At 52.8% G+C, this 246,779-nt stretch overlaps 67 protein-coding genes and 1 non-coding gene across 68 annotated transcripts; 33 read left to right on the top strand and 35 right to left on the bottom strand.

The window, feature by feature from the left end:
* Window positions 1–7,634: 7,634 nt before the first annotated feature.
* On the top strand, window positions 7,635–9,267 carry GLRG_10571 (uncharacterized protein; the record flags this gene model as incomplete). Its single annotated transcript, XM_008101256.1, has 3 exons — window positions 7,635–8,593; window positions 8,647–9,166; window positions 9,220–9,267. The coding sequence occupies 3 exons, from the start codon at window positions 7,635–7,637 to the stop codon at window positions 9,265–9,267; spliced, it is 1,527 nt and encodes a 508-aa protein (XP_008099447.1).
* Window positions 9,268–9,737: 470 nt separating this feature from the next.
* On the top strand, window positions 9,738–11,953 carry GLRG_10570 (copper amine oxidase; the record flags this gene model as incomplete). The annotated part of the gene is made up of 4 exons (XM_008101255.1): window positions 9,738–9,965; window positions 10,023–10,230; window positions 10,285–10,650; window positions 10,707–11,953. The coding sequence occupies 4 exons, from the start codon at window positions 9,738–9,740 to the stop codon at window positions 11,951–11,953; spliced, it is 2,049 nt and encodes a 682-aa protein (XP_008099446.1).
* A 5,701-nt stretch (window positions 11,954–17,654) lies between these two features.
* Window positions 17,655–18,082, bottom strand: GLRG_10569 (uncharacterized protein; the record flags this gene model as incomplete). Its single annotated transcript, XM_008101254.1, has 2 exons — window positions 17,655–17,824; window positions 17,956–18,082. The coding sequence occupies 2 exons, from the start codon at window positions 18,080–18,082 to the stop codon at window positions 17,655–17,657; spliced, it is 297 nt and encodes a 98-aa protein (XP_008099445.1).
* A 3,087-nt stretch (window positions 18,083–21,169) lies between these two features.
* GLRG_10568 (uncharacterized protein) lies at window positions 21,170–23,701 on the bottom strand (the record flags this gene model as incomplete). The annotated part of the gene is made up of 2 exons (XM_008101253.1): window positions 21,170–21,245; window positions 21,300–23,701. 2 exons carry the CDS (start codon window positions 23,699–23,701, stop codon window positions 21,170–21,172), a joined length of 2,478 nt encoding a protein of 825 aa, XP_008099444.1.
* A 4,182-nt stretch (window positions 23,702–27,883) lies between these two features.
* GLRG_10567 (chitin synthase export chaperone) lies at window positions 27,884–29,020 on the bottom strand (the record flags this gene model as incomplete). Its single annotated transcript, XM_008101252.1, has 3 exons — window positions 27,884–28,081; window positions 28,135–28,706; window positions 28,780–29,020. 3 exons carry the CDS (start codon window positions 29,018–29,020, stop codon window positions 27,884–27,886), a joined length of 1,011 nt encoding a protein of 336 aa, XP_008099443.1.
* Window positions 29,021–31,180: 2,160 nt separating this feature from the next.
* Window positions 31,181–32,362, bottom strand: GLRG_10566 (uncharacterized protein; the record flags this gene model as incomplete). Its single annotated transcript, XM_008101251.1, has 1 exon — window positions 31,181–32,362. The coding sequence occupies one exon, from the start codon at window positions 32,360–32,362 to the stop codon at window positions 31,181–31,183; it is 1,182 nt and encodes a 393-aa protein (XP_008099442.1).
* Window positions 32,363–34,044: 1,682 nt separating this feature from the next.
* Window positions 34,045–35,985, bottom strand: GLRG_10565 (cyclin; the record flags this gene model as incomplete). Its single annotated transcript, XM_008101250.1, has 3 exons — window positions 34,045–35,204; window positions 35,256–35,544; window positions 35,599–35,985. The coding sequence occupies 3 exons, from the start codon at window positions 35,983–35,985 to the stop codon at window positions 34,045–34,047; spliced, it is 1,836 nt and encodes a 611-aa protein (XP_008099441.1).
* A 21,338-nt stretch (window positions 35,986–57,323) lies between these two features.
* Window positions 57,324–58,554, bottom strand: GLRG_10564 (uncharacterized protein; the record flags this gene model as incomplete). The annotated part of the gene is made up of 2 exons (XM_008101249.1): window positions 57,324–58,196; window positions 58,300–58,554. The coding sequence occupies 2 exons, from the start codon at window positions 58,552–58,554 to the stop codon at window positions 57,324–57,326; spliced, it is 1,128 nt and encodes a 375-aa protein (XP_008099440.1).
* Window positions 58,555–61,164: 2,610 nt separating this feature from the next.
* On the top strand, window positions 61,165–61,953 carry GLRG_10563 (uncharacterized protein; the record flags this gene model as incomplete). The annotated part of the gene is made up of 1 exon (XM_008101248.1): window positions 61,165–61,953. The coding sequence occupies one exon, from the start codon at window positions 61,165–61,167 to the stop codon at window positions 61,951–61,953; it is 789 nt and encodes a 262-aa protein (XP_008099439.1).
* A 214-nt stretch (window positions 61,954–62,167) lies between these two features.
* On the bottom strand, window positions 62,168–65,879 carry GLRG_10562 (ATPase; the record flags this gene model as incomplete). Its single annotated transcript, XM_008101247.1, has 2 exons — window positions 62,168–62,914; window positions 62,967–65,879. 2 exons carry the CDS (start codon window positions 65,877–65,879, stop codon window positions 62,168–62,170), a joined length of 3,660 nt encoding a protein of 1,219 aa, XP_008099438.1.
* Window positions 65,880–66,773: 894 nt separating this feature from the next.
* GLRG_10561 (uncharacterized protein) lies at window positions 66,774–69,495 on the top strand (the record flags this gene model as incomplete). Its single annotated transcript, XM_008101246.1, has 2 exons — window positions 66,774–66,953; window positions 67,006–69,495. 2 exons carry the CDS (start codon window positions 66,774–66,776, stop codon window positions 69,493–69,495), a joined length of 2,670 nt encoding a protein of 889 aa, XP_008099437.1.
* A 5,355-nt stretch (window positions 69,496–74,850) lies between these two features.
* Window positions 74,851–76,971, top strand: GLRG_10560 (uncharacterized protein; the record flags this gene model as incomplete). Its single annotated transcript, XM_008101245.1, has 2 exons — window positions 74,851–75,441; window positions 75,502–76,971. The coding sequence occupies 2 exons, from the start codon at window positions 74,851–74,853 to the stop codon at window positions 76,969–76,971; spliced, it is 2,061 nt and encodes a 686-aa protein (XP_008099436.1).
* Window positions 76,972–77,730: 759 nt separating this feature from the next.
* GLRG_10559 (BRCA1 C Terminus domain-containing protein) lies at window positions 77,731–80,434 on the bottom strand (the record flags this gene model as incomplete). The annotated part of the gene is made up of 3 exons (XM_008101244.1): window positions 77,731–79,847; window positions 79,898–80,225; window positions 80,330–80,434. 3 exons carry the CDS (start codon window positions 80,432–80,434, stop codon window positions 77,731–77,733), a joined length of 2,550 nt encoding a protein of 849 aa, XP_008099435.1.
* A 3,138-nt stretch (window positions 80,435–83,572) lies between these two features.
* GLRG_10558 (uncharacterized protein) lies at window positions 83,573–84,304 on the top strand (the record flags this gene model as incomplete). Its single annotated transcript, XM_008101243.1, has 3 exons — window positions 83,573–83,591; window positions 83,641–83,815; window positions 83,872–84,304. The coding sequence occupies 3 exons, from the start codon at window positions 83,573–83,575 to the stop codon at window positions 84,302–84,304; spliced, it is 627 nt and encodes a 208-aa protein (XP_008099434.1).
* A 624-nt stretch (window positions 84,305–84,928) lies between these two features.
* On the bottom strand, window positions 84,929–85,456 carry GLRG_10557 (ribosomal protein S6; the record flags this gene model as incomplete). The annotated part of the gene is made up of 3 exons (XM_008101242.1): window positions 84,929–85,214; window positions 85,331–85,362; window positions 85,433–85,456. 3 exons carry the CDS (start codon window positions 85,454–85,456, stop codon window positions 84,929–84,931), a joined length of 342 nt encoding a protein of 113 aa, XP_008099433.1.
* Window positions 85,457–85,898: 442 nt separating this feature from the next.
* Window positions 85,899–87,065, bottom strand: GLRG_10556 (squalene/phytoene synthase; the record flags this gene model as incomplete). Its single annotated transcript, XM_008101241.1, has 2 exons — window positions 85,899–86,865; window positions 86,938–87,065. The coding sequence occupies 2 exons, from the start codon at window positions 87,063–87,065 to the stop codon at window positions 85,899–85,901; spliced, it is 1,095 nt and encodes a 364-aa protein (XP_008099432.1).
* Window positions 87,066–87,427: 362 nt separating this feature from the next.
* On the top strand, window positions 87,428–91,017 carry GLRG_10555 (SNF2 family domain-containing protein; the record flags this gene model as incomplete). The annotated part of the gene is made up of 3 exons (XM_008101240.1): window positions 87,428–89,740; window positions 89,806–90,866; window positions 90,939–91,017. The coding sequence occupies 3 exons, from the start codon at window positions 87,428–87,430 to the stop codon at window positions 91,015–91,017; spliced, it is 3,453 nt and encodes a 1,150-aa protein (XP_008099431.1).
* A 1,001-nt stretch (window positions 91,018–92,018) lies between these two features.
* GLRG_10554 (uncharacterized protein) lies at window positions 92,019–92,912 on the top strand (the record flags this gene model as incomplete). Its single annotated transcript, XM_008101239.1, has 1 exon — window positions 92,019–92,912. The coding sequence occupies one exon, from the start codon at window positions 92,019–92,021 to the stop codon at window positions 92,910–92,912; it is 894 nt and encodes a 297-aa protein (XP_008099430.1).
* A 1,265-nt stretch (window positions 92,913–94,177) lies between these two features.
* GLRG_10553 (uncharacterized protein) lies at window positions 94,178–94,528 on the top strand (the record flags this gene model as incomplete). Its single annotated transcript, XM_008101238.1, has 1 exon — window positions 94,178–94,528. One exon carries the CDS (start codon window positions 94,178–94,180, stop codon window positions 94,526–94,528), a length of 351 nt encoding a protein of 116 aa, XP_008099429.1.
* Window positions 94,529–94,974: 446 nt separating this feature from the next.
* Window positions 94,975–95,472, bottom strand: GLRG_10552 (uncharacterized protein; the record flags this gene model as incomplete). Its single annotated transcript, XM_008101237.1, has 1 exon — window positions 94,975–95,472. The coding sequence occupies one exon, from the start codon at window positions 95,470–95,472 to the stop codon at window positions 94,975–94,977; it is 498 nt and encodes a 165-aa protein (XP_008099428.1).
* Window positions 95,473–97,698: 2,226 nt separating this feature from the next.
* Window positions 97,699–99,324, top strand: GLRG_10551 (uncharacterized protein; the record flags this gene model as incomplete). The annotated part of the gene is made up of 1 exon (XM_008101236.1): window positions 97,699–99,324. One exon carries the CDS (start codon window positions 97,699–97,701, stop codon window positions 99,322–99,324), a length of 1,626 nt encoding a protein of 541 aa, XP_008099427.1.
* Window positions 99,325–100,263: 939 nt separating this feature from the next.
* On the top strand, window positions 100,264–101,100 carry GLRG_10550 (uncharacterized protein; the record flags this gene model as incomplete). Its single annotated transcript, XM_008101235.1, has 1 exon — window positions 100,264–101,100. The coding sequence occupies one exon, from the start codon at window positions 100,264–100,266 to the stop codon at window positions 101,098–101,100; it is 837 nt and encodes a 278-aa protein (XP_008099426.1).
* Window positions 101,101–101,674: 574 nt separating this feature from the next.
* GLRG_10549 (catabolic 3-dehydroquinase) lies at window positions 101,675–102,453 on the top strand (the record flags this gene model as incomplete). The annotated part of the gene is made up of 3 exons (XM_008101234.1): window positions 101,675–101,773; window positions 101,840–101,843; window positions 101,918–102,453. The coding sequence occupies 3 exons, from the start codon at window positions 101,675–101,677 to the stop codon at window positions 102,451–102,453; spliced, it is 639 nt and encodes a 212-aa protein (XP_008099425.1).
* Window positions 102,454–103,494: 1,041 nt separating this feature from the next.
* GLRG_10548 (DltD domain-containing protein) lies at window positions 103,495–104,542 on the bottom strand (the record flags this gene model as incomplete). Its single annotated transcript, XM_008101233.1, has 3 exons — window positions 103,495–104,132; window positions 104,205–104,361; window positions 104,426–104,542. 3 exons carry the CDS (start codon window positions 104,540–104,542, stop codon window positions 103,495–103,497), a joined length of 912 nt encoding a protein of 303 aa, XP_008099424.1.
* Window positions 104,543–104,932: 390 nt separating this feature from the next.
* GLRG_10547 (short chain dehydrogenase) lies at window positions 104,933–105,841 on the top strand (the record flags this gene model as incomplete). Its single annotated transcript, XM_008101232.1, has 1 exon — window positions 104,933–105,841. One exon carries the CDS (start codon window positions 104,933–104,935, stop codon window positions 105,839–105,841), a length of 909 nt encoding a protein of 302 aa, XP_008099423.1.
* A 349-nt stretch (window positions 105,842–106,190) lies between these two features.
* On the bottom strand, window positions 106,191–107,532 carry GLRG_10546 (tat pathway signal sequence; the record flags this gene model as incomplete). Its single annotated transcript, XM_008101231.1, has 2 exons — window positions 106,191–106,638; window positions 106,730–107,532. 2 exons carry the CDS (start codon window positions 107,530–107,532, stop codon window positions 106,191–106,193), a joined length of 1,251 nt encoding a protein of 416 aa, XP_008099422.1.
* A 615-nt stretch (window positions 107,533–108,147) lies between these two features.
* On the top strand, window positions 108,148–109,971 carry GLRG_10545 (FAD binding domain-containing protein; the record flags this gene model as incomplete). Its single annotated transcript, XM_008101230.1, has 2 exons — window positions 108,148–108,413; window positions 108,492–109,971. 2 exons carry the CDS (start codon window positions 108,148–108,150, stop codon window positions 109,969–109,971), a joined length of 1,746 nt encoding a protein of 581 aa, XP_008099421.1.
* A 181-nt stretch (window positions 109,972–110,152) lies between these two features.
* On the bottom strand, window positions 110,153–112,161 carry GLRG_10544 (GMC oxidoreductase; the record flags this gene model as incomplete). Its single annotated transcript, XM_008101229.1, has 2 exons — window positions 110,153–110,265; window positions 110,337–112,161. The coding sequence occupies 2 exons, from the start codon at window positions 112,159–112,161 to the stop codon at window positions 110,153–110,155; spliced, it is 1,938 nt and encodes a 645-aa protein (XP_008099420.1).
* Window positions 112,162–113,509: 1,348 nt separating this feature from the next.
* On the top strand, window positions 113,510–114,163 carry GLRG_10543 (methyltransferase domain-containing protein; the record flags this gene model as incomplete). The annotated part of the gene is made up of 1 exon (XM_008101228.1): window positions 113,510–114,163. One exon carries the CDS (start codon window positions 113,510–113,512, stop codon window positions 114,161–114,163), a length of 654 nt encoding a protein of 217 aa, XP_008099419.1.
* Window positions 114,164–114,814: 651 nt separating this feature from the next.
* Window positions 114,815–116,432, top strand: GLRG_10542 (uncharacterized protein; the record flags this gene model as incomplete). The annotated part of the gene is made up of 4 exons (XM_008101227.1): window positions 114,815–114,919; window positions 114,993–116,158; window positions 116,210–116,309; window positions 116,361–116,432. 4 exons carry the CDS (start codon window positions 114,815–114,817, stop codon window positions 116,430–116,432), a joined length of 1,443 nt encoding a protein of 480 aa, XP_008099418.1.
* Window positions 116,433–116,522: 90 nt separating this feature from the next.
* Window positions 116,523–117,077, bottom strand: GLRG_10541 (uncharacterized protein; the record flags this gene model as incomplete). Its single annotated transcript, XM_008101226.1, has 1 exon — window positions 116,523–117,077. The coding sequence occupies one exon, from the start codon at window positions 117,075–117,077 to the stop codon at window positions 116,523–116,525; it is 555 nt and encodes a 184-aa protein (XP_008099417.1).
* Window positions 117,078–119,756: 2,679 nt separating this feature from the next.
* GLRG_10540 (enoyl-CoA hydratase/isomerase) lies at window positions 119,757–120,596 on the bottom strand (the record flags this gene model as incomplete). The annotated part of the gene is made up of 1 exon (XM_008101225.1): window positions 119,757–120,596. The coding sequence occupies one exon, from the start codon at window positions 120,594–120,596 to the stop codon at window positions 119,757–119,759; it is 840 nt and encodes a 279-aa protein (XP_008099416.1).
* Window positions 120,597–120,728: 132 nt separating this feature from the next.
* On the bottom strand, window positions 120,729–122,144 carry GLRG_10539 (transferase; the record flags this gene model as incomplete). Its single annotated transcript, XM_008101224.1, has 1 exon — window positions 120,729–122,144. One exon carries the CDS (start codon window positions 122,142–122,144, stop codon window positions 120,729–120,731), a length of 1,416 nt encoding a protein of 471 aa, XP_008099415.1.
* A 685-nt stretch (window positions 122,145–122,829) lies between these two features.
* Window positions 122,830–124,979, top strand: GLRG_10538 (major facilitator superfamily transporter; the record flags this gene model as incomplete). Its single annotated transcript, XM_008101223.1, has 9 exons — window positions 122,830–123,081; window positions 123,137–123,213; window positions 123,271–123,322; window positions 123,380–123,554; window positions 123,615–123,638; window positions 123,713–123,784; window positions 123,843–124,349; window positions 124,403–124,563; window positions 124,629–124,979. 9 exons carry the CDS (start codon window positions 122,830–122,832, stop codon window positions 124,977–124,979), a joined length of 1,671 nt encoding a protein of 556 aa, XP_008099414.1.
* A 964-nt stretch (window positions 124,980–125,943) lies between these two features.
* GLRG_10537 (beta-ketoacyl synthase domain-containing protein) lies at window positions 125,944–133,425 on the top strand (the record flags this gene model as incomplete). Its single annotated transcript, XM_008101222.1, has 5 exons — window positions 125,944–127,123; window positions 127,190–131,475; window positions 131,542–131,957; window positions 132,020–132,500; window positions 132,568–133,425. The coding sequence occupies 5 exons, from the start codon at window positions 125,944–125,946 to the stop codon at window positions 133,423–133,425; spliced, it is 7,221 nt and encodes a 2,406-aa protein (XP_008099413.1).
* Window positions 133,426–133,970: 545 nt separating this feature from the next.
* GLRG_10536 (cytochrome P450 monooxygenase) lies at window positions 133,971–135,596 on the bottom strand (the record flags this gene model as incomplete). Its single annotated transcript, XM_008101221.1, has 2 exons — window positions 133,971–135,242; window positions 135,327–135,596. The coding sequence occupies 2 exons, from the start codon at window positions 135,594–135,596 to the stop codon at window positions 133,971–133,973; spliced, it is 1,542 nt and encodes a 513-aa protein (XP_008099412.1).
* A 504-nt stretch (window positions 135,597–136,100) lies between these two features.
* On the top strand, window positions 136,101–137,692 carry GLRG_10535 (hydroxymethylglutaryl-CoA synthase; the record flags this gene model as incomplete). Its single annotated transcript, XM_008101220.1, has 4 exons — window positions 136,101–136,157; window positions 136,224–136,326; window positions 136,400–137,496; window positions 137,555–137,692. The coding sequence occupies 4 exons, from the start codon at window positions 136,101–136,103 to the stop codon at window positions 137,690–137,692; spliced, it is 1,395 nt and encodes a 464-aa protein (XP_008099411.1).
* A 500-nt stretch (window positions 137,693–138,192) lies between these two features.
* Window positions 138,193–140,237, top strand: GLRG_10534 (cytochrome P450; the record flags this gene model as incomplete). The annotated part of the gene is made up of 8 exons (XM_008101219.1): window positions 138,193–138,280; window positions 138,357–138,401; window positions 138,465–138,551; window positions 138,613–138,715; window positions 138,910–139,234; window positions 139,298–139,466; window positions 139,563–139,962; window positions 140,039–140,237. The coding sequence occupies 8 exons, from the start codon at window positions 138,193–138,195 to the stop codon at window positions 140,235–140,237; spliced, it is 1,416 nt and encodes a 471-aa protein (XP_008099410.1).
* Window positions 140,238–140,651: 414 nt separating this feature from the next.
* Window positions 140,652–142,151, bottom strand: GLRG_10533 (2-nitropropane dioxygenase; the record flags this gene model as incomplete). Its single annotated transcript, XM_008101218.1, has 7 exons — window positions 140,652–140,784; window positions 140,855–141,076; window positions 141,130–141,333; window positions 141,438–141,685; window positions 141,742–141,822; window positions 141,905–141,975; window positions 142,040–142,151. The coding sequence occupies 7 exons, from the start codon at window positions 142,149–142,151 to the stop codon at window positions 140,652–140,654; spliced, it is 1,071 nt and encodes a 356-aa protein (XP_008099409.1).
* A 412-nt stretch (window positions 142,152–142,563) lies between these two features.
* GLRG_10532 (cytochrome P450 monooxygenase) lies at window positions 142,564–144,374 on the top strand (the record flags this gene model as incomplete). Its single annotated transcript, XM_008101217.1, has 2 exons — window positions 142,564–143,619; window positions 143,679–144,374. The coding sequence occupies 2 exons, from the start codon at window positions 142,564–142,566 to the stop codon at window positions 144,372–144,374; spliced, it is 1,752 nt and encodes a 583-aa protein (XP_008099408.1).
* A 265-nt stretch (window positions 144,375–144,639) lies between these two features.
* On the bottom strand, window positions 144,640–145,803 carry GLRG_10531 (uncharacterized protein; the record flags this gene model as incomplete). The annotated part of the gene is made up of 2 exons (XM_008101216.1): window positions 144,640–145,370; window positions 145,434–145,803. 2 exons carry the CDS (start codon window positions 145,801–145,803, stop codon window positions 144,640–144,642), a joined length of 1,101 nt encoding a protein of 366 aa, XP_008099407.1.
* A 696-nt stretch (window positions 145,804–146,499) lies between these two features.
* Window positions 146,500–147,636, top strand: GLRG_10530 (methyltransferase domain-containing protein; the record flags this gene model as incomplete). Its single annotated transcript, XM_008101215.1, has 1 exon — window positions 146,500–147,636. The coding sequence occupies one exon, from the start codon at window positions 146,500–146,502 to the stop codon at window positions 147,634–147,636; it is 1,137 nt and encodes a 378-aa protein (XP_008099406.1).
* A 1,092-nt stretch (window positions 147,637–148,728) lies between these two features.
* Window positions 148,729–150,009, top strand: GLRG_10529 (glucan 1,3-beta-glucosidase; the record flags this gene model as incomplete). Its single annotated transcript, XM_008101214.1, has 1 exon — window positions 148,729–150,009. One exon carries the CDS (start codon window positions 148,729–148,731, stop codon window positions 150,007–150,009), a length of 1,281 nt encoding a protein of 426 aa, XP_008099405.1.
* A 2,679-nt stretch (window positions 150,010–152,688) lies between these two features.
* On the top strand, window positions 152,689–152,787 carry GLRG_13265. The gene has a single exon. It is a non-coding gene; the product is annotated as a tRNA-Leu (tRNA).
* Window positions 152,788–153,947: 1,160 nt separating this feature from the next.
* GLRG_10528 (glycosyl hydrolase family 28) lies at window positions 153,948–155,302 on the bottom strand (the record flags this gene model as incomplete). Its single annotated transcript, XM_008101213.1, has 4 exons — window positions 153,948–154,692; window positions 154,779–154,924; window positions 154,999–155,151; window positions 155,228–155,302. The coding sequence occupies 4 exons, from the start codon at window positions 155,300–155,302 to the stop codon at window positions 153,948–153,950; spliced, it is 1,119 nt and encodes a 372-aa protein (XP_008099404.1).
* A 1,258-nt stretch (window positions 155,303–156,560) lies between these two features.
* Window positions 156,561–157,703, bottom strand: GLRG_10527 (ATPase; the record flags this gene model as incomplete). The annotated part of the gene is made up of 1 exon (XM_008101212.1): window positions 156,561–157,703. The coding sequence occupies one exon, from the start codon at window positions 157,701–157,703 to the stop codon at window positions 156,561–156,563; it is 1,143 nt and encodes a 380-aa protein (XP_008099403.1).
* Window positions 157,704–157,831: 128 nt separating this feature from the next.
* GLRG_10526 (uncharacterized protein) lies at window positions 157,832–158,378 on the bottom strand (the record flags this gene model as incomplete). Its single annotated transcript, XM_008101211.1, has 2 exons — window positions 157,832–158,196; window positions 158,294–158,378. 2 exons carry the CDS (start codon window positions 158,376–158,378, stop codon window positions 157,832–157,834), a joined length of 450 nt encoding a protein of 149 aa, XP_008099402.1.
* Window positions 158,379–160,232: 1,854 nt separating this feature from the next.
* Window positions 160,233–161,392, bottom strand: GLRG_10525 (zinc-binding dehydrogenase; the record flags this gene model as incomplete). Its single annotated transcript, XM_008101210.1, has 3 exons — window positions 160,233–161,150; window positions 161,197–161,216; window positions 161,269–161,392. 3 exons carry the CDS (start codon window positions 161,390–161,392, stop codon window positions 160,233–160,235), a joined length of 1,062 nt encoding a protein of 353 aa, XP_008099401.1.
* A 4,797-nt stretch (window positions 161,393–166,189) lies between these two features.
* Window positions 166,190–167,959, top strand: GLRG_10524 (eukaryotic aspartyl protease; the record flags this gene model as incomplete). The annotated part of the gene is made up of 3 exons (XM_008101209.1): window positions 166,190–166,574; window positions 166,648–167,556; window positions 167,616–167,959. The coding sequence occupies 3 exons, from the start codon at window positions 166,190–166,192 to the stop codon at window positions 167,957–167,959; spliced, it is 1,638 nt and encodes a 545-aa protein (XP_008099400.1).
* A 439-nt stretch (window positions 167,960–168,398) lies between these two features.
* Window positions 168,399–170,027, bottom strand: GLRG_10523 (heterokaryon incompatibility protein; the record flags this gene model as incomplete). Its single annotated transcript, XM_008101208.1, has 1 exon — window positions 168,399–170,027. One exon carries the CDS (start codon window positions 170,025–170,027, stop codon window positions 168,399–168,401), a length of 1,629 nt encoding a protein of 542 aa, XP_008099399.1.
* A 1,031-nt stretch (window positions 170,028–171,058) lies between these two features.
* On the bottom strand, window positions 171,059–174,729 carry GLRG_10522 (SNF2 family domain-containing protein; the record flags this gene model as incomplete). Its single annotated transcript, XM_008101207.1, has 10 exons — window positions 171,059–171,118; window positions 171,176–171,326; window positions 171,411–171,596; window positions 171,683–172,628; window positions 172,691–172,869; window positions 172,926–172,959; window positions 173,024–173,250; window positions 173,304–173,408; window positions 173,477–174,123; window positions 174,217–174,729. 10 exons carry the CDS (start codon window positions 174,727–174,729, stop codon window positions 171,059–171,061), a joined length of 3,048 nt encoding a protein of 1,015 aa, XP_008099398.1.
* A 2,408-nt stretch (window positions 174,730–177,137) lies between these two features.
* Window positions 177,138–180,956, top strand: GLRG_10521 (uncharacterized protein; the record flags this gene model as incomplete). The annotated part of the gene is made up of 7 exons (XM_008101206.1): window positions 177,138–177,467; window positions 177,577–177,775; window positions 177,860–178,505; window positions 178,578–179,059; window positions 179,143–179,254; window positions 179,421–179,696; window positions 179,858–180,956. 7 exons carry the CDS (start codon window positions 177,138–177,140, stop codon window positions 180,954–180,956), a joined length of 3,144 nt encoding a protein of 1,047 aa, XP_008099397.1.
* A 6,695-nt stretch (window positions 180,957–187,651) lies between these two features.
* Window positions 187,652–187,864, bottom strand: GLRG_10520 (uncharacterized protein; the record flags this gene model as incomplete). The annotated part of the gene is made up of 1 exon (XM_008101205.1): window positions 187,652–187,864. The coding sequence occupies one exon, from the start codon at window positions 187,862–187,864 to the stop codon at window positions 187,652–187,654; it is 213 nt and encodes a 70-aa protein (XP_008099396.1).
* Window positions 187,865–195,244: 7,380 nt separating this feature from the next.
* GLRG_10519 (uncharacterized protein) lies at window positions 195,245–199,159 on the top strand (the record flags this gene model as incomplete). The annotated part of the gene is made up of 3 exons (XM_008101204.1): window positions 195,245–195,371; window positions 195,669–199,013; window positions 199,074–199,159. 3 exons carry the CDS (start codon window positions 195,245–195,247, stop codon window positions 199,157–199,159), a joined length of 3,558 nt encoding a protein of 1,185 aa, XP_008099395.1.
* A 1,952-nt stretch (window positions 199,160–201,111) lies between these two features.
* GLRG_10518 (uncharacterized protein) lies at window positions 201,112–201,642 on the top strand (the record flags this gene model as incomplete). The annotated part of the gene is made up of 1 exon (XM_008101203.1): window positions 201,112–201,642. The coding sequence occupies one exon, from the start codon at window positions 201,112–201,114 to the stop codon at window positions 201,640–201,642; it is 531 nt and encodes a 176-aa protein (XP_008099394.1).
* Window positions 201,643–201,925: 283 nt separating this feature from the next.
* On the bottom strand, window positions 201,926–203,586 carry GLRG_10517 (amino acid permease; the record flags this gene model as incomplete). Its single annotated transcript, XM_008101202.1, has 2 exons — window positions 201,926–203,331; window positions 203,442–203,586. 2 exons carry the CDS (start codon window positions 203,584–203,586, stop codon window positions 201,926–201,928), a joined length of 1,551 nt encoding a protein of 516 aa, XP_008099393.1.
* A 2,930-nt stretch (window positions 203,587–206,516) lies between these two features.
* Window positions 206,517–206,714, top strand: GLRG_10516 (uncharacterized protein; the record flags this gene model as incomplete). Its single annotated transcript, XM_008101201.1, has 1 exon — window positions 206,517–206,714. The coding sequence occupies one exon, from the start codon at window positions 206,517–206,519 to the stop codon at window positions 206,712–206,714; it is 198 nt and encodes a 65-aa protein (XP_008099392.1).
* A 328-nt stretch (window positions 206,715–207,042) lies between these two features.
* GLRG_10515 (uncharacterized protein) lies at window positions 207,043–207,470 on the bottom strand (the record flags this gene model as incomplete). The annotated part of the gene is made up of 2 exons (XM_008101200.1): window positions 207,043–207,141; window positions 207,210–207,470. The coding sequence occupies 2 exons, from the start codon at window positions 207,468–207,470 to the stop codon at window positions 207,043–207,045; spliced, it is 360 nt and encodes a 119-aa protein (XP_008099391.1).
* Window positions 207,471–208,313: 843 nt separating this feature from the next.
* On the bottom strand, window positions 208,314–209,270 carry GLRG_10514 (uncharacterized protein; the record flags this gene model as incomplete). Its single annotated transcript, XM_008101199.1, has 4 exons — window positions 208,314–208,384; window positions 208,431–208,908; window positions 208,971–208,991; window positions 209,163–209,270. The coding sequence occupies 4 exons, from the start codon at window positions 209,268–209,270 to the stop codon at window positions 208,314–208,316; spliced, it is 678 nt and encodes a 225-aa protein (XP_008099390.1).
* Window positions 209,271–212,532: 3,262 nt separating this feature from the next.
* On the top strand, window positions 212,533–213,377 carry GLRG_10513 (uncharacterized protein; the record flags this gene model as incomplete). Its single annotated transcript, XM_008101198.1, has 2 exons — window positions 212,533–213,159; window positions 213,207–213,377. 2 exons carry the CDS (start codon window positions 212,533–212,535, stop codon window positions 213,375–213,377), a joined length of 798 nt encoding a protein of 265 aa, XP_008099389.1.
* Window positions 213,378–214,325: 948 nt separating this feature from the next.
* Window positions 214,326–215,108, top strand: GLRG_10512 (fungal chitosanase; the record flags this gene model as incomplete). Its single annotated transcript, XM_008101197.1, has 3 exons — window positions 214,326–214,329; window positions 214,365–214,696; window positions 214,761–215,108. The coding sequence occupies 3 exons, from the start codon at window positions 214,326–214,328 to the stop codon at window positions 215,106–215,108; spliced, it is 684 nt and encodes a 227-aa protein (XP_008099388.1).
* Window positions 215,109–218,054: 2,946 nt separating this feature from the next.
* GLRG_10511 (dienelactone hydrolase) lies at window positions 218,055–219,058 on the top strand (the record flags this gene model as incomplete). Its single annotated transcript, XM_008101196.1, has 4 exons — window positions 218,055–218,190; window positions 218,246–218,369; window positions 218,430–218,782; window positions 218,856–219,058. 4 exons carry the CDS (start codon window positions 218,055–218,057, stop codon window positions 219,056–219,058), a joined length of 816 nt encoding a protein of 271 aa, XP_008099387.1.
* A 926-nt stretch (window positions 219,059–219,984) lies between these two features.
* GLRG_10510 (uncharacterized protein) lies at window positions 219,985–220,314 on the bottom strand (the record flags this gene model as incomplete). Its single annotated transcript, XM_008101195.1, has 1 exon — window positions 219,985–220,314. The coding sequence occupies one exon, from the start codon at window positions 220,312–220,314 to the stop codon at window positions 219,985–219,987; it is 330 nt and encodes a 109-aa protein (XP_008099386.1).
* A 2,179-nt stretch (window positions 220,315–222,493) lies between these two features.
* GLRG_10509 (RbsD/FucU transporter) lies at window positions 222,494–223,014 on the bottom strand (the record flags this gene model as incomplete). The annotated part of the gene is made up of 2 exons (XM_008101194.1): window positions 222,494–222,780; window positions 222,864–223,014. 2 exons carry the CDS (start codon window positions 223,012–223,014, stop codon window positions 222,494–222,496), a joined length of 438 nt encoding a protein of 145 aa, XP_008099385.1.
* Window positions 223,015–223,625: 611 nt separating this feature from the next.
* On the bottom strand, window positions 223,626–224,928 carry GLRG_10508 (uncharacterized protein; the record flags this gene model as incomplete). Its single annotated transcript, XM_008101193.1, has 4 exons — window positions 223,626–223,653; window positions 223,833–224,114; window positions 224,173–224,669; window positions 224,728–224,928. 4 exons carry the CDS (start codon window positions 224,926–224,928, stop codon window positions 223,626–223,628), a joined length of 1,008 nt encoding a protein of 335 aa, XP_008099384.1.
* A 5,094-nt stretch (window positions 224,929–230,022) lies between these two features.
* Window positions 230,023–231,020, top strand: GLRG_10507 (uncharacterized protein; the record flags this gene model as incomplete). Its single annotated transcript, XM_008101192.1, has 2 exons — window positions 230,023–230,328; window positions 230,385–231,020. 2 exons carry the CDS (start codon window positions 230,023–230,025, stop codon window positions 231,018–231,020), a joined length of 942 nt encoding a protein of 313 aa, XP_008099383.1.
* A 1,303-nt stretch (window positions 231,021–232,323) lies between these two features.
* On the bottom strand, window positions 232,324–233,547 carry GLRG_10506 (glycosyl hydrolase family 10; the record flags this gene model as incomplete). Its single annotated transcript, XM_008101191.1, has 1 exon — window positions 232,324–233,547. One exon carries the CDS (start codon window positions 233,545–233,547, stop codon window positions 232,324–232,326), a length of 1,224 nt encoding a protein of 407 aa, XP_008099382.1.
* Window positions 233,548–235,383: 1,836 nt separating this feature from the next.
* GLRG_10505 (uncharacterized protein) lies at window positions 235,384–236,197 on the bottom strand (the record flags this gene model as incomplete). The annotated part of the gene is made up of 3 exons (XM_008101190.1): window positions 235,384–235,671; window positions 235,733–235,894; window positions 235,949–236,197. 3 exons carry the CDS (start codon window positions 236,195–236,197, stop codon window positions 235,384–235,386), a joined length of 699 nt encoding a protein of 232 aa, XP_008099381.1.
* Window positions 236,198–246,779: the final 10,582 nt, after the last annotated feature.

Raw genomic sequence — 246,779 nt, 5'->3', positions numbered from 1 at the left:
TTATAGTTATTAGGCTTATAGAGGAATTACTATAGTTATAATATAAGGTTATTATAAAACCTTATTAGCTATTAGTGTTAGGTCTAGTTACCTTATGCCTTAGTATACTTAAAGTAAGATTAAGTAAAAGTATAGATATTATACTACTTATTAATCTTATTAGTAGTAAAGTAATTTTTATAAAACTACTTTTTTACTTTAATAGGGGTTAGTTTAAAATAGTACTTAAATTACCTTAAGATTACTAACTAACCTTTTTACTTAAAGATATTTTACTTTACTTTAGTAAGTTAGAATTCTTACTAGTTTTATACTTATTTATAGAGGTACTAGTTAATTATTTAATAAAAACGCTATAAAAATAAAGGATTTTTATAAGTTACTTTAACTACTTAGATCTAAAGCTTTATATTATAATAATATATTATAAGGTAGTTATAAAAGATAAGGTTTAGTAAGTACTTCTTAGTATTAGTATTAGGCTAAAAGATTTTTATAGTAAATAGTGTTTATAGTTAGGCTAAGAAATAACCTAAGGTAGCTATAGTAGTTACTAGTGCTATTACTACTTATATTTAAGTAGTTATAGTATAAAAAAAAGCTACTATAAGCTTATTTATACTTAATATTAGTAGTAGTAGTATAGCTATAGTTAACTATAGGCTTCTTTACTATCTCTACTAGCTAGGGTTATTTTATAACTAAGCTATACTTATTAGGTCTTAGTATTCTTATAATTATCTTACTATTAACTTTAACTTTACTAATTAAGTAGCTATAGTTATAGCGCTAGCCTTTTTACTAAGGTACTAACTTAGGGGAATTATATTTTTTACTTAACCTTAGGCTAAAAGTAGTAAGTATTACGTCTGCCCTAAAGGTAAGTATATATCTTATTTTTATTAGCCTTAGGTATAGTAACTTATACTATCTAGGAATTAGCTTAGTATAGTAAAAAACTATAGTCTAGGTAAGCCTACTAATAAGATAGTGTTATAGCCTAGTAGGCCTATAATTTCTTATTTTTTACTTTTTAACTTAGACTATATTATTATAGTAGCTTTTACTTACTTTAAAGATAATAAGTCTAAAGAAATACTTCTTTTTTATTTAGGTATATTACTTATTATAATATTTTTATTTAAGGGTAGTTATTAAGGAAGCTCTTTTTAAGGAGTAAGTAGTATTTACTTAGTTAGGTTTTTTTTAGTATAACTAGGTTTTTAGATAACTAAAAGCTTTATAAGTTACTATAAGATAGTTAGATATTTTCTACCTTACTATATAGTTTTAATAAGAGTAGTAGGTTAATTCTTATATCTCTAATAATTCTTTTTACTATATAAAGGGTGCCTTTAATCTAAAAGGGGTTATTAGCCTAGCTAACGTCTAACTAGAAGCCTTATTACTAGTTATTACTAAAGTAGTATAGTATGTTTTTATTAAATTCTATAGTTATAAGGGATTATATATTATTATAAAGGCTTTAAGGTAGCTACTAAGTAACCTTATAGGTTAGGTTTTCTTAAAGCTATATATAGAATTACTTAAGTTTAGAGATTTATTTAGGTTAAAGCGTTCTTAGTATACTATATCTCTAAGCCTTTTACTCTTATTAAGGTGTATATATTTTTTTACTATATAGTAGTAAAAAAAAACTTAATAAAAATAATAAAAATAATAAAGATAATAAAAGTAATAAAATAGTATAAATTAAGATAGTTATACTACTACTTAATATAGCTTTTTTAGTAGCTATTATAGTTCTAATAGGATAAAGCTAGGCTATAGTAGTGTTATAAAGTAATATAGTATAAAAGTAAAGCGTAATAGTAAAGTAGTAAAGTAAGATAAATAATAATAAGGAGCTAAATAAGTAATATAAAATAAGATAAGTAATAGATAGTAGGTGTATTTATAGTTAACCCTCTTTCTTATAAAGGGTTACTTACTAAAGGGATATATACTTAGGGTATATATAACGTATTATATATATATTAGGTATTTAGTCCTTACTATCTATCTGTCTCCTAACTATAGGCACTTACCACCTTATCCTATAATAGTATAGGTCTTTAGGGTAGTATTAGGTTAACTAAAGGTAAAGTCCTTAAGAAAGTTAGTAAAAAAGAGGCTATAGTAGTAAGTAGCCTTATAATATATAAGTTTAAGCTTAAGTTACTTAAGAGTTAATTAGACTATATTAGTAAAGGTAGTACTAATATAATAAAGGCTCTTAATCTTATTAAGGAGATTACTAGCTATAAAGTTTTCTTAGTAGGTCGCTATAGGCTAAGGCGTTAGGGACTTAGGAGTTACCTTATTACTTAGTCTAATAGGTAAAAGAAAAAAAGTAAGGCGTTTTTATAGTAATTAAAGAGGTTACTATACTACGTTATAAGCGTTATAATTATTATTATTAGCGTTAACGTTAATATAGTTAAAGTAAGGGGGTAAGGAGTTAAAAATATCTAAAGAAATAGTAACAGACGCAAAAGCCCTAGCTAGCAGGCCTAGGGCTTCAGCCTCAGCCTCAGTAGCTAGGGCCATTTTTAGGGGAAGGTCGCCAGAAAAAGGGGGCTGTTAGTTATAACAGTACAATTATAGTGGCCTGCACTAACAGTGCGTGCCAAGAAAAAGTGTGTAGGAGGGAGGTTAGGGGCCAACCTGCTGACCGTCCCACAGAGACGAGAACGCGGCTCGGTTCTTAAATCGTGTAGCGTAGAGCCGAACCAATTGCCCAGGCAATTACGAGACTTTTAGCAGGGCTCCTCCGTGTTTGTTTGTCTCGACCCTTGCCTATATCTTGAGAAATCTCTACCGGATAGCGGCTGTATGCTTCAAGCCAGGTGAAAACCTTTTGAGGTTTGAATTTATAGTAGCTAACTCCCCTACCCTACATCTGAGACACCCCCACTTCTGAGATATTCAAAAATCTCGTATTTCTCCTCCTTTATTAACATCACTACCTTTTTTAAACTATTATAATATTTTATATATATAACTAAATAACGCTATTTTTTTAAGATACCTTTTTTAACTTATTATAAAGTAATATACTAAAGATAAGCTTTATTAGGCCCTTCTAGATATATAAAATAAGTATAGTATCTAGGCTGCTGCTTCTAAATGGGGCATACTATACTAGTTACTTTATTATTAATACTATAGGCAGTAAAGTAAGGATACTACCTTTACCTATATATAACACTTATCTTAGGCCTAAGAGGATAATCTAGCTGCCTATATATCCCTCTAAGCTTCCCTTAGTAAGTAGATTACTTATTAATAAGTAAAAGGCCTAGTAGAGTATATAATAGGTAATAGGTATCCTCTTATAGGAAGGAAATAGATAGCCTAATTTATATAGTAAAATCTATTTATTAGAACCCTTTAATCTAGAGTAATTAATACCTAGTAATAGGCAGCCTATTCCCCTAAGGTTATCTAGGATTTCTTTTATTACCTTAGTAGTATCCTTACTATTTAAGGTATCTATTTATTTAATAAATAAAATATAGATAAGACTAGTATTATAAGAGGTAAAGAAGTTAATAGGCTAGTATTAGGCTTTATAATATTATAATATATTTAGAAAAAGCAGCTAGGATCCTAGGTATAGGTATTTATTATTAAGTGTGTGTCTGTCTTCACGTGATGTGCGAGAACCGCTCTGGCTTGCTATCTTCAAACGCTAGGTGACAGCGGGGACCCCTTGGAGCGCGGCAACCCGTGTGTGAAGAGCGAGTAGATTACGTGGGCGGAGACTTACACCGTTAGCGACAATTAATTAACGGACCTGTCCGGACCCTCTCCTGTATTCCCACCCGCCACGAAAGCTCCAAGCGTTGCCAATTGTTCTGTACCGCATGCGGCTCTCCCACCCTTCTACGACGAAGGTAATTAGCTCATATCCTTTTATTAAATCCCCTCTACAAATACCGTCCTGTAAGGAGTGTCTCGTTTCATGCCCTATGCTGACTAGCGCGCGAGGCGTGGCACAGAGTAACGAGCCATATCTTGTGTACCAAGACGACGCAGAGCGCCCATTTAGGACTAGTGTATTGCTCCACAAAACCATAATAGTGACGGGTCGTATTTATAAGGTCCTTTCTCGCTCGGAATAGACGTGAACAACTCCCACTCCAGAAGGTCTTAAGCGATTACGTTACTATCCTCTAGCCTCTAGATATAGCTATCTTTAGCCTATTAAAGTAGGCTTATTACTAGAGGGTTAGATATCTAGATAACTAAGTAATAAATTTAACTATTACTAGTAAAAAGGTATTTTTAAAGTATTATTTTAAGGCCTATAAGGTATTTATTATAGATATTAATATTAAGAGTAGCTAAAGGGCTGCTAGGTTATAGCTAGTATCTAGAAGGCACCCTCTATTTAACCTACTAGTCACTAAGGCCTAGCAGGCTAGCTAGGCTAGCTAGGCTAGCTAGTAGTCTAGTAGCTAATAGTAAGATAAAGCTAAATCTATTATCTTATAGTTAACCCCTTATTAATCTACTAATCTATAGTATTAATTATATTAGTTAACCTAGCTAGGTAAGGATAAGTTAGATACCTATACTATCTATTACTTATCTAGAAAAGTATAAAAAGGATATAATAAGTAGGTATCTAGAGTAGCCCTTTTAAAAAGGTAAGTTAACTTATTATAGGCCTAGTTAGATAATATATAGTTATATAAGAGGAAAAAGGTCTGCCTATTACCTAATAGCACCTTTACTACTATAGAGGATATTATCTAGGCGCAGAGTCTAGATGCTAGTAATATAGATAGTCTGGATAAATCTAGGGTATCTAAATTGCCTAGCGAGGCCAAAAGTTGCATATAGGTGGGCGGCAGAGATGGTGAAATAAGTGGTGATAGTGGTGGTGATGATAGTGATGATAATGTCTCGGATGTGGGGGTGTCTCGCAAGTAGGGTGGGGGAGTTATTAGTAGTGTAGAAGATAATCAACCGAGCTAGGTCTGAGAGGTTGGCTTTCTCTGCCAAACGCTGATTGCGCATGCAAATTCAATTTACCTGATAGTATGCCTCCGCTAATAATACTCAGGGCCTGCAGCTGGCTGCTATACAAGTACCGTGTCGTGAAGCTGGGAATATCATCGTGTGGCTGGTACCAGTTGTGCCCGCCACAGATGTGGCTTACCACATGTACAGACCACTCAAGTATCTACGGTCTCTATATATGTGCCCCTCCGTATTGCACCTATTTACGGGAATGGCAATTCCTAGGCATGCCCAGGTCCCGAAACAAAGCAACAGCAATATCCAGGGCCGTAGCCGCAAATCCGCCGCCGTCCCTATTAAACCCCTGCGTGCTCGTCTGGAGTGCAGTCTCAACTGCGAGCCCCAGTGCGCGACCGACCTTATTGGAGCTCTGCAACAGCCCACTGCCCAAAACCTGATCGGCGGAGGGTAGCCTGGCTGCTATGAGCAAGCTAACGACGGCCTAGACGATTTCGATACTGAAGCATATACACATGGCGGGGAAGCCGTAGGCCCAGGACGTCATCTCGGGTGGAATGGTAGAGATGGCCGTGACGAAGGAGGATGCTACGCCGCAGACTAAGCCGAAATTATTGTGCCAGTCTTGCTCTAGATCAGAGTGAGATTCTTCCTTATATCTCCTCTAATCTCTGACTCTTGGCTTATGTAACCTGAAGAAACACTCCTGACTCTCTAGTATACCTCTAATCTATGCGCCTTACCCTACTCTACTACTTAAATAGCTAGAGGTCTTGTACGCTTCATGATAAGTAGCCATTCATAGTTGATATTGGATTATAGCTTACTAAGAGATTTATTAGATTTACTTAGCATATATAAGTAAAGATAATTAGATTTATGTTGCTTAGTACTAGTATGCACCATGATTAGGCCAGTTTATACATACAAAGCCGCGTACGTAACCAGTAATCACTGATGTTTTTGGATACTTCCACGTGTCGAGTCTCATGAACAAGGAGGTCGGCGCTCTTACCCCTTCCTGGCGGGATTCGCTGCGGGGCAGTTCCGCTGTGAACAACGAGGTCCTCCATGTCTCTATGATTCATTCCCGCCCTGATTTCGGAGAGCGAGAATGCCTGTAGCCGATTCAACGGTCGATACCGAATAGAATTGGCTCAGAACCGACGCAGCCGCGAATCCATGGTCACGGCGGGTTTGGCTGGTCGCAGCATGTCGCGCGGTGTTACGATGCCTGTAAACTTTTTTAACTTTTTTTTTTCTTCGAATGTGTTGGTCATCGAGGAGAAGAAAGACTTACAGACGTAAGTCATCTAGATGGAAAATTCCAAAATGATTGTAAAGCTGGTCATCCCCTCTTAGCGCGTCGGTCGTCATGTTGCGGTTCTAGCACGGGTTTGTCGTATCGTACCTAGTTCCACGGATACCCCTTCGAGCAACTTGAGATCAGAAAATATGCAGCGGAGAATACTAAACCACGAAAAACAGTAGCCCCAAGAGAGGATGCCTAGTTTACCTGAGGTATTGGATTGAGGAGTGTGGTACGATTGGGTGACTTTACAGCTTACCCCGTCCTTGTTGACTGATTCCGAGGACGAAATATGTCACGCAACAAAACGACGCTTTGAGTTACAGGCAGTAACTAGCGCCTTATATCTCGTGAGAAAACGTTACTGTACGCTGCCTCTTTGAGAGTATTGGTCAACTTGCAAAGGCAATTCGTGATTGCCAGAGGATTTTGAATTGCGATAGAAATAGAAACATCCCCGCGAATGTACCATTAACAGACATGTATCCTGAAGTTTGTAACTCTCGTCACTTACCTACTGTACGAAGTGCCAGCTTGGGTATGTGTCCGTTACAATGCGTCTCTTACTACAAGTTCTTCTTTTTATCGCAGCGGTTGGGTTTCGTGCGGTCTTCAAACAAACCAGAAACCCTGCTAAAGACTTTCCAGGCAGAGAGGCTACTGTTGACCTAGTTACCGACTCGGATGTGGAACGCACGACGAACCCCCAGCTCTTCAAGAAGCTCTATCACAAGTTGCAAACTCTCGTGAGAATGCCCCCCCCCCCCCCCCCCCCCCCCCCCCGAAGGTGCAGTAAAAGAGGCTCGAGAAGAACCATAGAGTAAGTCCGGTTAATTTTCGCCAAAATATATACTATCTATGGCGTCATCAATCCCAATGATAGCCGCGGTGTTTGTAGTTTTCACACCTTCGACTTTGAGCTGATGCTTATTGCCGTCTTTTACAGGGCTGACCAGTCTTGACTGCTTGGAATTGCACCGGTTTCTATCTCGGGCTTATATAATTAGGCATTTAATGATATTGATAATTATGTGATGGGATGAATCATAGTCTACAGTTTACAAAGTCATTTAGACTATTCGGCTTCTCCAGACTTCCGGATCTAGACGTGTAAGTAAAGGGTGGATCTGGGGTTGGGACCAGGGCCGCGCCTTGGCTTCCTAATATGGACTAGCGCGAATCGTACAAGATGCCGGGCCCCGATCCACCAGGCCAACTTTGGGTAAAAGACCCGCCGTCACCTTTCCACTCTGACAACTCTACAACTCGATCCAACTTCATGCAACCTCGGACGGCACGAAACACTTGCCGGCCAACCAAATATGTCCGGACAGCCATGCCTGACGTGTCTTACGCCTCCAAATCGTGCTGGACTTGCCGGCAGAAGCGGGCCAAGTGCGATAGACTCCTCCCAGCTTGTCTCCGCTGCTCCTCCCTGAAGCTGCGATGCCAAGGCTATGACCGGCCGAAGAAGCTCGTCTGGACCAATAGCATGGCCAGCAGGGGCAAAATGATGGGAAGAGCTACGTTCGGTACGAGCGAGTCGACAGATAAGGTTGCGCTTGCAAGGCCTACTCTCCCGGGGTCTGTGATGCTGAAACGCTTGGCGGAGACAATGCAAGATGCATGTCACTTCTCGGTTGAACTCTCAAGGCCGCTTACAGACCCCGATCTGCAGGACATGCCTGATGACTTCCGGAGTTACATACGCTACTGTAAGCCGCAGCCCGATTTCTCCATGTCCGAGGCGCTGACCCGAAGTGATGCGCCAGTCGACTTGGAAATGTCGAAGGAGTGCGTGGTCTACTATCAGACATCCAGCAACCCCTTCTTGGCTTTGATGCCACTCATGGCCAAGAGTCAGGCGCTGTCTCATGCAGTGGTTGCGATATCCGCCTTTCACTACTCCCATCGAATGCTTATCAATAAGGCGCAGCCCCCCTCAGGCGAACCCAGAGGTGCCGATATTGTCCCGCTGTATGCGTCGCATGACCACGACTGGCAGTTGACTCAATCATGTTTCTCTCCATCACTGCAGACAGCTCTGGCGCACAAGCAGAAGGCCTTGAAATATCTGAAGTCTGAGATAGGTAGCCAGGACGTGACCAACAACGATGCGGTGGTTGCAGCCATCGTTCTCTTCGTATGCATGGACGTAGTGGAGTTTGGTAGCCGGGGCTGGGAGTACCATCTGGGAGGCGCCGGGGAGATTCTTCAGACGCGCAGGAGGGCCCTGGCGAATGGGAACTACGAATCTTCCCCCTGGCTAGAGTATTTCGACACAGCCTACACGACGTGAGAACATCACATTTGGCTCCCCACCTTCCCAGTGCTGACCCTTGTGCTAGATTCGGAGTCCTGGGCGCAACGCTAGCACCGGCAGAGGGTTATCTTTTCCAACAGCTCGCTTCACTAGATCCATTTCTTATGCAAGCTTTGCGACAGTCCGAACACCAAACCTGGGTTGGTTGTCCTGCCGAGCTACTCTACTTGATTTCGGTTGTGAACTCGTTGCGTTCGGATTCTTCAACTGTCACTGGACGGCTGGCTGCTATTAGAGAGCTGCGCAACAGCTTACAGACCTTCTCGCCTCCAGTATGGGCCACAGACTTCTCGGATTCAAACTACCACGAATCGCGCGCCCATCTTGCATATGCCTATAAGGCGGCAGTTGAGGTTTATGCCTCTCAGGTTATCGGGGTCGCTCCCGAAGCTAACTATTTGTCGAGACAGTATCTTGATGAAAATGTCCCGTCTGCAATACTCCATATGCTGTCAATACCCGCTCAGGACTTCCACGTCAAGAGTCTGGTATGGCCGGCGTTCATTCTCGGAGCAGAAGCGCAGACCACCGAGCTCAGAGACATGGTCCGAGCACTCTATTGGGATGTTTGGATTTCCTCATGCTGTTACAATGTCAGAAACGCGATCGACGTGCTGGAACGGCTGTGGGCGCGGAGTGCGTCTGAAAGCGCGTCGAAATCGTGGTTACAGTACGTTTGGGATCTGGAAGACAGCTGGTTGTTTCTTTAGTTATGGGACTGGCTTTCATACAGGTAGACCATCAGATCTCGGGAACGATAGATAGACAAGGGTCATACTTGTTTGCAACGCTTACAGCCAAGAGGAGGCCGTGACGCGACTAAATGCTGCAGGACGCTTAACCCCGGACGGAAGAAGCGGGTCGGCCGCGCTGCCATCCCAAAACCGGAGCCCGTGCAGCCCCTCAAATGGAGATCCCATGCGCCGGAACTCACGTTGGAAAATCGGGGACTGATAAGAAGCAGAGTTTCTGTCGCAGTTTGAGGCCAGCAACCATATTAGGTCATCCACACCTGGTCTTATAAATATGCATGTTTTCCCTTCATCGTTCATTCTTTGATTTTCTTGTCATCGTTTCGAGTCATTGCGTTACTTCGGCCACTTAACAACTCACAAGATGTCTGCCCCGCATCCCCTCTGCCCCCTCTCGGGTGCGGAGATCCAAGCCGCTGCACAGTTAATCCAGACTTGTTGGCCACAGTCTGTCTCTCTTCAGTTCAAGGTGGTGACGCTCAGCGAACCAGCCAAGGCTGAACTGGCGCCTTACTTGGATGCGAGTGACAGAGGACAGTCTCCGCCCCAACCTGATCGTCGTGCTTTCCTGGCTTACTACGTTAGGGGGACGGTAAGAGAACCAGAATGCCTCATGAGGATCAACTGAATGCTCACTGACTCGAAATAGGACCTCTTCCATGAAGCCGTTGTCAATTTGACGACAGGGAAGGTTGAAAGCAACGTCAAGCTGGGAGCCAACGTCCACGGCAACGTCGACTATGACGAGGCAGAGATTGTGGAGAAGATTGCCCTCAAGGACCCCAAGGTCCTGGCCGAGATCAAGAAACTCGAACTTCCAGAGGGCGCCGTTGTCTGCGCTGATCCTTGGATTTACGGTAAGGACTCTGTTTGCCTGACGGCGACGGAAGGGGGAGGCTGACGTTCACGAGGGTCGGATGGCGTCAACGACGACGAGCGTCTCTATCAGGTTTTCCTCTACATGAGAGACCCGAACAACAGCGCCGAGCCTGACTCAAACCACTACGCGTTCCCGCTTCCTATCTTGCCCGTTGTCGAATGCAACGAGTACAGGATCATCCGCATCGACATCTTGCCGACCGGTGCGGACAACACCATCAAGCCTCTGAGCCCTTATAAGCCCAAACCCGGAAACGAGTACATCCCAGAATGTCAGAATCTCCGCAAAGATCTCAAGCCACTTCACGTCAGCCAGCCTGAGGGACCTAGTTTCACTGTCACCCCTGTCGGAGAGACCGGTAATGTTGTTAAATGGCAGAAATGGAGTTTCTTCGTTGGTATGTTGAGACTGTGTTGGCCTAGACATTCGCATAAGCGATTAACTCTCAAGTAGGATTCAACCAGCGTGAAGGTATGGTGCTTTACAACGTCAAGTATAATGGCCGTTCGCTGTTCTACAGGCTATCCCTCTCGGAGATGAGTGTGCCATACGGTGACCCTCGCCACCCTTTCCACAAGAAGGCCGCCTTCGACCTGGGTGACGCGGGTGCCGGCACCACCGCCAACAACCTCCAGCTGGGCTGTGACTGCCTTGGAAGCATCCAGTATCTCAGCGGCGTCGTCACCAATGACCGCGGCCAGCCGGAACCCAGGGAAAACTGCATCTGCATCCACGAGCAGGACGCCGGGATCTCCTGGAAGCACACCAACTACCGGACGGGACGGGCTGCCGTCGTCCGATCTCGGGAACTGGTTCTTCAGAGCATCATCACCGTCTCCAACTACGAGTACATCCTCATGTTCATCTTCAACCAGGCGGGCGAAGTGACCTACGAGGTCCGGGCCACAGGCATTCTCTCTACGCAGCCCATCGACCACGAACTAGACAAGGTAGGCACGTCGTTCGGCACCGTCGTCCATCCCGGCGTTCTTGCCTGCCACCATCAGCACATCTTCTCCCTGCGCGTCGACCCGATGATCGACGGCCACACCAACCAGCTGGTCTACTCGGAAGCTCACAAGATGCCGCGGGATCCCGAATGGAACCCCCACGGCACCGGGTACGAAGTCGTGGACAAGGTCGTAGAGAAGACGGCAGGCCTGGACCTCGACGTCGACTCGAATAGGACGTTCAAGATCACCAACCCGAACTCGTTGAACCCCGTCAACGGCAAGCCGGTGGCCTACAAGATTGTGGCCCCGCCCTTCCAGAAGCTCATGAGCGACAACGACAGCTTCAACTACAAGCGCGCCGAGTTCGCGGACCACAACATCTACGTCACGACCCACAGAGACCGGGAGCTCTACGCGGGTGGCTGGCACACGAACCAGTCCCGCGGAGGGACCGGCGTCCGAGGCTGGTCGCAGCGCAACGAGACCCTGACGCCCGAGTCGGACATTGTGGTCTGGGTGCAGTTCGGCATCAACCACGTGCCGAGAATCGAGGATTTCCCCGTGATGCCGGTCGAGATCTTGAAGGTGCACTTGAAGCCGGTCAACTTCTTTGACAAGAACCCCGCTCTGGACGTACCCCCGAGCCAGCAGAGTTTCAACAAGAGCACCTTGGTGGAATCGAGCAAGGATGTTGGCGGCGCAGGCAATGATGGTTGCGGCTGTGGGTCACCGTCATCAAAGCTCTGAAAATGGATAGACGGTTTGATACGAAACTTCTAGCGTAGACTTGTACACATTTTATATACAATGCCACATTGAGTGCCCAAGCTGTAAGCAAGCCCTATACAACCATGTTGGCAGATGAATCAGGAACCCAGACGCCTAGTCCTAGGCGAAGAGCAACGGGTCTCTCAACATACACTTTATATTTATTTTTACTTGAAATCCCGCCTCGACTTTCACACGTTATGTGTGGGAGCAAGCAGCAGCAGCAATAGTGCCTCTATTGGTGGTGGTGATCTAGGTGAAGCTGAAAGGTGGGCTGCTACTGATCAGTGTTGGTATCACAGATTGGGTCGACCAAGAGGCAGTAATAGGCTGTATTGCTTGTTCGATGCTGTGGATGTAGATAGATGATGATGTATAACTGCGCCAAACAGAGGTCTCTTCTCAACGGCACAAAGGCGGAAGGATTCTCAGTCTGCGAGGATGGCGGCGGCAGCAGCGTGATGGACGCCCTAAACAACAGCACGAGGCGGAGGTTGAAGTTGGAGTCGAAGGTGGGCTTGAGACAGACGATATTCTTGTTAGCACAGCGACAGGATGTGGTGAGCCGGAAGCTGTCTCTTCTGTCGATAGCCTCACTAATTTGTGATACAAGCTATCCCAACCCTGCCAATCCTGATTCGAAGATGGCGGTAGCCAAGGCGCATACTTACGGGTCGAATAGGCAGACTCGTCGGCCGGGCCATCGTACTGATCAACCCATTGCGCCCGCGTACAATTGTCGATCGTCATTTTCTTCGGGAGTTTGCTTCGCTGACGAAGTAGCTGGCGATGGCGTTGAGCAGCCTCCTGTCGGGCCGCCTCATTCGCTTCCCATTGATCGAGTTCCGCCTTGCTGAGTTTCGACTGTGCAGAGGCTGGCAAAGGGGAGAGGAGCGGTTGAGTAACGTGGCCCACCACACGTCTTTCTTTCGTTGCTTCTTCTCTTTCTTCTTCTTTCTCTTGTCTTTTTCACCGAGTTCAGTGGAACTGGAGCCACATTATCAGAATAGTGCAAGTAAACTGACTTTCAAGACCCAAAACCATCATCACCATCCCCATCTTCTCCCAAGACCCTTCAGCTTTGGGACGCGTGATGTGTGCTACCTGTGGACCCTGGCAGTACGCATTAACTAGTAACAGCTTTTGAAAGCCCCAGTGTCGTGCTTGCCGCGTATGAGGGTAAGCATTAGGTTCATGCCGGCGAGGTTGTCCGCTAAAGTGGTTTCGGTCCGCTTTATGCAAGCTTTCCAGGCGGTACGACGGGGACGTCGCGTCTGCCGCCGCACCATGTTGAAGAGCGCCTGGGCGAACTTGGACATCTTGCTGGGTAGTGCTGACCACAAAAGCGCTTGACCATATAATCGATAGAAGGTCCATTTGCGCTCCAATATAGTATCACCAGTGCCACAGAGACTTGATTGTGCCTTCTGTCGATCCCGGCCTCGATGGTGGCGTGGTCGTTCTTGGTCTTGGCAGGAAGGCAGAGGCTCTGTTCCTCAGTCGGCGTCCCAGCGTTCCCTCACCCTCCTTATCCTCCCTTACCACTGCTTTTGTCTTGGCCTTGTCACCTGGCTTTCCCACACGAGTGCGAACGAAGCCTCGTACGCTTATTCGGTCCCGTTGTGTACAAAAGACATTTCCGAGCCGTTTCCTGCCAGGAGGGTCGGGGTGACTTCAGCTGTCTGCCTCTCCCTTTTGAGTCTCACATGAAGGTGCACTGTCGGTTCTGCAGTGATATCCTGGGTGGGTATAATAGAGACGTCATTCGGGGCCGTTCTTCCTCTTCCTTTTCTTTCTTTTGCAGCCACTGTCTTCGTTGTTCGGATCCCCCACGTAGGCGGCCGTCGTCGTAATTGGCAGGGGTGCGGTTGTAAAGCGTAAGTGTTGGTATCACAGGGGATCGCGATCGTGAAGCAGCAATAGTGTCAATTAGACTATTGGTTGCTTGGTGTAGATGATGATAAAAGGAAGAGGAAGAGGTTGCTGCCGTGGATATTCGTGATGGTGTAAGTAAACCTCCGAGGTGAATCACGTGAAGTGGGTCACGTGATTTCGGATCGGCTCCACCATCCACCGGTTGAATATCCCGACAGTAAGATTCTTGTATTGCTAAGTATTGTCATGTGCAACGCTGTGGCGTATTGTGGCAATCGTCTCTAGAATGCGCCCCAAAGGTTAGCTTTCCAAGTACCCTGGCAACTGGCAAGAACCCCGGCCAAGCACCCAAGACAGGCTCCAAGCAAGGAACTCACCTAAGGAATCCTGCCGACCCTCGATGGGGGCAAAGGACTCTGAGGGGGGATATGAAATTGAAGTTATACTTCCTTGACTCCTCTCACGGCGACCCCTCTCGCTTCTGTATGCAAAGCCGCAAACGCCGGAGTGAAGAAGGCTGAAGCGTCGTATGTCTTTCGTCGCGCCGTGCTGGAAGGAAAGTACCAATCCAGTGCCAACGCCTTGGCCTTGGCCCTCTCGACGCGGCTGACCGTCTTTGATATCGCCCCTGGCCAGTGTCAAGGTCTTCTCTGATGTCTCCGACTGGATGGATGAATTTGTCTTCCTGAGCTGCTCGCTCATGTTCATCTTCTCCAAGGTCTTTCAGAACCGCTGGTGGTCCTCCTCCTCGGGGGAGGATTGAGGACGGCCCGGGTCGGTGAAGAGCTGATGTCTCGTCCGGTGATGGGATGAGAGATGAGAGGGAGACTGTCCAGCCCCGGCTGCGGTCGCTCGAGTCCATTCCGAAGCAAAGTGATGAGCGATCGTTGGCGGTGGTGAGACGTATGTGTAGCTATATATTGCGCTGACTGAGCTACCGAGATCCCCAACCCTAACAACAGTGCCAATGAGGCAGCGGCCCTCGGGACGCTTGGGGTTCTCTTGGATGTGTGTGCTACTCTGGTACGAATAGGAAGCTCCGAGTATGGGGCCTCGGGCATCAGATGTCGCGCTGGAGAACTTTTCTGGGGAGGTAGGCGGTTGGATCGGGGTGGTCAAGCTTGGAAGAGAGGTATGTCGTAGTCAGATAGGTGATCGCGACTGACGACGAAGACCTGTCCGTTATCGACTGGTCGACAGGTCTTTGCATTGAACTAAGATATGGGATGATGAAGCCCCTGCGGTGCTTCTTGTACGAGTCGTCACAGAAGATGCTGGTCTTTTTCAGCCAATGGAACCGTAGCATAGCCCGGTACTGCTCCTCGTAGCTTCGCCCCTGCAGGAGGGTCGAACTTGTGTTCGATACCTGAAAAGCAAAGTTAGAATAAATATCGCAGGATGGGGTCTGCATAGGGAACAGTGACACATGCCTGTCTAAGCATTTCATTCACCCATCTCTCTTCCGAGATGGTGATGACCTTTGGATCCGACATGCTGATGAGCCTTCTTCGACTTGGTCAGGTCTTAATCGGCTCGAATGCGAAGTATCCTCTCGTCCACCAGTCGTGGGGTTGGGGCTCAAGGCATACAATGTTTGCGACTGTGTCAATCATGTCGACGTTGTCGCTGCTAATTGCGACGGCCTCCTATTCACGTCGAATGTTCAGTCAGTCTCTATGGGAGAGCTGGAGGAACACGGCTGCTTTGTCGGTGATGGCGACGAGGAAGCGAGCCCCCCCCCCCCCCTTTTTGGCCAAGGACCATGAAAAGAATATATACGCCCTCTTTGACGGGGATCGCACAACTCTTCAAGTAACTTCTCTACTTGACTGATAGGCATTATCCACAGTGCAGCCCACGAAGAGGCTAGGGCCAACCCTTCATCACCCTGGGCCTCCAGGGCAGCTTGCACCTGACGAATGAGTGTCATTGTTCTGTCGTGCTCGTCAAGATATTCTGACGAGCCTGTGCGAGGCGGAGTTGGCAGTGAGAGGATATTACTCCATGCCGCCCTAGGGAGAGAGAACCGATCCGACACGCCTAGGCTTTGCCTTGGCCGCTGAACTGGCCTTCTGACGTGCATCATATGAGCAACCGGTTCAGCAGGGAGTTCGGAAAGCTTCAGAAAACAGCAGCTTTCAAGAACGCATCCCCTACAGCCCAGCAAGCCCAAACGGAAAAGCTTCGTCAACAGAATGAGGACTACTAGTAAGCTCCTCGCGGGAAGAAACAGAACCAGGAGCCAGGCCAGTAGTAAGGTCGATCGAAATGCCCGGCAAGGCCGAAGTCCGGGTCGCTAGGCAAAGGTTGAGAGTAGAAGTATCTCGGGGGTCTGCGATGCCGGAGAGTGGTCTGATCACTATCATGGCGCCATTTATATGGCAAGCTTGTGGGTTTCGGTGGGCAACAATGGTGCGGTTGAGGGGTGTGGCTGACAGGGCAATATGCTGATCTTATATCGCGAAGCCAGAGCTCATCGCAGTATGGATACGTGGAGGTCGATAGATGATCTCCAAGGGGCTCTCTGCCTCAGACCCTGCCCTAGCTGAAAGTCGTTTCTAAGTAGCAATAGCGAGGGACAAGCTGGGATAGAGATGGAGGGACTCCAGTCCGTCGGAAACACGGCGAGGTAGGTCTGGGGCGCGAGTTGTCGGCTGCGTCTGCGTACTGGCTGGGAGAGCCACCTCCAAAAGCCGGATTCGATGCCGCAAACGGGTTCAAGTATGTTGATCAGTTGGTGGTCGCTCAAGGTGTTTCGAAGCTTCCAGTTTCCAGCTCCAGCAAGCCGAATCATGAGGGCCATTCGGTAAGACACTTTCATGATGTCAATGCTTGGCAGAGGTAGACCTTGAGGGTTTTTGATCTTCATCAAGAAAAGATGCCCGTCTGGGACCCGCTCACCACTTTCGAAGTGGCGAGCATCGAGCTCATCCATGGCATGGCACGGCTGTGTCAGCTTCGACCCGGTGTTTTTTTTTTTTGAAAGCACTGATGAAATCATCGTTGGCGTATCTAATAGTAGGTAGAACAGCGCCAGTACACCACTTGCTGGCATTGTCCAGAGTGCGGCCCAGAAGACGCTTGCCCCAAGGCATAGTACGTGTAGGGAGTCATTAGACCAGGCAGGCGATTGGTGAAGTCGTTCTAGTCGGGTGACTTCTTCTAGGAGGTGTCTGATGGCCGATCGTGTGTTGCGATCTGAGCCGTGTTCCTCCGTAGGGGGAATGCGGGGTTCTGGTGCGTTTATCTGCACTTTTAGTGTCAGAGATTGACCAATGTTGGGCAACAAGTGCCTGATGTCCTTGGCGATGCTGGATGCTACAAGGTATCGACGGATGGTGCTATCGGCCAGGACACTACAATCTTTGTCCTGGTCGTTCCAAGCGGATGTTGGATCTCTGATGAAGAGACCTTTGAGGTCGTGTTGTTTGGGTTCAAGTGCAACAGCGGCGTCAAGCTTATACTCCTCGAAGAATGACATTTGCAGCGCGATGGTGTGAGTCTTGTTATCGTGGAAGGCTATGCGAGGTGCGTTTGGGACGAGAGGTCTTTCCTGATTAGCTTGAATGGTCTCCCAACCCATTCTTCAGGAACTAGGCAGTTTACTCCAGCATTTCGTGCTGCGAGTGCAGTCAGGGCGTGCCGGGTTGCCGATGTAATACTACACCTGCCCTGGGATGTCTTCGTTAGACCACTCGTCATTGCGCCAGGGTGGTCGGCACTGTGCCATCCAAGGCACGTCGATCGTCACATCGGTGAACGCGAAGTTGTATCTCGAGCCCTTCGAAGCTGTGCCCGACGAGGTCTACTCGTTGCATGTAGTGTAGGTGGACCCGGGAAATCCGCAAGGCGTGTTCTCTGTCACCTTGAGAACCTTTGGCTCGCGGCTTTTGGTCTTGGGAGCTGGTTTAGGCTTCTTAACAGTGGCCCATCGTGCCTCCCAGTCGGCGATGGTGGCAAGTTTGGTGTCTGCCACTGTACAATGATACTTGGGGCTCGGATCGGGTTGGGCGAGCCGCTACTTGAGCTCATCCAAAGCTCGTTGGTTCGGATAGACTGTTTCGTCTGTACGAGGCACTTTCTTGGTCGGACTGCCTCGGCGTTACCTCCGCCGAGATCGAGGTCCGCCTCTATGCACCACGCCACGCCCGGACGTAGCTGGCCCGCCCCGGCGTCCTCCTCCTTCCTCACCTTGACCTCTAGGTCGGGTGGCTCGGTGAACTCGGGCTTCATAGTGGCGTTGAGACGAGGCGCGTCGACAAGGGTTGTTGACAAAGGGTAATGTGGTTCTTGTTGTCTGTTGTTGTTGGACAGAGATGCCTCTCGAGGGCGAAAGGCAAAGAAGCAAGACAACGTCTTCTTGTTTTGCTGTCTGCTCTTGGTGGCAGTTAGGGGAAGAAGGGTAATGTGTTTTTGATTGTTTGTTGTCTGCCATAGGAGGTGCCTCCAAGTGGTAAATGATGATGGAAGAAGATGTATTCTAAGGTTGTCAAACTTGATCCCATGGCGATCCATATCTGCCAGGCAGAGCAAGAAAGGGGTGTTGGATGCCATCACGTGAATGGTCAAGATGCCAAACGGGGTTGGCACGCCGATGGCCCCTTTTGATTCGAAATTGCGTTTCATTGAAGGACTGCGGAGGCACCGGAAACGCCTAAACATTGTGTCGGCGAGGGTGATTCGCGATTTCGTGATCGACGTCTTCCCCCAACAGACCGGAGGATGGTGATCTGCTGAAGCAGGCTGTTGGTGCAGGCTGCTCCTCCGGCCGGTACACGACGGGGCCAAGTAAATGGGTCGCCGAGCCTGTTGCATGGTCGAATCCATTCGAATGTTTTGGTCGCTTGAGCTTCGACAAGCACTAGTGCGATCTCTCTATTAATGGAATGCTCAATAGATCTCGTAACGTCTAATTCGTTGCGGCGGAAAAGAATATTCGGGTCAAGCTTCGCCAGGATGGAGCCGTTTAGGCCATCGAACGAGTCTTAGTCATGAACTCGTCTGCCTGCGCAGTAGTAGGACGAGTAGCTAACAAACGAGGTTGTCTCAATGGTGGTTATTTTCTAGGGTAACCGCCGATCAGTGTTGTTGTAGCCCGGGTCACCTGACCCGAAAGGTGACGATGGGATGAGGGAGGGAGGGAAAAGGGAGCGAGTGAGGAGACTGAGAACAAAAGGGATGCAGTCTCGGTGATAGGCACATAGTGGTGATTGTTGCTGTTCAGCCCCTCACTGGATCTGTGGGTTCGGGTATATATCGGCATTATGTGTGGCGTTGTATCTGTCCCGACAGGTGGATAGACAAGAGGCAGTATGTGAAACAACAAAAGAAGGTAGTCGGAAGAACTGCCCTTTATCGAGCTTTCTGGCCCTGGTATGGAGATTTCCAGCCCTGTTGATCTGTGGTGAGCTTTTGACCACGCTAGTGAGGTCTTTCCGTATCGGCAACCTTACGGTGCTCGACTTCGTCGTCCGGTGCTGGTAGGAAAGATGAAGATGAGAAGGGGAGGTAGACTCAGTAAAGAGCCCAGCCCCTGATACGAAGAGACGTCTAGGAATGACAATACATGGGGTGCTGTTACCTGACCCCTAGGGCCCATGGCCGGATAAGATGGACGGACTGATGAACGACGGGGAGGGGGGGAAGGATTGATGACGGCGAGGAGAATCCCCGACTAAATATCGTCAAACTAGAACAGAGAGAGAGAGAGAGAGAGAGCTGCCGAGGATGGAATAGGCAATTCCAAATGGTGGCGCGGGTTTTTGCTGCCGGCTCCCGCGCCGCCAGAGTCTGAGGCTGGATTGCCAGAAGCAGGCAACGACAAGACGGCAACAAGCGGCATGCGGCAAGCGGCAGACCGGCATCCCCGCAGTCACAATGGCGGCCAATCGAAAGCATTTTTTTGAGCCGCGCGGCCCCATCCGAGATGCATCGCGACAAAGACAAGCCGGGGCGTGGTGGGGGGGATTGCGGGTTGCCGTTGGCCCCAGCGGCGCCGGAAAGACATGCACCCTTCCGATATATCCCTCCCCCTTTCCGTATCTTACCTACCTGTCTTGGCCCGAGAGACGGCATGAGTCCAACAAATGCACCAGGGCGTTGTGTCAGACCAAACATCTTGTCCGAGACCACCAAGATCCCTGCCCTGGCCCTCCTCCTCCTTCCCCCATCCTGCTTGGGCACAAACACCATCGTCGTCCTTTTCCACAGCCAGCAATCGCAGTCCACCAAGGAGACAAAACCCTCGAAACCGTCAGTGCACATCCACCGACCTACCTATCTTGAAGATGGTGTAAGCAAGAGAGGACGTGGTGCAAGAAGAGAGAAGGACGGGAGATCAGACACACGCAAACAAACACACAAACACACACACACACATACACGGGCTGCCAGGTTCCGTGGGGCCGTCTCCCGTACGACAGGCGTCCCCCCGGGACCGTCCCTCTTCACCGCTAGGGCACCCTGTCCCCCCTCACCTCCGGCCTGCGGAACCGTGCCATCCTGCACGTCCCTGCGTCCACTATCCCGCCGTTGACGGCCCCGCGGAAACCGGCAGTAGTGTGCCAACCGCAGCATCCAATTTCCAGGACCAACCCGGGCCACAAAGTCGGCAATAGCTCAGTACCGCGGTTTGCCGCATGGTGCTTCCCTGGCAAAATGAAGCGTCGCTTGGACCCTTGTGTTCCAAAGGCGCGGCTGTTTGAAGGAACCAACGCCATGATTACCGGCCCTTGACGGGATGCAAGTCATGTTTCGTGCGCATTCCATGATGGACCGCGGTCCGGACAGAACCTTGATTTGGTTGCTGCTCAAAATAACTCTTATCTACCATGCCCTCTGATTGAGAGGAACGGGGTTCTGTGAGAAACGATGCTCTTGTCTAGAACCCCTCGTACAACACCTGACGTAAAAAAGAAACAAGAAAGAAAAAGGGTGGGCGGGAACCAGACACAAGCCCAACCGGCGGACAGCCAAATAGGCCATCCTTTCCAAAGCAGCAAATCAATAAACTCCGCCACGCTCAAACTGTCCCGAGCGGCGCCGTCCAGCCAGGATGGCGAATAACCAAATATCGGCGACGACCATGCCTCACTCGCCGCTTGGGACGGAGCAGAGTCAGCCCGCATGGCATTACCCCCCCTCCCATTTGCGTCCCGTATCGCACACGCCCAAAACGCCCACGCGGCCGAGTTTGCTCTCGCACCGCGGAAACAAAAAATTCACCAACCCAAGGGGGTATCTCCACTGCTCATCACCCTCACTGCAACGACAAACGTCCCCTGCGCATCGACTTGCTTTGCACAGCAGCATTGGTGCCTCTTAATCAATCTCCGAATCCGGCATCGCCGGGACATCGGGGGATTCGTATTCGTCCCACGTCCTCTCAATGACGTCCCTGTCATGTTTGGTCAGCGACATTGATGCTTTGTAGGAGGAGGGGGTTGCTCACCGTTCAATCTTCTCCAACTGAATACCCTTCTTGCTGCAAAAGACCAAAAAGCGCCGCTTGGTACGTTCTCGCTTAAACTCGACCAAGAGGTTTCCTCGCGGCTCGCCGTCAGGCGAGATCACGACGCCCTGTTTGCACACCACAACCACCTTGAGCGTCCCAGTGGCCCAACGCATCTCCTGCACATGGCCCAACTCCAGATGGAAGTTGACGGGCTTCGCGTATATGCCCCAGGTGAACGTATCACCTTCGGCGAGTACTTGATGCTCAAAGATCTGTTCGCCATCGTCCGGAATCCAGTGCCAATACTGCGTCACACCGGTGCTAACGGTGTTCAGCCGCGACTTGATCCGGCTCAGCGCCCAGTCGTGCTTGCCAATGTGATCGCCGCTGTAATCGTCGGTATCAGTGAAGCCGTCGTATACGAGATCCGGGTCTTTGGCCTTTTTAGGGAACTGTGCCATCTTGAACTTCTTGAAGGGCCTAGCAAACTCGGGCGTCGGCGACGCGCTCCGCTGTGGCTCGTCTTGAAGAACTGGGGCTTGTGAAGGCAATGACGGTTGGGGCTGGAGCTGGGACTGGAACTGGGGCTGTAACTGGGGCTGGAGCTGGGGCTGGTGCGTCGGCGTTGGCGCAAGGGGACGCTGCGAGACGCCGGGGAACTCCTCGTTGATGAAAAGTTTACGCTTCTTCGTACTCGGGGTACCCCTACCTGAACCGGGGGAGTCTCGCGGGGTCATCTTCATGCCCGATGGCCGACCGATGCTCTTCTTGCCGTTGGCGAGTCTCAGGGCGACGTATTTCGAGTCGTGGTAGAAGTCGTGAATCGTCTTGGCGAGGTTGAAGTTGGGGCCTTCGGCAACAATAAGCTCCTGCAAACGCTGCCGCAACCATTCCAGGGGCGTGATGTCAAGTGTCTTGAAGCCTTCCAGGGTCCGCAGAGTGTCGGCCAACCGGAAAATGGTGTCGTACGAAACCAGGCGGCTCATCATGTACTTCTTCCCCACCAGCTGGTAAGGGCAAAAGTCGGCGTCTTCCAGAAACTTCAGAATGGTCTCTCCGCGATTCACCTGCCGGCCGAGCTGGAACTTCATGCTGTTCTGCCCCTTCTCGAGGGCGGCCTGCAGCTTGTCTCGCCATGTCTGCAGAGTCGGTTCAATCATCGGCGCGATCTCGGGCCAGGATGGATCCCAGTAAGGGTGGTTATGGTCAACCTTCTCGACCGGAACACCTTCCATGCATTCAGGGTGTGTAAAAACCTTCCCATCGTGCTTGAGGGTGAGAGTTGCCTTGGTGATTGGGGTCAGGTCCTCTTCTGTTTCGTCGGTGGCCGTTGAGCCCTCGGCGACGCTCTTATCCCGTGAGTTTGGCCGACTAAGGGATAAGGGAGTTGTCGTGCCGTTGAAAAAGCTGCCGTCACCGAGGCGGTCATGCTGGGTCTCTTGCGCAGTCGCATTGAAGGCCTTGAACTTTGTGATGGTTGGTGTTTGCTCTGCGGCCGGTGCTTCGCAGCAATTCGATCTCAGCCATACACAGTTCCCGCATGCCTGTAACTCGGTAGTATCGAGACTGATGCATTGTGCAAAGGGACCTTGGCCCCTGGCACACTGACTGCACTGCTGGGCTTGCTTGCGGACGAGACCAGTCGCCTGGATAACGGCTCCCATCCACTTCTCCTCTGCCTCTCCAAGCTGCTGCAGGTCATCATGCTTGAAAACGACGCCGTCGCGAAGATGGACCGGTCTTTTCTGGGGCAGTCCAGACAGGTATATGACGGACTTGTTGCTGGATGCAAGTCGATTCACGGGCCCAACTGGGCGGCCCAGCGCATCAACAATTACGGTGAGCGGCGGCTGGTCAGCTTTGGCTGGAGTTGGTATCGACGGATAAAGAGCGTTACGATGGTCCCCGTTAATGATCGCGGTGTTGGGCGTGGCGTTGGGTGCGGCGTTGTGCAGTCCGTTGACCGTCTTGTTGGCCTGCGCAGGGTCGGCGGGCGCGATATTGCGACGCGGCGAGGGTGCAGCAAGGGCGGCAACGGCAATCCTAGCACTCTCTTCGTTCTCCTTGCGGCGCTCCTCTGCGAACCAGGCGGCCACAGCCCTGTGATGGTTCTCTCGTTGGCGCAACAGGTCCTTCCTGGCCTCCTGGAAGTGGTTGGTGATGTCTTCCAAGCTTTTGTGCTCTCGGGTAATTGCGCGGTGGACCTCGAGCGCACGCCTCTCGAGATCCTGCTTCTGGAGGTTCAAGTCCGTTAGGCGGCTCATGTAGTACTTGGTGTTGGCCATGAACTCGCCCTCCAGTCTCTCGTCGTCTTCCTTTTGCAACAGTTGAATGGATTGCCAGTAGCTTTCCTCATCCTGGGCGGTCGGCCTCCTGCCGTCACCAGGGTCGAGATGCATAGCGGCGGGTAACCGATAAGGCGCTAGCTAGACAGTGCAAGGGTCTACAAATGTAGGTGAATGAGTCGGGCGATTCCAGGGAATGCGGTTCATATAAATTTAGAGATGCCTCGTAGCCGAGGAGAACCGGTCGAACAAACGATTGACCTCTACTCCAGCACGATGGTGCGACCGATCCAGAAAAAGCTGCGATTTCGCATTGAAGTTGACGGGAGGACTAGGGTGGAAACGAAGTCCGGCTTACGCGTCGGGGGTTCGCGCAGGGGGTTTTTGGATAAGTCAGAGATGCCGTGTGCGTCGATCAATCCGCTGCAACTCTCGAGTGTTTATGCCGGTCCTTTGCCTTGCCGGGTATGACAACAGCTCCAGGGTGTCGGAACAGGTAGAGTGAAGTAATGGGGAGGTGACCGACTGAGGTGAGGTGACGGTGGATGAGATGAGAGTAAGGTGAAGAGGGAAGAGGAGGGAAAGATGATGGTCAAGATAGGAAAACCCGAGTCCGACGGGGTGTGTGTGTGTGTGTGTGTGTGTGTATGTATGAGTGAGGATAAGTCGAGTGAGACGCCAGACAGCGTGGGTTTTAGGACAGCGCTGCTTAGTGTGCTAGAAGAGGTATTGTGTAAGAAAGGGGGGAAAAGAAAGAGAAAAAAATTGCCTAATAGTAGCGCGGATGGTGGTGGTGGTGGGGAGGAAGGAAACAGCCAAGACTACCTGCCTAGGTAATCTACTGTGTACCTAAGCGGTCGGTCGGGTTGGATGTCGTTCTTTTGCTAGTTGAGTGACCTCTCGAGCTATAGGTGAATTGAATGCGGTAGGATATAGCTGTAGCAGCTACACTACGTCGGGGGAGTGGGGGCCGAAAGCTGGTGAATGAGGGCAGGGGGTTTGGGTGTGTGGACAGAAAGAAACTTGGACGAGTGGCCGGATATTGACGAGAAACAAGGTTGACTGCGTTGAAAAAGCACACGCCGTTGAGTCGACGTGGATGTGTTGCTGATGGCTCTTGGCGTTATGGACTAGACCGGACTATGTGGGCCGCACGGTAATCAGAGTCGAATGACCAACAAGTGCGATTTGCGGATGCAGATGCGGCTGCAGGTTGGATGCAACAGAGATAGTATCGCGTGTTGGCACGTGATCTGGCGCAAGAAAACCGGCCCTATCTTCTGTTTGGCTTCTCTCTCTCTCTCTCGCTCCCTCTGTCTTTCTGCCCGCGCGTCTCGTCTCTTCGCCTGATGCCAAGCAAATCGAACGAAGAGAAGGGAGAAGAATAAGGGGGGGGCGGGAATGAAGATGAGGTTCAAAAAGGCCGGATATCGACCGATTGATGAGGGACGTCAGGCGTGTCCGTCCGAGAGACAAGGAAGCACTAATAGGTAAAAGAAGACTGGATGACTGAGTGGGGTACGAGGGTGGCCTTGACTAGGTACCTAAGGTAGGAGGGTTTGTTTGGGCAAGAGCTTGTGTCTAATTAAGAACATTAAGAACAAAAGACTATTTCGAGCTCCAGGCCGATGCAAGGCAAAAGGCAAGCAAAAGGTACATGGTACAATACATACAATAGGTAAAATGAGTAAGAGCAGGAATGCGGGAAGGAAGGCGCATCAAGTACCTAGATACCTCGGTACATAAGGGAAATGCTATGTACCTATGCTACCTACAGTACCTACCTATGCCAACCTAGGTGTGTAAATACACTTTTGGTATGTACTCCGTACTCTGGCAGGGCAGGGCAGGAGAGGAGGGAGAAAGGAAGGAGGGCCCAGAACCACGGAACCATGACACCAATAACGACACATATTTACCTCACTCGCCTCACCTCGTATGCAGTGTACACGGCGAAGTGAATAAGTTGTCAAACGAGAAGGAGTCATCTTGATGCTCGTCCGATACATTCTGCCGCACTTGCGCCAAAGCTAGACAACAGATAGTTGCTACGTATAGACACAGATTAGCATAGCCGCATAACCACATAACTTAGAAGGGGGCAGGGGTGTGTGTTTTCATTCGAAGCCACCCTTGTTCTACTTGGAGGGGGCGGCGCTGCCCATACCCTGTGGGATAGTATCAATAGTTGAGGCAGCCTAGAGAGATAGGCGTGCATATTCTATGCAGCTACGGATATGCAACTTGGGTTTCCTTGACTTGAATTGCCTGAACCTACGTGTGCGGTGTGCCTAGGTACACTGGCTACTCTTTTTTGTCTTTTTGTCACGCCCCCCCCCCAATTTGTTTCTCGCTCTCGCATTCTGCCTATACAGCCAAACGTGAGTAATCAACCCATGAGGCATTCGGCCTGCCTACGTTCCTACCTTTCTTTGGGTTTCGACTATGGTTCAGAGTATCATTTTGTGCCCGTGCGTGCGACCTTCAGAAAGGGGTCGTCTTGGAGGATACGTACCTCAGTTTCTATTTACCTTTGGATCACGTACCGTAGCAGGTAGATATTCGTAGGTCCGGAGAAGCTAGCTCGAGCCCGAGTTAAACCCCGGCTAGTTTCTAAGATTGGCTAACCTCCCTGACCAGATAAATATCGAGTGAAACGAATGGAGGTCCGCATTGCGGTTGAATGTCGACAGGCCACGTGATTGGACGCAAGTGCGCGAAATGCTCCTAGGCCTCCTCACTAGCGCAACCCGATAACAGCCTTCAGCGCATCCGATAACATCCCCTGACCTGGGTCCCCTTCCCACCCTCACTCCTATGCTCTGTCATTGCTGCTTTTCCGACCAAGAAGATGCTGTCCGACTTTCCCATCCCTTCCAATGGGCAATCGATACTCTAGCATTTGTTATTCCTGACACAGGAGAGAGAGAGAGAGAGAGAGAGAGAGAGAGAGAGTGTGTGTGTGTGTGTGTAGAGGTATACGATGTATGTCCGTTTCCCAATTCCTAACCCCGCTCCTCCCCCTATCTCCCCTATCCCCGTTATCCCCCCCCCCCCTAAACATATCACAATAACATCCTCAAACCCAAACTTTGATCAAGTGTGTCATCATGAGAGATATATGAAGAAAGAAGAAAAGAATCATGGATGCATGTAGTGGGTGCACTACGTACAGGTAGATAGTATTGGCATAGCATGATTACTACAAGGTGCAACACAGATCGTGAGAACCTTTTTCCCCGCCCCGTCCCCCCCCTCGACATCCCCGCACGGCTCAGGCATTACATTGCATTGCGGATGACTCTATAACACATCTGTACAATGGTAGATATCACCACCACTTTGTTCCCCCCACCCATCCACCAAGGTTTATCGTACGAGTTGCCAACTCGGCCTAGAGGTAATCTACTATGTCCCGCTAACGACACAAGACATATAATAAATACGTGTTTTGCCGTCGCCGAGTTCCCAACAGTTTACCCTAGGGCAAACAGTTATACCCTTTCTTCACAGCCTCCCACACTTCCGGCAATGCGGCATTGCCGGGACCTTGACAGCACTTTTTACTTTGCTTTATGCTACAAAACCTAACCGATCGCCTCACTCACGACAACACTGGTGATTAGAGGATATTATTACGGTTATACATTTCTGATAATTATATATTTGGCTTCTTGCCACATTACTATAACTTGACTCGCGGAGGTATAACTTCCGTAAGCTCTGAAGCTTATATACTGTCATCTATATCTGTGCACGGTACGGATACTACACAGCAGCCCCACGTCGTGACGACCTTATGAGTGAATCTTGATGCAAATGCACCCGGCTTAATCCTGACTGCATCACACCGGCATCCCTTCCCTGTCTTGGGATTTCAGCCTCGTCGGCGTATCAAGTTGCTTTAGGTATTGCGTCATAATCGAATTACCTATACACTGCCACGAGATACTTATACGGGTAAAAGTTATTATCCTCCTCCTCCTCCTCTCACATTCCGCCCACAACCAGCCCCTCTTCAGCTACCGACCGAGAATGAAACCTTAAACCAGGCGTGGCTCGGGATGAAGTGTATGCAGCCAGCCAGATGTGTAAAGACAGTTCGCCCATTCCCAAAACGCCAATCCCAATTCAATGATGCCTGTTTGTCGTCATCCTAGACGCAACCAACCCAGATGCAAGCCCTATACTGTGATCCGGTAAGACCGGACGCCTCTCATGAAAACCCGCTATCGAAGCAAACCACCTGCTCGGCGTGTAAAACGCGCACCGCTGTAAGCGAATATCCCTGACGCATCAGTAACGAGCAGAGTAACGCGCCGGGGCCGGCGATGGGGAGTACGAGTGGTCGTAGCCGCCAGCGTGACCGTAAGGGTCCTCGGCGTACATGGCCGTATGGCGGTCTTCCTCAGGCAACAGCTCCTTGACCTCCCAATTGTTCATCCTAGTACCAACAGAGAACTCGAGGTCCTCGCGAGTAATGGAATCCCAGTACTACACGGCAATGTCAGCGATGGCAACCAACCCGAACAGGCGAGACCACATACCTTGTACACCATCATGACGCCCAAGAGGTTGCAGATGGTGGCGAAGAAGAGGCCGTCAAGGTAGTGGCTGACGGCGGTGCAAATCTGGGTGCTGGCAGCATACAGAATGACCTGTCCGACAATGAAGAAGAAGAGACCAAAGGCGATGTCGCCCAGGGGCCAGCGGTCCTGCAGAGTCCTAACGACGAGAAGGATCTGCAGAGCGACATAGATGAAAAGCTCGATGGCGTTCAGCAAGTACAGGACGACGAAGAGGCCGACCGTGTTGGTAGGTCCCAGGCCGACCCACGACTTGAAAGTGGCCAGCGAAACCAGGAAGCATATGGCAAAGGCGGCCAAGGAGCAGACGCGCAGCAGCCAGACGGAGAGCAGAGTGCCGTCCTCGTACAGCTGGAACCCGACGAAGCCGTTGATTAGTAAGCAAGTGACCAAAGCCGATGTCAAGCCATTCTGCACGGAGACAAAGTAGGGATAGGGATCGGAACCCGGAGGGACGACACCGGCGTCGACGCAAAGGGAGATGAAGCTGAGAAGCATGTAGATGTAGAAGAACATGAGGATTTCCTTGCGGCCTGCGGATGTGTGTCAGTCTGTTTCTCTTGGGGGGGGGTGACATAGCGGCAGCGGGTCGGCGAGGCATCATACCAACAGCAGTGAACTTGCCGCGAATATGCAAGATCATGACGACGGTCATGAGGAGGGCAACGATATGCATGGCGCTAGCAGCACCCTCGAAGATGATGGTGTTTGCCAGCTCGATGTTACGCGCATAGCAGTCCGGCTCGATACCGACACCGCTGGTTACCTCGGTGGCAGGTCCGATGGATGCGCACAGTGGCAGTGGCACCATGTGGCAGATGTTGGTGAAGTCACCGAAGCCTGACATGATGGGCTACCGGCCGGCGTACGGCAGTGAGGCGGTCGACGGGGTCGGTTCTATCAGGTCGAATGTTCGACCGTATGCGGCGACGAGGTAAAGGCGATGAAAAAGGGTTCTATCGCGCTTCCCGGGCGGGGGGGGGGGGGGGATATGCTCGGCAAACGAGGTAACGAGTGAGCAGTACGAGCAAGAGGCCGCGTCGACGTGATGTGAGAGCGAAAGGGAATACTGGCGGGGTCCGAGTGGTGGTCGTCGTGAAGGGCACGATGGTGCGGGTAGAGGAGGAATGTATGTTTCGATGTGCGGCAAGGGAGGGTCGGGGGTAGCCGGGCGGGTATCGTGAAGTCGGTGTCTTCGGAGGCCCGGAGAGGTGATGCGGAATGGCGGCGGCGACAAAGGTCAAGGTCAAAAGCGATGACAATTACGGGGTCAAGAGACAGCAACGGGCAACGACGACGACGACGATGACGATGGTTATGGGAGCGAAGGTGGTTCAGGAACGAATGACTGGGCAACACACCGTTAGGACTCGGTGGTTGGTTTGGAAGCCTTGAGGGGTGAAGAGTGTTTGCGGGAGGCTGGATGGAGCGTTGCTGTCCGACGAGCAGAGAAGCTGACGGGGGCCCGGCAAGTGTTGCTGGGGAAAAAGGGAGGAAGGAGCCCACCCCACCCAATCAATGTCACTGCCACTCCACTGCAAGATGGAATGCGAGCGAGATGCTCCTTCCTGGTACCGGAACTGGAGGAAGTGGGGCGCGATTGCAAATCTCTGCAGTTGGTGCCGTGGCTCGTGGCTGGTGGCTTGAACGGTCTCCAATCAAAAGAGCAGAATGTTTTCCCCTGAGCAGCTTCTGACTGGTTGACTCGTGTTTTCTTCCCAGAGAGCCATCGGCACATTAACCAATTTAGCATCAATAGCGTGTGCGTGCTCGTAATGCACATTCGTACCTGTACCTACCTAATACGGAGCACCCCTTGTTGCCAGCGGGGCTTCAACAGGATCGCATTCTTCGCCGAGAAGCGCCAGCCTTTTGATTATATTTTTGTTTCTTCTCCTCTGTCCAGGACGCTTACGTAACAACTATCGCTTATCCCAGGCACCTGCCTACTCGTACACGTGTATCCGTACTTGTGGACAGTCGGTACTTATTTACCTAGGTACCTAGCAAGGTAGGGAGGCATCATTACCAGCCATCGTTCCATCGATTGGCGGCATGGCATGCATCAAATCCGACGAGCGAAAGAAACAAGGCGGAAAATCAATCGTCTCGAGGCTGCGTTGCGCCGTGCCCGTTACCCCTCCGAAACCATGCAAAACAAGCCTTGCAGAGAACAGCAAACTCCCGCTGTCAGTGAGTGACGTCGGATCGCACACTGTCTTTCTCTCTGCTTTGCCGCGTCGGCCAGTCAACCCGTCGCATCTTATGGCTTTTCCCGTCCCATCTCGCCCAAACTCTCTCTTCTCCGACGAATGACACGCCTGCACCACCCTCAACACTTCCTTCTCCTGGAACAAACGGCCAACTTCCGTGTCGGCCGCCCCAATCTTGGTCATAATAGAAGAGGGCGCCGCCTCTCGCGAAACTTGGTCATCTCCGTGTTTCTCCCGGCTCCCTTCACCACATTTGCGATTCCAGTTTGTCACTACGCCGAAACCGGCGTCTCAGCCTGGTTCGTTGAAACGGTACCCAACACCAAACAGACATTATCCGGACCTGTGACGCGAGTCTTGGCATCCAAACTGCCGTCCCGACCGCACAATCACCCATTTGCTATGCAAGTAGCTATGACTGCCTACGGGTCCACGCTACTTCTGATCTGAGCATCACGGATGCTATTGCCACCGCCGACCACTCATTGAACCTCACCAGGCTTATTTACTGCTCTGCTAACATGATGTGCTAGGCATTCCACAAGGTTTTCGTCCTATCAGTCCCGAGTGGGGATGAAGCTCTACATCTATAATCGTACGTACACACACTGACATCGGGTGACGTCCCGCCTTCCTTTCCGGATATCGGTGAATAGCGCCATGTCATGTTTTCCGATATTTGCTACACGTACAGTTGCAAACGGAAACGGCTGGCCCGCACTTCGGGCCGGCTACACAATCTCTCCCCCGCCAGGTCCTCGTCTCAAGGCGAAACACCCCTTTACCACCCCACATCACGGGCCGGCTCCGTCGACCGAATCCAAGACCACGAGCCTCAGGATGGGCACATGGCCGGCAACGTCGAAAGTCTTCACCCACGGCAGGGCCCTCAGCACCCGCAAGTGAACCGGGTGGATGACTTCCTGGCTCCTCGACTCCTTCCCCGCCCAGCGCGCCTCCTCCAGGTCGACCGCGCGCAGCGGCTGGTGCCTCAGGAACCTCATAAGCTTCTGATGCGTCCAGATGGCGAAGTCGGCCTCCTTGACGATCCTGACCGTGGTCGAGCTCTTGTCCATCCGCCCCCTCACTCCTTCCGCCTCGAAACAGTCCCAGTCCGTGGCGCCGAGGACGTCCAGCGCGGTCAGCCCGTCCCGAAGCACGTTCCGTTGCGAGCCCATGCTCCACGGCGCCAGCCTCCACCCCAGCATGCCGAGTAGGTTGGACTGGATGAAGTTTTCGCACCTCTGCCGGGTCGCCCGGCTCGCGGACCGGCCGACGGACTGCCGGAAGGCCTTCTCCATACATTGCGCGGCGTTGAGCGTGCGGTGGATGCGGTGCCACTCCGCCAGACCCAGGAGCTTGACGGCCTTGCCGTACGCCACGGGCATCGTCTCCTCCCTGCCGCCTCCCTGGTACTGCCGCTTCATCACCTCGACGAATCGGGCGGCGAATTCGACGAGCTCGCTCAGGGCCCCCACGGCCTTTTTCAGGTCGTCCGCGACCTCCCTCTCTGTCGGCCACGTCGCGCTACCGTCCGACTCCACCCTGTGCCACAGCATGCTGGCCATGCAGCCCGCGACCTTGTCGGCGGCGTACTGGCAGTCCGTCCTGAGCCTCGCGACGACACGCTTCTCGGCCATGGCACCGTGCCCAACGAAGCATCGACGGAACGGACTGGATGGATGAAAGTTGATGGTCAGGGTCCCGCAGTGGAAGGTGAAGCCCTTGCGTCGGTCCTTTCTTTTAACGCTCGACTGCACCCCACTGTCCTCGCTCAGGAAGCCGTTCTTTGTCACGAAGCCAATGTCCCCGCTGGCCAAGACCATCCAGAACTTGTCGCCGGCCGTGGGGCCCGCCGGGAGGAAGAAGGTGGAGTTCTCGACCTCGAAAGTCGAGCGGGGCGCGTCGATGGATTTCCAGACGGACGTCATAGTCACGCCGGTCTGCTCCTGCTCGACAGCCGGCGCGCAAGCCATGCTATTCGGGGGGTGACTGGTGTCTTTTAGTTTACTGTGTGAGTATGCGTGTGCGAGTGAATCATTTGCCTAAAGGGCCGAAGTGATGGTTTATGTCGAAAAGAAGTGTTCCATTCGTCCCCGGCAGCCGGCGGCCCTCCCTCGTTATCCGTTAGCTGCAGGGCCCATCTCCGATGCTCTCGCGGGAACCCCCCCCCCCCCTTGGCCAAGGTTCACGGCGTCGACGGACCTGAAGACGCTCGAACCGAGTTTTCCACGACGCGACAGACCACTGGGCTTGGTCTACCTATTTTCGATCCAACTATACGCACGCACTAGGTTAAGCAAGCCTTTGGTAGCAGAGATCTTACCTGGCCGGTTCGCGAAAAAGAAAAAAAAAAAGAAATAGGCGGACAACGAGAGCCAAACAGCGGCGCCGACCAGCAAACTTCAAGGCCACGGCGTCCCTCTCCATCACGAGTCGATTTGGCGGCTCCTGTTCCATTAGAGTCACTACCGCTGCACTCCAAGTGGCCGACTTCGACATTTCCCCTTCAAAGCCAAACTTACATGGCAATAGGGGGCATAGGCATCCGCTTACCGTTCGCTGCAGCAGATCCGAACCCACCGTCAGGTCACATCACGACTCCGTGGCATCTCGACTAGATTACCATCGTAGAAGTATACTCCGTTCGGGTGTTTACTGTTCATTTTTTTTTTGTTCTGCATCCCACAACGCTCTCCAACGTCTGTCTAACTGAACTGAACAGTGTCCTGTGCAACTTCTTTTGGCGCTTCGTTTCCATAACTCTCTACCCCACCCCATCTTTTTCGCGGAATTCTTGCCCCTTTCATACGGCACGAACGTCCTTTTTTCTCCTCGCCTGTCCCATGGCTTCCAATCAAACTCAATTGGGACGGGTAGACACCCTCTCCAACCTCTCTGGCCATCGTTTCCGGATCTAATGGGCGGCTACGATCGGTCGCCGCACAGTGCTATGTATGAATTTGAACCCCTAACACTGTGTTCCTGCCGTCACCAAGCGTCACCAAAAGCGCAATGTCACCGTCCGTCTCTGATTGGCCACCCTCGCAGAACTCAATTTCCAAGACTTCATATGAACGTTGCCAAGCTGCACACATACAACCCGTCATTTCCCATCGACTTCACCCAAAACACACGCAAGCGTACAAAAGACCCTTTGCTTTGCTGTTTTACCATTTGAATTCAGATTTGTCTGATTTGTTTGGTATTTCAACATCAGGCTGCTCGTCATTGCTGACGTTTTGCTTCTATCTACTCTTGAGAATCCTTCTCGTTGAGCCCCAGGGGTATGAGCTGTTTCCACTTCGAAACCTGAAAGTTCCACGAGCCTGGGCGGCCTTCATTCATTCTCCCTTCCGACCCTTGCTCCATGACACCAAAAGCCAAAGGTAAAAATGTCAACTCCGCCTGATGCAATTTTAACTGTTGATCCATGAGAGTCGTTTCTTCCCTCGCCCAAAACCCCGCAAGTTGACGAGTATACATCCTGGTATTTGCCCAGGTCAGTCGTGAGTAAACTAATGGCCCCTCATCCTGCGCCATAAATAATGCAATGCTAAACTGAAAAGAACAAGAGGCCTGAACGAAAATCTGTCTCGCTCGAGGCTGATGAGCCGAGGCAGTGCGGTGGTGGCAGAAGCACAAGTCTCCCAAACTTCTAGTTCGGGTATGGCCCCTGCGGCAGACCGTGTGGAATATGGGGCATTTGCGCGCTCATCCGATAGGGCGCGTGCATAAACTCGGGGACAACGCCGGTTCGCAGATCGTTCCGTCGTCCCAGAGGCTGGTAGTGCATCTGCGTTGTTGGCAGATGATATTCGTTTAGAGACGCCGACGGTGGGGGGTAAAGAAGCGTGTTGACGTGCCGAATAGGCTTGTACGGACTGGGCCGCTGCTGAAGGTATACGCTTGGAGAGTGCGAAATGGGCGTATGTGCAATCGGAGTATGCATAACCGACGTAGGAAACTGCTCGCCTAGCGGCGACGAGGCGTACACCGACAGACTTCCGGGGCTGTGTCTCTTGGTTGGCGTGCCGTATCCCATAACGCTGTGCATCGAGACGTTCGACGGTGTAAGCGATGTCTGGGGCATCGAAGTTGTAGTTGGCATGGGCAACTGGGGCATCGAGACTGTTGTGGCAGGAGGGTAAACAGTCGTCATGGCACGGACACCATTGCTCAAAGGCGGCAGTGAGACATGTTGCTGCGTGGGGTAGGCGGTCGTGGCAGGATACATCTGGGCCTGTGCGGGAGCCGGGTTGGTGTTCAGCGATAGGCTAGGAACAGGAAGGCGCATGGGTTGTTCGCTGACCACTTGCGGTCGGGTGACTGGAGGCATCGTGTTGGGCTGTCTGCTAAGTCGCTTCGCGGGGGGCTCCACAACATCGTCCTCCGGGCTTCTCTTACGGGTAATCATACCCGCAACGTGCTTACCAGAAAGCGGGGATATCGGGGCGTTATGGTAGGTCGAAGGCCATGTTTGGGTTGTGTTCGGGATGGCCGTGTTCGGTGAGAATACGTTCGCGGCGGAAGGCGTTGAAGGCGGGAACGAGGCGGCGGGCTGGATTGTAGCAGTGGGCGAGGACACTGGTGAAGTGAATGACTTGCTCAGTGGCGAGGTCGGTTGCTTCTGGGCCCTCTCGTAGTACTCTGAGAAACAGGACAGCTTTACGAGCCACTCCTCCCACTCCTCCTTTGTTGCCAGCAGGCTGTATCGCATGTTGCTGAGGAACTCGACCTCCATGACGTGGATTTCCTGCACGGTGATGCCAGACACTTCCGCCCAGGTCTTGTTGGTGTACGTGTTGTCATCCAAAACTGCACGCTTGTCAGCTCATCGTCTCCCTTCTCCTTGCCACCTTGACTTACACTTATTGCCCAGCATCAGGGCAACCGTCAAAAGACGATACTCGCTGCCCGAACGGCCCTTGACCGAAGGGTTCGTTGTCTTTAGACGGTACACGAATAGCAGGGCGAGCAGGATGACGTTTTGCGTTACTTGTGTTGTTGACAGGACGCTGTAGGCCCACTTCTTGAATTGAGAAAACGGAGTCGCATATTCGGTCAGGCGGGGCAACGTAGCCGTTGGTGGTCGGGATCGGATGTTCTCGGCCGCTCGCAACGTCTCTATTGACTCGAACCAGAAGAGGCATGTAATCTTCACCATCGTTAGCCAACAATCCTGAGATGGACGGACGGATCGTCATCCTACCTGAGCCGCAAAGTCTGCCAAGTTGCCGCCCTTAGGGTTGATGCAGCTCGGTATGGACAAGCTATGCAGAACGAGAGCTGAAGAGCCCTTTCGCGAGACAGAACCATCCGACTTGCCGATGGCGCCCGACGTCGGTGTTGACGGGCGAGTCGAGTGACGGGAGGTTGTAGAGTACTGGCTGGTACCGGAAGCAGGATTCGTCACCGGCTGTTGGGGCTGGGAGTATGAGTTGGTCGGTTGGGTGTAGCGAGGATATTGAGGGGCAGCCCTCGCGGCTTCGGCCATGACCGCCTTGGGACCTCGAGCTTGGGCAACGGCCGAGGGGTACGAGGGGAGAACATGACTATCGTAGGCAACGAGGTGAGGGGCATGGTAGGTAGCACTCATGGCTTCGGTTGGCGGCGTGTGAAGCCCGCCCTGGTAGAGAGCAGCTCTGGCTCCTTGATCGAACCTAGACTGCTTCTGGCCGTGAGCGGCTTGGTGTAAAGTGTGTTGGGAGGAGCTCTGTCTGCAAGTTGCTGGGAGCGCAGGAGACAGAGGGAGGTTGTAGTAGGGTAGAGGTGCTGCAGTCGAACACATCGGAACGGGGTGGTTTCGGTGAACGGCTCGTGGAGGGAGCTCGAGTCGGTCGGTAGTGGGCGACGGAGAGGTGGAAGTTGAATTGAGCTGCGGATGAAAGGAAGACGGGTCGAAGGGTGTAGGTGGGTGAAGGGAGGTCCAGGCCGCGGGCTGCTACATTTGGGGTTGAAGTAGGCAGAGGAGGGCTTAGGAGGACACTGCAGTCAAAGGAGATTTCCGGTGAAAGCTGTGCAGGAGGCAGAAAATAGTGACAGTTTCAGTCAAGCACAACGTCAAGCTGTGTTGTCTGTATAACCTCTCGTCGGGTGATTTCCCCTTTCTCGTTATCGTGGCGGCAAGTCGAGGGTCTTCTTGGGTGCGGTTGGTGGTGGTGAAGCTAGATTTATCGACGTCCTCTCATTGACTGGCCGGCCATGGCAGTAGGATGAAATTGCGAATAGCTCAGCCCAAACTGTGAGAGTGAATCGAGCTTTCGGAGAAAGGTGCGGGTGGCTAAGGTAGTAGTTGTCAATGGTGCAGGAGCAACCTTTGTGAGTGGGATATCGAGTTGAGCCCAGGTGAGTTCGGGAGCGGATTCGTCGGTTGGGTCCAGTCAGGTAGCTCGGAGGGGTGAATGGGGGGTTTATGGGTCGGTGGTGGTGTGGTTAGAGCAGGAACTCGGCGGAAGGCAGGTATAATAAGATGGAGAGAAGGGGACTGGTAAACCACCGAGGAGTGCTTCAGATCGTCCGTGTAAATGAAGGGCTCGTGTGCGAGTGAGTCCAATGGAGCGCTGTGATTCGGTGGGAGGCAAGAAAGGGTGCAGGGAGGATGTTGTGGTGTAATTGTATTGTAAGAGCGGGTTTGGTATTGTCGGAACAGGAACCGGAGCAACCATAACAAAAAAAGAAGAAGGCAAGCAGCAGCAGCAGCAGCAGCCGTGGAAGAAGAAGAAGCAAGGCAATGCAAGGTAAGGTCAAGACCAGGGTCAGTGTAAAAAGGGTACGAAGTGATAGACAGAAGCTGAAGCAGAATATGATAATAATAAAAAACCGGAGGTAGGTATTGGGCCTAGTGTTATGGTTGCGTCGTTCGTTGTCTGGACTCTGTCACTCTCTTTCCGAGCGGTGGTTCCTGCTCTCTTTCTCCGTTCGTCACTCACACACATACACACACACACACACCACGGCTCACACCTCACACCTCATACGTATTCCGGAGGAGTAAGTACCTCCCATCCTGGTGTACGGAGTACGTAGTGGCGTGTAGCGTCAAAAGTAGCGTATCCGCGCCTGGATGGGGCCGCTGGCCGCCTGGTGTGTGTTGCGAAAGCATGGGATTAGGATTGGGGTTCTTTTCTCGTATGGATTAGGATAGGACAGGATGGGATGGGATGGGGATGGGACGTGAGGTGGATGGGGGCGGGGGGGAGAAGGGGACCAAGGTACCTTGTTCCATGTACCCTTGCCTGTCTTTGGATCAACCCAAGTTGGGAAGAAAGGTACGATTGTTGGTACGTATGGGACCGGGAACGGGGTACAGTATGGGGGCTCCAGCAAATAAAACATTTGGCACCTAGCAGAAGGAGGAGGAGGAAGAGGAGGAGCTGGTACACAGGCGCAGGCCGGCAGCGGCAGGAGACAAATACAGACGTAGTCACAAGTCACGACTTCCTTCAGTCCTGGCTCTTTCTTGCAGGGAAGGCAAGGAAAGGGTACTTGCACAAAGTACCTCACCTCTCTCTTCCTTTTTTTTTATGGGGTGCGGGTTTCTGGATTGAATTCTCACTTATTTTGATTTTATTTTATCTTGGCTGGGTACCGATTCGCACCGGGCAGCCCCGGCCAACACTGACAGCAACCCAAAGCAAGTGGCTAGGTAGCGACAGCAGCAGCAGCAACAGCAGCAGAAGGAAGCAAGCACACAAAACGACGGGCAAGGCAAGCGCAAGCCAGGAAAGGAAGGGAAGGGAGAGAGGATGACCAATGTCGGTTTGGACAGGCACGCAACACGCAAGTGCCCCACACCTTTTGGACGACCAACCGGGTAACAAGTAGCGAGGCGGCGGCGGTGCGGCACTAGAAGATACTGCGTAGAGAGAAAGAGAAAGCCAAAGAGACGGGCGTGGAGTTCGGAAGGGAGGGAAGGGACGTAAATGAAAGTACCTCGTCGACCACCAACTACCTAAAAGGTACCTCGCGACGCCCCGTACAGATACACCACGGTCTCGCAATCTCGCACCTGACCTAGGGGGGAGCCACAACATACCCAAGACCAACATCAAAACCACGCACAGCTCCCGCTCCAGCTTCCAGCTCCGGCGCGCCTCTCCACCTCAAAAGGCAGTCAAGACAAACCCAACTGTGACCCAGACGCACCCCCTCGGACCAAGGCCCCAGCCAGCCTCCGTCGCGGCTTCCCTAACTTCCTAGCCCCACCTCGACAGTCAGGTACTGCGTATGGATACAACTACGATGTACGTACCGATTCCTCTCCTCCTTCGTCTTCCTCCACGACCAGCCAGGCTTGATTGAGTCCATGACCACCGACCTGACGACCATTCTTTTGCACCTCTGCTCCGGGACTAGGGCGCTAGAGAAGGGGGACTGGGGGCGCGGGCTAACGAGGGCGAGCGACCGGGCTTGTGAAGAGTGACTAGACGGAGGGAGTATAGCAGGAGACCAGCCAGCATCGGGCTCAGCATCCCATCCACCCATCCATCGGCAGCGGCAGAACACACCTGACTCTTGGCCTGAGGTTCCGCCAGTTACGTGTGGGAGTGGGAGTGGGAGTGGGAGTGGAAGGTGTGAGCGTCCAAGGGGGTGTATGTGGAACGAATGGTGGGGTACAAAACCAAAAGAGAAGGAGGGAAACAAGCCAAACTCTCTTTCTCCCTCTCTCTATCCAAAGTGCGTGCAAAGTAGGGATGAAGACCGGAAAGTGGACTACGCAAGGCGAGTTTGTGTCGTTCTTTCCGAGCCGGTGGGAGTGGCACCTGAGTTGTCCTTTTTTTTTTTTTTTTTTTCCTTCTCTTCGTTTTTGCTTTCCTTCTCTCTCTCCACTCTCCCTCTTCCTGAGAGAGAAAGACCCCACTCCACAAAAGCCCAGCCTGATCCACCAGTACCCTTCTGCCTTGGAGCCAGGCGGCTGGCTGGCTGGCTGGGTTTAGAATAAGAGGAGGAGCAAAAGGCCGGTGTACTGTACGAAGTATCCGTAGGGCCACCCACAATATTGTGAGCAGGGAAGGTGAAAGTTGGACGCGGACCAAGATAACCAAAGGGTCGCGGAAAGAGAAGGGGAAATGGAAGCGACAGGGACCGACAGGGACCGACAGGGACCAAGCTGGACAAGGGAGAGAATGCGAACTGTGTATCCGTATGTATCCGTACAGGTATAGATATCTACTATGTATCCGTATGATGGATTGATACAGTGTGAGAAGGACTTGGTTTGGACCAGCCACCAGTGCGTCAGCCCGACAGCCTCTCTGACGCACAGCGTCTAGCAGAGAGGAAGGACAGAAAGATTCAACATCCAGAGCCCGCAGGTACGTACCGTGGTGCTTGCCTCACCCTCACCGCGAGTTACTACATAGTATGTCTGCCCATCGGTCGGGCGCTTCAGTGCCTTTACCAATTTCACCCATAGGTAGGCTGTAAAAATGTCACAAACTCCTCAGCCAGCCCACCAGTGTGTGTGTGTGTGTGTGTGTGTGTGTGTGTTGACTGTCGGCTTGATGTGCTCACACCCCCTGATGCTTGGCCCCCCCCTTCCCCCCCACATTCTCATTCACCTGCCTTCTTTCCTTTCTTTCGGATATCCTCCTGCTCGCTTTCTCTTTCTTTCTTATCCCACCCCCCCTACCCTCTCCACGCCTCTGCCCCATTCTCCTGCGCCAACTCCGTCCTTGTCCCTTTTTTATACACTGTCATCTGCAGTGGTATTCGAGGATTCTAGGCTACGCCCCCCGAAAGGACCAAGACCTTGCTCCCCGGTGGAACTCGGTCATGTCCTGCTAAACCTGTATGTCACATAGTACGGATACGTATCCGTATTCCCCTCAGTTAGATAGCCTGCTGCAGCCTGTGGAGGAATGGACGGCGCAGGCCACACAGCAGGCAGGCAGGCAGGCAGGCAGGCAGGCGCATGGGCGACGCTCCGGTCTGGTGGCGGCATGGCATGGCAAGCAAGGCGTCGGTCGGCGCTCTGCAAGCATCATCCACCACCGCTAGCGGACAGGCGGGCAAGGGCAGAGCTGGACAGGGCCAGGCATGGTATGGCACGGTTATGGTAGGTATGGCAGGGAAGAAGCGGCATGCAAGCAAGGTAGGCCGGGGGGGGCGGTGGGCACTGTTGCAAAGCCTGTGACTGTGAATATAGTGTAGCTAGCTCGTGACGAGGAAAAGAATGAATCGACGTTGGAAGAAAGAAAAAAAAAAAAAAAAAAGGAGGGGGGGAGGGGGCATTCGTACTCGATACTTTCTAGACGTCGTGCTTGCGTAAGTCATCGTCGTCTTTCCAAGACGGTAAAGCGTACCTGGTACCCGCATCTCCTTTATCACCTGGTCCCGGAATTGGGCCATTTCCTCCACCTGTTGAGTGATTCTCTTGACAGGCTCGGCTTCAACAACCTGATCGCTCGTATAGCATGCTGGCTGGCTGGCTGGCTGGCTGGCTGGCTGGCTTGGAGCGTGCCGTGCAAGGGACTATGTTGTATTAAACGCCTCGTGGTGCCCCATACGGACCATACTATACCACCTGGGCAAGACTTTTTTTCCTCCTCCTTCGGGATACCCCGTCCGCCATTCATCATCATCATCATCATCATCATCACCACCCACAGAGCTTGCCCATATCGCTATCGCTGTTGCTGTCGCTGTCGCCAACGACTTGGTTAACCCACTTAATACCATACCGACGGCGGTACCAACCCCACACCAGACTCTCTCGGCCCTTGGCCGTTTTGGGTTTCTGCCAACCATTACGAAGGGCACTAATTGCTGCTACTGATACCCCATTGCCTCACTTGAGGTACGCTACCCATACAGTTAATGAATCAAGTTCTATGGGCCATGCCATGCTATGCTATGCCATGCGACACGAGGCGATACCGTACCATACAATGCCGCGCCGCCCTCCTATCGACGACTACTGCCTTGGACGATGGCTTTGCCAGGCACAGGCTGGCCTGGCCTACCCTGGCCTTTTTGATCGCAGGTCCGCCCTCAGCCTCCCTGGTTGGCTCGCCCATTGCCGACTAAACCCCCCCCCCCCCCCCCGTTCGCAAGTGGCGTTCCCTCCGGTCAATCGTAGTGTCCCATCCGCCGCCGACGACGCCCGGCATCTCGTCTTTCCATGTTCGGGATCGCAGGGTGCCATGTTCGCTTTCCGGTCATGTTCTTGCCACATTGTGTCCCCTCCCCCTTCGGGCCTTCGGGCCTTCGGGGCTCACAGCTCACCTGCTTGCTACAGTTCTGCTGCTGTATACCGAGGAACTGGACAGCTTTTGTTGTAAAACATGGTTGAGATTTGTGTCTGTCTCTGTCAGGTGCGCGCCCAAACGTGATCGGCATGCCAAACCTCGCAGGAACACTGTATTCCCGCTGTGAGGAGGCTGGTCCGTTGCGGACGGCACTTGCCGCCAGCAGCTCTACAATGCATATCGTAGGTACTTTGGTAGGTTGGCGAGCACCAATTTTCCGACCACTGAGCAGTGAGCACACCTTGATACCTACCTGCTCGGCCCCCCTCAAGGATACATGCACACACTTTGCGGCAATGTCTCGTTCTGGAGCAGTCGTCTGTCAATATTGTCCAGGTCCCCGGGTCCTGAAGACACCTTGCCAATCCCGTCTCGTCTCATCCGACAGCGACCACTGAGTCGCCCAGCCCGAGACGCAACTCATCAAAGACAGAGAGCGTATCTGTCTCCACGACAATTTACCTCGTGATACGGATACGTATCAAGGAGGTCTCGACAGGTCCGCAGCACCGAGGACGGAGCGGAGGCCCATAGCACGCACCTTTAGCGACCCTATCGTGTATCCGTACACCAGGTACCTCGGCCGGCCTAGGGCCGTAACAGCAGGGAAGAAACCCAGGAGGCATTGAAGAAGGGGCGGAGAGGGGGGGGGGGGGCGTACTATGTACATCGTACGTGCCTTGCCTCCGTTACGCACGCTTCCCTTGCCCAGCATCCGTAGTGTTCACAGGGAAGGGAATCCAGACTGAGGGGGGGGGGGGGGGGGGGGGGGGGTGCCTGGGGAAGAAGTGGTGCAGTGTACGGATAGGCAATTCCATATCGGTGCCCCCACTGTCATGGCACGAATGCAAAAACGAGGCAGGCATTTCGCATTGGATTTGCGGGTGAGTAGACGCCCGATCTGGTCCAAGCTGCCTTCCACACAACCCAATCTCCCAACCAGATGGCTGCCAACCGAGCAACACCGATCCGTCCAGAGAGGTACAGTGCGTCGTGACACCATGCAGCCTGCATCAGAAACACGGTTGCTGACCTGCCTGCCTGTCTTCCAGGGGGGGTGAAGTGGACAAGAGCCATCACCTGTCCCTTGCTTCGCTCCGTCCGGCCAGGACACACGCATTGCCGTGTGAGTACACCGTCGAATGTCCGTTACAAAGAGTGCCGTCCTGCATCGTAGAGGAGGGAGGCCTGGACGTCGTCAGGTGGGATGGGATGTGCCCATGTCGTTCGTTCCGTTCAGTGCTGCCGGCGCTGGCGCCTCCACCGCAAATCCTCCCCTCCTCTCGGACCGGCGCTGACACTAATCGGTTGCCTTAGGCAGTAGGTAGGATTGCGGTCAGTCCAAGGCACCTCCTCGCCTCATCCCAGGGAATGAGACAGCACACACGCTCGCTGCTAGGAAAGGAAAGGCATGGTAAGCCAAGGTTGAGTGGCGCAACATGTCCCTCCCCTTGGCCAGCCGACTCGATATTACCGCGGCGTCTGATCTTTCCTCGTACCCTACGGAGTACGTGCGGATCTATTCGCTCGCTCGTTATACCTGGGCCGCCGGGATGCCGTCGTCGTCGTCGTCGTCGTCGTCGTCGTCGTCGCCATCGTCAACTGTTGTTACGCGGCGGTCCCACCCACCTGCCGTCCATCTCGTGGGCTGACCCCCGTTGTGCAAAGGGAACAAAAGAAATGAAGCGTCAATAGGGAAATATCGCTCAAAGGATGTGAAATGTTGGCAAGACCGGGGAGTCTAGTCGCCGATGCAACAGGTATGCTCTGCTCTCTACTGGTCCTCCCCCCCATCACCCCCGAAATAGAATGGGGAATGATCCCAGGAGCCAGGAGCTCAGTGGTTTGCTCGGCCGGCGCATATGCTATTCTCGCCTTGCTTCGCCGCTGAATATACCCATTTGCAAATTAGCGACGCAATGCTACTACTACTCACACATACAGCCTTCGACCCCTCCCTCCCTCTGTCGGTGACCCAGGCTCGGTGCAAAAGCAAATCCTATCGGCTCTCCAATGCGGGGGGTGTCAATCTAGAAAGTGTCAAACAGTAAGAGAGACCGAGACGAGAGACTGGACCTTATTTTGCATCAAGCGCCTTGCCCAACCGAGCCCAATGGGCTTGCTTCGTCTGCCATGGACATACGGATACACAAGGCTGTATAAGCCGTGAAGCCCCCGGCGACTCTCACCAAGCGATGGATGTGTGGCTCGGGCGCTGGCATTCATTGCTTCCGCGTCAAACTCAGCCAATCGAGATGGGCTGGACTGTTCGAGCAGCGGGCACACGGCGCTACCATGGAGTGTGTGTGTGTGTTTGAGTTTCCACGGCCGATCCCCGTATCTCCGTCCAGACCATGCCATTTGCGTTTGTCTCCTCTTGGCCGATGAAACCGTGGTGGCTCTGGGAGGGGCTCGCCATGATGTCCTCTTGCGTAGGTATGTGATTGTGTGGGCGACGGGGATCTCGAGGGAGCAACCTCCGCCAAGGCACGTCATGCACTTGGGATTTGTCTTTGTCCATCATGATCAGTTCCAACTCTGTTTGGCTGCTCTCCGACCGCGTCCCACTGCGTTTTCGTATTAGTGGCCCAGACACCAGTCATGATCCTCGCTCGGCTGTGTGTGTGTGTGTCTGTGTGTGTGTGTGTGTGTGTGTGTGAGAGAGAGAGAGAGAGAGGGACCATCACGCTTGGAGGAATGGCCTGTATTCCTGACTGGCGATGAGGATGTGTGAGCGGCACGCCCGTTTCGACAAGGTCTCCGGCCGCGGTCGCGATACCAAAAGACAAGTCCCCAGTGGTAAAACCTGGAGTAATACGGCGTCATTGACTACGCCGGTTGTGTCGGCTGGATGGCTGGCCTTCGCGACGAGGCAGAGGGCGCAGGGACACTGCTGCTCCGTCCGCCTGCCTCGGGTCTGAAGCCTAGCCAGGTCATTAAAATCCTTGCAAAATTCCCAGGGCCCTTGCTTTGCGTGGACGCGGGCTTTGCTGCACCACAACCACCAATAACACGCGAATGGAGTTGTCTTGCCCGCGTCTCCCCTGCCGGGCCAACCAGGGCAACTTAGTGGATGCCCAGAATGGTTGCATTTCACCATAATTCGAAGTACATGAGCCCCAGACATGCATATTGGAAACGGAGTCAGTCAGCGTGACATGGAAGGCCACAACAATTCCGCAAACACTGCTGCCGGTCCGTCGTCCAGTCATCGGGCGGCGGGTGAGGGCGGCAGCAAGCATCGTGTCTGACTAGAGTCGACGCCAGCTGGCCGAGACACAATTCTGTTAATATTGCAAGCCGATCCGTGTCAAAGAGGCGATCGTAATGAGTGCGAGCGCCGCAATGAGCCGGCACAAGCACCATGTACACTATGGGTGAACAGCATGTTGAACGCTGGTGTGTGTGCCAGGGAGTGACTGCAACACTTGTGTGCACAGGGTTCGAAATGGGGCTCTCGAGACTTCCCAAGAAGCCTGTCGAAGCATGATTGGGTGCCCCCCCCCCCCCCCCCTTGCCAGGCGCTTCTCGTGCTCGCTCCCTGTCAAGCTCAACTTAGCGTTCAACTGCAGCGTAAGACCCAAAGACGCAAACTTGACCAGGCTTGCCCCGCCTCTGTGATGGCGCCGGCGCCGGCACACCGGCCTTGAGCGGCGGAAGCGCAAGCCGTAGGATGACGGATCGCTGAGCATGAGAACGGCAGTCTGCAACAACGTGCCGCCCCTACCAGGGAGCCTGAGCACAGGCTACTGTGCTCGAGGCCAAAGGAATGCGATAAGGAGTTGGTCCAGAGACTCGTTCACCCTTCGTTCACTACCATTGACGGCTGATGACCATTCCCTGTTCGGCCCAGTACAGCGTACTGCACTACACCCGTATTGCAAACGGGCTTTTTCGGTCTCGTTGCTTGTTCCTCTTTTTCTCGAGGCTGGGCAATATGCGGGCGGGTTCCTGAGTTTTGTGTCATCGGGGTCAACCCGCCATGGGCTGGCTGCCTGGCGGGCTACCTTGATTGAGCATACTACGGATACACACTTGAGAAAGGGTATGTAATTGATGAAATGTTCTGTTGCGTCACATCTGAGCTGGTTGAAGTACAGCCATAGATGGCCGTGAACAATAATACTTCGCGTTTGGTGTGGAACGACGTGCACATGGATAGATGATGTCCAATCCTGGGATGGAAGACTCATCCTGCCATAATCCAAGTCATCCCACTCGCATACAGACTAGTGTGAAGGATGGTCATGAAACCGGAGTTGCAGCATTGGTCTGCTTGGCCACTTCTCAATCGAGGACATGTCTTCCGGTTGCCCGTTGTCAAAACCCTTTGCTCAAAAATTGCAATTTTGCAGTTCGTCGTTGTTCTTCTCCCAGGGGGCGTGGTTGTAGTAGAGCTTCAACTTCCTTCTGCAACAGGGATGGGGACACACAAGGTACGTGGGAGAGAGATTCCCCATGTAATGCGACAGGCGGTGGCCCAAACCACACCTCCGGTTAGCGAGTGCAGCAACGACTCCACAGTTATATAAAATAAAATAAAATGGGTGTTAGCAGTCGGCCAAAGGGTCCGTAATCTTCCACACCGTCATTGTGGTTCTTGGTAATCAATAAGTGATTGACCATGAATCGAGGCTGGTCTGCTCGAGCATATCCGGGGGGCGATGATGGTTGTGGAATGAAGTTCGTATGGGCCCGCCCCGAAGCTGGCTGGTCGCTGTGGAGTGCTTCGTCCAACCAGCAAATGATGGGCGCTCCAGATTACTGAATCTCAACATAGCGTTACGCTGCCTGCAGTGGCCAGCCCTGTGGCTTATCATTCGGTCTAGGGTCCGTACGCAGGCGGTGCCCGGTCGGTTGCTCGACGGAAACAAGTGTGTAAGCGTGGTAGAACCACGCCTTGAGCGTGTTGGCAACGTCCTTCATTACCAGGTGAGAAGTTGCAAACGACATGTCAACTTCTCCACCCGACTAGCGAGGGTCACGGCGCGGATTAGGATTCCACGGCCAGCTCGCTCCATCTCGTATGTACCATTGATGCCCGGCTATGATGCGTCGTCAAGGTGATGAATGTAGCCGGCTTGCCATATACAGATTACAAGCTGTGCTTGACAGGTACTCTTGTACTTTGTATGGCATATGATGGAAATGAGACGTCGGTGTGTCACACGGGGACAATCGTGTCGATAAGCGGAAGGTTACTTGAGAGCATTGCATCTGGCGAGGGGCGGACCATTGACGTATACTACGTAGGGATCCTCCACGGCATTGACTGACGAAAGGCAGCGGCTCGGAAGCTAGACCGAACGAGGCTCAATGGACCCAATAGACCTTTGCCTCTTGCAGAGTTCATGAGTCGATTGGCTGAAACAAACCCCAGCCACGAGCTGGCGATGGAACTAACTATGATCAATTCGAAAACTTCCTACGAGCCCTGAACATGGCATAATGGGACGGTCATTCAGGGTGGTATAAGAAACGCCATTTCTTTGTCACACAAGTAACGTGAGCAAAGGCTGACAGATATAGATGGCATGACTGTCAGAGACTTACATCGTAGCCACTCTCTGCCTATTACAGCTGCTAACAGCCCTTCAACCTCATTGGGTTTAGTGCAGGGTTTCCTCCGCATTGCTGCTGTGCTCTGCTCTTGTCGATTTTCATGTGTGACTAGAGAGTCATGGAGCCCTCCGCAAGAGGGAACTTTGAGAAGACAAACTTCTTGCAAGGTAGCGTATGTACGCTAGTTTCGAAATTGAATGAGCGGCTCGGTGCCAAAAACACGCTGGGAGAGGTGAGTGGACGAGCACATGGCTTTCCGAGGCTGCGCAGATCTGCACGGCGATTGGTCCATGCGATAGAGCTAAGCGGACCTTGGAGTCTGTTAGAAAGGGGGCGTGGCTGGACACAGGTGACAGATATGAGATATCCCGATACACTCACAGGCTCCGTCTTGATTGCAGGGCCGTGGCCAATCAAACACAACCTTTTGACTTCATGCCCTTTGCAGTTGTGCGGCCCAACGGCGCGTGACACGCAAGGGAGCGATCAAGAACATTTGTTGTCGTCGTCCTTCTCCTCACCCTCCTCTCCGAAGGGTCGGCCAGGGATCTGGGACTGGCATCGGTCCTCCGTGCTGTCTGCCGTGATGGCTGAAGTATCCATCGGTTTGTGGCCGTCTCAGCTTCACCGTTCTGATCAACAATCGGGGCTGTGTCGGAGGCTAGGGTTTTATTTTATTTCATTTTTTTACAATAATTTTACGAGGCGAGGTATACTCGACGGCCGGGACGCAACCGCAAGACCAGGATGGAAGTATCGACGGCCCTTTCTTAGCACTGGGTATCGGGGCCTCTTGAGCCGGAGGTGTTACCGAACCGGCGGGCGGGAGATGAGCCCGAGTGAGGCTGGATGGTGCGTTGAGCAGACTCGTACACAGACAAAGCCCCAAGATCAGGACAGACTGGTGCATAGACTAATACTTTTTGCTAAAGCGCCTCGGTACCTCCAGAGTGTGGGAGGAAAAGAGGCTCGGTGAGGGGAGGGGTGAACAAGCTCGCTCGGGGATGCATATTGGGGGTGTGGTTAGTGATTTGTTCGTGGGTAAGCATTGGTTCAGGTCCGGTCCCCTTGCTCACCCACCCAGAGAGACAAGAGCTTGACAATTTGGTCCGGAAGCCATGCCGCCAAGGTCAGACGCCCGTGGCGCCCAGTGGCAATTCCGTGAGTGGTTGAAAATCATGTGTGCGAATGTGCACCCGGTGAAAGTACACTACCCAGCAGCCTGAGACTCGTGCGCTATATCCCGGATTGGCAGCAAAAAAAAAAAAAAAAATTTCGGCCAACGATGCATTCTCGACGTGCATCTGACAGAGGGCAGTGGTGCCGTAGCCGGGAGACGAGGGGGGGGGGGGGGCTTCACGGTGTGTGTTGAGCACGTTGCCACACGACCGAGAATAGCATTGCTACAGGTAACTTGTTCAATCAGCGAGTCAAGAAAGCCCTACCTAGATAAGTGTTGGCTGACTGTCGAGGAGTTCCAGTGACAGTCAGTCACAGTAGATATGATGGGTGGCGGCCCAGGGCAGACTGCACTTCGGGGAGGAGGGTTAGTTACGGATACAGTGCAAGACTGAGACCACGCCCAGCGATGACTGCAGTAGATATGGGTCGGCTTTGATGGTGAACCATTCATGGGGCCAATGCTGGTGCTGTAACAGCTTGATGCTTGCAGCCAAAGGCTCCCAAGCGGTTTGATTCCGGGGGTGATGGAAGTTGCTTCATGGGCAAAGGTTTTCGAATACATTGCCTCGGACGGTTAGGAATGCTGACTGATGGTGGCGCTGAAGGGAGGGGAGAGGTCGTTGTTGTCGATGGAGCGAACAATGAACTTGGACATAAGTGTTAATGATATTTGCGTCTGTCCAGAATTGGGTTCGGTAGGGGGTACGACCGGCAAGGCCGGCATGAGATGCCGAGAAAGAAAGGGTAAGAAAAACAATAAGAAAATGAGAAAAAGAGAGACAAAATAGAGGGCGAGAGTGCGGCAAAAAGACAACAGACGAATGATGCCGTATATCGATAGGCACGCGCATGCCTCCCTCCGTTGGCCGAAGCGTTCGTCGACACCGGCGATCCCTGACAGGGTCAAGTTTGCAGGATGATGCCTGGAAATGCAACGAAGCGAGTGATGGAGCACCTAGCGAGGAAGAGAGGGGAGGGAGGAGAATGATGATGATGCTAATGTGAGGAGTCTGTCTGTCTGTCTGTCTGTCTGTCTGTCTGTCTGTCTATCCTGCCTTTTCCTTCCATGCAGGAAGCTCTTGCCGTGGATGAAATTTGAGTCCTATTCGGGCGCCTTCCATGTTTGGTCCGGTGCTCGTATCTCGAGCAGGCAGGCAAGGAGGGTAGGCTCCAGCAACACTTGCCATTTGTTGGCAAGGGCAAGACAAGAGAGACCGACCCGACCCTGGAGAAGAGAAGGAGCAACTGGCAGCGTAGCGGGTGTGGATAACTCTTGCGCACGGACTCGCATGGCAAAGTCGGTCTTTTGCTGACGTAACGGGCACCTAAGATGGACAGTACTCGTACGGTACTCTGTACTGTGCGGTAGGGTACGGTACGTACCTAAGCAACAACGGCTGCTTGTCGACGGCTTCTCCAAGTACGGATACACTCACTGTTCTCTTGTCTCTACACACACTACTTGCATCTTCGCTTCTCAACTTGCTTCCCGTCGTCATGTATCCGTACACTACGGAGGTGCGTTTCAAATCACCATGCCAGAAATGCCAAGACCACCTTATGTTAGTTAACAAGGATAATTGCAGGGGTTACCACCTAAATAAATTGCTACTAATATTTTAACGATACCTGCCTAGAACTTCTGATTAATATCTACTAGTATAACGCCCCTCTTTATATTTATTACCACTATTAAGAGTAATAATAGCCTTAATATAGGCTAGCAGCCTCTCTATTTAGGCCTGGATTTACTCTTAAGGCAAGGCCTGCTAGTACTTATAAGGGGTTAGCCTGGTTACCCTTTATAAGGCTATATGTAGTGTATTTTAGGCACTTAGTGCCTAAACTAGTTAATCTTTTAGTAATACTAGAATAGTCTATTAACAGGCGTAGTATACTACCTATACCTTTATAATTGTTTAGGCACTAAGTAGGTCTTCTAGCTGTTAATAGGGGCTAGGTTTAAATCCTACCTGTTAAGACTCTCTTTAGTGTAGGCCTTAAGGGGCTAGAAGGTTATTAATTAGTAGATTAGTTAGCTAGGTATAAATAAGGGGCAGCTTACGTTAGGCTTAAAGGGACTAAGTGTAGGGAGGTAATGTCTAGTAGCTGCTACTAGACGCTAGGCTGCCTAGGGCCTTTAGGGTTAATATAACTTTATACTCTAGCGTACAGTTACTAGCGCTAGTGCATGTAGGCCTAAAGTAACTTAGGACGTGTTATATTAGAAGGGGGGTAATTATAAAGGGTTAGCCTAGTTACTTTTTATAAGGCTATATATAGTGTATTTTAGGCACTTAGTGCCTAAACTAGTTAATCTTTTAGTAATACTAAAATAGTCTATTAACAGGCGTAGCATACTACCTATACTTTTATAGTACTATTACTATACTTTTTTAGCTATAGCCTAGTTAACTAAGACACCTTTCCTTATTATAAATTACTTTATCTAAGGCTAGTAAGGCTTAATAAGGTTAAGATTAGGGCTATTACTATACTAGTAAAGCTTTTTAATATAATAAGTAGTATATATCTAGTAGATAAAGTAGTAATTATAAAAAAGTGCCTTATCCTTTTAAATAATAGTGCCTAGTAAGCACTCTTTAAGTATAAATAAGAAGAGCTTTAGTAAAAAAATCTCCTTTTAGTACTAGTACTAGTTAATTCCTCTCTTACTCTTATAAACTAACTTATTAGTATACTTATTTTAGTAAAAAGTTAGTTTATAGCTAGGGAGCTACTAAAGCTAAAGCCTGCTTATCCCTCTCTCTAACTCTTATTTAAGACGCTTAACTAGCTTTAGTATAGTATTTATCTTTATAACCTTAGTATTAGTAGTCTGCTATATTACTACTAACTTAAGTAACTAGTAGTAAGAAGGGCCTTTTTTATTATATATAAAGCAGCCTTAAAATATAAACTTAAAATATCCTTTTTATTAAGTATAAATATATAACTTTATATAGGCCTTATATACCTATTACTATAGATAGTAGCTACTATAGTAATAGCCTAAGACTACTAAGGTCTTATTAGACTAAATAACCTTCTTTTAATCTTTAAGTAACTAGTAGTAATATATAAGGCACTAAGAAAGCCTCTCTTACTTTATCTAAGCTATTAAGCTAGGCTTCTTTATTAGTTTAGATTTTCTAAAGCTAGCTTACTAAAGGATATAGTAAACTATTATAGCTAAGATATCTATATCTAGCTTACTTTAGAGCTTACTAGTAATATTAGTATATATCTTTTCCTTACTATATTAGTTATAGTAGACCTTCTTAATAATAAGCTTAGCTACTATAGGTATAGCCTTCTTTAGTTAGCTAGTCTAGGGGGTATTATTAATATATTTAGGTTATAAAGAGAAAGTAGGAGCAGTTAGATTAAAGCCTTACTTTTTTACTTATTAGAGTATATTATTAACTATACGCTTTAATAACCCTAGGCCTTAGGCTACTTTATTAGCTAATTTACCTCTAAGACAGCTCTAAAAAGTAAGAATAACTGCCTATAAAGAAGGGTTAACACGCGCTATAGTTATAATAGTTAAAGGGGAAAAAGTAGTGTTATTGTTATTGTTATTATTGTTATTGTTGTTGTTAAGGATTGCCTTGCTTTGGCCCCTTTTGGCCCCTATAGAGAGGAAAGTGGGTAGATTAATCTAGCCTTTCTGATTGGTTGGATATATATTAAGTGGGTCCTACTGGCCGGGGTTGCTCTGGGCAGTTGGGCATGGTTTTTTGAAATGCACCTCCGTACTACAACACGAATACCGTTCGGCAACCGACACACAACAGCCCCCATGCCATGCCATGCCATACCATGCATGCTATGCAACCAGCTCGCGCGAGTCCAAGCCCGTTTCGCATCCCGGCCCGGCCTAGCCAAACCGACATCCATCATATATCAGGTAACCTTGCCATCTGTCTGCATTCTTACTGCGTAGGTAACCTTGGATGCGAAACCATCCCTACGTATCCATCGCACTTTGGTTCCAACACCGTCTCGATGCTTCTTTCTTTCTTTCCTTCTTGTCCACCGCGCCATCTACTCGTACATGCAGATACAGGTCCGCGCACTTTCCGACAAGCAATTCGTCTTCTCGTCTTATCCTGACCAGTCCCGTCTCGTCCACCCTGCCGCTAACCTCAACCTGCCTGCCTGCCTGTCTGACTGACCTTCGCTCACATCCAGCTACTGCAGCGTCAGCCGCGCCCCCAACACATGCTTGCCCGCTCGCTTGCTCTCCGGTCGCCGTTCTGGCGAATTGACTCCCGCGTACGGACGACGTGTGTCTCGTGTCGTGTCCAAGACTTGTCTGTATCAATTAAAGTTGACCGTGGCCCCACGGTCTCGACCTTCTCCCCCTCATTTGCTTGGCTTTAGCTCTCTTGCCATCGCGTTGATTCATTTAGTTCACTCACTCACTCGCTCTCCCTCTCATCCACTCACCCACCAAGCAAACAAGCCTGTTGCTGGCACGCTGCTACCACAGGCGGCCTTCCCTTGTATGTAGCTATCTCGAGACTCTGCTATTTGGAGCGCCGCTAGGTCTGCTATTTGGACGACATGTCTCTTCTCGTTCACCCCCCCCCCCCCCCCCCCCTCCCCCCTTCTTATCATGAGCTTGGACACCTCTCAATGCTCGCCGTGTATTGATTCAGCCAACCAACGACGCTGGGTCGTTTCTCCTCGGCCCGCCAACCCCCTCCTCTGCTCTTATACCATCAGCTGCATGATACAGAGTCAGTCTCTTTCGCTTTGCTTTTCCACCCTCAGTCACCATCAGATCAGCGTCTCGCCTCCTTTCCTCCGTGGTTCCGCGTCTGCTGCCTTCTCGATCGCACCCATCATCAAGGTTTGCTTCCTTCATACATGATACAACCCCGGATGAAGAGCGGCAGAAGGCGCTCGCTGCACCTCAGTCAGAGTGTTAGGTACTTTGCCCCAAGCACTCGTACCTACGCAAGACATCCTTGACACAGCAACGGGGCACACGGCTTCTGGTAGCCCAATATCCGTACTCCGTATACGATCGATATCTACTGCATCTGGTGGAGACAAAACAGCAACGCCCAGTCACTAGCTTCATCGTCACATCAGACCAGGGCCGTCCTCTGGTAGACGTACGGTGCCGTTCACGTGCATCTGAATCCACGTTGGGGTCTTACGATATACCTGTACTACGGCGACCGCGCACATCACTCGGTCCTGCAACCCCTCCCCCCCCGGGGGGGCCCAGCTAGGTATCTCTGAACCACGCCATCGCCGACGTTACGCTGTATGGAGTACAGCCCACCGATATTTGTCGCCCCGGAAGCTGCAGCAACCATGTCAGGGAGCACGAGGCGGCGACGGTGTTTTAGCGTGGCGGTCAAAAGGAAAAGGGAAAAAAAATGCGCCTCACCTCTCCGTCGCCAATGTCGGCCGACAACCAAGCCAGACTGAGAACGCATCCACCCGCGGGCGCGCACCATTAACCTTCACAGCACAGCCCTTGACTCAGGGGCTTGGTGATTGTGGCCCGGCGTCTTGCCCTCCGTGAGATACCAGCCAGTATTGGGCAATGGCTGGGGCCATTGTCGCTCCTTTCAAGACGCTAGCCAACATAGTTGAATCAGCAGCCATGGTGCAGGCATTTTGTCCGGCTCTGAAATGCAATACAGAAAATGGACCACCGCGTCGTCGTCGGTCCGCAGCATGACATTGTCAACTTTAGCAAGCCAGGCGGCAGACTCGGGTGCAGTCAAAGCACAGGTTGGTTGTGCTTGCTTCATGCCGTCTGCCTACAATATGCCCGTCACAGATAGCCACCAAGTGGGACTGCCTGATGGGATATGTTGCAACACGTCCACTGGCCAGAATCCCACTCTCGAAATTCACATTCCAGCATCGTAAACCTAACGACTAGGCAGGCATAGTAAACATGTCGTAATCGGGCTGATGACCTAGGACAGCCTCGTCTCCTGCCACGCCATGAATTCTCATCCCACCTTTGAGTGGCGGCGCCGGAGGTCGATTCTGATCAGTCTGAAGCACCGAAGGAAGCACTGGCCGGTCCTTTCTGGCACTACCGCTGTGTCACCGGGCTGGATATGTGCATCGCTACAACATCCCTTTTGCGGCAAATCAGCTCTTTCGGGGCTCGACGCCCTCGGGCCAATTCGCCAACCGACGCCCATCCCGGGGTTGAGCAGGTTCGTGCCACATATCCGATGGTCGTCGGCTTTCGACGCTTTGCAGCTGTTGCTGCTACGCATGATGTCGGTACCCAGCGGTGCGTTCCAGTCACGAGTGTTTTGTTTGCTTGATACGCCCTTCCATGGGGCCGAGCAAACCGGTGCCGGAGCACGGAACTGGAGGCACCTGAAATACTAGGTCCATCCATCACGGCATGGCCAAAGTGACGACGAGAATAACCATGACCATCTTGCCCCCTCCTACGGAACAGAAGATTCCTTGGACCGCCCACCCTGCCGTAGTGCGCTCCTGGACCTGGCGCTGTAAAGGCTGACAGTAACGTAATGCGCATCGTCCACTGGCGACGCTACAGAGTACTCTGAGGTACCTGCTGCTGGTGCCATCTTGTTCGGATGGATCGTATGGTCTACCACCAAGGGTCGTTGGGAACCAGTATACCTACACCACTATACGCGCACACCGGGATGCCAAATGCCTTTTTCCCCCCAGCAGCAGCCCTCACTCAGGTTGTGCGTTCTGGATTGCCTTGGTGGGCGTCCACTGCCAGGGGAACGATCGGCAAGGGCCATCGCGAACACAGTGGTTCCGGACAAAGAGCTCTCTGGAGGTGATGTTGGCCGACCATGGATTACTGGCGTCAAACGAGGATTGACACCGATCATCATGCATCCACCTACCTTACCACATACACTACATACGAACGTAGTAATCGCCGTTATAGTGGCATAGCTGCTGCAGCTTTGGATGGCTTTGGCCTGTCAAAACCTGCGCAGCCCATTCATTCTTACGGCACAAACTTGACACTCTGCCCACATATTGATTGTCCCGCCATGACAAACACCGCCCCTGGGGAATAGGATGGGAGGGGTGAAGAGTCCCCGTTTTCACGAATTCGTCCCCTATCCTTGGTTAGCGACGAACCCCCTTTCCAACTGCGAGACTACTGTGTACCCTCCCTCCCATACGCAATTCCGGCCGCCAACGGCCCCTATTGGAGGCTCCCCCAACTAATAGCCCAGTGGTACTGATGAGAACACCCGCCGTATACCAAGATTGGCGCTGGCCGGCATTGCCACGGCATGGCATGGCACACGGCGCGGTGCCGCCTTTTCGGAGCTTGCCCCGCGCCCAGCCCAACCATTATCCTCACACCTTTTTTGGGGGGGGTGGACTTTCTGGCTTGGCGACTGTACATGTACCACAGGACGGGGCCCCAATCCGGCGGTGGAATGAATTCACCCATCCACGCTCTCCGGCCTGCCAGCCGTCCGGAAATCCCGGCGAGAATCTACTGGGCCGCGGTCGGAGGAAGGAGGAACATGGTGGTTTTGTTGGTCAGTTGAACTCGACTCGTCCCGATCGCGCTCTTCGGCGAAGGGGGGGCACAGGTAGCAGACGCCACTCGAACCACCTCGACTGCCTTGGAACTTATGCGGATGGCCTGATCTATAACTAAATGGTTGCGCAGTGGCAGTCCCCTTCGCCTCTGGGCCCGTTCGACTGCGCGCGCGCGGCTTGGGATGAGGCTTCGTGTATCCGATGACGAGCATGAGGCGCTGCGCCAAAGGGCGCAGTGGCTACGGTTTCTGACTGGCACAAGCGTATCTGACACCAACCTTTGGGGCTCTCGTATTTTTGTGTGGCTTCCTCGAGTCTCACTCAAGGATGAACATAGATAGACCGGCATCTCTCGCTGATCTGGCCATATCATGCCGGCCAGAGGAGCCACGACGGTTAGGTTGAACTGTGTCTTTTTCTTCTTGTAGGATTGTCTGCCATGGCTTCCACAGCTATCGGCTTTGCAGGAGATCATGGCCACAGGCCGGTGAGGATCGGGCAACCCTCTTGGAGCTTATCGCTGCGTCGTGGCGCGACGTATCGCACCACTACTAGGGTTCCAAGTATAGACAGGGGTTATAAAGTAGCAGTGTTATCATCAGTCAATATGGGTTTTACTTTGGCTATACCAAGGTTGAGGGGTTTAATATAGAGCTTCGCTTGCAGTTATAAGAGCTGACAGATAAGTACCTATAGGAGATGGTGTATAACTCTTTCTTGTTGCGGCTGTCACCCGACTCAGTAACCAAGGTACTAACACAAGGCGGTCGCACAGGTACACACGCAATATGTAACAATGAGATCCGGTTGTTGTCTATCGTCCGAGGTCTGGAAATATCAAGCCCGCCACCTTACTCCACTGATAGCGCGGGCTAATCCACGAGAGAGGATGCAGGGCTGAACAGCATGAAGAGAACAGGCATATACTCCCTGCCATTAGCATAGGCTACGAAAGCGCAAATCAACAGGCATCAAACGTGCCGCGTGAGGGGGTTGGTTTCAAAGCAGCAAGGTCACGAACGACGGTTTCTCTGTGTTTATTAGGCTCGAATGGGGCAGTTGGGTATCTTTTGGCCAATGCCTATTCGTGGCGGAGATTTGAGTATATTTCATGGGTTTTGGTATGTCACTGGCCATGTAGGCGTGGTATGTGAGCTTGAATTGTGGCAACTCACGTTGCTGGATAAACTATTGAACAAGAAATCCGATGCAAATCTCAGGAGGCCAAAAGACAACGCTTGTAAGTGAAGCCTATGGGGGTTACAAAGGCTTTTTTTTGTAACTCAATCAACTGCATCCATCAATACCCTGTCAAATGAATAAACCAGACCATGAATCCAAATCTGGAGAAACCCTCCCCAACGCCGTTCGACAATCATGAGAAACAAAGGGAGAAAAACTACACCAAATGAAACAGGAGAGCAATGAGGAAGATGAACCTGACGAACTCCACCCGCGCCCGCCTCACTCCCAATACCGCCTTCCCGAGGGGGCTTCTCTCCCAGATCTCCTTTTTCGCAGTCTGCACGGCATCTTTCATATCCTCCACGTCCTCCTCCAACTCCTTCCTCTCGACGGCGTGGTACCTCTGGCTCTGCATCTGCCGAAGTAGCCCCATCGCACTCGATCGCGCGAGGGGGTCCTCGTCGAGCATGTTGCTCAACAACTGCTGCAACCAGGTGTGGCTTGGGTCCTCGCAGCCCTTGGCTCTGAATGCCAGCGGCCTGATCCCCTTCATGGAAGCCCCCGACGTCGGCGCGAGGTCGGGCTGGACGAGGACCTCGGACTGCCAGCTGTTCCTCCGCCACGGCGGCGTCTCGGAGTCCCAGTGGGAGCCGTAGCGGTGGCAGTGCCAGAGAAGCATGCCGAGCTGCCAGATGTCCGACGCGAAGGTCGGCTTCACCGCCCCCCTACCCTCCTTCCCCCTTTTGCGCATCTCGGCGTTCTCGACGAGGAACTCGGGCGCCGTGTAGCCGTCGTCCTTGGGCCAGTGGCCGATGACGTCCGGGACGAGGCCGTGGCCGAAGAGCTTGTGGCGGTCGCGACGGGGGTACGAGGGGAATGGGATGACGTTCCGCGGCCGGACATCTCCGTGGGCGATGCCGCGGGCATGGAGGTAGGCGAGAGCGAGGAGCAGATCCCAGGAGATGTCGAGGATAGCCGAATCCTCGAAGCGGTCTCGTGCCGGGTGGATTGCGCCGTCTCGGGGGCGTTGCTCGGTGACGATGGCGTTGATAGCTGGGAGGTAGTCAAAACATCTCACGATGGTTCGCTAATCATATGGATCAGCTGAGAGCGTCCTGGGAAACACTGGCCGGTCTTGGGCTAGATGTCCAAAACTGGGCAGGGGATAGACGGGGAGGGGTTGAACTTACGCAACAGGCGTCCCTAGACAACCAGATCTCATCTGCTGCAAATTTCTTCAGCTTTCTCTTCTGGGAGAAGTTGAGGCATACAAGTTTGACGACAGTGGCATTTTTGGTACACGACGCATCGATATCATCTACTGGGACGTATCTGTAGCTGTCGTATAACTCTGAGAGGCACTTCTCACCCCCAACATAGTCCTGGATGGTGTGAAAGATGCCCTTTCGGCTGATTTGATCTTGTGTGCTTGTGAATGGCATCATGAATGTTCAGTATTGATATCGACTTTGGATTGAAACTGTCCGGTGACGACTGGTTTGGTTAGCTGACTGATTATCTAGTCTTGTCATTTCGACCTATTGATATAAGTTCTCCATGACTTGGTTCTCAAGCATCTCAGTGTTCTCTCATTGTCCCCAAACGCCTGCAATGTTCTTTCCATTCTAGATACCACCCTTTGTTGTTGATGTGGCTTGATCCATAGGAAATACCGAGCTCTTTGAGTGCCATGGAGCTATCCTTTCGAGATCATCATGGTGTCAAAGACAAGTATGCCGTCAGTGTTCAATAATTCAAGCACACTTGACTTCACATTGAGACCAACGGTATATACGTCTTGTTGCAGCTGTTAACAAACCTAGTAATCAAGGTATCAATACAATGCGGTCCCCCATAGGACCTCACAGGCACACAATATTTAACCATACACAGTCATAGAAACAGTGAAAGTATCATGCTCAAAGCTCAACACAATAAAGAAGACTTCTAAATCAATGGGCGGAAACTCAGTACCATGGAATATCGTAACTAAACTTCCCTATCAACCAAGGCTGGTAGAGCTTTCATGCCAAGTGCTTGTTGCTGTGATTGTCTTGCCGTCTGTTCTTTACCTCAACGCTTCTTTCACTCCCTCACTTCACGTGATACCCTCCGACCTATCTTATAAGACACATTATTGCACTGATTGCTTCCATTGCATGCCACGCAGATCCAGAAAAAATCCTTCAGGCCGCGTCAAATTCGGCATGCCCCCTGGAGTGGACCATCAAGTTTTCAAAACATTGGAGGGTTTTGAAACTCCAACGTCACCATCGTGGAATGGGAGGCTCCTCTGCTCGTCCAATTGGGTTATCCTCTCGCGTCTAAATCGGTAAGCTATTAATTCCCTGTCCCATTCACAACATCTTACGAAATTCAACTATAGGACTTGATATTTCTGGTCCCAGGCAACCAATTCCAAAGATGCAGATGATATCGCAAAACTTAACGGCCTGAAACTCTCTGGAGACGACTACGAAGAGCTGCTTAGCAAGTAGGTATAAGACAGCATGATAGAAATGAAGATTGCCCGCGTAGGTGGTTCAAAAGTTAAGGCATAGATATAACAGCCCATGTACAAATGCTCGCTGACGTCCTGCATTTACATGCCTTTGCTCACATGCAATAGCAATTCTCAGCCCTCATGACTTCTTTCACGAGAGCGAGCGCCGCTTCAAGCCATGACGACGTGTCGTCACAGCTAACGAGATCACAACACAACACATTGGCTTATCATCACGCCACAACGGTAGTTGGTCCGCATCGACCGCTCACGCTTCTCACCATTCCAGTCCCCTCTGCTGCGTCTCACTCTCAACATTCAATACTCCAACATCCTCCAGTCATCTTACCATCCCTCTCCTCGGAATCTAACTAATCTCCGCCGCCCGCCAACCGCCGCCGCAATACAGATGTGCATCAGCTCCCCGGGTTGCCACCTTCGAAAAGACGATGCGGCTCCTTTGTGCATGATGGAAGGCAAAACTAGAATGCGCTTCCCCGCCATCTGTTGGCAGCGGAACCATACTTTAGGGAGGGGGAGGGGGCAATGGATCATTACATGCCCCGGTAATGAAAGCAAAGAGAGCCAAGCACGGCTCTCTGGGTTGGGATTCCCAACGGCGCGTGTCCTTTGATACACCAACGTATCGGAGTTCCGGGGATAGAATCCGTGCCGGGGAGAGCTTGTGTCGCTCTTCGTTGCCCATATGCGCGCACAGCTGTCCAAGTGGCATTATGACAGCACCAGTGCATCACGTCTCCTTCCCATCGGTATCGGGCTGGTTTTCCCCGCAAGCTCGGGATATGTGACCGGCGATGGTGACTTTGACGCAACACAGCGTAGGAAAGGCCACACGGTCTGGTAGGCTCGAGGGAACCCTTTGATGTTATATCGCCCGTCTTGCGAGGACCCCTGGACCTGGGTTCTAGCTCTGCTTCCCTTCAACGACTCTCAGACCGTCTGGTTGAAAAGCTGGTTGATAGCTTGACAGCGTGGGCATAAACCAGCCGTCACCAGACTTCTCTCCTCATGCCGTCCTGTCGCGCGGTTCTTTCGCACAGCCGCTGTTGCTGACGTTCAGCATTATGCTGTAACAAAGGATGCACTCTTCATATGCGTGTTCCCAAAACAGAGCCAAACACTAGAGTCAGCAAATCGGATTGACCCGCGCTCAGACGACCCTCCTCTTCAAAGTTCCAGCTCTGATACCGGGGGAGGATGTCCAACAAGCCGGTTCAAAGTTTAGCTCCCTCCCTGCATTGACCAGCCTCACTCACGGCCTCCATAAATTCACTAAGACCGCTCACCAAATTCCATTTTTACGTGGCCCCTCCTCCGTCCCCAAAACCCCCCCCCCCGCCTTTTTTTGAGCTCCCGTCCGAAGCCGACTTCCTTTCCCTCTTTGTCTTTTGCCGACGGACCGCCGCGTGAGCCCTTAGGACGAATAGGTACCAACTGGCTGTTCTTACTTTTAAACCGGACGGACTCACTGACGGTGTCAACCACTCGAGAAATCTCACGACAATTTACACTAACCAACTCATCACTCTCCATGTCTCGCATGTCTCACTCCAGCCGCGATACCAACAGTGGCGTCCTCACCAAGAGGACCCGAGGAGACACAACTATGGCCCGGACGCGGCGTTCCCACTCTCCATCCACCCGCTCCCGCTCCTCCTCTGCCGGACCTCGCGAGCACCGCCGGCCCAGCATCAAGACCGCCGCAGTCCTCGTCGCTGCCGTCGCCGTCGCCACCATCTGCCTCCACAAGCTCTGGCCGCGCAGCTCCCACAAGGACCATTGGGAGCCGTCTCCCGCGTCGTCGGCCGGCCGCCTCTCGCGCCGACGTAACGCCATCCGCGACCGCCACAACGGATATCTTGACTACGACGACCACAATGTCTTCGACCGCAACGACCATGTGCGCAGCGACAGGAGGAGGAGGCTGCCCGAGAGGGAGCACTACCCAGCCCCAAGCCACAGCGACGGGCGGTCGAGGGGCTATGGTAGCGACAGTGACGGGGACTCGTACCACTCCGACGAATACCTGCCTTCTCCCAGTGAGCGCTTCTCCAACCGGCGGAGTACGATCGAGGGGGACCGCCGGTCAAAATCCCGTGGGATCAGTGCGCTGGATAACAACGAGATCGTCCGGTATGAGAGGCAGTCAAACATGTCGTTTGAGGAAGAGCGGCCGCAACGGCCACAATATAATGAAGCCGTTGCGGACTGGAGCCGGCGGGGAAGCCAGCTGCCGTCGTCGCTGTCCGACGAGCAGAGTTACAAGGGCGAGTCGGAGTATGCCGACCGGAGGTCCCGGCGAAGACCCGTCTACCACTAGAAAAGGAATGGGACTTGGTGTCGGCGAACACAGTCGATTTCCGATATGTAGCAATTTGCGATTCAACGTGTTTCGAGTATGCGCATAGCCGTCTTGTTAAGGCAGATAGATATCCAACCAGTTCAAATGCCATCCTATATATCTCACAAACCCCCCCAGCTAACTACGCTTTTCCAACTTCTCCCGAATGCAGCCATTTCGTTACTATCATCATTTACTCCGCCGCCGTGACTGGCGCTGTGATCGCTTCGCCATATTCGTTTGCGCTCACATCATTCGCGCTCACAGGACTCAACACTGGATTCATTAGGCTCATTTCTTCGTCCACAGCCGCTTGCCAGCTTTCGCCGCCGGTTCTCATTACTGACGGCGTGCTCAGCTCCGCAGAAAAATAGCTTTCTTTACGCATATTGATGCGCGCGACACCTTCCAGAGCCGAGTACGCAGCACGGGTGTTTCGCATTCGCTTACCTGGCCTACCACCTTCGCTCAGTAGGCCACTTCGTTGCATGCGGTCCTGCATCAGACGATGGTCGTAACCAATAATCCCGCGGACATACGGCGCCACTTCGAGAGTAATCAACCGCATAGTACGATCAAATACTGATGGTTCGAGGCTGGTGGATATCGTAACAGAAGCCTTCTCGGAAACCGCGATCGGGTCAAAAGCGTACGCCATGTCATAGCGGTTGATGACCGCGTCCCGGTTAGGATTGACAAATGAGTGTCTCATTCGGCGGATAGCACTGTCTTCTTGGAAGCAAGCCATACTGACTGAAGTATTATTCTTGACAGGCGCGGTCTGAAGAACCTGTCGAGCTCCGCACTTCAGACTGGTGGCGATGGCTCTGGCCGTGCAGGTGTAAGTCGTGAGGGGCGGGGCCTCTAGTAAGCGGCGTCCAAGGGTGAAGTCGTCGCGCGCTTTGACAGGTATGTCTGGTTGCGTAGGATCAAGCGGTTCCTAGGCCAAGTTAGTTGCATCACTGCCATCGGATAGCTACTGACCAACTCACCTGGAATCGAAGGCCAAAGTCACCGCCGGAGCAGAGATCGGCTGCGCTCATGAGATCAGAAAACTCGAAAAACACACCCAGCGCAGCGGCTCTGTCCCCGGCCGAGGATGTGGCCACATTGTCTGCCCATGATACCATGTCAAGGGACTCGTGCCAGTTGCCCAAATCCATCCCTAGACTCTGCCAGCACTGGCTCATCAACTCTTCCTCGGCAGCGTGGGGGCTTGAGACGATTGCTGGATCACGGCTGACCCATCCCATACCCTCCAAATACGTGTCTTGGCTGACCACACGCACAACATCACCGTTCTCGTCTGTGTCGCAGCCCTTGGGCCATCTCGGGTAGAACCAGTCAAAGCCGCCGCGGCGGTCACCGACTCCAAGCTGACACCAGTAGTTGAGTTCCATCAAAGATGCTCGGAGGTCGTAACCCTTGGACTCATACAGCGCGCTTACAGCCGCTCTGCGAAGAGCATGGCCTTCATTGGCAGCAATGAGGAGCATAGCATCAACTGCCAAAACCTCCGGTGGTGGTGTGAATCGGAGGATCCCGTAGAAGACAAAGTTGTGGAATGGCACCAGGCTCTCGTCGTTGCAAGTCATGACAAACGGCCTCTTGGATTGGGCAATTAAGCTTACAATGGTCGCCCAAAACTGCTTGTCTTCCTCGTAAAGCACGTCGACCTCTTCAAGAAGAATCAAAGACTGTTTCTGAGTTTGCGTCTTTCCCTTTACGGATTTGGCTGCCAACGTTGGTTGTTCAATCGCTTCAGGCTGGACTGTGACTTTGGGTTTGGCTGCCATCTTGGGCTTAAAGAACGATGCCATGGTGCCTTGCTTGCCGGATTTAATGTCGTTTGCCGTCTCGTCGTCGACGTTGTCTCCGCCGTCGTTCTGGCGGTGCTGTTGAACAAGGTGATTCTGGGTCATGTCTCCAACCTTCTCCATGACATCTTTGCCATTGCGGCGGCTACTTGCATTGATTTCGAAAATTTCGAAGCCAAGCTCCTTTGCAACAGCATACACCGCAGCTGTCTTTCCACAGCCGTGGGGGCCACTGAGAACTACTGCATTGGTGAGCCGGCTTGCATCCTTGCCAATGTCCTTGCGAACTACGGTCTTCTTGGCGCTGCCGTGAACCGGTGTTGGGAGCCAATCATCCTCATCGTCGGAAACGTCGGGCAGAAACTCGACTTCATCACCACTAGAGACAATAAAGTCATCCAACTTGTTGCGCTTTCTCTTCTTCTTCGTCGCAGAAGCAGGCTTGGAACCAGGCTTCTGATCTGCATTGGGTGCCCCCGTATCCACAGACTGAACCTTGAGGGTCTGCAGCCACTCTTTCAACATGACACCTTCCTGGCCGCTCTGGAGGACCTCTTCTGCGCAGCTCGGCGCATATTTATGGGCCCAGGAAAGTTCCTCGCATTCAGACCTGTCATAAGCTGAGAGATTGGTTTCGAGGGAGTTGTAGAGGCGGGCGACGGCGGGATGCGGTTTGCGGGTAGATGCAGTGAGTAGTTCATCATCGCTATCTTGGCCCGAGATGAGTGGCAGGGGAGAACGCAACTCAGGCCTGACTCTCTGCCGGAGTTTGCGCCCGCTTTCAAAGTGCTTCCCCGGGAGACGAAGCTCCGAGGGCGGAGGTGATATATAGTCGTCAGTGGCTTCCTGGATTGTCCTTGTAATGCTGAGGGTGTCTAATGACGCCGAGAGCTGATCTATGACAGACTCTCCCGGGAAGATGTTTATTGTTTGTCCCTTGGACTTTCTTGACGAAAAACCGACGTGATGCCTTGCTGGCAGGCGCTCTTCGTCAGGGGACAAACCCCTAACGTGGGAAGTTCCCTGGGGTGGCCATGCTGGGTGACATGCACCTGGGACCTTGAGTCCCATGGAACGAACGCCAAATTGAGGAAACTGAGCCTTGCCTGCCGCCGGAGTCGATCGCTGCTTCTTGGGGGAGCATGGGGTCGAAGAGAAAATGGTAGCCCTGGGTTGCTTTGGAGCAGCGGGAGGGGTCTCTCCTGACTTGATGGCATTTTTGGACTTTGCGAGAAACAGGGGATGCGTGGTGTTCGTCTTTGATTTGTCTTGGTCCGCTTTGGGGGCCTTTGCACGAGATTTTGGAGGGGTGGTTTTCGTCGTGGCTGTTGTCTTGGTACGGGGAGGAGTGGCGAGGATCTGCTGGATCTTCGGACCGATTCGCTCGCGCGAGTCTGCATCGTGCCCGTACTTAATGGTTACAATGCGAGATTGCTTGGCAGGCGATTTGCCAGACTTTGCGCCTTTGACCGTATCTGCAGGGCTTGGTTTCGGTTTCGGCGGTGATCCAATAGTACCGGTCTTGGGATTGAACTTGAGAACCTTCGTGGGCTTTGGCGGGTCGGTCTTTCCAGTACTCGGAGCCAAGGTGTCTGCTGCATGCGTATATCCGTTGGCATTCGATACTGAACTAGATGCCTGGGACAGGGGCAGAACAACCGGATGGGTGGGCGACGGTGTAGGAAGAGGCGTTTGTGGAAGCTCGTTGACAAGGTGCGATAATGGCACACCGTTGACATGGGAGAAGTTGTTGGCTATCGCTACCGCTGGACCGGGCTGCTTCTTCCTGGGCCGCCCTCTCTTCTTTCCAGAGCTCGGAGGGTTGCCACCAGCTGTCTTTTGTCTTTTACGGCCGTGTTCATCCTCGCCAATGTCGGACGAGCAAGGTTCGACATCGCTTGACGGGGGCTGCGACGTGCGCGCATTCTTCCGTGATGATTGCGCCTCCTCAGTTCTCGGGTTTGACCCGACAGGGCCCTGAAGATGGTCGTTCACGGTCGGATGGGGTGTCGGGGCATGGGTGTTGTTTCCTGGGACGAATAACGGATGGAGCTTCTTGTTGGAGACGTCCAGTCCTTCTGGAGCCATGGCTACCAAAAGGGTTCCCATGAGATCAGGGGATGCTGTGGCTCGAAGAATCTCTCAGTACACGTCGAGAAAAAGAGCGAGAGGAAGAGATAGGCAGGTGTGGTTGTGAGGTGCTGGACATTGGTACTTACGCTGGAGCCGTCGCACCGTCAGAATACGTCAGAGAGCATGCGACCGGACAGACGTTTGCGAAGTGTATAGAGTAATAGGTTATAGGAGCAATTGCAATTTCTCCAGAGCCAATACTGGATGAAAAGACACTGGCATGGACAGACCCCTTTCTAACCCAAAGGTATGACATAGAGTAAGGTAAACCAAGGAGGAGTTATCGTGGTGGGTGGGCTGTCCAGGTATTGAAGAATCACCGACCCCCGTCGCGTTCCAAACCGCGTCCCAGTCGCTGGGAACAGCAGCGCGTACCGCGACTTCCATTAACCACACTTTTTAGTGTAGACTCTAGGTACGTATCCGTTCCGGCTGACAAGGTGCACCAGCCACACGTCTAATCCGCATTTAGGCGTCAGCCACACACCTCCTCTGTACAGGTAGCGACATCGGTTATTGCTCACTTATCGCCGATCGTTCCATTTTCAGCGTCTTATCGATATCGGGTGATCGGATGGTGTCTTAATCCGATGATACTAGCCAGGCGCACTGTCGGTCAGCGCCAAATTCCCGCTGGCCTCTACAGTGCGACGCTATCCTGCTTCTGTGGCTGCACCCCACTACGGCGCATGGTCTTCCCAACTTTTTTTTCTCTCGAGATCGAAGCCATCACTTACACTGCCGGGGCCTTGAGCTTGACCAGAGCCATTGCAGTTGCACCCAGAGCCAGGCACTGCTGATATTCCAGACGAATCGCTTCCATAGACCGGAGCTTTCTGACAATCCAAAATGGCTCCCACTTTCCGCATCCACCGACCGGATGTTTTGGCTTCCCTGCCGCGTCCTCTCGACCACACAAAGGGCCAGTACCATATTGGAGAGGTCTACGCACAAAAGCCCGGATCTAAGAAGAGGAAGAGGTTGGAGGTTGTTGTCGGTGTCGACGGGGAAGCAGCAAACATTTATCATGTTAGTACTCGGGTCTAGCGGCACCATCACAGCATTTTGTTAATAATCCTAGGTCCCTTCCTCTGGTCTGCGAACATCCTACCCGATCCCACCTCAAGAGTCCTTCACCTGCGCGCCGTATTCGATTCGATACCAGGGAGCCGGCGCGAGCGGTCGCAACAACTACACCTACCTCTCAACGCAAGACTCGACAGGCGCAAAGATCACCCTCTGCCGAGATGCTATCGACGTGACTGGCAAGACAAGCTCTACCAGCACATCTCAGCGAGTGCGTCACAAGCACCCGATCACCTACCTCTTCACATCGTCCGCTGTCGACACCACCGTTGTGAGCGACGCACCGCAGTCCGAGAGGGGCGACGTGCTCGGTCTCTGTAAGGATGGGCAGGTTCTGTGTTTGGACGGCGAAGCTTTGGAGCAGAAGTGGAGCGCAGCTTCCTACAGCCTGTGCAAGGACCTGCTTCCCTCGACCATTTCCGAGTATGAGGTCGAATTTTCTCTGCACGCTGCGGCGTCAGAGGTCCTGAATGGGCTGTTCCAGGGCAGACAAGACGCTTTTGGCTCTTTTGGGCGACAGATCGACCCCAAGACCTTCAACCCGGACGTGCTCGCCATCGTTGTCCGCGCCGACAGCGAAGATACGATATCGAGATTCCTCATCATTCTCGGCGTCTTGCCTACTGTCACTTCGCAGCCGTTGGTCCAGCTACACGTGACACCCTTGCCTTCTCAAGATGACGTTGCAGCTGAGCTGGCTACTTACCAGCTTCACATCCAGTCTGGAAAGCTCCTCCAGCTGTCCGGCGCTGTCCTCCGAACCTACGACCTTACGAGTGCCGTACCCAAGTTGCAGGGTCGCTTGCCTCTGCCCGAGCTTACCTCGTTCCTCCAGCTGTCAGAGCACTCAGCCCTCTGCCTGTCCCAGAACTCTGCTAGCATGGTGAACCCCACCTTCCACTCGGTCCAGGCTTCGACGGCGATTCAGCTTCCCGAAAGCACCGAGCAGCAGAAGCCGACGCTGATCACCTTCTTATCCAAGTTGGACATGGCAGTTGCTGTCGTTGGCAGCACCCTGGTTTCCATCCAGATTGAGCGACCCAAGTCCCACAGCAAGGAGGGCCTTCTCATCGACTCCATAGGACGAGGCCTGCCAAGATCGGACCGCGTGCCGGCGAGCTTGCCCAAGACGGGGGATTCGACGTTCGAGAACTACCTCCCTGGAACCCTCTCGGACGAATACGTCAAGGAGTCGTTGGCGGACGTGGAGAAGGCGGACGGATATCTCCTGGCACAAGACTGGAAGGCCTTCGAGGGCCTCTTGGCACAGCGGTTCGGGGTCGCCATCGACCAAGACGCGGAGGTCACTGGTGTCCAGACGCCCGACTGGAAGTGGCTGGAACGCTCAGACAAGTATCCCGCAGTGGACCGCCGGTGGGTGCTGTACGCCATCAGCAGGGTGTTCTCGATGGACACCCAGGCCGAGGAAGGTGGCCTCCTTCGCTGCATGCTTCCCGCGAGCAACGTTATGATCTACCTCATCGCCGCCGGTCATCTCACCAACGCCAATATGTCTGCCGCCTTCAGGAGCGAGCTGGTCGAGGCGGCATCCAAGGAATCGATCATCGACAAGCTTGTCCAGCGACTCGTCGACATGGACCCGGCCATGGAGCTGCTATTGAACTATGTCTCAGCGACCAAGCTTGGCGAGAAGGAACTCCTCCTCGTCATCCGCATCATCATGCGCAGCCTCGACCAGCAATCCAGACTCTTGCTCCCCGCGCCGACGGAGACTAAGGAGGAAGAGTATGTGGCGATGGAGATTGACCATCTTGAGAAGGAGCTCGAGATGGCCGAGTATCATTTGGGCGACGACACGAACCTTCGCGCACGGGCCCTAACGACGGCGTTTGAGAAGCTCTCAAACTACTCATCAGTCGCCACGGTACGGGCTCTTCGCGAAACGTTCAACCCGACAGAGGTCTTGTCACTCATTCACTTGCTGCGTATCCAGCTCATCGGCAGTGCCTGGACATCAAGATACGTGGACTCGACAAACTTTGACAAGGACGAGGCCGCAAGAGCGCCGCCCGACGGCGCCATCTCGCTCATCGCGGAACTCCTCTCCCGGTGCATTGATTCCGTAGGGCCCAGTGGGTGGCTTACAAATGGCACATCCGTTGGAGACCGCGCGGACGCGGCTGATTTCATCACGGCATTAAAGCTCGAGGTCAGCGCAGCCCTGGAGGGCCTGAACGAGGCCGTCTATCTGGACGGCATCGTCGGCGAGGCGGTCCAATACGGCAGAGCAGTCAAGGCTGGGGTTAAGACGGCGCCCTCTGGGCGTGCTCAGGCCCTCGCTAAGCCGGTGTCGCTTGACGTCGAGAGCTCGCCTCATCTGCCTCTGGGACTCGTGTCCAAGCAAAGCGTGTCCAACCTCAAGATCGTCTCGGGCGGTGAGGTGCTTGAGAGGAGCTCCCGTGAAAAGGGACACCTGCTGAGTCAGAAGGTCAAGGCATACTCTCTGGAGAGGATTTCCATTTGAGCCGCATGCCGGAGGACGGTGGGGTGGAGGGTTGTGTCAAGGGCACACACACACACCACTATTGTCCGCATGTGCGAGACTAACCGGCTTTTGGAGTTAAGGCGGAACACGCGACGAAAAAGAAAAAGGAGGAAAAGGCTCTGCATGGGCTAGTTGACCTGGATAGTGGAAACGTGCCCGGTGGTGGTGGCAGTGAACCGCAATGGAAAGCGAGAAAAAAAGACTGGATAGGACCTAGGGGTCAGGAGATGCGAGTCAGCAGCCCTGAAAAGATACCAAGTGAACGGATGCCGAAGCGTACATTTCTCTCCGCCGCGATGCGTCGCTGGTTACGGTCCGATGAAGCCGTTCAGAACCAAAAGAGAAGAGAAAAGAAAAGAATAGAAAAGCCGGGGTGGCTAGCCGAAGGGGGAGAGGGAGTCACCCCGAGGCTAAACTAGCATAATAGAGTTTGCATTGATCTGACCAAAGGAAACAATCGACCAAGTTCTAGCGCAGCTGACATACAGTATGAGAGAGAATGTCGAGGCCGTAGCCTGAACACTGGACGAATCAGGAACCCTTTGAACTTTGACGTCGGTGTGACACGGATGGCATCCAAAACTCTGCCGCAGTTCGCCCTGGATGTATGTGAGTACGCCGAGGGAAGCAAAGCGGCCGGTACCCCAAACGATCACCTCCATCTCTGTCCGGGGCCTGAGCTTGGCAAGAATCTACCCGACCAAGCTGTGCTGTACTGAAGCTCAGACCCGGGCGAAACAGTTGGCTTTCCTTTGGAGCGTCCGCCGCATGGAAAGAACAGGAATTCCTGAACAATCAAACAAGCGTTGATCCTCCGCGGCAATCCTCGCCCTGGAGACGGGCATGTGGCAGAGATGGTCAGAGGGCGACAATCCTGACAAGTGGACATGACCACGCAGAGAGGCCCTAGCTCTCTCTTTCTCTCTCTCCGTCTCAGGTTTCGAGAGACGTCGAGGATATGCACTAGATACTGGAGCATCCGTCCAAAGTCTAGGTCACTAGGGTGGGGGGGCTGCTGCCTGATGAGTGGTGAAGTTGAGATGCCGAGGAGAATCTGACAGCCTCACTTGGTCTCACAAGCCAGTCAACGCATCGTACGACACCCTATGAAGAAAGTGAAGAAGAGGAGCCAAAAAGATGAAGAGACACGGAGAAGGAGAGACTATTGATTTCTTACTCTCCCAATCAAAGCACGCGGGGATGGTAGGGCGGTGGCTTTGCACATTCAGAGGGGCTTTGCGACTGCCGACGGTGTGGGGAAAGCTCGAGGATGCTCCCTCTGACAAGGGCCTCTGATTGGCGCTGACGATGGCGGATGGCGATGGCCTCTCGACGGAAGTTAGCGTTGTATGGCTGTGGACAGGCTGCGAGTTTCGTAATCTATCCAACGAATACGGTTCTGCGCTTGATTGTGGCTTGTCGGGCAGCCTGCTGCAACACTACTGCATGACTGCCGGTCGTGTTTTGTTTTTTCTCTTCTTTTTTCTTTTGCATGCGGTCAAGTACCTAGAGGGAGTGAGAAAGGGCATTGGGAAATCAGATGAGCAGTGACAGCTCACGACGAGTTGACGAGCCCCGTGTAAGACGGGCAGGTAGGACGATAAGCAAGGTTCGCGGGGCGACGCATGAGTGGGAGGAACATGAAAGAACGAAGGTTGCGCAAAAGCCCGGTCATGCGCTACAGCCTACAGGAGACAAATCAGATCATCCAGAGAACGAGAGTCGTGGATATGAGAATGGAAGAGGGGGCCGAGAGGTGTAGATAGAGAGAGATGCAGCAAAAAGTGCATTTTCCTCGACATGGAGTTTTGCATGATACGACTGGATTGCCGGACAAGGGCAGTTCAGCTCAGCTCCTTTGACCACGAGGATATTACCCCTCCCTACCCGTCAGCAGTAACTGTGCGCAGTCGTCGTTGCGCTGTTTCAAGCACCGAGAGTCTTTTGCCACTTCGGTTTTCATATTGGAAAAGACTACAGCTGATCTCGTGAGAAAGTGGCACCTTCGAAACGTCTGGGTTTCTCTTCTGTCCGGAGGCGACGGGTGCTTGCCCGTTCCTGTCTCAGTGGAATACGACTCCCAGACCCTCGGACGGACCGGTCGTGCTAGTAGGGCTTCTAGAAGGCCGCGTTAGCGCGCGTCTCGGCCGTTTGGTTCCACCGAAGAGGCCAAGACGAACTGATATTCAAGCCGGAACCCAAAGGCGAAGGGTAAAGGGGCCCTTCTTTTGCCCCCCTCCCCGTATTCCAATCGGTTACAACGCTGCAAGTGCTGCGAGTGCTGCAGGTTCTGTTCCGTATTCTGCGCAGCACGGCAAGGTTGAGAACAGGATACCTATCCAAGTCCACTGGACCCCCTTTTCCCCACGGGTATATGCAGGACACGAACATGAGCATGAGCCGGGGATTACGAGGTCCGGGACGCCGAAGGACCTACTGAGTAGTATCTCGCTGCAGCGCCTCCGCGTACCCTTGTCTGCCTTGCTGCAGGTTGCCATGCTGAGTTCGTGATGGGCGTCGCTGTCGCTGTAGCTGTCGCTGGCGTTGCGTTCCTTTCCCTCCCCCTTCCACTGCGAGGGATCGTCTTTTTTTTCAGGTTCTTTGTGCGTTTCTGCCTTGGCACACTACAGTATCTATGTTTGCTGACCGCGACTGCTTCTCGGGGAGGCGGCATTCGTTGCCGAGGGTTTGCATGGGACTCTCTCTTCCTGAGAGCCTTGTACACTAGAATGGGAGTCAAAACTGCGTAAATCGTGGCGGCCCGCTCCTCTCTTGCACTCGATTGATCCAGACGAGTGGCGCAGACGTCAAGGGATGGAATCCCTGCCCTAGTCAGCCGCCATGGAGCGTTCCCAGAGCAATGGTGAAGATGCAAGAGATTGAACACGGACCACAATGGTAGCTCCATGGTCCGTACGCACTCCCCCCGCCACCGGGCTCCCCTGGCGTTAGCATGACGACCGTGATGAAGGCCGTGGTGAAGGTCGATATTGGTAACCAGCCCTATGGGGAAACAAAGTCATCTGCTTGAGACGCCGTAAGCTATTTTGGGGGTTGGAAGAGGGATCGATTGCATTCAAAACATTTCCCGCTCAATCAAGTCGACGAAACACAGCACTCACAGCAGCTATTTGCGGCAGCTGATGGAGCTTGGGCGTGGAGAAACGGGCGTGAACGAGTATCATCTTCATTGAAGCTCGAGGGCGCTCCGTCACTGACGTGACGTGCGGTAACGCCAAACTAAGTACAGTACTCGGTACTATTACATTGTACAACCGATGCCGCACCATCTTATGTAATGCACTTATTACCTCACATTGCGGAAAGGACGAAGTAGGTACTTTTACCATATCGGGTCTGGTGCCATGGGACGCCCTTTCCCTGTGTTTCTCGCACTTTCCAATGTACTACTCCAGCGGACACGGACAGAAGATTACCTGTACAACCGACGGCACGAGAGGCAAAGAGTAAAAGGCAAGACCAACCCGAAGGGAGGGGACAAGGAGGAAGGGGTCCTTAGCCCGGTCACGGATCTAAGCCCATTTGGGAAGAGGCAAGTGACGATCCAAGTCGCTGATCCCCCCCCCCCCCCCACCCCCCCCTCCCCCAAGACAGTATGATTTCATGGAACGTCACAACAGCTAATACGTCACTAGCAGTAGCTGCAGGAAGCAGGAAGCAGGAAGCTGGAAAAATCTCCAAGAGCCTTTGCCATGTCTCGCATGCACCACCACCCTCACCACGATGTTTGTAGTTTACATCACAAGCGCCCCCCTTCGCAGTCACCAGCCCCTCCCCCCCAGCATGCAAAGGCAAGTAGTGTACTGACTGCACTGCACTCACTGCCCGTGGACTTCGCCTGGTGTACGTGCCTCTTTGATCGCCGTTTCTACAATGGCAGCAGGTTGGGTGTCTCTGTCCTCTGCCATGTGTCTTCCACCTCAAGCAGATCCGCTGCTTGGAACGGATACACGCAAATCCATCCAGGTGTCCAAGGCATCTACTGACGTTGGTGAGTGACGAGGCAAGTTCCTCTGTCTGTCCTCTTGTTCCTCTTTCCTTCTCTTTTCCACGTGAGGTACCGCGGTACATGATACCAAGCTACTTACCTACCCAGGTAGGTGGGCAGTACAATGTACAATGTAGGTAGGCAGGCAGGCAGGCAGGCATCTGGAGTCGAGGGTTGTCCATTTCTCCAAGCGGCGCGGGGCCGAGTTGGAGTCATCCTCGGGTTACATCCCCATGATTTGCTGCCGCGTCTAAAGTGACGGACTCAAGTAGAGTACCTATCTGTATCCGTACACCGGGCAAGGTACAACCTGACCACCCCCACCCTGCTCCGTTTCCTCTCTCTCTCTCTGTCCCTCTTGCGCTCTCCCTCCCCTCCCTGCAATAAAAAAAGAAAAAAAAGTGACAATTGAAGTCACCGTCAGCCACCCGGTTCTGCATTCCATGACAACAATATCGCCATTCAGCTCCCCGTTCTGGGCCACCACACCCACCCTTCTTCGGGCTGTTGTCGCTGTTTGCCCGGTCTGGCTCGTCGCGCTTGTAGATACTTGTAGATAGACATGGTATTTTTGTGCGGTAGACAAGGTCCTTTGGTCCTCGTTTACGACTTACTCGTGTCGCCCCCCTCTCTCAGTTATATCGTGCTCTTGCTCTACTTTACAAGTATACCTCACTTCACTTTACCTCCTTGGCTAGCGACACTTGGATCTCCTGCACTTGTTTGCTCTAATCTACCCTCACCGAACCTGAAGTTATTCTCGGACCTCACGTCTCACACATCTGCAAATATCCCTCGCCCCGTCATCTTCTCTACGCTGCCGATATTCTCCTCATATTCTCCCACCCTGCGGACCAGCCTTTCCTTTTTCAACCCTCATCCCCCGTCACCCAAGTTCTCGCTGCCTCACACCCCTGATCCACTGGCCCCTCGCAAACATCATCTCTTCTGATGCTACATCTTTATTGCTGTTCCTGACTGTCATCACCTTTCCCTGGCCTTAACCCGCCCTCTCTATTGCGTATTGCCGTCGATCCCAACCCTACCCGGCCTTCTACTACAACTACATCTGCCGCCGCCCTACGAGCACGTAGCCTCTGCAAGCCAAAAATCTTCTCGCGTCTCTCACTCTTTCCATCGCTCTCTATATCTCTTCCTCTCTGTCTCGCTGACACCCTCACTACCGGTATCACCACCAACATCACCGCGACCAACACAATAACCACATTACAAATCCACCAAACGCCATACATCTGCTCGTCGACCGAGCAGAACAACCCAGCAATACTGACCACAACCAACAACAACCCCATCGCTCCGCCGTGATGAGCAACGGCACCCCAGCCCCCAATCTCAGCGCCGTCGACGCCTTCGCGCGTGCTCTCTACCGCCGCGCCAAGACGTCCGGGCCCGACTTCGTAGACGTCGCGACCGCCGTCCGCCGCCTGCACACCGTTCTCAAGCACCTAAAGGTCGAGGCTGAGGACCCGGACTCGCTCCTCAACTCTGACGCCTCGCCCGTTTATGCCCGTCAGCTAGCGCCCCTCATCGAGGACTGCGACTTCGCCCTCAAGCAGCTCGAGACCATCCTGGAAAAGTATGGCGAGGCCCCTCGTCTCGAGGAGCGCGAGCGCGATATGGTCGCCATGATCCGCTCCAAGCTCGCCGACCAGAAGACAAATATCGACATGTTCCTCGATACTGTCCAGCTACACAACCCCAGCAAGGCGCAGCGTATCGTGGATGAGCAGGGCGGGAACCTTGACAACATCAAGGACAAGGTGGACGCCATCGCTGCGAGGCTGTTCGCAAGAAGAGACAGTGGCATCGGCGAGGACGACGAGGATCTATGGCAGCAGTTTCGCACCGAGTTGGAAAAGGAGGGCTTCTCCAAGGATGTTTTGCGGAAGAACAAGGTACGCTTCCCATGAGCACATGCCCAATCAGGAAGATCCTCAACTAACGCACCCATACAGGAGGTTTTGCGTGCTTACATCCGCGAGCTGGAAGAATCAACCGGCAATGATGCCACAGCACCACCCTCCGTCCGCGGCCTCCTCGCACAGGAGCGCGTTCACTCTCATTCGGCCATGGCCGGGACGCCGTCCTCCTTCCAAGACCGAGACGTTGGCGGCCCAGGAGAGACCTATGGCACTTACAGCGACCGGTACGCCCCAGCAGTGCGAGGTGACCGCCGCATGGCGGCAGACCCGCGACCCGCGCCCGCCGTGCCAAACGAGTTCAGCACCTTATCCATGTACGAGAGGGAAAACGGGATTGAGGACGAGCACAACGACTCGCTTGCCCTCATCTCGACCCGCGACCTCATGGCTATGGACACGCTCAACAGTGGTATGGATAACCTCCGCCTCACTGCCGCCCAACACTATAGCACCTCCCCGTCCTCCACCTCGCCTGCCTCGCGGTATCTCCCACCAGACGTAGCAGCCGCCCGCGCTGCCGCGGACTTATCGTCCACCCCCAACAACCTCGGCGTCTCGCCACGCTTCGTGCCTCCCATCCCATCACATGTCGGCAACGGCGGCCTGCCTCCCTCAGCCTACGGCGCCTCCCCACGGTCATCTCAGACCCGTATCGCACCGGATCGCTATGGCCTGGATATTCCCATGGATGCGAAGTGGACCCGTATTCGCCGTGCCCTCGTCTCCCCTGAGATCCTCGAGCGCGCTGGGGTCCGCTACGAGGCCCGCCCCGACTACGTCGCTGTACTCGGCGTCCTCACCCGCGAGGAGATCACAAAGTACGCCCGCCTGTCTGCCGAGGCCCGTGCCGCACGTTCGTCACGAAGTCGCAACGGTGGCCCTGGAGGGGCTGCACCGACGAGCCGCTCCTCCCCTCCACGCCGCCGCGGCGACTCCCAGACCTCCTCGGACGAGCCCCTCTGGGATTCGTCCGACAACTCCTCGGACGCAAGCTATCCGGACGAAAATAAGAAAGGCAACAAGACGTATTACATCGTGCCGCCCCCCTCTGACCGGGAAAAGGGCACTTCTCCCGCCGCAACCGTTCAGCCGAAGCCGATTCTCAAGAATAAGAACGAGAACCACGTACGCTTCGATCCGGAGCCGCACGAGCTCGACCCGCACGCCTCATCCTCGCCACGGTCTCATCGTGACGACCGTGAGAGGAAGAGGCGTCCCTCCCGCCGAGAGCACAGGGACTACGATAGCAGGGATCGCGACGGGAACCACAGAGACCGCGATCGTGATCGTGATCGTGACCGTGATCGTGACGGATACAGGGACAGACACCGGGACCGCGACCGGGATCGCGACCACTACCCCGGCCGGCACCACCGCGAGCGCTCGGATCGCGAGAGGCGGGACAAGAAGAAGGTCTGGGGCGAGACGCTAGGCGCCGTGGGCATCGGCGGCGCCGCGGCGAGTCTGCTTAGCGTTCTCACTGAGGCGGCCTCCGTGTTGTAGGTTACTACTGCTCTCATGACCTTCTTAAGCAGTCCCCCCGCTTTCTGCTCACCCCAAACTCGTACGATGATTCCGTATGTTTGGACGGAAGTTCCTTCGGTATCAACTTGTTGTTTTTACTAGCGTGAATGACTTTTGTGTCGCCAGGGCTGCGCCCGAGGCATGATTTGGTTTGGCAAGATGTTTTTGTTTTTTCGGAATACAGCACATTCAAACAAAGACTCATCTTTTGGGAGGAAAAAGACTCGATCAAACTCGCAGAAACAGGTTACATGTACACTTTATCTATTTCCGTCGCCTTTTCCTTTGTACTGCTATGAAAGCATCAATGTACCTGTACCAGGCGGTGGGACCGACCGGGCCGAAGAGCCCGTTGTAAGAGACGGAGGGCCACAGTTCCCGAGACGTAGATGTAAATGTATGTACGTGAGCGGAATGGAAGATACCCAGATTGGTGCTTCTTTTGTCATTTGCCACATTCAAATCAGAAATCATATCCTCATCAACCAGCGTCAATCATCCATGTGCCGCCAATGCTATGCGATGCTACAAACGCGTGTCGTGCATGCCGTGGGCGCCCACCCCTTTCCTCCCTTGCTTTCAACGCCTTGGGTGTATTGATCCTGGCAATAAAAGCTCGCCCCTCTTGAACCAAGAAAAAGTAGCCTATTGTTTTATATACAAATGCCCAAATTACGGGGCCGCCGAGCTGGGGGGAGGAACCCCCCTCCCCTCCGGTCCCAGGCATCCTCCTCTTGTCTACTTGCGCCGGAGTTGCCTAGTGTTCGGCCTCCCCTCGTCACTAAAGTCGAAACCACCAATCGTCGTGATCTTCTTTTTGGTCGCTGCCGCCGCCCCCTGACCGACGGCGGAGGGATTGCTGTCCCCGCCACGCATCTTGCTCATGATCTTGTCCCGGTGTTGCTGGGCATCCGGGTCCTGGTACTGGATCTGCGTCGATGGTGGCGGCTGGTGCTCGTCCGCCGTGCGGCCCATTGAGTCCATGCGAGACTCGGCGCTCCCGCTCGAGGCCGCCGACGCGTTGCTGATTGCCCGCCCGAACGGACGCTTGCGGGGGCGTCTCGGCTGCTGCTGGCCCGAGCTTTCTTCCTCAGGTATGCTTTCGACGCTGCGTTTCGAGTCGATGAGGGACGCCAGCTTCGACGTCAAGACCTCCTTCTCGGCCGCCTTCTGCGCGTCCCTCTGACGCTTCAGCTCCGCCTCTTCATCCTCGACCGGTCTTGTCCCGGTTTGGATTTCGTTGGCGGCCGGCGCCGGTTCGCTCCGGTCTTGGATGGGGGCCGGCTCCACATCAATAGAGATAGGCGTCGGCTCCATGCTGTCGGCAACGCTCGCGGTCCTGGCCAGCGTCCTTGCGGGTTTCGCCGTCGACTCGCTCGTGGATGACCTATTAAGCGCGTTTGAAGTCGCGCTCGACAGTGGCGGCGCCACCGTCCCCGCACCGAAGCTGTCCATCTGGTGTGTTTTGGCGGTCTGAAATTGCAGAGATGCGGCCGAGTCCATCTTTGTGAATTCTCTGTCTGGCCCTACCAAGGGCGCGACTGGATTCTTGCTTATAGCTGGCACGGCCCTCTGGCCATCGTTGTCGTCTTTGAAGGCCGTTGTGTCGATGCCCCCGGCGACGGTTGAGTGCCTGGCTGCTGCCTTCTTTGGAATGTGAGGGACTGGCTCGGACAGAGTCCTCTGAAAGGCCAGTTTCATATCGTCCCGGGACTCCGAAACCCTCGTCTTGGGTTGGAGATCAGCCGCCTGATTCAGCGCAGGAAACATGTGCGTCTTCACCGGTACGTTGTAGCCCGTCGCTATGCACTCCCACAGCCACTCCGAGTGGACGATGGGGATGCTGTTGTCTAACGCGAACTTGAGCTTCTCTTTCCTCGTATCCGCGAGCGCCCTGCACACCAGTACCGAGGTGGCGTCGTTGAGCCTCGCCGCGAACTTGGCACCAATCTGCCTCACGGCCTTCTCCACGTGGAGAAGATCGATGCCGGAGAAACCTGACGTGCAGATGGAGAGGCCTTCGAAGCCACGGATGGGGAACACTGGGAAGGGCCGACCCAATACGTGGCTATCTGGGTCGCACAGGGCTTTGCTGTGTAAACATCTCTCGACAAAGAACTCGGTCACTATCTGAATCTTGTCGGTATGCGCAAGGGGGATCTGGAAGTGTGTCGATGGCTGCGACTCTTGCGGTACGATGAGGAACCTGCGACTCGGGCTGGCCTCGTACCCCCTGGAGGCGACGTCTTCGAAAGTGGCACACACGTGGCCGCCAAGAGAGCCGATCGTCTCGGCCAGGATCTTCGATTTCCACGACTCGAAACCGGCCATGAAGAAGTAGCACGCCGAAAAGATGCCCGCGTCCGGGGGGGGCTGCAACATGCGGTCGTGGACGCCAGAATCCTGAACCTCGATCCTATCGGCCCTGTCCCCGGGCGCGGAGGCCTCGCCGGTGGGCTTGCTGCCGAGGATGTCACCCCAGAGCGTGTCTCTCTGGCTGCTAAGCTTCATGCTCGCCGTTTTCCTCAGCTTCCGCTGGCCCCCCTCCACGACCCCCGATCTCGATCTCTTCCCCAATGGTTCCCTCCGATGGTTGGCCTTGTTCCACGCGCCCTGGCCCTGCTCCTCGGGGGGCAGGGCCGGGTCGAAACACTGCTCGTCCAAGATCATGCCGCGTTCGATGCTCTGCTCCAGCCATGCCAGCGACACGGTGCGAATGTTCCACGCCCGAGCGGCCTTGTATTTCTTTCCCTCGGGTTTGTGGACTAGCAAATGGGAGACTCGTTTCGTTAGGTCGCCAGTGTAAGCGCCACCGTTGGCGGTGATCTTGTCAATGATGCTTGCGCGCTGCTCGGCTGTGATGTGTTAGACTCGCTTGTGACTGTGAGTGCCCGAGGTGACCCACGATCATCGAATCCCGTCATGCAAAGCAGCAGGGCCCCACGCTTGGCTTCGGTATGGTTCTCCAGATCAGTGACATCGCTGCACGTCTCGAGTGGCTTCAGCTGCCACTCTCGTTCCAGAGCGGCAAAGTCAATGTCGGCATCCTTCATCCACAGCTCCCCAACGACATCGATCCACTTGGCGTCCATAGCCTTGATATCGTTTCGTTCTTTGGCGACATGGCGGTACTTGGGTGTGTCATAATCGCCTACGACAAGATGTGTTACGTCGGGGGTTAGGTCGTACTTGTGAATGCCGCCGAGTTCCTCCGTCTTCTTTGCTATCTGGGTCTACCGGGGGCTGTCAGAGCATTCAATACGCATGGAGGTCCCTTAGGTTGACGGAGAAGGCAAAAATTGGTGAAGGGGCAAACGATGTATGCATCATGACTTACTCGTTGGTCTGGCGGGATGCTAGTGCAGCACACGACGACTCCCTTGAAAGGATGCGCAGGGTCGACTGGCGGTTCGCTCGAGTCCCGACTGCGTAGAGGCTCCATCCTATGGCATGTCGGTATAGTGTAGCTGTGAGAGGCCAGCGTTGAAGGCAGATGTTGGGATCTCTATCACAGTTGGAATGATACTTGGACTTTCGTGAGACGGCGGCGCGTCGAGTAAAAAAAGTCGCGTCTGCTGCCTGCTCCAATCAATTAAACCAGTTGCTCAGCGCACCCGGTGTCATTGGTAGACGTCATGGGTTGTGGGGCTTGCCAGTGACATTCAGCGCTCAGAGCGCCCGCACTGTGTGGCCTCAGGGGCCTGAGGCGTCACTAGAGAGGGCCTCTCATACAGTGCCTGGCGAAGTCCACGCACATGCCCCAAGACCCCTTATGAGTATGTGAGTGACTGAGTGAGTGAGTGAGTGCGTGTAAGTCATGAGGACTGAGATTGATCCGCGACGTTCCTATTCATTGATTTATTCAAGGTGCTCAACGGGGAATATGTGGAACTGAGACGATGAAAACTTAGACACGTATCAGTAAAGCGAACTTTTGAGGGCCAGCGTGGTTGCCCAGTAAGGATGTAGGATACGATATCTTTCTATAGCGTCATGTATCCGTACTGCCAGATAGATTCGTAGATGGCTTGTCAGCTGGTCAGTTATCAACACTACTACACTATCGATAAGTGTGTGACGTAGCTTCAAAAAAATGTACCTGCACCAGAATTTAGAGAAATGACGGCACTGGCTCGTGGTCGGTTCAGATGAGATTGATCGTCTCAGCTCACCCGTGGTCTCACGAACATGCACTACGATTATTCTAGACAAATTGTATTTGGGATGAAAACTATATGGGTCCGAACGGATCATCCATGACGAGACTTCGCTACGGAGTGACCTTGAGGAAGTGTGCTTTGTGACTTGGAAGTGAGAGAGGAAGGTCTCTATCAAGAATTAAGATCCAATAGGGAAGGCAGGGTCAACGTTGGAAGATGACAGAACGGGGCGATGGCTGCCTGTTCTCTCACTTCACCTATTGCGTACCTACCAAGTACCGCCGGGAGCCTTACCGCTAAAATAACCACAAGGTGTTGCCCCGCCATGCCTAGATCGCTCCCGCTGTCGCTGTTTCGCGGTTTACCCCACCATCCATCTCATCCTAACGTTCATTCAGCCTCGCTCCCCCTCCCCGCCCAAAGCTCTTTTCCACCCCGCGCCTAACCCTTCGAACAGCCAGCACATCACATCACCGCCTTCACCTTTCCTGACGACAACCGACTCGCAGACACAACGTCGCCTCCGACCTACCCGAGCCTCGAGTCGTCGAATCAATCGCATACGTATCCACAACGACCGATTTATCGACCAGTTTTGGCCCTTCAGTTACCTACGTCGCCGATTTTACCTCCCGTCGCATTGTTATCGAGCCTCGGTAGCGACCGATTGCCTCAAGTGATTCCCCTCACCTCGGCGCCGACACCAGAACTCGTCGTGTCGCAACAATACGCTGGTCAGATCGAGGTGGAACATTTGCCGTCACAATGCCACCTTCATCGACATCACAGAAGGCCATGACGACGCAGTTCGTCCAGCTCACTGGCGCGAGCGATCGAACCGCCCAACGGGTATGTCGGAATGAAAAAGAAAAATGCCCAACCTGGTCCTGCCCACTTGTCTTCCGCCAACGCTCCTCTGCTCCCCCCCCCGTTCGTTATTGCTTATTCTCCTGCTGCCGCTCTCCTGATCGTACTCTTCGGCTCTGCAAGACGTGGGCCATGTCGCTGGGCAGACGGAGAAACGTCGGGACCTTTCATGTCATGCTTCGCTACCTGACGGAGCGCTGCAATGTGCTGTCGGGCTGTTTGCTTTACTGGGCATCGAAGCGGCATCTTGCTTGAGGAGGGGGCGGTCGGCAGATAACAATCGGAACGGGCTCGTGCAAGAAGAGGACGCAATGCTGACTATGCTCAACGACCAGTATCTCAAGAATGCGGGCTACAAGCTGAACGAAGCTGTCGATGCGTAAGTGCAACTCCCATAAACAACGTGGGGTTTCCTTTGTCTCCGCCTCGGTTTGTTTCGTTTCGTCCCGTCCCGTTATCATTTGCCCGGTTTTCATGGATCTTATTGTCACCAATTGCCGCCCCTTTGAATATTTCCCGGACCATCCATCAACCGGACTCCAGCTTGCGCCGGCCCTTCTCGGACAATCGGGCCTAGTGCAGCGCACGCATGGATGGGCCATGACACCTTAATTGCGTGGTCGCCAGTTCGGTCTGAGATATGCTTTTGCCGGGGGGAACCGGACCTGCCCCTCATCTCGAAGCGCTGCGGTACACTGCATTCCGTGGACAAAGGCACCCTGCAGCGACGTCACAGTCGACCATACTTTTTGGGGATACATTTCTGTTCACACAGCATGAGTAGGGCCGAGCCGACGCCGATGGCCAAATACTCCTGAAACAGTCAATCTGCACCTAAATGGCCCTCCAAAGCACCAGTCGCCGTGGCAGCCGCCACTCCAGCTACTCTAACCCGACACATCTTGTCCAATAGCCGGCCTAATTGACACCAAGCACCTCACCTCACGGACTAGAATGCCTGCCATTCTGGTGCCACTCATATCCGACCCTTACCATAGTCTAAAAGGAGAAACGGGTGGACATAAACTCAGTTTACCCGGACATCCCCGCACTCCGACTACAGGCTGATAAGCGCACATCTCGCCTCGTTTTTCAGCTTTTTGCTTGGATTAGGCTTGGTGCTAGTCGACGTACTTCGCCCTATGTTGCATTGGTAAAGCTTGTCGCATGCCGGGGGTCGATCGACGCCGAGAACACTGGTGTCCGCAACAAGATGGGCTGGAAAGGAGTCAAGAGAGCGTTTCCTGCCAAATGCCTGAACCTGTGGTCGTTGAAACGCAAAAAACCCAAGCATGGGCTGGTTATTGAAGAGAAGAACCAACCTGGGTATTCCACCCATTCACTTTGATGTGTCCTGAGCAAAGTTGCTAGTTGACTAGAATCTGTCCGGGACTTGGCTGGGCTTTATGTTATTCTGCACTCTTTCGGTGGCCTATTTGCCACTTCTAACCGGCTGCTTGGACTGAAGCTGATGCCTCCTCACTAGGTACTTCTCTGGCGGCAGTGGAACTTCTACGCCCACGACTTCAGCACTCGAAACGACGTTGAATCAAATGTTCGACAAGCTTAGAGGTAAGGAACAGGGGGTTGCGTCTAGCTCAACACTACTAACGCCGTGTAGATGATTCAAAGGATGAGAAGGACTCGCTTGGTCTCGACACAACGATGGCGTACCTGCAAGACTTGGGCGTCAACCTCGAAAATGCTGAGCTCCTTGTCGTTATGGAGCTCCTCCAAGCACCTTCTGTCGGTGAAATCACGAGAAAAGGCTATGTTGATGGCTGGAAGGCGACTGGGTAAGTTTGAAGACAGTTCTGTCGGGGTTGAGCCCATGAGACTGACTAGGTTGCAGTGCTGCAACCCGTCAAGGTCACGTTGCTCACATCAAGTCGTTGGTGAGCAGTCTGTCAACCGACCCGGCGTATTTCAGAAAGGTGTACCGCCACACCTTTGTCGCCAGCAAGGAGCCTAACCAGAAGGCTCTCAACCTCGAGATTGCCATTGTCTACTGGAACGTTCTGTTCTCACCCCCTGGCTGGCTGTGGAAGACCAAGAATCATGACTGGTTACAGCTGTGGTTGAAGTTCCTCGAGGAGAAGTGGACAAGGTCCGTCAATCGCGACATGTGGAACCAGATCCTCGAGTTTGCGACCAAGACGATGGCGGACGAGACGTTGTCGTTCTGGAGCGAAGATGGCGCGTGGCCAAGTGTGATTGACGACTTCGTGGCTTGGTGCAAGGAAAAAGGAGTTGGCAAGGCCGAGACGATGGATTTGGATGCGTAAAAGCCGTGAAAACCACAAAAGAAGCCATTGCAGGAGGCTACGAAACCCACGACTAGAAGACTGAGATAACGGCTGGGATGATTCCAATACCAGGGGGGGATGGAGTCCGAATCAGCGCACATTCATACTTGGTACATAGAAGCGGACTGTCCGTCGACAGCAGAGGCCGCTCAACACATGGCAACAGACGCCGGCGTAACGGGGCTGAGCATCAAGGTCAGTGTGTGAGATTTTCAGCATTAGCCCAGCGCATGCAGTTATAAACAATTTCTAGATTAATACCGAGCGAGCCGTGATTCTGAATGACGATGCCGAGCGAGAAATTGCAAGGTTGACCCATCATGCCCGGCCAATCCTTCCGTCTATTGTGTCAATGGCGTGCCACGTAATTGTACAATCCGAGCTACTATCGGCTTTCTACATGTGCAATCAAGATGTCCCCGACGCCGACTTGGGGCGTTCTCTAATCATACACCATCCACCTTCTCGGTGCTGGTTCTCAACCGCCTGCAGCGCAGAGGCCTCTCATTCTGCCTCAGAGGCCGCACGTCTCCACCGTCAATATCATACTTTTTCTCATCTGCTCTCCAGGTTTGTAAAGCCCCAGCAAGTCCCGGAGGGCGTCTACCGATCCCATTTCACGCCGCCGAAACGGGCCATGGTCTCGAGCTTGCCGTCGCCGAGCTTGACGTGGGCGGAGCGGATGACACGGGGGTCGAGGTTGATGGTGTTTCGCATGTCGGCGTGCGTGGACGAGGAGGCGTCGTAGCGCATGACAAAGTAGTGGCCGCTCTTGTGCTTCATTTGGGCCTTGGATACGGGGCGCGGCAGGGTGAAGACGCCCCAGTTGGAGATGCCGCGGATGACGCCGCCATTGCGGAGGATGATTTGGCCGGCGGTGAAGGCAATTCTGTAAAGCTGGTGTCAGCATACGGTGTCGAAAGAGGACAGATTTCGGGGGTCGGAGAGGAAAGGAATGGTGGGCTGGGTTCGAAGGGGACAATGGGGGTTTAGGGGAGCGCGTACTCTTTCACCTCAGCGAGGCTGCCCGGTCGCACCTAGCGGCGTTGTCAGTATTTACATCTCACAAAGAACGATTATTCCATCGTCAGAGAGGCTGCGGCTTACGATTCCTATGAGTTCGTACAACATCTTGTGACCGACATTGACGCTATACCAGAGATGATTCGAGGGTTTGCGGAGAGCTCCAGCTTCGCGATGGCCAAATTATTTCGGGGTGATCATGCGCCACAGGATGGAATTTTCCGATATGTGGCTGACGCGACAGGGGTATCACAGAAAGGGTGGGGCGGACGGTGGAACTCAGCCACGCGCGATCATCCGCACTGGCCTCGTGGACGGAGCGGCCAATCCAGGTGACGGGATTGTCATCAGCGGGCGTCTCTTGATGCGATTTCACTCAACCCCAATGCCAGGAAGATACTTGGGGGCGTAAGACTATGTGTTTACACGACCTTTTCTATACAGGCCAGGTTGTTTTGATTGTATTCTTACAGTGATATACTACACACCCTTCCAAAAGATGTGATAGTCCGGCAACCGGAGGTGGTTTTATAATGGTATAATGATGACCCTAGATCTGGTTCTTACTGGTCGCCCGCCAGAGTCGCCAAGGCAGCTTCCAGCTTGCCTTGACGGCCCAAGGGTCAAAGTTCGTCCCTTCAAGATTCGTAAGATACTCCTGAGCGGGCACCGACTCGAGGAGCACAGCGAATCCGCGTCGGATATCCTGCTGCGTATCGTCTTCCTCGTGCTCGTACACGTGCTCCGCCTCACCCTGATGCTCAAACTCGTGCCCAGCCTCCTGACCGGCCTTAAGGTTCTTGAGCATCTCGCGTGCCGTGATGAGATGGTCGTTGGCCCGCGTCGCCACCTTGAACACGGCGTCTTGGAAACCCTCCGCCCGCGGCCCATACCGAAAGACGTCTTCCTCGCGCAGATTGGCCTCGGCCATGACATCCAGCGGGAGCAGCAGGGCGGGGTCTTGGCGTCCGCCGCCGGGCCCCGCGTGCGATTTCGCAGGCTGCTGCTGCGGCGCCGCGAGGACGGGGATGCCGCGCAGGACGGCCACAATGCCGCACGCCTTGCCGATGTGGCTCGCCAGATGGTCCACGTGCATCGAGCGCAGCGGCATCGCCGCCAGCGTGGCGTACATGAGCGTCGAGTACGTGTTCTCCGCGTACTCCTCCAGCGCAGCCAGTGATGCGTATGGTCTGTTGTCCATGTGCTTCTCGCGCGTCTTGATGAGCCGCTGCACCCAGAACTTGATCGAGCTCGCCGTGCTGGCGGTCGACCGCGCGCGTAGGTCTTGGAGGGCCTGATGGAGGAGCACGCAGATTGGCTCGGCCGGGGGTTTGCCGGCGAAGGTCTTGTCGATAGACTCCCGCCAGAACTGCATGCGCATCTGGCCAATAACCGGGTTCGAGACCTGCTCCGGGAGGCGGACGAGCTCGAGGTTGAGGTTGCGGAGGGCGAGGTAGGCATCTGTCGTGCGGGCCGGGACGAGGCGGCTGATCAGGTGGGCATCGTAGTCGCTATGTCTGAAGGCATTGATATCAGCAATGAGGAGAGGTCAAAAAGAAACCGGAGGCGAAATCGCGAGGCAGACGTACTGGAGCTGCGTCTGGCAGTACTTCCTCGCCTTGACAACGTCTGCGTCGGTGACAATGCCCCTAGTGCCCCTGGGAGGGGTTTTGACGAGCCTTCTCAGGCCATGGCCGGCGATTCGTGTGCGATTCATTCAGGAGATCACGCTAATGTGATGCGCCATGTCGGGGCTGCTGGTTCTGTCTCTTGTGAGATGCAGCTCGATGGCTGTGGGACCTTGGCTTTTTTTTTTTTCGGTCCAATTCCCGAGGTTGACCTTTCTGAGCCAGCAATGACGTCTTAGCAGCGGATGGGTTTAATTGTTTTATGTCAGCAAGCACGGAGTCACATGACGACCCGACGCGTGTCAGTCGCGTTGAAGATAGCCACGCGTCTCAAGTTTCCTGGGTAAGCAAAGTCGGGGCTACCTTTTTGCAGTCTTGTTCAATGCCAGTGGCGCTTCCAACACGTCCCTGCTTTGCCCTTTCTTGAATGGCTGCAGGAACTTGAGATGCCATGGAATACCCAGGATCCCCCGAGCCCCCGGCGAAAAGGAGACGCTTCTTCGCGACCGAGGAAGATGCTTCGAGTCATCAATCAAGCCCGGTGCTCCCCACCCCGCCTACGCACCCCAAGCAGCGCTTCTTTCAGGATATTAACGACGAGTCTACCCAAATAAAAAGCGAAGATGCCCAGCCCCCTTCGTCGCCTACGAAACCCCGCGGCCCTCTCGTCGAGCAACCGGTCGAAGATGCCTCCAACCGTTCTGCTCCTCCCGCGGACATCCAGCGCGAAGAGTCCGCCATGACGTTCGACCAGGAGACCTTTGAGAGCTTCATTGGATACAAGGTCACGGCAGAGGTGCTGGAAGTGATCCGGGACAGTTGTGGGAACAACCTCGAGCGCGCAGTCAACATGTACTTCGATGGCACATGGAAAAACTTCAAGAAGAAACCTTCCTCCCTGGATGCCTTTACTCGACCTTCCCCTTCTACCGCCAACCCGCCGACTGAAGATTCGTCGATGGAGGACCCCCCGAAGCCCGTCATCCGACGTACGATGCCTGAAGCCCGATACATCGGCTCGCTTGGCGTTGAAGGCTGGGCGACCCGCAGCGGTACAAATCTGCTCAAACATGGAGACGTGGTGAAGATCGAGCGGCAAAAGGTCCAGCCCCCCCAGGCTACGCGGGTGAAGACGAAATTTGGTGTCACGACTGTTGCTCCTCGCGGGGCATCCGCCGCTTCGAGACGAGTTGATGTAATGGTGCGGTTTACAACTGGCAGTGGGTCCGAGATTGGCAGGTTGGCCAAGGAGACGGCCGAATGGGTCTCGACGTTGGTAGACCAGAAAATCTGCAAGTTTGAGGGCGTATGCGTCTATGCTCCAGAGCGGTTACGGACTAACGACACCGTCTTCATTCAGCTGAAGTGCTTCCTATTAGCCTCCGCTTTTCATCGACCCGGGTTCACCCTCTCCGACAACAGGGCTACTGGATTATTCGAGGAGAAGGAGTCATCGGAGGAGAAGGAGCTACGTCTTCGACAGATCGCATTGGTGAAGATATTGCAGGAGGTCAACCTTGAGCCAACCCGGGCGAACCCGACCGCTGGTAAAAGCCAACGACAAGGGCTGCTCCAAGCCGCAGAGATGGAGGACAACAAGGAAAAGGATGCGTCCAAGTCAGCTGTCAAAGAACCTGGGTCTTCACCTCCTTCAGACGAACAAGAGGATGGAGAAGAGCTGGAGCAGGACCAGCTAGATGCGTTGTACCGCAAAGCCCAGTCTTTTGATTTCAACACACCGGAGGCAGAGCCTGCAGACACCTTCGCCATGAACCTGAGGCCATACCAGAAGCAAGCGTTGCACTGGATGATGACAAAGGAGAAGGACCAGAAGAGCAACAGGGAGCCGAGCATGCACCCCTTGTGGGAGGAGTACGCCTGGCCTCTCAAGGATACAGACGACAAGGAGCTTCCCCAGGTCCAAAATCAGCAACACTTTTACGTCAACCCGTACTCGGGAGATTTGTCACTAGATTTCCCCGTCCAGGAACAGAACTGCCTGGGTGGTATCTTGGCTGACGAGATGGGTCTCGGCAAGACCATCCAGATGCTCAGCTTGGTCCACTCTCACCGGTCTGACATTGCTCAGCTGGCCAAGGCGAATGGCAGCGCCCCCACATCTGTCAACGAACTCCCAAGGCTTGCTTCCAACTCATCAAGTGTGCTGTCTGCACCATGTACGACACTCGTCGTGGCTCCCATGTCGTTGCTGTCCCAGTGGCAAAGTGAGGCAGAGAAGGCCTCGAAAGAAGGCACACTCAAGGCCATGGTATATTACGGTAATGAGAAGGCTAGCAACCTCCAGGCCGTGTGCTGCACCGCAAGCGCGGCGTCCGCCCCCGATGTGGTAATTACAAGTTACGGTGTGGTATTGTCGGAGTTCAGTCAAGTCGCCTCTAAGAAGATGGACAAGTCTGCTCACACTGGCATTTTTTCCCTGAACTTCTTCCGCGTTATCCTCGACGAAGCCCATCATATCAAGAACCGAGGATCAAAGACGGCCAAAGCGTGCTACGAAATATCTGCCCAACACCGATGGGTGCTGACGGGAACGCCAATCGTCAACAAATTGGAGGATCTGTTCAGTCTGGTCCGATTCCTGCGCGTGGAGCCTTGGAACAACTTCTCGTTCTGGAAGACCTTCATCACAGTTCCCTTCGAGTCCAAGGACTTCATGCGGGCGCTTGACGTCGTGCAAACGGTATTGGAGCCCCTGGTTCTCAGACGTACCAAGGATATGAAGACGCCTGATGGTGAACTGCAAGTATTTCGTGCTCCAGTCTGTGGGTGTTGCTAACGTATAGCAGCTTGGTTCCGCTGCCTCCGAAGCACATTGAGATTGTCGACGTCGAGCTGAGTCAAACAGAACGCGAGATTTACGACTACATCTTTACGAGAGCAAAGCAATCATTCCGGGAGAACGTGGAAGCGGGTACGGTCATGAAAGCATTCACTAGCATCTTTGCCCATATCTTGCGCCTTCGTCAATCCTGTTGTCACCCTATTCTGGTGAGAAACAAGGAGCTCGTCGCTGACGAGGTGGAAGCCGGAGCGGCGGCGGACTTGGCAGCAGGTCTCGCGGACGACATGGACTTGGGCTCTCTCATTGAGCACTTCACAGCCGCAGTGTCGGAGTCGGAGTCCGGCACGGCCGCATTCGGGGCACATATCCTTGGCCAGATTCGTGACGAGGCCGAAAACGAGTGCCCAATCTGCGCGGAAGAGCCAATGGTGGAACAGACGGTGACTGGATGCTGGCACTCGGCGTGCAAAAAGTGTCTTTTGGACTACATGAAGCACCAGACAGACCGCCACAAGGTGCCGACTTGTCCCAACTGCCGCGCGGAAATCAACTACCGGGACCTCTTTGAGGTTGTTCGGCACGATGATGACACGGACATGTTCCAGAAGCCCAAGATCAGCCTGCAGCGCCTGGGTATCAACAACTCATCGGCCAAGGTTGTGGCACTCATCAAGGCGTTGCGCGGGCTTAGAAAGGAGCAGCCGCGGGTCAAATCGGTCGTCTTCAGCCAGTTCACGTCGTTCTTGTCGCTTATCGAGCCAGCACTGACGCGGGCTAACATCAAATTCCTGCGCCTCGACGGTTCTATGGCGCAAAAGGCACGCGCGGCGGTCTTGAACGAGTTCCAGGAGTCCAAGACGTTCACCGTGCTGCTCCTCAGTCTCCGTGCCGGCGGTGTCGGGCTGAACCTGACGTCGGCGAAGCGGGTTTTCATGATGGACCCCTGGTGGAGTTTCGCAGTTGAGGCGCAAGCGATCGATCGGGTGCACCGGATGGGGCAGGACGAAGAGGTCAAGGTGTATCGCTTCATCGTCAAGGAGAGCGTGGAGGAGAGGATGCTCCGGGTCCAGGACCGGAAGAAGTTTATGTGAGTTGACCCTTCCCTCCCTCTTTTCTTGTGTAACCGATAAAGGAGCGTTTACTGACCTAGCTTGCTTAGTGCCACGTCTCTGGGCATGATGAGTGACGAAGAAAAGAAGCTCCAGCGGATCGAGGACATCAAGGAGCTGCTCAGCTAAACGGGCAGCTCGCCACAAGTGATGGGGTTTCATGGCTGGGTAGGTATGTATAGATGGGCGAGGCGCAACGGCGGAAAACTGGTGCCGGCAAAGACATGGTTTATGTCGTAGATTATGGAAGACATGGTTTCGCATCTCAACAGCATCGGCGAGGATAAGGGTATCCAGGTTCGGTACGAAACAGGAAACAAACACGCAGCGTTATGCTTGAGAGACTTGGGGTTTATGACTTGCCCTTGAAGTCTGATTGTACGTCTTATATCTTACCTATAGAGAGATAATCGATGGTGCCGGCAATCGTTCACAGACGAACACTGAGATACAACACCTGGACATTGTACTAGGCAGACCAAGTCCCGTCAGAGAATTGTTCCTGTCAAAGAAGAATACAAACTAGGTTGTCATTTCCACTTTGCTTAGGCTGCCTCACAACTGGGTTCACCACACCGGCCAATAACCTCGCCACCAGGTTGGTCCACTACCATCGAAATCACACACGTACACACCAAAACAGACTCCAAGCCACGCCGGAAGTGCAGCAGACGTTGGTCATTCAAAACACGAGAATAGCCATCAAGACAAAAGTGTTTCTGCCTACAGAGAGAGAACAGCGACCGTCTGACTTGTTAATATTCACGATTCCCTCTGGACCCTGTCTCACACCCGCCCCCAAAAATATCGATGGGGTGGTGCAGGCGCTCACTCAATCACATGGGAGAAAACACCATCACCACATGACCACGACGACCCGCGCGACTTGCCCGCGCCACCAAAGCACAAGCTAAATAACCACCACGAGTCATCGCCGGGTTGCCTCAAAATAAGAAGGAGAAGAAGAAAAAGAAAAAGAAGGAAGCAGATTTTCCTTCCCTCAGTCCGTACCTCAATTACACCCCAACTCTCTCTCTCTCTCATTCACTTCTGCACACTTACACCAACCATACGCTCGCTCGCCCATTACTTTTGCGCAATCTTTCGATGAACCCATACCTCACGTGCTCATGGAAGGCTTAATACGAACACTAACAGGCTCCCGCAACACCGGGCCGTCCCCGAACCGCAGTAGCCGCAACCGAAGCCGATATGGCGACAAACGCAACGGCGGCGGCGAAGAAAACCACCATGGCCAGATGGAAATCATCCTCGAGGCACTCGCACGGGGGCTGGTCGCATACGCCGTGAAAAAGTACATGAAGAAACTCAGCGGCGGCGATGACAAGGATGACCGACACTACAACGACCGACGTCTCAGTGCTCGAGGCAACAGCAACCACGACAGCGACGAGCGCGCCCGGGGCGGCGTCCCGAACATGGACATGGAGATGCTGGAGCACCTGGGCAAGAACATCCTCTCCAAAGCCGTGGACCGTTTCGGGGGCGGCGCGGACGAGGAGGACGGGCGCGAAGGGATACGGGCCAGCGCAAAGAGTCGCGGGCGCGGGAAGAGGAGGGCGTACAGCCAGGACCGGTATGCTCACTCACGCGAACGATCACAAGACCGCTCCCCAGAGCGCCCCCACAGACGTGGTCACCATGACGGCGGCGGCAGCGGTAGCAAGGACGAAGACCGCCAGCGGAGGCGACGACACAGCCCCCGCGACGGGCACTCTTCGCCATCGAGGTACCGCCACGACGCCGACGCCGACGACGACAACGCCCACCGTCGCAGACGCAGGCACGGGACTGACTACGCCCCGCTCATCGAGAGCCTGGAGACCCTGTCCAACACCATCGTCTCCCTGAACGAGCGGCAGCCTGGCCACGCCGACTGCGAGTTCTACGAGGCGTTCGCGGAGCGTTCGGGCAAGACGCAGGAGGCGATAGAGGCCGTGTTGGCGCGTCTCCGGGAGCGGGAGGAGAGGAGGCAGGAGAGGCGCGGCCGGTGGAGGGCTTGAGGTTTTCTTTTCTCTTTTTTCTTCCATTCTTCCTTTTTGGCGGGCTATGATACAGAATGTGATGACTTGAGTCTGAACCCCCCGCGACGCAGGATGATAACACAACGACGATGATTTCAACTGCGGTTTGAACCGGCGTACTCCGGGTTTTCGGTTTTTTGGAACGTTGCGTCAGGGGTTTGGAGGAAGATTGCCCTGACGTGCGAGTTTGTAGGATACAGCGTTATAATAGTTTCACCCCTCCCCCCCCTTTCCCCGCCGTGTTTGCTGCGGCACGCACATATCCGGGAGGGGATGAAAGGTCAGCAATGGCAACACGTTTTCGTGTACGCAAACGTAAATCGGGTACGTGTGGTATGCGGTGGTGTTTTTGGTGCTACGTCGCGCAGCATGTTCCGGCAGCGTGGAGTTGGGGGACCTGAGATATTTGCGTTCGGCGTGCCCGGAACGATTCGCAAATATAGAGGCATCACCGGCCTGAAGTTTGATGCGGATTGTTGATTGCTTCCTCTCCTTGGTTTGGAGATTGTCTTTGACGACGCATGTTGTCGTCTCATCGTCTCAGGATTGCGGCAAACGACCTACTTACGAGGAGTTGGTGATGATAGTCGGACGGGCTGATGAGCATGATGATTCACACACCTATCGTGAGGTGTCCGCCCCTGAATAACATAAGACCATCATAATAGTAAAGTGAGAGGACGGAGTTTCCAAATAGACCAAGCCAGACGGTGCCTTAGCAGTGCGTTCGAGACGTCGAGGAGCCATCCAGGGCCATCTTTGCAATGACACCGATCCCGACGAGGCCCCCAAAGAGTGCCGACGCAGCGGCATCTGTCCTCCACCGGCTCACCCGGCGCGGCGAGGAGGGCCGGATAGCGGGCATGCTCGTCGGATGCCTGATAGGCGGCATCGCTGCCGTCGCCCTTGTATACCTTTGCTTCAACTGTGCATTCGCACCAAACCCGCGCAGAAAGACCTCCCAGCCGGCACACTCTCACGTCGACAAGGCCCATCCTCATGACCACCACGTACCTTTGCACGCCTCTCCGGTGGCCCAATCGCATACCCATACTCATGCCCATCGACATCCTCAAGTACACAGGTGGACGCATCGCCATCACAAGCACAGCCATCACCACCATCACCACTACAAAGCAAAGCCCAAGAAGAAACAATGCCCCAAAGCCAAACGCAACACCGAGACACAGCCTGCCCGTCGCGACCGACGCCAGCCTCGAGCCCGCGGGCCGACTATCCGGTTTATGCCGATGCCTCCCATGAACGCGATGCCTATGCCCCCGGCGCCGGCCTTCGGGATGGGCATGGGCGCCGGGGCGAACATGCCTCTAGGGGACGACTTCGTCGACTACGGGCCTGCACTGGACCAGGAATTCGCACTGGGGATGGGATGGGACACGGATCCCAACTTCCGCCTGGAAGAGTTCGCCACGGCAAGAGACGCTGGAGGCGACGGGGATGCGACGTGCAATGAATGCTGCTACTCCTTCTTTGACGCCCTATGCGGGGTGCCAAAGGGGTCTCGAGACTTGAGAAGGGAGACTGCCGGCGACGGGGAGGTCGTTCTCGAGGACAATGAGATGGCGGCGGTGTGACCTTGTCTTGGTCGGAGGCGGGAAAGCTCAAAGTGAATCAACTCTTTTCCGCTGTATCAAACGAAGAGACCATTGTTCGGATACAAACACTAACAAGATATATAAATATCGGCCGAGCGCAGAACAATAACCAATTACGACTGCACATATTACCAAATAAGGATGCTGATCGCCCTCCCCAGTCCTGTTGGTGCCTGGTATTTGCCATGGACACTCCCTCCACGCCCGCAAACTCCCGCTCAAAGCAATTCGCCAAAACCATCGCACACCGACATAACTTACAACATGTAGACCACCATATGTGACACGAGCAGGCCTGATATCGATGTCAGCATACTGTCATCCCTTGAAGGCATTGTTGACCAACCTGAAACGGCTCGTTCCTTCTTTCATTGCCCAAGCGAACGCTCCCAAGGCGAAAGCGAAGTCCCTATCAGCCCGCCTCCCTACTTATCCGCAGGCGGATCGGCTGGGGGATCAGCCGGGGGATCGGCCGGAGGGTCGGCAGGGGGGTCGGCTGGGGGATCGTTTGCCGGAGCAGCAGAAGGCGGAGCCGAACGAGACGCATGGGACGCCGGGGGGCCTTCGGCCGAGCTCTTGGAGCTCCCTGAGCTGACCGACTTGTGCTGATAACGGCGGTTGCGGCGGGAGTGGCGACGTCTCCGGCGGCCGATCTTTCTGAGAGATATTCCGTAGCAGTAGATGAACGCGCCCGCCCCGAGAAGGAAGAGGAGGACGGCGACGCCGACCGTGATGCCGACTGTGAGGTTGGTCGTCTGCCCGCCAGATATGGAGACCTGTCTCTTTGTGACCGCGGTGTCGCGCTCGGCGACGGGGACGGACGCCTCAAACGCCTGCGGCCAGGTGGCTTCGAGCGGACGACCCTCCCTCCTGTGCCCGAGACTCCACGGCGCTCGGCCTCCGGATTGCAGATTGATATACATCCAATGCGAGTTGGGCAGACAGGTGATGGCTCAAAAGGGGTATAAAGGATCAAGAACTTATAGAGTACAAGGGGTCACGCAGCAGGGAGGCCGGAAGCGAACAGAAGGAAGGGTTAGGAACATGATAAACACAGACAGACAGGACAGACGGACCGGCAAGGCAGATTGAAAGCCGATGATGGCACATATATAACCCCGAGTCGTCCCATAGGCCGCCACGGATCATTGGTGGGAGAGGTCGACGGTGCAGCTGGCAACTCACCTGAGCAGAAGGAGATTCCGTGATGGAATCCGAGAGGACGATGCTGGGGAGGAGCGCATATGCAAAGAGCAGCAACCGCTCAGCGAACGTAGAAGCGGAGGGAGTGTAAGACTGTATATCTCCCCCCCTAGCAGGAAACGGAGTCGAGCGCATGCGGAGGGGGGGGGGGGGGGGGAAGGAGAACAACGTGCTGGGTGCGATTATGCAGGATTCATGCAGTTGGCAAACCAATGAACCGGTGGCAGGCGTGGCAATGGTACCCCCCTTCTAGCGCAGGAGCGGTTCCCGCACTCGTCGGGCCGCTCATGGCCCAAACTTTGGGTACGTTGGACCCCTTTGCCTGATGGGTGTCGTGGTTGACGAAAGGAGGGGGGGGAAGGAGGGAAGATGGGTTTGACCAGTCGCGATGAATGAGGCTTTCGTCGTCCATCGACACGGTGATGGGCTGATACTCGCCGATTTACAGCGGCGACTGCACTGGCAGGTCTGACTCGTAGATTGTCCCCCTCTTCCGCAGGCTGGGGGATTTCGCCCCCGATGGCCAGCTACCGTACAGGTTCGCTTGCCGGAGGTGAAGGGAGAGGAAACGGCGGAGCAGTTAGAAAAGACAAGAAGAGGAAGAAGAAGACATTGTAGATCGACGATGGCTGGTTGGGCATCAAGGCCGTCAAGGGGCGGGTTGCTCCCCGGCTGCTTGAGCGAGCTCGTGATCGGATACGTATAGGCTTGTCAAAGGCTAGTCTAGGTTCGCCAAGAGGATACGGCGGGCATTGAGGAATTCATCGTGAAAGAGGACAGTCGGTGACGGGATGGACGTCTTGAAGAGACCATCTCGCAGAATGGGTCTTGCCAACTCATCTCTGGGGCAGCTTGGAACATGGGAGTCGGGTGCATGGGGAGCTCAGCTTATAGTATCCGTAGGGGGCTTGGATTCCGATTGATGACTTACATAATCACGTTCATGACTCAGCAGGCCTCGGTGAGCACCTCCTTCCTGTCTTCCTCTTCTCCTTCTTCTTCTTCTTCCACTTCCTCTTCTTCCTCCCGCTCATCACGTATGGCCTGGCATGAGAGTAGCCAGTGACTATCAGTATCCCTTTTCAGTTCTCACTTCCACAGCACATGAGCTCTGTCTTCCCGCTGTCGGGCGCTCATCAGTGAGTTGGAGACTTCCGGAACCGTACAGGACAGGGCGGACGGGCAGCGGCCTCTCAGCCAGTCAGCCTACACCATTGAGCCGCCGTGCAGCCTGCAGCCTGCAGACTGTTTCCTCGCAGGTTATTGGGCACCAAACTGAGCCCGAACAAATGACATTGCGGCCAACAGTTAACCGTCGCGAGGGAGAGACGCTCGTGGCGAGTGCCATGCGCCTGTCTGTCCTCCTATGCACAATGTCTTGCAGCTGGACAAGACCTCGAAAGGTCCAAGTTGATCATTGCAGGCTCACACCGCCAAAGGTGTAGTCAAAGAGCCGGTGCTATTTTCGTGCCCGAGACTGCGGCTCTTTGCTCTTCCCCGGCAACCCATTGTTACTCTGGGTTGAAACCATTTTCTGCTGCTCTCGTCAGTCGCAACGTCTACAATGAGAGAGGATCCCGGATGCTCGTACCACCGAGCAAGCGACGGGGATCCGTCAAGGACTCGCAAGACAAAGGCTCAATGATCTGCCGAGTCCCTTGAGCACCCCAAAAACACATCTTCCCAGATAGCAAAATAATCCTTTCAAATCCTTTGACGTCTGGTGTCATGGCCAGAAACTATCGAGTCTTTGTTGAGGACCGGCTCATTTCTCCCAGTTCCAAAGATGCAACCGAACGAGTAGACGCTTCCCTTGCCATTGGCAGGAGAGTTCAAGATGGCCGAGTTTCCCTACACTCTCCTCATCTTCTCGCCGTTCTGTAACAGATTTGCAAGCTACATTGGCTCCATTTCGCCAGAATCAACGTCTTGTCTTGTCCAAGAATATGTGTATCCTTCTCCAGAGGATTTATAGGTGCTGGGAGAACGATGCCTGGATGCAGCACCCCTACTCATATCTTAACCGATGCGCAAACCCCAGATACGCAGACTGTATCGCCCCAGGAGCCCTTGGTATGGTGACGGAGAACTACGACGTACCCTGCCCTTCATGCACCAATGAGTTTTTCCAAACGCGCCACGCCCCGGTCCGGGTCACCGCGAACCTACACACGATAGACGAAACCAGCCCGCGGGCCCAGGCCGCCGCCCGGGAGTACGCCAAATCGCTAATGGAGTTCCTCACCATGGCCTTCACCCCGGCGGGCACCGTCGTCGACGACGCCGACGACCAGCGGGCGTTCCGCGTGTGTAAGATGGAGACGGCCTGCCGCTTCGACAAAGACCACTTTGACAACGGGGCCTTTTGCACCGGGACCCATTGGACGGATCCCAAGCAGAAGGAGCCGTTCGAGGACATCCCGACCAACACGTGGCCGGAGCTGCACAACATCGGCGCGGCCATGCGCCGGACCGTGTCCCAGGGATACCTGTTCCCGTATCGGGGCTACTGGCCCTGTCAAATGGCCGTGTACGATCCGGTCCTGGTGGCTCAAGACAACGTGCAGGTGGTGCCCGTCACGGATATGAACACCGAGAGACCCCAGAACGAGGGCGTCCCTGACGCGCGCCAACCTCCGTACGAACACTTCGTCCAGCGTCATCTCAGCCAGCCAGATATCCAAATCCTGAAGAACGTCGTCGACCCGGCCAACTCCCAAAACGCACCGGTGGCGGTCATCCCGTTTCTCAAAACCAAGTTCGACGAGAAATTGCGGTTAGAGAAGATCTGGCAAGAGACCTTCAGCGGCGCCCTCGTCAAGTTTGGAGGCGCCGCCGCTTGGGAGGACTCGTGGGGGCAATACAGCCTGGCGTCGGGAGGCGGCGAACGCGTGATGCGGTGCGAATTCTCCCTCATCGCCACGACGCTGCTGTCCCAGGACTCGGGCCTGTCCCACGCGCGCGCCCGGGCCGTGGCTGACATGCTCGTGCACATATGGGAGATTAACCCCGTCCGGCGGGGCGAGCTCGTCGGCCCTGCGCTCCTGGCCCCGTTCGAGAAGCTCCTCGAGGCCGGCAGGGACATGATGCGGTTCTGGCCATACAGCTTCGCCGGGGAGATGCTGTTCAACGAGGAGACGCTGCAGTACACGCAGTACCACTTCAAGCGCAACCTGGCGCTGTGGCTGCAAGACGAGCACACCCGGCAGCGCGCCATAGACGACACGTTCGAGCCGCTGACCGCGGAGGAGGTCGATGCCCTCGCGGCAGCCGACGGCGATCCGGACCCCATCGACTGCGTGGCCTGCGGCGAGGAGATGGACCGCCCGCCGCACGCGCATGCCGCCGTACGCCTCAAGTGCGGCGCCGGCCATATGATTGGTAAAAATTGCTGGACGCGGTCCCTGCGACGCAAGACGGGGGTCCAGATGGACGGCATCCGGTGCCACTCCTGCGCGGACAAGGTGCTGGGGCCCTGGAAGATGCCGGTGAACCTGGGCGTGGTGGATGCCTACCGCGTGCCGAGGACTGACCCGTCGAGTCTGCAGATGCCAGACGATATTCAACTCTAAGCAGCCGTGGTCGGTCCTGCGTGGGTTCGGACAAGATTCGCGACGACGGCGTGGTATTCTGGGAATAACTACCTGCATCTATCTCTCCCCCCATCTCTCTCCCTCGGTGTGTGTGCGTATGTGTATGCCTTTGAATCTATGTGGCGTATTGGAAGGAGGTCCGGAGTCTTGGACACGAGGGGTCGGCAGATGGTGTTGATATAGACTCAATGGCGTCTTTCTGTCCTTTTTCTATCATACCTTGTGGCTCGGCATCGTAATCGAAAGGAGGTCCAATGCGCTAGCATGATGGATAGATTCAGGATCAAATGATATCGGTTTCTCCGTGATTACAGCAAGAGTGTTTCCAGAAATGCCATGATCCAGTCATACTGTTGCGGGCCAACTGATATCACATAGACCACATTGCATAGATCCTGCGTCTCGTCGATAGTAAAGACGTCCTCGGCACCAACTTACGACATTTGCCGAAAACCCGGTTTGCCGCAGTCGCTAGCCGTTGCGGCAAAGACACGTCCCTTTGGTTTTGAGTCGCGTCTGAATTCCGGCCCCTTTTCGAACTCGTATTCCGTTTCGTCCTTTGTGACAAGGCAGGAACTTCCCTCATTCATCAGTTGCCAACAAACTGGACTGCTGCATCTCCTTTGATTTGAAGACTTCAGGATGACGCCGGATTGGGCAACCTTGAGCGCTCATTTCTTGGTGTTTGCCCCTTGCCTACCCGGCTTCACAAAGGGCAGAAAATGGGGGTCAACACATAAGTCGTGCCTCGCGGCGACCCCCCTAAGATGTGAGGTTTCCATCTTCGTTTCCCCCCATCGATCGTCTTTTTCTCTGACGAATATTCAAATTCCATCTATCTATCCCTTTCATCAAAGAAGCTCTCGGTTGGGTCGGTTTCTCGTCGTCGGAATCTTGGTTTCCCCCAGACTGCCAGCCATGCAAATCTCGTCTCCCCGTCACCGCCGCGGCGGTGCCCCAAACCCGATCCGCATACGCCGACAATCAAACAGCCCTCTCTTCGCCGGCCGGAGCCCCGCCCCATGGTCCCCAATGCAACCAGACCCGCTATCTGGACGGAGCACAAACTTTTCACCGTTCACCGTGAGCCCCGTGTCGATGACGACAGACTGCGAGAGGGAGCTGTCGCCTTCCGATGTGACGCCCCTGACTCCAAGGCTGACAGAGTATCTTGCGGGGTATGGATGGGCAGAGGACGGCGGTAGTAGGCGAGAGAGCGTCGAAAGTAGAACGGGGGGTGTGCCAGAGACGCCATTGAGCACTCCCGTGGATGCATTCTCGCCCACGGGATTCACGATGGCGATGAGGGGACGGAGGGAGGCGATGCGGGAGCTGATGGGGACGGGCGAGAGTGTTACGTCGCCAAGGTCTCCGGGGTGGAGGGGTGGCGGGTGGCGGAGCCTTGGGAGAATGCCGAATATCGCGAGTAGAATCATCGGAAGCAATGGACCCTCTCGTGAGACGGCTGAATTGAGTAGACTGTATGGGAGGGTCGTTGAGATTGTGGACGAGAGTGAGGGCTTGGAGCACATGATCTCTGACGAGAATGGCGTATCTGGGAGGGTAGTCGAGATGGAAAATGAGACCGACGAGGTCGCCGCACACACGTCAGACGGGTTCCATGCCGCGGCATTGAGCGTCTATCGAGAGGGAGGAGGCCATACCCAGCCGATCTCGTGGTGGAAATACCCCTGGGTTGTTCTGATGCTGGTTCTCTTTATGCTGTTTGTTCCGAGTTACAAAGATATCTTCTGAACGAGAACGAAGAGACGGCCAAATGTTCCCGCATGTTTGTAGTACCTATGTTGGATTTCCTTTTTGTCGATGGCAGCATAGAAGGTATGATAGCTTGGTGTGAGAACTAGGGTCAATACCAACCTAGACGATACCCAATATCAACTTTGCTCATATCAGACTTGAGCTCACGTTCGACCGCCTTCCCTCTTGCTCTCTCGAGTGGGGGACTTTGGTTGACTGCCTTCTGCCTAAGTAGGTACGTATCAGTCGAGGTACATCCACATCACTGAGGCAGCTCGGATGGAAGGAGACAGGCGATTTGCTCCTTCCGTGACAAAGTTCGATCATGCCAGGGAAGGAGCCCAAGGCAACAGCATACATGGGTTCCTTCCCAAATGCAGGCCGAGTTCTTACTTACTGAACAGAAAGGCAAGAAAAACCAGCAGACAGGCGGTATATGAGAGCCGTTTTGCTTCTCCTCTCACGCTCCCGCCTCGCTTCTCCGTGCCCAAACACGTTAAGCCCACTCAAGTCATCAATAGAGCATTTCTACTCTTTATACAATCCTTGTTCTACGCCTTACATAGACGTCATGACAGACCCTCACACTCGTCAATACTCCCACATCGGAGGCAGCCCCGCCGAGCTCCTCGACCGCCTCGCCGTCTCGGAACTCTGCAAGGGCTGGCCTGTTTACCGGGACGCCTGCGAATGGACCAACTACCGCTCACTTTTTACCGACGATGCCCATGTCTAGACGAGTGCGTTGACAGCCTGTTTGGATCGGCATTGCAACAAGCCTTGGAGAGCTGTCGACTGACACTGAGGTATACAGCCTGGAGCGGCGCTCTGCCCATTGATGACTTCATCCGCATCTCCATCGAGGGAAAGAAGATGGGCGACTTCATCATGCACCGCGAGTGCGGCACCCTTGTAGAGCTGAACCTCGCGGCCAATCGTGCTGTCGGGAAGATGAAGGCGACCATCACCCAGCGATTCAAGCACCGCGACGGCTTCGAATACGACGTCGACTGCGACTGCCGCTTCATCTTCTTCTGCGAGAGAGAAAAGGTCGGTCGCTGCAAAGGCGGATACGAACGGCGAGACTGGAAAGCGGCATTTGTAAAGCTCGTCTACGAGAAAGACAAGGTCGTGCCCGTGGATGGGACATCTGCGCCCGCCTTCGCCGACGAGGTGCTGGCGAGGTACCCAACGGGCTACAAATACCTCGGTGCCGCGCAGAGTACTCTGGGATACGACATTGATGTCAAGCTAGTCACGGGGCAGGACCTAGGGTCGTGCGAGAAGATGTATCGCAGTATAGAAAGTTGGTTGGCAGGAGAGCAGGGGGCAGTTGGTCTCTTCTACTGAAGCATTGTTCGCAGCTACTAGGATACGCGAGTGGAATGACTTCTGATACCTAAATACAACAATCACTCCATCTGTGACGCTGTATATTGTGTTTCCGGTGGCTGGCAAATATGGCGAGGACGAAATGTTGTCCTAGTATCTGCTCCAGAAGATGTGGGTTCGTATGCATGTGAGAGAGATGCCGGCGCAGGAACGAAGGCCAAGTCGATTGGGATTAGGCCGGTATCGGTAACGGGTATTGGTGACGAGTATTTATGAGTGCAAACGCAATGTGCATAGCTAATGCTTGAAACAAGAGACTACCCAACTTCCGCACGAGGTCCGGTAAGAGAGACATGGTCAAGCCAGCCACTGTTTCGACTCGGTCAATGTATCTATCAAGGGGGAGCCCGTCACGTTGCCTCTAACGCAGCTTTTGGAGTGTGGAACGCCCGGCCGGTGAGCTAAGGGGAAATCGATGGCGTTCATAGGCCGCCCCCTCCCGTCTGAGCCCTCGTCCTCGCGTGCTGGACCGTCTTCGCTCGTGTATCCGTATCGAGCCTCGATCTCTGGGGATCACTACGTAATAGCAGTAGGGCTTTTGCGGCTAGGAGTGCCGCCCTGCGTCAGCCGGTGCGTCGGTTCGTCTAACAAGCGGGAGTCGATGGCGGTGGAATCGGGGTGCAGGTGGATGGATGCATTGACTACCGTGTACTACAAGGGCGAGGGGAGTCTTCAGGCACCCCGCCTCTAGGCAATGTGGTCTGGGACTAGTTTCTATGTCCCTCCCATGCGATACACCCTAGGTCCTGGCTATTTAGAAGGCCGCGATACTGGTCTGCACTGTCAGACATTCTCTTCTTACTAGTCTTGGTTGTTCTGATTCCTTATATTATAGCTGTGAGCCTGTGTGACGCCGTGGTGTGCATCCTGCTTGCCGTCTGGAATGATGCATAGAGCCCCAATTTTGGCGGTTTACACCAACGGCCACAAACAAAGCGTCTTGTATAGCGAGATGTGCAGCCAGATATATGCTTTAGTAGAAAGGTCATCTAGATGGGGCTAGGCGACATTTTCTGAAACCGAGTTGAAGAATCCTATCATCTTAGACATGTTCTCTGTGAACCCTTCGCCGGACAAAATGTCCATGTGACCCTTGTTCTTGGCCAAGTGAAGTTGCTTCGGACACTTGAAACATTCAAACGCCGCGACCTGGTCCCCTGGCAAAGACATGGTGTCGTTCTCGGGCACAACCATCATGATAGGCTTGTCAGTCAGCATCTCTTGCAGGAAGTCCTGGGGACGGAAGAGTGCCAACTTGTGGAACGTCTGAAGGGTGATGCGGTTGCGGTATCCATAGCGCTGTACACCGAGCTCCATCAACATGGACGCTTGTTTGGCGCATGGTCCCCCGGAGCCGCCGTAGCCTGCCAGATTCTCCCCGTTACTGTCGTAAGGACGCAGGTACAGAGGCTCGTTGCCCCTCAGCTGCGACTGGCGATCCTTCATCAGCTGCGTAAACAGTTTCCTCCGCTTGTCGGGACGGATGAATTTGAAGATGGGCGCGACCATCAGGACGGCCGCTACGCGAGGATCGACAGCGCCGGCGCATGCCGTCACACTCGCCCCGAAGGAAACACCCCAAAGCATGACCCTGTGGGGGTCGACGGTCGGTAGTGTAACAACATAACTGACGACATCTACCGCGGGCGTCGTTAGTCAAATAGCCAGCCAGCCACTGGGGAACATGGCAAGCACGGCGGTACACATACCTGAGATGTCCTCGGCGTGCTGCCACGGATCCGGCTGGTTTCGGGGAACGCCCTCGCTGCCTCCGATCCCTCTCGGGTCGTAAAGCAGGACGTTGTAGCCTGCTTTGTGGAAGGCGTCGGCCGTCTCGTCAAGACTCCATTCTTTGACGCAGTTGAGCTGCGGGATATGGCTGGTCAGTCTTGCCGTGCATGAAACTCGGCCTCGTCCCTCGGCCACTTACGCCGTGTGTCATGACAATGGCAGGTGCTGGGCCCTCAACCTCCCAGAGCCACGCTTCCAGCGTGATGCCGTCAATTGTTTTGCACTTGACTGTGCGATGAGCAGTAGTTGAAGACATGGCGGGTAGTTGGGTTTCCAAATTCCAAATATTGGCGCTCGGCGAGACGAACCATTCATGTCTTGTGCATCCCACGTTTGCGGAGAAGGGTATGGTACAGCGCGTTGGGATTATCACTGGATGTAATCAGTATTGCATATAGAGCTAATCATTGTTTTGCATGATCCAGGTATTATAGGCAGACAAATATGCACATGGCAAGGGTTCGACGTAAAAGATAATGGGTAAGCATGTCAGGAGTAAGCATAGATGTAAGCAATTCAGGGCCCAATATAAGTCTATCGTGAGTGTGACAATATGAACATGGGGAACAGTATCACTCTGTACTTGCAAAACACAGAAAGCATCCACGTTCCTTCAATCCATTCTTCTGGTCTGTGACGTAGCGCAATGGGTCAATTCGCCTCTTCCGAAGGAGCTCGTGGAGGCCCCAGGAGCGTTCTCATCACCGGATGCTCCGATGGCGGTCTCGGGGCTGCGCTTGCGATGGCTTTTCACTCCGCTGGCTTGCACGTCTACGCCACGGCCCGGGATATTTCCAAGATGAAGAATCTCGCGGCATCTGGCATCGAGACGCTGGAGCTGGACGTCACATCACCGTCGTCGATTGCAAGCTGTGTCGGCAAGCTGCCGAGCCTCGACATATTGGTCAACAACGCAGCCGCCATGTTGACAATGACGGCAGCGGACGTGTCCATCGAAGAGGCCAAGAAGGTGTTTGACACCAACCTCTGGGGCGCGGTCCAAATGTGCCAGGCATTCCTGCCGCTGATCATCGAGTCCAAGGGCATCATCGTCAACCACACATCCATCGCTTCCGTACTTCCTGTCCCCGGCGGAGCGGCGTACGCGGCCTCGAAAGCCGCCATGTCCATGTACTCTGCCATTCTGCGGATGGAAGTCGAGAGCTTTGACGTCCAAGTCATCGATCTCAAAACCGGAACGGTTGGGCCGACCAACCTCATCAACAACAACTATACAAGGACGGCGAAACATGCGGATGATTCTGTCTTGCCCGAGGGGTCATGTTACCAGCCGGCCAAACACCTGCTCGAACCGATCTTGAGGCAAGACAAGTTCAAAGGCACCGGCATGCGACCAGCAGAGTGGGCGAAGGCCGTGGTGGGGGACTTGTTGAACAACACGCGGCCGCCACCTCTCATTTTCAGGGGGCACTATGTGATCCTGGCCAAGGTGGCTGCTTGGCTTCCGTTTGGAGCGTTGGATGGGCTTGTGAAGAAAACAACAAAGTTTGACCAGGTCGATGCGGTCTTGAGACAGGTGGCGCAGCGTACATAATGTAGCATACCAAAGAAGCCGAGAGAGCGAGAGACGGGGACGAACACACTCTCAAGAGCGGAATTGTTCTGGTAGCCAGGCACTATTTACGCCACACCTGTTCTATCAATTCTTGTCTTCTCATGTCCGTGTACGAGTGGAAACGCCATCAGCTCCGCGAGCCATATCCCTAGATCCTCCGGCGTCGTCCGGTCGTAGCTTCAAAAGGCTATGGGTACTGGCTCTGTGAGCTACGATACCACACGCATTCGTCACTACGGAATCATGGGTTGGCTCAAAGTGTAAATCATGATCGGCGTAGATGATATAATATACAACACCAAGTCCAATTACACCTATAATCAGGGGTCTACGCCACCAAGCGTGCCAACAAACGGTCCATCACAGGCCGCAAAACACTTACGGGTGGAACACCTCCGCCACTCATGTCCATCACCTGAAGGCGGGGATAAAAGTGCATTGGCGACGACCAGAAGACGAAGAGTGAAACCCAGATCCATCCCATGGCCTTGGTCCACCAGCGAGGCTCGCGCGTGCCAAGAGTAGACTGCACGAGATCCTCCAAGAGTATACCGAATGCTTGGGCCATGAAGAACCTCATTGTACCGCTGCGATCCCAGTCAATGCCCCAGGGATACTCTTCCGCGAGGAGATGTATGACTGCAGATACGATGAACGTCAGAAAGAGGTGGAGATAACGTGCGAATATTCCTCCCTTCCTGAATCCGAGGATCGAGTACGTCATGTAGTGGGCCGGGCTCCCGCTCTTTTGGCGTAAAGTCTGGTGCCAGAATATACTGTCGCATTGCGCCCTTGAATCAGTAACATGCACTTCTGGACGCGCCAACTCGAACGGACTTGACACTGGACAGAAGGATTATTACTCACCCCCAGAAGCTGCGCAAGGTGTACGTTTGACCGAGTGGCCCGAACAAGGGCGGCCAGCGGTGGACATCTTTGAGGCCCGTCACTACGCCCACAATGGCCAGGACACGATGCATGGCTCGTATGGCGAAATACGTTCCCACCCAGAACCCGAGGACGGCCCTTAACCTGACGATGAGCTCGTCACTAGACACGTCCCATAATCGCGACAGCAGCCTAACCCTGTCCCATGAGAATACAACGGCGTTCCCTTCCGGCGTGCCTCCCTTTGGCAGGCTCAGGGCGTCAAGAATGAGAAGTTCCAATGCCAGGCACAGCACGGTCTCGACGAGAAAGCGTCTTCGGCTCGGTACCCGCTCGAACCGTGGGGTGTACTGGACCTCCCAGGCAGTACCTGCTCCTCGCCAAGTTGTGACGAGTGAAGTGCCGAATCCTAATCGCGACCAAACCTGCCCCCGGCCCTTGGTGGTATTGGCAGTGTTGTCGTGCTCAGGTTCCGGTCTTAGCCTGCGATGGCCTCCTGCGCCGGACGTCGGTCCACCGGCGGAGTATGACCACCGGCTGATGCAGGCACAGTCCAAGTACTGGAATAAGACACCGACCGTATTGAAGTTGACGAGCCCATGGACGACCGGGTGTTGTATTGCCTCGTTGAGAGGAAGGGTATACAGCGTAAGGATAAGGAGCAAAGGGAGTAGAGCTGGACGAAGGATAGAGTCTGCGCGGGTATATCCAAGTACCAGTATGACAAGTAGGTGTTGTAGTGTGTGGCAGAGGAGCATGATCGACAGGAGTTGCAACGACATGATTGATGCTGGAACTGGTGACTATCGTCTCTCACGTGTGATGTGGCAGAACGGCCGCGTTTAGTGACATACTGGAACGTGCTTGGTGCTTGACGGGTTATATGTCGTTGGAACACATATTGCAACGTGAACTCTTACTTACACTAAGAATACTCCGTACATGGACAATCTGCAGAAAACCACAAGATAAGGGATCAGGGGTCAGTGACGGAGAGGATGGATGATTACTAGGTGTGGGGATATCTGACGGCTTCAGAATGATAAGCAAGAGCATGTGGTTGCATGTTAAGCCGGGATTCGTGAGTGACAATAAGATCTAGAGCCAACATATGACATCCTCGCCCAGTAGTGGGGCGTAATTCCAATAGTGAGTTGCCGTGCTTACATACCGTAACGAATATACCCTGGTAAATATTATTACGGCAAGTAAACGAGGTAGTGGTAGACGCGCTGCCGCACAAAGTTGGATTTCATTCATAAGCTGAACCGTTTACGAGCGTTCTCCGGACCTCATACTCCGTCAGGGCACTCTCGATCCAAACGAGGCCATCGTCTTGTCTGTATAGACCATCTTACTCTCCCTCCCTTCGCTTGACAACTTTCCACCAAGTCGAAATGGTGAACCTTTGCGCCGTGCTCGTAGCGTCTTGGGGGCTGTCCTCTGCAGCATTCGCGCTTCGTCCACGGCATGGCAATCCATCTTGCCGCTACCTCCCCACGGACGATGGATGGCCTACAACGGCTGATTGGGACCGTCTGAACACGACAGTTAGCGGCAAGCTTGTGCGAGGCGAGCCCTTGGCTCAGCCTTGCTACCGACCGTCCGAGGATGTTGCAAAGTGCGCCCAGGTCCGGGGCGCCTGGGGTAGCAACAGCATTTAGTGAGTCGTATGCGTATGAGGGGTGTTGTGCCCCGAGATGACTAGGAAAAGGAAGAAACTTGCTTATTCCCATCGTAGTTATGATGATCCGGTTGCAGTCATGTCTCCCTTCTGGCTGAACAATTCATGCAACCCATTCTTGTCTTCGGCCAGCGACACCTGCACCCTCGATAACGTTGCCTCGTACGCCATCAGTGTCACCGACGCAGCAAGTGTCATGGCGGGGCTCGAATTCGCGCAGCAAAAGAATATCCGCGTGTCGGTCAAGAACACTGGCCACGATTACCTTGGACGTTCTACCGGCAAGGGCTCGTTGGCGCTGTGGACGCACGACCTGCGCGACGTCTCAATCATCACGAACTACACAGGCTCAACATACGCAGGGCCCGCTGTCAAGATGGGAGCCGGTGTTTTGGGACACGAAGTGGCCAATATCGCGGCTACGTATGGCCTGCGGGTGGCAGTCGGCTTATGCCCCAGTGTGGGAGTAGCAGGAGGGTTTTCCCAGAATGGAGGGTATGGCCAACTCTCGTCCCTCTACGGGTTGGCTGCGGATAACACGCTCGAGTTCGAGGTGGTTACCACCGACCAAAGACACCTGATCGCCTCGCCGTCAACAAACGCCGACCTGTACTGGGCATTGAGCGGCGGCGGCTCGGGCAACTACGGCATCGTTCTCAGTCAGACCGTCAAGGCACACCCGGACGGCCAGATCGCGGGCGCGACGTTTGTGTTTACCAGCGCTAACTCGACGGCTTTCTGGTTAGCGGTTCAGGCATGGTATCAGCTCAGCCCGCGATTCGGTCTTGTACCTGGCTTCTCGGCATCGTGGATCTTCACCAGCGGACTCTTCAGGCTGACCGCGGCTACCTTACCAGGCGGTAGCGTATCCAACTTGGACGCCATCCTGCAAGACTTCTATCAGGCCGCACAAGAGCTCAACGTGGCTCTTATTGCAAAAAGTACCATAGAACGACAGTCGTTCGTCGAACTGTATGACACGCTCGTCCCTCCGGACCGCCAGGATTCATCATTCCCTTCCAACAACACGATCGGAAGCCGACTAGTACCAGCAGCGGTTGTCCGAGACAACTTGACGGCTCTGCTGGAAGTTTATCAGCGCATCCTCAACGACGATACGGTGCCCGGTGAGATTGTGGTTGGCGGCACGAGCAACAACGTGTCAAACGCCAATGTGGGCGTCGAGGCGGACAGCAACGCGGTCCTCCCGGCGTGGCGGAACGCTCTCTTATCTTCCAGCGCGGCCGTCTCGTTTCCGGACGACGCAAGCGTAGAGAATCTTCAACTCATCCAGGCCAAGGTGAATACGTGGCAGGATTGGGTGAAGGATTTGACCCCGGGAAGCGGCTCTTACATCAACGAAGCGACCTACGACAACCCTCAGTGGAAGCTGGATTACTATGGCAAGAATTATGAAAGACTCCTTCAAGTGAAGGAAAAGTACGACGGAAACTTCACCCTCTGGCAACATACATCGGTTGGAACGGATGTTTACTGGCAAGAAGACGCAGAAGGCCGGCTATGTAGAGTTGAATAGCAACATTTCATAGAAGAGTTTGGCGACCCAGCTGAAATCTTAGCATTTCCTCGGATATCCAACTTATACGAGGTGCCGTGCCTAGATCGTCAAGAATGCCGATGTGACTCAAGTGAAAGAGATGAGAGAGAAGTGACGGTAGATATGATTCAATTCTGTCAACCGAAAGCACTAGCGATTCCTACATTTCCATCGGCACCTGCTCAGTATCCAAGTCACTAAGATATGGTCTTGGTTCCACGACGTCCTTTTTCTGGCGGATAATATCATCTGCAATTTTTTCCGCGAGCCCATCTATATCACCAAATGCCGGTTAGTAGTGGCCGTTGAATGTCCGCTTGTTCTCACGGCAGTCCGATACTCACAGATGGTTCCCTGAATGTGGCCTGGTAAAAGTACCGGCAAAGCGGATGCGTCGACGACGCGGACGCCATTGACACCGAACACGCGGGCTTTGGAGTCGATGACGGCCATCGGGTCGCTTTCCCGGCCCATCTTGGCCGTACCCGAAGCTTGGAAAAGCGGGTTGGCGTACGTCTTGACGAATTCGAGGACCTGCGCGTCAGTTTGTAGTAGGGAGGCGGGCGGAAAGGCTTCCTGGCCGACCAGCACCGGTGCCAGAATCGTGCTGTTCAGGATTTCCTGCAAACGCCGAAACGCTTGGAGAGCTATTTGAGCGTCGCGAGTGTCGCTCATCCACGCGGGGTTGACCAGGGGGTTGTCTCGTGCCCTGTTCGACGCGATGCTGACATTGCCGCGGGAAAACGGAGAGGCTACGGCGACGGCCAGAGTCGCCCAGTTGTGCCCGTCAGGGCTTCCGAGAAAGCCGGTATGAGGGCCACCGTACGCCGAGAAGGCCACAAACTCCAGCTCAGGCACGTCGGCGTTGAGCGAATCAAGAGATTCGCGTACGGACTTTGGGAGCAGCTGCCGGTACTTCTCGGGCAACTTCTCAAAGGCGAGCAAGTCTCCCGCATACGAGGTATACGGACCCCTGGGCGGACTTGATTCATAGTCCCGGAGGGCTTGTGCCGCGGTGTCCTCGTTCCATTGAAGCTCCGCCGTCGTAGGGACCCCGACACGCCTACTGATCCCAGCGCATACCTGGTCCCCAAGATTCTGGCCTACTCCGGCAAGATCGGAGACGACGGAGATTCCATGTTGCTCAAGGGTTGTTCCGGGGCCGATTCCGGACAGCATGAGGAGCTGGGGAGAGCGAAAAGCGCCGGCCGACACGATGACCTCCTTTCTGCAAGCCAATTTGAGCATTAGACCGCCATAGTCCACCTCAACACCGTTGGCAGTCTTGGAATCGTCCAAGAGGATCCGGGTTACCAGGGAATTGGTGTAGACGACGAGGTTCTCGTTGTCCATGCCCAGTCTCTCGAGGTAACTGCTATCCGACGTCTCTTTTGTGAAGGACGTGGCATCAAGCGTCGAAAGCTGATAGCCGACGCCTTGAAGCGAGCCGCCAACGAAGCCGTCGGGGTTTTCTTCGAAGCCCAGTCCGATAAGGGCCTTCTTGACCCAAGACGCCCACGGCCAGGCATAGTTACTGAACCCAAGCTGCAGTGGGCCGGAGGTATGACTCGTCCAGTCCGGCGGGTGCCGTGCGGTGCTGTTCGGGAAGCGGTACGACGATGGGGCGGTGAAATTGACTGGTTTGATCAGGTGAGGGGAAAACCCCTCCCAGTTGTACGATTGGTCACCCACGGCATCTGCCCACTCCTGGTAGCTGCTCTTGGGCGCAAACGTGAATGCTTGGTGGCTCCGGGTGGACGTCCCCCCAACCGCCTTTCCCTGCGGGTAGAGTCGTAAGAGACCGGCTTGCGGGGTAGTGGTCAGATTCCAGTCGACCAACGGATTTATGAGGGAGCCGGGATAAGTGTGCTGAAAGGCAGAAGCGTACAATGGCACCTGGCTGAAGTTGCCGTTTCCCAGCTGGTGAAGAGAACCGGCTTCGATCAAAGCGACGGTGTTCCCCGCCTCGGCGAGACGGACCGCCACTGCAATACCGGCCGTACCGGCTCCAACACAGATGTAATCAAAGATGACAGGTGCGGTAACGTTGAAGATGTCAAAAATCGGCAGTCCGAAGGACGAGCCGAGTAATCTTGCCGACGCGTAAGGTACCCATTGAAGTACAATGAGCAGCTTCACCACCGCTGCGGCCATGGCAAAGGTACTCATAGTCAAAACTTTTTGTTTCTTTCTTTTTTGAGTGGGGGTTCTTTCTTCTTTTTCATATGCCTCACACACCTGCGTACAAAAGTATAATCGCCAAGCACTATATAAGAACGAGAGTAAGAAGATGCCACACATCAAGAGCAACAAGAGCATCAAGAGCGCAAACGACTATTATTAAGTCCAAGGAAAGGACTACTTTACAAGACCGTCTTCCAGAATGCAAAGAGATGCTATGGAAACAGTTCAAGCAGCAGTGATTATAGTAGTAAGCGTAGCTTGATTACAGCACGGGGTACGCTTCGAACACACAGATCTAAGTGCCAGTAGTCATGATGCTTATCATAAGCATAATCAAATGAAACATTACCTAAGCAAAAAGGCGGGTTTGCTCCCTTCAAATCTACCCGTTCTCACCGGTTCTTGCATATTTACAGTTATACGCGTAGTGTAGTTTTTGACAGCCTTTTATACGGACGCAGGCGTCAATCTAACACACATGGTGTCCTGAATGACGAGGGCGTGGTGCACCGATTGTGGAACTCAGACTTCTGTCATTTTTACATCGTATACGCCATGGAATATCCGTACATACGGTGGATCACTTTGTGACGGGCCACTCGGGTGAAGAGATGAATGTCCGGTCGGTCTGGATTACCGAGGCACTCGGGGATAAAAAAAAAAAACAGGATACATGCATGGTCAGTTGAAAAGCAGTACGTACGAAGCACACCTCATTGGGATGAAGAGCATCTAAAGTTCTTCGTGGAGCAAGCTTGGCATGATTTGGATCAATCTACTATCAATAAATGGATCGAATCGATGCCCAAGAGGCTTCGGTATGTAATTCGGCTAGGAGGTAAAGTGCCAGGCTTCTGAATTGATGGTATTAACGGTGTTTTGGTGGCGCTGGTTGGATGTGGGTGGGTAGGTGGGTGGAAGGTATCCTGTTATTTGACCCCCGACTGCGAGGGATGGCCTACCCCCATGTCATGTTTGCCTTGATGTATCAGCTCGGAGATGCTGCGACGTAAGCGAGGAAGAGATGGCTAATGTTTGGCGCACTATGTCTACTGCAGTTAGCACCGTTCAACATGCATTAGTATCTACTATCACACGATGTGAATCCAGCTGTACGTAGATCAACACACAGCAAATCACGTGGAGGGCTCGCAAAATAGCTATTTCTAACTGCCCAGGCTCGCGACTCTCCCCCCTTTTTCCACTTGGACACTTTATCGCATCTCATATCTATGCCTATCTGTGCGCTCTGGCTATTTCGATATCATCTATTCCCCATCTTTCATCCCTCACCTCTCCTCCACCGCTTCCACATGCTGTGATCCACCACAAGATGTCTGACCCACCTGAAGGCATTGTCCAATACGCCTACGATAACATCACAGAATGGTATCTACAATGGGTCAAAGACAACAAATCACCACGAGAAAGGTACACCAAGAGCCTTCTCGAGAAGCTGGAAGCGTCACCTTCACCATCTATCCTAGACCTTGGCTGCGGCCCTGGCGTTCCCGTCCTGGAACTACTTCTCAAGCATGGTGCACAGGTGGTTGCAAACGACATCTCGGCTAAGCAATGTAAAGTAGCCAAAGCAAACTTCCCAGATGCCACAGTACTTCCTGGCGATATGATGGCTCTTTCTTTTGAGGCTGGGATCTTTGATGGAATAGTTAGCTTTTATACGCTATTCCATCTTCCGAGGGCAAAACTGAAGGCCATGCTTGCCAAGATCCATGGTTGGCTAAAGCCTGGAGGGGTCTTTGCTCTGAATCTTGCGACTTTTGACGAGGAAGAGATTCACGGCGAGTTCTTTGGGTATGGCATGTTTTGGAGCAGTTATGACCTAGATGGGAATCAAGAACTTCTGAGAGAAGTTGGCTTTGATTTGTTGCAGGTAGAGGTATTTGAGGCCGGCGAAGGGGCGCTGGAGGAGAATGACCCGGACTTTGGTGCGGAGTTTATGTGGGTGATGGCACGAAAGAATTGAACATTTACCTGCTTAGTCAAATACCACAACAGACCTGAAGCCAGTCAATCAAGGCTGAAATCAAGGAGAGATTACGTATCCATAACATTGCTATCTGTATGTGTAGTAATAGTGCCAGCTGATAGCCAAGTCTAAACCGGAAACTCCGGCTTGCCCAGTAATGCTAAACAAGGTTTCTACCTTGTGCTGTTAAATAACAGCAATCAATGAAGGCAGTCAAAACCTACTTGTAATGAAAAAAGACGTGTCAATCACTGGTTCGCTGAGAAGTGAACAATGGGCCGAATCGTTAATGAGCATTCTCTAACTTGTCAGAAGACTAGTTCCAAAAGGAGACAACCCATACCACAGCTGCGCTCTCAGAGATGTTCCAGCCAGTGATTATTATCCTAAGCTGTACTGTTGTCTTACGTCTAGTAGATTACTACAATATATTCGACTTCTTTCATAATCACTAGCTTACATCCGTCGTCAGCGTTGCGGATATGCTTACAAGAGTCCATCATATAACCAAGGGAGAGGCTTTGGTAATTTGCGTATGCTACGAAGTAACCACTAGACCTTGCAGTCTGTTCTAATTGACAATTCAGACTCCGATTCTTTTTTTTTCAATTGGTTCCTCCTCGCTTCTGGGAACAGGCCGCCTTGAAGATGCTACGAAAGACACAGACGGGAACGTGGTTGCCCGCGTGGGTGCCAGAGTCCACCTTGGTCTTGTCCCTCCTCCTCATTCTATGCTCATTTGTACAGTCGTGTGTATGTTTTCTGTTTATCTCAAAAGATTTGGTAAATGCGATGAGTAGAGGAGAGGCTAAGAAGCGATCAACAGACGGTGGGCTACGATACTGCCTTGCTCAACGCTTTCAACATCCTCCCTGCATACAGAGACTACTTTCAACTGAATGCGGCGACGACTGGCCTCAATACCGCGTCAATCTTCATTGGCGGCATTTTAGGACCCATGTTCGCGGGCGTGGCAGCGGATAGGCTTGGAAGGAGACCGGCAATGTTTTGGAGCAGCCTTGTCGCCATAGTCGGTGTTTTACTACAAACGGCCGCCCAGAACATCGCCATGTTCATCGTCGGTCGCATCATTATTGGGCTCGGGGCTTCCGCTTCTGGTATTGCCGGGGGCGTCTACCTCTCCGAAACCTTTCACAGCCGGTTCCGAGCATGGGGCGTGGGGTCCCTCAATGACTTTTACTGGATCGGCGCGATCCTGGCGGCCGGCATCACGCTCGGAACTGGCTCTTGGACCACTTCCTGGGCGTGGAGAGCGCCGTCGCTTTTCCAAGGAATCTTCTCTCTGCTCTGCATCGCCATCTTGCCCTTCGTCCCGGAAAGTCCCCGTTGGCTCCAATACCAGGGCCACTCCGACGAGGCCCGCCTCGCCGTCGCGCAAACCAACGCTGACGGCGATGTATCCGATCCGGATGTGGTCGTGATTTACAACGAGATTGTGGATTCCTTGACCTCGGAGAAAGAGCACGACAGCTCCATCGCGGATATCGTCAAGAACCCGGTTGTGCGGAGAAGGTTTCTGATCGGAGCCTCAGTCGGACCAATGTCGACTGTGGTAGGGAATCTCATCGCTCTGTTCTACCTGGGGCCGGAGCTCAGCAGTGCTGGGGTGACCGACAGCCGCACTCAGCTGCACGTCAACGTTGTGCTGAACGTTTGGTGTCTGGTTTGTTGCCTGTTGGGCACATTCCTAGTAACTGCGTGGGGCCGGCGTCCGACGGCTATTGCTGGCCAGAGCCTACTTACTGCCTGCCTTTTCGTTATCGGAGGGTTATCAAAGGTATATTCTGATAATGGCCCAGAGAGGACGCCAACCAGCCTTGTTTATGGCAACGTGGCAGTGATCTTTCTTTTTCAGGGCTTTTATTCACTGGCCTGGACACCCATCACCTACCTCTATCCGACGGAGGTCATGAATTACAGTATACGGGCAAAGGGCCTAGCTTTCTCTTCACTGATGCTGAGCAGCCTTACGTGAGTGTTCTTTTCTCGGGAGTGGATATCCTATGCTAAACTATCGAGTAGGCTCTTGTTGGTGTTTATTATGCCAATCGCTTTAGAGAATATTGGTTGGAAGATGTACATTGTGAACGGAAGCTGGGATGTCATCATACTTCTCATTGTGGTAAGTTGGAATGCCCGCCTGCTTACGGCGCGCTTATTGACATTACTTTAGGTAATCTTCTGGGTTGAGACGAAAGGGAAAACGCTGGAAGAAGTCGACGCCATATTCTACAGAAGAAAATAACCCCTTGACTTTCCACAAGTTGAACAAGTCGGATGAGAACAGAAAATGTCATATGGTCATATAGTTGCTTACTGCTCAACGCTACTAGCCCTAATTACCGTCCCCCAAAGGCTTGGTTGGTGCGCTTACGTCGGCTCCGGCGTCCAGCAGCATCTCCACTGCCGCATCCCATCCTAGGTTTATAGCGATATGTAACGGCGTCTTCCCTTCGATATCGTAAGCGTTGATAATGTCCACATTTTGCTGACAATGCTTCATCACGACCTTCAAGAGGCGGTCTTGACGCTTCAGCACTGTCCAGTGAACTGGAGACCGTTGGAAGTGATTGTCGACCAATTGAATCTGAGCACCATGGGAGAGCAGCATATCCACAATGTCTTCTTGTTCCTTGATGATGGCATGGATCAGGGGCGTTAGACCCCGGCCATCCTTGGCGTTGCAGTTGGCTCCATGCTTCAGGAGCAGATGAACAATCTTTCGGGAGCCTTGCAGCACCGCCATGTGGAGGGGGTGCTCGGACTCGGCCGATTTGCCATTCAACTCGACAGGTTGGTGTCCGGGGGATACCACGAAGTCGTCATGCTCGAAGTAGTCGACGTTGGTCTCATTCAACCCTAGTACCGCCGTCCCAAGGGCGCATTGCATGTCTGGCAGGCTGACGTCTTCCAAGCTTCCAAAGTGTATTGTATCGTCTGTGGAGAACAAATTTGTGCTCTGCGGGATCGCGAGGTCGGTGTCCGCATCGGCCGCCGTCACTGTGGAGCCCGACAAGTTCGGTGAAGCTGACGCCGCATCACCACGGGTTCTACCTTTATGTGGTGGTTGGGTGTTGGCCTGTCGGTCCGCTTCTCCCGTCCGATGCCGCTCTGCAGGTTCCTCGTCATCAGTCAATGTGGCGGCAGGCCAGCTGTAACTATCTTTGTCGGAACAACAACTCACCTCGAAACTTACGCTGCGCGATTCGGTTCTGCTCCCGCCGACGTTCGGTAAGCGAGCTGCCTGTGTTTCGTTGAGACATGGCGTTGTCTAAAGAAGTCAAATCAAACAGCCGCACAGGGAGCCAAGACATTAAAAGAGCTTAGCAGCATGTTATGTAGGGTGCCACGATGAGCACTTGGCAAGCGGCCGCTCCCGTGAATATGTATCATTGATTGCTGACGGACCCACTTTGCCAAGTCAACCGTAATGGGTTAAGAAGTGTCGTGTTAGTTGATACTGCAGCCCTCCAGCCGACCGTTCGTTACTGACCCTACGCGTTGGATTACCCGCCTTGAATGGAGAGGGTTCGTTACGAGATTCTTTGATATGGTGTTTGACCCAGAAATCTTGTATTGTGCTGTTGCTGTATCTTACATCTGGCCTTGTAGCCTGTTGTGTATGTTTGCACCTTTGATAATAGTGTATGGCTTCGTGGTGTACCTGAGACCGCTTTGCATACGGACCTCGGCCACCAGTTCCTAGAGCAGCCGCCCGCCCGTATAGGCCCTTTAGCCCAAATATTGCCTTGCCAGATCTCGCCACTCCGTGACGGACGTGAGCGCTTGCGTGGAAAGGATTACTCGATCAACAGATCTTTATGGTTCGGATCAAGTAAGTATTAGCCAAGGTAAGGCATGATGAACGATTGAACCCAATGCACATGGGTTGTTGATATCCTGCCTAGTTCCCCGGCAGGACTCGCTACTCTGTATGCGCGGGCCTATGCATGTAAGACTGACGTTGCATTGTCCTGCTAATCTGACAGCTCTTGCAGAATATCCACATTTCGTGCGCTATACCTGGGTATCTATATATCCACCAGGCAGCAGCTTCATACATAGCTAGCAGTATCACGGATATTGGTCTATTGCTTACTGCTAAGCTGGTGACATGTTCGTACCGTTTTTGTTGTCGCCGTCATTGAGACGTCTTCTCAACCTAGAACAAGAAATAGAATAACCTTCTATGGCCTTGGTGTTAAAGTTGGGCTGGCATCAGGGTGAAGACGTTAACAACAGGGCCACTCGGCTAGGTGACATCAGGTATATAGGCGTGGCTTTATCCCTTATCTAGATGACGAACTACGGATCTAGATTGGGGTTCTCCTAGGGTCTGCTGGGGCCTGCTGGTGGGCATATGCCAATTGGCGCTTATACGATGTATTCCTCGTTGCGACGTGCAGCCACTACCAATAGGGTCGGAAACCTAGAGGATAGTGATGTAATATGTGATGCATTATACTATGGTATGAGGCCGCAGTAAAATACCCCTGCCAGGTAACTAATGTTCACCCCCTTGCTACAGAACTTCACTTTTGGTGAATATTCCCCCTCTATCATGATGTCAGCTATGGGGATAACATCGTAGGGGTATTTTGCTTAGCCCTGCCACCCTGTACAGATGTCGTATCCTGTTATCCTCCTGCAGTCACCTAATGCACAGTAAAGGAGCGTGGAGGTCGTTAAGGAAGTGAGGGGTCGTTAGTGTACCTTTGTCCTGATTGGTGAATTGTGTAATTATCCTGGCGATGAGCGACGTTTACCCACCAACCGACGCATCAAGGAGCCGCAGGGCTACACGACGAAAACTGTGACTGGTCTATTCGCGACCCTGAGCTAAGAGTCCAGGCTTTAGGGTTTCAGGAGATCACCAGTCAGCACTAGTTTCCGGGCCTTCGCTACCAGCCGCTCAAATAACTCCGCGGGGTGGGTTATTGATGCGCCTATATGGAGAATATGGGGTTCAGCTGACGTTGGCTTTGCCCATTTCGGCCAGTTGCGCTATCGCACATTAGATATCCATTATAATCTGCAAAGTAAAATTCTTGTTAGTCTCATAGTTCTTGTCTTCTGCAACAGGAGTAGGTCCCCAAGTGGGAATACCACTGATATAACATTTATGCCTTGTATATGCATAGGGTTCCCTTGTGACACACTCCCTATTCCAAACAGAGATTTCAACTGTCTTTGGGGGGTGAGGGGTTAAAAAAACAAGGAAAAACAGTTTGGATTGGATATATATATGCGTGAGATTGCCCTCTGCCAATCCGTATATAGACATATCCCAGGTGGTGTCAGAGTAATAGAGTCCAAGATGAAGCTCACATAAAACTCTGTGATGAATACGAAGACACTGCGACATTATTTGCATAGAAATATTGAGAGATGACCTATGATTGTTACCCGTGGATGGAGAGTCTCGAGAGACATCAAAGATAGAAAGAAGAAAACAGGAAAAAGGCTAAGATAAGAGTAGCAAGCATTGGTCTCATATCTGCTCGTCGTCCAAGGCAGAAGCCATCTGCCTGGAGAATATCAAAAACCGCTGCCATCGGCCACGGTATCTTTATACTCCAAGATATTGCGGAGAACCTTTTGTCTGGAAAGCATGCAAGGCCGCGAGACGGTCACAGGTCCCCAAGACGGTGGCATACGCGTCATTTTCAGCTTCTTCGTGGGGCACCGCCAGCGCGGTCAACGCGGCGCGGATGGCGATGGGTCCTCCCGCGCTAATGTCTCGGGCCAACGACAGGGCGGTCGCGAGTGTAAGCTTTCTGACGACGTCTAGATCGGCACAGTCGCTTTCGCCAGAGAAGACAAGACGGTTGCACAAGCCCATACGCGCTGCCTCCACGGCCGACACCCGGCGGCCGGTGAGAATCATATCGAGGGCGTGGGACGGGCCGACCACCCGTGGTAGTCGGTATGTCCCGCCGGCGCCGGGGATGATGGCGAGTCTGGTTTCCGGCAAGCCGACGACGGCGTTGCCGGAGAAGACTCGGAGATGGCAGCACAAAGCGAGCTCCAGGCCGCCGCCGAGCGCCAGACCAGACACGCAAGCAATGGACGGGACCGGCAGTCCCTCTAGCTTGGAGAAGACGCGCCGGAGCTCAGTCAAGAATTGCTGAGCCTCGTCGTGGGTCATGTTCTGCCGCTCTTTGAGATCTGCTCCGGCGCAAAAAACCTTGTCGTGTGTGCTCGCGATGACGACAGCCCTCACTTCACTCCTACTTGCCATGGCGTAGACGCGATCCAGCTCCCTGTCCAATTCGTTCAGCATTTCCCATGAGATTGCGTTCCTCGTCTTGGGATTATTTAGCTCAATGATGGAAACTTTCCCGATATGCGGTGCGTCGACGCTGCTGGAAAGGATGGCGCGACAGGCCCGAGAGGACACTTGCTTCATTGCCACCGCTGTCACGCCATTTGTTCGAGCTAATACGGTGCGGCCATGAACGGAGCCATCGGTGGTGCCGTTAGGTCTGAATTGAGCCGCCTCTGCGTTGGTGACATCCGACACGGCCCGCCGCGTTGGGAGTCATAAGGATTTATTCGCCATCTTGGATCCGTTCTGCTTGCCAGTGTAACGAGTCCACAGAGCATCGGTCTCAAGACACCCAAGAGTGTCGACTGACTCGGTGATTGTGAACTCGCACGAGCCGTCCGGACACATGGGCATCACAATGACCGCTCCCACAATGGTGCCGCGTTCCGGATGGCGGAAAGCCTTGACGCGGCCGTCTCCGAATGCCGGTCCGAAATCCATGTCGTAGATGTTGAACTTGAAATGGCTCGTATACACGATGGCGGACGAGCCCAGATCTTCTTGGAAGCTCAGGCGGGTGTGGCTCTCCAATCTGATTCTCTCCATCAGGGCCACGAGATCTCGGATCCTGTCGGCCGTCACCGCCTTCACATCCGCACGCAGAAGACTGGCAGCGGTGCGGAGGCCGGTCCGCGGATCGCTAAGCGCGTCGAACGGCATGTCGGTCCGCATGATGTAGAAAGCGTTCCCGTAATACGGCTGGGGCAACCCGAGAAGCTTCCTGCAATCGACTGGCTGACCAAACTTGGCGACGGCGTCGGCAGAGAGGGCGCCCGATCTGTGTCTCGCGACTAGGATACTTCGCCATATAAGCGCAGCAAGCGCGTCGCCAGTGGAGATCCAGTCGTCGCCGTGACGCGGGAACTCGGGAGACGCGGCCTTCTTCAGGTCCGCCAGAGCCTCGCGACTGATGCGGAACGTCCTACAGGCTTGCTCGACCCCTTTTATGTTGCCGTGGGCGAATGCAGACGTCGTGAAGGCTGGATGGTTCTCTATTGCTCCGACTCTGCCGCCACCCGAGACCAAAGCGGTGCGGTCCGAGACATACTTCCCTGTCGCCGTCTCCAAGGGATGCCCGAGTTGGCCCGCCTGGGCTTTGCGAAAGTGGTCTGCGAAGCGCTTCAGGCACTCGGTTACTCCACTGCCGTCGACCACCGTGTGCAGAATCTGTATGACGAGAATGACGCCACCCTGGATGAAGTTGACACGGAATCGGCAGACGTCGACGGGTTCTTGCTGAATGTAGATGACCTGAGGCAGAGAGCACAGCTGGTCGGCGTCAAACAGCGTCTGGTCAAAGTCTGACTGGGCGAGATCGGCGTAGGAGATGCGGTCGGAAAGGTCTTTCACGTCAAGATATGCACGACCGTTTGGTGATATGTTTCGTAGCCAAGGTCGATCGCCCTCTTCATCCGAGTTGGGCACCACCGATCCTGCTAGAAAGGGCACCTGCTGCACGGTGTGGTGCAGTGCAACGTGAAGCTGGTCCACGATTTGCTCCTTGTCTGCGTTCTCAGCGAGGGCAAAGACAAGAATTCGTTTCGAGTGGGTTGGCGGGTAAGTCCGATCCCAATGCGACAGTTTGAGGTCGAAATGGGGACCCACGACGGCAATGGACCTTTCCATCATTGTTATTGCGTATGTAGCTTCCTGTGGTCGTGTGAGCGGAAGTGCGCTGAGGAATGGTCACCAATGCAGGGTGTATCTTGACTCCTGGTGATGTTGATCTTCAAGTTGCCTTTACTGCCTGCACGGGGAATGGAATTACAGGTTTCGCGGACTACTAACAAGACTGAAAGGCAAATATACTTCTGCAACGCCCCCCTGATACCGACTGTTATATGAGTGACTATAAACGCTATAAAACCCTTATGCCATCATGTTCTCGGATGACGGGAACTAGATTGCAGGCTTATCTCCTGAGCTTGGTTTGGGACATAATCACTTATGTACGCACCCGTAAGCTGAACGGTAATGTTGGCTTACGCCCGCCCTTTGCTTCTGGAACACGCACGCCGTCAAAATGTAAGCGAGCGATAGGCTGGGGAAGATCTAGACTGGCTGAGATCCTGGTCGAAGCTCCATTGCTACTCTGTTGTCCCTTATGTAATGAAGGTGGCGGTAATACAGTCTCTTACAAAGCAATAGTCCACAGAGTAAAAGCTCCCGATCACTTTTCTCTCACAACGCCGCGACTGTCTCATACAAGCAAACATCCATACGACTACAAGCTCTGTATCGAGTGACCGTAGATGTACGACAACCCCCACTAACTTCTACGAAATACCATCCAGACAATTACGAGCTCTCCGCAATGGCGAATCAGCCCGTTGTATCGCCTGCTTCACAGGATAGCCGCGACTCAGAGGACGTCAGTCAAAACGACGAACTCCTTGCGCCATATTCCGATATGGAAGACCGCCCTCCAAATCACAGCCAAGAAGTTCCTCAATGTGACGATGGAACAAAAGCCTATGCCATCACAGATGCTAAGTTTATCTTGGTCGTTGCCGCCTTGACCCTGACCTCTTTTCTGGTCATGCTGGACATGTCTATCCTTCCAACTGTGGGTAGAGGACCGCTCGACACATTATCCCATACCTGACTGACAAACACATCAGGCTATCCCCGAAATCACGACCGAGTTCCATTCCCTGAGAGACATTGGTTGGTTCGGTAGCGCTTACCTGTTGGCAAGGTCAGTGTGTTTCCATTAGGAGCCGGGACCGAATATCTAACGATGGAGTCTTAACAGTTCCACGATGCAACCATTGACGGGTAAGCTGTACCTGGGCTTTGGTCTGAAGGTAAGTCAGCGGAACGAAGCTTGATTGGCTATCAACGTCTTATAACCCGTGGAATAGCACCCATTCCTCGCTTTCCTCGGAGTTTTCGAGTTGGGTTCGCTATTGTGCGGCGTGGCACCGAACTCGAGACTTTTCATTCTCGCACGAGCCATAGCAGGCCTCGGGGCTTCGGGTTTACTGAACGGGGCACTCAACATCATCGCTGCTATTACTCCGATGCATAAACGTCCAGGTAGGCACAGTCGAATGAGTAACACATTGGAGACGTCGAGGAAGCTGACAATTAATTCAGCACTCATTGGGTTTATGATGCTGAGTAAGTCTTCTCTCTACAAGAAAGGAGGATGTGGGCTTTTATAACTACCTCCAGGCTGACGCTCGTTACACCAGTTGGCCAACTCGGAATGATTGGCGGTCCATTGATCGGTGGCTTTCTCACGCAATACGCGGGATGGCGATGGTGTGAGTCACAGTGTCTTCTAAAACTTGCTCGACACGAGTTGACATATAAATGCTTCAGGCTTTTACATCAACCTGCCAATCGGGGCCATCTCGGCCGTGATCCTATCCAGCATTACCATTCCGGACGGCTTCGTCCGTACCGCAGCAAAGAACACAACCGCATTGTCGGTTTTCTTAAGCCTTGACCCAATTGGCTTCGTCCTGTTCTCCGCCTTGACAGTCACGCTTTTCATGGCCCTGCAGTGGGGCGGGAGCGTGTATGCGTGGTCGAACCCCGTCATCACGGGAATGCTATGCGCCTCCGGCGGTCTATTTGCCGTGTTTTCTGCGTGGGAGAAGTTCGTGGGCGAGAATGCCATGTTCCCTTATTCGGTGCTACGAAAGCGCGTCGTTTGGGCTTCTTGTTTGACCATGTTTCTCATGCAGGGTTGCGCGCTCATCTACTTGTACTACCTGCCAATCTACTTCCAAGCGGTGCGAGGTTCGTCTCCGCTCTCAAGCGGCGTGTACAACTCTCCAGGTATTGGAAGCCAGATGCTCTTGGCCGCGATATCCGGTGTCTTAGGTAAGCTGTCCTCAAAACTCCGAGGTAGTGCTGTCGTTGCTGAATTTGCGTAGTCGGGAAGATGGGATACTATCTTCCGTGGGTCATCGCGAGCGGCATTCTCGGACTCGTCGGGTCGGGCTTGATATCGGCTCTTAGGCCCGACACCAGCCCGGCCGTCTGGATCGGCTACCAGATCATTGCTGGTGTTGGGCGAGGGTGTGGTTCCATCATGGTAGGTGATTATCTTGGCAAACGTTGACCTCGTTGGCCGGAACTGACCGTTCTCTTTCTCTTCAGCCAATGGTGGCAACCCAGAGTGCCCTCTCGCCCGAACAAACGCCACTGGGCATGTCACTGGTGGCATTCTGTCAATCGTTTGGGGGTTCCGTGTTCCTCACATTCGCTCAGGTCATTTTCAGCTACAGTCTTGTAGACGGGTTGAAGACATTCGCACCCACGGTCGATATACAGACGGTAATCGATGCCGGTGCTGCTGGCCTACGAGACGTGGTTCGGCCCGAGGAGCTGGCCGGCGTTATAGAGGCTTACAATTTGAGCTTCACGCGAGAGTTCCATCTCGCCGCAGCTGCCTACACTGCCATGATTTTCTCAGGCTGGGGAATGGGGTGGTATAGCGTTAAAAAATAGAGGCAGCCTTGCCTGAGAGGAGTGTAGGCTTGTGGGATAAAGAATAGTCTGTTGGTTTTAGATGCATAGTACGGATCAGATTGACGGATGTTGAGACAAACCAATCCAAGGTAGCCAGACAGATACCACGATCCATTGAACCAGGTCCAATACACAGCTTCTTATCTACCTTATTTTAGCCTATGAATGGTAAGAATGATGAAAACACGATATTTGTATGCATGCCTTTTGTCTTTCGTTTCTGGCATAGTCTACAAATCTTGAGCATACGGAAACAAGGCATCAACAAATGTAGCATGTTTCTCTGATGAATCTAACTATGGCCTATTCTATACTTTCATTTGTCGCCGGAATCCGTTGTACTATTTTAAATTTAAGGGTTTTCGTGGTACCTGATCTTTCTGGCTTGAGTAAAGTGGTAAAGTGTAAGTCGCTACGGATTACCGTACAATATAAGGCCATACAGAAATGTATTGCGGCGTAATAACGTAAGTTGAAATGTCAGCCAGTAAGATGCCCGTTTGATGTATTAAACGTGAGAGGCCAGACAGAATAAGCACCAAGTAATACGCAAGTGACTATCATTATGCATTATTATGCAGCACGGAAAAGAGGGTCAAGAGCACGGCTTACGGGCCCATCTGTGCTTACTTTACTCTTTGCCAGACCCTTTCTGTGAAGTCTACTTGTGACTGGGTGTTGTCCGGATGCTGCTTCAACGGTGTCAAAAAAAAACATGGCAGCATGATTATCTGCACCATGTCAGCGTCAACTGGTTGTTGACAGTTCACCTGAGCCGTTGGTTCCATGGTTTAGCCGCGGAGCCATTGACTGGTCATCAGTACCAGAGTTGAAAAGAGTCATTATGCTGTTTCGGACCTATAATTGAAGACGGGCCCATCCTGTGTCTGTCCGTACCATTCACTTCATCCACTTTCTATACTTTGAGTGCACATTTCACAACATGTCTGAACCAACATATGACAGCCGGGAGCCTATCGCCATTGTAGGCTTCGCATGCCGCCTCCCCGGTGGTAACTACTCACCCCCACAGTTCTGGGAGTTTTTGAAACGAGGCGAGATCGCGTACAACAAGGTGCCCGAGTCGAGGTTCAACCATGCGGCTCACTACGACGGGTCTCTGAAGCCGAGGACGATGCGCCAGCCGGGTGGCATGTTCCTCAAAGACATTGATCTGGCAGACTTTGACGCTAAATTCTTTGAGCTGTCGGCGACCGAGGCCACGGCCATGGATCCCGCGCAGCGGCAGATGCTCGAAGTGGTCTACGAGGGCTTGGAGAACGCGGGCATCCCGCTGGACAAGGTGAATGGCCAATCCGTCGGCTGCTACGTCGGGAATTACGCCTCGGACTATGGCGACATGGGTGCCCGAGACCCGGAAGACCGGTCACCAGGACACGGGTTGGGGATCGCGCGCACCATTCTCGCCAACCGCATAAGTCACTTCCTCAACATCCACGGACCCAGCGTCACACTCGATACGGCTTGCTCCAGCAGCTTGGTCGGCCTAGATCTGGCCTGCCAGGCTCTGCGGGCGCGCTCGATCGACACGGGCATTGTGGCCGCTGCCAACGTCTATATGAGCCCGGAGCACCTAATCGATGCCGGCGGCGTCGGGGGAGCACACTCGCTCACGGCCTTGTGCCACACGTTCGATGCCGCGGCCGACGGCTACGTCAAGGCCGAGGCGGTAAACACCGTCATTATTAAGAGGCTGTCGGATGCCGTTCGCGATAGGGATCCCATCCGTGCCGTGGTGCTCGGTACGTCCTCGAACCATAACGGAAGGACGATGGGCATCGCCAGCCCAAGCGCGGACGCTCAGGCGATGGCCATTCGGGCCGCCTACGCCAATGCTGGCATCACCGACTTCAACAAAACAGCCTTTTTCGAGTTCCACGGAACAGCAACCCAAGCAGGCGACGCCGCCGAGAGTCAGGGAGCCGCGTCCGTATTCTCGGCGAGCCGTTCTGCCGAGAATCCACTCATCATTGGATCTGTCAAGAGCAACGTCGGCCACTCGGAGCCGGCCGCCGGCTTGACGGGTCTAATGAAGGCGGTCCTCGCCATCGAGAACGGCGTCATTCCAGGCAATCCCACGTTCATCAACCCCAGCCCCAAGAGTGAGTCGGCACGACTTGTGTTGATCTGAATCGGAGTGCGTATGAACTGACGTGGATAATTTATAGTTGACTTTGTTGGGAACAAGATGAAGGCCACGAGAACGTTAATCCCGTGGCCCACCGATGCTCTACGGAGAGCCTCTGTCAACTCTTTTGGCATCGGTGGCTCCAACGCGCATGCTATAGTCGAGGCGGCCAGGGCAGAGGATTGTTCGAACCACGTATACTCATACCGCGACAAGGACGGAGACTTTACGCTGGACGACGACGACGACGACGACGACAAAGCGAAACAGACGTATACCCTCGTCTTGTCGGCAAACGATAGCGCCAGCCTCGCTGCAAACATCCGAGCCTTCTGCGCCCATCTCATCAACCCCAACGTCAAGGTCGATCTCGCGGACTTGGCGTATACGCTATCCGAGCGCCGTTCGCGATTGTTCCACCGAGCCTTTGTATCCACCAAAACGACAGATATTTACGAGAACCTCTTCACCACGGCCAAGAAGAGCCCCAAGACACCCAAGGTTGGGTTTCTGTTTACCGGCCAAGGAGCCCAGTGGCCTCGAATGGGTAAGGCTCTGGTGGATGCTGTTCCGTGGATCCGTACCACGCTGGAAGACATGGACAAGATTCTTCAGTCCCTTCCCAACCCGCCCGAGTGGTCTCTCGTATCCGAGCTGATGGAACCCCGCTCCGCCGAACATGTGCGCCAGCCGGACATGGCGCAGCCGCTCGTAGCTGCGCTTCAAATGTGTCTCGTGGATGTCCTCAGGTCCTGGGGAATCAAGCCGAGCTCTGTCCTCGGCCATTCATCCGGAGAAGGCGCCGCTGCCTATGCTGCCGGCTGGATGTCGCGCAGCGATTGCATCAAGTGCGCCTTCTATCGCGGCCAGGCGGCGAAGAACATCAGCGACCAGATGGAGCGAGACGTTGGCATGCTCGCCCTCGGTCTCGGCGCCGAGGCGGCGGCACCATTCCTGGAGAAGCATCGCGGCGATGCGTTTATCGCATGCTACAACAGCCCCAGCAGTCTCACCATCTCAGGCAGGCTCTCCGCGCTCGATAGTATCAGCGAGGAGGTCAAGGCAGCGGGATACTTCGCGAGGGCCTTGTTGGTCGACATGGCTTATCATACCCCGTTCATGGCCGCCGCCGCCGAAGGGTATCAGAAGCTCCTCGACAAGGACCAGGAATTCGGGCGTGAAGACGGCTCTCAGTCCGGCATCGCAATGTTCTCCTCGGTCACCGGTCTGAAGAACGAGATGACGACAGGGTCGACGTACTGGAAGAACAACATGATCTCTCCCGTCCGTTTTGACGCCGCGCTGGAGGAGATGCTCAAGCAAGACTCTCCGGATATGCTGATCGAGATCGGCCCAGCCGGTGCTCTGGCCGGTCCCGTTTCGCAGCTACTCAAGTCCCTGGCCAACGCCGGGAACGTATCGTACTGCACCGCTTGGAGTCGTGGTGCCAACGCCAGCAAGTCGTTATTCGACGTCGCCGGCCATCTCTTCGCTACAGGTGGCGACGTCGACCTGGCCCTCGTCAACCGGTACAACGACAAGAAGGTACGCACAGTCGTCGACCTACCCAACTACACGTGGAACCACGACGTCAAGTACTGGCACGAAAGCGCCGCCAGCAAGGACTGGCGGTTCAGAAAGTTCCCCGTCCACGACCTCCTGGGTAGCAAAGTGCTCGGCGCTCCCTGGCACACTCCCGTCTGGCGCAACCGCCTCAACGCTAGCAATGTGCCGTGGATCATGCAGCACAAGATGGGGGGCGATGCCATTATGCCCGCGGCCGGCTACCTGACAATAGCCGTAGAGGCCCTCTTCCAGAAATTACGAGCTATCGACCCCAAGGAGTGTCCTGCGACCCCCAACGAGCTCTGCTACTGTTTCCGCAACGTGCGCTTCCAGCGGGCCATGGTGGTCGAGGAGGACAAGGACGTTCGCATGATGGTGACGCTGAACAAGGTCCCCGGCAGCGATGACTGGCACGAGTTCCGCATCTCGTCTACCTCGGAGGAGGACGTGACGGCGGAACACTGTTTCGGACTAGTCCGAACCCAAGACGCCGTCGACGATGTCGCGCAGAACCTCACACCCCCCAAGTCCACCGCACCGGTGGAGCGCTGGTACAAGGCCACCCGGGATATCGGCATGGGCTTTGGGCCCGTCTTCAAGCGAATGCTCCAAGTCGAATCCACCAGCGGCGTGCGTGCGTGTCGGGTGCTGCTCACGATGGAGCCACCGGCCTCGGCGTACTCGCCTCAGTCTTACTACCCAGTCCATCCGGCTGCTCTGGACGGCTGCTTCCAGACGCCCATCCCGGCAAATATGGAGGGAGAGATCGTCAACGTCCGGGATGTCATGATTCCCACAATCGTAGACGAGGTCGTCATTAACAAGGTGCCGAAGCAACTCAACAATGCCCTTGCCGAGGCAACATCAGTCTACTCGGGACGAGGCCGACCAGACCAAGACAAGAGCTGGGTTGCTAGCAGCTCTGTTGTCGATTCCCAGAGCGGTGCGTTGATGGTTCGCATCACAGGTCTTCACTATATCAAGCTAGACGTGCCTCCGACTCCGGATCCCCACGTCTTTGACCAAGTCACTTGGGTTCCGGATGTCTCCCTTCTGACGCAGGACCAGTTGCTGCATCTTGACCCGGCCACGTCGGGCGATCGACTCAACAGGATAATCGACCTCGTGGCTTACAAGAAGCCTGCCCTGAGAGTCTTGGAAGTCCATCTCGACGAAGAAGACACTTCGTGCCTGTGGTTTGATGCAGAAAACGCGGCCTACAGACAAGCTTACGCCCGGTACGACTTTGTTGCGTCAAGCAGCAAGCCTCTGGCAAGCGTTTCCGCCAAGCACGAGGGCAAGGAAGACAGCGGCTTCTCCCTCATGCGCTTGGAGGAACAGGACCTCGGCCTCGAGTCTCCGGAGCCCTACGACCTGGCCTTGGTCAAGCTTTCAAAGACGTCTGTGGCGGATGATGTCTTGCGCATCGTTCTGCCCCTTTTGTCGACCGACGCCTGCACGCTTGTGGTGCGTGGAAGTGAGGAGAACCAGGCGGTCGCGGAGCAGGCTGAGATCACAGACGAGTCCGAGGAATTTGAGCATGTCACCAGCTCCGCAACCTCACAGACGGGGTCGGCGGCTACGCCTTTGCGATCTTCCGGGTCGGACGACGGAAAAGGGTCCAGCTCCATCGACTCGGCCATCCTGGACCATGAAGCCCTCAAGATCGACAGCACCGCGGCTTCCATCGAGCTCGGGGACATGACTCAAGATGGACGCTCTGCCTATCTCTTGTCGTCGATCGGGTCCTTCCTGGGCAACAAGTCCACCACACCGCGGACAATCGTGGTCCCTCGCCTGAGCGGTGGCGGCGATTCGGCTCTGACGGCCTCGCTTCGGTCAAGCCTCGAATCGGCAGGATGGCTCGTAGAGGAGCGTACAGCTCCGTTTCAACCGCTCGCAAAAGACGAAATTGCTCTGGTGCTGGACGAACTGACGAGCCCGCTACTTCGACACGCCAATCAAGACCAGTGGGATGCCATCAAGGCTCTGGTTAGCTCCGGCAACCCGGTCCTCTGGGTCACCAAGGGAGCGCAGTCGTCTGCTACCGACCCCGATCACGCCCTCGTGTACGGTTTATTCCGCGTGGCTCGTCGAGAAGACCAGGGCGCCAACCTTACCATCCTCGACGTGCAGTCCAGCACGGGTCACGGGATGGAGGCCGCCCTGGACAAGGTGCTCCGGCTGCTGGCCCAAGGAGCGATGACGGAGAGTGAGGTGATGGAGCGCGAAGGCATCCTGCACATCCAAAGGGTCGTCCCGGATGTGCTAGTCAACGAGTTCAAACGCGCAGAGACGGAAGGCATGCCGGTCGTCTCAAAGTCTTTCCACGGCAACGAGGTACAGGTCCAGCTCAGGGCCGAGCGACTGGGAACCCTCGAGGGCTTGACCTGGTGCGAGACGGAATCACAAGAGCCTTCCATTCTGGAGGATCACATTGAGGTAGAGATCATGGCTGTCGGTGTCAACTTCAAGGACGTCGCCGTCACCATGGGCGTCGTGCCTGACAACGAATACAGCCTCGGCTACGAGTGCGCCGGTGTCGTCCGGCGACTCGGCCCGGCGGTCAAGAAGTTCCGCGTCGGCGATCGTGTTTGCATGCTGAAGCAGGGAAGCCATGCGAACCGCATCCGCGTCCACATCGATCGCTGCCACGTCATCCCTGAGACGATGAGTTACGAGGATGCCGCAACCATTCCGTGTGTGTACTTGACGTCTCTTTACGCCTTGTATCACTTGGCAAGCTTGCAAGAGGGCCAGGTAAGTTTCCAGATCTTGGGACCGAATGTTATCTCATAACCCGCGCGTGCTAAACGATTGCTACAGTCTGTCCTCATCCACTCGGCAACAGGAGGCATCGGCATCGCCTGTATCGAGCTCGCCCGACATAAACAGGCCGAGATCTACGTGACCGTAGGTACAGAAGAGAAGCGCCAGTTCTTGGAAAGGGAGTACGGCATCCCGAGGAGCCGCATGTTCTCCTCTCGTAGCACAAAATTTGCAGGCGAAATTATGCAAGAGACCAACGGCCGCGGCGTCGATGTTATTGTCAACTCTCTGATCGGAGAATTACTCGATGCCTCTTGGAGAATTCTCGCGGATGGCGGCATAATGGTTGAGATCGGCAAGAGGGATATCGTCAACCGTAACACCCTTGCTATGGAGCCCTTTGACAGAAACTGTTCGTTCCGCGCTGTCGACCTCTCCTACACGAAGCACTTCAACGAACCGATAGTAGCAAGGTCTGTATCCCGTGTGCTTACGCCCTCAAGATGACCGCCTCATACTGACGCCAAACGTGTAGGCTTTTGACTGAGCTCTTCATTCTCATCAATGCTGGCCACATCAGACCGATCCACCCAGTCACCACCTACGCCTTTGAAGATGTGCCCGCGGCCCTGGCCTATATACGGACGGGACGTCATCTTGGAAAGATTGTCATCACGAACAAGTACGACAAGGAGATCTTGGTGCCCACGCGCCCCGCCGTCAGGCCGCTGAAGCTATCCCCAGACGTCTCCTACCTCATCGTGGGCGGTTTGAAGGGCCTCTGCAGCACGTTGGCTGTGCATATGGCGCAGCACGGCGCTCGGCACATTGTCGTCAGTAACCGCAGCGGCATCAGCGACGAGGTGTCAGCCAAGGTTGTGCGGGACTGCATGTCGTACGGATGCCGGGTGACGGAGGCCAAGGGAGACATTGGAAACGCCGAGTTCGTGAGAAGATTGGTGCAAAATACCTTCCCAAGACTGGGCGGAATCGTTCAAGGAGCCATGGCGCTTAATGTAAGTTTCGAATCTGGCGGCGGCTTTGGCCTAGACGTTTTGACATGCTCTGACATTCTATGCGCAGGATACGAGCTACGAGTCCATGACCAAGGACCAGTACCGTGATACCATCTACGCCAAGGTCGAGGGCACCTGGAACCTGCACAATGCGACCCAGGAGCTGTTGAAGCAGCCCCTCGACTTCTTCACCATGCTCTCCAGTACCTCGGGTGTTGCAGGTCGGGTTGGCCAGGCCAACTACGCAGCCGCCAACACGTTCCTCGATGCCTTTGCTAGCTGGCGACAGCGCCAGGGCCTGTGCGGCAACTCGGTCAACCTCGGACTCATCGAGGACATTGGGTACGTGGCAGAAGACGAGACGGGACTGGACGCCAAGATCAACAGAGCCCATTGGGTCCCCATCTATGAAGGGATGCTGCGCCGCATCTTTACCTACTCGGTCTTCCAGCAGGACCGGCACTCTCCGCTCAATAAGGAGAGCAGCGCTCAGCTCGTGACGGGCATCGCGTACCCCTACCCGCAGGACGGGTCCGACACGTCGCTCAACCCTCGCTTCAGCCACTTGTGCTCCTCCCGTGGCGCCGACCGCAAAGGCGCCTCGGACGGCGGCGATGGCGGCGACGATATCGATCAGGGCGTTCGGAATCTGCTGTCGCTGAACAAGTCGGGCGTAGACATTGCGACCTTGACCAAGGCGTGTACAGACGTCATTTGTTTGCAATTTGCACGCATCTTGCGACTAGGTGACGCCGTCGAGCCCGGCAAGTCGCCCATGTCGTACGGGCTCGATTCGCTGTCGGGCGTCGAGCTGCGCAACTGGGTGCGAAACAAGCTCGATGTTACGCTGAGTACGCTGGACATTGTCAATGCTACATCCATTCTGGCCCTGGTTGAGAAGATTGTGGCCAAGATGCTGGAGTAGTACGGGCAAAGATAGGAGGATAGATATGACAGCTCGACCATGTAGACTGTTTATCATTTTCAATCTAGGTTATCTCTTTATAGAACAAATCATGTTACATCGTGTACCGTTTTTGGCCTTTATATGCTGAAAAACCTGGCTAAAAGGAGAGATAAAGGCTGACTATTTGCTGTAACCACAACAAACTGTCACGAGAAACCACATTCTCACTTGTCACAGGCGCACTACCTAGCACCATCTTAACGCTATAGTAAGAGATTATCAGAATTGTAAGAAAGCAGATCGGGGCTACGGCTACGTGAAAGTCTAGTCGTCTCTGAGCATAGTAGCTTAATGACTATCCAATGAGTCTATGAGCACACTTACAAGCTAACATAGCTCTACTTTCATAACCACTTAGCCTACTCAACTAGCTGCCCTACGGAACTAAATGATAGGTATGTTGATAAAAGTATCACAGATGAGATAGAATACTATTGTGAAGAGTATATAGGTAGCTAGAATTGTAGAGTCATCGTCTCAAACCCCCACGAAAGACCAAGAAATTACAATTCAATTTCTGCAGTCCTCCGGCAATAGCTCAAGCGACACAGCGGACTCAAAAGATTGCCGATACCGATATGAATAAAGGTCGGGTTATCCGGGGCATCAGGCAGCTTCCAGTCGTAGTGCAACAAGAGGAAGCAGAGGGCAATCTTCAACTCGTTACTCGCGAAGAACCGCCCCGGACACCCGTGGTCACCGTAGCCAAAACCCAAATGCTCTGGTGTCATCGAGGTATGCTGCCAAGTGTTGGACTTGCCGCTCTTTGACCGCAGGTTGAGGAAGCGGTACGCGTCCAGCTTCTCCGGTTCAGGGTACAGTTCCGGGTCGTCGAAGCGCCCCGCGATCCACACACGAGATCCCTTGGGGAGCACCGTACCGTCCGAAAGTCGGACGTCCGCGTACAGGTATCGGTTGACCGACGCGGCAGAAGCCGGGTGCATGCGTTGCGACTCCTTGAGGAAGCTGTCCATCAGCCTCATCCTGTGCAGCGTCGTGCGCGTCCAGCCCTCGTCCTTGAGTTCTCGCACGATCTCCTCCCGCAGGGGCTTGAACAGCTCTGGGTGCTGGCACAGATCGACGAGGGCCTCTGCGAGAGCTTCGGTCGTCGTGTGGATCCCGACAACGCTCATTCCCAGTTGGCCTGCAGTATAGTCAATGTCGCTTGCTCGCGCCTGGGCGACCATCCATCCGATCAAGTCCGCCACCTTCTCCGGCTTCTTTCCCGCCGCAAGCGCCTTTCGCACTTCCGTCTTGCGTTTCTCGATGAGGGGCTTCAAGATCCTGCGTGCCTCGCGGACTTGGCTACGAAGCTGCCTATACATTGGGTTGAACCAGACCGAGATGATCCGCCGTAGACTCGGGCCATCGCGCATGGCTACGGATGCTTGGAACAGATTGACGGTATGGCTCTGTGCGATGGCAAGCCACTCTGGATCGCGGCAAAGTTTTGGCCCTAGGAAAACCCTCGACGAGAGACGGGAGACGAAGTGACCCGTCAACGACTTGATGGAGATTGTGTGCCACTCTTTGTTGTTGCCGAACACGTCCGGAGTGGCTAGCCTCGCTTCGTCGACCAAGGAGTCCGTCACGGCCCCCATGGACTGGGTGAGGTTGATGCGGACCGCGTCTACGACGACTCGCTCATGCTGGCTCAGGAATGTCATGCCGTCGAACCCAGGCCAGCCCGCAAAGTTATCGCGAGTCTGGCTTTGGATCAAATTTGCCATCTCATTTTTTCGAAACTCTTCGGTGAAACGATTTGGTAGCATGATCTAGAGAATTTGGGTGTAAGCATTGAGATATCCTGTCGCCACTGACAATCTTCAATTTCTCCAGGAGTCACAGTATTGTCTCACCTTTGGACCCGTGCCAGTCATGACTTGAAAGGCGCTCTTGTTCGCTGCGAGACCCTTTGCCATCACCCTGTGGCCATGCTTCATCCATGCTTCCTTTGGGCTCAGGCCCTCCTCTTCCAGGCCAACGAGCGGGAAGCCTTTCAGAGGTCGCTCTGTTTCGGACTGCTTCTTCAGCTTATACGCAATGGCGATCACCACGGCAGCCGCTACGAGGGGCAGGTAGCCAACGGCAATACGATGGAGCACTTGGTATAATCCTTGGAGCGACATCCTGGGCGATAAGGCCTCAATTGCCAGTACAGAGCACACGTCGAGGTAGACCTTGACCCTAAACATACTTATCGTTATCAAGCGGTACTTATATTACCTGGTTAAGCTAGAGTAATCCGCATCTCAGCCTACGACCCATGATGATATCCACCCGTAATGTAAGCCGGGGCTTACCCACGTACGTCTTATTCTTTGAGTGGTAAGCCGAACCTGACAAAACATACAGGGCGACGAGATACCCAAATGCCGGCCATGTCATCAGGAATTACGGCAGTTTCACAGACTGAATATGGACCCTTCTCGCCTTGCTTACGACTATGTAGTAGACGTTGGGGCGAGTCTTGAAGCAAATCTATGCTTCATGTCAATTCCATTATAATCACCAGCCCGGCACAGATGAACACTCTCTCCGAAGGTGCTTTTGAAACCATCACCTGTCTAGAGTCAGTCTTTGGATTGGCATTGCCCGAAAACCTGTCGACACACTAAACCATTCCGGACACGATGGCACCGCCTGCAAATGTTGGCATCAAAGCCATCGAGCTATACTTCCCTGCCCAGGTCCGTACCACAAACATGAAATCACATCAGCAAAATGAGCTTATTTGCTGATTTAATACGAGGTAGTGCGTCGACCAAGCAGAACTAGAGAGGTACGATGGTGTCAGCAAAGGCAAATACACAATTGGTTTGGGACAGACGAGAATGAGTTTCTGCGACGACAGAGAAGGCAAGTCTTCAGTTGCTATCACTTGGCAAAGAAAGATTCTCCCCGGACACGAAGCGCTAACATCACAGCCAAGACATCAACTCGATCGCCCTCACTGCCGTGTCGGGACTCCTGCGCAAGTACAACATTGATCCACGGTCCATCGGCCGGCTTGAGGTGGGTACGGAATCGATGATTGATAAGTCTAAGTCGGTCAAGTCGGTCCTTATGCAGCTTTTCGAACACTGCAACACAAACATCGAAGGCATCGACACAGTCAACGCTTGCTACGGCGGGACAAACGCGCTCTTTAACGCCGTAAACTGGGTAGAGTCCCGCAACTGGGACGGCAGAGACGCCATCGTCGTTGCGGGCGATATCGCCCTGTACGCAGAGGGCAACGCGAGGCCGACTGGCGGTGCTGGCTGTGTGGCCATGCTGGTAGGACCCGGCGCTCCCCTAGTTCTCGAGCATGGCAGGCGAGGTTCCTATGCCCGCCACGTTCACGATTTCTACAAGCCCAACTTTTCGGTCGAGTACCCCTACGTCGATGGCCACTTGTCATTGGACTGCTACACCGAGGCCCTCGATGCTTGTTACAAAGCGTACCTGGAACGTTCCCAAACTACACCTTCAGACGACCCAGCCGGAGAGGCTCTGCAGACCAACGGCGTTGAAGGCCATCAGCTTGGCCAGAACTTGCCTGCGGACAAGTTCGATTACATGTGTTTTCATGCTCCGACCTGCAAGCTGGTGGCTAAGTCATACGCTCGCTTGTTTTACAACGACTTCATGTCTCACGCAGAAGACAAGCTTTTCGAGACCGTCCCTGCAGAGCTAAGAACAGCAAGCCCTTCGTCGAGCCTCAACGACAAGACAATCGAAAAGACCTTCATGGCCCTGTCCCAAACACGCTTCAAGCAACGGGTATTCCCCTCTACCCATGTCCCGACCCAGTGTGGGAACATGTATTGTGGTAGCCTCTATTCAGGCCTGTGTAGTCTTTTGACCCTCGTACACAGCGATCAGCTGCAGGGCAAGCGCGTTGGCATGTTTAGCTACGGTAGCGGACTTGCTAGCACCTTGTTCAGCTTGCGTGTCGTGGGCAGTACGGAGAGCATGCGGAACAAGCTCGACTTGGAGAAGAGACTAAGCGCGAGACGGGTGGTGTCTCCAGCAACACACGAAGAAGTGAGGTCCATTCCCGACACCTTCTTGAGCCCACCAATTACTAATTCAATGTTTACAGGCGTGCCGCATTCGAGCTTTTGCCCACCAGCAAAGTCCCTACCAGCCCATCGGGAGCGTAGCAGGCCTCTCCAAGTACACCTATTACCTTACTCATGTCGACAAGATGTTCAGAAGGACCTACAGGATCAAAGAATAGCTATATTGGGGATTGGTATCAAAATAGTTCTCGGAATTCCTTGTCTTCCAACATGTTGTGGACCACTTATACACAATTTTGTTCCTCAACTTCCCGAGGTTGGATCGCCCACCATCACTCCACAACACAGGCAAGCCTAGATGAATGTTGGCCCAGAGCGATTTGTGATCTATTTACCACATGTTTAGAGCCATATACAACGAACATCCCAAAACATTCCCTTTCTCTGCTAAAAATGGTGAAATCATACGCATTGTGCGTGCTGACTGTAAGCATGCTGACTGGCAATAGTAAGCGTTTCCTGAAGAAATAAGCCACTTATAATGCTTACCCTGTTTATCACCACCGATAATAGCATGCTGTTTACCTGCAACCTCACAATCTCCGATTCACGAGGATGCCTGTCCCAAGTGCTCTTCTTGTAAATCCACCAGAGATCTATCATATTGCATCTCGTTGCATTTGCGATGCACTAGCACTCTTCTAACATGCAAGAAATCATGTCCCAGCAACGCAGCTTGATGGATATTATTTACGTGTCTAGCGCCGCTGCGCTTGTGTATTGGGTGCTCTTGGCCATTTATCGCGGTACGCATCAGCGATGTCTCGTATGATGAAGTCGGAATTTCGGGCATCTTGATGTATTGACATACTCGTTTCGTAGTGTATCTATCACCGCTCTCCCGAATCCCAGGACCAAGGCTCGCCGGTAGGAAATCCTCCTCCTCTAGGAGTGCTTTGGATTGCCTAGTTCTGACCCTACCTACATCAGCATTAACATACTGGTACGAGACTTACTATGAAGTGTACAAAGGCGGGCAGTACTTTCGCATGATTGATAACATGCATGGCAAGTATGGTGAGGGCTTCCCGCCGTGAGAAAATATAATAGATGGTATTTTGCTTACTTCGAATCACAGGCCCGATCGTGCGCATCACGCCGAACGAAGTCCACTTTGAAGATCCGACATTCAACGACGTGCTTTATCCGAGCCTGGGAAAGCGAAAGATTGACAGACCTGGGTATGCTGCAGCAAGGGCGGGTAGTAAGTTCTCAAACGGCCGAAGGCGTGTTCCTTTCGATTTGTCTGTTGCTAATAAGCTACCTCATCTCTTTTGGCAGCTCCCGGATCCATCGTTGCCACAGCAGAGCATGATATTCATCGACGACGGAGAAACGCTCTCAACTCCTTCTTCTCCGGTGCGAGCGTCCGCAGACTGGAGCCCATCCTGCAGGATCATATGGAAAGAATGCTATTCCGGATGCAAGAGTCTGGTACCCAGTGCGAAGTCGTTGAACTGCATTACATATTCAAGGCCTGCGCGAGCGACATCATTACGCTTTATGCCTTTGGCGATTCTTTTCATTTCTTAGATCAGTCCGACTATGGAGTGCCTTACTTTCGGGCAGGGGAGGCATTCAACAGCATGACGCACGTCTTTGGCGCTTTTCCGTGGCTCCTCACCGTCGCATCATCGGCGCCTGGATGGCTGTTAAAGTACCTAAATCCAGACATGGCCGAGTTTGTGGACCGCAGAGAGGTAACATCCCACCAAGAAACTCCCTCGGCTCAATACCGATGCTGACATCAATGACACGTGTAGTGGTGGATAGAGAAGGTCCGAGACATTAGAAATTCCAAAGCTCCGGAGCGAGCGAAGAACACCATTTTCGGAGGCATACTCGACAGTTCCCTGCCACCGGAAGACAAGACGGACATGAGATTGGCAAACGAGGCCCAGTTGGTCGTGTTCGCCGGTGAAGGCACAACTGGTGGGAAACCCTTTCTTATCCGGTCCTCGTTTTCCGTTTGAAGTGTTGAAATCCAGGCTAACTTTAGGGGCCCCAAAGCGCACACGCTCACGTCAGCAATCTTTCATCTTTTGTCAAAGCCCGGCATTCTACAAAAGATGAAGGAAGAGCTTGCCGCCGTGGTGAGTGACGGGCGTGAAGTTCCAACATTCCAACAGATGGACAAACTTCGATACATGAATGCCATCATCAACGAAGCCATCCGCTTACACCCTGGAGCGATGCATCGGCAAGTACGCGTTTGCCCAAATGACGCCATCGTATATGTGGACAAGGAACGAGGAGCCGAGTACGTCGTGCCACCAGGCACGGTCTACGGTACATCACCTCTGACGAGCCACATGAACGAGAGCGTCTTCAAAGACCCGTACGAGTTTATCCCTGAGCGGTGGATTGATAATCCCGAAATTTCAAAAGCCTTTATGGGGTTTTCCCGAGGGACGAGAGGATGCGTAGGGTAAGGAGGCTTTCCATCTCGCGGACCGGCCAAGGCACATTGACTCAAGTCGCTTACCACAACCCTGAACTCTTAGAATAACACTTGCCCGGCGTGAGTTAAGCACTACTTTGGCCACGATCTTCTTAAAATACGACTTGTATCAGGGTCAACAGGGCCCGACTCTGGAGCTTTACGACACAATCCGCGCGAGGGACATTGACGCCGCCAGGGACTACATCTCACCGCTGCCTACCAAGGGAAGCTTTGGACTGCGAGTGAGGATCCGCAACTAGACTATCACTTAACGCAGACGGAAGAGTGATGAACATGAGCATAACGACCTCACCTCTAGTTATGTTATATTCTCCTAAAACTAAAAATCAAATCTATCCAACAATGAAAACTCTGGGGAATATAGAAATAGAGAGAAATGTAGAGTAGGTTTATGATAAGGCTGAAAATTCAGGTATATGTATAAGTATAAAACCAAATATCTATATATTTGATGAAACCTATGCAACTTTTATTATTCAACCTCGTGTTGAGAGACTTTCTGCGTTGTTACGCCAAAGCTAAACATGCTTGGCACTGTAACTCGAGATGCATGAATCACAAAGATGCCGTCAGACCTTACTGCCTCATTGTTGCGCACTCGCTATTGTCTCTAAAACAGTCTCGCTTCGTAGGTCTAATTCGAACCATACCACTCAGGAACCCGATTTCAACACCAGGCAACCAGCACCACTGAGACATTTCACTGCTTCTGCCACCATCTCGTCGACAATTTCAGCCGCAGATTGCCCCCCATTGTTAATCAGACCGGATGCCATTCCCATGGGTCTTTATATCATTGAGATAACGCTGTCAGCAAAACGGCTAGCCCAGAGTGGGAAGGGTCATGGCTACATACCTCATCGCCGACTGCTTCGCGATGTCCTCAGGTAGACCGCCAGCTTCGCGAAATGCATCCGCCTCGTGGTCGATAGGAACGATGCCTTTTGACAGCAGCCCCTGCAGCTCGTCTCTACGTTCGTGTTCCCATTTTCGGATGTAGTCCGTAGCAGCTGCACGCAACGGCCGTCCAGTCCAGATGGTCGACCTAATGGTGCTGTCAAAGCCTGCCTCAATAACCCTAATGTCCAAGGTGAGCGCCGATCACGAAGGCGAGATGATGCGATAACGTACGCTTGCTTCGATTCTTTCAAAGCGCTAGACTCCGTGGCGGTGACGAACCTCGTGCCCATCCAGACGGCAGAGGCTCCATACATAAAAGATGCTGCAAGGCCTCGGCCGTCGCAAATGCCACCAGCAGCAACGAGCTGTACTGGTTGCCCCGTCAAGGGAGACACGTACTTCTTCACCAGATCGGCGCAGGCGGGCAACAGTATACTACCACCATAGTATCAGTATTGCACTCGTTCAGTGACGCCATCATGTCTCTGCTCTGCAAAGGCGGTGATCTCCCTAGCGCACATCATGGGCATGACACGCACCTAGTGGGTATCTCGCCCGTGTGGCCACCAGCTTCTGACCCTTGGGCACAAATAATGTCTGCACCAGCGGCACATGCTTTGACGACGTGCTTTGGATGGCCAACTAGGTTCATGTAGAATATGCCATTGGCATGGAGCTTGTCAACGACGTCCTTCGGCGCAACACCTACGGCAGAAACAAATAGCTTGGCGCCGCTGCCGACGACAATGTCGATGAGCTCGTCTAGTTTTCCTTTGGTGTAGTCCCACTAGAAGCAGTTAGATCCCCAGCAACGTTTCAGCGAATCCTCGAAGGACTTCTCACGTTGGTTTTTCGCGCTGATCCGCCAACTTGAGGCAAGAGAAGATTCAGACCGAACGGAAGTGATGGGTCTTTGAGTCGATTCTGCCCGTATGATATGTCAGGATAGGTTTCTGCCCAATTATAGCCGTCTCATATGAGGCTCGATCAATGGGGACTGCTTTACCTTGACCTCTTGAATGGTGCTTCTCAGTTCGTCCGGCGTGAAGTAGAGCCCGCCAATGACACCAAGGCCGCCTAGATCTGGTTTAATAATACGAACAAGGGCAGCAGCACCTAGCGTTTGTATAATGGGGCTCACCGGCGTTGCTCACGGCGGCCACAAGTTCTGGGCCGCCCGCAATGTACATTCCAGCCGAGATTATCGGATGCTTCATGCCGAGCAACCGAGTCAAATCCGTCGACAGTGACATTTTGGATGGCGTATGTGCGATATCGTTTCCTCGACAAGGGTGAGTGTGCAGAGATCACGACTGCAGACTATGCTACCAGAATCAGCCTTTCCGGCTACAAAAGACACGACAACACGGAGGATGGGATATGGACCGTTCGGCGTGTAGAATGTATGCTATGTATGTCGCTGTCGTGAAGATTTCGCTCTTGCATTACACCCACGGTGGGCACAATTGTCCGTAAGCACGAGTGCGTATTATACATAAGCATACACGAGTAATCATTTTGCATAGGTTTAGCGTCTGGCGGAGAAACCGTTACATAGTTCACAGCCAGCTCGTTTTGTTCAATAGAAATGGGTTATTGTCTTCTGTCTGAGAATCCCAAGTCCAAGCCACATACCCCATTTCACGTCTTATGAAGCCAGCAGTTATGGCGCAGTTGTCCATGATACTCGACCATGCTCGCCAATACTCGCCAGTCCCCATATCGACGCTCTTTTTCCTGGCGGTAACCATAGGTTGCTTATTTCGCTTGTATTTCCTAGCCCTTCCCAAGCCCATACCGGGGATTCCCTACAGCAAGGACTCTGCTACGAAACTCTTCGGCGACGGCCAAGCGTACCTGAAGCACTTCAAAGATGACGGAGGAACATTCGCGACGTACTGCCAATCGGTTGCCAAATCGCTGGACGCGCCTCTCGTGCAAATCTTCATTCAGCCTTTCAAACAACCACTCCTGGTTCTTGCAGACTTTCGAGAAGCACAGGCGTTGATGCGTCGCAATGACTTTGACCGCTCCGATGACATGGCCGACATGATCTTGGGCCTGATGCCTGAACACCACATGGGCATGAAGACAGACGCAGTGTGGAAAGGCCAGCGTCTTCTTATCAGGGACCTTATGCTTCCCTCATGGCTGCACAGCGTCGCCGCTCCCGAGCTATATCAACATGCCCTCTCGCTGGTTGAGTTGTGGAGCGGCAAAGCCCGGCTGGCTGACGGAAGGGCCTTTGAGGCTTCAGAAGATCTACGTCGCGTGGCAATGGATGCTGTCATGTCTTTCTGCTTCGGGCAAAGATTCCAGGACACGGCTACCGGTCCGGCTATCGAAGCGGTGCGGAGCAGAGACATGAACGTGGACAGGCCGAATGATGCAGGACGACCCGTCATATTCCCCCACACACCACTCAGCCCCGTGCTCAATGCACTCGACACACTATTCGCGTCGATCGCCGAGATCCGAGGGAGTCCCAAGCCGAGCTGGACCTGGGCGTACATCTTGAAGAAGCCGCGATACGCCCGTGCACTCAATGTGAGGGACGCATACATCTCGGCGGAGCTCAAGTACGCAGTCGAGCAGCTGAGGGAGAGCAAAAGCGAAGACAAGGGAAAGTCAGCGGTCCATCACATGGTCCTGCGCGAGAAGAGCCTCGCCGAGAAGGAGGGGCGGGAGCCTCGGTACCTATCCAAAGTCATGATGGACGAAGTACGTCAAAACTTGGTCCCGCGCAGCTTGAAAACCGTGATACTGACGGCCTAGCACAGGTTTGCGGCTTCGTATTCGCCGGAATGGATACAACAAGCACGGTCATGTCGTGGGGTGCTAAGCTCTTGACTGACAACCCTCGGGTGATAACGTGTCTACGGACAGCGTTGCAAGCATCTTTCGCAGCAGCGCTCGCTGACGATCGAAACCCGACGGTGGAAGAAATCGTCGGGACACATGTGCCGTATCTCGAAGCCACACTCGAAGAAATGCACCGATGCGGCGGTACGACGCCAATTGTTGATCGCCAAGCCGCCGTCGACACAGAGCTTCTCGGTCATCACATACCCAAAAAGACAAACGTTGCATGTTTGACCATGGGTCCGAGCATGATGGAGCCCGCGTTCGACATTGACGAGTCCCTCCGGCACGAGTCCATCCGTGGCAAACAGGCAGAAAAGGTGAAGCAGTGGGAACCGGAGGATATGACTTCCTTCCGACCCGAACGCTGGATCAAGGACAACAGGTTCGACCCCGGAGCCGGGCCGCAGCTGGCCTTTGGTCTGGGTCTCCGGGCGTGCTTTGGAAAGAGACTGGCGTACCTCAACATGAGGATACTGTTCACGCTGCTCGTGTGGAATTTTGATCTGCTGCCCTGCCCTGAGAGTTTGTCGGATTATAGCTCCAAGTTGGTCGCGACAAACAGGCCAAACAAGTGCTACGTCTGCTTACAGAAGATCGGCTCCCGTGGTTGATACTCAAATCCAATCTCTCTTGTTTCAAACGTAAAGTAGCGCACGAAGAACTACCGGTGCTGATTTGTGATACTAACCGTGAGCACGGCAGAACGCTGGTATATACTGATCTAGTTTCTGGTAGCGAAAAATAAGCCAAAAGCTGTGGAGTTTAATTTTGCAATCGTCTGCATGCTACAGATCTACACATGACGACCTATATACAGTTGTATGTTTCTTTACCTTGTCCGGCCGCTACACAGCACCTCCTCATGTAGCATCCCTTCTACAGGCTCTTTGCGAATCCAACAATTTCCCTCATACCAGCGCTGTAAAGCTCGGAAATGGCCCGTCTGAATAACACCATGCTTCCGTGCGTCACCCCCAGGTTGACGCTCCCGACCGCGTCCACCCCTGCCGCGCACAGCTTACGGTGGTACGCGATGCCCTCATCCCTCAGCGGATCCAGCTCGTCAACCCTGATGATGTGCGGCGGCAGGCCCCGGCACATATCAACAGTTGCGTAGTACGGGAACGCTATCGGTTGAGTCCGATCCGGGATGTTGGGTGCGTAGTAGCTCTGCATGGCGCCCGCACCGGCCGTGTCGAACATGTATCCGTCGTTTGCGAGGCGGCTTGGGAATTCCCGCGCTATCCGCTCAGTCGACCAGCCGTACACGTTACACACGTTCGGCGAGTAGGCGTAGACGCCGTCAATGTCCTCGACCCAGCCTTCCTGGTTTGCTTTCAGCGCCGTCGCGAGACAGAGATTCGCGCCACCGCTCTCGCCCTCCAAGACGATCTTGCCGATGCCGAGCTCGTTTTTGTGCGAGGCGATGTACTTGACGCCTTCGGCGCAGTCGTTCAAGCCGGCTGGGAAAGGGTTGTACTGGGTTTCCGACCAGGCATTTCTGAAATCGACCGCAATGGACACCACGCCTCGCTGGGCGAGGTCAGTAAGCCAGCGAACGTTACCGGGTCGCAACGTGTCAAGGGTCGTCATGCCTCCGCCGTGGACTAGCGTGAGAGTGAGCACTCAAATCTCTTGTTTTCGTTGAAATAGGGTGCGGCTATACGAACTGTATACGACGCAGGGCAGAACCTGGCCCTCCGTCCCACGTTTCCGAAATAAATACAGCTTGACGTCGTTGCCATCAGCCCCCTTCGCTACGTAGGTGGTGCGGTCGACGGGCGGTTCATTGACATCCTGTACTAGGTCGTTCGGTAACGCAGCAAAGCCTTCCGAGAAGCCGTAGTGCTGGGCTCGCATTTCCTTCGTCAGCTGTTCAAAGGGCGAATTCTCGTCAGCGATGCCAATTGGCAGGTTTTTCTCCCATCCTTGGGTCGCCAGGGCTTCCACCAGCTTGGGATGAAAGCGCGGGTCGGTCGCCGGAGAGAGCGTTGCGTCTCCGATTCGGCCCTCGGGCTTGATAGAGTATGGGGCCTGCATCTTGCTCTTTGATACGGTCGATGGTTTGTAGCGATTACTTCATGTGCGGTTTCGTTACATTGCGAGGAAAGAGTAGAAGGGGCAACATGAAATCACGGACGAAAACGGTCTGCTTGTCTGCTACGCGGTTTGGCAAATGCTTACCGAAAGCGCGAATCTTGCTTATCCAGCTTACATGTAATGTAATACCAGTAGTGCGCGTTTCATAGCATGGACTATCACCGTTCTCTCAGAACCTGGGATGGTAGGGGTCCCTCGGCCTCATGGCTTGCGGAAATGAGTTCGACAGTCACCACCATTCTGATATATTGATAGATTGGTTCAGGAAATACGTCTCCTTACGCACCTTCAAAGACCCGTCGTTGCCAACTACGCTGTAATCAAAGTAAATCCAGGACCACCGTCGGTTAGCTAATGTGAGCACCTCCTGCGATGACTGGTACGCTTACATTTATGCTTATCCCACAATAACTGCGGTAGACAATTACCTAGTGTTAATTATACCAGAACTCGCTTACTCTACCTGCTACGGCCAATGTCATCCCATCGATGAAATGCATGTAATACGACGCATCTGGGAAGGCCATGTACAATTTGTCCGCCAAAGAAGACTCCTTTTTAAAGACTTCAGCCATCTTGTATCCTTACTCATGTAGTGAAAATAATTCCTCTACTTGAAACACAACATCCGTCATCATGTCTTTAGATGCGTACGCCGTTCTGGATGCCTTCTCGGACATCAAAAGCCGCACCGATCAGTCCATTGCTGCGAACAACCTCGACACCTACTCGTCAGAGTTCCTACCGAGGTCCGAGGACATCGCTGTTGCAATCTTTTGCAATGCCCTGGAGGAGTTGGGCTGCCCGATCCGATCGGCAGCATCTGGAGACAAGCTTTCGCGCGTCCGGCCTGCGGCAGAGCACAAGAGACTAGTGGACTATATCTATCGCGTCTTAGAGGCTCGAGCTGGTTTGATCTTGGACGACGGGAACCACCTTACTCGCACTTCCAAGGCCTGTCCCGACAGCGACATTGATTCCCTGTTGGACAGCCTGCTGCGTGATAGACCTTCCCAGGACGCGGAGATCAAGCTCATGCAGACGATTGGGAAAAGCTACGGCAAATGCCTCTCTGGTGAGGTTGATGCTGTCCAGTTGCTATTTGACGCCGCTGAGAGCCGTTCGCTGTTGAACAAGCTCTATGCCACCTCGGACGCAACAAACAGCCTCCTGCAGCCGCTGAAAACGTTTATCGAAGAGGTAGCCGCCGGTTGGTCAGCTCCAAGCCAGCCTTTGCGAATCTTGGAGGTCGGGGCCGGGACGGGAGGGACAACCTCGGTACTGCTACCTACATTGGCTCGTCTGGGCGTTCCCACGGTATACACCATGACCGACATCAGTCCAAGCCTCGTGACGCAGGCTTCCTCGGCTTTCAAGCAGTTCCCGTTCGTGGAGTTCAGAGTTGTCGACATTGAGAAGGAACCACCGCAGGAGCTGCGATGCAGCCAACATATCGTCCTGGGCTCCAACGTTGTGCATACGACCACAAACGCCCAATCCTCGTTGAAGAACATCCACAAGATGCTGCGCCCAGACGGCTTCCTCATCTTCCACGAGCTGACTATGCAAATGCCGTGGGCTGATGTTTGTTTCGGACTGTTTGAGGGTTGGTGGCGATTTGACGATGGCCGACAGCACGCCTTGCAGTCACCACAGGCTTGGGCGAAGATGCTAAAATCGGCCGGCTACGGCCACGCCGACTGGACCGACGGATCACGCCCTGAAGCAAAGCTACAAAGTCTAATACTGGGCATGGCTAGTGATATAGAGTGAGGAATTGATATCATGTGACCCTCTCATTATTTGAAGCATCCGTTATTCAGCTTCTAGCAGCAGAAGAAACAGGAGCGAGCCGATATGTACAAACATGCCGCAAGAGCAGCGTGGTTTCGCCCAAGCCACCTTCTGTAGAGGAGACCTGGGCTAGCAGTAGTAGATAGACTGCGCGGACACCTTGTGCCACACAGATGGACCTGACGGGCGTTAAATGATACCATCATCGTCATCATCATCTTGCCGCAAGAGCCGGGCAACAGGCGCCTAGATGTGAAGGACACCAGGAGCCAGGTTAAAACAGCACTGAGCACGGGTGAGGCAAGCCTGAGCAACAGCGGCGATGCTGACTAACCTAGCTAGGACATTGTGGCCTCAGGTTTTATACACGACGACCTAGGTAGGTGGGTCCAATGCGGAAAGGTACGTACTGCATATCACAACCGGGCGAGGAAGGAAGGGTCCGTCTGTTCCTGAGACCATCACGTGATGCTCTGCACTTGTTCCCAGATAGCATTGTGGCAGTGGACATGATATCCACCCCACCCCACCCCACCCCCCCGTCCGATGTCCCACTCTAAACCCACGCCCCCTGGCTGGCCTCCTTAATTTCCTAACGTGCCAATACGACCGTCATTGTTTTCCTTCACCCCTTCCCCAGTCTGTCCCTGCCTCTTGGTGCATCGGTACGTACACTACTGCGCAGGTACTGTAGGCAGGTACGCTGCACATCTCTGGCATCCACAGCCGATAATAAAGTCATCTTTGTCCCACTCCCCATTGCCTGTTCACCTCTTCCTATTCATCCCTTCAACCTTCCCAGTCATTCTTTTTTGGGTCAACGACTTACAACACCAACTCCATACACTCTTTATTTCCCATTGTTTTAGTCACAGCTAAACAGTCTCTGGACAATATCTTCCAAACGGTCTTTCCCTGCTCGACCATTCAACTTGAAACTTTGCTCCTGGGACCTGTTTTTCCACTCGTCGATCCGAACCAAGATACTCGACGCCGCGATACCACCCGCTCGAACGTCAAGGTAAACAGGAAAAACACCAAAACAAACCACACAAAAAATCCACCATCAACATGAAGGCTTCTATTTCCCTCGCCGCCCTCACGGCCCTCGCTGCCACCGCCGAGGCCCAGAACTGGTTGGGTTTCAACTCGGGTGCCACCAAGGATGACCGCTCCGCCAAGTTCAAGGCCGACTTCGAGGCCGAGTTCAAGACGGCCCAGAATCTCGTTGGCGCCCCCGGCAACTTCAATGCCGTCCGCCTCTACACCAACATCCAGGCCTACTCCACCGACGACCCCATCCAGGCCTTCGAGGCCGCCATCGAGACCCAGACGCACATCCTGCTCGGTGTCTGGGCCTCGGGCACCGATAACATTGACAAGGAGATCAGCGCCCTGAAGAAGGCCGTTACCCAGTACGGCACCAAGCTGACAGACCTCATCATCGGTGCCTCTATCGGCTCCGAGGACCTGTACCGCAACTCCGTCACCGGCGTCACCAACAAGTCGGGTGTCGGCGCCGACCCCGAGACCATTGTCGGCTTCATCAACGACTTCAAGACGGCCTTCAAGGACACCCCTCTGTCCAAGGTCTCCATCGGCCACGTCGACACCTGGGACGTCTGGGGAAACGCCACCAACAAGCCCGTCCTCGACGCCATCGACTGGGTCGGCGTTGACGAGTACCCCTACTACGAGAACGGCAAGGGCAACAGCATCGAGAACGCCGGAAGCCTCTTCGACAAGGCCTACGCTGCCACCGTTGCCACCGCCGGCGGCAAGCCCGTCTGGGTCACTGAGACCGGCTGGCCCGTCACTGGCGAGAACTGGGATCAGGCTGTCCCCAGCCCGGAGAACGCCAAGATCTACTGGGACGAGGTCGGCTGCCGCAAGCTCTTCAACAAGGTCCCCACCTTCTGGTACAACCTCCGTGACTCCAACCCCGACAACACGATGAAGTTCGCCATCACCGAGAACCTGTCCACCACCCCGCAGTTCAACCTCACCTGCCCTACCACCTTTAGCACCCCCACCGGCACCTCATCCGCGTCCGTCTCTGGCACTGCCACCGCTAAGCCCAGCTCCACCTCCGGCGCCAGCTCCGGCAGCAAGTCCGGCGGCAGCAGCAACGACACCGTCTCCACCGGCTCTCCTTCCCCTAGTGGCGCCTCGGGCTCTGGCTCTGGCTCTAGCTCTGGCTCCGGCTCATCTGGTTCCGGCTCCGGCTCCGGCTCCGGCTCCGGCGCTGGTGCGAGCACGCCCAGCACCGTGGCTAGCTCCGCCTCTGGCCTCCAGCTCCTCACCACCGGTACCCTGGCCGCCGTCATCGGCGCTTTGGCTCTCCTCTACTAAGAGATGATGATCTCAAGGGGTGTTGAGAAGTTTCGGTTAAAATTCTAGCGCATTGGCAAGGTGTCTTTTTTTGATTCTCACACTATGGACATATGTGGTTTTGTTTCTTATTATTTCCGGTATCATAGTCATGGATAGATCGAGCATAGACTGAAGAAGAAAATGAAACGATTATACCATACCACTCATTTCAAAATTGTGAAGAATAAAAGAACAGGAAAAAAAAGAGAAACCCCGGAAACTGCTCGACATACCCTAAGTTCTGATAATGTGATGGCCTCTTCACCGCCGGTGAGAGTGACTTGGCGGGTCTCAGACCGAGCGCGTCATCTCGATTCCCGCGAGGGGCCGAGGGCGTTGTTTACCCTTATTTCCAGGGCCTGACTCGTCGGTGAGCACCGTCGCGGGCCGCGTCCATGAACCTTGGCTTGGCGTCGCACTCTCGGGGCCACGCCACACCCAACCAAGCCTCTTCCCCAATCCCACACCACCCCCAGAAAGCCCGGAAATGAGCTGGCGTTGATCGTCCGAGAGGTAGGGCGCACTAGGACTGGCCAGGCGGCTTCTCCCCCCCCCCCCCCCCCCTTCCTTGGTTCGTATTGCCTGGCTCGTCCGGGGGCCTTGGGTGCCACATATCCAGGCGCAGCGGGCGACCTAAATTTAGGGGGAGGGTTGCAACTGGACTCGTGATTTTGGTAGCCGCGAATGCTCGGATTGAACGACTGGGGCGGGAGATCACGCGCAATTAGACAGGTACAACTACGTAAGGAAATGTCTCTCTTCAGCGACATGTCACCAAGCCAGTGTCCCAGGCACGCAGCGAATCACGCCCCGGCGGTACCTGGGCGCTAAACCGGCAACACATGGTTAACCTTGGAAACGGGAAAGGGAGCCGGGCCCAGCAAAGCCTGACGGGAAGGGAGGGAGGGCGAAAACTTGGCATAGCCTTGGGGGGAGGGGATGAGGGTCGGTTGGCTCTGGTTGAATATAGCGAATCAAGGCACGACAAGAGAAGAGAGAGAGAGAGGCGTGGGGGGATGGGGAAATTGGGCGAAGAGAGCCTGCTCTTGGGCTGATGGCACAAGAAACTTGGCTTTCTTGTGGGAAGAGCAAGGTTGTGGACGGGTTTCCTGCTCTTTATTTCTTTTGTTGTTTATTGTGTGGCATTCCTGGTTTCCTCTCCCACCCACACCCCCTCCCCCCATTCCCCTGGCGGTGATCATTGAACAACATGGCATCTAGGCCTTTGGGCTAAGGTGGGCCGATGGAAAAATCTAAACAGTCAACCTTCTTTTCTTCTCGTTCCTCCGGACGGGGAGATGAGATGTCTTTTATTTTTGGCAACTCTGCATCTCGGTAGCGGAATGACGTTCTCTTCGGACCCCAGCCGGATCCCCAGGTCCGAAATTACTGAGCACTGGGATCAGAGGTTTGTTTGCCCGTCCCCTTGTAAACAGAGTTCGGGGCTCTCTCTTTCGCCAAGCCTTCAACCCGCTGTCCCCCCCTCCACCGCTTGTTAGCGCCGCTCACTTTTGCCGCAACCGGCGGCCGTTTTCCTCGACGTTGCTTCGAGAAACGCCTCCCAACGGGAGAGGGGGGAGGCATCGGAAACAAAACGAGCAAAGGATCGAACCGAAACTTTAAAGGCTGGACGCTCTCGCTGGCATCGTTCCTACTGGTTGGGTTATATAGGGGATTAGACTAATATCTACGTAATCGTCCATCGACGGCGGCCTCCCCAGCATCAACACCGGCCCTGGCCATGTCGACTAAAGCGGCATCCTTCATGACGCCGTCCGAGATCGCCAGCGCGGTCTGGGAGGCTATGGAGTCGGTGCCTGCTGCCACTACCTTGTCTGCCTGGTGAGCTTTTCCCGACCACCAACCAGTGAGCTACCAGTATCTTGTCTCGTGTTTGGGGTGCGGTCTGCTTGATGCCCATCTAAAGCCTTCCGCTTGGCCTCCATGGCACCACCCATGGCTCGCTGCGCTTTCTCCTTGGAAGACCCGATACGCTTTATCAAGCGCCTTCTCTCGCGTCATTTTAGACATTCGTCGCGATGCACACGAATCCGCAAATGTGTCCCAAAACTCGACCCAGAGACGACGCCGTCCAAGAGATGTTCTCATTTAGTGGCGAGGCATCATAGACCTCTGCGCTTTTATGTCGAGCCGTGCCAAATGACGTTTCAGGCCCTTCTCATGATCCAAATCCTCTCAACAAGCTACAGAGACGTCTGTAGTCAAAAATGGAGTTAAAGGTTCAGTCGTCGGGCATATGTCTCATTATGATTTATGCTAGCTGAGCTGTGTTTATAGTAGAGACATAGTCAGTAGATGCACCCAAAGGCAAAGGAATGGCGGGCCTCTTTCGTCAAGACGAAAGCATCAAACAGTCGTGAAACTTTCCCCCAAACTCAAGTATAGTATAGATCTCGACTGCTCGGAGCGTGCTTCGTCGAATATGATACCAAACAAGGTTTTGCCACACATCTGTATTCTCCGAGATGGCGGGCCTGCTCAAAACCCACTTGTCGATGCCGGTGGGTCTCTTTTTATCTCATGGCCCGTAGCCCTAAGCTGGCCCACGCCACGATACTGCCGAGAACATGAGGGTCTGAACCGCATCTTTGCGACATGCACAACCGATCCCGACGATTTCGTCAAGGATCACATCACGGAAGGGTGGCCGAGTTGGTTATGGCGCCAGGTTAAGGTCAGCTTAACATCTGTTTCCTGGTGGGGCAACCCGCGCGAGTTCGAGTCTCGTCCCTTTCAATTTTTGCAGTTTTTACACTCCTGCCTCGCAGTATATTGTATCAATCATGCCGCTCAACTGTCGCCCGTGACTTACATGTTTTTATCAGGAAGGTGTAAGCGTCCCTACGTGGCTGAGAGTTCAGGCAATGGCCTTGAATTGAACATCTTACTCTGTGCTCACTTGAACGAATGCACTGCTGCGTGTTTAGATCAACGCTGCGATTGACATGGCTTCGATTACGTAGAGTAGAGCGATGTCACATTGCCGGGAGAGGGGCTGTTTCGTACGCGGCTAGGCATTAGAAATATCATAAAACGAGTCTCGGTGCGATTGAACAAGTCTACAATAAAGCGCCTTCATCTACAGCTAGCGACCTAACTCTTACCAGCTTTATCGAGTTGGAAGAACTCGGTATGATGCCGTTTGACAACGACATCAACATGTATCTCACGCTATTCCGTGCTGTCATGAAATCTCCAGCGGCACTAGCATTGATCGAACCAGAAGCCCGAAAGAGACTGATGATGACGAGACTAGAACAGGGGGGGAGGATCTTCAGACAGCAAAATCACCGGATAGAAACGAACCTATAGTATGGAAACCACCCAACAGAAGAGGAGACGGAATTCCACCAACCAGATGTCTACAGACAGCAGAATCATCTGGCAGCGATCGTGTCAGCACCATGGCCAACCGAGAGGGTTCCAACATATATGTGGAAGCAACTAGCAACCATGATGTACCCATCGAAGTTGGTTCTACGTCAGAGACTCCCGGGTCTACTAGCCGGGATGTTCTCTACAAAATTGTAAGGGAGTGAGCAACTTATCTTCTGGAACCTTCATGAACCACAGGCCTACCTGATGGCTTCCGCATCGAGGGTAGCTCCAATCGCTGATGAAGCCGAATCAAAATTCCCCAAAGGTTCTATAAGTCCCTCGCAAGGGCCCGGGGTGACGGTGCGGATGAACGGTTCTCGTGCACGGGATAGAATAAGCTTTCATTAGAAGGCTGGGAATGTATGGGAAACCGATGGCGTCCAAGAGAGTATATACAATTAAGCACTAAGTCTATGTGCACTTGTTACTCTCGACTAAGAGGGTAGGCTCCTCATGTTGTGGGCTGTGCGGGCCAGTCGTAATATATGCTATGAATGAGATTGCGAATCAAAATGGGCTTATGACGGGCACCCACTGGCAGGGAAGTTGCAGCTACCCCCCTTGCCGCCGCCAGTCACTTTGGTGTTCTGAAAGGTAATGTCAGAGCAGCTGCCGTCACCGCAAAGGATGTAGTAGTTGTAAGCACCGCCAGTTGCGGTGCCGGTCACGTCGATGAACTTGATGCCGGAGATCTTGACACCGTTGGTGGGCTCGCCGGTAGGGCCCCCGTTGAGGTAGTCCTGCTGGACGTCAATGCCGTAGGTGTCAATGCCGGTGAGGGTGATGTTCTTGTAGACGACATTGCTGACCTCGCCAGTGGTGCCAGAGTTAGACTTGATGCGACAGCCATTGGAGCTATTGACGATGTGAGAGTTGGCGAAAATGACGCCGTCGACAGTGTTGTTGCTCTTGCCGCCGATGGAACCGATGCTCATGCCGTGGCCTCCGTAGCAGTAGATGTTGTTGACGGCGATGCCGGTCCCGCTGGTGACGGCGACGCAGTCGTCCTGGTTGTGAACCTTGATGTTCTCCAGCAGGACATTGTCGCTGGAGCTGATACCAAAGCCATCAGTGTTGTGAGCGGCAGCGAGGCCGCCGCTCTTGGCGTTGGGTGCGTCGCCAGCCGAGTTGTCTAACACGATGCCCGAGACGATTAGGCCCTGGTTCCCCGGCATATAGAAACAGTGAACGGGCCAGTTCTTGATGTTCAGGTTGGTGACCCTGGCGTTGATGGTATTCTTGACGACGACGAAATGGTTTGGCCTGGTTCTGCAGGTCAGCTCCAATCGCATGAGGTGCGGTTTGTTTGTTTTGTTTTTTTTGTTTCCTAATGGAAAGTGTTTGCTTACTTGGCGCCTCCGCCGTTGGATCCCAGACCATCCCAGTAGGCTGCGCCGTTGCCCTCAATCACATGCCCCGGGGCGCCGGTGACAGTAATGCCAGTTCCGGAGATAGTGATGGGATCGAAGTCCTTGCGAACTGTGGTGGCAAAGGTCTATGCGACAAGTTCAAGTCAGTACACGGTCTCGAGACCCCGCGTTCGGCAGGGTATCTATCCTAGGGACGTACGGTCGTGCCGGCAAACGTGACGGTGGCTCCCTCCTGGAGGTTTCGGAGATCGATGGGGCTGTTCTCCGGCGCGGCAATGTTCAGGAGCGTGATTTCGGTGCAGGTCGCGACCGCATTGGCGATTCCGGCATATTCAGTCACAACACAGCCAGCCTGGAACACGACGTGGGTCAATCTAAATGCCGTTCCGGGCAGACGCGATGGGGCGCCATTGAATGAGCCATCTTACGTCTTTGGTTGGAGCTGCCGCGACGAGAAAGGCGGACAGCAGAGATGTAACAGCAGGGGCAAAAAGCCTGGCCATCATGGCGTGGGGGGCGGGCAAAAAGCCACACACAAGAGGGCGACGTTAATGGACCAAACCCTGTATTGGGTCGTGTTAAGAACTGGCAACTGACTAGGAGAAACACTAGGTAAGGTGCCAAGCGAAAGTATTATATACCCTCCAGATCCATTGCGCCGCAATCCCGCAGATAGAGTGTTGATTCAACGATTGGGGGATCTTTGGAGAGACCCCTCTTCTGTCCCGTCCGAACGAATGGCCAAAGCCCTTTGGGAGCAACTCGCATTAGCAAGTCGAGTGGGTGGATATGCCCATCTCGCTAGACGGCATCCATCAGGGATCAACAGACAGAATACCCTACCTAGGCAAGGCATCATGACTGTATAGGAAAAGCTTTGTTGCTCATGCCGGGGCATGCAGGGCATGGAAAAGCCGGCACTTGAATATGAATTCAATAGCAGCCGGCTACGATAAGCAATTGGCCGAGAGGGGAAACGTACTTGATGGTAGAGAAAGCAGCCTTGTGTTGAAGTTGACTAATTCGTATGGTAGTATCTGTCTAATTTCTCGGGGGTGAGGGGCGTATACGCGTCAAGCCGGTAACCAGACACGGGTCAAACGGGTATGATTCCACTAATCCACAATCAACAGGACAACCTCCGTCTCGACACAAGTCGAGGCTACCGAGTTTCCTCCATAGATGAAGATGCTCCAGGCATTCGTCCCTCATAACGCCCTGGCTACGAGTTCTGTTTCAAGTGGCGGGGCTCGCCGCCTACATAGATATAGCCTGTTGGACGTAATCAAGAGTGTTGACCCCGCATGGTGCTTAGAAAGGTTCGGGACGTTCTGCGTCAATTCTTTGTCGCTGACTGGCTGAAAAGACCATTGACTTTCCACGTCGCACATGCGCATCGGCTCAGCTTCGTCCGGACATGATCTTCTTTTCAAGACTCTTGTCATCATGCTTCATTTTCATCAAAACTCGGATGATCTAGTATATTAGTCAATGATTAGGCCAGCCACCGGAATCTTCAATGGACAAGTAGATGACGCCATCTCTCTGTGTACCTCTCGTCATAGGAAGGCTCTGAATCACGTCCGAAGCGCAAGGAAGCATCTCAGCTGCGGGGTCCAATCTCGCTCCTAGCTAAGCGTTGGTTCCTAGGCAATAACTGCGGAGGTTATACTACGGTGTTTCCAAGATGGATACGAACACTGGAACTAGTTGTGACTTCAATTCAAAACTGCGACTGAAAACCGCAGCGTATTACTTCCTCTACATTAACGACCCTCGGCTCCCGACAGCTGTCCCCCCTTGGCCATTTCTCAACTCAGTCGCCCTTCCATTAACAAACTCGTGATATACTAAACTCGGCCGCTGTTTTTCATCCGCTTTGATACTCGCCTGCGACAGATGAAGGGATCTCTCCAGATGCCTCCACGCCAGCAGGACTTCAGGTTTGTTGTCCTCTTTCTCCATCGACTTCTTATCGTTTTGGGGTTGTAGTCCACGGCGAGCGGCTCGGGCTGACTTTTTTCTAGAACGCAGCCTCGCCATGGTCTCCTCATACTCGGCGATTTTTCGGAGTTGGTTCTGTCGTGTGCCTGAACTAGATTCCGAGTCCAGCAGTTTGTCGCTCTCGCCGAATCGAAACTGAACTATGCTTGTCCTCCGCGTCGCCTCGACGCCTCGAGCCATTGTATTAGCCTTTATCGCCGGGCGAGAGATGGAATCTTTGTCTCCAAGGTACTCATGGATGGCTTCCAACTGTGCGTTGGAGATGAGGGCCTGCAAGTCTGCTCCGGAACAGTCTTGTGTTCTGGCCGCCACCTCCGTTAGTTTCTCGTCAAGTTCGGCCGCCAGTTCTTCCGCGACCTTCATTTTGCGGCAAAGACACTTGAGAATGTCAACCCTGTCTTCGAGGTGCGGCAGATCGCATAAGAGCGACTTATCCAGACGACCTGGACGGAGAAGCGCAGGGTCAATGAAATCAGGCCTGGACGTAGCAGCCAGGACATAAACGCCAGATAGACCCTCCACACCATCCATCTGAGTCAAAAGCTGGTTCACGACCCGGTCTGTTACGCCCGTCGAGTCGCTTCCTCGCTTCGGAGCAATCGAATCAAACTCGTCAAAGAAGAGCACGCAGGGCCTCGAGGCCGCTGCACGCTCGAATAAGTCCCGGATGGACTTTTCGGAGGCGCCGATATATTTGTTCAGAACCTCGGGACCCTTCATGGAGATAAAGTTCAGGCCACACTCGCCGGCAACAGCGCTCGCCAGAAGAGTCTTGCCACATCCTGGGTATCCGTAGAGAAGAAGGCCGGACCAGAGCCGAAGGGGGCATTGGGCGAAAATTGGTGCATATCTCGTTGGGTACTCGATTGTCTCCAGCAGAACCCTTCTCGTCTCTGTCATGCCGCCAATGGAATCAAACGTTGTAGTTGATGATGCGAGGCAATCTTAGGGGCTACGGCGCCAACTAACTGGTAAGAAACATACATTTCTTTTTGTCTTTCTTTGTGTCTTTCTTTGTGTTCTATCCCTCAGCACGCTGCTGCTACCCGAAGCATGGCTCCAATCTCGATCGGATCCTTATGGGGTGTGAGTAACTTTGAAGTGAGAACAAGTGAGGTTAGGTTGGGCCACTTCCAAGTGGGATGGATCTCCAAAAAATAACTGGCATCCGCGATGAAGGATGCTGCGAGATGCTCAAGCTTGAGGCTGGCGAGCGCAACCATCTGGCTAATAGCGCGGTTGGGTTTGCGAAAGTTGGTCAACCCTATATATTCGTCTTCCCCACGAAATCGCTGTGCAATAGCTGGGTACTGTTGATTAAAGTTCTCAAATACCACGAGCCTCTTGAGGCTATCGTTGCATCGTTGGATAGACTCGAAAAGATGTTGGTAACCTAGAAAGATGAAGCGGATTGTTAGCAAATGGGAACCTACACAGCTCAGGGCGGGCAACAGCATGAAAGAATTCGAGGGTTGCGCAGCAACACTCACCTCTATCTGTAACGTTCTGCCAGCCGCTCCATTCCCTCCAGTGTTCGTAGTATACTGCCTGAAGCCTGGGGAACCGGGCAAACATACGTGCCAGCGAATCCGACTTCCATCTCCAACGGCTCTGTTGCCGGAGAAGTAAGCTGGTTACAGCTGGAACAGAAGGAAGCTGATCCCACCATTGGAGCTCCAACTCATCACTATCAAACGGCTCCCGATCCATGACTGGATAAAATAATTTCGAGATCGCAGATTCGGGTGCGGCCGAGTGTCGAAAACCGGCAATCCAGCCATGTTGAGGGTCATGGTGGTCCCGGCTTGGTGTCGCCTTCTCTAGGTTACAATCACCCGGCGTATCCAAAGGGACATCGGGCATAAAGGTCAGATATGGAAACCAATGTTTCGAGTCGCTAGGTGAGTAGATACTGATATCGAGTGTCAGATCGCCGTGAAGATCCCATGTGCTGAGAATCGAAAACAGATCCCGGAATCCCACGGTGATGGGACATTTCTCTGTATCGCTGATCTCATGTGCCTTTGCATACTCCTCTTCTTCGAGTATTCGGTGGTCAGGTGCGCACGTGGTACAATCGTAATCATCAAGTTCCAAGCAGAACCAGATGTATCTAACGAGAGCCCGGTTCCTTTGAACCATCGCACTGAAATTGACCAGACGTGAGGGAGTCAGTCTGAGTCGAGCGAAGTTATATCGCTCGATCTCTGTTTGCCACACTCGACACGCCGTGGCCAAAGACCACAGTTTGCAACGGTCTTGTATCAGGCATTTCAAGAGAGAAGCCGGATCTCTGGTGGCAAGCCATCCCATCCGGAGCGTCGTAGCTGAGACATGGTGTGATAGACCGAGCACCTGAATGATTTCAGCGCTAAAATGATTAACGTAGGTAGGACTTTTTGCTGTGAGTGTATGTGATTGTTGTGGAATGAAATGACATTCAATAACTGTCGGATGCGTGGAATAGCAGGAAAGAAGCTTGATATATAAGGGTCCGATCGGGGGCAGAGACTTACAATCTGGGCATGTGAGTCACAAAGGCACATTATCAAGTTTGCTTAGAAGAAAAGGTTCTGAATTATCAACTAAAGTTTGGAAATCTTGTCCCTTGAGTTCAAGCGTGGCTGAGCAAAGACACCCTGATGGGAAGAATTCTACCTGAATCCACTTGATCTGTCGAGGCTATCAAACATCTCTTCGGGTCTATCCAATATTGCAACAATTTCCAACAGCGCTAACTACCGGAATAACCAATAATAATAGTGTATACTACCAAGCCTTTGGAGACCCAGGCCGGCGTCTGTGTTAAAGGTACTAATCCACATGATACCTGAAGGTAATAATCCACATGATACCCAACGGTAATGTTACAGAAACTTTATGAGAAGACCTTCAACCACCCCAAGTTCCTCAAAAACCAGATCCGCCCCGAGATGAAGCAGCAGCCCACGGCATCAATGCTCCCGACATGACCATATCTACTAGCGTTATAAATAAGTCTCCTACCTGGACGAAAGCGTCTCATACGTATGACTAGAAAGCGGCGACTTACTATAAGATAATCGTAAGCCTACTCTGTTTCCTATGAAGATTTGCTAGCATAGTATAGTCTCCTGTAGATAAGACTGCCCTTACTGGCTTATCTATAGGAGAGCGGACGGGATCCTGAGTTTTCCAGTGGGTATAGTTGTATGTACAAAGTTTTGTCGTTATTACTATCTATATCGTCTTGGTGGACGACCACGATCATATCACGATCACACTCGTGCAGATGGGCTATAATTCTGCTTATTAGTCGCATCTGGTAACATATCTTCAAGCTTTGTTATGCTATCCATATTGCTCTTTTGTTGAAATAACCAAGGCGCGTGGTGTGCTGGTCATCGAAGGACAGTCGGGGTTTGCAACTTTGACATGCTGCAATGAATTCTACTCAATTTCAATCCCAACTTTTCCTTGATGCTTTCCTGACTCCAAGTACTCATAAGCATCCTTGATCTGCTCTAGCTTGAATACCTTGGAGTCAATGACGGGACGGAGCTTGTCCGGCTGGGCATCAACAGCCTTACACATTTCCTCCATTTGCAAGCGACTACCAGCCCAAACCCCTCGAACCGTGACAAGGCTGAGCCAAGAGTCCAAGAACGTCGGCATATTCTGACCTTTTGCTTCACCGCCAGCATAGCCAGTGGTTACGATGGTGCCATCAAGCTTCACGCTCGCGAGGCTTTGACCCAATGTTGTTGCGCCCGCGATCTCAACGACAAGGTCAACGCCAGACCCTCCTGTCAGCCTTTTCGCTTCCAGTCCCCAGTCGGCTGTCTCGCGGTAATTGATGATGTGGTCGACGCCAAGCTCCACGAGGATCTTCGCCTTCTCTGCAGAACTCGTGGTAGAGATGACCCTCGCCCCGGCGGCCTTGGCAAACTGAATTGCGAAGGTGCTCACCCCCCCGGTGCCCTGTGTAAGAACCCATTGGCCTGGCGAGACTCGTTTCCCGGCCAATCCAAAGAGAGCGTTCCATGCAGTCACACCGGCGCAAGTGAGCGAAGCAGCTTCGACGAAGGTCAGGGCTTCGGGCATCGACACAAGTCCTTGCTCGCTAAAGGCGCCGACGGTGCGGAAAGTGCCATCGATGCTGCCGCCAAGTCCATATTTTGTAATACCGTCGGTTACAGGTCCTCCAAGATATACGGGGCTCAGAACAGTGATGACCTTGTCGCCCGGCTTGAATCGAGTAACATCTTTCCCAACGGCCAAGACGGTGCCGGCGCCGTCGGATCCGGGCACGACGTTGGACTTGACGTCCCAAGGGTATTTCCCATGAGGGATGACGATATCGCGGAACTACATAGATTTTAGTCTGGTGTCTTTTTGATTAAGAGATACTCACATTCAAGGTGGCTCCTTGCACTGATCGAGGTTAGCTTGAGGAGATTTTCAACATATTAGCAGGTGGACTAACATCTCACCAGAACTTGACTGTCACCAAACTCAGGCAATGTCTGTTCCGAGAACCTGAGGGATTGAAAGCCTTCTTGGCCAACAACGTTCCACTGCTTGATAGTGCTGGGCATTGACGAAGCCATGGCGACTGGGACTTTCAAAGGTCGTCTCAATCGATGTTTGATCACCGTAATGTTAGGCTGTAGTTAAACAACGGTAGGTAAAGCATTCTGGTTGATGTATTTGTACTCGTTAAGAATGGTGGAGATATTTCATCCGCGGCGATTGCTAAGGTGAGAAGGGCTGCCATTGTAGGGCCCACACATCATTTGCTCTATAAGCACGAGTGTAAGTGGGCGCCGTGGTTTTGATGATTACGTTTGCAACGATTAGCCATAACGTTATGCTGCATCATCTCCAAAGATGCATCGCAAAGCAGGAAACTATGAATGAAAAGCTTTGAATCCTGGCGATTGTTGCCATATGTTGTACTTTCTGCGCTCAACAAGATGCTAATCCTCGTTCCAAACGTATCGTGACTCTGCTAGGGTTTTTAATATGCCCTAGAGCGCCTCAACTTGGATTCTCGAAAACGTAACTGCAGCCATCAAACGATTTCGTGATCTCCAACACCAAGGCCCTGTCCTCGAATATTCACTAGTACTATTGATTCGACGTTATGGAAGTCTTTGATGTATGACAATTTTCTCCGTCCGACTAGCTTTATGATAAGCCCAGTAAACGCTGCGCTTGGCTGGTAGGATAGTAGAGCCCCAAGTCCTCAGCCCGTGGCCTTTCCCTCCAGCACTCCTCCTATAGTAAGCTCTTTCCTACTTCATTGCCCTCTGAATTTACCGCGTCAGTCTTTACCATTTTACTAAGTCCTCTGGGCCCAAGCTCTGGACCCAAGGTCTTGGCTTCTAGAACATAAGATGAATTCCACGTCGATATTGTGGGCGACCCCTGACAAACCTTTGCTTCCAGGACCTAGGGAATACGCCAGAAGAACATCCCTATCGTTTCATCAATTCCAATGAGCTTTAAATAATCCATGATAACTTATTCCAAGTCATACATGCCCATAACACCGTGTGTCGGGGGATGTATCCCACTGATGCTGTTATTCAGGGCACGCAGATGGCCTCTTCGCTGACACAGGTCATAACGCTCATAAGACCTGCCAAGCTGTTGTCACAGGCCACTTTTGAGATAAGCGGTGTTGGCGATTAAACTCGACGCCACCTCTGCTGGTTCTCACGCGACTGAATTTTGCTGTGCTCATGGCGTTGGCAACATGGGTAATGTACAGCAATTGGGAGATGGGAAAAAAGCCATGGCGTAGAAGATATATCATTGGTTGGAACTATATTTCTTGCGCCTTGAAACATGTTCAGGGGTGTGTCCTCAAGACCCCTTTGTACGCCAAAATCGAGCTATTTGAAGTCGCACCCTGTTTCCTTACTCTATTATCCACATCTTATGGCAATTGCTACGCCAAGATATCCATGAATAGGCCAAAAAAATGCTATCGAAGAGTTTCGGGATCTCTTATGCTTGCATCAACCTCCCCCCTCCCCCAACGCTGCAGGCGTTGCTAGCCTCAACTTTACCCGAAACTGCGCAAGCATACACACGAAATGAGCGACGGAGCCTCGCTTTCTTGGCCTGTTTCGTCGACACCAATAGATTGATGATGAAAGCCACGACATATCCCCAGGATACTCCGAGGCACAATGTCTGACCTGAATGAGAGAAGAGACAAAGTCTGTCGGTTCAGATGCCAATATTGATGCGCATCTGAGTAGGCTCAAAACCTTACACTGGAATTCGAACAAATGCCTTCCAGAGGGTTCCCTTCGTCAAAACCGACGCGCTTAAGAACTGCCGTTCAACAAAACTTCTCTGATTATTGCCGTCATCATCTCATCATGATCGACCTTGAAAAGCCTCACGAAGTGCCGAGGTTTCGGAACTGATTGTGACCACCCGATGTCAGTCGTTCCCGTTATGGATTGATTTGTGTACTTTCATCTTAAGTGCCCTTTGAAGTCCTGATTCGATCTCGATTAGTCCAGAGGTTGCAACGCTCCCCACCACGACACCTGTAGAGACGGCCTCTTCCAGTTTTTTTCAAGGACCCCCCCCGTGCGTCTTGATCCAAACTGTGTTGCTCCTGGAAAATGGATGTCGCCTCATCATTTGCATTCCTAAAGTATAAACCGGCTGTCCTTGAACAAGAACATCGCGCAACTGAGTTCGAATGAAGGAAATTATCCTTGTGTCAAGAGTGAGACCCAGTATTGAACTTTGGAAGCGGTTTGGCTTGGCTGAAATGTACTTTGCACTCGCCTGGATCAGTTGCCACTTGGTACAAGGTCCACGATGCAGTGAAATAAGAAGACGTTTGTTTGAATACAACCAGACACTAAATATCAGCGCAGGAACTTGCGGGACTGTGTCGTTCTTGGCCTCGCTACAGTCGTGGGATGAGGGGGGCGAGGATGTATGTCCTAGCCAAGACATCCCGTCTTTCTGGCGCACGTCCATTGGCGAGTCTATCTGTCATTGTTTCGTCAAAAGTTTGATGCCCGAGTGCGGACGATCATGCAGCAGCGTTTTTACCGCCATTTCAAGACGAGAGGCATAGCATACCAAGGTGGCACAGCCTTAACAATGGAATTGTGTGCGTTGCCAACTAAGCAGATCATTGAGCCAGTTGCTGACCGGCTCCGCGATAGGAATCGCTTCCGCGCAGATGGCTATGTATATGCGTTTCGGGGAGACAATATAGCTACGGTAGCATAGTTTTATCAAGACAAAGACGATAGGTGACTTTGTACCGCGATCATGCGATGTTGGTAAACCGGCAGATCAACCCGAAGACCCGACTCAACCATTCGCTCTCCACCAAACCTTCCCCTCATTCATTGTCAAGATTCCCTGCCGCAACCGATGGTGTTCTGCACGGACGGCAAAGAGCACGGGCACTGAAGAGCCCCGAAATAGGAATGTATATACGTACATAGTATAGGCAGGTATACCGGACCGCTATGGCGCTGCACGGAAGAAGTCTAAGGCTGTGAGCAATGATAGTGTTGAGCAATTCCCATCTCCGTTCTCCAGTAACATCCCGAGGAGCAAGTGGTGTCTTGTCGCTTCTTCTTATTCTTCTTCTTCTGCTTCTTCCCCTCCTAAACAGTTACCCCTTTGGACATGGGCGGAAAAGAGCACATATGGTCTGATGATGTCCTGGAACTTGATCGGCCTCAATGCGCTCTTTGCTTCAGGCTAAACCCCACACACCGGAGATCTTTCAGATTCCCTTTCAGGATTGGTTAGCGGCAACTTTAAGCCTATCGAACAATAACTGTCGAGGTCTCCAGATCATCAGGGCTGATGATATCGGTAGTGTCCTCTCCCGCCCTACGGGTCGCATATCCTCGACCCTCTTAGAGCCCCTTTGACCCGTATATGCTGTCTGTATCCGTACCAGGGTGAAAGGCTCTGAAAGAGGTCGAAGATGACCGGTCGAGGCCTAGTGGCCGCGGCTCCCACACTATTCCGCATCCACTTTCGTCTCAGGGGTTTGTCTGATCTACCGGTCTCCCCCACCCTGTTGAGTAGCTCGCCCACGACCCCTAGTCAAACCTGTGACGCAGGTCCTGAAGTTAACCGTTTGAAGTCTTGCTCTCGCGACCACTCACAGACCCTTTCCTTTCTTTTCCAAGTGGCCAAGCACACCAAGACCGCCAAGTGAATGGACTGGCACCCCCCTTCGCTAGTTTGAGACGAGCACTCATTCGAAGAGAGGCAGTGGCACCGCTGCGCGTTTTTCCCCCCGGAGGTGGCGATGGGATGACTGAGAGGAAATGTCGCCCGTCCATTTCCTGGGCGCGTTTCGACCCCGAAACGAGGAGCGAAAGTCGCCCGTACCAAGTCAGCGCGAGTTATAGCCGTGTGTACGCGGGATTTGGCTTTTTCTTCTTTGACTCAGTAAGCCATACCACTATGGCCCGCAGGGGTTCACAAGCCATTGAGATCGATTCTGGACGGATAGAATATGTACACAGTATACGGGTATGCAGAGTATGTATTATGCAATGTACGAATACTCTACTTCGTAATGGAGTGTGGGAGAAACGTGTGAGCCATGCCAATTTCGAGACAAGAGCGGTTCCTTATCCTCTTCGGCTAGGCTTCTCCCCTCCCTTGGCGTTGACAACCGGGGCAGGCCGTCGCTTGGTTCGTCTACTCTTTCGGGCCTAACGCATATGGTCTTTTCAATGTCGATTCTATTCATATCACTGCAACCTTCTGTTCGTCATCTCTTTCTTTCCTGTCCCGACTATTCTCTTCGTAAACTTCAACCGTTGTCTGCCTCGACGGTGGAGTCTGTTTCTATTCTAATCTTCTCTTTCTATTCTCTTGGTAGCCAAAGCGTGTGTGACTTACATTGCGTTGCGTCTGCCGTCCACCGTCTGCCGTCTGCCGTCTGGAATGGGCCTTTTTCTCTTCTCTTCGATTACACTCCCGGTGGGTTCGTCGCAGCGCTAGCAGCTGATCGCCAGCCGCTTGCTGTTTGATATTCTTTCTCGAGATCGTCTTCATTTCTCTCCATCTTTTGCTCAGTCTTGTTTGTCCGGTTCGAAACCCGTATACTCGTTAATTGACCGCTCGCCTGGTGCTATCCAAACTTCAACCGAGTCCGATCACGATCTACTGTCGCCATCATCAGCTGGAGTCGCGCGCTCACCACCAATCCGCTCAGTCACACTCACATTCAGACGGTTCCCATGTGGCGGCAACCGCGGTAGCACGCATTATTCTCTTCAGCGCCGGGCATGGCGCTCCTTTCCTACGCCTTCCTGGCTTTATCGCTACTCACAAGTGCCCGGGCATGGCCTCAACTACCGACAGACGATGGCGGCTTCAGCCCACTCATGACGCTCCCCGTCATTCCTTATACCACGCAAGACAAAACCAATGTCGCCCCGCGCGGGCTGTCTCTCCCCGCCGACGAAGATGCCGAAACATCCATGATGATGACGCTGCCGGTGACTTCGCATCAGAGGAGGAAACGGCGCACGCGCTCACCGCGCAAGGTCCTGCTCGACGACATTCTGGATAGTAATCTGGCGCCTCTGCCCGCTGCCCCGGTGGTCAAGCCTCCAATTTCGATGCGCGGCCTGCCCGTCGTCGATGGTGCCGACGCAAACGGCGCTTTTGTTACGCTGCCCGTTATTCACTCCACGAAGCGTGGCGTTTTTAGTCGACAGGTCGAGGCGAAGCTTGCCAACCGTTCTGATGTCGCATACTACGCCCAACGTAAGTTTGAATCCCCCATACTGCACCATGCTCCTATCCATACGGACATCTTCCGCTAACTCACCCTCCTCAGTCAACATCGGCACACCTCCCCAAGCGGTGTATGCTCAGCTTGACACCGGCTCCTTTGAGCTCTGGGTTAACCCGGACTGCAACGTCCTCGCCGCCTCGGATCAGCGCTTTTGCGAAGCCGTCGGTTTCTACGACCCCGCCCGCTCAACCACCTCCGTCCAGATGCAGACGACCAAGACACTCCGATACGGTATCGGTGCCGCCAACATCTCGTATGTCCGCGACAGTCTCGCCCTCGCCGGGTCCAGCTCCACGATGCGCCAAGTCCAGTTCGGTGTCGCCACCAGCTCGGAGGACCAGTTCGCAGGCATCCTCGGCATTGGCGCCGGGGAAGGTGTCAACACCCGGTACAAGAACCTCATCGACGAGCTCGCCGCCCAGGGGGTCACCCGCACCAAAGCATTCAGCCTCGGGCTGGGGTCCAAGGATGAGCAAGAAGGCGCCATCATCTTTGGCGGCATCGACACATCCAAGTTTTCCGGTCCCCTCGCACGCTTGCCCATCATACCGGCGGACGAGGCCCCGGACGGCGTCGCCCGGTACTGGGTGAACATGCAATCTCTCAGTCTCACGCCGCCAAGCCGCCGCACCCGTCTGTACGCCAACAGCTCGATGCCTGTCTTCCTCGACAGCGGCGCCACCCTCACCCTTCTCCCCGAGGAGCTCGCCAACATGATCGCTGCCGATTTTGGTTCTTCGGGGATCGACGCCAACGGCTTCTATCCGGTCTCATGCAACCTCGTTGGTCTCAACGGAACCGTGGACTTCGACTTTGACGGGATGAAGATCCAAGTTCCTTACAGCGAGATTATCCGCGAGCTACGCACAACCCCACCGACTTGCTATTTAGGCATCGTTCCGAACGCCGACTTCACACTGCTGGGCGACACCTTCCTGCGCTCAGCTTACGGTACGTTCATCGTCGTCCCTGTTTCGTCTCGGAGAGCCCGATGCTAACCCCTCTCACAGCCGTGTTCGACCTCGACAGCAACGTCGCATACTTGGCGCAGTACACCAACTGCGGCACAAGGACGATGCCCATCAACCAGCCGCAAGACATTGCGGCCATCCGGGGTCTATGCCCCAGTCCTGCCGGGCCGGGTGGCTCGTTGCCGGCCGCCAACGGTACCACCAACTCGCCGAGCTCGAGTTCCGGTTCGAACCGAGTCCCAAGTACGGGATCAAACGTCCCTGGTAGTCCGACACCCGAGACGTCGGGGGTCCCAGCAGGGACAGCGTCGGCGGCACGTGCAACAGGTCGCAGCATGCTTGCCACAGTATCGGCCCTCTTGTTGGCGGCCATGTTCTGGTAACAAAGATATAAAATAGAAAAGTGGGTGGGCTGAATGAGCTCTTTTTTGGTGCATCTGGCAGCGTTTCTAGGCATATATTTTACGAGCAGTTTTGATGTTGACTTGGGGTATGGAGCGGTGGCCCTTTCAAAATGGACCTTTGAACCCTTCGAATCCTGAATCATGGAAGGTTTCCTCGTTTTAGTCGGCGCATGGATCGTAGCGAGCATTGATAACCCTGCGTGTGAACTGGACTATAATGCTACCGGCCATGACAAAGTGGCTATTGACCAACATACCTAAACATGCCTCTGCGACTAAACAAACCTGGATAGATCGGACTTGTAGTCACGGCACCTGTCCGCGGTTACTTGTAACCACGTGAAGAAATTCAGTAACGTAGTACGCAATGTGAAAGATGGCAAATTACGTTCCAGACAGTAGTTACCGCAGTATAGGTCTACTGAAGTGTGATGCTCCGATACTGACTGTCATTCCAGATATTGGTGTTCTCGAAAACTGCCAGCCCGACCCTTTGGAACAAACCTCCCAGAACTTCAACAACCATGATTGCAACGCCCAAACGTCTCCCATCTTCTCTGATGGTCCCCAAAAGCAGAAAACTCAAAGACCTATTTCCCACCTCGTCTATACTGTCATCCATGTCGTAGCACATCTCTACCCGAGCTTTGCCACTTTCGTCGTCCTCAAAAATTGCAGCGTCGACCTGGTCCTCAGCAACGATCCTGCACTTGAGGACGACACGCCTCGACACCCGCGCCTCCAGCAAAGTCACTTGCTGAAAGACGGCATCTTCCCTCTCAAACATTTGCGTGAACCGGACCCTCCCGTTCACCGAGGCCCAAGACCAGGTCGGCGCCCTGCCCTCGCGTGATGTCTCCCTTGTCTCGTCGTCTCCGTCGCAGCCCCTCTTTGACCAGGCAAGCAGCTCGACGAACCACTTCGTCCACAACCCGAACCGGTTGCTGTCCCGCCACAGCGTCTCCAGCTCCCTCGTGATGCCCTTGAGCGCGCTCAGCCGGTCGTCTTTGAAGCCCAGCTGGCGGAGGGTGTACTGCTCGACGATGGTCCTCCAGATATAGCGCTTCTCCAGGTCCTCGTCCCCGAATATAGACTCCGTTTCCTCGTCGAAAACAGACCACGGGAGGTTCTCTTGAGGTTGCAGATACTCGAGGCCGGTACCCAAGACACCGCGCAACTCCACCTCCTTGCACTGCCACAGTAGCTCGTACTCGGAGAAGATGAGCATCCTCGACGACAGGAGAAACTCTTGCAGCACCCACCCTCGCTCGTCCAGTGCGTGCTCCGGGACGTGCGCCTCGGACCTGAGATGCACAGTTCCCTTTCCCCCACCGGGCATCGGAACGTCGAACTTGTCCTTCGGCAGGTACGTGCGCTTCATGTGAAGAAACCCGTCTGTCGCCCTTTTCGCTGTCCCGGCGGCGATGGTCACGGCGGCGTTCTTGTAAATCATGGCCATCTTCGCAATCTCCTTATCCTTGTCCATATCGCAGTCCTGGATGATGCACAGCGCGTCGACCCAGAGATACCTGAACACCAGCTTCCTCGTCGCCTCGATTGCGTCTCGCACAGTCAACTGCAGGTTTTCGAGCCTGATCCCATTCTCCATGTTGCTCAGCGTTCTCTTTCTCAGGAGGCCTCGCTGGTTCCCGCCCCAACAGTAGCTGAGTGCGACGTACTCCCCATGCTCCTCGGTGTTGTTTACGTAGAGCCTCAGGGTCGGGGCCTCGGTTGTACCGAGGTCGAGAACCCGGGAGGGAAGGACTGTGTCTCGGGCATAGCGGCAGAGCTTGTGAGACTCTTTGCACGCCTTGTATAGTCCTCGCGCAGCCGAGAGCACTCTTTTGCTTTGTACGTCTCTCTGAAGCGGCCTCCGACGTATCACACCGGCGGCGGGGTTGCCTGCAGTACATGTCAGAGACGGTCCCGTATCCAGTTGCAGTCGCCTACCTTGCTCGGCATATGGATGGATGCTTATGGAAGCTGCCCCAGAAGAAAGACAGCCTTCCAAAACATCTATGCCTGAAGGCGCAGCACCAGGGCGCATTTTGGAGGGACGGTTCCGAAATATCACAACATCATCGGAGCCCCATTCATGCGTCCTATTCTTCTCAATGGCTATAATGATAAAGAGGCATATTTCACAGCCGTTCATTGCCGATGCGCAGCAATCGGCATAGGACGAATGCCGGAGCCCTTGATGCGAGTTGAGGTCTTTCAGGGCGTCTTCCGAGAGCAGTAACCGGCATCCAAGACAACACTTCTCATCAGTACCACACTCCCGGGTTCTCTTCGGGCTGGGGTCCACTTCTCCGTCATCCGGCTCGGGCCGGGGCCGCCGTGTGAGCTGTATTGTCAGAGGGGATATTGCTGCCATCTCGTCACCACTACCGTTGGTTACGATGAAGCTGCTAGAGGCCAAGAAGAGTTTCTCACAGAGCAGATGGTGAGATTGGAAGAAAATTGATGGTGTTGCAATAAAATCTGCCTTGTAAAGTTGGCCAAGAGGATTTGTGTGCTGACAGACGAGCAACAGGGGGGCGGAGCATGCTGTGATGTGAGGCGGAGCTTTGCAGGAAGGCAACCAGTCTAAGCATGCAGGCTGTCCAAACAGGGCGGATAGGCAGAATACCAGGCTGCCTCTTTGCGTAAAGGTTGTCTGATCCGGAATGTAGCTGGGATTGCTTGTCTGCCTTTCCGTGTCGTTTCCAGTTCTTCTTATTCAGGCAATTCCGGTTGTCGGGCATGTTTGACACGACTCAGACTCGAGGTTCCATAGAGGGTCGCCTCTGAAGCAGAGCAGTAACAATAAAAAAGTAAAAAAAAAAAAAAAAAAAAAAAGAGATGAGATTGGGGTATTGTAAAAGTAACAGAAATCTAGCCAAAGTCCGGCCTTTAAACAAATAGTGATACGAGGATGCCAGCATCGTGACGGCGCTGCCGCTACAAAAGACGAACTTTTCTTTTTTCCTTCGCAATAGCCACCGCCCCCAGTCCCTGAACTCCAAGTAAATCGTGCAGATCCATCCATCCCCAAGTCTACTTGTGCGACTGACCCAGCCCGTCCGCGTGGTAAACCTACTCGTCGAAGCCAATCGCAGCAAGGTTCTTCTTGACGATTTGCTGCGACCTCATTTCCTATACCAAGTCAGTCAGCGGGACACCCTTCCGTAAACGTAGACGGCGGAACAGTACCTCTTCGACAGTGGCCTTGGTGACATATCTTGTGACGAGGACCTTTTGGTCCTGACCGAAGCGGATAGCGCGAGCGATCGCCTGGTTCTCGACGCTGGGGTTCCACTGCAGCTCGACGATGAAGACGCGGTTGGCGCAGGTGAGGTTGAGGCTGTGCATGAGAAGCGAACAATGTCAGAATGCGTGCTCTTCACGAGACAGCGAGCGGGGGTGAGGGGGGGAACTCGAGACTCACCCAAAGGCCCCGGTGCCTGTTGTCATGATGAGCACCCGCAGGTCATCATCCTTTGCGAACCTCTCGAGGATCTTTTGTCTCTCTGATAGGGGACAGTTGCCGTCGATCATGGCGAACCTGACGCCGGCTCTCTCCAGGTGCATGCCAACCAGATGCAGCGTCCTCGTCCAGCAAGAAAAGACGATGCTAGTTCAGTCAGAGACATGGGCAGAAGAAGAAAAAGAAAAGAAAAGAAAGGAATAAGAAAAACGGCGCTGTCGATTGTCACATACCTCTTCGTCGTCCAGACGTCCTCCTTGACATCCCGTATCAGCGCATCCATCTTGGTGGAATACCCCTCCTGGTTGAAGTATAGCTCGTCGTCCTTGTTCGCGGACGTCCTGGCGGGCGCGTCGGCCATGGCAACATCGCCACCCGACGCCGAGGGCCCGTCGACCCTAACCGGCGGAGAGCTCGCCGTCGCCGCCGCCGCCGCCGCCGTCCTAACCCAGTTCTCGCACACGGGGCAGTGTCGCGTGCGCGACCCGGGCGCCGACATGTCGGACTCGTCGAGGCACTCGGAGCAGAGTACGTGGGCGCACTGCTCTTCGGCCTCGTTGCGCAGCTGGCTCGACCCGAGGATGGGCATGGGCTGGTGGCAGCCGTCGCAGGTGATCTCGGCGTTCTGGCCGAGCGCCGAGACGGCGGCCTCGCGCTCCTCGAGCCGGCTCATTCGGTAGCTCCTGCGGGACCACGAGAAGGGCTTCTGGTAGGTGCCGTGGTTGCACAGGATGCGCATCTGCAGGTTGGCCTGGAACAGGCCGAACTTGGAGCTCTTCTCGACCTCACCGACCTTTTGCTTGATGGTACGCATGAGGATCTTCTTGGTCTTGTCGTACTGCTCGCGCTCGGCCGGCGTGAACTCGAGCTCCTTGACGCGCTCCTCGAGGCCGGGGAGCTCCAAGAGCTCCTTGGTGCGGCGCAGGCAGAGGGAGTCGAGGAGCAGGATGAGGCGGTCCTTGATCTTCTTGGGGTCGCCGTGCTGCTCGAAGGGCACCTCGATGTAGCGGCGGAACATGGCGGGCTCGTCAAAGGGCTTCGCACGGATGAAAGCGAAAAGGGCGCCCATGTCGGCCAGCTTGTTCTGGATCGGGGTGCCGGTGAGACACCAGCGGGAGTTGGCGTGAAGAGCTCTGCAGGCGTGGAAGAATGTCGTGGCCGGGCGGCGGATGACATGGGCTGGGAGAGAATGATCAGATCCGGTCGTCGTCCTCGGTCGTGAGATACTGGAGGGGACTCACCTTCGTCGAGTACCACCCGGTACCATCCAATCTTATGGAGGGGTGACGACTTTTTCTCGTATTCCGCCGCCAAGGTGTTGTATGTGGTCACAACTATGTTGGAGTTCTTGATCTTGTCAATGTCCTTTTCACGTTTGGGGCCGTGGTATTCAATCTGATTTAGTTTTCCTTCCACATGTCTGGCAAACGTCAGGGATCCCGTCAGGCTTGATATCAGAACCGGAGCTTTACTCACTTTGCGATCTCGTTATTCCACTCATAGATGAGAACTTGATCGAGTCAGTCATGTAGCAATTGTAGCAGTGCTGCTGCCAAAGGGGGCTTGTCACTCACGAGCAGACGACACGACCACCAGGGTCGAGCCGGAGTAGCATAGCTCCCTGCTCTTTTCGTCGTTCTGTTCTTCCTGCTGGGCCCATTGCTGTCCGTTCTGGAGGGTAGTCACAATCAAAGAGAGAATAGACAGAGATTTGCCCATGCCCATCTCGTCGGCCAGGATACCGCCGCCTTTCTCGTCCGGCTGGGTTTTCTGTTTGATGTTTGTGATCTTGTGCCGAAACCTAAACACCGTTAAGCATAGAGCCCGGCATTGTACAGGAACAAAAGGTCTCACCATTCCTGACCTTCCTCTACGACGGGTTGCCAGAGGCGGTAGGCCGAGTCGACGATGTGGCCTGATTCCCTTTCGAGCATAAATGCAAGCGCCTGTTTTTGGTGTCTAGAGACCGCATTAGTCTCCCTCTCCGCCTCTGTCTTTTCAGCAGGTCGATGACGCGGAGGACTTACTCCTGCAGCTCATGCTTGAGGCCCTTGGCGCCGTCTTCCCGGCGAAGATGCCGCTTGTTCTGTATCGATTGGTAGACCTCTAGCATCATGTCCCGCAACCTCTCCTCGCGCGGCTGCCGGCCCGTGGGTGCGCGGCTGTTGACCTCCCTCGCGGCCTCCGTGACCATGTGCTCGGCATCCTTGATGCGCAGCATGTGCGGGTTCTCGTAGGAGAACCCGCTGCGCGCGTGGTCCGGCATCTGCAGGTACAGCTTGCCCTCGGAGAGCGTCTTGCCGGTCTCGTGGGCCCTGCCGCGCGGCCCGTAGATGTTAATGTCGACCTTGACCATGGCCTCGACGGGCTTCTTGGCACGGCCGATGGTCTCGCGGAGGGCGGCGGTCTGGGCGACGGACTCGAACTCGAGGCCTTCTTGGGCTAGGAGCCTCGCGAGGGTCGTGCCGGGGCCGGAGCGGAGGTATCCGAACTCGGTGACATCCGGGTCATCTCTGAAGATGAGGACGACGTGATCCTGGTGCTCGGCGAGGTTGAAGCGCTGGTAGGGCGTCTGCCCGGGCGGCGCATGCGTCAATTCTCTTTGGTGGGTATCACGGATCTTGGTGTCGAAGACGCCCATGTCGCCCACCAACTTGACGTCTACATTGTAGAGCTACTTGGGTATGAGTCGATGCTTGGGAATTCTATCAAGAGAAAGAGGAACATGAAGACGGGACGGAATGATAGTCAAAGAGATGCAACTAACCATTCCATAGCAAACCATCTCGGTCTCATCATCTCCTGCAGAGAGAGACGTGTCCGAGCCGGCGATACTACTGCAGCCGGGTATGAGCCAAGGCGAATGCGTCAGGGGCGGGGAGTCTTGCGATGACCCAGGGGACGGTTTGGGGGAGCTGTACGCGTGGGATGCCGGGGTTGCGGCGATGGTATTCCGGCCCCAAATCAGCAGCTCCTGTCCGAAATCAAAAGGCACCGCGCCGGGCCGGTCTCCGAAGTTGATGGGCTCGAATTGACTGTTATCGGTATACGGAAACAGACTGTTGTAGTCTTCATTCATGGAAGCAGGGTTTTCTAAGCCGGTTGCTTCTTGAGACATGTCCGGGCCGCCCTGGAACTGGGTCTGGCGTGGCTGGTGTCCGGTGTAATCTTGTTCGGCCTGGTACGGCGAGGGGATGGAGCCATAGGAGGACACGGACGACAGGTCAGGGTAGTGGAGCTCCTCGTCCTCCTTGTTGAGAAGCCTCTTTAGCGAAGCCATTATGGAGGGTGGCTGCGTGTCCCACTTGTCGATTAGCGTCTGTATGTCTGTATGTCTGTAGATCCGTGTGTATAGTGTGTGTCTCTGCGTCTGTATGTCAAAACCGAGTCCAAAGATGCCGTCGTTGATGGTTGTCCTTGCTGATCTTGACCAGACGACAACTATAAGCTTCAACGGGGGACCTTCAAGTCGTCTCGTGATTCGGATCCAAGGCTGTGCTCGAGAGTCCAGTGGTTGAGGCACACAATGAGGCTCAGCGGCCGGAGAGATGGCGAGAGGGGATAAGAGAGAAAAGGCGTCTGGCGAACCAGTTTGGTCAACCCAATGACCGGTGATGTGAGGCACAGGAAAGGCGACCATTTTGATGTGCAACTTTATCTCTTCTTCGAGTCTGCTCCCCTCCCTCCCTCCCTCCGTCCCGTTTACCTTATGCCCTTGTGCCCTCGGGGCGCAGTGCGCGGACGATGATGTTTTGGCAAAGTCGTGCGTCCGTCCCGTTGGTGGTTCGCATATCGCCGAAGCCTACGCTCCCCACCAGCTGACATATGCACACTATAATGGACAATAGCGAGTGCCCATTTTCCACTTTACCTGTGTTCCGTCTAGGGGGTTGGAGAGCGGTCTGTAGGGTTTAGTTTGTTTTGCTTGGCTGGATGCCGCACCCGCTTTCTGCACCGCCCCCGAAGCCATCGAAGAAGTCCCGACACCCCGGCTCACCGACGGATGCTCCGCCCTCGTGAGAGATCCGAGTCCCCCGGGCAAGCCACCAAAGAGCCTCACTAAGCCGGAATGAGGTCATATCATGGGGGGAAACGCTCACGGACCGATGCTTATTCTCGCAAGCTTGCCCCAGAGCAGGCTCTGTTTGCAGATGACGCACGCCGGGCCATGGTTTCATGGAAACAGATTACGACTTTCTCCACGATCTGTTAGTCTTGTTCAGTATTCTGTTGCGATTGCGTGACATTGAGGGCACTATTCAGAGAGACGGCACGGCACAGCTCGGCACGGCGCAACACGGCACGGCATAAAACATGGCACGGCATAGCACAGCGCGCACGGCCTTTGATCGAGGTAAACATGGACCGATGGATAAAGATAGATACCTAGAAGACTCACCCACTTCGCAACACATAACCGAATAGGCATAACCCATGTTATCTGCTGGACGAAGGGGCCCGAAGATGTGGACTAGACGAGGAGGATCAACGGATCAACGGATCAGCGGCAGGTAGGTAGGCTCGCCAGCCCTCAGAACGGGGGGTCCGCTGCAGAAACAAAGTCAAAGAAACAAGACCCTGTACTCCGTACACTACACCCCTTCACAAGGCGTCCGCGTGGGAGACGAAAATCCCCTTCCCCCCCTTGACAAGGCCAAAACAAACTACGAGGGTCCAAAGGGACGCGGAGCTCGCAAAGAAACACTTGGTAGACTGTCGGTGACCCGATGCAAGCACGATGCAAGTCGGGTCGAGTGGTGTCTTTGTGCGGGCGAGGAGACGGACCGAAGACGGACATGACGACGCAGAAACAGACTGACAGACGGATACCAAGGCATACAAGAGTTGAAACGCGTAGAAGCGCCATGGAAAGAAAGAAGAAAAGAAGAAGAAAAAAAAAAACACCACAGCACGTACCGCTCCTCGTGTCTCACAGAAACGAGAGAGAATGGGAAGAATGGAGCGGGATGCAGAAAAAAGTGGTGGCAGTGGCAGTGCATGGACGGTCTAGCGCCTCTGCCTCTGCCGTCTATGCCCCTCATGGCCCCCCCTGCTCCGCCAGGCCGGCCATGATGACGGCGTTTCTATTGGCGTTCCTGTCCAACAGGTGTCCAGCCAGCTCAGGGGTGCCGGCTCGTGTGTGTGCAGGGGTTGCTTGACCGGGGGTGGAATGGTGATCCGACTGACGCCTGGCTGCCTCTTTTGCTGCGATGGGTGAGCTAGGTGCGGATATAGAGAGAGAGATTGTATGCGTGTGTGTATGTGAGAGAGAGAGAGAGAGTGAGAGAGAGAGAGTGAGAGAGAGAGTGAGAGAGAGAGAGGAGAGCATCAGCCTCAGTTATTGTTGACCGACAGCAAATGCAAGTCATCAAGTGGATAACGTTTCCTCTTTTTCCTTTTCTTTTTTTCTTCACATCGTCTTCATTCTCTCGAGACGACTGTATGTCTCTCTTTCGTTTCTTGGCCAGCTCTCTGCACTTCACTGCTCGCCTTTTTCGTGACTGAACTTCCTCTTCTTGTTCTGTTTGATTCTGTTGTGGCCTGGCCGTGCTGCCGGCCATCTGCGAAACCTCTCCTCCCCCCTCCCCACAGCCACCTTTTAACCAAACCTGTAGCGCCGGATCCCGGTCCCCCCCCAGTGCCGTGCCGTGCCCGGTGTCTTTGGGCCCGGAGTTCCTCCAACGAGCCATGGCTCAGAGCTTCGGCGACGCCGCCCTGAGGCCGGACTTGCACGACGACCTCGGTCACGCACTCGTCCAAAGCGCCGATGCATTCAAGGCCGTTCTGGACACCAAGCACGTTGCGAGTTTCGAAAAGGCAACCAGCCATGGCGTCTACGCTGACCTCCATACCATCCAGTCCCAGCAGCAGGAGAAGAGGACGATGATGAACCTCAGCAGGATCCAGATGTTCCTCGAGGGCATGGCCGGCTTGCAGGACATCCTCAGCGATCTGGAACCCGCCAGAGCAGTAAACATCATGGCGTGCGTCTGGGGCCCGATGAGGTTTCTGTTGAACGTGCGTGCCTCCACCCCCCGTGTTGTGAAACCTACAATGCCGTTAAGGCATGGCTCTCGCCCGTGAACCGGGTTTTCTTGAGGGTTTGGCTGACACCATCCCGTACCAGACCACAAACATCAACGACAAGGCGTTTGACCACATGCTCGAGGCCTACCAACGACTAGGGGCCGAGATCCCGCCCCTCAACCAGTACAGACACTTCTTGGCCGGCTCGCAGGACGCAAAGACGTGCTTGTTGCACCTCTACCGCGACGTCCTCGAGTTCCACAGGTTGGCATACAAGCTCTTCTCCCTCCGCACGACGTGTAAGTGCCCGCCCCGGGCCATGTTGGACCATGGCGTAAATCCCCCTTCCCGGGACGTCAGGACACTGACAAGGGCACTGGCAGTATGGACCAAGCTCCACAGGGCATCGTGGAAAGACCTCGAGACGACCTTTGCCCACCTCGAGGAAACCCTCAGGCTCCACGCAGGTTTCATCCGAACCCACGGCCGCCGCGACCTCAGCAACGTCGACTCGGGCTTCGCGTCCCCTCCGACGTCGACCGCCTACGCCAACGACGCCGCCGCCGCCGCCGCCGCCGCTGACATCCGCCGCGGACGCCAGCAGTACGAGGCAGCCTACGCCGCCGCCCGGAGGCGTTTCCGGCGCGCCGAGCAGGACCGTAAGACCGAACAGAAGACCAAGATCCTCAAGTGGATCGCCGCGCCCAACAAGACGGGGACGCTCCACGAGAGCTTCGTCCAGAAGCGGGCCCTGTGCCCGGACAGCGGCCGCTGGCTCTACAAGCGCTACGACGCCGTGTCCAACTGGATGCGCGAGGACCCGCCCCGCGACTCGACGCTCTGGGTCCACGGCCCGCGCGGCATGGGCAAGACGATCCTGGCCTCGCTCGTCGTCGTCCGCCTGCGGGAGCTGGCCCGCGAGGGCAGGATACCCGAGGACGCGCAGGTCGCCTACTTTTACTGCCAGGAGCGCGACCAGGACATGGCCACGTACCTGGGCATCCTCCGCGGCATCCTCCACCAGTTCGTGTCCGCCGCCGAGGTCCTGGACCCCGACCCCGACCCGGACTCGGACGACGGCGGCGGCGGCGCTGTCGGCAGGAACAACAACGCCGCGATCCTCCCGTTGTGCGCCGACAAGATCGCCAACAGCGGCGGCTCCTCCCTCAGCTCCCCCGAGGCCGTGCTCCCCCTCCTCGAGGCCTTCTTCGACATCAACCCGCGGCAGTACCTCGTCGTCGACGGCCTCGACGAGTGCGACGCGACCACCGAGGTCCAGCAGGCGGTCGGATTCCTCACGGCGCAGGTGGGGCGGTGCGAGGACGTCAGCCAGGGCTCGCTACGCGTGCTCTTCACGAGCCAGGCGACGGCCGACGTGCGGCGCGTCATGGCCAAGCACGGCGTCCCCGGCGAGGCGGGCCGCGAGGTCGAGCTGGACGCCCGGCGGGACAACGCGCAGGACATCCGCGCCTACGTCCGGAAGAGGCTGGCGCCCGAGGAGCTGTCCAAGGCGGGCCGCCCCTTCAACCTGTCGGACGACAATGTGCAGGACATTGAGGATCAGGTCACGGCGCAGAGTGAAGGTGAGTGTGGGCACAACTGAGGCCGAGGATGCGTGGCGTCCCTGTCCTTGACCTTTCCAGGGCTGACTCTTGAAAACCCACAGGGCTGTTTCTGTATGCCGAGCTCGCCATGGAATACCTCGTCAAGCAGTTGACCAAGAAAGACCTGCTCGAGAGAGTCAGGCCGGGAATGCTTCCAGACACCATATCCAAGTTGTATGTTCCATGCCCCTTAATTATCAAAATATCTCCCGTCTCTCGATATATTTCCCGTCCAATGTCATCCTGTGTCTTCATACCCCTTCTGCCACATTCTCCTTGGGCCACCCTTACCCTTCTCGTCTCTCTCTCTCTCACACACCCGGCTGACCAGACTCCTCAGATACGACACCCTCCTCGGCACCCTCAAGGACAACCTCACCAGGCTATCAAGCAACCACTGGGCCAAGGCGAAGCTACTCCTCGGCTTCCTCGTCTGCGCCCACCGGACCCTCAAGTGGCACGAGATCCAGGCCATCCTCGCCTTCGACCGCGCGCGGGACACGGTCGACTTTGACCTGAACATGATCCGCACCGAGAATGTGGCCGACTTCCTCGGCTCGCTCGTCCAGGTCTTGCCAGGGGATAACATCAGGCTGATCCATTCCACCGCCAAGAAGTATGTTCCCCCCCTTTCCTTTTGTGTCCCCTCCCCCCCCCCCCCCTGTTTACGTTCATCGTGCCCCTGTGTGCCTACTTGCAGGCGTTCCTTATCAGGCAGGTTGATGAGACAGTCTGTTTGTAACAAGACGAAAGCGTGTGCTGACTCGTCACTACCAGGTACCTCGTAAACACGGAACATATCAACGCAGAGTTGGTCCAGTGCGACCTCGCGACCATCTGCCTCCGGTACCTTTCCCTCCGATGCTTCGCCGCCGAGGACTACACCGAGGCCGAGCGGCTCGAGCACATCCCTCTGGGCTACTTCTCCTTCCAAGACTACGCGGTGTCGCAGTGGTACAACCACGTCGCCAGCGTCATCAAGTCTTGCAAGGCCGTCTTTCTCCCTTCTCCCCCCCCTCCTCCGCCCTCCTCCTCCTCCTCCACGTCCTTCGCCTCCTCTCACAACGTCCACTATCAACATCAACATAACCCCGTCGTATTCGACGCGGCGGCAGAGCAGACTCAACGGGACGATCACGCCAGGGAGTTCGTCTCCGCCCTCGCGCGCTTCGCGGCCGCCTACGGAGCGGACCTCCGATCCGCCTCCCCGCCGCACCCGGACCTCCCTCTCGACGACCTCGCCGCCTACGCCGCGCTCCCCTTCTACCCGGCCCTCTTCCGAGTCTGGAACCACATCTACGCGCACCAGACGTCGCCCATCGACGAGCGCAACAAGATCGGCCTCCCCCGCCTCGAGGCCGCCGTCCAACTCCACCGCGACGCCATCGAGAGGGACTTCCGCCCGGCCTCTCGCGCTGGCGGCGGTACCGACACCATGGAGCAGTACTACGGCCCCAACCTCTTCAAGTGCCAGCGCCTCCTCTGCAGGTTCTTCCACCAGGGCTTCGACGCCCGCCGCGACCGCGACGCCCACCTCAGCCGCCACGACCGGCCCTACCGCTGCCCTGTCGACACGTGCGGTTTCGCCCCCGTCGGCTTCTCCTCCAACAAGGACCGCGAGCGCCACGTCCGCAACTACCACCCGGAGCTGAGCGACGCCCCCTCGGCCTTCCTGCAGCTGAGCCGCCGCGTCGAGGCCGCCCGCTTCCGCTGCAAGATGTGCCCCAAGACCTTCACCCGCAACATCAACCTCAAGGGCCACGAGCGGAGCCACTTTGGCGAGCGGCCCTACGCCTGCCCCAACTGCGGCAAGGCCTTTGCGAGGCTGAACGACTGCCGGCGGCACGAGCGGATTCACGCCAGGAAGGGCTCGTGAGCCCCGCGCAACACGGTGAACTGGTCGCTTTTCGTTTCTTATAGCGTCATTGGTTGGTGTATGGAGTTTGAGGGAGTGAAGAAAAGGTGGCTGCGGATGTTATAAGCGACGTATCAGCGTTGGCCGCATGTCGAGTAGCTAGTCTCCAGGTAGACACTTGGAGGATGGATATTTACAGTTATAGATGTATTTTGAATCGAGACCGTTGTGAGAAAAACAGCTTATTCCAAGAATGTAACGTAAAGTCTCACAATGAAGGGACTAGCACATGGCCGTACTTGTGTCTCACCGGGCTCAAGCGGAAATCACTCCGCGTTGTGAATGAATCGGGGCGTATCGTGACAAGCACTTTGCTATGTTTCGTACTATTGTGAGAGTTTCTGGCCCATGGTTCAAACAAGTCATAGTATCCTTTGGCTGCGCTGATGTTAACTGCCAGCCCCCGCAAGACCTGGCCACGACGAGGTTTCGAAGCGGCAACCCCGAAATGCAGCTCATGATACCATTTTCCAACTTCCCATAAGAACTGACAGTCTCCGCCAGGAAGAGGAATGTCTGAACTAACCATTGTGGAAGCTTCGTCCACGCTCGCCTGGCCGATCACCACGGCGATCAGCAGACAGATGAACCAGGCCAATCTAGAAGGTTATTCGAATTCCCAACTGCCGATAACCTCCGAAGACCAACTGAACCAAGATGCAAGGTCAGGCCGAGAGCGGTCGACACACAGGGACCCCGGAGCACTCGCTCGGAGGAACTTACTTGTTTCACTCGTGCCACACTCGACTATGCCACAAACTACCATGACTGCATACGAAATGCCGTACAGCACACACACACACACACACACATACACCAAAGTACCGACTGGATCTGCCGTGATGTCGAGCATGCTATATTCCCAAGAAACCTTGACCGGGAAGGAAAAGATCAACATCGATCGACAGCCCGAAGAGGCCCGAAGTGAGGGCCGGCGAACACGCTCTCGGGCTGGTGGACTGGCCGGCGTCGCCCCATTTCCCCACCCAGCCCGGTGACGCCACCGTTAACTCGGTTCAAGAGAGACCGAGGGCGGCCGCTAGAGGGCCCCGGCCAGCCCCGTACGCCCGGCGGCGGCGGAGGACAGAGGTTGGGATTTTGACAGCTCTGGGGGAAACATACGTTTCGCCCAGCAAGGGCGTGGTGGTTGCGACCATTCGTCGGCGGGTGAACCGCTCAGACGGCTCGCCATAGGGACAGGGAAAACTGGGCAACGCCGCTTCAGGTGCTAGTCTGCGGGATATCGTCAGTCTCGCAACGCCAGAACAAAAGATGCCAATCACTTTCTCGCTCAATGTGGCGTGGTTTAGGCTCGACGTTGAGAAACCAGTCGATCCCAGGGACGGGCGCTCTGCAGCTTGTCGTGGGCCGCCAATGACGAAGAGCAGCATCGAGGCCATTGGCGTGGTGCGTCTGGGTCCAATGGCGGCGCCCTGGTTTCGAACGCCAGGCCTGGGCTAGCGGCATCAAGAAAGGGATGGCCCACTGGTACTCTGCACTCTGCACAACACCGGGCCTTTCTTTCTTTCTAGTGACGTCGCCTAGTAACGGCAAAGGACAATTATCCGGAACGATGGATTGCATGCCCAGCGAACTACATCCTCGCTGTGTGTGTGTGTGTGTGTGTGTGTGTGTGTGGGCCAACGGGCACAATGGAAGCCGCCGGGTGTTTCGTTCGAGCAAAGCGCCATGGGAAAAGTGACCAATGATGCGACCTGTGGCGAAGTGAGGATTATCGAGTTACTGCGTTGCTTTAAGCGACGTAGCTGGTGTGGCAAATACATCTCAACGAGAGATGCGCAGGTTGACGGATCTCTCATCGGGTTTGTCGCCAAGGGTAGCATCAAGTTGCGATATTCAACCCGGTTGCCAGCCAACGTTGCAGCCTTGTTGTAATACGGTGACGCAGCAAAATGGTGGTGTGATGGGGGGATAAGAGATGTCCATAACGTTGTGATGATGGGTTAGATTTGATTCAGATAAGCACCGGTCATCGGACGCCAGCCATGTTCCCGAGCGACAAGCACATCGCATCGACCAAGTCGGCTCGCCTGCTTCTGCTCCGCCTCCCGACGTCTGTCTCGGACAACAGCGGTTGAAAGATTTCTCACCTCATCTTGAGGCGTTGATCAGTCGTCCTGCTTCACCCGTCACTTCAAAGTTGACGTTCGGCGGAGCCCCGCTGCGACCGACGGCTGCGGCACCAACCTGGCTCGGCGACTGGGTCCTGGCTGAAGGTTATCGGAAGAGACGGCAAAGTTAACGAGCAGTTCTTCCGTGGTGGTCGTCAGAAGCTATCCCTTGGCGTTGGGATGACAGTTTTGTTTCTTGCGCGTCGGCAGAGCTGCCGTGTAGCTCTTGATCTGAATGGGTGCTTCATGTGCTCTTTTTTCTTTCTGTCTTTTTACTCGTCTCGGCGCGCCGGCGCAGAACCAGGAGGCGGCTGTGCGCTGTGACGAAACACCCATTTCGTTTTCTCTTGCCGCCCTCAATTTCTTCATGGTTCGCGGTTATGGATAGGCCCTGATAAACCAGAGGGCGAAACAAAAGTGCGACTCCGACGGCCATGGCTGAGTCGATAGCTCCAGGGCGAACCTGGAGCGCCCTACGTCACCGGCACAAAAGTCAGCTCAGGTTACATGCAGAATGCATTCGGGATAGGCAGCATAAAAGCTTGCATGCACGCGGCGTCGACGGAACCGTGTGTCTGCCAGCCATCAGTGTGCCCTGCCATTCTAGGTATTCAACTGCGCAGTTGAAATGACATGCCCATGGCGGCCAGAGACCACCGAACCCCGGTGACACCGGGAAGCGAATTTCCAGAGTCATTCCGTGGTGTATGCTCCATGGTTCAAGGATAGAACATGGACCTGTCGGCGTATTCGACACAACCGAGTGAACAGCAGAGATGGACCGGCAGACGGTGAACGGCGAGACTACACTAAGATTGATCCAGCCAGATTGTCTCCAATTCCCGAGCATGCTTGCGAGGCGTGGATGGGCCGAGAACAGATACAATTCGCAGAGTAAAGTCTGGGGTAGACAGGGGTAATACCCTGTCGCCCGGGGGTCATCAACATTGGCAAGGGGTGGTCAGGTGTGCACACACTTTTTTTTTCTTCTTCTTTCCACTGGGGATCATGGCTAACAACTTCCCGCAGGCATGAGGGAGCTCTGGTGGCATCCATGGTGGTTTGCTATGCCGAGGTTCTGATTTGGGGAACGAGTTGGAGACAGACTTCCATCCGTCGTCGCCATGGTGGCTGGATTGCTGGATGCTGGATGGATGCTGGCTAGCTAAACTAGCTAGCCGGCTGTCTGGCTGGCTTTGTTGGGGAAAGCCTCCCGCCTAGCATGGTATGCTTGGTACATGCTGTACTGTGTGAGAGAACTTGTCGTTGGGATTGGTCCAAAGGCCAGTCTGGAAGGCCGAGGCATTTTCATACGCTGGTCTTCCCACCCACCAACCCACCCACCCATCCATCCCTCAGTTTGTGAGTTTGTGAGCGGACTTGGGGACGACGTGCCTGGTCATAGCTGCCATGCAGGGTTCGAGAGGCGTGGAGGGGGGGGGGGGGGTGGGAACTTAGGCATTGTGGCCCAGGAACGCTGTTTCTTGACGCAGATTGTCACTGGCATTCGACGAGAGTTCATATCCATGACCGCAGCTTGCAATGCCGCAATACATGGTAGGTTCGGCACAAAATGATGACAAACGAACGCAAAACGCCTGGGCAGGCAAAGCTGCAGAAAGCCAGTTTCCCTCCACATATGGTGGGTGGATGGATGGACGGACGGATAGATGTCCATCTACACAGCCCCAAAGGCGACCCTGATTCTTGGTGACAGGCCTCACTCGAGTTCCAACACCGGTGTGGACCGACACAAACCCGGCCAAGAATAATGGAATGGCGGCTCATCGTGAAGTGGCCTTGATCCGTCGCGCTTGGTGTGTGGGCCCGGGATCTCGGCGTATAAAGGATCCTACCCCGGTGTGTTGTGGAGGTGTGCTGCTGCGTTGGCCTTAGTCCAGATGCGGAGGGGAGCTGTCTTTCATCGCCTCCGGGGTAAGGTTGCAGCAAGCTGTTGCGTCTCCGGCTTGCGCCCAGGATGAGGTGCAGCGTCCAACGTCGACGAGACAAAATTTGGGGAAAGTTGGAGAAGCACTCCCAGTAGGGAAACACGTAGTAAGATGACAGTGCCGAGCAGCGAAGATGTCGTACATGCCATCGAGAGAGGTAAATCGACGAAGCTACTTCTGCCGGAGCCCCGTCATCCATCAATCCGTGTGTCAAATAAGCTCCAATCGAGCAATCGACAGCTCCCACGGTAGGTCGGTCTAGGACTGGGATGGAGGGACCGCGAGGATTTGAGCCGAATGCATCTGGCTGCCGAGAAGACAAAAAAAAATCATGTCGTCTTTTGGCATTCAAGGAAGTGGAACATGGCTTACAAGCCTCTCCCAAGGTTTGAAAATAATCAGGAAAACGTCCACTATCAGGCAAGCTTACGGCGTTTTGCGGGCGGAGCCTCCGCAAGCTGCCTCGCGAGATATCGTCGAGACATTGTGCCGAGGTGAACGAGCGCACACCACTGCATCCTTGTTGTCGTCGTTCCACCGCCCCTTGGCCAGCTAGGCAGTGCAATCCCCCAAGGTTAGTCTGGAAGCGGAAATATGGAAAAGCTTCTGCTGATGCGAAGTAAGAGGGCAGCGCATCGATATCAATAGCGAGAAACCCTCTACTTCAACCGCCTACTGTACCCGCACAGCTTAGCAGGGGAGCTAGAGCGGCTGATTGACCACCCAGTATGCAGCCGGGAAATTTATTCGTACTGTGATGGGTGCATCCTTTCCCTGAGGTGTGGCATCTGAACCCAACGGGCTAATACTGTGTAAGGGTATCCCATCCGTACCTGTTCCTGGTGTCGTGTAGGATGCCTGGATGAGGGTGTCACCGCTGTGCGTGTGGGATGTGGAGCCAGACCAGCCAAGGCAATCTATGCCGCCACCGAGAGAACAATAAGACATTGCTCACCGTCTTCTCGTGAAGCGACCTGAACCCGGTATTCAATTGGTGCCGGTGTCTGGGAAAGAGCATGGGCAGGCCTGCCGTGATCTTAGCCACGAAAACGTTTTGAAATAAGCAAAAAGATGGGTATACTGCTAGGCCAGCTCAAACGGTTCGCGTGCAGGCTTGCAACAATGTTGGCTCGTGGATGGATGAAATGTTCCGCGTATGTGTCCTTAGGTAAGCCGATGTTCGTATCCCTGACATGACATACCTAGGGTTACAAGAGGTCACAAGGACAACAGACGAGGGTGTACAACGGGGGTGGCATGTTAAGCCGCTGATACCCCATATGGTTAGGCTCGGTGAGGTGCCTTGACCCGGTCCGGGCGTCGCCGTCGTCGAGGTAGCGTATCGGTAGCGTTGGGTGCTGTCAACCTGTGGGCGGCATCGCCGGCGTGTGCTGACCCAGCCGCATCCTATTCGTGAGTGGGCGGCAAGAGTCGTTTCAAGATTGTGGGCTGGATAACGCAGAGAAACGGGGCCCTTTGGTCCAGGCAATGCATTCGTGGCAAGCGAGCCTGAAGAAAGAGAGAGCGAGAGAGGGCGATAGACTGAGGGTCTCGACGGGTATGGATGTTGAAGGGCATCGTCAACGCCGAGTCCCCATCGGATAGCGCGCGTGGATAAGGCCGAAGTGTATCTGTGCTGGACGGGCTTCCTCCCGGCATGACCTGTCGTTAACAGGAGAGGGTTTCTGGGGTACCACAGCAGCCCACATTAGTGATTCGCTGTCGAACAACGAAGGCCAGTGGCCAAGCCTCGCTACCCAGTGACTCGCAGGTAGGGATCGTTGGGCTTTCCCGTCGGCCAGTTCTGGCCTGCAACCTCAGAGCTCCGCCGACGTAACAGTAGCGTGTGAAGGTGTGCAGTCGGAACACGCGAGCCCCTGTCGACGAGACACAGTGAGTATCCGACGAGGCCAACACTGTCAGATGTACTGTACATCGCAGGCGGGACGATAGTAGCATCTGATTTGGATCGCCTCTCTCGCTGAGGTATCCGTACACAGGTACATCATCCAATGCGTCTCCGGGGCCAGGGCAACTGGACATGATCGCCGGGCCTGTATGGGTCTTGTCTGTGGCTCTGATATTGGCATCGTTATTAATAGAGCACTGATCGGAGGTTTTGTGCTTGACCGAGGAGCGCGACACGCGATGATGGGCATTGAGCGGCCAATGTCCGTCGCTGTCACGAGTGCAGTAATTTGTAGTGTTTCCGAGCAGCCATGTTTACTGACGGTGCAGTCCGAACATTTTCGAAGACTGGTAAACGCCAAGCAAGGCAAGGAGAGCTACAGGCATGACCCCCCTCAAAAGCCCGCCAGCCCAGCAGCGGCGGCCGGCAAAGGGCTTGGGTAGTGTAAGCGTGTAAGCAAACACTAGGGCGAAGAGATTCGAAGCTGTGACGCAGCCAGCTGCTGACGGAGAGAATGGATCTGGATCGTGAGTACGACCAGGAAGAGCCCTGTCACTGGCAGAGCCCGTGTGACTCTTATTCTCGCGATGAAGGGCCCGGTTGTGTTCCGTCAGGACCCTCCTGAGCCCCAGACAGGCGTCTAATCTGTCTGTCTCCTCGTCTGTGCTATTGGCGCACAGCGACGGGCGGGCGGATACGGGCGGACATCTGCAGGCAAGCGGAGATACAGTAAGTGGCATTAATGTCTCGCGTCCCTAGTGTGCCCATTGATAGCGAGACAAAGCCGTCACCTTGTGCGTAGTAGGGGCTCGAATAATACGATTGTGACGAAATGCCATCGCCCTTGTTGATGGTGCGTGCCAGGCTCGGTCTGGGCATGGTGACGTGAGCTTGCAGGTCTCAAGATGATGGTCAGTCTTCACCATCAGACAAGGAGACAACTTTGACAGCGATCTTGTGCGTTCCGGAGCCAGGCTGTCCATTGTTGCAGCACACATGCATACAGACCATCCATTCGTTGGCAGGAAGGCCGTGAGATGCAAAGCTGGATCAACAGGACATGGAGATGTTGGTGTATATATTTGTAGGTAGTGTGGTGTAGTGTATCGACTGCACTGCAGTGAGCCCACCGCCACGGGAAGGATAAACCGGTCCAAATCCGTGGCCGGGCTTGCTTCCCGTAGAGGACCGATATCCATCTCTCGCCGAGCAGAGAGGCTCATCATGATGCTCATGCTGCTGTCAGATGTTATTCATGACCAGGTCGAGCTATGGCCCTTTGGTGGACCAAGAGCCGCTGGCTGGGCCACATCGGGTTGGGGATTGGCCCCGGCGTTGAAGAACTGGTGGCGCTGGTGGTATTAGTGGCGACGATTGTCGATGAATGATGGAGAAGCGACAGGGGGCCGAGGCAAGAGATGTGGATCGAGGAAATGGGCCGTGTGAGAAGGACGGGGTGGGTATGCTACCCATACTCCGTAGAGAGTGAGGAATTAATGATGATGAATTGTGAAAATGGATATCCGTACAACGAGGGGGGAAAAGGATTGAGGACTGTGTACCGTGTGTATGTGTGGAGACACGTGCAGATGCAGATAGATAGAGTCCCCGTACCGTACCTTCTTGGATTGAAATATCACATACGGATACGGAGTACGGAGTAGAGAAAGAGAGAAAGAGCGCCTTGGATACGTACCTCAGACTCAGATATGGGCAAGGAAAGAGGGCCCGAAAATCAAGGCAACAGGGGTCCTTCCTGCCTGTTCATTCATCCTCCTCGAGGTTGTGGGGCGCGCGCGAAGGGGAAGGAAAGGGACGCTGTGGATCGTCCGCACTGTGCTCTGCCCTGGGGGTGGGCTGGTGTTCGTTGCCACGGTACGTACCTCATCTGTCCCGTCTACGATATCCACCTTGCCTTTGCTTGCGATGTGCTGCATTTGTCTTCATCCTTCATCTCGAACACTACCAAAGCCACGACGACATACGATGTAGTATGTTGAGGTACCACCTTACCTAGCTAAGGTGCCTAGGTAGATGACAGTGCTAAGGCTTCCAGGTGCGCTACGCTAACTCATGCAGCCGCGCTAAGGTGCATGAGGCAGGGCGCTGCCTTCGCAGCACTTTCCGTGGTCCACTCAGGAAGGAGCTTTCGACAACGCCCTTGCTCCCAGAAGTGGTGTTTTTTTCAATTCCATCAGCTCATCCTGGATTAGGTAGGTACTTTTGCTACATTTGCTAAACTACCTACCTACCTACCCACCCATGTCTGCCGTCTACTGCGTAGTCTGCTCGACTTTCGCCCTGGTCCAGCTGCCGCTACTGTAATTGTCCAAGCCAAGGTAAGGTCATGTCTTCCCAGTGGTACCGTGTAGTGTACCCTTTTTTCTTTCTTCTTCCCTGTGTGCCTCGTACCGCGGATGGGATGGTAGAGCGAGGTTGAGAGCGAGGTTAAGAAAGAGAGGGAGAGAGCGCTCAAGCGCCTGCATCTTCTCCTGCTGTGCGTGATTATCAAGCTGGAAGTCGCCGACTCTGTCGAATCAGAGCCACGCACCGGCACAAAAAGGTGGACTCGTTCGACGTCCCGCTAGACCATCAGATACGGAGTACGTACCTTTCAGATACCTTCAGTCACTACCTAGCACCTAGGTAGGTAGGCACCTTCTACGCAGTACGTACCTCGCACATGTCCGACAACGCGCTGATGCACTTCTCCCTCCTGCACACTTTGCATGCCCTTGCGATATGCGTCCTGTATCATGTATGCGAACAGAAACAGGCTTGGTGCAGCAAACATGAACGAGCAGACGCATGCAATCCGGCCGTGGCCCCATCGACCGTCGAGGGAAGAGAAACGGCTACTGCTTCAGCCTCTCAGCATGCCTGTACACTACCTACTGTGTGGTCTACCAACACCTACCTACCTACTCTGCCTTACGACAGCTTCTATCGCCTGGGTCCAGATGCCGGCCAATATCCAGCCTGGTCTTGGCTTCGGTCAACAGCCAGAGTGTTCGCAGCAACCATCATGCACGAACGAGCCTACAACGTCGTCTGTCACTCGCAGCTTGCTAATATTCGCCATTAGCCATCAGTACGGAGACGCACGAGTGACGAACTGCAGCTGGCCTGACCTCACCTCGCCGCTTCCATGGTACACTACGGAGTACTCACCTCACCAATTACCAAGCCCAGCCTGCAGTCGGATTGGTCGGCGACAAACAAACCCTTACCTGACATACACACGTTACCTCTCCCGGCCTACAGATTCAATGGAACACGACTCACCTGCATCCACCACGACAAGAGACAGAGGTACCTGTTCTACCCGACCTTACAGAGTACCTATTACTGACACTACATACCTAGCATGCATACCCTTCGCATGGCCCGAGGCATACTGGCCAATCACAAAGGGGGCTCAGTGCTAGCTTTGTGTGCGGGTACAGGACATTGATACGGACAACCCTGATCGGCGTCAGTCGGTACCGACGTACCCGAGGACCTCACCACTCGCTGCCTTGAAGACGCAATGCCCGCCGCAGCCACTCGCCTTACGACCGTTTCTTTTTGTCCCTGCCACCCAGCCAGAACTGCTGCTGCTGGTCCTTGGTTTCCCCAGGACCTACCTACCTGCCACTCGTACCCCTCCAACCACCAGGAAGACAGGGTATTGGAGGGGTCCCTCCGGCTATCGGTCTCTATATGCCTCGGAGATGATTTCCATTGGTCGAAGCTAATGGTCACAACTATCATCAGCATCCAGGTTTCCAAATCCACTGAGCGACTACGGACGGAGCTGGTCGCTTTTGTGTTTCGCAATTCCACGGGAGAGAGCTCTACGCAGTACTTGGAAATGATTGCTGGTCGGCTACAGCAACTTGTTTCTTGCTTTTCTTCTTCTTCTTCTTCCTCCTCTCATTCCTTTTTTTTTTTCCTTCCTTTTTTTTTTTTCCCGTTCTCTCTCTCTCTCTGCGGCTTGGTTTTGTCGCACCCGGCCTCGATCCTATTTGTCAATGCCGAGCAGACCGAACCAAGCATGCAAAGATGACGAAGAGTAAATAAAATCAAAACACGCACACACACACACACGCGCGCGCGTGCTCGCATATGCCACGGAGGAGTGTTGGCCATGCCACGCCAGGCCAAGCGAAATAAGGGTGCGACACTTAACTTACGCTTGGGTTTAGCTTGTCTGCCTTTGCAATCGCATATACCTCTTACCTAACAGGGTTTTGCGTTCACCACATGTTATGTACTGTACACCGTCTTTGCTTCGGATCATGCCCCAGCTGGGCAACAGTAGGAAACTCAATTTCACGGCGGGACTCTCACCCGAGCCAGGCTTAGCCTGCCTTTGGAAGAACCCCGGGGCATGAAATACCCGGCACGGGATGCTCTCCATCCAATCCACCCTCCCGCTGAGCAAGAGCCAACGACAGGTAGGCCTGGCATGCCTGTCCAGTGATGCGACTGGACGCCGGCGACTTTACTTCTCTCCACTGCCTTGTACCGTGTACTCTGCGCGCCGTGCGAATACCGGATATGAAGCCCCAGACTTGGAGGTACAGACACGAATCACCATGGTACGACATGTATGCGAATCGATGCCGTCCTATCGGCACGTAGGTGATTTATGAGAGTCACTCCACGGCCGCGATGGCAGCGGCAGCAGTAGAAGTCTATGCGGCGACTTGGGCTTGGACGGGCAACCTATGAAAACGACCGGGCGACAGCGACAGCGACAGCGGCGTCGGCGGCGGCGGCGGCGGCGGCGGATGCGGCCACGGCCACCAAGTCCTGCCGCTCTTGGAGCGACGGACGGTCGCCAGGACAGGCCAGGCCAAAGTAGGTTCAAGCACATGGACGACAGCAGAACCGACGAGCGAGGGTTCCAGGTATCGCGGTGAAAATCTATGGCCATGCGATGCTTGCACACATGCTGTGTGTGTATATAACCTAGGCCTGCGCGCAGCTCGGTTGTGAGAAGAAGCCTAGGGTGGGCTGGCCATCTTTTAATAGGAACACAGCTTCGACCCGATTACAGAGGGCAAAAGTCAGTCTGTCCATCTGATTTCCGTTTCCCCCCAACACCTGCATAAGTACAGCTATGTTGGTCTGCCCAGCCCCGACCTCACGTTGTCTCATTGGCATCGGTAGGTTAAGCTCTAGAATGGCTCACGCATCTGATCCAAGTCCGCCTTGGTGTCGAGCTGTCCGACCACCCTTCGATACAGCTGCCGCACGTCTATCTCTTAATCGGCCTGTGCCCCGTGCGATAAACTACATGGTAATGGGCGGCACAGACCAAGGAGGCTTGTCTCTCTGGGGACGAATGAGACGGGCTCGAGGCCCCGCCCGGGTAGGCGTGTCCCATTGATGGATTGGTATCGCGTGTTGGAACCCGTCTGTCAAGGCCAGTATGAAGAAGCATGGCCAAGACGGGCCGAGGGAGAACAGACCGTTGCGCGCACAAGACACGATCTGCAAACCCGATTACGCAGACTGACAGAGTACAGAGCACCAGAGAGAGCGAGCGAGGGAAAGAAACAGAGGGGGCGGGCGAGCAAGCAGGCGTGACCGAGTGCCTGTCCTTGTCTCTGCTCCCATTTACACTACACACTACTGCGTAGATGGCTACGAAGATTCAGGCTTTCTGTGCCTGATTCCGCGGCAGCAGGTGGTGTGTGGGTAGTGCAGGGCGGCATGCTGCTGCTTTCAACCTGCAACGGTTCGACGTCAGGCCAGCCTCCCCCTTGTTCTCTGGAACCATTAACCTCCCCTCCCCTTCCAACCAACCTCTTTATGGGAGCTAGCTTTTGCCGGGACTGCACGCATACGGTAGGTAAGGCAGGCACACGAGTACTACACCAAGTAGGTATTCATAATAGCAGTAGCGTACGTAGCCTCAATATTCCAAGACGGAAACAAGCGAATTGCCATCCGGCGAGTAAAGAGGAAAAGACGCCACGAATAAAACAGGTCCGGGTTTAGCGGCAGGGATGAAGGAGGTAATGGGGAGAAAAGTATGTTCGGTTATTCCAGACAAGAGAGAGAGAGAGAGAGAGAGAGAGAGAGAGATGGGAACAGGCGAAAGTCAAATGACTTGATACTCGGTGAGCCTGTGAGCATCAATCAGACTGCGCGGGCGCGCGCAAAATGTTTTAGTGGTCTCTCGTGTCACAGCCTGCTTTCCCGGCCACCGGCCACCAGCCTGACCCCTGTTTCTTTTCAATTCCCTTCCTCTCGGAGATGGATGAGACGCAGGTGGCAAGCAAAGATATTGGCATGGCATCTAGGTAGTGTAAGCACGGTTGGTGCTAAGTATGCGGTGCCTGATGTCTGCATCTCGCGGCCTGACATCGCATCACGTTGCCGAGAACTCCACCCCCCCCCTCTACCGGTATTTTTTTCCTTTTTTTTTTTTTTCTTTTCTTCTAAGCCTCGTAAAGGAGTCATCCGTCGGTACAGTTCTTTCCGACAAGTTTCGTCGTGCTTTTTTTTTTCATTTCAACAAAACCATGGTAAGCTCCACGCCCGCCCCGACACAGGCACCCAAAGTACGGAGTAAGGTGTCGGCTAAGCCTGGGACCGGTTAACGACGGACATTAGCAGGCTAGCCAGTCAGGGCAGCCAAACGAGAGGAAGGCACACGGAGATTGGAAGAGTGAAAGAGAGAGCAAGGAAGGCCATGGGGTACCTAGGTATCCGTAGGCACAGAGAGATAGTGTAGAGCAGGGAATACAAGGAAGGAAAAGCGCGCACTCAGGGGAGGTACCTGACCCTTTCTGGCAAGGCAAGCCGCCGCACTGTGCACTGGTCAGTTGGGCCATGTACACCTGACCTATGACATCCTAGGGCTGGCCTGGAAATGCACACTGTGTTTTGTACTGTACTTTTACTATTTCACTCACACATACGGAGTACATACACACACATACATAGTACGTACAGGTAGGTGCGCTGTACGGTACTTGCCTCACCTTGCACCTTGTTCTCTGTTCTGTTGCCTGTTTCTTGCTGGTGCTGGTGCCGGTGCCGGTGCCGGTGCTGGTGCTGGTGGGTGCTCTTTCCTGTACCATTTCCATGTACACTACTATATGTCTAATTCCCCATCTTGCCATCTCAATCCCACTATCGACAGACTAAGTGGTGTACTTTGTGCCTACCTCGTGGACCCTGGCTTCTGCCTGCCTGCCTGCCTGCCTGCCTGCCTGCCTGCCTTGCTGTTTCTGTATCTGTTTCCACTTTCTGTGTGGGATGCTTTGCCATTTGTGCCTGCCATTGCCTTCCATGTCCCGGTCTGGAGCACAGTACACACCGTGCACAGATGACGGGGGTACCTTCCCTAACGTACCTGCCCTTCTCATCCCACACCATCCCATCCGAATCTTTCTGAGGTATCCGTACCTCGCACTAGGTACCCACCCACACCACACACACTCACACCATCTCTCTCTCTCCCTCTTCGTCTCGCTCTTTCCTGCGCCAGGCTGGGTTGGATTTGGATGGCACTTTACCTAACAAGTACCCCAACTTCCCCTTCCCACCACTGACTCTTGCTCCCCTCCTTCCCTCCTTCTCTTCTTCTCCAAGCAAAGCAGCTGCTTCGACAGGCGGGAATTGATTGTCTTGTTTGACGGAGAAAGAAAGAAAACAAAACAAAACGCTGTGAGCTCTCCAACTGAAGAAAAAAAAAAAGACAAAGAGGATATACTACTTCGTTTCTCAACCATACTATTATTATTTTTTGGTTTCCATCACTTGGAAAATAGCATGCGAGACTCGGATCCCGGACACAGCGCCTCCCTCCTACTACCGCTATCTTCGTCCGCTTCTCCCACCTACTAAACGCCGCTTCCCTAACCCGGGACGGGACCCTCTCTCTCTCTATCTCTATTAACCTATCTGATCTGACCTATCCTATCTCCCTCTCTCTCTCTCTTTCTCTCCCGTCCACAATCCCACCCCGCCATCCGTCATCCCTCCTCACACACTCTTCTTACATACACTTTCTCGCTTCCCGCCGTAGCGCACTCTCCCGACCCCGACCGACCGCCCGCCCGCCCGCTCGTCGCGAGCTGCGCCCACCTAAACCAAACTAAACCCTCCAAGCGACAACCAAGACAGACCCTTTTTCCTCAACCACACTTTACTTGCCTTGTTCTGCCAACCACCCAACCCTCCTTCTCTTCCTTTCCCTCCCCCTTCTTCCTTCCTTTCACGATCACGACGAACGACGATTACGAAAACGAGCCAACCATGGCTATGAACGACACCGAAGTCAAGGCCGAAAAGAACACAAGCATGACCAATTCCTCTTCGACGCCCGCTGCTCCCGCTGCCGCTTCTGCCGCCAACAGCACGGCGCCGGCCACCGAAGATAGTGGTATGAGTCGCACCTGAAAGCTTGCTTGCTTGCTTGCCCACACCCACAACCCCTCCAAAAAAAAAAAACCGCCCCTCCTGTTCCCACCCGCGCATCTTCCATCCCCCCCCCCCTCCTCCTCAATTCGCGTCCTCCTTCCCGCCGCCGACGATGGCGACGTTGATTCTTGATTTATATGGCGGATGCGGGGTGCCCTCTCTTCTTTCCTCTCCTCTTCCTCCCACAATAAGGAAAAGATCAATCATGCCGACCTGACTTGGAAAGTGAGCTGACATACGGAATTGCACGCAAATCTAGCTGCTTCCACGATTACCGTCAATACCAAGACGCCTGCCAATTTCCCTCCCCCAAAGACCGACAAACCCCGCCCCCATGTGTGCGCGACTTGCCAGCGCTCCTTTGCCCGATTGGAACACCTGAAACGCCACGAGCGCTCCCACACCAAGGAGAAGCCCTTCGAATGCCCCGAGTGCACAAGATGCTTCGCTCGTCGCGATCTGCTGCTGAGACACCAGCAGAAGCTGCATCAGACCACGACCCCGTCCTCCCGCCCCCGCAACCGCCGTGAGAGCGCCAGCAGTGCCGCTCCTGGAGCCCGCGCTCGCAAAAATAGCGTCGCCGGCCCCAATGCCGCAGCCGCTGCAAATGCCGCCGCTGCCTCGATGCGCCCGAGGGCCAACACCATCAGCCACGTCGACGGGAGCGCGATGCAGATGATTGCCGCCGCCAACGCCCAGGCGGCTCGGGGCATGCCACCTGGTACACACAGCCGTCACCCCAGTCTCGCGGGGCTACCCGTGCACAACTTGGACTTTGGCGGCATGTCAGCCGCCATGGGCCACCGGGGAATGTCTCACGGGCTGCCCAAGCTCGAGACGCACACCATCAACCACATGGACTTTAGCGGCTTGCGGACCGCTCCCCCCATGGCAGTCTTCAACCCAGACTTTGACTTTGAGGGCCTGCTGTTCGGCCCCGGCTCCACCATCAACCCCAACGCCCTCCACTACAATGACTCGCCCCAGTCAATGGCCATGGACCAGCCCTCGCCCTTCCAGCACGGGCTTGCCGGCGACCTTTCGACGACGCAGCTGGACGATAGCTTCGACTGGCTGACAGGTTTCGAGCACCAGATGTCCTTCCAGGGCGCCGACAACGCCGTGGACGGCTCAAGTCCCTCGGCCATTAGCACCACCAGCCAGAGCGGCATCAGCGATGTCATGGTGGACGGCTCCAATCATCCTGTCCCCGCAGGAACAAGTTCAATGTGGCAACCGGCCGTGATGGGTCCTCCCCAGGTCCCAAACCCGTTTGCCATGGATCTAAATGGTTCGGTCTTCCCAGATCTCTTAAACGGAGCACCCGTCTCACCACAACCTGCTGCGCAGAAAATGAACGATGCCTATTTCTCGACGCCGCCTCCCTCTCTTAGCTCCCTCAGTCCGTCGATGATTTCCGGACTCAACACGCAAAACCTCAACCACGCCGCCCTCAGCTTCAACGCAGGTCCCGAGACGCCGTCGTCCATGAACGGCGGCAACCACGGCGTCTCGCCCGTCTCGACCATTACCGAATCGACCCGAGGCGCCATAGTCGGGGCCCTCTCGCAGTGCTCTCCATTTGGAGGACGGAGGTACTCATTCGCGACCCCAAGCTCGCCGCTGTCGCCGGGCTTTCAGAACACGGCCAACAGTGTCCCAGACCATGTAAAGAATTTACCTAGCACTCAAGACTTGCAACGATATGTTGGCGCTTACCTTCGTTACTTCCACCCTCATCTGCCGTTTTTGCACATTCCCACTTTGACTTTTGAGATGCCGCCCTCCGCTGCCAACCGCCCCAACACCGTTGGTGGGAGTGGGTGTCTCGTCCTTTCCATGTCTGCCATTGGCGCCTTGTACGAAATGGACCACGTACAATCCCGGGAACTGTTTGAGATGGCCAAGAAAATGATTCAACTGTACCTTGAGGAACGGCGGAAAGCCGACGTGAGAAAGGCCGACCTACGGAGAACCCCGGCATCCGAGCCGTCGGCCCACAGCCAGGAATCATCTGTCCACACCCCGGTCTGGCTCGTGCAGGCCATGCTTCTGAATGTCGTCTACGGCCACAACTGCGGCGACAAGACGGCAAGCGACATCGCCTCGACCCACTGCGCTGCCCTCGTCAGCCTTGCGCAAGCTGCCGACCTCCTCCGCCCCATTCGCGTCGAGTCCAACGATGCCCCTCATGACACCCACATGCACGACGATGCCACGTGGAGCAGCCTTCAGCCCGATTCCGATGAGCAGGTGGAGTGGCTCCGGTGGAGGACGATGGAGGAGCGCAAGCGCACGCTCTACGTCGTCTTTGTCCTCTCGAGCCTCCTCGTCGCGGCGTACAACCACACGCCGGCCCTGACCAATTCTGAGATCCTGCTCGACCTGCCTTGCGATGAGGATTTCTTCGCCGCCGAGAGCAGCACTGCCTTTGCTGCCAAGGGCGGAGTTCGCGCCGCGAACCATAACCGCATGACCTTTCACGAAGCGCTGGGCGACCTGCTCCGGTCGAATGAGAAGCAGCAGAAGCAGCAGCAGCAGCAGCAGCTTGCTTTCGGCAACGGGCACCAGGCATCTGCGCAGGGCGGCGGCGGCAGCAGCCTGGACGAGCTCCACAAGAACGACCTCAAGCCGTCGACGTTTGGTTGTCTGATCCTGATCAACGCGCTGCACAACTACATTTGGGAGACGCGCCAGCGCCACCACAACAAGGTTTGGACCAACGAGGAAACCGAGAAGATGCACCGGCACATCGAACCTGCTCTGAAGGCCTGGCAGGCCGCCTGGGCAAGCAACCCGAACCACAGCCTGGAGCGCCCGAACCCCTTTGGCCTCGGACCGCTGTCTGCCGATGCCATCCCGCTGCTCGACCTGGCCTACGTGCGGCTCTTTGTGAACCTTGCCCGCTCCAAGGAGAAGTTTTGGCAACGGGACTGGGACGCCATGGCGGAGGAGCTCTCTCGCGGTACCGAGGTGGTCCAGCACGCAGAACACTCGCCCGCTTCCAACGCCGAGTCGACCGGTACCGAGAATTCGGACAACTCGGTCTCTACGTCGGTGTTTGCCGAGTCTCCGGCGACGCAGTCTTCCTCCCCAGAGTTCCCTTCTGGCAAGTTTCCCTCTCACTCGCAGGCTGCGCCGAGCCAATCCACGCGCCGCAGAGAGAAGCACCTCCGCAAGGCCGCCTTCTACGCCGCGGACTCGCTCGCCATGTCGGACAAGCTGGGCGTCACTTTTGCCGATTTTACCAGCCGGGAGCTGCCTCTGCAGTCAGCAATGTGCGCTTTTGACTGTGCCCAGGTCCTGGCTGAGTGGGTTGCGACGCTGCAGGATCGAGTCGGTCAGTACCTTGGTATCCTGGGCCAAGACGACGTAGACCTCTCTCAGGTTCCTGCCATCATGATGTTGGAAGAGGAAGACGTGAAACTGCTGGGAAAGGTACAAGAGGTGTTGGCTTCTGCGGAGTTGAAGATGAACTTTGAGCTTGTTCAGGGCAACGTTGCAGGCGTCGACACGAGAATGCACATGGACGACCACGCGGGCTATGCGGCCAAGATCCTTCGCATCACGGCTTACATGCTCGACAAAGCCGCGGTGTGGCCAGGTCAGTACTCGGTCCCGTTGCAAGGCTCAATGAGGGCACCCCCTCGCTAACCTCTCCCAGTCACTCACCTGATGGCCCGATGCCTCGAGACACACGCCACTCATATGCGCGCCAGAGCCGATAAGTCCGTGGTCGCACACGAGTAAGTGGGATGACAGACGGGTATAAGGGACGGTCAGCAAAGGAAAGAAGCGGTTGTTGGGGAATCTGTCACTCGGGATCGCCTCTCCCTGACTGTAACTCGCCCCTCGGCCATGACAATTTTTTCGAAAACACGCGTGAACGAAGAGGAGATGGAAAAACAAAAAGGAGCTGCATATAGTTGGCAAGCAGGAAGAGCCGGGAACAACAGAAAGAAAAGGGAGGAAAAAAAGGAAGAAGGGAAACTTGCGACAAACGGAAGCAACAAGCGGAATACCCTCCCCTACCCACTTGATGGGGGAATGCCAAAAGTTTTTCCAAAAATGACGTTACGATATGTTCCAGCAGGGACACACGATTATTATTATTTTTCAAAGGGCGGCATCGAGCGGATGCCGTCATTTATTTACGTTGTCGTCGCCGAGGAACTGGGATGATGACCCCGGACTCTGGCGGCGACTCGCAGTGTACATGATCAGTACGTACGCCTGGACTGGACGCTGACAGCCTCGAGGAGGTCACGAATCATTTTTACGAACATGGAGACGATGCGCCATCGACAAGCAAGTTTTCCTCCGTGGTATAAACGAACATGGGCATGGGCATGAACATCAGCTGACGGAAACTGGAAAGCTTCTTGTCTCGGGTGGTTGCTCACGTCAGGAAAGGGGTGTGTGGGGGGGGGGGTTTGAATTTAGCTCGGACGATATGAATGTGAACAATGGCGTTTTTCTTCTTCTTTCCTTTTCGTTCTTCTTTTCGCTTTTATGCTGGCGGTACGTGCTCGCTCTTGGGTCTGGCTGTCAGAGTTGACTCGCAGCCGTATGTCTCAGGTCTGATGGGCTGCTGAAAAGGTACCGCTCGTGCGCTTTCGAATCTTTTCCACGCCTCTGCCGCCGTTCTCGAGGCTGCTCAGTCTCTGGTTGGCTCTCTGGAACGAGCGGTCGTGGTTGGATGGGGGGTTTCTTTTTCTTTTATTCTTTTTACCTTTCAACCCCCCCCCCCAAGGGAGGGGGGCTGATCCGTGTGTTTTGTTCGAGTGTAGGAAAAAAGTCCGAGGGGTGTTGGACTAGCGAGTCGAGTGCGGCGGTGAAGAAGGGTGGCCAACGTGTTGTCTCTGCGCAGGAAGCGCGGCATCTCGACGAGGTTTTGTTCGAGATTGTCGGGTTTGAGGTGGTTCAGTGATTGTGGCAAGCGTCGAGGACAAGTTGCCCAGGATCACCTACCGGCAGAGACGGACGGACTTGTGCGGGAACGTGATGGGTGTAACTACACAAATGGAGAAAATCAGACAGACATGAATGATATGACGGTAGTCTACGAAACGAGATGTGTGTGTGTGTGTGTAAGTAATGGTGATGGTTGGTGATGGTGACGGACCCTCGTCATGTGGGGGGGTTGTTAGCTGTCTAGGTACGTACCGACTTGTCTAGCACAGGTAGGTAGGTAGTTGTGATAGGTCTCGGAAGGGGTACGTACCGCTCTTATACCTTTGTACGGAGTATCCGTACGGATAAGGAAACTACGGTGCACCTAGCTAGCTACGGGTACATACAGGTAGTACAGCCTGTACAGGTACATAGGTGTTGTACCGGATGTCCCCACCTGCCGCTTACTGCCCCCTGTCGCCTGCCGCCTGCCGCCTGCCGCCCGCTGCCCGTCACATCCCACATACACACACCCACGCCACCCCGCAGCTTCCCGCTCAAGCTGCCGAACTTTCCTTCCTATCGATCAGTATATTCGTCGTCTCGACGTCCCCCAACATACAGACTGACTTATTGACTACACTCTCCCCCCCTCTCAATCGTCTCCTCACGACGACTTGATTGTTCCTCTCACAATCTCCAACCTGCCCGACCGGCTGCTAACGAGACTTACGATACGCACGCCACCAGACCATTACTACCACGACCACGACCATCACCATCACCACCAAAATACGCATACAGCCGCCATGTCTTCCCAGCCGAACCCCCTCCGCGGCATCCATGCCTCAACCGTCTTCGTCAACACGGCGATTGCCGGGCTGAACCTGAGTCTCTCGGTCTTCGTCGTTCCCCGCCTGCTCGAGTCGCCGACCCCACTCATGCTGCGCCAGTGGTCCAGCATGTTCGCGCGCATCACCCGCGTCTTCCCGCTGCCGGTTCTCACCTGCGCCCTGAGCTACTGGTACATGGCCTACCAGACCGCTGCGCATCACCACCTGCCTGGCACCGCCGGCAAGTCGAGGCTGTTGGCGGTCGCCGGCGCCCTCTGCTTCGCCATCGTGCCGTGGACCAAGTTCCTCATGGTCAACATCAACAGGGAGCTGCTGAGGAGGGCCGAGGGGACAAGGGACATGGGCATCATGGCCGTCGGAATGACCCACGAGGAGCAGGAGGGCGCCAAGTCGCTGGTCGACCGCTGGGGGCTGTATAACCTGGGGAGGAGCATCGCCCTCGGCCTCGGCGGCGCTGTGGGGCTGTATACCATTGTCTCGTCATGATTCTCGCCGTTGCCTGCCAATGGCGGTACGATGTGGGGAATGTCCATCGCTTCAATATACACACGACCGAACGCCAAGTTTGGCTGCCAAACCGTTGAACTCATGGGTATCGTCATCGCAGCTATTCTAACTAATATTACATCAGATTACTTTTTCACCCGTCACCCGTCACAGTCGTCACTCTTTGGGGGGTTTTTCTTTCCTTTTCTTCCCCCCCCCCCCCCCCCCCCCCCCCCTTCTTCTTTCTCTTTTTTTCTCTTCTCCTTCATCTTCATCGTACACATCATGACCTCGCTCGCAGAGTGCCCGTCGTCACATCGGCCTCGATGGCCTTGAGAGGCATGGTGCGGTTGAAGAGCTTGTGGCCGACCAACAGGACGACGAACAGAATGACGCTGACGTAGGCGGTAAAGAAGTCGCTGGTGCTCCACTCGATGAAGACGGCGAAGCCGTTTGTCAGGATGATGAGCACGTTGAAGAACAGGCCGTACCAGGACAGGTACGGCTGCAGGGGCGCCGTGTACGGCAGGGTGCTGCGCGGGATGTTCTGGGCCTTGAGGGCGGCCATGAAGCGCAGGTGGCAGACGTTGATGCACGACCAGCTGATGAAGCCGGCGACGGCCGTGACGTTGAGGAGCCAGTCGAAGACGACGCCGCCGTCGGCCGACAGGTTCATGTAGGCCAGCAGGCCGACGGCCGACGTGGTGGCGACGGCCATGTAGGGGGTGCCGTACTTGTTGGTCCACGTCATGAACTGGGGCGCGCACCTCTCGTTGGCGAGCGAGACGAGGATGCGGGACCCCGAGTAGACGTTGGAGTTGGCGGCCGAGAGGACGGCCGTCAGGAGCACGGCGTTGATGATGTCGGGGAGCACCTTGACGCCGGCCAGGTTGGCGGCGATGACGAGGGGCGAGGCGGACGCGTTCTGGGAGTCGAGCAGGAGGGACCGGTCGTTGGAGGGGACGAGGATGCCGACGAAGAAGACGGTGGCGACGAACAGGCCGAAGATGCCCCAGAAGGTCCAGCGGACGGCGCTGGGCACGCTCTTCTCGGGGTCCTTTGTCTCGCCGGCGCCGATGCCGACGAGCTCGGCGCCCTGGTAGCTGAAGCCGGCGGTGATGAGGACGGACCAGAAGCCGATGAACTTGCCGGCGGAGCCTGGGACGATGGAGGCGTTGAAGGCGCCCGGGTCGACCCAGTAGGTGAAGCCGAGGTAGCCCTGCTGGCCGACGCCGGCGTTGATGCAGATGGCGAAGACGATGAAGCCGACGATGGTGACGACCTTGATGCTGGCGAACCACATCTCGACCTCGCCGAACATGCGGATGGGCATGAAGTTGAGGGCGGTGAAGACGGCCCAGAAGACGGAGATGAAGATGGCGATGCTGAGGTCGGCGTTCCAGTACTGGATGATGACGCCGGCGGCGGTGAGCTCGAGGGCGAAGGTGATGGACCAGCTGAACCAGTACATCCAGCCCATGGCGAAGCCGAGGGTGGGGTCGATGAAGCGGGAGGCGTACGAGGTGAAGGCGCCGGGGACGGGGATGTAGGTGGCCATCTCGCAGAGGGCCGTCATGACGGAGAAGACGATGGAGCCGACGAAGATGAAGGCGATGAGGGCGCCGACGGGGCCCGAGGTGGCGATGGCCTTGCCGCTGCCGAGGAAGAGGCCGGTGCCGATGGTGCCGCCTGCGATGGTCAGAATGACGTACGTACTCGAGAAGGATGAGGGTGGTGGTGGTGGTGGTGGTGGACGAAGATGGTGGTAGTGGACGAAGGAGGGGTCAAGAGTGACATACCGATGGCGAGGAACTGCAGGTGGCGGCTGTGGAGGGTGCGGTGAAGGCCGTCAGTCTCGCCGGTCTCGAGGTCGGTCTTGGAGCCGTTACTAGGCGTGACCTCGCCTTCGCTCGACTGGGGCGTCTTCTCCTTGGAGCTGAACATGATGATGGCGGTGATGGCTGGTTGGGTGGGTTCACAGGGATGGAATTCACACAAACAGACACACACACATACACACGCACACACACATGCGCGCGCGCGCGCGACGATCAGGCTTTTGCTGCGAACGACCAGGGGTGAGAGAAGAAACCTGACCGTGAAGTCAAGGACGAAGGCGATGCGACGCGATGGGCAGGGGAGGCGAGAGGAGAGGACGAGGACTAGGACAGAAGAGAGGGGAGGAGGACCCAGACGAAAGGAAAAAGCCCATGGCATGATTAAATAGAATATACCGGGCCCTTTCTCTCTCTCTCTCTCTCTCTCTCTCTCTCTCCCTCTTTCCCTCTCGAAAGACTCTTACCCAACCGGTTCCACTCGGCGTCGACTCACATCGCGAGCCCGGCCGACGGGTCTGATATAGTGTAAAACAAGATATTAGGAGAAAATCTCGAGCAGTGGGAGTGGGACGGAGATAGGCACAGGCGAGAGCTCGAGACAATGGCCCGCGGCTCGAGACCCCTCTTGGACATGTTGCCCGTTGCGGGTTGACCGATTGGAGACGGTGATCATGCCCTCCTCGTCTGCGCTCTCTTCCTCTCTCTCTCTCTCTCTCTCTCTCTCTCTCTCTCTCTCTCTCTCTCTCTCTCTCTCTCTCTCTCTCTCTCTCTCTCTCTCTCTCTCTCTTTCTCTCTCTCTCTTGGTCCCAATCGATGGTCCTCCCTGGTTACCTAGTGTACATAGTATTAGTAGCGCGTTTGCGGCGACGACCCTCTTCGGGGGTCACCCGGGCACGCGGGTACCGGCGGCGAAAAAAGGAGCAGGGGTCATGGATGGAGTCCAGTCGAGCCTCTCTCTCTCTCTCCATCTCTTGATATGTTCCCCATTTCGGGGTGGGGGGGAGCGCAACACTTTGGGGGCGGGAAATGCCAAGCGTGTGTGGGGGGACGGTTTTTTGTTCTTTTTGGGCACATGGCAGCAAACGTATGTCGTGGCATGGCATGGCATGGCATGGCATGGCTGCTGTTTAGATGTAGTTTGTGACTGAACAGGACTTGGTGATGGATGAACAGACAGACGGACAGACAGACAGAAACAAGCGGTAGTAGAGACGGGGGAAGGGAACCGGGATCAACGAGGAAGAAGTAAAAAAAAGAGCCTCCCACCCGTCGCGCCACCCGCTCTTCTCACCGAGCTTGGCCCGAGCAGAGAGAGATATTCTTGAATTCATTCGTCGTCTTCCCTCAGTCTCCTTTTTTTCCCTGGTTTTTTTCTTCTTTTTTTTCTTTCTTTTCTTCACTTACCGGCCGCCGCCACCGTCCCTGGCTAGACAGTCTAGGACGGCGTTACAAGTTCCCTCGAGGCCAAGCTTTTCCCCTTTTCCGTCCAACCGGGCTTGGTGAAGCTTGTTCGCCGTCAAGTCTCTTAGGTACGTGTGTGCGTGTGTGTGTATCCCATCTTTTTCGTCGTCCTTTTTCAGCCCTACGACGACAGCCCCCCCCCCCCCCCTTGAATGACCATCCGCATCCGTCGTCCGGACCGCGCTAAGCCGAGCGGCCGCGCGAGAAGTATGTGTGACTCTCTGGACCCTGGGAACCGTGATATTCCCTCTGGGGGAGAGTCTGTCGTTGGACGGTATTCCCGCTTCGTTGTCCGAGTCTGGTGATGGGGAAAAGCCGGTAGCGAGATGGTGGTCAAGCTCTCCTCTCCCCCTTTTTGCCTCCCATCCAACCCAAGGCGTGGAAAAATCTTGGCCCTTCGCCTCCCCCCCCCCCCCCCCGGGTTCCATTACGTCTTTCTGTGGAAACCGTTGCAGATTTTTTTTACTCTCTCTCTCTCTCTCTCTCTCTCTTCCTCGAGATCGGGGCGGCCCGGTCGTGGAGGTGCGGGAGGTGCATGGCATGTTCTTTTTTGTCTTTGCTGTGTGTCATTTCGTCTGGGCAAATCCGCCGGATAGGCTTTTTTGTCGGTCGCATTTCGAGATGATCCCCCTGCCCAGGGAGAGAGATTTCGCATGTCGTCGCTTCGTCATGATTGGGCCCCCTTCCCGGGTTTGCCTGCGAAACTTTGATCCTGCAAGGTAGGTAGAATTTACTGCCCGCCCGGGTCAGGGTGTGCCGGCGCGTCCCGTCTGGATGTACTCGGAGATGAACCATCGTCGGTGCCGGTTCCGCGTCGGCAACACCGGGCTTTTTTCTTTTTCTTTTTTTTTTTTTCCTTCTATTTGCTTTCTCTCCCGGTTTATTCCCCCCCCTCCCCTGTCCCGCAGTTGCATCCCGCTTGCGCATTTTGCGTTTCCTTGACTCGTGATATCGACAGTCTGTGGTGACTCTCCATGACACGACGAGACCCGGCCCCCCTCCCCGGTTCTCGATCCCGTGTTTGCTCTCGGCGCCGGCCACCGTCTCGACGGGCCCCTGGGCCGCCCATGCGACGACCGGGCATTCTTAGTTGCGGCCGACACGCCGGTTTCGCGGGGGTTCCGATCGTTGATTCCTGTTGTTGCTGGGAGGGGGGCTCATCACGCTGGTAACTAGGCCGGACCGAGTCTGCCGCGCCATTTACCACGTACATCTGTGAGACGTTCACGAGAGCCGCACGGCTGCGTCGTGTCACCATCTCTCTATGCTCGTCTTTCCGCATGCGTCCGTCACTGTGCTCGGATGCTGGCTGGCGTGTGGCACGCAATGTCATCATCGCTGGGATTCTTGCGGTGCCATGAAGTTGATACACTTGACACAGCTAAATCCATGTCATCTTCTTGGTTTACCATGAATCAGTACCGGTGAAGCCTCCACCACAATCCCACTTCACAATCCGGCCCACCAAACACAAGCATCGACAGTCTCACCCCGAAATGACGCCTCTCATCGCCATCGAGGAACACTACATATCGCCCCTGCTCGACGACGAGCGGCATGCTCTCGCTGGTGCCGATGGCCTGCCTGCTGCGGGAGACGAGGGCCGAGAGGGTCGTCTTCAGTGTCGACTACCCCTTCTCGGGCAACCGGGAGGGCAGGGACTTCATGCACGAGCTGAGGGGGAGCGGGCTCGTCAGCGAGGCCGAGTGGGAGGGGATCGCCTGGAGGGACGCAAAGGGGCTGCTGAAGTTGAACGTCGAGCCGGCGTTATAGGGGCAAGGGAAGAGTCAGATGGGTGTTCTTGCGCCCTCCCCGTGTGTGTGTGTGTGTGTGTGTGTGTGTGTGAATAAGGATGGCAGCGTGACTCGTTGATGGAAATGGCCATTCTCCTTGCAAATAGTCTAGACCGGCCCTCCGTCTGGCAGTTAACAATGTATATTTGTGTGCTTCCCAACAGCGGAAAGACGAAACGCCGGCGCGTCGTGTCGCCCAAGCAACGGCTATCATACAATCCCATCCGTGGTTCCGCCATCCTCTCTCTCTCTCTCTCTCTCTCTCTCTCTCTCTCTCTCTCTCTCTCTCTCTCTCTCTCTCTCTCTCTTTAACCCTGTGTCTGTTTCTGCTTCTCGTTCTCGGTGGCGAGTGCTTGCGCGTTCGCTGATGCCGAACCCTTTGGTGGCCGACCGCCCAGCGCCCGAGACTACCCGGAAACATTTGTATCAGCAAGGCTATCGCTACGAGGGAGGAGGATGCGTGGGGGAAACTTACCTCGGCGCTCTGGATTGCCGCGGCGTCCTCCTTTGTGATCTCCCGCGCGGGCTTGCGCGCGGCGTCGCCGGCCGTCGCAATGAAGTTCTGCTGCCTGTCGTGCACGCTCTGCGCCGTGGCCGCCGTGCCGCCCTTGATGGGGCCGAAGCCGGTCACGTCGGTCTCGGCGGAGGCGAGGGTCGAGGCCTCGGTCTGGGTGATTGGCTCGCCGGCCGCGGCCTGCGAGCGGATCTCGTTCTTGTTAGGGAGCTGGGGTTCCATCTCGGCTGCGGTATGCTCGATAGCGCGTGTGTGTGTGTATGATATACGAAGAGACTTAAAGATGGAGGAGGGGGGGTTCTTCTTGGGTAGGTTTCTAGATATCGACCTGGTCCTCTTGTTGCTCCCTGAGTGTTTTAATCATGCTTCCTTTCCGCTGTAGCTAAGGCTCTGCGTCGTTGCTTTTATGGTTTGATCGCGACGGGGGTGATATCATGCTGATGCTGTACCCATCTTCGGACGATCGCCCCCGACTGACGTTGCGGTGGGTCGGGAACCGCTCTCCGAGACGGGTCGATCTCGATACCAGGCCGGCATCATGACCATTGGGTCTGTACAGTGTTTGTATATTCTTTGAGCATGCATTTCGCTTCTGCTTTGCGAGGCTGACTTTGCCACCTGCGACTTCACTCAACTGGACGAGAGCCGTCGCCTGCACCGACGTCCTACGGGCATCGCCTCCCGGCAATGTTACTTATCGACCGAGTTAGATCTCCAGTCCTCGCAGTGGTTTGAACTGGACGCCAGTGTCACATGCGTCGCCATTGTTCTCACGTAAATCCATCAATGTTTTGCAGACGGCGGTGGAAGGAATGTAACCACCTTCATAGGTGTAGTTGTTATCTCGACGCGTGTACAACATGGTGCAGTCTCCAAGTAACACGTTTTTTCTTCTTCGTCACCGGACTTCCTTCAAGCCCTGCCAATGCTCGCTCTGACACGGAGTGTTTGGTGACAAAATGAAAGTGGAAAAGAACCAATACTGTCTCCGTCCCCATTGAGCGTTCCGAATTCCTCGTTGTTCCCGGTCATCAGTGGCCTTGACGGTTCTAAGAGGTGCTCCTCCTAGGGCCGGGGCCCATCCCCTCCCTCCATATCCTCCCCCCTTGTCGCCGCCCTAGCCTCCTCGTCTTCCTCTGTTGTAGAGGCCGTGTCAGTTGCGATGATAGCCGTACGAATCACCACCATGGTAGCCGTACGAATCGTCGCCGTGATGGCGGTACGAATCATCGCCGTAACCGCGCTTGCCGAGATCTTTGGCGTCCTTGTTCGGTTCGTCTTGGACGGCGCGGCCGTAGTCCCCGCCACGGCCACCGCGTCCTCTGCCCCGGCCTCTTCCCCGGTCTCTGTCTCCTCGGCGTCCACCGTCGTCGGGGCCATCGTCACGGCGCTTGGCGAGATCCTTGCCGTCCTCCTCTGGTTCGTTTTGGACGGCGCGGTTGTTGTAGTCTCCGCCACCGTCACCGCGGCCTCGGCCGCGGCCTCTGCCTCGACGACCATAATCGTCGTCGCCATAGTAGTAGTCGTCGCAGTCCCTTCGTTTGCCATCTATGTCACGTCGGCACCTGCGGCTGCGGTCCTCAGTAATCCCATTGTTCTCGTCACTTGTCGTCAAAAGCACGTCTTTATCATCGCCCTTAGGAGCCGCGTTGCTCATGTCCTTGCATCACCGCGTTAGTAATGGCCTTCGAGAGGAGAACTTCAGGCACGAGCTTTGCATACCGGCATGCTGTCCACATTGGGCTGTTGCAAGCATGTACTCGTCAGCAATCAACTCAAGGGACGCTCGACTGATGAGTGGAACAAAATATTAGGAGTTTACAAAGTGCCGGGTGTTCCTCACAGCTTTTCCGGCAATGCGCTGCACGGGTCAGTTTAGAATCTCATCGTTGGAAAGCCTGAAAAGAAGCCCACCTTTGCAATGTCCGTGGCGTCAGGCTCATTCACGGGAGCAGCTACGGCGGTCATAGCATAGAAAGCCATGCCAATGGCGGCAGCCTGGCAGAAGGATGGGATATGCATATTTGCAGGTTGGAAAAAAGAAAAGGAGGAAAATAAGTAGAAAATTGGAAAGATAGAAAGTGTTGAATAATGAGCTAAAGAGGTGGCTGTATCACTTTGAATCCTGTTGGATGAGATGAAGAAGGAGATTGTTGAACATCAAGCGATGGACTTGGTATTTATAAGTGGCAGTTTTCCACCCTTTCTCTCCGTGGTGACCTTGAAAAGGTGTATTCTGCCCATCGCATAAACGGTTGAGTAATACCCAACTTTACTAAGTCCTCACGAAGGATCCAGAGTCTCTGCCGGTGTATCGTGTAGTTCACAACGTTTGCCAATGCAAAGGGCGGTGATTTCAGCCGCACTTGCCGAGCACGGCACCGACTGTTGGTTGTTCGGCACCGCGGAACACCAAGGTGTAAGCATATGTGACGCAAGAGGAAAGTCTTTGAATAAACATGGAAGAAGCAAGTTTACGAAATGCGTGGCGAAGTAGCTGACTCGGCTTCCACCGTCTGATCTTTCTAACGATACAACGCAGAAGACACGAGGCGTAAGTCCTGCATTTCCCAGAGACACACAGGCTGAATCGGCGTGAGGCATCAGAAATCTCACATATCATTGTAGCTAGGAAAGAGAAAGAACAGCCACTAGGCTTACGGAAGTGCCTTTAATAGTTTCGTCGACAGCACTTGACGAAGCAGAGGCTATTCGATGAATACGATAGAGAATATAGCGAATATCATTATCGCTTCCTGGTCAATGAGGAACGACTCATGTCTCTTTCAAGGAGCCGCCATGGCTTATCATGAAGTCAGGACCCAGCGAATTTGCCGTATACTGTAGTCAAGTCGTCATTGAAGTCGAGAGTTCAATGCCTTGCTGTAGCTTCGGCTCCACCGCCTCTCATAGACCAGCATACATACCACTTGTGGGATGTATTGTTCTTGGTTGCTGGGACTCGGTAACGCTTGTGCCCTCTACATGCAGATGACGGCCCGGAGGAGCAATTAACTCTTCGGCGAAGGAAGCAGCAAGCCTAGGGAACCTCATCCGAAGGATCCGATTGTCGGTCATCCACGTCGGGAAATTTCTCCCCTCACATGGCCGACTTCGGTTAACAACAAGCCATCGAACGTTATGAAGGAGCAGTTCAGGCGGCGTGGCGGTCCGCTTTGAACCTTGAATCCCTGCAGCGCCTCCTCGTTCCTATGGATTCGATACTAAGCCCCAGCAGTATGCCGTTGCGGATTAGTAAAGATGTAAGCGTCACCACCGGGAACCGCAGTGAGTGGTGTTTCGCTCTCACTTGCGACTTGCATCATGAACTTGAAACTCCCCCAGCCAAGTTGCGCAGAGTTGACTGTTCGGAGACAAATTTGACGCGCACCCGCGAGCCACTCTCCGAGACCCCAACTGGCTTCGTCCCTCTCTACCGGGACCTCTAAATGCAATATTTTGATCTGGATATACAAAGAGGGCAACGCACCGCAAAGAGATGGGTTTGCCAACAAACCTCATAGTCACAATGCACCTTCGTTTGCCGGTGGACAATTCCAGCGCAAGCACATGTCATCAAACAGCTGGATCTCATAGATGGTGTTCCCCGCACATACGCCTCCATACATATTTCGGGTTGTTCCTCATCCCCAAAGTTCATGACCTTTCTCAGGTCCAAATTAGCTCAGCGTTCAGATTGACCCCAACTGGTACATATTACGTGAACAGGCTGTGTGGCATCAACGAAAACTTTCGCTTGCTGTGTCTTGAGACTCCACTAAGGTTCTGTCATGCAAAATGTCGTGACAGTACTTAAGTGCAGTTGTAGCAGTGACAACTGTGGTTCTGTGGTCTCACTTTTGCCATCACACGAAACAAGAACTCTGAATATAGCGACGCCATCCCCGAGATGGTCTTACTTCATATATGTTGAGGCCTATCCATCAGCACAAGTAGTCGTTAGATCCCGTGCCCAGCACATTACCGCTACATCATAACAGAGGATTCATCAAAGACAAGCCAAATGCTGTCAGCTGGAGGCTATGTCGTTGGCTTGAGTCATCAATAAAATATTTCTAAGATTTTAGAGTTCATCCGACGAGATGGTGCGCACGTCGCTCGAACCTGTCAACAATCTTTTGAACCCTTATAGTCGGCAGAGCTTGGAAATAACACTGCCGGGGCCTTTGTAATAACCCTGAATCTTGTGGTCCTTTAACTTCGCAGCTGAGCCTATACAGGCGCAGGCCTGGTCTTTGATTGCGACGAATATCCAACAGTGAGTCGGAGGCTACGTCGTTCGCTCAGCTTCATTGGGGTCCTAACCGATATTCCGACGAGTTTACACCTGTTTCAACCGCTGATAATATCAAAAGAAGCTCTCCCATATCACCGAGTATCTACTGATCCCGTAGTCGGGCGAGCAGGTTCATCTTATGCGTGGCAGACGACGCTTGTTGCCAGCCTTCTGCTCAGTAATTTTGATCACATCTTTGTAAGGTCAGACCGTTTTTCATAATTATAGAGAAAAGAATAAATAAATGAAGAAACCGCAACATATACCGCTACGTAATCGTCATTCTAGCAATCGAAAGGCTAGCCGCAGCATCCGCCGTACGCGTCAAAATCAGGAGATAAACTGTTGGTATCCCAGGGAAAAATCGATCCATGGCAATATAGTCACGACGTAGGTGAAAACAGCACTTGTTGAATTGATTAGTGAAGAAGGGAAAAGTCAGATACATCTGTTTGCTGGCCGGCTGGATACATATATCCAACCAGCAGTCACGTGATTATTCATATTCCGACATAAACACTTATATTTTCCTCATCATGGAAATACCCTAGGCTTCTGCTAGCTTGAAGAGAAAAATGTCAGCGCTAAAGTGCTGGTAATCAGCGAGACTTAGTTGTCGACTGCGGATTGGTCAATCGGGCAATTTAACGATATCTACCTCACAAGTCACCTGAGGTGATAGGTGAGTATCAACCGGGCGACCCGATTGATGCTGTACAACCACGATTAACTTCGGCGCCGCTTCCCTGTCATGGTCATCTGCCTCTTCAACTGACTATTATTAAACCCTTGAAGGTTTTTGTCTTTCGCACTCGAGAGTTGTGTGTTGACCAGTACTTCAAGCTCCCTCTCATTTCTCGTCGAAATTAAAGACCGTTGGCATTTCGTATATTCGATATGGATAGCAGCACCCGAAAATCGTTTGAAGAACCTAACTACGACTATGATGCAAATATGCCGGCAGATCAATGCCCGAGGTTCCATCATATGACGACGTACTCTACATCATTAGTGGCCACAACCGCCAGATTTCCTCCAACATTCAACTGCTACGGCCAGTGGAAATGGAAGCAGCTATACTTCCTTGGACCAGAGTCAGATGAGAAAATGTTTACCGTCTCCTTCGACACTGAGGCTTTCTCCAAGAAGCAATCGCTTTTCCTCCACAGTGGCCCCAGCGACAAAGGACCGGTCATTGCCACAGTGAGAAGAAAGACCATGAGATCGCATCACCAGGCCACTATTACTTTGCAAGGAGGAGATGGAAAGGAGCAAGAAATCCCCTTCGAGAGACCGGAGGATGTGAGTCGGACCAGGGGTGAAGTGCGCGCTTTTCGCATCGAACTGCGCAAGGGAGTAATAGAAGAATTCCAGTGGAGGACTTCACATAGGGATGAGATCAAGAAACTTGCCGGCCATTCACACGGGTGGAAGCTGGTGCGAATGGAGACCCCTCAGGCTGGCCAGAAATCGTTTGGCTACTTGAGCGACGGCAAAGAAGTTGTTGCTGTTCTGGCTCACAGCACATCGTGGAGCATGACTAAGACCTATAAGTTTGGATTCTTGGGCACAGGGTTGACAAGAACGCTCGGCAAGGACTGGGAGACAGCGGCTGTGATTTCCGGGTTCTCACTTTGGTATCCTGCGGTCACCACATCTAGTGCGGCAAGCGCAGCGTCAGCTGGAGCAACTGCGGCTGTTGTCAGCTGAAGTGGACGGGCTACTTCTCCGAAGCCTATGCATATATAGTTTTGAACCTGAAGGCAATTATGGGCAATGGGCCAAACTGGTTGGAGTCTATCTCCACGTGGATGAATGCCAAGATCCACTGACAACAAGCGAGACTAATGAAACTTTATGTGGAACGCGCCAGTTGCTGTCCATGCACGAGATGCGTACAGTTTTGGTTCCTTTTCGGGGTCAAAACAGCTCTGTCAATCTCCCCGATATTATTCTGAATGTCGAATTGGGAAAGCTATCCGAAACCAGTTTCTTGACATGAAGCGGAAGGACGTGCAGTAAAGTTGCTTTCCAAGTTGAAATCGGACCGACTCATAAATCCTTTTGGCACGGCGCAATGGGTGCCTATTGGAACCAGCCTCGAGTCAGCGGCGCGGCGGCGGCGCCACTCCCGCTTCCACCAGGCCTAGTAATCATATTGTACAAAGATGGAACGCTGTAGGGCGGCGAATCAAAACATCCTTGCGTGGATCAATTCAATGTTTGATGGCGCCTCAGTTCGATTAATGTTGCAGCACACCGGCACTGACTCGGACGATATGTTCCAAGGGAATCGCTGCGTCCGTGGAGCCCAATTACCGCAACGGCGGGCCGTCTCATCATTGCTTTTCTCGCTTCAGCAGCAACACTGTTTTGAGTCTCGACCGAGACTTAAGGCACACTCATGTTCGTCTCAAAGTGAGGGTTGTGCACCAACTAATTGATGGTGCTCAGATGAGCCCGATGCGCATCACGTGATCGCCAAGAGGCGGTTTGACACTGCTACTTTGCTGGCGGCCCCCCGAACGTTCCGTCTTACAATATTTTTCTGTTGTTCTCTCATTTCAGGACTTATTTCTAGTCAATATGATCCCTCTTACCGCCCTCTTTGTCCTTCTGGCCCTTCTAGCTACACAGACATTGACTATTGACATACCGGGGGATGTGAAGAATTTCTATAGCTTCATCCGAGTCCGGGGCAAATGCAAACATGCTCTCTCAACCGGGTTTCATAGCACTGAGGGGGACAGCGGAGGTACATACATGCCTCATCCAACCCAATGCGTGATTGGCAAAGATACTGACACAGCAAACCTTAGACTTCGTCTACTGCGGGGACTTTGTAGACAAGTACAAAATCATCTATCTGCAAGGAAGGGGAGGCAACCTTGCCAACATGGACGTAGACTGCGATGGCGCGCAGGGCGGAGGAGATGGACGTTGCGGTAGCTCCACCGACACTCAATCTGAGACGACTTTCCGCGACGTGTTGAGAGGATATAACACAGGTCAACAGGACCTCAACGCCTCGCTGCATCCTTATGTCGTTTTCGGCAACGAAGGGACAAAAAGCGGATGGCCTACATTTGACCCGAGCCAACACGGCGTCAAGCCGCTCAGTGTGATGGCCGTGATATGCAACAATCAAGTGGTATGTGTCCCTGAACTACATGCGACACGTGAAAGACGATTTAATCTGACGAGGCCGCACTTAGGTCTACGGAGTCTGGGGAGACACAAACGGGGACGATGGACCTCAAGCCATGATTGGTGAGGCTTCCATTTCCCTGGCTACCGCTTGTTACGGCGACGTCATAAATGGGAACTCGGGACACGACGAGAACGACGTTTTATACATCGCCTTTACGGGCGACGAGGCTGTGCCAGGGGCACAGGGCGCCGCCTGGAACGCAACAAACTATAACGACTTCGAAAGCAGCATCACCGACTTAGGGAACACCCTTCTTTCTCGTGTGGGTAGTGGCTGTAACGGCGGGCTTGGCATAGAAAAATGGCTCTTATATACAGCAGTCTTGGTTGGCAGTGTCGTACTGGCAATGTAAGCTACTGTAGATTTTCTGGCGACAGAACGGTCTGAGGCAATAATGGCCCGAACACTCAGGGAGCGAGGTGAGGCGGTGTCAGCAGCAGTTGAAATGCGCTTCGAAACGCGTGTTGCCTGTTGGCTCTCTCTGGGTAATCCCTGCGTTGACTTCTCTGGGCCAGAACATACGGGCCGCTTCATAAGTCATGGGGATTTCCAGGAAAGCCGAAAGTAGGTTCCTTGTCTATTTACCATGAGCTGTATTTCTTACAGTTTTAGTTTATATTCTTCTTCTTTGTATTCACATATAGACCAGCCGCTGTTCTGAGTCATAGCCAGCTAAAAGTATGAAGCATGTCTTGTTTCAATCATGATTTGTCAACCCGATACATTATAAACTCGTAGAGCAGTGCTGTGGTCTGTTAATAGAAAGTGCCGCAAGCCGCCTAGGAACACATACCGAATAGCAGAATTTGATCTAGTAGCAGTATTCAACAATGGGAACTCACCATTCAATCACCTTGTAAATCTCACGGCTTCCCTAGTTGCAACCTACCACAGATTGAACAGTTCTCAGTAGTTATGCTGCTTCGGTCATGCGTTACACACCTAGTTGCTCTGCCTTTTCGACTGGACGAAGCCCCAACGTGATCTCTCTTCACTGGGAAGTGGCAAGATAATTGTCCAAAGTCCTCCGAGGGAGTGACCTGGCTAATATTGCTGGATAGGATGTCTGGTTTTAGCTGCCATGTACGTATGGTTACCCCACAGAAAGCAGCGGTGTGGTCAGGTTTAGCGGGCGTGTTTATTGCTAAAGCTATTACATAGTATGATGGCTGCAATACAACGATACAACGATGGAAGAGGACCGACTTGGCCGTGTGCAGCCAATCTTGAGAAAGTGTGAATTGCTAAGGACCTCGTGGAGGCAGCTGCGATGGCATTTGGTACAGTAGATGCGTTGTCTATGTTACGTTCAACAGCTGTTATGGCAGTTGAGGCAACACAACGACGGCTGGTATGGTGAACAATTCCTCACGTTACAAAACGATACCGTTAGTTACGTGCGCAGTAACAGTGGCTTATATATCGTGACACAATGTGATCATAGCCGTTGCGGCGAAGAGCGATCTGACGAATGTTATGATGGACAAACAGACCATGTGGCAACAGCCTTTATGGCAGACACCATAACTGTAGGTAGAATTGATAAAGCATTGACAGCTGATGTATTATGGACACCATGGCAACTTCAATTACGATGGACAAACGGGCAGCGGAATCATTATGGACATTGCGAAAATACTTATAACGAAGAAGCTATTGACAACTGAGGAGTGAGGACAGTTGTCTCTTAATGTGACAACCCAGACTGACGTTCAATATCGGGTAACAAACAATGGAAAAGCGATGCGTAAAATAAATAGACGAGATGATTTGTTAATTCACCAGGTTATTATATACCATTCACTTTTTCTCTCTTTACTATCTTGATCTCATTCTTGCCGCCGCCGCCATAAAACCTCTCAACTACACTGCCTGAACAAGGGTCCGCCCCCCAGGCTAGCACCGCTCATCAAACAGAAACCATGCTGAAGGATTGTCAGACTTATTTTAACGAGAGAGGGATCTACTTCGACGCAACTGATGTCCTGCCGTTCGACTCCACAATCGCAGCCCTCAAGCATCCGGACAGTGACCCAAACTTTTGGCTCGCGTTCGCTTAACCGGAATGACGAACACCAACTAAGCGACGAACGCCAAGCACAATATAGTTGCGAATTTCTTCGAAGGAAGCAATACTGTCTTAGAGCTACCTGCCCCTATCCCCAAGGGCGACCTATCCCAAGGTTGCAACAGTTACAGCTTCAAGATCACCATCGGTCCATCGTCTCGCGCACCAAATCAGAACTGAGTCCATCCCACCAGGACGCGCAGACTTACTAGTTGGTACACATAAAGCCACTACAACTACAATATGGACGAATACATGGGTTTCGTTCGAACTGGCGGTATTGATATAAAAGTAATAGATCACTACTAGCAGAACACACAATACAAACTCTTGGGTACACTACTGGAGGACGCATATCTTAACAGTTCCTAGGATTGGGGAGGGCCAGTTCCCTGTTCCTAGGATTAGGGGGTTCTGAGCAGGTGCTCATTTACCGTTCCTAGGGACTACTATTCCTTCGACTTAGAGGAGGGGGCCAGTTCACAATTCTTCAGGATTAGGGTTGCCGAGTTGTTGTGACCCAACTCTGGTTTCAGCGAACGTTTAGCTTCAAGCGCTAATGCGTGCACTAATATTCCTAGCTTACCTCTTACCTACTCACCCTGCTCACCTTGGCTCACCGCAGGCATCGCGTTACTGGATGAAAGCAGCCATTTCAGTGTGAGCAGCCAGATGAGGCACTCTCACCTAACAACAAAGTGTCGTGCCACTACATCAAGCTTCGTTTGAGACAAGAACGAAACGACTCACCGTCTATGGTGACTGGTCGACCAGCCGATTGGTTGATGTTGCATACTAGTGTGTGGCTATGGCTAAGATTCTCTCGGTCATCTTCGGTATAGTTTCGTCCCAATCATGATCGGATAAAACATTAAAATAGGCCGCGTCAATGCTTTTGTTTTTCGTGCTGCAGGCGCAAGACCATTGCCAACAAACCCTTGTTGCGATCAAGAAAGCTTAAACCCTTATTTAGCAGCGTTGATGACCAGTGCTCGAGTCAAAGTGGCTATTGAATGCCGCGTTATGCCAACCCCGGGGTTACGTGGCTGATGACTAAAATACTTGGATATAGGTGCAGGGACAATGCCTAGGTAGGCAACTTAAATTGTCTCCCTCAAGTACTTATCGCTGGAACATTGCGACTGCGGCCTAGAATCTCTTAACCTGATTATCCCAGCTGTGATTTCTTCTTTTCTGGTATCAAGGATTGGAGGGGGCCATACAGACATGATGCGCGCCAACAATTTCTTCTGCACTCTGCTTAGACTTATATCCTTCTTTGGGGTCGCAGGGGGATTTATCGCCGACTTGTCTATGTTGGCTTTCACTGGCACGCCGAGGGGTCAGGTCATCTCTTTCAATGGACGTGAGTCATGAACTACGGTTCACTGTTCTCACGCGTATCTGACTGCCAAACATAGTTGATCTTTACATCGCGATGCCTGCCAATCAAAGCGGCAAAGCTCCTGGAACAATCATAACCAACCAATACGGCGTCTTGTTACTAACCGATGTTTTCGGAATCCAGTCAACTGAGAACAAACTGTTGGTTTAAATGGTTTCTATCAATCAAATTAGTGACGCAAGCCGCTGACCTCATCCAAGGCTTGTTGACAGCTTCGCTCGCGCGGGCTACGTAACAGTTGCGCCAGACCTGTTTGATGGCAAACCAAGGCCCGAGGATCCAAAAGCGGACTTCAACGCGACCGAGTTCTTTGGGGCCCATGGTCCGGAAGTGACAGACCCGAAGGTCGCAAAGGCAGTTTCGTACCTGCGTGAGCAAATGGGCGTTCAGAAAATTGCATCTACAGGATACTGCTTTGGCGGTCGTTATGCTTTCCGTGTTCTTGGGATCCCCGATAACAAAGGGGTACAGGTGGGCTTCGCCGCTCACCCAAGTCAACTTGGAGACGAAGAAATAAAAGCCATTAACGGACCAGCGAGTTTAGCTGCTGCTGGTAAGTCATCTCTTCTCTTTCCATGCTGAGATGCTTTCTTATAGGCTCTCCATGTTGACCAAATGACTTGCAGAGGCCGACACCGGCATGAAGGCCGCAAGGCGAGCTGAGATTGAGGCAGCTTTGGGGACCACAGGTCAGCCGTTTACTATGACACTCTATGGAGGGACGCCACATGGGTTCGCTACGCATCCCAACCTCAATAACCCTGTGCAGAAGGCTGCCAAGGGAGACGCATTTGTGCAAGCCGTACGGTTCTATGAGACATGGCTATGAAAGATAATGGTTCTGGACTATTCAACACACTCTCTTCTTACATATTTTAATTAGGCATACGGCAGCATTGGCAAAAGCCTCCCCAATGTAACAATATAATATGAACTGTATCCTCCAAACGCTGTTATCAAACTCGATGGAGGCAGCTTTTCTAGCAACTTACTTCCTCAGAAGGAGAAGCTTTGACCCATCCGGGATCTTGAAAAGCCTCGGATAGTATCTGATACTTCGTTCTATTCGATAATAACTATCAAAGTTCACTTCAAAGTACCCGCTGGATAGTCTAGTACCGTATGTTTGTTGTCGGGAGGCTGCGCTTAACCTGAGTCCAATCACAACTCAGTACCCTTACCCTTGACGACGTGCGCAACTTACAAGCTACAATGCCATAATAAGGGGTACAATTCCCTGCTTAGAGGATCCCCCTTAGGCCTTCTCACAAATGTATGACTCTTTTTCTATGTGGTTGCTCTCTCGGAGCTGTTGTTGTTATGCTCGTTCATTTTCACATCACAACGGTATTTACAATGTTTTCAAGTTTCAGCAATAGAGTTAACGTAGTAATGAGATATTAGGCGGATGGCATGGGCCCAGTTACGGCCAAGACTCACCCTGCTGAAGGGGTCAGCGTAGATTTACCGGACATGAATGCCACAGGTGATTGGAGTTTCATTACTAATGACCCGAGTGTTTGGGGTTACGCTGATGGTTACTTAGACTCTCATACGGCGACAAGTGCCTCACGAGTCATTAGGATGCAAGAGTTCTGCCAATGTGTTATGGTTGAACTTGATGTTGAATGAGTAAGTTTTTATTTGGTGCTATAGGTCTTATCTGATGTCATATATCCGACGTGACCACCTTTCTACCATTCATATCAGACCACCCCCCTGCCTTCAATATTAGTCTGTTCGCGGTATCATCCTCTAAGCAGCAACCGTTTTGGCGTCCTCTCCGATCATTATCTCAGGCTGCTTGTTGCTGTAGTTGGGTACATCCTGCATGACAGCGGCGGTCTCGGCAGAAGCGAGCGCCTTGTGAACAGCATCAATGCTCTCGAAGACGAGGATACCAGCGAAGGAGTATTTGGGCTGCTTTCCATCGGGGGTGGGCTGGTATTTGGTTGCGGACCAGCCCGTGCAGCCGGACGACTTCCACTGCGCGGCAGCCATAGGCATGTGGCTGTTGACGTAGTAATCGAAGTCGTACTTGGCATCAGCCTCGTTGGGGTAGAGAACAGTGACGGAGGCGGGCATCCTGACTGTTGTTATGTAGGTCGATTTGCGTGTGGTGAGGATTTCGTTAATCAGTCTTCGACTTTGTGTGTAGGTTGATAGTGGTGATGCTGGTGGAAATGGATATAGAGTGCCGGAATCGCAAGGAGATAAATACGTCGACGATGTTCCCCTCACTGACGTAAATAACGGGACTCTATGGGGCTCACTCACCCCCTCTTGGCGGATACCTGCTTATCAATTCGCCAGCGTTTTTTGAGTTTTCACCTCCGCCGGTGCCGGTGCGAATGGAGGCTTTGGATTGTCTAATGTGTGGAGACAAAACCGAGAGCTCCGTGCCCTATGCTACGTCTTATCTCGTACTAACTACGGATAAATCATCTTAACATAAGCCTCGGCATCGTGCGGAAGCTCAAGGAAGACTTCAACATGGGCGAAATCCCCGCTTTTCTGGCAACTGGCAGTTCTCGTGTTTGTATTTTCGGTCGTATCGCAAAGTGCAAGTCCATACACTCAGTGCCGCTTCGCAGCGCCTGATCAAACTCCTAGCATCATCCTGGCGCATGAGCATGGTGTGCAGACCAATCTTTACTATAGGACAGCACATCATAGAGGTATATGAGGATTCACCGCATTAATATCCCAGGATAACATCGCCAAATGCGTTGATACCCCCATTCTCTCTGCGCAGCTCTAGTATTTCCGCCCCTGCGTGAAGAGGGGATGTTTCATGCAGCATCCTGATAACCAAAACACCCAGGTATCACTAGACACCACGAGAAGGTCTAGCACATTGTCCTAGTGCTTTCTCAAGTAACAACCAATGGCACACTGGATGCCAGATTTGGGGGCAGCTCGTCACTGTGTTGCAAAATGGTGCGGCTCGAATTAACTTCTGGATGCGTTGGGCTGTCTACCGGACCCCGCTATCGACGCATACCTGCTGACGTTCTATAAGAGGAGTACGGAGTACTCCATAGGATTAAGTCAAGCAACGAATCAAACCCTTGAGGGGCGAGTGAGATTATTCCGACAAACTTCTTTGTCAAGCACACGCCAACTACAATGGTTCTCTCAATCACTATCAGTTGAATAGGCTTGGGGCGCATGTTTCAACAACCAGAATTGTGCAACGAAGCTCATATATTAGGTTTTTAATCCTTAGAGTAGTTCGTTTGCTTGCTGGCCTGTCGATCCCTCCGTGCACAGTTAGGCGCTTGATAGTTCTAAAAATAACTCATATAACTTTCCAATTTCACCACTAGGTCACATGTTTACTGGAAGATGCTTCAAGAATGTATTACAAGTTCATTGCCGAGAAGCTATGGAAGTCTGTCCTTAAGTGCGTCAGAGTCCATCCTATGTAGAAGTCCCGATATCTCTTATAATACTATTTGATTAGCAGTGAGCCTTAGTCCTTGGCACTAAGCGCTCAGTGACCTACAAAGGGGCACTTAAGGTTATCATATCTTTATGTGATCTGTACCATAATAGTTCTTCCCTTCCGAGGGAGTCATCCGTCAGATGATTTCGCCTGCCTATACAAATGACGTCCCGCGGCGTCTGTCCTTGTCTGGCGGAGCAACATCGTTTGTTACTTGTTGAGTCGTAAGACCTGCTTGGTCAATTTTGGGAACATGCCGTCAAGGCACATGGTACCACGAAATCACCAAGAGGCAGGCGTGCTTATCAGAAGCACCATCGGCAATGGTGGTGTTGCTTAGTGATACTTTGGAAATGACATTGAAGGCCTATCTCATAAATGCAATTTTTGTGATTCTCTCAGTATGATACATGAGACAAGCATTGCAAAGGGAGGTTCAAGACATGCAGCTCTAGTGCCTTGCGATTCCAGTGGCTCTCATACATAACCTGTTTCTTCTCACGCATGGGTCTATGGACCATAGGTATTAATGGTTTTCGTATCTGGACAGTGACTTCCTTCAATTATCGCCCAATCCCGGGTGCACCAGGTGTTTTTTCTGTTAGTTTATAGCCGGCTCAGCTTTACGCGAATGGCTTCGCTTCTGCATCGAGACACTTCGAGAAAAGAGCTCAAAGCCCTCGCCGGTCTTGAATTTCTCATTGAGTAAATCAAAAGGGAGCTAACATAAAACTATGCGTGATTTCAGTATTCTCTTCAGCCAGCACCTTACACATTCTATATCGCAGTCTTGAACCATATCAATCCGCACGCCTCCTATTCCTCAATAGGTGTAACGCCCTTCTTGAGGATGATGTTGCCGTACTTCCTCGTCTCCCCTGTGGCCACAATCGCAAACGCCTTCTTGGCACGCTCATAGAAGGCAAACCGTTCCAGCTTTTCGATTTCACCGTCGTACTTTAGCGACGACCGGAAGTCGCCCTCAACGCTCGCGTCAAAGGTGTCGCCCTTGACGACCTCCATCATGAGCACCGGCACAACGCCGTAGTTGTCCAGTTCAAGGAGCGGAGAGATGCCAGCCAGAAGGCGGGAGACGGTTATGCCTGTTGACTGTGGCTCAGCAGCTGGTTCTCCAAGTGTCCAGTCTCTGGCTGGCCACTAAGGATCACCGGGGAACAAAACTTACCATCGGCACGAAGGACGGGGATATGGGGCGGGCAGATGGAGTGCGACGGGAAGTGGGCGTCGGCAAGGACAATCTCGTCACCGTGGCCCATCTCAGCCAGGACCTTGAGTAGGTCAGGCGAGATGACAGGGGAGATTCCTTTCAAGGGCATGTTTGCTGGTATTTGAGTCTAGACTGGATCGAGGCGATCAAAGAGACGAGGATATGATTGTGATGTGGCAGAGATGATGTGTCGTTCTCGAGCTTTGACAGTGATGGCGGTGAGTTGAAGCCCCGCCCGTATCGTTTCGCAAAGGTGGGGTAAAGCAGCCCCTTGAGGGTGTTTGGTGATTGGGAAAATTGGAGAAAGCAAACTGCGCTCATTGAGTGTGTTTTCTCGAAACCGTGTCTGTAGTGACGCCAAACAATTACAACTACTTCACCTGACTCGCAGGGGTTCGGGTGCCTACGTCCAGGTCGGCCAAGATAATATCGGTATGAAGGGAAGATGTCATTATCAAAGAAAGTGTTTTGCAGAATACTACGAGACACCACGGTGCGAAGAAGGCAGGCATAAGCCCGTCAAACCGTGTACATGGACAATAGCACCGCCGACGAACAACACCTGAGACTGGGAATAGGTCCGCATTTGCCCCTACTGGAGACTTTCACCGAGCCCAATGTCCAAAGCCCAGAATCTGGTTGACAATACACGGATCGTTCCGCGAACACTGGCTGATGGCGGATGGAAGACTATTATACAGTATTTCGTATTATTGGTTATTAACCTAACATGATCGTCGAGACAACTCTGCAGAAACTCTGTCTTGGATACATGTGTCGTCGCCATTTTGTCTAGACGGACCTGATTGTGCCACCGGGCCCCCTTTTCTCCAAGAAATCCTGAAGGTTCTCGTTCCGACAGGCCATGAAGGCAAACTGCGTCTGTCTTCGTAGCCCCGCGCCAGGCCGTCTTTCCCTTCCACTAACGCTAGCTCCGATTTTGGTCTGCTCTTCTTCGGGGACCCAGCAATGGCTGTTGCTAACGAAGCCGTGTGAGACTGTCGTATAATTGACTCATCGTCGATGGCGAATCTTGCTGGAGAGGGTTTGGTGTCACGAAACAGGGCTCTCAAGACGGGTATCGATGCCGCGATGATGGTCACAGCGCTTTCCGCCGCACCCCATATCACCAACTCGACGGTGTCGATGATATCGAAGGATGCAATGGCGGCAAGGGCCCGTATCTTGATAAACGATACTGCACCAGCGCTGTGTAGGCTTAAAGTCAGTCACGATACTGGCCAGCCGGGGCCGCGTTGATGCTCACAAAACACCCATGCTCATGGCAACCAAAACACCGAGCTTTTCTCCTTTGGTCATGGTAAGACCCCACAAGATCTTCCAGGGCAGAATTGCAAGAACAATGTCCATTGCCCCGGAATACGACGCGGCAAATACGTTGTAGTTCACCGGTATACTCTTACGCCAACACTCTCCAGGCGTCGCTGTCCGCCAAGTCTTCTCGATTGGCCAACACTGGATCCAAGTGAACAAGACGTTGAGGCCAAGGGCAATGTTAACCGAGAGGATGATGAACCAGACTAGCCGCTTTATCCAGGGCTCGGAGGACTCTCGCGTGATGCGCAAGAGGGTCAGCGCGAAGGAGGTCTTGCACCATGCCGCTGCGATGATGGAGAACGAGCCACCCAGGTTGGCGTAGAGCAGGAGCCACGGCCAGTTATCTTGCGCCACGTCCCAGTTGTGTTTGCCAAAGTCATAAGATACATCGACGGTGACAAACACACCCAAAGCCAGGAGAGCGAACTTGTACGTGTTAGCACAGTCCATCCTCCAGACACCGGATTGTAAGATGAAGACATACCCAGGATGCGATCAGCACGTGGTCATCCACCCACAGCTCTCGTAGGCGCGAGACTTTGCAATATATCCTCAGGCCGATGAAGCTGCCGGACACGCAGACAAACGCCCATACGGCGAGAAGCAACTGGGGACCGTAGTCGTCGTGGGGGAGGTCTTTCCAGGACACTGTGCCCATATCGACGTGATGGGCTTCTATGCGCATTGCAGCGATTATCGATACCGCATGAAGGAAGTACGAGGTCGATAATGCCCCAGGTGCCAAGGTCAAGGCGATGTATTAAAAGGGTCCCAATGATCGAAGGATCCGGGGACAGGGAACCAGGTCTTACTGGGAGGCGAGGCCTGGCTATAAGGAGCCATCATGTGGCCTTCTTCGTGCTCCCGGGGCTTCCCCTTATCCGCCAAGGTCAAGGAGTCCACGACTGAAGCGGGTGACAAAACACTGCCATAACAGACTCTGGGGTTCACGGACGACGATCCTGCCAGGGCGAACAGTGCTGACGCGGATCGTCTTCGCTCCATCGACTGTCCGCAAATGGAGAAAGAAGAGTATGCCAACCCTGGAGTGTCACAGCTTGAAGTCTGATGAAGTAGCAAATGGGGCTGATTGTCCTCGGTAATCTGCCCGGCCGAGAGACCAAAGCGCCCGGGGAACGGATCAGAGTCTCCCGCTTGGTTCATTGGGTGACAAAAACGTGACGCCCTGCTGGGTTCCGCTCGTCATCTGGCCAGCCTTTGCTGAGGTCTAGACTCATACCGTCTATTACGGCTTAGTGCATGAACTGATAAAGAGGTTTCGAAGTAGGCAGTCTTCAATCTAATATGGCGGCCGACGTTATTGCGGTAGTTTTACCATTTACCACTGACCTTGGCCAAGTACTGTGTTTTAGGATCGCACATCACGCCCTTGTCCCCCCGCCCCCTCCCCCCAAAAATGGCGTGTATTACGAAGCACGATATGATGACCTCTAGTGGCAAGGCGTGGAAACACCACGGAAAGTGAAGGAGAAAAAACGAACTGTTCATCTCGTCGCCACCGGGCCTTTGTGAGCAAACGCATGGGACCGCTACAAGGGGCCCTTACCCATGGTGTTTGTGTTGCCCCCCCCCCATATTTCAACCTTGCACGACCGGGGGCGTACTTGGTAGTGTATATGAACAAATGCCGTGGCAATCCGATTCTGCCCCGCAGAAAGGTCAGAAGACAGTCGGGTCCGGGACAGCAATGACATATATTTGGTCTATAAAACATTTACTGACCACATGGCTTTTGAATGAATGAACACAAAGTGGTGAGGTTGATACGCCTCGGTGTCCCAACCAATATATTCAGGTGTGAGAAGCCCCTGTCATGTGCCTCAGCTGGAACGGAAAAAAGAAAAACTTGCTGGCTGTGGCGGTTTCACTCATTCTACCTAGCCAGACCATAAATCTTCCTGTTGAAAATGCGTAAGAAAAGGGGCTGGACCGGCCTGCCAATTCTGCGAATGCAATTTTCATTACGGATATGCTAGGCACATCTGTCTTTGCGACTGTGCCAGGAACCGGTGGCATTACCCCTGACCGATCGATCGCCGCTGTGGTCTCAGGTCCATACGATGAACTCCTTTCTGCCTGTTCTACTTAGACCTCACGGACGGCAGTTCGATGCGGTTTACCAAGATAGGCAAAGCATTCCTTCGAAAAGAAAATTATATTGGAAACGACCATTGGAGTCAAGTGCAGTCCCGCCCAGGTCCACGGATAGATCAATACATCACAATGCACCAAGTGTGATTTTTCTAAAATAAGAACGGATCAACTTGCTGTTTGAGGCAATGAGGCAACGTGATAAAAAGAAAAGTAATGGCCGTGAGTCTAAATCCCGATGCCGGGACGGACTGCCTTAAAGAAGGTAACGCGATCTCAATCCCTCGATTCGGGTTCCGGATGGCAACCCTAGTGAGGGAGAGCTCTTCCGTATCCTGATTGGGAATATCCGTACATCGCATATAATTGTATGCTTATATTCCCCTAATGGAAAAAGCAAGCGGCAGCTTATAGCTATGCTGCGTTTCGTCCTGCGTGTGTGGGATCTAGAAAGAGAAGTACCTAGCTACCTAGGACCCATTTGTCAGAGCAATGAAACCAATCGAGGGACCTATGACTGGTCAGGTTCTGCACAGCCTAGAGAGTATTTCGTCAAGACTTTCAACATACAAAGATCTAACAAGACTCGAACTTCTCTCGGATTCTCTTGCTTAAAAATGTGTGCTCGTCTTCCCCAGGAGTATACTACATGGCATCTTTAACATCACGCAGGTCATTAATGCCGGTGAAATAGATCGTAACAGAGAATTCCTAGCCAAGCTCGTCACAGATGACGCTAGCCCCTATCGTAGAGGTCTGCTACGTCCATGTTCTGCATCTTCTCGGGGTAGTACGTAGACCACGATCTCCTTGCACAAAAGCCAGGCGACCGCTACCTGATAATGTATCCATTGAGTTAGCATTGACACTGGCTCTGGGGTATCACTTGTTCGGGCTGGGCTCGCCTACGATACTGTAATCCGCCCTAGTCAGTTTGGCGGTGATCTTCTCTGGCAGACTCAGCCCTTTGACCTTTGCCGCAACGTCTGCGGTCACCTCGATGGCAGTATGAGTCAGCCGTCAGGCAAGGAATGCCTTCAACGCCGTGGCAGGGTAAATCCACTCTGAACCGAGGTTGTCCGTGAGGTCCGCAGCGTCGACCTCCGAAGACGGCGCTTGTAGGAACCGCCATTTTCCCTCGGTGATGCGCGACGCCCCCGTGACATCTGCCTCCGCTAGGACCACACACAGAAACGCATCGGGGGCGGCAAGCGGGGTGCAGACGTATGTTCAAGACCAGTGCGCGAACGTTCCATCGAGCAATGTAATAATAAGGACCGAGTATCGTCATCCCCGGTCGTATACTGATATACTGTGCTCTCTCCTATGGCTCCTCCGTTGAAAGATTCGACGCCCTTGATGATGCACCTGCTCGACTATGATTGAGCGCCCCCCGCCGACTCCGAGGTCAAAATGGTTCATGACGAGGTCGTTAAAGGTTTCTAGAGTTTGAGGCGGGATATCTTCGAATTGAGCCCTGACGATAAAATCTCAAAACTCCTGCGTCACACTAGCACTTTGTCCAAATAAACGTCCCCCCCAAACCCACCCTGTGATAGTGCTCGAGATTTGATGCTTATTTTGGCCGTTTTTCTCCGTGGTCGTGTATGTATTGCAAAGCTGTGACCTTTCTCGAGATAGCCGTTCGCGTTGATTCTAGGTTAGTCTTGACAAGATGTACCGATCTACTCTTGTTCGTCTCCGGCCTGGGGCTTTTAGGAGCGACAAGGCGTTTCTCGTTTCGCTCGCAGCTCCATAATGTGGTCCATCGCCTCAAGATACAGGATAGAAAAGAAGCAATGGTGAGGTGAGCAAGGATGCGCGAAAGGGTTCGGAGGGCGGTAACAAGCAGTATGTGCCGCCGTGGCTCAGTTATACGGTTGCAGCTATGAGGCTCATCTATCTGGCTGGACGTTAACGGCGCCACAATTGCAACCCCGACTCCTTTCCGGGGCGGGGATTATTGATGAGTCGGGTTCGAAGCAGCACATGTGCCGCTTAAATATCCCGATTTCCAGCGGCTGAAGTTTTGGGAATTTTCAACGCCTCTAAGAGTATAGTTCCATGCGGCTAATCGAGAGTGTTCATCTCCACCCTGTGTGAGGGTTCCGAGGTTGAGAGCATGAGACAAAGGCGCGGTTGATTTATGTTACCTCACTTGAGCTAAGAGCCTTAGACAAAGCTTCACCCCATTCTTTTGCTATATCTTACAGCTTGATGGCTATTACTTAATTAATCCAAGGACGACCAATCTGTCGCTCAATCCAGATATGCCCAGGGACGAGCGCGCAGGGGCAGTTCCTCCTTTGGAAGGCTCAATGTGGCGTGAGGCGAGTAAGCTGACATCCTTCGGCCGGGGGAATGCCTATTCCCAGACATAACGTGCAGCTTGGAGTGGGCTGCCAAGTCCTGTGGCGCCATTCTTACCAACAATCAGCACTAGACAATCCCAACCAAAGTGCGGTGCGAGTACGGAGTATTGTCCTCATTCTCGGCAACGACTCCGAATCTTCCTGGTTCCTATTAATTCCTCTGTGGCTGAGACAGAATGCTTGTGATTTCTTTTGGGCCCTCTGTTAACATATCGATGATGATGATGATTATCATCAACTGTGCGCCTGAACAGACGAAACAGCTCAACGTTGTGATTAGGACGGAGACAGTCCGATCTTTCGCAAGCCATCGAATAGACTTCGATGGACTGGTGATCATCTTGACCCATCAGCCAGGACGCGGGACGTGCCATAGTGCCATCCCGCCCACACCTCGTGGCAGTCTATCCCGGACATAGCCATTCCAATGATTGGTCATGATACTGCATGTCGACTGTCTGTTGGTGCAGCCTCTGGTCGCCTTCTGTACACCGATTAAGTAGCCATGCACATGGATTAAAAACATTAGCGCGGTGGAATGCCCCGCTCTGAAAGGTGAGTATTAATACTTGGTTTAGTTTAGGTTTTCCTACATAAAGAGCCTATCACGCCACAGGCACAGTTGGCAGCCACCTCTACCAAGAGACTTTTCATGGCAATCAGCATTTTCTAGGTCTTTTCAGGGTTTCCTATATAGTAATAAGTGCCCTAGAATCATAGAATAGGTGTACGATACTGGTATTTTGATCTGCGCCTATTTTATATATATTAATAAGTATATCTACCGGCTGACCCGTGTCCCTGTCTTATCTGTGTAGGTGTGGGTTTCTGCGGACCATCAATTGTGTCCAGGATCTGCATTCTGCATCCAACGGTTCGTTCGACCACTATGGCGAGGAGATTACAAGACAACTGAACCTAGCGTGCCTAATTTAAATAGTTGGGGCGCTGAGTTGGCTGCCTGTTGTAAGCCACCATCATGATGCTAGCCTTTTCCCATGCACGTAAGACACCAGGCTGCCAGTAAGAACATCGAATCCTTCGAAATGGGGAGATGGAGGAGACCCAGGGAGAGCACCGACCTTGTTGCCCTCGGCTTGTTTGCCGGGGCTTCTCATAATGAGAGGGAAAGCCCCGTCTTGTCTGCTGCGGTGCTTTCTCTTCCTGCGTTTTCTTCTTTTCCTCTTGAAATCCGGGTTCGTTCTCCCGGTTTTCCTTCTTTCCTACCCGTAAACGTTCGACACAGACCGCAAACAGGGTCCAAGTGACCAATCCGACCAACTCAACTTGTCGCGATGTTCGTAGCCATTCTAGGAGCGGCCTTGGGCCTCGCCACCCGCCTTCTTGCACAAGAAGCTGCGTGCTACGCGCCGAACGGTGACTTGGCCGACAACCAAACATATGTCCCATGCAACAAGCTCGGCATCAACCAGGCTGGCGTCTTCTCAAGCTGCTGCGCTTTGGACGGCCCGCCCGAACAGCGAGACATTTGCTCAACCTCCGGCCTATGTATCAATCGCCAAGGTCAGCCGCAACGGGGTTACTGCACGGATAGGACGTGGAAAAGCAAGGCTTGCAACCATGTCTGTACAAGTGTCGAGGTACGGTCCCGCCGCAGTTGCAATTGTATTATTGGCGATGCTAACGAGGACTGTAGACTGGCGGCAGTCCTGACGGAGTCAGCTTCATGACCGCCTGCAATGATGGAACAGCAAAGTACTGCTGCGGCAGATCGAACACCACCTGTTGTGGAACGAAGGAAGCATTTTCGATATCACCGCAGGAGTCAGTGTGCACTGCGAATTCGACGAACTCCGACGACGCCACACCCGAGGAATCGTCCGCGTTTAAGGGCGCGACCATCGGCCTCGCCATCGCCACCGGTATCGCCGTCCTGGCGGGCCTTCTCTCGACGATATGGCTATTGAGGCAGAACAAGAAACTCAAGAAAGAATTGGCCGAGAAGACAGAGGTGACAAGCCAGCGGATAGAACCGCAAGTCACCGGGGCCACGAGCTCGTACGCCGGGACCTCACCGCCGCAGACCTACAAGTCGCATTACGGCCCGTCCCCGCAACCAACCATGTCGCCCAACTCGGAGTACCATCAATCAAACGTCCACAGATACTCGGAGTTAGATGCTTCGGTCGCCATCGCCAGAAGCGAGATGGGATCGCCGTCTCCGTATGACCAGCAGCAACAGCAGGGCCGAGACTCACCGCCCCCCGGGCATGATAGTAGACACGCAAGCTATAGTAGTCCGCTACACTCACCTGGTCTGCCGCATTCATGAGAGCGGGGGATATTTAGTTGGAGAGAATAGGATTGATGGATTGAAATGGTCTCAAGCACGCCCTGATGTTATACAAAGCAAAGCGACTATGCAGTTATTTTATTCGTCGAATAGAAAACCCATGAGCCTTTGAGTCCATCTGTGAACAATGAACATTACGTCTTTGCCTCTTGCAGTAAAGTTCTGCGCATGATGGGATATAAACAGTCAACGCAAACATTGACTTACGGCATTGTGTGATGTGGAACTCACTATGTCTTAGCTGGGCATAGGTTCCCACAGCCGGGATGCATGGTCCAGACGAAGAGAATGATTAGACTTCCATTGCCGCAGTTATATGGATTCAATTGTACAATCATCCGCAGACGATATGCAGCAGTGCCTAATCATTCTTAGGGGGGACTGCTCGGTTCTTTCACTCACAACTGATCTGACAATCGGAACTTATGACAGCCAGAGAGGCTATCGTGATAAATGAGCATGGCCATACTGTGAGAGAATTTGTTCGAGTATACGAGCGAGATAGGCCCGGTTTCGCGCGGCGCGGTAGGATCATCACTGCAGACCACCTGTCCCATAAGCCACGGCGACGCCGGCCGTAAGACCACTACTTAAGGTTGTATATGTTTCTGTCATTTCTGTCCAAGTGGCCAAATCACATCTACTCATTAATGGACAGGGGAAGTGGGCTGTAGGAGCTGCTAGGTAATATCACGGCAGCCACGTGAAGATACGTAGTGAAGGCAGTCGAGCAAGCAAGCAACGCAAAGGCAACAAAGATGACAAAACATGCAGTAAACAAATAGTATAAGCATTGACAGCAGATGACAGGTGTGGTCAGAGTAGTTTTCTGATGGTAAAGCTTCTTGAGGAGGAAGTCTTCGAGGAGGTTAACTATATATACATTTAGCACGTAAATATCTACGTGTTGGTGGACCATGACTGTTGAAACGCGTTAGGCCTGTGACAATGATACTTACTAAGTAAGCATTACTATATATAGTCCTGAGCTCAGGCTTGCTTTAGCCTCATAGTTGCAGCAGCTCAGGTCAGTCTCCCAAAAGGAACAGGGTGTCAATGTACCTAATGCTGTTGTATACCCACAAGCTACTGGCTAATTCCGGATGGCGCCACAGTACAGCTACAAGCAACAAAACAGTTGTTTAACAAGCAATGGATAAGTTATGTTCTAATCAACTGAAGTTATGTACACGAATGTCAACATTTTCTCCTTGGAACACCACCCGAAACAGTTCGGCCGATACCTCGGTGGCCTCTTTCCATGAACCGCTGTAGCTATCTTTTAAACACACTGGCTGTAATACTCATTAATCCTCTCACAGACAAGGTTACTCTCGCAGTTACTAGCACCAGTGAATCCAATCCCTCCGCACTGAGCCCAACGGGCGGCACTACCAGGGGCAGTAGCCTCGGTTGTCGTTGCTGGGGCGACGGGCAAAGTGCCATCTGCGACAGATGAAGCGGAAGCAACAGGAGCAGACGTAGCAGCGGCAGCGAGAAGACTGGAGATGCTGGTGTACGCGGGCTTAGGGTTGAGGTCCTTGTCCCAGGGGAGGGCTTCGCCGGTGCCCGGGAAAACGGATGGGATCCAGGAATACTTGTCGGTGTAGTCCCAGATGGTGATACCGACACACTCGGCGACGTCCAAGCAGGCACCGACGACGTTGACATAGTCCTGGGCCTGCTGCTGTTGGGCGGCGGCGTTGGCGGGGACGGAGGAGTGGCGGATGTCGAGCTCGGTGTAGGCGACCTCGGTGACACCGGCGTCAACGTAGGACTGGAGGACGGATCTCAGATCTGAGCGGGAGCCGGCGCTACCGACGATGAGATGGGCTTGAAGGCCGAGGCCGTCAATACGGGCGCCTGCGGCCTTGATGTTCTTGATGATATTGAGAACCTCCTTCTGCTTGCCACCGGGTAGCTCGATGTTGTAATCGTTGTAGTAAAGCTTGGCGTCCGCGTCGGCTGCGGCGGCGGCCTTGAACGAAATGGGTATGAAATCGGTGCCGAGGACCTTGTGAAAGACGCTGTCACGGTACGTGCCGTCCTCTTCGAGGGCTTCGTTGACGACGTCCCAGGCGTAGCACTGGCCCTTGTAATGGCCGGCGACGTTGGAGATGTGCGTATCAATGATGCTGGTCAGCTGTTCCTTGGTCCAGGTGCCCGAAGAGACCCAGTCCGGAAGCTGAGAGTGCCACACGAGGGTGTGGCAGCGGACGATCTGGCCGTTGTTCTTGGCGAACTCTGTGATCTGGTCGCCGCCGGTGTATGAGAAGGAGCCTTGGCTCGGCTCGGTGAACTGCCACTTCTGGCCATTCCCTGGTGTAATCTGGCCAAACATCTTGTTGTTCTTGAGGATGTTGACGTAGGCGGTGTCAGTGAGCTCCCCGTTGTCTGTTGCGGAGCCGAAGTATTTCTTGCCGGCAGCTACGGCAAGCTCGTGGAGATTGGCGCTAGCCCCGGGAAGCGCGAGCAGCCCAGCTGCGGTGATGGCAGAGAAACGCATACTGGCGGTTTGTCGAGAATGAGAGACAATCGAACGAAGCTGGCGGGAGAGAACGGGCAATATCACCCCAACAATGCAGAGAAGGGTGGAAACTCGATGGCGAAAGATAACCAAGGTAAGACTAGCTTGTCGAATACTGAAGAGATAGAGGGGGGACGAAGGTCATTTATCAGCGTTCTCCTATTATACCGAAATACACATCATGGTATCGTGTTATCCCAGAGTTAGTACCCCTTCTCCGCCTTCATCTCGCCTTAATCTACTCAAGGCTCCGAACTAGATCCAGAGTGGTCGACGGCCCATCACCTTCCCATCCTTGTAATGGACGAGGACAGGATTGGCTAGGATGCCTCGCTTCTTCGGCTAAACGCACGAAATTGAGAGGCTAAGAACTCGGGCTTACATTGATCAGATGATCTCCAGTTTTACTTTGTCAATTCAGCTAGTACCGGTAACTCAAGGGAGAAAAAGAAAATGATTCGTCATTAGATATAGATCACTTCCGCCTGTGTATTATTTCTAATTCCAAGCGGACCATCATGCCAGAATCACTTCGTCATGAAGAGGATCAAAAACACTCTCACGACATATTCCTCTTTGTATAACTAACCTCTGTTAATACTGATGCTGTATGCGCTTTAGAGCGTTGCGCCGTAGGCTTTGGGAGAATTCCCCTTTCTGTTCTCCGGGCCCAGGGCAGCGACGCCGCAGCGCGGCAAAGATGGTAATGACACTCTCGTACCGATGAATATGAGACCGCAATACTGGGCTTTTCTGAATGCCATGCCCGTGGCAATTAATTTAGTTTACTCGCTACCGAGTAATGTCAACGAGACTCAACCAAAGTCCACTAGCTTCTGGTGCTGACGTCTGTCACACCACGTCATGCGAGCAAATGCGGCCGAGTCTCTCCGCGGCCGTTGTGTCTTCGGTACCTTGGGCACTCCAAACACAAGCCATTCTCTCGCTGTCTGTTTTTCCTTTTCGCTTTACCAGCGTGGCGAGGGGGCTCTAGTTTGTTTATACGAAACGCGTCGGCTTGCCGAGTTTCAAAAACGCATATTATCCACGGTACCTAATGCTTAGCCTAAAAACGGACCAAGGATGCGACAGCGTCCAATGATACGGACAGCGTGACGCCTGACGTGAGGGGCCTATATGTGTCCTTTGCTAAGGACAGGGAATCATTTGGGTGCCTGAGGGAAGTTTTATACTGCAATACATCATCATCTGCAGCATGCATGATTAAGATGTGACTGCGAAGAGTATAGGTATTGCGTTAAGTATAGGTATTGCGTTAAGTATAGGTATTGCGTTAAGTATAGGTATTGCGTTAAGTATCGTATAAACATGTGATTGTACGTCGGAGCACCTTGGTCGTATATGTTCATAGTGGTTTCGACGAATGCAGACAATAACTCAACGTCTGTGACGTACGGTTATTCTAATAAATCACTTTGCATGCCATACCACCCAAAGTGTGGTGATCTACAACTCACTAACTACACGTAGAGAGAGAGAACGGGTCTGGTTTTCTGTTTAGGCCATACAGTTTTAAATAAGTGTTATAAATAGTAATTCCGCTGAGTCTTGTTGAATAGTCGTTCCAGTGTCATATACCAAAGAATGTGGGCATTTCATGCCAAAAGTCAAATAATTCCCAATCACAGGCCGCCATAACCTCCGCAATCTCCTTCACTATTCCATTACCTTCTCGTGGGCACCACGTCGACCACTACCCGCTAAATCCGCTGGTAATTGCGCACTAGCGTCTCCATATCTAGTAGAGGCCCACAGAACTAGACTGGATGCATATGTTGGTATACATCAATCCGTTTAGAAGCTGATGTCCGGCTGGATGCCGATGACAAGGACGCCTGTCAGCTTGGCCTTGGCGTTGAGGACTCGATCAACGACAGTCTGAACGTTAGAAACGGCGCTAGCCGCCAGGGAGAGGGCGAGACCGGAGGCGACGCCGACGAGGTTGAGGGCGGTTTGCAAGGTCACCTGCAAAGTGGCAACAAGAGGAAGCAAGGTTGCTGCGGCTAGCCCGACAGCCTGGTTGCGGAGGGCATCGAGCTGAGCGGTGACCGCCCTGGTGAGCTCCTGAACCGTACGGACAAGCTAAGGGGTGCTTATTAGCGGGGACTCTCGTCGAGGTTGGCGTATCTATGGATACACTTACAGTCTCGGCCGTGCCACCAATATCCGGCAAGTTTGGGGGCGCAGGAGTAGTAGGAGCCGGAAGAGTGGGCGTGATTAAGTTGGTAAGTTGAGTGACCTTGTCCAAAATGGTCCCCACGTTGTTAGTGACCTGGCCAACTACAGTAGTAGCTACAGAAACCGTCTGTTCAGTTAGTATGGTATAAAGTTTCTATGTTTCTGAGATAGAGGAACTCACTCCAAGCAGGGTACCAGCGGTAGTGTTCGTGATCTGGTTGACAAGATTGATAGTCTTGCCAACATCCTCGCGGACAAGGTCGAGAGTTTGGAACACCGACAGCTGGGGTCCGAGAGTGTTGGGGTCAATGGTGATGCCGGGAAGAACAATTAAGCCAGGGGTAATGGAAATTTGTCTGGGCGCAACTGCACATTGCACTGCGGGCAGTGAGAGAGCAGCAACGGCGGCGTTGAAGATCTTGGACTGCATTATGATGGATGTGTTGGCTGGTCTTGTTTCAAGAGGAGGAACAGGATCGAACGATGAGGAAGGTCCTCAACAATTAGAATAGGAGATTATTGGGGAGGCAATGTTGCCGAATGAAACGAATACTATGTTGGGAAGGAATACTGTGTAAGATGATGAGGAAGTGAAGATATAACGAAGCGGGAGGGGTTGGAGTCTCTTATAGAAGATTGAGAATCTGAGGTCCAGCTCGATCTAAGCATCCATTCAATGTTGCAATCCTTTCTGTGAGTCCGAAAACGAGAATGTGTGGTCTCTAGCCGGGAAGACAAGCATCGGGTAGCTTGCTGGGAAGGCTTCGTCCGACACCTGGGAGGTCTACCCATGGCCCAGTGCTCTCAAGCTAAACATTTTTCAGTTGCTACTTGGGCTATACATGCTCGAAAACACGCTTACATGCGTTATACCTCATCGAGAATGCAGTTGCACACCCATTCACCTCTTGTCTCTAACCCAAGGTGGCATGATGGCAAGCCACTGGTCCTAGCCGCGGATTCCAACCCGACGAAAGGGTCGGCAAAGGCACACTAAAGAGACTTTCCGAAGTCGATGTTGGGCCATTGCACCGTTTCGAAAGAGCCCGCTTTTGGTTTCCAGGCTCCTGTTCTTTTAGGGTGCTTTTCCCCAAGAGATGTACTATGCCGCTAGCAATTCATGGGTTTGGAACTGATGTCAGGACATAACTGCCGGGCCGCCTAGTGGACTCCCAAGCTCGTCAACGAACATTTGCCTCCCGTGGGTGAATCATTGGTCAGTAATCGAGATGAAACGCCTGCTCAATCAGGCAATAGTATTACAGGTCTTCACTGTAGCTTACTTAGGAGTTAACGTGACCTTTGAGTCTCAGAGTCCGCGGAATTTTAGGACTCAGCTACTGGAACAGGTCTGCTATGGTTGGGATCAAATGTTTTGTGTAGTTGTGACAGAGTCAAATACGACCATCTCGATGAATCTGACGACATGACTATAATCTATACCCTCGGCCCGTTATTACACATCCTTGCAAATGCCGCGGACTGCGAAAGAATCCCGCATCCGTACCGGATCTGAAGGCCCGAACAGACCTACCTCATCATGCAAGACATCGACATCTCACTTCATGCTGCGTAAGATGGCGCTGAGCGGGTAAGGCGTTCTCCCAGTTCCCGATTTCTGGGAATGCCGCCTTTGATCCAAAGATCTGGAGTTTTAAGTGCAAAGCTGGGAGCGGGCAGCTCAGTTGTATCCCTTACATACTAGTGCCGTATGTATCATTGGCGGTCTCTCTACCAGACTAAGGTGTCTCGGTCCTGAAAAGTTTCCCGAACCGGTGGCCAAGTCATTATTAGTTATCCCACGAATGAGGTTGGCTCCAACGGGGTTAACCCAATTCCGAGTCTCGGGCCAGCCCAGACGTTATAGAGGCTAGGAATGAGGCAATCCCGGCTACATAGACGTGTGTGACTAAGCTAGTCTAGCCTTGGTATACGGGCTAAGTTGGCTGGAAACATGTCACCGGGAGCCTTCAGCGGGCCGCATTCATCGATTGCGGAGTGGTCCAGCCAGCTCTGATCATTACATAGAGCTATTCCCATCAAGTTTAGGCGAATAACTAGCCTTCTAAATAGGTTTCCTGGATGGTTCTCTCCTAGACAACGTTTGCGGCCGTACGGCAACGAGCAAACACCGTTCCGTGTCAGTATGGTGCTGCCTGATGGAACAAGATGTCCCATAGTGCTTGCACCAGAACTTGCACTCCAACCCAAATACCAAGACTAAACAGTCTGATGCCTCTCTAGAACTTTCGAAGTCCATTTTCCGCGGCGGTTGAGTCTTGGCGTCTTTCCGCCTAGGTGGTCACACCCATAATCCAGATCGGTATTTGAGGGTGAGATATCAGGATGTCTACCTATGTCTCTACCGGCATTCTTTCTGCATTTAGAACAGCAATGGTAGTTAAATTGCGGAGAACTCATGTCTACATAAGGTTGGTGCACGTGTTTAGAGGAATTCCCTTTCATTTTCACCGGGCCTGAGCCTAGTGCCTTCCCGGACGATCTTCGCGTCAATGGCTTGGGTAGATGGTGGCAAACTCTCGATGAGAGAGAAGCAGACTGGTTGAGGTATTGGTAGATCCTCACATTATTGAATCTCGGTATGGATCGTCGTCTGTGAGACATGTTTTCGGCTCACAAAGTCCGCTTTCAGCTTAGCACGACTAGCCACCTCGCATACTGGTTTATTCGTTTCACAGAACTCACATGATCTTCTACCCCAACTACTCCAGAAAGATCAATACCGACCGGCATTCCGTGATATAGTCATTCAGCAAGCCACTGACGTTAAAGCCTTTCTGAGGGAATAAATGCCCTCAACTGAAGGAGTGTGGTCACATTAGGTGGTTCATATCGGGATCAGCGTTTGGACCAGCTACTTGAATTCCTTTTCTAGAATGCCACTGAGGATAAGATATGGTAAGCTTGGTTTCAAGCTGGATAGTAATTTCTAACACCAACTTCGTGGTCACTGCTTGGTCTCGATGTCATTGCCGATCTGAATGCTGGGCATATGCCTTTCGAGCTACTTGCTGTCCATCAGGATATGCTGAGCAAAGCCAAAACAAGGCAAGACTCCTACTTGAAATGCAGGGAGAAAGTTTGTATCCATGTCTCAAAACCGAATCATGAGAACTCGTATGTTGACAAATGATAAGAGTGATCTCAACATACATGTGTACATGAAGCCATATTCTGACTCATTATAATCTCTCGATAGAGAATGTGTCTATGACTTGCCTGTGATCATCGGCTTTATTGAACAGAGATCTTGAGTTGAGCCAGCCAATGGCACGTAGACTTTGCAGTGGAAATATTCAAAAGTTCGCTATTTTCGACACAATCATGTCACATGGTGGAGGTTCCTCTCCATGAAGCCGAACTGTAATTGCACCCCGAGCGGGATAGAATCTTCAGACTATCTTGAGTAGTGTCTTAGAAGCTCTGTTATTCAGGAAGGATAACTGGAATTTTGGGCCAACAGACATTCTGACTTTTCGTTCCTTCCAATATACTACAGACCTAGGGCTGTAGGGCTCATACCAGCTGTGACAGATCATCGTCGGCAACATGAAGAAGGCTATCTTCGACATGTACCTACACGCGAGTTCCCCCGTGATTACTGAAGTAGATTTACCACGAGACCAAGCGTAAACCTCGTTGGAAGCGTCAAGCATTCATATACAAAGGAGAGAAGTGTTCGCGTGCCTCAATGACTGCGGGTTCAGACTGAGTGCCTTAACGATTGTAGATTGCCTGTGATACCAGCACCATCAGATGTTTCTGAGATCACAAGTGGCATCAATTGCGGTGAAACTCCACCATGTCTGTTACATGCACTTCCCGAGTCCTCATGGTTCTAGTTTCGATGTTCAATTAAACTGCCAAAGTGTTGGTGTGTCCCTTGCAGTCTTGCCTGGCCAAGCCATCTCTCCCAACGAGATTTGCTCATCATCCAGTATGCATAAATCATAAAGTATAATTTTACATATGAAAGCAGACCATAAAGTGTGCCAGAGGATAAATATGGCTGGAAGCTTGCGGACTGTATCTGACAGATGCACAACGTCTTCGATCCTTACTTTTGATTGCACCAGATTCGAGTGAGTGAGTGTACGTTGTTCGCAACTAGAAGAGTAGAAGATCTTAGCTAGCTATGAAACTATTCGTTGTCGCGTATATCAACAAAAGCAAGAGGAATATTCTAATCTTTGTGACGTTACATTGAAATAATGCAATCGAAATAGTAGATGGTATTTGATGATCTTTCTGGTTGCTTTCTGAACGACATTTCATTCCCAAGACAATTCTAACAGGACGTATACAGTCGTCCGCGGTCAATTGGTTGAATCTAGCGGGCTAGCTGTAGATTATGCTTGAGTCTGCAACCTTCCCTCCTTTTTACTTGTCACGTTTTGGAACTGTTAGTTCCTTAGCGTGCACCACACCTGTTACACTAACAGACATATTACTTGTGTAACAAACCCCCTTCTAAACACCTCTAATGCCGGCCTAAGGGCCAGCAACCCCTGCGACCACACGCCTCTAGCCGGGCAGTTGCCTGCTGGGGCACGCAGTCCTCTCTAACTTAAGCCATATTAGGAATAATAAAGGTTCCCTTATAAAGCGTAAGAGAATAAAGCTCTTAATAACTAACGCTACTATAACGTCCTTACTACTAGTAATTAGCCTTTATAGCTTTTAAGTAACCTTAAGGCGTAGCTAGAGATTAATACGTCTATATATAGACTAATAATAAATATAAGTTATAATACTCCTAAGGACTACCTAAGTAAGATTATAGCACTAAATAACAGCTTTAGATATATAGGTAACATACTTATTAACACACTCTAATAGACACTAAAAGATATTTAATAAAATAGATAGTATAACTAGGCTACTACTTACTACACTAACCTATTAATTAACACACTTAGTAATAGAATAGCCTACTAGTAATAACCTTATACTATAGCACTAGCCTAAAAGAAAAAACAGAAAGAGGGCCTAGCCTAGCCTTACCCCCCTAAGGCCTCCTAAGATATAGTAACTATAAAAAGAAAAGTCTATTAGGAATCTTAAGAAACCTAGGAAGGCATATAAGCTAGATCTTAGTAATATAACACTATAACTAAGAGATAGATTTTTATCTATATATAAGACACTAAAGTCCTATTTACTACTATCTACTAAGATATTACTAAGATCTATAAAATTTAAATATAAGATATTAAAAAAGTAACTAAGGTACTAACTAGTTATACTATTACCTTAGTAAGTAAAGGAATCTAATAGACTATACTTAGTTACTACACTTAGTTATCTTAATAGCTTAGTATAACTAGTGTTAATAGAATATAAATATAGACCTTTTATAGGATTAGAGGGGTCTTAGGATATACCTATAACTATAAAGGTAAATAGGTTACTATTACTAATAACGTTATCTAAACTAAAGTCTAGATAGCTATAAAGCTAACCCTTAAGAAGTTCTATATTATATAATATATAGAGAAAAAGAGGGATAAAATATAGATAGTAGTACTAGAGGTAGTAGTTAAGCCCTTTAGGCTACTAGATAGCGCGCTATCTTAATAACTTTATAATAGATTTAGACTAGTTTAATATAACACTTACTTTAACTAGTATATAAGCTAACCTTACTATAAGACTTAAATATATAATAGATATAGTATACTAGTAAGTAAATATAATAATAGCTAGTACTAAAAATTAAAGTAGTATACTAACTATAAGGGACTATATAAGAGTAACTATAAGGACTGCCTCCTATAGCTAAAAAAAAACGCTAATAGACATATTATAAGACCTATAAAAGCCTAGCGCTAGAGTATTAAGGAAAAAAGCAGGAAGCTATACCTCTATAAGTAAGGATAGTAGTAATAAGACAGGGATATAAAAGCCCTAGGTAATAACAGTAAGGATAATAATAATAATAATATAACCCCCTTAAGGTAGCTTACTACTAAGAATAAAACACTTTATATATAAGAACATACTGTCTTTAAGATAGATATTAATATAGGTAAAGTCTTAGAAAAGGGAACTACCTCTACCTTAAGACTAGGTATACTAATCCCTTTATTATCCCCTATTTAATAGTAAGATAACTAAAGATCTTCTAGGCTAATATATATAGATATAGCCTAATATATATTATTATACTAATTAATAAAGATTATAATAAGGTAGATATAATAATAATTTAAAAGCCTTTCTATAGTACTAATAGGACTTTAAACGTTACTAAGACATACCTAAACTATAAACTATTCTTACTAGTAATAAGCTAAATAGTGTTAAATGTAGTAGAATTATATGTAAATTTACTAGTAAATGTATAGTTGCCTTATAGTAAATTGTTAGGGAATAGGTAGTAAATTAGCCCTACTTCTAATAGTAACTTTACTAATAATATCGCTAGGATTAGCTAAGGATTTCCTAACTAAGAAATAGGGGTTTTTCTTATTTCTATAGTAATTTATAATAGATATAGAATATATAATAGAATTAATTAAGTAACTATTATAATCCCTACTATTTAATAATTAATAGTCTAATATATACGTCTGTAATAACTAATATACTTATCTACTAATTAAATACTATTATAATAATTAATAAGAACTATAATAATAAGGTAACTATCCTATAATTATATAGTAATTAGTTTACGTAGCTTAACGCTATCTAAGTAAAGGCAAAGCGTTATAATCTTTAGGAGTATATTAACCTAGAGGTTATAGTAGCAGACTAATTAATCCTTAAGATATATCTAAAGAAACTAATAAAGCTACTTATAACGTAATATCTATACGCCTTAACTAAGGATAAGCTTACTGCTTGCTAAGAGGTTGCTATAGCTATAGTGATTACTAGGATATCCTAGTAAGTAACAATAAGAAATAACAGGTAGATCAGTAGGTTAACTAGATAGATAGGTAAATAGATAGGTAGAAAGATAGGTGTAGTTTTATTATGCTTAGAAGGCATATAGAGCTAGAATCCCTTAAGGGGATCTTATCTCTATATATAATTAACTAACTTCTATATTTCTAGTAATATATATATTAACCTTTATATTATATTGTACTTATTATACTATTATATAGATTTAAAACCTTATATTGTTACAGCTTGTTTTAAGCTAGTTACAGCCTGTTACACTACTTGTTACAGCTTGTTATAGCATAATACGGTCTGTTTTAATATCTAGTTTTATTTAAGTGAATATTTCTATTTTTAGTACCCTAGAGTAAATCTAGTTACTATTTATATATATCTACTTTTTATACTTCTTAGAGATAAAGTACTAGAGAGTAAATCTCTATAGGTCTATATCTAGAAGTAAAGGTTATATTAGATATCTTATATATATATATATATATAGTAGTGTTACTTTAAGGTTATAAATAAGGTTAGATTTAAGGTTAAATTTAAGGTTATAATTATATAAGCTTTTATATCTTAGTTACCTCCTTAAGGTTTATATATTTATATAAAGCTTACGTGTTATATAGGTAAAAAAAAAAGAAAAAACCTAGTATATATATATAAGGGAAAACTTTAAACCCTTTATAGTTATATATAGTAAAAAATCCTTATAATAAGGTAAAAAAATTAAGAAGGGGAAACCTCTTTATTCCTTATATTCTAAAGCCTTATATTCTATATTACTTATAGGCTTAGGTAAAAACCCCTTAATATTAAGATTTATAGTATTTTTAAAGTAGTTAATTATATTATTATTAACTGCTTTTGTAAATATATCTGCTAAACTATTTGTAGAGTGGACGTAATATAGTTTAATATCCTTATTATTTATATGTAATCTAGAGAAGTGATATTTAATATCTATATGTTTAGCTCTTTTATATAGTTCTAGATTTTCTGCTATCCTCTAAGCAGCTTCGTTATCTATTAATATTATAGGTTTATTTAATTCTAAATCTAGATCTAATTCTTTATATATATATTTATAAGAATTATATAGGTATATAGCTTCTTTAGTAGCTTCTGTTAAGGCTATATATTTAGATTTATAGCTAGATAAAGCTACTGTTTTCTATCTTATAGAGTTCTAACTAATAATATTATAGTAACTAAAGGTAAATATATAACTAGAGGTAGAAATTCTATTATCTAGATCTCTAGCCTAGTTAGAATCTATAAAACCTACTATCTATAGGTCTACTTTATAGTCTATTACTAGGCCTAGATGTTACAGCTAGTTTCTAGACAGTAAGGTTTCTACTAATAGTAAGTAGAGGTTAGTACCTAGTTAATAGTATTCCTCTTCTTTATTATCTTTATTAATTACTTAGTAATTAGTTAAAGCTTAGGGTTATAAGGCAGCTTATATAGCTTCTTTATTAATTAAATTACTAAGGTTAGATACTAAAAGGTATTTAGAGAATATATTATAAGTTAATTACTAAAGAGCTATAGAAGTCTGTTCTTAAGTGCGTCTAAGTCTATCCTATATATAAGTCCTAATTCCTTTAGTGTGCCTAGAAGTAACGCCTATCTGTTAGTCCTTTACTATAAAGCGCTATTAACTAGTTAGTCTTTTACCTAAAGCGCTTATTATTTATTATTCTTTTCTTATTATTACGTAACTTATACTATAGTTCTTCTGTTCTAAGGAGTTATCTATTTATTCCTAGTTTTCTTATTTATATAAATACTATTACTACCTATTATCTGCCTGTTAGGTAAGGTAATATAGCCTATAGCTTATTAAGTTATAACATTAGGTCTTCCCTCTAAAGGTCTTACCCTTAAGACCTATATAAGTAGGTTATGTCTCTTAGGTTAAGGAGTTATTAATTATACTTCTTTATTTTATTATAATACTAACACTATATTAGGTTATATAAGAAAATTAATTTTAAAATTAAAAAAATCTAAAGTGAAAGACTATAAGCGCCTTACCCTTTTTAAGTTTATTAGTAGTTATCTTAATTTAGCTAATATACTATATAGTTATTACTTTTACTTAAAGAAGCCTTATTACTTTAGTAAAGGCTTTTTTTATTATTATACCTATATAAAGGTAAAAAAGTTATATAATAGCGTATTAGTAGCGTCTACTTATAAGTCTTTTTTTATAAGGAGTGTATTAGTTTTTTTACTAATCTTAGTGTAGTTTAAAAGTTAAATACGTAAGATAAAAAGTAAGATAAAAAAAAGAAGAAGCTAGTAAGAGGCTTATAGCCTTTTATTCTTAGTTTATATAGTTATAGTTATAAAATACTAAGGCTATAAGTTATCTCTAGTAGATTTAAAAGATCTATTAGAAGGTAAAAGAAAGGCAAAAAGAGGCTTTTTAATAAGGTATATAAAAGTTAGATAAAGAGGATAAGTTAGTTTTTACTTTTTTTACTTATAAATCTTAAATAGTTTATAATCTTTAGTTACTAGGCGTTCTTAATAAGATTAATTAGGGTTCTATAGCTTTAGGTAAGGATTTTACTAATATTAGCCTATTAGTAGAAGTGTCTAGTTCTAAGAATTATAATAGTATTAAAGAAATTCTTAAGAGTGTTAGAGGTTCTTAACTAGTTCCTATAAGTTATCTTTATATCTATAATTCTTTTATTTAATTAGATATTATTTTTCTTTATTTTTATAACGTTAGTTAATAATTTATTTAACTTTATACTTTAATTTATATAGTCTTATAATAATATAGTTATTAGTATTTAACCCTTATAGTACTAGTTCTAGTAGTATAATATAAAAGACTAAGTAGATCTTTATTATATTAAGTAAGTTAAGTTTATAGTTAACACTAAAGATCTTCTTAAGAATCTTAAATAGTCTAAGTTTCTTATAGTTAAGCTTATTACTTAGTTACTTTATTTTAATATTTCTATATAAGAGGTATACACTATCCCCCTCTTTAAAGGTTAGTCCTTTAATCCTTAAAGTGTTAGTGTATTTCTTTATTTATATCTTAATAAATTCTAAGTCTAGGGTTATTTTACTTTTAAGTTCTTTTATTTTATTAATATTAGCTATAGCTTTTAATACTTATAAGCCTTCTGAAGGTTCTCTATAAGTAGTTAGCTAAAATCTATAGTTTAAGTAGAATAGTAAGTTTTAAGTACTTTCTTTAATAGTATTATTATAAGTAAATTAGGCTATAGGTAATAGTAGTACCTAATTATCTTAGTTATAGTTAATATAATATTATAAGTACTACTTTAGTATTTAGTTAATTTTTTTATTTATTTATTAGTTTATAAGTAAAATATAGTAAATAGTTTATAGTCTATACTAAGTTATAAAATTAAGAATTTCTAAAACTTTAAGGTAAACAGTTTATCTTTATCTAATATAATTTCTTTTAGTAAGCTATAGTTACTAATAATATATTTTAAGAATATATACGCTAGGTCTTCTGCTATACTTAACTTTAGGTATAGTATAAAGTAGGCATACTTTATAAGTTAGTTAATAATAACTAAAACGCTATTATAGTATGTTTTTATAAAAAGTTCTTTTAACTTTAGTAGTTTAATAATAAAGTCTAAAAAGATTAAGTGCTATACTTTTAGTAGTACTAGTAGTAGTTATATTTACTTATATAGCTTATAAGTACTATTTTTACTTTTTTTATATATTTTATAGTCCTTAATTACTAAAGCTACTTCTTTAAGTATAACTTTTTTATTATAATATTATTTAATTTATTTAAATATTTTTATTATTTCTTAATATCTATATGCCCTAGCGCTATATATCTTTTAGATCTATTTAGGCGTTATTCTTCTAGTTATACTAGTATTACTATATCTACTAATTATAATAAGTTTTTATGCTAGTATAATATTACTATTATTATTATATTTAAGGATAACCTATATTTCCTTTAGAACTAGGACTTTATAGTCTGTCCTTCTGCTTAGTGTATCTACTTTACTGTTTTTTATTTTCTTATAGTAGATAATTTTAAAGTTATATTCTAATAGAAATTCTAACTA

The sequence above is a fragment of the Colletotrichum graminicola genome, assembly GCF_000149035.1.
Source record: "Colletotrichum graminicola M1.001 genomic scaffold supercont1.62, whole genome shotgun sequence".
In the NCBI taxonomy this organism is placed as follows: Eukaryota; Fungi; Ascomycota; class Sordariomycetes; order Glomerellales; family Glomerellaceae; genus Colletotrichum; species Colletotrichum graminicola.
The sequence above is the reverse complement of the archived record's forward strand: the minus strand, read 5'-3'. Positions and strand labels throughout refer to the sequence as shown.